Source organism: Mauremys mutica, chromosome 2 (assembly GCF_020497125.1).
Source record: "Mauremys mutica isolate MM-2020 ecotype Southern chromosome 2, ASM2049712v1, whole genome shotgun sequence".
In the NCBI taxonomy this organism is placed as follows: Eukaryota; Metazoa; Chordata; order Testudines; family Geoemydidae; genus Mauremys; species Mauremys mutica.
In genome coordinates, this window is record NC_059073.1 from 245,495,569 (window position 1) to 245,783,926 (window position 288,358).

Sequence of the window (288,358 nt, forward strand, 5' to 3'; positions counted from 1 at the left end):
TTCTAAAGCCCTGCCCCTTCTCCCAGACCACGCCCGCACTCACTCCACCCCTCCCTCCCTCTGTCACTCACTCACTCATTCATTCATTTTTACCGGGCTGGCTCAGGGGCTTGGGGTGCGGGAGGGAGTGAGGGCTCTGGCTGAAGGCCAGAAATGATGAGTTCAGGGTGCATGAGGGGACTCCGGGCTGAGGAAGTGGGTTGGGATGCGAGAAGCGGTGAGAGCTCTGGCTGGGTGTGTGGGCTGTGGGGTGGGGCCAGGGATGAGGGGTTTGGGATGCAGGAGGGGACTCTGCCTGGGGAGGTGGATTCAAGGAGTTCAGAGTACGGAAGGGGGCTCCAGGCTGAGATGGGGGTTGGGGTGTGGGAGAGGGTATTGGCTCTGGGCTAGGGGTGGGGTTTCCAGGATGGGGACAGAAATGAAGGTTTCAGGGTGTGGGACAGGGCTCAGAGCTGGGGCAGGGGCTTGGGGTTCAGGAGGGGGTTTGGGTGAGGGAGAGGGCTCAGGGTTGGGGCAGAGGGTGCTTACCTCAGGCAGCTCCGGTGGGCAGTGCTGCAGTGCTAAGGCAGGCTCCTAGGCCTGTGAGGGGCCAGGGACAATTTTTCTGCTCAGAGTCTCCAACTGCAAACTCTATCCTTGTGTGAGACACATAAGCCAGATCAGCTGTTTAGGTGGCCCATGTGACACCCATTTGCTTTTTATTTGCCTGTTTTAGTATTATGGGAGGGAGGGCAAAAATATTCTGCTTAGAGCCCCCAATGGGCTAATACCAGCTCTGAGTCCTGACTTGCAGTCTGCTGACCCAAATCCTGGAGCACTTCCCCAGTGCTGTGGTGTGCTCCAGCTGGGTGCAAGGAGAAGCTCAGTCAGAGCAGGGATCCCTGTGCATGGCCTGAGGGGAGTCCGGCACCAGCCTCCAGTGCAAGAAGGCTCAGGCTGGTAAATCTCCAGCTGAGGGAGCACAAATTCTTTGACCTCCTGCCCCATGCCCAGTGCTGCACATAGGCAGTGGTGCTGTGGCCTGCGGTGCTGGGTTCCTGCGGGACCCTCGCTGCCAGGGTGGACCAGCCGCAGGGTGCGTTGTGCAGTGCTGGCCACCTCCCTCCACGTTCCTCTTGGCCGTACTCAGGTGCAATCCCCGCAGGAGGCAGTGGAAAGTACCCAATAGTCCCCTAGCAGAAAAACAATTTTGCTATATCCCTTACAGTTGCTGTTTAACCGCAAAATGACAGACAGACAATAACAGGAAAGGCCTAATATGGAAAAAACTTAATTCTGCTCCAATCGGTATTGATTTTGCAATATCTTTAGTAAGGAAATAACAAGGAAATGGATGCAACCTCGTGTAACTAGTTTGTGGTTTTAAGCTTTATAAGCCTGTCTGTAACCAGCTTCAGGGAGGCCGTTTGCAATAGCGGTCCTCCCCTGCACGCTTGTAATCAGTAAAGGGCCTCAGGCTGATCTGATTGAAAAAACATGATGTGTGGATCAATTTTTCCACAACACAGCCAATGGGAGCTGCGGAACCAATGCATGTGGCAGGGACAGTGCGCGAAGCCTCCTGGCAGCTGCTATGTGTAGGAGCCAGAGGCGGGACACGCTATTGTTTCCGGGAGCTGCGGGAAGCCACGGCAGGCAGGGAGCCTGCCTTAGCCCCACTGCGCTACTGACCGGACTTTTAACAGCCCTTTTCGACTGAGCGTTCTGGTCGAAAACTGGACACCTGACAACCCTACATTAAAGTGGTACCATTCACTAAGTTCTTTCAAATAAACCACATCACAAGTTTCTAAAGCTAAGTAATGCTTGAACAGTAATGCTAGTAATGCAAGTAATGCTTGGACAGACAATCTCAAGGTTTCATTCTTGTATGCTACATAGAAAAGAACAATTATTTGCCAGGGTATTTTCCAACATAAAACAATTGAAAATAATAAAAATAAACAGAAAAATATAATTTGAGCATGACAACAATCTTAAATAGAAAAAGAACCTGTTCCATTTTGGAATATTTCTAATTTTCCTTTTTAAACATTTCCCACCTAGTTTAATGCAGAATTCAATTTCCAGGACAAGCGCGATAAAACATTGGTGCTGGTAATGGATTTTAATCTGAAATGGAATAAAGAAAAAATGGGAGCACATATTAAAATATGTTAATGTTAGTGTTTGCATAATATCATAATATGTTTTTAATGTACTTTAGGCAAACTGAAAACAACTAACATTAACAGCTGATAATAAATGCTGTTACTTTGTGCATCCAGATATAATTTACATGCAGCGATCATTGTGTTTCTTGTCATGCATTGGTAATGAAAATAGCAATGAAGTAAATTAATCTAGTACTGTGGAGAGGGCACTGTGGTTCAGTTTATCAGTAGTCCTTAGCCTAAAAAGAAATACCCCAAACATGTAGCAACAGCAAAGAGGATGCACAGTTCTATATATACTAGTCTATGCCAAAGAGTTCTCTTAACACATGGAGCAGCTGCCAATATGTCCTTGGAAAATATATTGCATTAAACATGTCGATAACAAACTCCATCATCTTAATGGAACAGATGTTAAGAATTCCAAGTGGATTGAATGACACTGATAACTTCGTTCACAAGTAATAGTCAATATAAAATATGATTTTCTTAATAGACTAGGGCACAGTATTGATAATTAAATAAACTTTTAATAATGAAACTGTCACAGAGCAAGAAGTGCTATGAATCATTCATAGTTACATGCTTGAGGCAAAAAGTGAAAAATGGCTGATTTTTTTTCACTTTTTTTCTGACACATTTTGTCTTCTAAATTAGCTAGTCAAACTATCTGAATAATGAGGTCAATTTTGTGACAGGGTTAAAGCATCGTGGGTTACAGGTAATAAAAAATAAATGATTTAAATAAAAAGGCAACATGGCTTTATAATGCTAAGTAAACTGTTCAGGATTTTTTTTAATATCAAACTGTTCTAAATTCTACCAAACTTTCCCACAGCAAAGTTGCAGCAAATAATACCTCCTGTTAATATTGCACTCTAGGTGTGTCCTCAGATTATTACCGTTGGGCCAAATCCTGCAGTCTAAATGCCACAGAGTTCAAAGTCAATGAGAATTTTGCCCAAGCCCTGAGGCCCAGAACAACTCCCATGTCCCTTGATCTGTCCACTGACATTCCATGCCTGAGTCTAGCCCATCTATATCAGGGGGATGATGGTTGCTGCCGAAGTATCAACATTTTTTATAGTATACAAGTGTCTAGAGGCAAGATTGCTCTATTGCAGTAGGCACTGTGCAAAGACACAACAGGGATAGTCCCTGTCCTGAATAGCTTACTCTAAGGGTACATCTTCACTATCTGCCATATAGGCGGGTAGCAATCGATTTCTCGGAGTTCGATATATCGCGTCTCATCTAGACGCGATATATCGAACTCCGAACGCGCTCCCCTCGACTCCGGAACTCCACCACCGCAAACGGCGGTGGCGGAGTCGACGGGGGAGCCGCGGACGTCGATCCCGCGCCGTGAGGACGGGTAAGTAATTCGAACTAAGGTACTTCGACTTCAGCTACGTTATTCGTGTAGCTGAAGTTGCATACCTTAGATCGACCCCCCCCCAGTGTAGACCAGGCCTAAGTAGACAAGAGAGACAATGGGTGAGAAGGGAAACAGAGGCACAGACATGTGAAGTGATTTGGCCAAGATCACACAGCCAGTCAATCACAAAGTTAAGAAGTGAATCCATCTCCTGACTCCCAATCCAGGGCCTTACCCACTAGACCACATTTTCTGTCTCCCCTCCCCCCCCCCACACCATTATGGGACTCTCTGCCCAAGATCAGGAATGGGTGGGAAATGGTCATACAAGAGGTGGGAAGAAGGCAGAGATGAAGACAGGGATGGGATGCACATTGTCCTGTCCCACCAGACTCCCAGTGATTGCCATATAAGTAGGTAGATAGAACGTCTTTTAAAGGATCATTGGAAGTGATGCTAGGATTACAGAGCTGGTGTGAGGGCACAGGCCCTCCATTTAGATGGTCCTCACCTCCTCTGGAGCCATAGGACATGAGGTGTATCTGCAGCTCATTCAACACTTCCATCTCTGATCCTGTTACTATCATCTGATTTCTCCAAAGAGAAGACATCTTCCACCTTCCTAGACCCTTCCACCATCCCACATCATCCTCACTGAATGTTAAGGCTCTTGTACTCCCAGTGAGACAAAGCCTCCAGGGATCTTCTCAAAATGCCTCTGGAGTAGGAAGTGCCAGCAGTATCATGTCCTTTTGAGATTCCAAGCACAGGCCTGAGAGGTTGAGTGCTATCTATTAAAGTCCTCCTTGAATAATTGGATCTTAATTACTCTGCACTGTATTATTTAGACCAGCATTAACCTTAACATGGATTTTTTTAATCACCTACTTCAATTCACAAGAAGCAAATATTGCTGAATTACACACTCTATTTAATGGTTTAATTCTTGAGTTAGAATAAATATTAATACAGTTATGATTGTCCCAGTACCCCTCTGAATGGTCACCAAGCTGCTGTGAGTAGCCCCAGTCACTGGGCCTGTGTGTGTCCAAGCCAGAGTCTAGTCACTGTTTCTAACTCTGGGGCCTGTTGAAGAAGAAGAACCAGGATGTTTTTCCCTCTGGTCAGATTTTCTACTTTTTGGATCATAAAGCTGTCTTCTCATTCTAAAAAACATTTGGATGATGTGTGTTTTACTATCTTCATTATCTAATGGATTTCAAAGTGGTTATTGATAAATTCCTCATGAATACAGTATACACCTCTACCCCGATATAACGCAGGCCTCGGGAGCCAAAAAATCTTACTGTGTTATAGGTGAAACCACATTATATCGAACTTGCTTTGATCCGCTGGAGTGTGCAGCTCCCCATCCCCACCCAGAGCGCTGCTTTACCGCGTTATATCCAAATTCATGTTATATCGGGTAGCGTTATATCAGGGTAGAGGTGTACTTCAGTTTTTAACACTTCGAGAATTGGGATAGGAATCTTCTGCTTCAATCTATTCCAGTCCTTTTGACCTACAGCATATGCACACTATATTTTCTTCTTTGTTTCCATTTATTTATCCAAAGTATTTCCTACCATTATTATTTTTATGATTCTTCATTTTCATGGCTCAGATTATCTCTTTCAGCCTTTATTTTTTAAAATATTTTTTTAAATTTGTTTCCTTTTTGACATTTTACATTACTTTTTCCATTTGGTTTTACTAGTTTTACATTATTTCATATTTTCCCTTCATTATTGCTGTCTTTCTTCGTTTAACGGATATACACTCTCTTATATCTTACTATGGATCTTTCTCAAAATGGTCTAGGATTTTACAGAATGTTCCATTAGATAAACTTTTTTCAATTAAATTAATGGTAGCTTAAGTACAAGTGATCACGACTTGATCAAATTTATAATGTGGCAAACAGAATAAAGTCCTGACCAGTAATATATATTCTTAGTGGTTTAAAAGGGACAATTTCACAAAGATGAGAAAAATTATTAGTCAAATCAGCTAAGAGGAAGAATTTAATCAAAACCATGTGAATGGTGAATGGGAATTGTTTAAGAACTCAGGAGGATGTTAAACAGCAGCTACTAAAATTAAACATAGTTAAATCAGCAGGTCTGGTTAACTTGTATCCAAGAATTTTGAAAGAGTTGACTCAGGAACTTGTTGAACAATTAATGTTTATTTTCAATAAGTCTTGGAACACTAAGGAAGTTCCAGAATGCTGGAAGAAATCTAATTTGGTGCCAGTATTTAAATGGTGTGGGATGACTTGGGTAATTATAGCCCTGTCAATCTGACATTGATCCTGGACAAGATAATGAAGCAGTTGATACCAGACTCAATTAACTAAGAATTAAAGGAGGGCAATATAAGTAATGCCAATCAAAATGAGTTTATAGAAAATATATCTTGTAAAACTAACTTGATTTTTTTTATTAGATTACAAATTTGGTTGATAAAGATAATAGTGTTGATGTAATATACATAGACTTCTGTAAGGCACATGACATTTTAATTAAAAAACTAGAATAATATGAAATTAACATGGCACACATTAAATGGATTAAAAGTTAGCTAACTGATAGATCTCAAACTGTAATTGTGAATGGAGAATCATCATGAAGCAGATGTGTTTCCACAGGAGTCCTGGAGAGACTTGTTCTAGGATATATGCTATTTAATATTTTTATTAATGACCTGGAAGAAAACAAAATATTATAACTGATAAAGTATGTAGATGACCCAAAAATTTGGGAGTGGCAAATAGTGAACAGGACAGGTCACTGATATAGAATGATCTGGATTGCTTGGTAAGATGGACATAAGCAAACAATATATATTTTTAATACAGCTAAATGTTTACATCTAGGAACAAATAACGTGGGCCATACTTACAGGATGGGGGACTCTATCCTGGGTCTTCCGGAAAAAAAATTGATGGTGGTGGATAATCAGCCCAGTGCAATGCTGTGGCTAGAATGGCTAATATGACCCTTGGATGCATAAACAGAAGAATCTCAAGTAGGAGTAGAAACGTTATTTTTCCTCTGCATTTGGCACTTCTGGGATACTGTGTCCATTTCTGGTCACAGTTCAAGAATGTTGATAAATTGGAGAGAGTCCAGAGAAGAGCCACAAAAATTATTAAAGAGTTAGAAAACATCCCTTAGGGTATGTCCACACTACCTGCCAGATCCGTAGGTAGCGCTTGATCTATCGGGGATTGCTATACCGTGTTTCATCTAGACACGATAAATTGATCCCCGAATGCTCTGCCGTCGACCCTGGAACTCCACCAGGGCGAGAGGTGGAAGTGGAGTCGACGGGGTAGCTGTGGCCATCGATCCCGCGCCGTAAGGATGGGAGGTAAGTCAATCTAAGATACGTCGGCTTCAGCTACGCTATTCTCGTAGCTGAAGTTGCGTACCATAGATCGATCCCCACCCCCCACCCTCAGTGTAGACCAGGCCTCATAATAATAGACACAAGGAGCTCAGTGTATTTTGCTTAACAAAGAGAAGGTTAAGGGGTTGCTTGATTATAGTCTATAAGTACCTACCTGGGGAACAAATATTTGATAACTGGCTCTTCAGTCTAGCAGAAAAAGGTATAACATGATCTAATATCTGGAAATTGAAGCTAGACAAAAATCAGACTGGAAATAAGATGTCCATTTTTGACAGTGAGAGTAATTAACCATTGGAAAATTTATTAAGGTTCATGGTGAATCCTCCATCACTGATAATTTTTAATCAAGTGTGGATGTTTTTCAAAAAGATATGCTCTAGGAATTTTGAGGGGGAAGTTCTGTGGCCTGTGTCATACAGGAGGTCAGGATAAATGATCATAATGGTCTCTTCTGGCCTTGGAATCTATGAATTGACGAATATCAGAACAAATAGTGTTTTGTTTGAATATAACTTCTAGCTACCCTGGAGCTGCGACAAATTATGTACTTTTCTTTTATTCATAGGCATGTCTTACACATTTATGCTCAAAATATCTTGTTTTCACCTGTATTTTTGTCTCTAACACTGAATAACATCATAGCAGACTAGGAAGAAATTCACTGGGAAAAAAGAATAATTTCCCCCAAAAAACTGTTTTTTTCTCTCAGAGGTTTTTTGCAATATTTTTTTCCTGTAAAAATTACAGTATGAACAAATAAAATCCTAATAATATACATTCCATGTATGCGGGTGGGTAAGGTTAGATTGCTTTTCTCCCAGTCACATAGGAGGTTAATTTCAAAAGCACCTAAAAGAATTTAGGAGAATAAATTAATTTAATGATAATGGAACTTGTACTCCCAAATCATGTAGATGTTTCTGAAATCTGCCTCTTAGGGTATTGTTTTTAAAAATGAAGCAAATATAAATTTGCATTTTGCTGAAGCATTAGATCCTTTTAATAGTGAACAATATCTTAAGATTTTTTTAAAGCTTGGGTTCTTGCATTTTAGACACCATTCCTGTAAAGAGAACACCATGAACAGACTCCAGCTTTCAGACAGAGTCTTGTGGGCTCTTTGCAGGCAAAGAGGCCCATCCTGTGTCTTTGCTTTACAGGATTGGAGCTGTAGAGACCATATTTCCATTTATGCCTTTTCCTACCAGAGCTGAAATTATCTGTGACTCTCAAATTGACCCCTAGGAAGCTGGGTGTGTAAGGGGGTGAGCCTCTCCACTGGGACTACTCACATGCCTAAACTGACACAAAAGTATAATTATTTGTATGCTCAGGGCTTTATTACATTATTTGAGTTTATTTCACTAGTATTCTAAAGGATTGTAAATCAGGAGAATCCAGAATCACAATCCTGAATGAGTCACTGATGTGACCTTGGACAAGTCAGGCATTTCTTGTTCTGCAAACAACCCTAAGGGAAAACTGGTTTTAAAAGCACCAAAGTGCCTAAAATCATATGTTGTCTCCTCTAAGATATCTTTTTCTTGGTTAAATGCAAAAATGCCCCACAAAGTATATTTAGCTTCCTCTGAAGCTGTAATTGATATAATCATTGGACATCTGATGTTTTGGAAGATAACGTTACATTTACATTAAGTTATGACTGGAGAAATTGCTGTATAATGCTACTACATTGAAACACATCTGAATTGAAACATAGCATTCACACCATGCCCAGTAGTTTAAACAGGAATGTTCTTTAACAGGGCTCCTTTTAACAACTGCATTTTACCTGCCTCACATACATTGTACATATACAGGTACTTAAATCCTATAAAAACGTAGCTTTGTTTTCTGGGGCGAGAAAGAAAAATGAATAAGCATGACTTCAGAAGGCAGACTGGATCTTAAGTGTATTTAGCAAATCTTGTGAAATTCCAAAACCAGTTAATGGTAGTAAAGGGCAACAGTGTAATTACCTAGTACATCCCTGTTACAACCCAAGCAATTCACAGTGAGGAAATTAATAGTTAAGGTCATCTGAAGTCTTATTCAGCCCACATATAAATGTATTTCCACTATTTCTCCTTCCCCCACTTGTCTGGGGAAATTGTGGATCTGTTCAGCAGGTGATAGATACCCCTGGGATGCTGGGACTCAACTCAAGGGAAGATTCCATCTGACTTCAGGGGCTTAAAATTGTTATGAGAGTTGGCTGAATATTTGTCAATTACTAGCTAATAGATAAGGTGCCAGTAGATAGCACTCAAGAATATGTAACATAATTCCTGGGTGTTTTAGGAACAATGAAATGTTCTTGTACATTGCAAATGGCTTCTTGGGTACAGTTCTTTATGTGAAGCTCTTAACAAGGATAAGGCCCATAGTTAGCGTGGGGGACCTTGCTCCTTTCAGCCCCCATGTGGCCCTCATGGCTAAGGCATGGAATCAGTCCAGGCCATAGTCTCTATATATCCCAAGGCCTGAGTGAGTCATTCAGATCTCACTGTGGGAGCTCACTGGTAGGGCAACCCTTGGCTTGAATATCTTAAGGTCTTTTCCCAGACATGCAGACATTTGTCTCCAATCCCTTCTCTATTCTTGGATGATAGCCATCTTTGTCTTGTCTGTTGGGTTTCAAGTTACGATAGGTTTCTTGGACTGCACTGGACCCTTAACATACTCATGAGCAAAGGGCAGTGGATGCTGGCTTTGGTAGCTCTAGGAATCATTTTGGGGACATTCTATGGCCTGTGCTATACAGGAGATCAGATTAGATCATCACAGTGGTCCCTTCTGACCTTTGAATCTATGAATCTAGAGAGGGGTGAGGAAGCTAGAGGAAGCCCTCTCTTTCATTATTGGTTTGATTTACATAATCTTGGTAAAAACCACACTGGACTGTCATCTGCTGAGTAGTGGTTTTGGGTGAAGTGGCTATTTTGCATCTCCCCATTTATTTTAATTACATTAATAAAGATGCAGCCTCCAGCTTTAATCATATTCTTGTGTGTGACTCCTAGTCACCTATGGTGTCTGAGTCAACACATTATTCTCATGTCTAAAGAAAGGCATATTTCATTACATTGTAACACAACCACTAGTTTTAAAATGAAGTATTTTGGTTTTGAAATGCACTGGTCTGTATCTGCAGCCAGTCTTGGGTTGTGATTCTCAGCTCGAATTGGGGGTGTGATTCTCAGCTCGAATAGATACATGTAAGCTAGCTGTCATCTGAGCTAGCGTGCTAAAAATAATAGTGTAGCCTCAGTATTATGGGCAGAGGCAGCAGCAGCACAGGCTAGGCATGCCAAGTACATACAGACAGGAGGGTTTGTACTCGGGGCGACTAGCCCATGCCACCACTGCTGTGTTACTGTGCCTACACTACTATTTTCAGCATGCTAGCTGAGATGAGAGCTAGTGCAAGAATGTCTATGCAAGCTGGAAATCATATCCTGAGCTCATGGTTTAGACATGTATACTCTAAAATTTAAGTTATGTTTCCTTTAGTATCCAACTTTTACTCTATAAACTCATTCTTGATATATCCCTATCTAATCTAGTCTAATTCATGTATTTAGATTTGATCAGACTTGATAAGATTATCAGTTTGATCTACATACATTGTCATAGGTCTCACCCCCACTTGGAGCTGTTGGGTTCACAAGGTGGGGACCTGCATGGATCCTTCTAAACTTAAATCCTAGTTTAGATCTGGTAAAAGCTGCCACCACCCAATAATGTATGTGTATTGGGACACAGTCCTTCCCCAAAATCCTTGGGGATCCCAAGAGCCCCAAATCCATGGAGTTCTTACACCTAGGAGAAATAAACCATTCCCCCCTGCTTCCTCCCGCCTCCCTTTTCCTAGGAGAGATACCGGGATCCAACTACAGAGGGATGCCTCCCTCCTCCCCTTTCCCTGAGAATCCACCCAAGGAAAGATCAGCCAAGTTCTTAACAGAAAAGATTTATTAAAGAATAAAAAGAAAGTAACTTGTCTCTGTAATCCAAGATGGAACAATACACAGGGTCTAAACTTATTAATCTCTGGAGAGAATTCCCCCCCCCCTTTCTTTCTCAGTAAAAGCAAAGTAACAGCAAACAGAAGTAAAGAATTTCCTTCAGCAAACACACAATTGCAAATGTAGAAATTAAATTATAAGACTAATCCGCCTTTCTAATTAATACTCACTATTGGATAGTAGGAACTACTCCAGGAGAACTTGGAGACATGACTGGCCTCTCTTAGATCCAAAAAGAGACTCTCTAACAAAGAACACAGACAAAGGCTTCCCTCCACAGAGATTTGAAATTATCTTGTCTCTGATTGGTCCTCTGGTCAGGTGGTCATCAGGTACTGCATGTTAACCCTTTACAGGTAAAAGAGACCTTAACCCTTAACTATCTGTTTATGACATACATAAACCAGCGCTACTACCATTTCAGGAAATAGAGCTCAGCACATATCCAAAACTATCACTGGCTTGGAAGTGGGCCTGATACAAATATGTCTATGGGTGATGTTCCATTGATTTAAATGGCCTTTGAATCAGATCCGATCCTGTGTGCATAATGATGGCAGGAGTTAGACCCAAAATATTGTGCAGTCACTTCCAATCTTACTATGAATGTTTCTCCTGTTCCTTCCCTTGTTTACTGATGTAAGGGGCAGTAAGTTGAACCAGCACAAACGTCTGTGATGGCTTATTTTTATTGGGGTGTATTGAAAAATATATAGATAGTGTAAGATGACACTTTAAATGCTCAGGGGGGCTTCCTGGTTTAGCTTGCAGGCTAGGGAGCTGGGACTAGCAGCAGCAATCAGTTTGCCAAAAGCCTGGTTGTGAGGTGAGTTGTGCTTCACTGTTTGGAATTCTCCTACTTTGTGTGTCTCTGGTTGTGGTTCTTGTGTTGTTCTGGATTTTATGACATAAAGTAGTGTTTTGTTTCTCTTCTTTGAAGAATATTCTATGTTGCTTCTCTCTGTATGTGCCGTGAATATATATGAACTTGATTTTTACAAACTGATCAGGGAAAACAAACAGTTTTGGAGACTATAATTGTTGTGAGGGAGGTTGTTTGTTTGTTTTTTGTTTTTCAAAATTCCTTCCTGGTTCTGCAAAATTTGCAAGGCTAGTTTTGGAGCAAGTTACAAAGTTTTCGTTTTAATTTCCCAGACACCTCAAACAGGATTTTAAAAATGAAAAACTATTAGGAAACTTAGTCATTTGTAATAAAATTGTTAGCTACTCTTGACAAGATTGCTTTAGAACTAAGACTTTGAAGCCTGTCACAGGTCTTAAAAATAAAATTGCTTGAGTAGTTGAGGAGAACTGTATTAAAATGCAAATTTCCAGTGGTTAATATTTCTTCAAAAACCAATAATCCCTCAAGGCCACCAATATGTCAAAATACTTAATGGAAAAATATCCCTTAGGCAGAATGGCCTTTCTAAGTTGACTTTTGATTAAACTTAAAATACTATATAGCAAAAAACTTAAAATCAAATAAGGGATATAAATATAGTGCTAAACTAAAATGTCATCCAGAATGCAATTGGAGGGGCACATTTAAGGTCACTAATTTTTAAATAATTTCCCCCCCTTTTGAGGATTAGCCAAGGAAATAATTGCTAATGTTAAGGTATAGCTACCCTATAGCAAATACTTATGAATGGACCTTGGAGAAACATGGAGAAAATAGAACCTTTGGGCTGCTAATACTCTGTAAATGAAGTAAGAGAGATGTCATCATAATGTTAGGGTATAACTGGCAGATATTGCACAAAGATTCATAAAGTCCACTGCACTGAGTATACAATATGTTCTTATTCTACTATACAGTAGCTGAAACCCGAAGGCCCAGATCATGTAACAGTAGATCAGAATTTTCCCTGGATTTTGTACTCAAGGACTATACTGTGCTTCAAATAGAAAAGTAACAAGATGTGCTTTGATTCATACTAATGATGCATCAGATCTAGGGTCTGATTCTGATTCCACAGGAGCCAATGGGAAAATGCCCATTGACTGCAATGGCAGCAGAATTGGATCCCTAGTTTGCACAAATTCAAGTATACGGTATCTGAGTGCACTGATATTTCGAGGCCAGCAGATAAAATGGTAGTTTAAATAGCAAATTAATCTTGGTACAAATAGCGGCTGACATCTTGAATTACATAATTCCTGTAAGTATCACCCTATAAAAAGGATTTATGGGAAAGATATCACAGAATGGCTCATTACTGATTAGCATATTCTGTGACATCGACACCACTGAAATATCGCCTTTTGGAAAGAACCCTGTCTGTGAGCAATATAAAAAAGCATGGCCTCTCTATATTGTTTGGGGTGTCCACAACTAAAGAGAAATTTTAGTAGCAATAAAAAGCAGCTCCGGGTGACTGAAATATAATCCAATCTCAGTTCATCTCTAATACACTGTACATTCATTTTTTAAATAGAAATTAGACAAGTGTTTTGGTCAGATGAGGAAACCAAACATGGGCGTGAGGAAGCAGTGGGCTGGATTCTCAGCTGGGGTAAATTAGCATAATACCATTGACTTCACCAGAGCTATGCTGATTTATACTAGTTATTATATTTTATCTTTTATTTACTGCTTTTAATCTGCAGTAAAATGGCAAAGGATGTGCACCTGATCCTATCGTTATCCTACGGCACCCAATTATAAACATTTGTGTAATTTAATTTTAACCTTTAAGGCTCGAGTCACCACAGCATTACTTCAGTGCCTCTAACTCCATCGAAGTCACATTAGCATAAAACATAATACAGGGATGAATCAAGCCAACTATTTTTAAATACAAAGAAATAGTAAAAAAAATGTATAGTTTATCCATATAAAAAATAATGCTGAATGTAAGCAACAGAAACATATTGATGTCATTCATTCCTTTCCTCCTAGGAAGGAATTCCCAGGGAAAGTTATAACTTCTTTTTCTTTATTAATTTTCCTTTAATTTTAAAGACTCAGCCCTCAATTCCCCATCTTCTTTCAGCATATCCCAGGGCTGCTGGGCTCAGCAGCAGAAATTATAGATGAAATCCTGACTCCATTCAGGGCTTAAATTCAGCCAGAGCCATCCGGAGTGGAGCTCCAGTAAATATTTTCAGACCTGAGGGAGCCTCCCATAGGGCTGAAAGTCTGAGCCCCAACGTGCCCTGCGGAAGCCCCAAGCCCAGGTGCACCCCATGGGGCTGAAGCCCTGGCATCCCACAGGGCAGAAGCCCTGAGTCCTGGCACCCATGGGCGGCAGGTTATATATTTGTGTGGGGCCCGGGCCCCAGCAATATTCAGGGCTGGGCGCCCTGCTCCAGCAATAGTTGGAGCTGGGTCTCTTCCCGGCCCCCCCCCCCCCCGGTCCTGCCTGGATCGGCCCCGGCCACCGCAGGTCTCCCCCCGCCACCGCGACCCTGCCTGGAGCAGGTCCCAGCCCCCGCCTGCCACCCCCCCTCCGCGTGTTCCCCCCCCCTCCGCCGCATTGTGTTGCGTCCCTGCCTGACAGAACGCAGCGCGCCTCTCCCCTGCCTGCTGCCCGGAGGGCTCCCAGCAGATTTGCTGTCTGCTGCCGCAGGGTCCTAGTGCCTGCCCTCCGCCAGTACTGGCAAGGCAGGCTGCCCTTACCCTGAGCCTCTCCAACCCCAAACCCTCAGCCCCAGCCAGAGCCCTCATTCCCCCCGCACCCTAATCCTCAGCCCCAGCCCTGAGCACCCCCACATCATGAACCCCTCATCCCCCTGCACCCTAATCCTCAACCCCAGCCAGAGCCCTCATCCCCCTGCACCCTAATCCTCAGCCCCAGCCAGAGCCCTCATCCCCCCGCACCCTAATCCTCTGCCCCAGCCCTGAGCGCCCCCACATCATGAACCCCTCATCCCCCTGCACCCTAATCCTCAGCCCCAGCCAGAGCCCTCATCCCCCGCACCCTAATCCTCTGCCCCAGCCCTGAGCGCCCCCCCATCATGAACCCCTCAGCCCCCTGCACCCTAATCCTCAGCCCCAGCCAGAGCCCTCATCCCCCGCACCCTAATCCTCTGCCCCAGCCCTGAGCGCCCCCACATCATGAACCCCTCATCCCCCTGCACCCTAATCCTCTGCCCCAGCCCTGAGCACCCCCACATCATGAACCCCTCATCCACAGCCCTCACCCCACACTCCAAACCTCTGCCCTAGCCCTGAGCCCCCTCCTGCATCATGTACCCCTCATCCTCAGCCCCACAGTCCTCACCCTGCACTCCCTCCTATCCCCAAACTCCCTCCCCCTTCCCACACACCCCTTCCCAACCCCAAACTCCATCCCAAAGCCTGCACCCTTCACCTCCTCCTGCACACCCACCCCCTGCCCCAGCCCAGAGCCTGCACCCAGCACCCTTCCTGCACCCTAATCCCCAGCCCAGGATCTGCACCCCAGACCTCCCCCGCCGAGCCCCCTCCCAGAGCCTTAGGCAGGTGGGGGCGGAGTTGGGGGGGCGGAGTTGGGGGCGGGTTCTGGGCCCCACCAAAATTTTTACAAACTTGCCACCCATGCTGGCACCTGCCATGGGGCTAAAGCCCTGAGCCCCAGTGCCTGCTGCGGGGCTAAAGCCCAGAGACTTCCCACCCCACAGCTGAAGCCCAGAGCCCTGAATGGTGGGAGGGCGTGAGGGACTCCAGGAAATAATCTCTGAGAATTTAAGCCCTGGCTCCATTGAAATGAATGGCAAAACTCCTGTTGATTTCAACAAAGCCTGGATTTCACCCTCTATCTACAGAGGAATTTTGGCAAACATGGTGCCTGCTGACCTTGTTTGGCCAGTGGACTGGAGCTAGCTAGTGCAGCTCCAAAAGTGGGCAGTGCTGGCTGAAGAGGCAGAGCATGGCGCCAGGGCCATGGAAGATGTTCTTGTTCAGTGTATGCTTCCAGCAATCCCCACCAGGGTGCCTGTCAAAAATTAGAATCATTCTGCAACAAAGTCCTTAATAAAACATATACCTCATTCATGCATATTTAATATACACCCATAGTATTATTGTTACATATTTTCAGTTGAATTGACCAATTCAGAGGAAGACAGTTTTTACTATAATGGGAAAAGTGTATATTCATATTGATTGGAACAAATCCTGCTAGCCTCATTCATTTAATTAATTTCATTTTTACAACAATGTCTAATTAACCCTTTGTTAAAGTAAATGGAAGGAGGTAACCCATCTTGTTGGCTAATGGTTAAGTGGTCATGGTCATGTTTCTATTCTATTCAGGGTCCTACTTATGTCCCTTTGGATTCATGGTCCTAGGAATGTCCCAGTGAATGAGTCTCTTAAATTGCTGGCAGCTTGCTCTAATACTCTTGAGGTAGTCATAAGTATTTCATAAGTTAGTCAGAAGAGCTACAAAATGATGAAAAGGCCCAAGAGAATAATTTACATAAGGATTTTTTTTAAAAGCACTATACTTCTTCCCATATATACAGAGTGTAGATAACTGTCTACAAATAAGTTAAAGGAGAAAATACAGAGAGCCAGAATTGCTCTGATGAAAAGTAATGGTGATGGAGACAATTAGTCAAATTTATTCTGGATGTAACTTCATTTAGGTCAGTAGAATTATACCAGGGATGAATTTGCCCTATTATGCCTGTATAGGGTAGAAGCAAGCATAATACCCAAGGAATCAATGTGTGGACTACATTAAGTGGCATAGACTCAGCTATGTCACAGGTACACCAGCCAATGGGGAAGAATTCCTTACCTGGCTTGTAAAGCCAGCTTTATGTTCCCTTTGCACCACTGCACAAAGAGACTATAGTCCGGGGCCAAGATTTGGCACAAGAGTTGTGTCTCATCCTTAATGTTATTCTAGAATTGAGGGTTCGATGTTTTTGTTTACTTTAATTTTGTCTCCTGTATAGGCCTTGGGATGGGGCAGGACAACCAGCAATTAAAAAATATATTTCCATGTTATGTAACCTATTACAGAAGACAATCCCTCCAGGAGAAAGTTTTTGTGATAAGAATTTAAATTTAAAAATAGCTCCCCCCTTTTGGCTTGTTATTCATTCGGTTGACAGAAAATCCATCATGAGAGAGGTTTGTGATAGGAAAAGTTAAAATGGTAAGGAAAAAGCTAATGTACCTGATGCTTAGTACACTGTCAGCCATTCAAAGGCTTGTGCTACCACAAATCTCAGTTAGTTGAGCACAGCAGTAGTTATGAGGAGCAAAGAGCTTGCCAGACATTTTGAAGTGCCCTCCTGCCGTGAGCTGTCAATTTAAAAACAAGGAGCCAGCAATGGCCAACAATTGGCCGTTACTGGCATTTAAACAACAATAGAAATGAAGACCAAATGGCAGAATGAGTCTATATAGGTCATAAACCTGCTTAATACACCAGAGATTCTTTAATTGGAAGGTGTTGATCCAAAATATAAATGATCCTACAGTTTCACTAGTCACAGGACCCCTTATACAAGGAATAGCTATGTTCAGATTAGTTAGACAGTTTAATGTCTGAAGGAATCAAAGGTATATAATATCAGGAGCCTTACTTGCATGCTTTTCTATAGCTTATTTTCAAAGCAGAAGAGTGTACCGTGGTAATTCTATTGTGTATAACATGTAATGGTGATGAATCCACAGTAAGATAGAGCTACTAGCAAAATGAATATTTTTTTTTGTAATGGAGCTACTGTTGGTGATCAGATTGCCCCTGCCCTCTGCATCCACCCCCAGCCTTCAAAATTGAAATTAGGTAAAAAGTATCCATGACCAGCCAGAACTTAGTAGTTGTCACCATGCTGCACACCAAGGTCATTCATTATTTCATGGTAACAGAATGGTTGAAACTACCCTTTTCTGCTTCTAAATACCAAGCCTCTACCACTTGAATTTTCATTAGGCCTGGTGTGTACTTAAAAGTGTTACCAGTATAACTATTTGGATTAGGGGTGTGAATTTTTCATCAGTGTAATTATATCAGCAGAGGACACACGGAGCATGTGTTCCCTCATCCCCCAATTTCTGCCAGGGTTTATATTTTATTTTTATTTCTTTTTTTGTGAGGAGTGGGTTCAAAATACACACACACACCCCATCAACAGTTACACATTGCCTCTGTTACCAGTATAAGCCCTAATGTGAATACAGTTATACTGATATAAAGGTGGGTTATACCAGCATAGTTATACCAGCATAGTTAATAAAGCACCTTTATACTGATATAACTGCAGCTACATTGGGGTGGGGCAGGGGAGGGTTTACAGCTTTAACTGTATCCAGATAATAAGTGGTGCAACTTTCTAGTGCAGACAAGCTGTTAGAATCTTCACAAGCTGTGAGCAGGACAGGGCCTATGTCATACAACTGAGCATCTGACAGAAGGCAGTGGTACACAAATACACTAGCTAGTTTATAACTTAGCAAACCCTGCCACAAAGGGTACACTTTCAGTGGAGTGTAGCGTACAGGCAGTAGGTGTCCAGCTAGCACAGATATAAATAGTAGAGTAGATAAAGAGGTGAGTAGAGTAAAGAATTTCCTACATACCTGAACCCTAGAGTATATACCCAACAGTATCTCTACATGTCCAAGTAGTGCCTCCCATGTCTACATTGCTGTTTTTAGCAGTTCAGTGTCCTGCTGCTGGAGCCTTTCTCCACCACAGTGAAAGACTCTGGCAGTGGAGAAAGGCTTTGGCAGTGGGGAGGCATGACACTGCTAAAAATTGCAGTGTAGATATGGGAGGTGTTGTTTGGGTGTGTAGAGAGACAGGTAGGGTACTTACCCTAGAGTTCATGCATGTGTATTGTGATACAACATGGCCAGAGGGCAGCAGGAGAGTGTTAGCAGGGAGCCTTATTCCCTGCAAGGGGAGGAAGGTTTGCTATAGATTAACTAGAGCACCTGAAGCCAATTACAGCACCTGAAGCCAATTAGAGCACCAGCAGTCAGTCACATGATATAAACCCCCTGCTTCAGTCAGACAATGTGGGGGTTGGAGCAGGAAGGTTTGGTTGGAGCAGAGAACAGTTTTGAAGAGAGACAAAAGGAAAGTTTGCTGCGGTGGGCTGAGAAGTCCAAAAACCCTAGGTAAGGGGCACCTGGCTTGTGTAGAAGGAAGGCAAGAAGCCCCTCCACAAGCTGAAGGGCAGGAGAGGGAAGTAGCCCGGGGGAAGGAACCACCAGTTCAAGTGGTTCACCACTAACCTCAGGGCCCCTGGGTTGGGACCTGGAGAAGATGGCGGGCCCAGGTCCCTCCCTCTCCACTCCACTCCTCAAGGACACTAGTGGGGTAATTAAAAATACCGGTTCAGAGGCAAGCAATGGTGACCTGAACCTTCCCCAAAGAAGAGAAAGCGCGAGACCCAGTATAACAGTACCGGCAATTTGCCACAGTATGCACATGTAGTGGCACACTTCAGTGAGTGTGATCACAGCCTGCCTTTCCCTGCAGCATGCAGCTATAGATACCCTACACATTGCCACAAGTCTAGGCAAGTGTGGACAAGTTCAAAAATAGTCTAGCCATTTTTAAAGATATCTTTGGAGAGGTTTTTGAATGAATCCTCTCAGTTGCACTGAATGTTTCTTTGAACTTATTAGATACTTCCTCCTCTTTCCTCCCCACTCCGCCTCCCCCCCACAAGCTTGTACCTCCTTGATGAACAATGTAAAATTAGAAAACACTGGATGGACATAGCAATGATTTATGAAAGCAGGACCTTTTACTGATGATTATTCCTATAGTAATTCCATTGAGATGTAGGGCTGTATGTAAAACAAGAATTTCATTTCACAAAAAAATTTGAGGTTTCAATATTTGTTTTCATTCTGCACTGGGACAAAAACTAGATCTTTCAACATTTTTCTAGACAAATTCTAAGAGAGACCACTCCAGAATAGCTAATAAAACAGAAGTTAAGGCACTCATCTGGGACAGTGGAGACCCATATCTGAATCAGACAAAGCAGGATCTTAAATCTGGATCTGTCACATTCCAGATGAGGGCCCTAACCACCACGCTATTAGTTATCCTTTGGTGAGGCTTGCTTCTCTCTCACACACACTCTTATACAAACACTAACACACGCATCTACATTTTGACCAGGAATTGCATCCAGGAATTAAGAATCCTTCCCAAAGAAAGGTTTGCTGAAACTGATATATGTCCATGAAAAAAAATTGGTTTAAACAAAACATTTTCTAATAAATAATGTAGCTGAAAAATTCCCAACCAGCTCTAGGTCCAACAAACATTTAATTTATTTTCTAAAAAAAATAGATTAAAACATTGCTTTCTTATATACACCATTTTACCTCTTTCCAAACAAATTAAAATGGGTTAAAATTAAATATAGCACTCCAACACCTTGGAAATACCAGATGAGCTTCAGGTAAAGTGACAGAGTCCAGTAGTTGATGAGAAGAAGTGAACATGGAGGATTTGAACTTTTCTTGTTCACATTTTGAATTACAGGAATGAATGGCATCAGTCCCGTAATTTAGATGGCTTCAGCTAATATCAGTTGTGGTTGTTGTGGTGAAGTGGAGATTTCATGTTATTCTGAATTATTCTTCTGCTGTTGTGGATAGATGGTCTGTAAGGGAAGAGAGTTAAACTAACCAGACATTTAAATACACAGATCTAAATTCAGACCTAGCATAAACAGCAGCTGCTCCACTGATACCAGGTCGGAAACTCACCCATTTTGTCTGGTTTGGCACAGATCGGGTCAAATGTTCTTAGGAGGAAAAGGAGACATTTCAACCTTATTATGAGCCCAGTTCTGCCTGCCTTCAATGGGGCTACTCACTTCTCCACATGTGTAAAGCTGACAGAATCTGGGCCATTTTAGTATATCAGGCAAATATATAATTAGCATTTTTTTTTAAATTGAGCATATTAGAAAAATACCTATGTATATATGTGACCTGTCTTTCTAGCTCCTTCAGAGCTCATCACAGTCTATTGTTCCAAGGCATATTTAGAGAATTTGAAGTCCACGGATTAATGATCTGATCCTTTAATAGCCCTATGGGAACCATTACAATTCATCATACCAATGCTGCTAAGAGAATTTTTTAGTTCACAGATCACTAACCTCATAGAAAATGCATCTTAAAACTCCTGCCTACTTTTCCCTTTATGGTTTTCTAATTAAAAAATGGCTAAACAGATTTCTTTCAAATTAAGTGTGGGGAAGGAAGCTAAGGGTGAAATAACCACTGGTGTGGATGTAAGAACAAGAGCCTCCACCCTGGGCTCAGGATGAGGCTTCCTGGGGGAGGAGAGGGGAACTGCCATGTCCAAAGGGTCTGCTGCACCTTATGCATACAGTACTATGGAGGGATGCGCTGGCCCCACCTTGCCCATCAAAGGCAGGGGATGGTCCAAGGGAAGGGCTGCAAGATATACAGCTCCAGAAGCCCTAACACACTGTGTAAGTAGCACAGAAGAGACTGGAACATCTATTCCAGACACTAAGCTGGAAGAATGGCCAAGGAGAGAATGGGAACAGTCTTTGCTGCAGCCTAGAAACCTGGCTATGGACTGGGCAAGTGAATTTTCTAAAGAATTCGTGAACTGTCTTCCAAGCATACTCTTGCGATTCAAAAGTATTCACTGAATACACTGTATGAATCAATTTCAGCCTCTAGTTTGCCTGTGAACTACATCTTACATTCCTTATTTGATATCTATGGTATGTAATTATGTCACCTGTGTCACATGGTGTTGTTTCTGCTCCCTGATTGGAAGACTGAGACTTTTGAAGCGGAAGACTAACAAAGGAAGAATAGCAAATAATGACAACTGAGTAATACTCTTCTGGTAGGAGTTTACACAGGCATCTTCATTCCTGCTCAAATTCCTTCAGGCTGTAGGAGTCCCAAATACTTTCACAGCTTAAACTTTTAAATGTTAATGAACAAGGAAGAAAAGGGAAGAACTCACCGCACTGTGTCACAAAAATATTCACAAATCACTTCTATGCTGTTCAGCCAGCTCTATGGCTCAACTTTCCTCTGTAAGTTAAGGGACGAGTGTTCTTATTAAACAAGGAAGAACAAGTGTTCTTATTTCCAATGGATGTAAGGAAAACTACAAACTTCATTTTTAAGCACAATTGAGCCCTCTGGAGGAAATAGTTTTGTGTCTTAGTTTTTAAAAGCATGAAAGAAAAACATTGGATTTAAGGAAAAAAATATTCTAATGCTACATTTAAAAATGATGCAAATTCAGTAAAAATAGCAACTAATTAAGTGTTCTGTAGTTTTGATTGGCTAGCACTTGACTGCTGAAGCGGGAACAGTCAACTGGCAATGTCGAGGTGTCTAGTTGGATACTAGTACTAAGGCTTCAGGGCAATAATGAGATCCCATGGTGCACGGATCTGTCCATGTTTGGCTTATTGCAAGATCTGTGCCTCTCTGAGACAGTGCATTAGCTCTGGTGTTAAACATATATTGAAATCAGTGACGCTCCATATAGGTACAATGGCCCACCTTCACAGTGCTGATTATAGGATTAGGAACTAAGGGCTTGTCAACACAGCAAGTTACTGTGCTGCAAGCCAGAGTGCAATGTTGTATGTGGACACTGCCAGACTGAATGTCCGGGAGTGAGTCTGAGCATACTACTACTTCAAAACATAACAGAGAAATTTTACTTTTAGGGCCAAATGGAAGGCAATGGGGTCTAATAGCTATGGTATTAGCCTAGGATCCAGACCTGGATTCTCTTCCTGGCTCTGCCACTGATCTGCTGTATGACATTAGGCTAATCATTTTGTCTCTGTCTGCCCCTATTCCCTTGTATGTTGCCTGTTCTGCCTGTAAGATCTTCAAACCAGGGACCTATACTTCCAATTGTATTTACAGCACCTATAACAATGGGTTCCCAATCTCATTGAGTCCGAGATGCTACTCCGATATATATCACAAAGTGTTAATAGTAATACTGTGCTATTATTGGTTGCTACAGCTCATGTAGGGTTATTTTTCATTAATAGTCTGGCTGAAGAAAGCATGTCATCCATAATCATGAGCCTGATCCTGGATGAGCCTGTTCCTACAAAGGCGATGAGTATGGTGACTGCAAGTTTGGGTGATAAATTCATGGACAATTCTAAAATCAGAAGGCGCCACTTGCAAATACAGAGGAAGAAGTTCTCTTCTGTGCATTCTCTTGACATTTATTTGTCATTGGCTCACCTAAGCTATCTCTGTAGATGGTTTTTTAATTTATTTATAATCCATTTATCGGACATTTTTTAAGAACTGTCCATGCAGAGATTATCTTTCCCCCAAATATTACCCCTATGGTCATTGTCTAAAGTTTAGAATACCTTTGCCACATACTCAAGGGCTGATTCCACGTGTTATGCTGAATCTTCAAACACTATCATCTGTTTCTTTGATTGTTTTTTGCTGTTTTGTATTTGGTGAAATGCTTTCCCCCAATGAAGTGTTTCTCATTGTACAATAAAACCCAGATCCAATATCAACTTTGTCATGTTGAGAGAGGCATCGTATCCTGGCTTAAAATAATTGCTCCAATATAGCCCTCTGAAGGATATGAGTCCCTATCAGAACTGACATTCTAAAATCAAGATACTACCAACCTTCTGAGCCTGATCTTCCACTGCCTTGTACACTGTCTAGTTATTTACATCGGTACAATGTGGATGTAAAATGCTATGACAGATTAGCACTAGCACTACACTCAGTTGGGTGCAGGTTAAATGAATACACAAAGTACAAGGCTGTGGAGGATCAGGCTCTATGGGCTAAAGCATTTTAAAGCAGCTTCTAAACTTCAATTTCACACTACCAGCTGCGCCACTGTTTTTGTTTTCTTTTTTTAATTCCACTTACACAATTTTTCCTTCTTTTTTTCCCCTCCAACTTTCCTATTTCTGATCCTGATCCATGTTAGGCTGCCTGTTCCATCTCAAGCTTCTCAGCTCTTCCTTAATTGGCAAAACCCTCCTGGGAGGATGGCTTTCCACCATTTCAACATCTTATATTATTTCTGTGATCTTTTCTACTGAAGAGCTGCTAGACACAAGTGATTCATGTTCAGTTTGCCAAATGAGATGACTAATAGGAGTGGACAATAAATCTGTGATGGGCCTTATTGTAGCATTTTACCCAGTGTATGTGCAAACATATTACCATTTAGGTGACTGTCATTTTGTGGGGGTGGCAGGAATTATTTATAAACTTTGGTTATATATTCAAACCAGAAAATCATCCTCCTATTTTCAAAATTGTCATCTCTCAGAGATTACATATCCTCAAAGTCATATTAAATCCTACTGGTAGAGTATAAAGGCTTTTTTCTAATTAATTCAATTTGGTTATGCAGATTTGGCTCTGTCTACATAATTTTTCATATAGCATTTTTAATGTTACCTCTGTTACAAAGAGATTAGACTGCAGAAATTTTAAAAAAATCTATGTAAAAATAAAATGACACGTCTTACATTAACCCTAGTGTATACTGCCCTGCAAAGTACTGTATGTAGAGGAAACTAAAGTTCTTGAGTTGAAATGTAACTGTATAAATCATGCAAAACAATTCAAAGTTTCTAGACATCAAGAGATTTGCAGACTTGAGGTGTGATTGAAGAGTAATAGTGTACTTTTGTCAGTGAGTTAGCCTGGGTCTGAAAAATAGACTAGCTGATTGAAGGACTTGACCTAATGATCTCATTCTTTTATCTCCACTTTGTCCCCGTGTTTCCAGTTCACTCTAGATCTTTGTTCTCAATTTCTTAGTAGAGGGAAATTTCCCCTCAATTCTACTCATGCAAAATTTATTTCACTGAGCCTGTCAGTTTTGGTGAGATCAGCTTTTACACTGCCAATACTATTTTCAGCTGATGTTACAGAGCTAGCTAAGGGTACCACAGGTGTCTGTAGTATGTAGGTGGGGGGGGATCTTTATTCAGTAAAATCCCAGATGCCTTTGATATAAATTTGTTTGATTAGTGTAACTATACTTTGTACAAGTATACAAGGTTTTAGAAAATATTAGCCCGTGATCTCAAGATAAATGAAATTACACTTGTTTAGATATGGATACTTAAATGACAGTTATCTTGACTTCTTTGCATGATAAAAAGCATTGAAAGTTTCATATTTCCAAGAGCTTGCTTTATATATTTTTCAATAAGAAGCGTTTCAAAATCAAGAATAATTAAAAACAAATAAATTACCAGTAGCTCACTGCAGCCACATAATATGGTTCAGCTTCAACAATGACCCAGGCAGGGAATTAAGTTCCAAATAATACTAATAATTATTATTAGTATTATTTGTATTGCAGTAGCACTTAGAAGCCCCAGTCATGGACCAGAATCCCATTATGCTAGATGCAATACAAATCCAACAAAAATGAAAGTGAGGCCTAAAATAAATAATTTTCTTCACTTTCACAAAACCATCATCCATATTTTAAATTCTGGGGGGAAAGATTTAACATTCTAATCTAGAGACTAAACTGTAAAATAAAGTGTAGATCTTAGAAACAAATACAACATATATAATTCCTTATTTTTCTTTGGCTAAATTAAACTAGCTGCAATCATCATCATTATTGTCACTACTGAAAACTCATTCTGCCTTTCATAAGATTTAGGTGGATGACACTATACTAATCCACAGGTAAGTCTAGAAAGTCCTCTGCTCCTGTTGAAAATACAGTTTTGATTTAAAATGTTCCAAATGTGAATTCTGCTAAGATATGTGCTTTAATTTAGATGCATCTAGAAAAGTGGGTAAATACTAGATACCTCCTAAATGTGATTTCCTTCAAGCTGATCTATCATGGAAAATGAAGAGATCATTTTACAATAGAATTCTGAGAAGCAAACATTATCAGTCGTTTACCATGTGCTTAGGTCATTTAAAAATAAGAATAAAATCATTGAAGTATTGTTGCTCGAGATAATGCTGCTTGAAATTAAGGGGCAGCTATTTCTGTAGGTTTGTCATTTTCAAAGTGCAATGAACAACCCATTTATTTTAATATGTATTCATAGAGTGAGGAACTGTTGTAATTTTAAAAGTGCCATTTCCCTATCTTCCACCAATATAATATCTGTGTTACATCCCACAGCAAAGAGACCGGCGTCTTTAGGAAAATGAGTCTATCTCACTTGGTCTAATATATTGTTGCTGATTTATTGCTTCAAGGGGTTTAATTAAAGTTTCCCCACTGTAGCTTAATTTTTAAAACAAATTTACTTCTTACTAGATATTCCCTAATACAATTAATCAGCATTGTATCCATATACTTTCAGCAAAGATGAGGTGAGATTCACCTATGTGCCCAAGACCTGCAAAAAGCCCAACACACGGCTTATGCCCTTTACTTGGGGTTTAAGTGGTACAGCACACAGACCCTGTATTGGCAAAAAAAATTGTCTTTGTCAATGGTCCCAGCTCCACAGCATTAGCTCAACCCAATTGAAAAGCGTCACTGAAAGACTCTGTTAGCTGGCCATGTTGTAGCCTAGGGGAGATCCTATGCTACAATATGACCAGCTAACACAGCTTCAGATACATTAGCCTGCGTCTTAACAGAGCTTTTCAGTCATAGTAAGCTAAACCAGTTGAGCTAACACATCCATCCATCCCCAAGAGGCATAGTAAGGGTGGGGTGGGGCATTATTGTTTTACAGATCTTCCCACCCCCTTGGGGAAGGTTCTAATATACCATTGCAGCTCTATGAACTTTATTTCCCATGGTTGCTTATCCAAGCCAAACTTGAACTCAGGTCTCCGGTATTGACAGGAAAGTATAGTGTTAATCCACTGCACCACATGGCTCTCTTTTATAAATGTTTACATTGCAAGCTCCTTTCAATTGCTGTAAGATATTAATCCCCACTCCCATTCTCTTTTTATCTTCCAGTTCCTCGGGAGGTGGCACAGGGAAAGAGAAATGCTGCTATGGAATAACCCAGGTTGCTTATTGAATTAAAGCATTTTATAGTGATATTTTGATATTCACCTTCACACTCTCCTCCCTCCTCCTCCTGTCTCTGACACAGTAACCTAACTACAAGCTTCTCTCATAAACCATAAAACATATTCAGAATTATAACATGATGCTGTGGATCCTCAAAGAATTGCAATGTGCAGTGAATTTTTTTAAAATGTGCACTGACATTTTAGGAACATGCACAGTGGTATGTGGAATATTAAATAAAGGCTGAATTTACTACTGGCTACTACTACTATTTACATTTCCCTGGCTAGAACTAGCACTTTTTTAATGTTACATCTAGTGCCTTTTAAAATCGCCTGGGCTCTGCCATATTATAGGGGAAATGGGTGGCCTTAGTTGACTTACTAGATCTTTTCCAGTTCTGATTCCTGTAATTCTATGATCTCATTGTGACAATAACATACGCTTGTGGCTCACCAGTTTCAGTGATTCCCATGTGTGGAGAAGTTTACATTTTCCAGAAATGTGATTTCACACACACGCACACACATTTGTGCTGGCCCAGATCCCAAGATTTTGTGCCCCCTGCGCAGGTGCAAAGTAGCCTTGAAAGTAGTGTTATAGCTCTAGGAGAATCACCCATCTCAGGAGACCCTATGCCATACTGCATCCTGAAACCCAGTCTAGGGGGTGTGACTGAGTACCATGATGCTCTGTTGATCTATATCTGCCATATCAGCCCCTTCAGGCAGTTCCAACTTATGCTGGGCAAGCATGATTAACATGCAACCAGCAAGGTCACTCACAACTCTATTACAATAGTAATTCTGTAGACAGTTCACTGAAAATCTAGATTTTAAAGCAAAACTGAATGTTTTCAAAAATAGATGGACAGAATTAAAGACAGGTTATTAATCCAAAGAGATTGGTTTCATTTATTTTAGAAAACCGGAAGAATGAACCATCGTAAATACTAACTGACCATACAGAGCCAAGCAGAGTAATTGTGATGAGCCTTCAGTTCATGCTGTTTGATATTGACAGTGCTAGGAACAAATTGCCCCTATGGAACAGAAGGCTAGAATAATGCAGATGTGTGTAAACAACTTTCTCAGCAACACAGCTAAACCTGAATGTACATAGACATTCTCTATTGAACTAAAAGTACCATTAAGAAGACAGACTTGCAGAGTAAAGTTTGGGAAGAGAAGTCTGAATCTATACATCTTTAGAACTTGGTTTGGCTCAGAGTATCTGAGTAAAAATATGGGACCATGTTCTTGGGTCCAGTAAGGGCCACACCAGCAGCAGAGTATGATTGTAAAGTTGGCATAGGTACAACACCAGCTGTACATTGCCGGAGGATCCCCCTACACGGGACGGTCACCCCAAGTAATAGGATCTTCCAGTAGTGTAGAGTTGGTGCAGTGGCTCTTATGACCATCTCGCCCCATCACCTAATACTGGTATAGAGCTAAACTCTTATGCTCTAACTCGCATATTGTGTGTGTAATCCCATGACTTTCAGTTAGCTGTTCATGGAGTAAGATACCTTTATTCATGTTGAATTGTATCAAAATTTGGCCCTTAAGGGGATGTGGCCAGGGGACAAAGGGACAACCAGGGTTTCAATATGCTCACAGATCCCTGGATGTTATATTGTTACTTTGTGTCTTCAGTGGGCAGAGGACCAGCTAGCTCTAGCACAAGCCACCCAGGGTCAAAGGAGCACAGCATACACTTTGTCACCACTGCGCTGCCTGCTCTTTAGCCTAAGCCAAAGATGTGGGTCACTAAGAGGCTGAGAAATTTCTTGTAGGCAGCCCGTCTGGGCCAGCGACACAAGTAGGAAAAATGCCGACACCACATGCATTCTTGTAGGTGATAACAGCAGCAGACATGATCTCACGTTGAAGTGCATCAACAAATAATAACTCATGATGAGACATGAGTTCATGCCTGCTGTTGAGATAGTATTTGTTAGCTCCATCCAAGGCAACAATTAATCTTTGTAATTAATCTGATGCCTGTATCAGAGCCTATGGTAATAACCTGAATGGAAATTCTCCCATAAGAGTTAATACTAATAATAGTAGGTTACAATTTAGTTCCTTCCTGCTCTTCTCTAGTTTTACTCAGTCTGTGGGGTAGAGCCCTGGACTGGGCCTCTGGAGACCTCTGTTCTATTCCTGACTCTGTCACTGGCCTGCTGGGTGGCCATGGGCAAGTCACTTTCCTCCCTGTGCCTCAGTCTCCCTCCTGTAAAAAGGGGGTAGTGAAGCTGACCTCCTTTGTATGGTGCTGCAAGGTCTGCAGATGAGAAGTGCTATAGGAGAACCAGATGCCATTATTATTATTAACCAGACCAAGTTATTCATTTGGATTCAGTTTTGTGTTCTTCTCCAACACCTATCTCTGTATTTTCTTTCTGTCTGGAACTCCCTTTCTGATGCTGGCCATGTTCACCATGCTAATCAGATAGCTAAACAGAATTATACAAATCAAAACATGTGCATTAGCCTCCCATGTGACCTAGTAATTATTTCTATTCTGCCTCCTCCCTCCTTCTTCCCATATTGTCATCTCCCACTTTTATCTCACCTTTACATAAGGTCAGACTTGATATTAGTTTTATTAAGGGCTGCAGAATGTGGCTTTTCAATCTGAAGTACTTTAGGAAAGGGACTTCATTGTCATCTGTTTTGTAAAACACCAGCCACATGTATGGCATTACATAAATATAAATACTTCAATTATTATGAGACGGCAGCACGGAGAAACCTTTGAAAAGGTTCCATCTAACCAGGTGCTTTGCAAACTTAATAAATGGATAGGCAGCCTACTTACTCTGTATACTGTAAAAACAATGAGGAGTCCTTGTGGCACCTTAGAGACTAACAAATTTATTTGGGCATAAGCTTTCGTGGGCTAGAACCCACTTCATCAGATGCATGGAGTGGAAAATACAGTAGCAGGTATAAATACACAGCACGTGTATACCTGCTACTGTATTTTCCACTCCTTGTGTCTGATGAAGTGGGTTCTAGCCCATGAAAGCTTATACCCAAATAAATTTGTTAGTCTCTAAGGTGCCACAAGGAATCCTCTTTGTTTTTGCTGATACAGACTAACACGGCTACCACTCTGAAATCTGTATACTGTGTGGGGAATCATTCCACCAACCACTGAAACACAGGAACCTGTGGACTGAAACATAATGTGTACTTGCTTACATATTTGACATCAAGTGAATCTTCTAGGCATCCACATAAACCAAATAATCTGACTGAAAACAAAACTTGTAAAAGACTTGCAACCATTGAGCTGTGTATGTAGCGAGCCTCTTTAACCAGGTAACCTCCTTTCCTTTTGTCCTTTCTCCCCTTCCTTCCTCCTTTGTTTGTTACACTCACTTGTTGCAGCTAATTTTATATTTGATTGTGAGCTCGTCAAAGCAAGGATTGCATCTTTTTTTGTTTTGCACAGTGAAAATTTATTTTCAAGAAATATTCAAACCAACTATTGAACTATTTGAATACTGTGGAAAATTATTTGTCTACTAAATGATTCAAAGAGAAACAGCAACTTGCACTGAATAATGTGTTTGTCAAAGAGTATTTGACTAGCTCTCATAGTGTGCAATTCCCCTTGTAATGGGTCCTGGAGGAGAAGCACATAAAAACCTTTGTAAAGGCTGCCCCTTGCCTCTGAAACCACTCTTCCTGTTAGACAAACGGTAACTCTCTTTGACATCCTGCTGTCAGCCATTCAGACATGGATTTCATTGCACTACTATGTCTCATATTGAGCTTGTAACAATCCCCTTGCTACATACATACTCACAGTTGCCAGCTATGCTACATGACATGGTTTCATGAACTTCACAGTCTTAAACAGCAATAAAACTTCTGGTCCAAAACTCCCCCAAGTCCCTACCAACTAAAGTGTAGTAAAGAATAGTCTGTGTTTTAGCAGTATTAGAGCTAATCTCTCTAGGTCAGCCAGTAGAGGACACCATGATTTTATACCCACGGAGTACGTATGCACACTAGCCAGTATATTATAAACTAATACAAAGACAAGTTCTTGCATTGGGTCTCATTACTGAATCTCCAACTATCACAAGTCTAAAAGAGGAAAGGAGAAAGAATAGAAGACATTTCATTATTTATTACTGTTATTTTGTGTTTTTTATTCTGAGCACACTGGGCAGTGGTTCCACATTGGGAACAAATGAGAAGTGACACCGACAGTAAAAAAAAGTCATAGTTAACACAAAGCAAAAAAGCAATTAATATGTTACTTATTATTATTGTTCAAAGGCTAGGCACAGTAACCAAAGGTTTTTAATGTTTTGAATAGTGTATGGCAAAACATTATGTTTAAAGGAGGTGCAAAGTACAGAAAACATCAACCTGTATATGCAAGTATTAACTTATGCTCTTATACATATACATTATGCAGATAAATACACAACATATAGATACAAGAAAGACAGACAATAACTGAAGCAACAAAATTTCAGAATATACAAGTTATACAAAATGGTAACCAGATAAGGCAATACCCAAGCGCCACCAATATGTATTGGAACTGTTTATATATTTAACTTCAAGCTGTCTACTGCATGGCTGAACTAGCACTGGAGGAATTATACAAAACACAAGAGGTTTTGTATAAAGTGTTTCAGTGGGGATGGAAGCTATTTCATAAAGCTGATTATCTCACTGTCACTTCTTGGCAGTCTCCAGCAGAATAACCCTACACCATTCTCTAACAGCCTCCTCCTCCAGCATAGCATGTGTGACTGCAGAATAGGGCATGGCCAAAGAAAGGGAGGGCAGAATGCGGCAGCATCCCAGTGAACCCTGACTGTCTGAACAGCCCTCTGGAAGCTGTTGCAGTTATCCATAACTTAGAACAGGCTAAAATCTGCTCCAAGTGGCACCAGGGACCCAACCAGCCTGCAAACAGAGGCAGGATTGAAAGGATATAAAAATGGCAGATTACAGCCATCTTGACCCCACCCCCAACACCTAGTTCAAGCTTCATAGTATTTTCAAACTTTGTTGCCTAAATTCAATACTTAATTCTATAATTAGCCACATAAATAAGAGGCCTAATTTTCATAACTGCTGAGCACTCACAACTGCCTTTGACTTCAACACTTCTGAAAACCAAGCCACTCTAAAAACAAGGAGTTAGGCACCTACATTTTGAAATTGTGGCTTCAGCACCTATTTGAAAGTGCTCAGCACAATGCAGGATGAGGCTTACATTAGTGTCCAGTTATGTGAACTCAAATAAAGACTAGTTGGCAGTTAAAGAAATTTGATTCTGCTGAATTCATAGTGAGACTGGTCAAAATATAGGAAAAATATTTGTGAAAAATATCATGAGAGATATGTCCCTTCTTTTCATCCACCTTTTTCACCGTTCATTGTGTTAGTCTAACTGCTTAAAAAACAAAGTAAAAAATAAGTAAAAACTTTAAAATTGCTAAAACCATTTTTTTCCGTTTCAGTGAACTTGCATTTCTTTAAAAATTGGATGTATTATTTTGTGTTGTCTTTATTTTGTTCCATGTACTCTTTTCAAAAGTATCAGATGACCTCTCCTGTCAGTATGAGCCAATTTATAACATTTAAGGTCCAAGATAGGCACAAATTCCCATTTTGTTTTACTGTCGTATTTTGTATTATTCCTTTGATTTGTGATTTGCTGCAATTTCATCTACAGTTGGCACTATCCTTCTATGGAAGATCAATTAAAGATAACAGGACAAATTCTTGATTATATTCAGAGAGTCAATTTTAATATTACTTACATGAGGGGACTGTAATCTTATCAAAGATGTAATCTCTCCAGTTTTGCTTGCACTTACTGGGAGGTTTAAGCATTGTAATTCAAACCAATATGATATGCAATATGAGCAGGGTCCAATTTATCAGTGTTCCATCATAAAAGCTAAATAAATAACAGTGTAATGAAGAAAAATCAAAATTAGAAAAAAGATTTCCATTAAGCTGCACAGCAATGCAATGAAATTTTTTGCTAGGATATTCTAAGAGGCAATGAATCCCAGACCCAGTGCAGCCATTGAAATTGGAATTCAAAATAATATGAATTTCAGTCAGAGGGAAACAGACTTAGTGGATTAAGCATTGGCTTTGTATTGTCTTTATATTCAAGAGATGACATGGGATAGCCTGGAAGGTACAGAATAATGAGCTAACTTGATAGCCCTAAATGAGGATGAGCCTTTTGTCAGGAACTTCACTACACAGAAGCCTACACTGAATTAGTCTGCTGAAATGTCAAGGGCTTCTTTTTGTAGGACACTGCACAATTGGCCCAAGGTCAATGGTTTCAAACACAGATCGAGATGCAGCACTTCTGAGAATCCGACCATTTATTTAGTCATCCAAATTTGATCAATTTGGCCATGAGGGAATAGGGATTACAATGAGTAGTCTATTTCATTCTTGCATTAGTATTTATATTGTTACAATACCAAAGAGCACCACAAATCTAAAATGGCTGCTGTAGACATTTGAGGTCTGCTGCAGCAATTCAAACTCTGCTGAAGGCAGTAACATGTTTGTAAATCGTAGTTCACATCTTTAAAATAGACTTCTAGGATAATTATTTTTTTGCCATTCATCATTTCTACATAGGTCTGTTTTTCAAGCACTGCTGAAATACATTTGGGCCTAGAATGTGGAACCCTTACTCCTCCTAGTGAGAGCCTGAAAGCCTTACTTACCCTGCTGAGCCACTGTTCAGACAAGTAGTCCCACAGGCAGGAATGGAACTACTCTCACGGGTAAGGGCTCACCAGCAAGAGTAAGGACTCCACATTTTGGCCCTTTATGAGGGTGTGCACAAATTAGTTTTGTTTTTTAATTATTTCTGTTTGGCATTCATTGAATGCAAGGCAAATAGTTGCTATTTTGAGAGGACGAACAAAGGCTCTGGATTGAGACTCAGAAGATTTTGTTCAATGAACAGCTCTACCACAGACTTCTTGTGTGATTTTGGGCAAGACAGTTAATGCCTCTGCTCTTTGGTTTGCCCTCTGTAAAACGAGGCTAATAACATTTCCATTCTCCAATCTTTAGTCTGTCTTGTCTACTTAGGCCTGGTCTACACTAGGACTTTAATTCGAATTTATCAGCGTTAATTCGAACTAACCGCTCAACCGTCCACACCAGGAAGCCATTTAATTCGAACTAGAGGGCTCTTTAGTTCGAATTTGGTACTCCACCCCGGCAGGTGGAGTAACGCTAAATTCGCACTTGCTAGCTCGAATTAGGCTTGGTGTGGATGCTAATCGAACTTAGCAGCTCCGGGAGCTATCCCACAGTTCACCACTCTGTTGACGCTCTGGACAGCATTCCGAGCTTGGATTCTCTGGCCAGCCACACAGGAAATGACCCGCGAAAATTTGAATTCATTTTCCTGTCTGGGCGGTTTGAATCTGACGTTCTGGTTGCACATCGGGGCGAGCTCCGCAGCACCTGCAACGATGCAGAGCTCTCCAGCAGAGGAGTCCGGGCAATCCCAGAATAGAAAGAGGTCCCCAGCATGGACTGACCGGGAAGTCCAGGATCTGATCGCTGTGTGGGGCGAGGAGTCTGTGCTCTCGGAGCTGCGCTCCAACAAGCGGAACGCGAAGACCTTCGAGAAGGTCTCTAAAGCCATGAAAGACAAAGGATACAGCCGGGATGCGATGCAGTGCCGCGTGAAAGTGAAGGACCTAAGACAAGGGTATCAAAAAGTCAGAGCGGCAAACGGACGCTCCGGAGCCCAGCCCCAGACATGCCGCTTCTACGAGGCACTGCATGCCATTCTAGGTGGGTCTGCCACCAGTGCCCCACCAGTGACGGTGGACTCCGAGGACGGAATAGTGTACCGGGACAGTTCCCCCTCCCTGTTCGCCGATGGGGAAGATGAGGAAGGGTCTGTTGAGGACGGCGCAGGCGACATCGAACCCACTCCCGCTTTCCCTGACAGCCAGGATCTCTTCATCACCCTCACAGAGATCCCCTACCAACCATCCCCGCCCGTTAACCCGGACTCGGAATCAGGGGAAGGATCAGGCGGTAAGTGCTACAAACAGGGATACATTTATTTTTTTAAGAAACAGGGATATATATAAAAAATAGAAATACTATATAACAATTTTTAAATATGAAACTAGACAAACAGCAGGTCTACACAAACAGCAATGGAGCAATAGTCCTCTGGGGATAGTTCAAAAAAGCTCTCAGAGAGCAGCTGGAAAAGCCTCAGCAAGAGGTTTCTTGGGAGAGGTGCTTTATTGGGTGCTCCGTTGAAGCACACTCTTCCGCGCCAGGCCATCCTCAGGTACAGGGGGACCATCGCCTCGACGAGCATGGCAGCGTATGGTCCTGGTCTGTGCAGGGCTTCTGTTAGCATCCGCTCTCTCTGTGTGCGCCTGACACGCCTCAGGGTGATGTCGTTGTGGAAGTGCTGCATCTAATTAGTGGAATTAGTGTACTGTTACTATTGTGCATGGTAGACTTTTACTTTGCATAAGAATGACCCTCGCTTAACAGAGTTTTACTTTGCATAAGAATGACCCTCGCTTAACAGCCACGTGTTGCAGGCCACAGAGGAAACGCATACAGGGGTCTTTCCCGTTCACTGGCGGGAGGTGCCGCATAACGCTCATCTTTTCTGCTTTGCACATTGCCTCCAGCAGGAGAGCACAGCTAAGCAGTAACTGATAAGCACTCTGTACTGTAAGGCTTACCAGGACTTTGTGCAAGAGGGATGCAGCTGTCTCTCCTCGCTTGTGCGCTATCCAGTGCAATCGCGCCGCCAATGAGAGCGTATTCCGAAATCTCGGACTAGTTCCGAGATCTCCTGAGACTTGGTTCCCTGTTTGGTCTTCTTAACTGAAACTGACTAGACTGTGTTTACTGTTGGCAAACATGTATTTGTTCAAGGAAATCACCTACTTTTTCGCATCACACAGCTTCGGGTCCTTCCCGGACTGCCCCGCCATCCCCCTCGCAGAGGCTGGCTCAGATTAGACGCCGAAAGAAAAAGACAAGGGACGACATGTTCCAGGAACTGATGGCCAGCTCCAGAGCGGAGGCGGCAGAGCAGAGACAGTCGAGGGAGAGCCTGTGTCAGCAGCATCGCACACACATGGAACGGGAGGATAGGTGGCGGCAGGAAGACCAGCAGGCGACTCAAACGCTGCTTGGTCTAATGAGGGAGCAAACGGACACGCTCCGGCGCCTTGTAGATGTTCTGCAAGACCGCAGTCAGGAGGAGAGAGCCCCCCTGCAGTGCATCTGCAACCGCCCTCCAACGCCAAGAAGTCCTGTCCCCCCCTCACCCAAAGTGACAAGACGGAGGGGCGGTAGGGGCCGTGAGAACTGTCCCTGCACCGCAGCACACCGATAATGTTCGAGACAACTGTCGCGCTGTAAATTTGTACAAGCTCTTTCCTTAAAGCATCAACCAGTCCCAACTCCAAGTTTAAACCCCCCACTGTGTACTACATTATTAAAAGCGGTTTTGTGTTACTGACTGTTTCCGTCACGTTTCTGGTGTCAGAAGACTTTCTGTTGTTCTGTAGGGGGGGGGGTTGTAATTTCACTGCATAGCCCACAGTGCCATGCTACAGACTTGGCTGCAGGGTCAACTGCAGGGCACACACAGACTGCAGTCACTAGGCACCAGGGACAGTCTGTGTGGTGTATGCTGCCCCGGGTCTTTCCTTGATGTGTATGCTTGTGCAGGGTCCTGGTGCCTGACATCCCAGAATGTAAAGGCAGGCTTCCCTTCACATGCACTTGGACCGTAGTCACGATCCTCCCCGGTGCCCTGAGCCCCAAAAAGAGACCTCATCCAGGGGCAGATACTCACCCTTCCCCCACACCCCTCACCCCTTCCAATGCCCAAACCCACAGCCGTCATGTTAACCCCTATCCAAAGACGGCACCCCTCGCCCCTTCCTGCAAACCCACCCATCAGTCCACACCTTAACCAGCACAGAGTGCTTCCATGTTTCAACGAAGAAAGAGAAATGCAAAGTCAACGAAAGATTTATTATTAATTACTAAAACATGTCCTTAGTTTTAAAACGTCCTTCGGAACTGGGGGAAACTTGGTTTATGATCAGGCTCTCTTAAAATCAAGTGGACAGTCACAGGTTACCCTGCTCTGCGAGGAAACTCGCTTTCAAAGCCTCCCTGATGCATATCGCTTCCCGCTGGGATATTCTCTCAGCACGGGTGTCTGGCTGATCGTAAACAGCAGCCAGGCGATTTGCCTCAACCTCCCAAGCGGCCAAAAAGGTCTCGCCCTTGCTCTCACAGAGATTGTGGAGCACACAGCAAGCAGCAATCACTACGGGGATATTCTTTTCGCTGATGTCCGAGCGAGTCAGTAAGGTCCGCCATCTCCCCTTGAGACGTCCGAAAGCACACTCCACCACCATTCTGCACTTGCTCAGCCGGTAGTTGAAGAGTTCCTTTTCACTGTCCAAGGCGCCTGTATAGGGCTTCATGAGCCAGGGCATTAGCGGGTAGGCCGGGTCCCCGAGGATCACTGTAGGCATCTGCACATCCCCAACCGTTATTTTGTGGTCCGGGAAGAAAGTGCCTGCCTGGAGGCGTCTAAACAGACCAGAGTTCCTGAACACACGCGCGTCATGAACCTTGCCCGCCCACCCGACGTTGATGTTGGTAAAACGTCCCCTATGGTCCACACAGCTTGCAGCACCATTGAAAAGTAGCCCTTTCGGTTAATGTACTCGCTGGCCTGGTGGGCTGGTGCCAGGATAGGGATGTGAGTCCCATCTATAGCCCCACCGCAGTTTGGGAATCCCATCGCGGCGAAGCCATCTATGATGACCTGGACATTTCCGAGAGTCACTACCTTTGAGAGCAGTTGCTCAACGATTGCGTGGGCTACTTGAGTGACAGCAATCCCCACGGTAGATTTGCCCACGCCAAAGTGGTTCGCTACTGACCGGTAGCTGTCTGGCGTGGCAAGTTTCCAGAGGGCTATGGCCACTCGCTTCTGCACACTCAGGGCTGCTCGCATCCTTGTGTCCTGGCGCTTCAGGGCAGGGGACAGCAAGTCACACAGTTCAAGGAAAGTGCCCTTACGCATCCTGAAGTTTCGCAGCCACTCTGTGTCATCCCAGACCTGCAGCACTATGCGGTCCCACCAGTCTGTGCTTGTTTCCCGGGCCCAGAATCGCCGTTCCACACCATGAACTTGACCCATTGCCACCATGATCTCCACTGCCCGGCGTACCCTGCTTTCTGAGAGGTCTGCGCCACTCTCCTCACCGTGCTGCCGGAGCCTCCTCGCCCGGTTTCTCAGCATCTGACTGTGGAAGAGGTGGACGATAACGTGCGAGGAGTTGACAACGGCCATAAGTGCAGCGATGATCGCAGCGGGCTCCATGCTCGCAGTGCTGTGGCGTCCGCGCTGTAACCGACCAGACAAGGGCGCGAACAGATTTCCCGCCGGCGCTTTCAAGGAAGACAGGGAGGGCGGGATTGACGGTTCAATGACGACACATTTTTTCCCCCAGCATGCATTGGGGGGAAATCCCACAATTCCAATGGGCAGCGGGGAGTGCGGGAACTGTGGGATAGCTTCCCACAGTGCACCGCTTCCAAAGTCGAAGCTGGCCCCGTGAATGTGGACTCAGAAGTTCGAATTTGTGTATTTAGTATGGATACACAAATTCGACTTATTAAGGTCGAATCCACAAATTCGACTTAAGTAGATTCGAAATAGTCCTGTAGTGTAGACAAGCCCTTAGACTATAAGCTTTTGTGGGTGGGGACTGTCTCTTACTATGGATGAAATCCTGTCCCCATTGTAACCAAGGGCCATTGGCTCAATGAAGCCAGGATTTCACCCTATGTGTTCATATAACAAATGATGAAATGGGGTCTTATTTGGGACCTGAAGCACTACCAAAATGATTATCATTACATCCCTCATGTTCTGCTTCCTTGGAATTCTTAGTTACTGACCACTGACAAGGGCAGGATACTAGACTTATCTAATGTGCATCTGTGTTACATCTAACTCAGATCAAAACTAAAAGTCGATCACTTACATAAGCAGTAAACTGGAAAAAAAAATTAAAAAGCCACAAATTACTGGGAGGAGCACTACTATGCAGCCCCTTGTCTGTTCTCATTAAGCAGAACCTGAAACACCATTCTCATCAGTGCTGTGCTACGTTTTCCATTGTAACTCTTTGGTACTCTATTGACATGTATACCGCCTACTTCTCTTGTTAACAATGAGACAGATAAAAGCTGACTACCAGCATCAGAGATTTAAAGCCCTTCCTATATGTCATGAAAACTGGTGCAAAATTCTTCTAAGGTAGAGTAAAAAGGGATACTTGCCCTTCAGCTTTGCATATAGATGCTACAGTATATTTCACAGTAGCCTTTAAGCCACCCTAAATTGTCTGCATTTGTTCAGTGAATTCAAATATATATTTACCACTCAACATGTTTAACTATGAAACAGAAGGCTCATCAGTTTATTGTACATTTTTGCTAAAATGAGGCTTGTAATTCAATTATGTATTCATCGGGGGTGAAAATGGAATATGTTCCAACCAGCAGCCCCCACTGTTCACATGTGCATTCTCAGATCAAACAGTTATAATAATTCCTTGTTAAATTCATCATTTTCCATTAGATGAGCAACTGTGGCTGGTAAAAGGTAATGGTTACAGTGTGTTACACAATTAACACAGTGTGAAATGAACTGAAATATGTTTTCTAAAGCTGATTTTTAATGGAAAGGAATTATTTAGATACTGAATATGAAACGCATACCCAAATGTAGGATCTGTTGAATGCTTTTACCAAACTGACAGTGCACCCATTCACTGTAAACCTTCTCAGGGCCCATCAAAATTATACTCTTGTCAAAATCTGGCAGCCCATCAAATATATTCTTTAGGCCTATGAAAAAGAGTATTTGTTTTTAAGGAAAAATCACTTTAAATTGTCCAGATGTACATAACTGATGGAAATGTTTTCAGCCTCCATAATGATTTCTGCTCCCAAAATGCACTAAAGAATTCAGATAATCGCTGGAGTGAGCTAGGTGACAGACAACAAGTTTAGTATGAGTGGAGTGCATGCAGAAAACAAAATGACATAGCTCTGGAAAAAAAAAAGAACCATGAGTGAGCAGTTTACTGTGTTTTCTGCATGATATGTGCCAAATTACCCAAGTATAACTCAAGTAGTCAGTGAACCACAGTATCCAGCCGTTCATGGATACAGAAGTTGCTTATCAATTCATGCAGCTTCTGTCTGTCATAATAAATAAAGATAGCAGGTCTGGTAGCAGATATCTGATCTGAAAAAAAGTTCCATCAGCCCTTTCATGTAATATAGCATTTTTCCTACTTATAGGCTAACTGCAACGCTCTGAAATTTAAAGCTATGTGGCCAGTTAATTCCACATCTTCGCAGTGAAACACTGTTGGAAGTCACCAGATGGCGCTATTAAAGATAGTGTTGTAAGTTCTGTTCAGTGAATGCATAAATAGTTAACTCTTGGCATAAATGAATACTGTCAGCTGTACTGCTATTCTTTTTAAATACTGAGAATATTTCGGGTAAAGTCTGTTCAGAGGTTCTATTCTGGACCTTGGCTAAGACTCTTTTATGAACTGCTGCCTACCAGTTATAGCCCCACAAACAAGCAAAACATTGCAAGATGCCAAAGCATTACATCCCCCAAATTTCTCACAGTGGGCCAATTCAACCTTGGTGTAAATGGTCAGAGTTCCCCTGAGATCAGTACATCTGTGCTTGCTTACACTGGTACTGAATTTGCCTTTATATTTTTGGGAGCTAAATTATACATGGAATGAAGGCACTAATTTTTCACCTCTGACTTCTCAAGTTCAACTCAGATCTCAAACTACAGAATAAATGAGTTTGGAGAGCTCATCCAAGTCTTTAATGACTGATACATCACACAGTTTATAATGCTTTATGGTCTGTGCTAAGGCTGCAGAAGTATAACTGGAGTGTTGTAGAATGTTAAGAGGTGATCTGGCATGTATACAGCATGTCTAGGTCTGCTACTGCAGGGGCTTTAAGACCTTCACTTGCATGAGCATCAAATTTCTACAAACATATGTAAAAGAGATCTTGGACAAATGACATTCTACCAATACAAAGGCTGATTAGTGGTGGGCTAAGGTCTAAAGGAGCAGAAGAGTTGTTTTAATTTGGACTGTCTGTTTCCATATCTTAAGCATATCTGAACCTGGACCTTTTCAGTTTTCAGTCTCTTCACTGTGCATCAGAAAATAATGCTCCTTACTTCCCATAATCACCCCTCCCATAAAATCAAAAAAAAATTGTGCGGGGGTAACAAGGTTATTGTAGGGGGAGTTGCAGTTCTGTTACCCTCACTTCTGCGCTGCGGCTGACGGCGGCGCTGCCTTCAGAGCTGGGCAGCTGAAAAGCGCCGACTGCTGGCTGAGAGCCCAGTTCTGAAAGCAGAGCTGCCGCCAGTAGCAGCGCAGAAGTAAGGATGGCATGGTATGGTATTGCCACCCTTATTTCTACACTGATGCTTGCAGAGGTGGTCCCTCAGTCAGCAGCCACCACACACCAGCTGCCTAGCTCTGAAGGCAGCAGCACAGAAGTAAGGGTGGCATGGTATGGTATTGCCACCCTTACTTCTGTGCTGCTGCTGGCGGGACGCCATCTTCAGAGCTGGGCGCCCGGCCAACAGCCGCCGCTCTCCAGCCATCCAGCTCTGAAGGCAGCAAAGAAGTAACGGTGGCAATACCGCAGCCCCCTCTAAAATAACCTTATGACACCCCTGCAATTCTCTCTTGTGTCAGGACCCCCAGTTTGAGAAACGCTGGCCTCCCCTGTGAAATCTGTATAGTAGAGGGTAAAAGCATACAAAGGACCAGATTTCACAGTCCGTGAAGCGTTTTTCATGGTCGTGCATTTGGTAGGGCCCTACCCATGACAGTCTTGCTTCAAATACATTCTCAACACCCACTTCTGTTGTGACACCTACACTAAATCAGCCACCCATTTGAGCTAGGATGGATGGCAGACAGGAGTAGCAGGCATTACGTAGCTAAACAAAAGTCTTGTCACTGACTTCAATGGGCTTGAGGACATGCCCTAAAGGAGTAGGGTATGTAGTCAGATTTGGGTTCAGATTAGGGATTTGGGTAAAACTGAGTGCTTAGTACTGAACTGATATTTTTGTAAGTATTTACCACAATGTTTAGCCTGGAGAGAGATGGGAACATAGGACTGAAAGGAACCTCCTGGCCACTAAGTCCAGTCTGTGGCTGTCACAGGCAGCCCATCATATAATCCCATTCATAAATTTATCAAGCTTCATCTTAAAACCAGTTAGACTTCTTCCCCTCACTAATTAGAATTAGTTTATTCTAATTTCCAGCCTGAATTTAATCATGGCCAGTTTATAGTCAGTTATGTTTGTGCCAACAATGTACTTTAGCTTAAATAGCTTTTTCTCCCTTCTTGGTGTTTACCCCCTATGTATTTATAGAGAGCAATCTTATCGCTTCAACCTTCATCTTGTAGGCTAAACAACCCAAGCTCTTTTTGTCCTCTTTTACGCTCCTCACCCTCCTCCCGTAGTAGGAAAGGTGGCCAAATACTGACCCAATAAGAAGGTTGCAAATGTTTGCAAAATCTAAATCATCAGGAGTGTAACTGAATGTGATGCAATGTAACATTCACTGGAAAGTGAATGATAGAGGGTGATCTCTGATGCCATATTTGAAAATATACACAGCAAAAAAACACGGTCTCAAGTCAAACACACTGTACCCATTTCAAGATGATGTCCAGTTCAGTTACTTCAAATGATTGACAGACAAATAGAATCTGCAGCCAAATCTCTTATAACCAGCAATTTATTTTCAGTCCATAGACCTTCAGAACTATTCTGTGTGTTTCAGATTGTCCATATATTATTTTGTGATATAGCGAGGGCATTGGATAGTTCAAACCTGCAAAGAAAAGATTGGCAATAATGACACTCTTCAATAGCGCCTTTCAAAAACCTCAAAGCAATGTCCTATAACTGTAGATGGAGAAGTGTTGTCATCTCTTAGAAGAGCAGCTTGTCTTCAAATGGAATATGTGCAACAAAGGAAAATCTACAAGGGCCAAATGGTAAAAGACCCTTACATGACCACATAGTGTGGGGCTGGAGGGGATATGGGGAAATGCAAGGAGCCTTTTTTCTGCTTGTGTGGGCCCACCCAGGCATGCCCAGTTCCCTCCAGGGAGTAGGGAAGAGGCAGAGGCATCTCCTGTAGTATGGGTAGCAATGTCAGGGGGAGCAGACTGTACCATCGTAAAGATTGCAGCCTGGGCAGTTGCACTGCATCTTGGGGTGCTTGGAGAGGCATTTTTCCTTCCTGAGATACAATCCTTTAGAGAGCTTTTCCTGGGATGAAAAGGCTCCACACTGTCTCTCACTTGGGCCTCTGATTAAATGCCACAATTTGGCTCTAAGAGAACTTGAAATATAAACAACAGAAGAGAAAAAGGACCCATCTCTGCCCAGACACTGTAGGAGATAAGCCAGTTTATGATGGCCAGACCGAGGGCACATGACAATAATTGGTACTTTATTTATAACAGTTAATAACATTGAAAACATGTATATAAAATTGTATTGATCTGATTGCATCCTTCCCTCTCCATGCCCTTCATATGTCACTTCTCTAAGGCCTGGTCTACACTAGGACTTTAATTCGAATTTAGCAGCGTTAATTTGAATTAACCGCGCACCCGTCCACACCAGGAAGCCATTTAATTCGACATAGAGGGCTCTTTAGTTCGAATTCTGTACTCCTCCCCGACAAGGGGAGTAGCGCTAAATTCTACATGGCTATGTCGAATTAGGCTAGGTGTGGATGCAAATTGAACTTAGTAGCTCTGGGAGCTATCCCACACTGCACCACTCTGTTGACGCTCTGGACAGCAGTCCGAGCTTGGATGCTCTGACCAGCCACACAGGAAAAGTTCCGGGAAAATTTGAATTCCTTTTCCTGTCTGGACAGTTAGAATCTCATTTCGTGGTTGGACATCGGGGCGAGCTCAGCAGCACCAGCAGCAATGCAGAGCTCTCCAGCAGAGGAGTTCATGTAATCTCTGAATAGAAAGAGGGACCCAGCATAGACTGACCGGGAAGTCTTGGATCTGATCGGTGTGTGGGGCGAGGAGTCTGTGCTTTCGGAGCTGCGCTCCAACAAACGGAATGCAAAGACCTACGGGAATGTCTCCAAAGCCATGAGAGACAGAGGATACAGGCGGGATGCAACGCAGCGCCGCGTGAAAATCAAGGACCCCAGACAAGGCTACCAAAAAATCAAAGCGGCAAACGGACGCTACGGAGCCTGCCACCACTGCCCCGCCAGTGACCGTGGACTCTGACGATGGGACAGTGTCGACGGCCAATTCCTTGGCGATGTTCGCGGACGGGGAAGATGAGGAAGGGTTTGTGGAGGACGAGGCAGGCGACAGCGCTTACAACGCTGGTTTCCCCGACAGCCAGGATCTCTTCAGCACCCTCACGGAGATCCCCCACCAACCCTCCCCGGCCGTTAACCCGGACCCTGAATCAGGGGAAGGAGCAGTCGGTAAGTGCTTTAAACATGTAAACTTTTATTGTTAATGGAACAGGAATCTGAAGTATGTGAAAAGGAGGTCTCTATATATATGGGGATAGAACAGAAATCTTCCTGGGAGATCTCCACGAAGCTCTCCTGGAGGAAATCGAAAAGCCTCCGCAGGAGGTTCCTGGGGAGAGCTGCCTTATTGGGTGCTCCGTGGTAGCACACCTTTCCACGCCAGGCTTTCATGAGGTACTCAGGGAGCATTGCCTCCCCGAGCACGGTTGCATAGGCCCCTGGTTTGTGCTGGCTTTCATGCAGCATGCGCTCTCTATCTCCTTCAGTGACCCTCCTCAGGGCGATCTCGCTCGGCGACTCCTGCATCTAATTAGGAAAATTACCGTAATGTTACACCTGGTCCAAAGTATTTTTAAAAAATCTCCGGACAGACGGCGTAGCAGAGAGTCGGCACGCTGCTGCGTGACAAGCGTAACGGAAAGCCAAAGAATCAAATGGACGCTCATGGAGGGAGGGGGGAGAATGAGGACGCAAGCTATCCCACAGTTCCCGCTGTGTCCGAAAATCATTTGCATTCTTGGCTGAGCTCCAAATGCTTCTAGGGTCAAACACAGTGTCCGCGGTGGTTCAGGGCATAGCTCGTCAATGTACAGCCACCCCCCACCCCCAGAAGGAAAAGGGAAAGAAATCGTCTCTTGACTCTTGTAAATGTCACCCTATGTGTACTGAATGCTGCTGGTAGATGCGATGCTGCGGCACGCTACGGTAGCATCCTCGCCCCCCCCCCGCCTCATGGGTGACTGACGGTGCAAAATGACTGGTACCCGTCCTCATCATCAGCCTTGCGGTAGATGGTGTAGTGTAATAGGACTGCTACCTGTCCTCGTCATCAGCCCATAAGTAGACGGCCTGCTAACCGTCTTCATCATAGCAACAGGGGCTGAGCTCCATCAGCCCCCGCCCTTCATGTGTAAAGAAAAGATTCTGTAATGCCTGGACTATCATAGCAGCTGGAGGCTGCCTTACCCTCATTTCATTTCCCTAACAAGTCACTGTTTCTTATTCCTGCATTCCTTATTACTTCAGCATACAAATGGGGGGACACTACAACGGTAGCCCAGGAAGGCTGGAGGAGGAGGGAAGCAACAGGTAGGGTTGTTGCAGGGGCACCCCCTGTGAATGGCACGCAGCTCATCATTCCTGCGGGATCTGACACAGAGCGGCTGTGCTCTCTGGTTCTCTGATACACTGCAACCCTAGTACAGTTGCCCCATATTCTAGGTGGGACCGTTTCTATTTTTAGATACCATAAAGGAGGGATTGACTCGGGGAGTCATTCCCATTTTTGTCTTTTGCGCCCCCGGCCGATCTCAGCCAGGGGCACCTATGACAGCAGCAGAAGGTACAGCACAGAAGGACTGGTAACCGTCATCTCATTGCCAATTTACAATGGCATGGTAGATGGTACAGAACGGCTGATAACCATCTCTGCTATCATGCAAAAAGCAAATGAATGCTGCTGTGTAGCACTGCTGAATCGCCTCTGTCAGCGGCATCTAGTACACATACGGTGACAGTGACAAGAGGCAAAACAGGCTCCATGGTTGCCATGCTATGGCGTCTGCCAGGGCAATCCAGGGAAAAAGGGCGCGAAATGATTGTCTGCCGTTGCTTTCCTGGAGGAAGGAATGACTGACGACATTTACCCAGAACCACCCGCGACAATGAAATTTGCACCATCAGGCACTGGGATCTCAACCCAGAAGTGCAAGGGTCGGGGGACACTGCGATGGGGTGGAACAGGGGCAGAGTTTATGCTTTCAGGATTGCCTGCTGCAGGAGTGCGGACGAGATAGGTGCTGTGCATGGTGTTGTTCACAGACACAGACTAGACTGTGTTCATTGTTCGGAAAAATGTATCTTTGCAAGGAATTCACTACCTTTTTCCCATCACACAGCTTCGACTGTCTCCAGACCTGCCACAGCATCCCCCTCACAGAGGCTGGCAAAGATTAGGCGGCGAAAGAGAAAGACACGGGACGAGATGATCGCTGAAGTTATGGGGTGCTCCCGAGCCGAGGCAGACCAGCAGAGCCAGTGGAGGGAGACCCTCTCTCTGTATCAGCGCTCACACAGCGAACGGGAGGAGAGGTGGCGTGAGGAAGACAAGCAGGCGACTCAAACGCTGCTTGGACTAATGAGGGAGCAAACGGACACGCTCCGGCACCTTGTGGATGTTCTGCAGGACCGCAGCCAGGAGGACAGAGCCCCCCCGCAGTGTATCTGCAACCGCCCTCCCCGCCACAAAGTCCCATACCTCCCGTCACCCAAAGTAACCAGAAGGAGTGGTGCCAGGGGCCGTGAAAACTGTCACTGCACCCCAGCAGAGTGCTCAAGTACCCAAAAGCTCTCATACCCTAATTTTTGAGAATTCCTTCCCTTCCTGACTCACCCTAGCCCCAATCCCAGTTTCATCCCCTGACTGTCTGGTTAATTATTAAAAATACTTTGCTGTTAATTACTGTTTCCGTCATGGTTTTTTACACAACGCTGCATTTGAAGGGGTGGGTGGATGGGTGGGGAAGGGGGTATGGTATTGCATAGGACAGTCACCTTTAGCAGGGTACAGAGACGGGGGCAGGATCAGCAGCAGGTCACACACACAGTGCAGTCAGTAGGCACCCTGGTCGGTATGGGAGGTGGTTTGCAGGTTCTGTGTGGGTGGGGGTGGTACGTGACTTTGTAGCGGGGGAGGGTGGTTACAGATCTGATGCAACGGTCCCTGTCCTGGACCACAGAGCCACGCAGCAGAGGAATCTGTATCCGTCCTCCCCCGCCACAAGGCCACATAGCCCCCGCACACAGAGTCCCAAAAAGGAAGGATGGCAGGCTCCGTTGAAACAACCAGTCCGGCACTGCAGACCGCTCTGGGAGCAGGAGCCTGTCATTCCTCAAGTTTAGAGGTGGTCTTTACATCACCGTACACCCTACCCAGCACAGTCTGCATCCCAGTTTCAACCCTTTAATGCAAAGTCATCAATAAAGAAACCTTTGTAAAGTTACAGTGGAACATGTATTTTATTTTTAAATGTGTGTTGGAAGCGGGGGAAGCGGGGTGGACGGGGTATGTAACTGCAGATGCTAGTCAACAGTAACTTGATAAAGAAACAGGGGCAGGTTCAGCTTCTCTGTAAAGAAACTGAACAGTCACAGGTCACGCTGCTCGCTGGTACTTGAAGAGTTCCTTGTCGCTGTGCAAGGCGCCTGCATAGGGCTTCACGAGCCAGGGCATTAGCGGGTAGGCTGGGTCCCCGAGGATCACTGTAGGCATCTGCACATCCCCAAGAGTTCTTTTGTGGTCCGGGAAGAAACTACCTTCCTGTAGGCGTCTAAACAGAGCAGAGTTCCTGAAAACACGCGCGTCATGAACTTTGCCTGGCCACCCGACGTTGATGTTGGTAAAACGTCCCCCATGGTCCACCAGTGCTCGCAGCACCATTGAAAAGTAGCCCTATTTCTCAGCAGCTGACTGTGGAAGAGGTGGACGATAAGGTGCGAGGAGTTGACAACGGCCATAACTGCAGCGGGCTCCGTGCTCACAGTGCTGTGGTGCCCGCGCTGTCACTGAGCAGAAAAGTGCACGAACAGATTGCCCGCAGGCGCTTTCAGGGAGGGAGAGAGGGCGTGATTGACGGTTCAATGATGACAGTTACCCAAAACCACCCTCGACACATTTTTCCCCCAGCATGCATTGGGGGTAAATCCCAGAATTCCAATGGGCAGCGGGGAGTGCGGGAACTGTGGGATAGCTTCCCACAGTGCACCACTTTCAAAGTCGACGCTGGCCCCGTTACTATGGACTCACACAGTCAAATTAGTGTATTTAGTGTGGATACACAACTTCGACTTCATAAGGTCGATTCCACAAATTCGAATGAAGTTGATTCGAAATAGTCTTGTAGTGTAGACATACCCTAACATTATAAACTCCTGGCTGCAGAGACCTTGCCTTTGTATGGGTTTACAGAGCACCTTGCACAATGGGGCTGTCATCCTGATTGCAGCTAGTGAGTTCTACCTTGTATGAATATTCAAGTCCCACAGTCTTCCTGTCACTTAGGCCCAGATCTTCAAATATATGTAGGTGCTACGCTCCCATTGAAATCAATGGGAGTTAGGCACCTAATACCTTTGAGGATCTAGGCCTGTGGGCCTCAATTCCCCATCTGTAAAAGGGAGATAATAATACTTCCCTACCTCACTGGGGTGTTGCGAAGACATTAAAGATTATGAGACTCTCAGATATGACATTAATAGGGTCCATTTGTTAATGTTGATAGATATTAACAAATAATAAAACAATGTAAAGAGTAGCCTCAGGTAGGTTTCTGTCATCCATATATTTGCATTTAAAAGCCTATCAACAAGGAGCAACTCCATTTAAAACTAAATGACCTAAAATTAAAGATTGCAATCAAAGAACATTTTTAAAGGTCAAAATCATTGTGTTGATAAAAAGCCTAAAATCCTTTGCAACCATTCATAGCTTATTTTAGCCATATGGTGCCGTTACAGTGTAGGAGATTGGCTTGCTTTTACAAAAGCCATTTCCTCAAATTGGGACTTCTGTGGTGCCATAATCCAGACAATGCTGGTATTTCTAACACACACATGCCAGCAGCAGGAATGCACAGGGCTGTTTCTAAGTCATCAGGATTTGGCAGCATGAACCTGAAAGAGAAAGTACCTCAACTAGAGCATTAGTTCCAATGCTCAGTGGTTTGCACACTAGCCTGCTAAACCCAAGGTTGTGAGTTCAATCTTTGAGGGGGCCATCTAGGGCAAAAATCTGTCTGGGGATTGGCCCTGCTTTCAGCAGTGGGTTCAACTAGATCACCTCCTGAAGTCCCTTGTAACCCTGATATTCTATGAGACTACAGATATTCTCCTCCTTTGGAAAATTACTTCACTTATTACTGTGGCATAGAATTGGGCCTTTACTAGTACTAACTAGTTCCAGGAAGAAAGACTTTTCTGCCTCAAAAATACACTCAGGTACAAAAGCAAAGTTTCTGTCTTTCCTTTCCCCAAGGCAGACAAAAGATAAAAATTGCTGGTTCCCTTGATACATGACAGTTCTCACTTTTTGTCAGTAATCAATGTTCTGTTTAGTCCCTGCATATTCATTCCATTAAACTGTGTGACTGTGGTCTAAAAAGTGCCACTGTAAAAATGCCAGTTTGGTAATTGTGGCACCATTAAGCCTCCACCTGTGCAGGCCTAAGCTGATTTACAGACTGGGAAGAGCTGGTGCTGTAAATTTGGGTGGAAAAGGGAGGGATATGGCTATATTTTTGGAAACCGAAAATAGAAAAAAGAGTTCAGGCATTGTTACTATACTAGCAATAAGTCATCTTTAGAGACCTGAATTTAAATCTGGCCAATCAAATACACTGTTTCTGACTATATAGAGGTCAATGAACAGAGCCCAAGATGGGGGGGGGGAAGGAACCTGAACCTGAACCTGAACCTGAACCTGAACCTGAACCTGGATCTGGATGCTAATCCTGTCTCTGACAGCTATTAAAGCCAGAATCCACAAGGGGGAGATCAAGATGCGGGGTTGCTCCTATACTCTTTAGCCCACTGTGTTGGGGCATGCACCTAGGATGTGGGAAACCCCAGTTCAATTCCCCTCTCTGCCTGATGAGAAAAGGGGATTTGAAGAGTAATTTCCTACTTCTCAGGTGAGTACTAAAACTACTGGACTATACAGTCATTATCACTCTTGCCCACTTAATATTTAATTAGCAATACACAGTGGAAGAGTTTCAACAGGAGAGATTGACCGAACCATAGTCCAGCAGCTAGGGCACTGATCAGAGAGGTAGAGACCCCTGTTCAAATCCCTCTGCCTTATAAGATAGAGAAGGAAATTGAACTATGGTCTCCCACATGCTAGGTGAGTACCATAACCACTAGGCTAAAATTTACAAAGGAGGCAATCTCCATCATTTGAATTTGGTAATTTAACTGGTGTTTTAGAGGATTTGGTGTTTGTATTCTCCATCAGTGATTTCTATAGCAGATTTGCTCAGCTTGCATGTTACAATGAGGTGAATGTGTCCTGAATCAGGAACCAACTGAGCTAAATGAGGAAGCACAGCAGACAGCCTATGCATTTACTGCAATATTTCCCACACTGATGTAGATGGAACACAACCAAAGCTGGCAGGTGAAAGTTTAGTATCTAGTGGAATGGCTACTTCCCCATTTTCTGCCAGGAAGAGATGGTTTAGGATAAGCTAGATGAGTAAACTAAAAGTTCCAGAAATTTGTAAATGAGCCATGTGAAAAGAGAACTGGTGATAAGTGAGAGCTAATTATCTTCAGTTGGCAACTCACCACCAGGTGTTCTGAACCACATATGAGTAGGAAACAGGAAAGCAGTCTAAGGGCATTTTTTTTTAGGACAGGAAGTGTGAGCCAGAAAGAAATCACAAGCTGGCTATTGAAACTCTGTGTTATAACTTCCTGTTATGTTTTCATTTGACTGAGGCAGAGTACAGGTAGGAAACAGCTGGTATCAGTTAAGCAAAAGAAAGATGTATCTGGTAGTTAACAGTGGAGCAGAAATCTGAATTTCTGGGTTCTCTTCCCAACTGTGTCATTGATTTGCTCTGACACAGAGAAAATCAGTGAGGTTCTTTATAACTACATCCTTAGGCACCTAAGTATCTTTGAAAATCTGGCCTTTCTGTAGCTGTTTCCCCACTGTGATTAGGAACCTCCCTCCCCCATTTTAGATTACACTTAAATTCTCAGATGAGGAATAATTATATGTAACATTGATGGTTATTGGTGTGCAGTATTACAAAATTAGTTGATGCATTCATTCTATTAGATGGATTTTAGTAAAACAGTTGATTACATATCTCAAACTCTCAAGTGGAAAAGTAATCCTAATTGACCTAGTTTAAAATACTATCGTGTGTACTAAAAATGGCTCAATGACCCTAAATGAAGGGAAATGATAAACAGCAACGTATCAAGCTATGGCAAGGGGCCAATGGGGCACAGGAGCGATCATTGCATGGACTGCTCTTGTTTAACATTTTAATCAATTATTTGGAAGTGAGAGTAAGCACAGTAGTGAAGTTCACAGGTGACATTATATAAGGAGGATGTGACACACACCACTGAGGACAGAAGTATAATAGAAAGGGGGTTCCAGAAAGGAAAAAGCTGTAGGAAATAACAAGTTAGGAAAATTTCTGCTAATGCCCTTGAGAAAAACTAATCTAAAACATAGCTACTGAATAAGAGGAAGAGACCTGGGCAACAGTGAAACCTAATATTAGAAGTGGTCGTGAACAGCCAATATGACATGAGCTTTCAATGTGATTTGGAGCTGCATGCACAGAGGTATTTAATCACAGAGCAGGAAGGTAATAGTCCTACTCAGCTTTGGTGGGACTGCACCTGGAATGCTGCAGGCATCTCATTACCAGAAAGATGTTGACAAACTGGCAGAAGTTCAAAGAAAAGCAACAAAAAATGATCAGGGCACTGGAAGGAGTTGATTGAGGAAAGGTGATTAAATGGCAGAAATACAGATAGTTTGGCTAGATAATTTAAGAACAGATATAAGTCTACAAGTGTTTGAAGGGTTGAAACAGTGAGAACTTAGTGTGAATCATGGGGTTTAACTAGAACTAAAAGAATGAAACTGGAAAAGGGAATGTTTTAGTTTAACATGAGGAAAAAGCTTTCTGATAGTCAGCTGTATTAGATAGTGGTATAGCCTTCCTTAGGAAAAGGACAGAAGCTCACTTCCTTGGGACTTTTAGAATGAGACTGGACAAAAACACTAAGAAATGCATTGTAGGAAACAATCTCTTGCAGTGGTAGAGAGATGGACTAGAGCATCTGATAGAAACTCTATCTATAATATCTGTGATTAAAGCAGTAGCAGTTAGTATATTTAGGAAAAAAACAATAAAAATACCACCACCACACACCCTGTTTTGGGTCTTCTCAAATGAACAGATTCTGATACACTTATGCAGGCTGGGTAGCAAAGTAGTCCTATCTACTTCAATGGGATTATTGAAATAGTGTTATAAGGACATAGCCTGGGGTAAGCAACCTATGGCATGCATGCCAAAGGCAGCACAAGAGGTGATTTTCAGGGGCACTCACACTGCCCAGGTCCTGGCCATTGGTCTGGGGGGCTCTGCATTTTAATTTAATTTTAAATGAAGTGACTTAAATATTTTAAAAACCTTATTTACTTTACATACAACAATAGTTTAGTTATATATTATAGACTTATAGAAAGAGACCTAAAACCGTTAAAATGTATTACTGGCACACGAAACCTTAAATTAGAGTGAATAAATGAAGACTCGGCACACCGCTTCTGAAAGGTTGCCGACCCCTGACATAGCCCAAAGTGAAAACATTTAGTTACACAGCAATTGTTGATATCGCTTTTGTTCTCTGAGGCTCACTAACCTAACCATCTTCAGATAAGGTTACATTTAAAGTTGAATTTGTTGTTTGTTTTGTTTGATCCAATGGTTGTGGAAGATCCAATTAGGAATCAAGCTGTCAAACTCTTATCCATGTGCCAGCAGCACTGCTGACACAACATACCCAGGGCAAAATTTTAAAACTGAGTTGCCTGAAGGTTATTACTGAAATAAGAACTTATGTGCATAATTTCACCCACCCAAACTTTTAAAATGTTGGTCTCTTCCTCTCTGGAGGAGTAACTTGCATCACACAACAGCAACCCCTTTCAGAGATTTAAGGAGCAAAGCTGATGGCTACTACAGAGAATCCTGTCTAGTCCTCCAGGATCATGATAGCTATGATATAGGGCTTCAAAGGTGGAAAATTTACAGTGAGAGTTTATTAGGTATCTTCCTCCCTGACCCCAAATTGAAAAATAAAACAAAACTATACCTGTCATCTCTTCAAGATCATCATGGTTCCTGACAACCTGTGTTATTTCTGCTTCACTCATAATCAGCAGTAACTGTTGTGCAGTCTGAGTATAGCTGGCAATACTGTTGATCGTGGATAAATAAATCTTGCTTTTTTGGGGTGCTGCCAATACTAAAAACTATTTGATTTTTAGCAAACAAACAAAATATGGCTTGAAAGGAGCAGCTGGGTTCAAAACTTAAGTGCCAGAGAGAAACTTTTCTTACTATAAATACTATTGAAAAATCATCAATCAAAACTAGAAAGGGACTGATCACTCCAATGCAAAGTGAATTCCCATGAACTCATGGGTGGTAAAAGGATCTTAGGAAATGGGGTGGGGGAGGAGGTTATATACCTAACTTGTATGTCTACTCTGAAATTTTCTTCTGATGTTGAATCTTTCATGAATACATATTTTGTATAGTAGCCCTAAATAAGAAACTACCATTAAACAAAGACAAATCAATTGACACCTGCAGTATAAAATATCTGCTTTTACATAAATTATGTTTCATGTATGACAAAGACAAGGAAATGTAAAGTTTAACATGAACCACCATTGATCTGTGCCTTCACCTGTTTTGCCTATAGCAGACAGAGTGTGAGTCTTAGATCAGTAAGGTTCAAATCTCCCAATGAGAGCACAGCTTGAATATAGTGCTGTGTAATGGGGCCATTAGAAGGGAATGGAAACCTCTTCCCCACCAGGCCTCCTGGCATCTTCATAGTCCTCTATCTCTTCAGGAACAGAATGGGGCTGTTCGGCAGATCTTTCGGCTTACCCCAGTTCCTCTCTCTGCTCTTAGTATTTACCATTATGGTTAGCAAAGTTGTACTTAGCACATACCACACCACCTAGCAGTAGATCTTCTAGCCTTGCCCCCATACCTCCCTCCCTGTTACTAATTAAATAGCTCCTTCCATACAAGAAGCTCAAAGTGCTTTACAAACATTGTTTTGCTTCACAACAGTCATAGTAATTATTATGTATTGTCATACTTTTATTGTTTCAGATGTCTTCTCCACCAATAACTGGCACTTCCATTTTTGCTCAGCTTGAGGTTTATGCATCTTGTACTAGGAACTGAATAGCCTAGATGAAGAAATGCAACATTCATAGCATCTGTGCAGTGATATCCCACACAAGCCACCACAAAACTCCGCTTCATTTTATGAAAGGGATGTATGCCCCCTGTGTAGCCCTTTGGCAAGGAACTAATTTGGTTCTGCTACCAGGCACCCCACACCAGCAAAAGAGGGGTTATGATTTACACTGATTTTCATGCCATCTGTACTGCAATACCCAGGCACGACGGAAATGAATGCAGAATGGAGTGTCAGGTTTAACTTGTAATTGCCTTGGCTTTTGTCAGTTTGTCTCACATCTTTAACTTTACTTAATCATCCTGTAGATTTTTTTTTTCTGCTGTTAATTAGGACTGGAGTTGCAGTGAGCAGCTGGTCTGGTCCCGCTCTGAAGCGATCACAAGTATCTGAGATTTTTTTTAATATATTTGTATTCTTCTGAATGACTAAGATAAATGATTTAGCATCACTTATTCCACTCCTTTGACATCAGTCTAAGTTGAACTAGAGAACTGCCGACTGTACAGCACAAGTGAAATAAACAAGTTGAAGAGAAATGTTTAATATGTTAATGAGGAAAAATAAACTCTTTCACAGAACAGGTGATCTATTTGTTGGTTTGGGTAATGATAACATTTTAGTTAATTAGCAGAAAAAGTAGAAAGTAATTAAAAGGTTTTATTTTGCCCAGAGGAAGCAGTTACCCTTTTGGAGAGACTGTGTTATACTTATCAGCAGATGCTATCAGGTGCATAATACCCAAGTGAATGCAATATTTCCACAGTCCTGGGAATGTATTTGCCCCTTAGAAATGTGGCTGTTGAATTTTAACAAGTGTTCATTTCACAAGCAACAAAAAAAAGATAGGTGTTAAACATCGCTGTAGACATGGATGTACTCAAAATTATCTTGAAAATAAACCCATTTGTTGTTTTTAGCATCACTGCAGTAAGAGAAATGACTATGGTTTAAAATTGCCCTTATTTTCTCTTATCCAATAGTATCAGACCCTCATGTATTTACTTGCTTGTTGTATCTGAAAGTTTTTGGATTTGGAAGTGGCACTTAATGGTAGTACATTAAAAAGATTGCAGGAAATGTTCTGACTCACAAAAGGGCCTTAAGTGTAAGTGAAACTCAGGTCCTCAAACTTTTGCTTCTGCAAAATCAATCAAACCTCTTAACCTTTTGAGGTGCATCCAACGCTGCTATAGTTGGAAGAGAAGTTTTACAAAAAGTCAGGAAGGCTTGTAAGCTAAAATATTCAAAAATATTGGATAGCGGTTTGGAGTATCTTTGAGAAATGTATACATTTTTGTTGAAAATATAGAGAATGATATTAATCATACAATATCATATTAATCATACAATATCTTTGCTGTCTAGTGTTTTCAAAATTGTAAGTTCTTTGGGGGAGGGGATGCTATTTTCTATGTTTGTACAGAGTCTCTTAAATTGGAACCCTGACTTGGTTGACCTCTAGACTCTACTGCAATTTAAAAGTTAAATAAAATGATTATTATTTTGCTGATTTTAAGGCACACAGTCTTTGACAAGAATACAGATATTCTGAGCAAGTTTTCATTAGAGATTTCACAAATCAAAAAAAGAGTCTTACAAAAAGTAGGAACTAGGTTAAATTACAAAGGATGAATATAAACAAATAACACAAGAACATAGGGACAAAATTAGAAAGCTCAAGGCACAAAATGAGATCAAAGTAGCTAGAGACACAAAGGGTAACAAGAAAACATTCTACAAATACATTAGAAGCAAGAGAAAGACCAAGGACTGAGTAGGCCTGTTACTCAATGGGAGAGGGGTGTGGAAATAATAACAGAATGTGGAAATGGCAGAGGTGCTTAATGACTTATTTGGTTTGGCTTTCACCAAGAAGGTTGGTGGCGATTGGATGTCTAACATAGCGAATGCCAGTGAAAATGAGGTAGGATCAGAAGAGGCTAAAATAGGGAAAGAACAAGTTAAAAATTACTTGGACAAATTAGATGTCTTCCACTAACCAGGACCTGATGAAATGCATCCTAGAATACTCAAGAAGCTGACTGAGGAGATATCTGAGCCATTAGCGATTATCTTTGAAAAGTCATGGAAGACCGGAGAGATTCCAGAAGACACAGAAAGGGCAAATATAGTGCCCATCTATAAAAAGGGAAATAAGGTCAACCCGGGAAATTACAGACCAGTTAGCTTAACTTCTGTACCCGGAAAGATAATGGTGCAAATAATTAAGCAATCGATTTGCAAACATCTAGAAGAAAATAAGGTGATAAGTAACAGTCAGCATGGATTTTTCAAAAACAAATCTTGTCAAACCAACCTGATGGCTTTCTTTGACAGGGTAACAGCCTTGTGGATGGGGGGAAGCAGTAGACATGGTATCTCTTCACTTTAGTAAAGCTTTTGATATTGTCTTGCATGACCTTCTCATAAACAAACTAGGGAAATGCAACCTAGCTTGAGCTACTATAAGGTGGGTGAAAAACTGGTTGGAAAACAGTTCCCAGAGAGCAGTTATCAGTGGCTCACAGTCATGCTGGAAGGGCATAACGAGTGGGGTCCCGCAGGGATCAGTTCTGGGTCCAGTTCTGTTCAATATCTTCATCAATTATTTAGATAGTGGCATAGAGAGTACACTTATAAAGTTTGTGAAAGATACCAAGCTGAGAGGGGTTGCAAGTGCTTTGGAAGATAGGATTAAAATTCAAAATGATCTGGACAAACTGGAGAAATGGTCTGAAGTAACTAGGATGAAATTCAATAAGGATAAATGCAAAATACTCTATTTAGGAAGGAACAATCAGTTGCACACATACAAAATAGGAAATGACTGCCTAGAAAGGAGTACTGCAGAAAGGGATCTGGAGGTCATAGTGGACCACAAGCTAAATATGAGTTAACAATGTAATGCTGTTGCAAAAAAGCGAACACCATTCTGGGATGTATTAGCAGTAGTGTTGTAAGCAAGACACAAGAAGTAATTCTTCTGCTCTACTCTGCACTGATTAGGCTTCAACTGGAATACTATGTCCAGTTCTGGGCACCACATTTCAGGAAGGATGTGGACAAATTGGAGAGGGTCCAGAGAAGAGCAACAAAAATGATAAAAGGTCTAGAAAACATGACCTATGAGGGAAGATTGAAAACATTGGGTTTGTTTAGTCTGGAAAAGAGAAGACTGAGAGGTGACATAACAGTTTTCAAGTATGTAAAAGGTTGTTACAAGGAGGAGGAAGACAATTTGTTTTTCTTAACCCCTGATGATAGGACAAGAAGCAATGGGCTTAAATTGCAGTGAGAGGTTTAGGTTGGACATTAGGAAAAACTTCCTAACTGTCAGGGTGGAATAAATTGCCTAGGGAGGTTGTGGAGTCTCCATCATTGGAGATTTTTAAGAGCAAGTTAGACAAACACCTGTCAGAAATGGTCTAGATAATACTTAATCACATAATCACAGACTTTAAGGTCAGAAGGGACCATTATGATCATCTAGTCTGACCTTCTGCACAACGAGGCCACCGAATCTCACCCACCCACTCCTGTATCAAACCTGTGTCTGAGCCATTGAAGTCTTCAAATCATGGTTTAAAGACTTCAAGGTGCAGAGAATCTTTCAGCAAATGACCCATGCCCCAAGCTGCAGAGGAAAATGAAAAACCCTCAGGGCCTCTGCCAATCTGCTCTGGAGGAAAATTCCTTCCTGATCCCAAATATGGCAATCAGCTAAACCCTGAGCATGTGGGCAAGACTCACCATCCAGACACCCAGGAAAGAATTATCTGTAGTAACTCAGATCCCACCCCATCTAACATCCCATCACAGACCATTGGGCATATTTACCACTAATAGTCAAAGACCAATTAGTTGCCAAAATTAGGCTATCCCATTATATGATCCCCTCCATAGACTTATCAAGCTTAGTCTTGAAGCCAGATATGTCTTTTGCCCCCACTACTCCCCTTGGAAGGCTGTTCCAGAACTTCACTCCTCTGATGGTTAGAAACGTTTGTCTAATTTCAAGTCTAAACTTCCTGATGGTCAGTTTATATCCATTTGTTCTTGTGTCTACATTAGTACTGAGCTTAAATAATTCCTCTCCCTCCCTGGTATTTATTCCTCTGATATATTTATAGAGGGCAATCATATCTCCCCTCAGCCTTCTTTTGGTTAGGCTGAACAAGCCAAGCTCTTTGAGTCTCCTTTCATAAGACAGGTTTTCCATTCCTCGGATCATCCTAGTAGCCCTTCTCTGTTCCTGTTCCAGTTTGAATGCATCCTTCTTAAACATGGGAAACCAGAACTGCACACAATATGCCAGATGAGGTCTCACCTTCTATAATGGTGCCTTCTATAATGGTACTAACACCTCCTACTGGAAATATCTCTCCTGATGCATCCCAAGACTGCATTCACTTTTTTCACGGCAATATCACATTGGTGTCTCATAGTCATCCTGTGATCAACCAATACTCCAAGGTCCTTCTCCTCTTCTGTTACTTCCAACTGATGCGTCCCCAGCTTATAACAATAATTCTTATTATTAATCCCTAAATGCATGGCTATTAAATTTCATCCTATTACTATTACTCCAGTTTACAAGGTCATCCAGATCTTCCTGTATGATATCCTGGTCCTTCTCTGTATTGGCAATACCTCCCGGCTTCGTGTCATCCGCAAACTTTATTAGCACATTCCCACTTTTTGTGCCAAGGTAAGTCATAAAAAGATTAAATAAGATTGGTCGGAAAACTGATCCCTGAGGAACTCCACTAGTAACCTCCCTCCAGCCTGACACTTCACCTTTCAGTACAACCCGCTGTAGTCTCCCCTTTAACCAGTTCCTTATCCACCTTTCAATTTTCATATTGATCCCCATCTTTTCCAATTTAGCTAATAATTCCCCATGTGGAACCATATCAAATGCCTTACTGAAATCAAGATAAATTAGATCCACTGTGTTTCCTTTGTCTAAAAAATCTGTTACCTTTTCAAAGAAGGAGATCAGGTTGGTTTGGCATGATCTACCTTTTGTAAAACCATGTTGTATTTTGTCCCAATTAACATTGACCTCAATGTCCTTAACTACTTTCTCTTTCAAAAATTTTTCCAAGAACTTGCATACTACAGATGTCAAACTAACAGGTCTGTAGTTGCCCGGATCACCTTTTTTTCCCCTTTCTTAAAGATCAAAACTATGTTAGCAATTTTCCAGTCATACGGTACAACCAGAGTTTACAGATTCATTAAAAATTCTTGCTAATGGGCTTGCAATTTCATGTGCCAGTTCCTTTAATACTCTTGGATGAAGATTAGCTGGGCCTCCCGATTTAGTCCTGCCACAAGTGCAGGGGACTGGACTAGATGACCTCTCGAGGTCCCTTTCAGTTCTATGATTCTATGAAATGGCAACTTTTTAAGGAGGTTCAGGATACATATATGTCATGAAGATAACATATGGATCATCTGTGGTCTATTTAGAAAAGATAGACTGAATGGCTTGATAATTTTAATGTTCACTGTTTGCTCTCTTTTCAAGGACCGATCTGAGAAAAGAGTGGGTTTAGGATTTTTACACATTGTGTAATATTTAATACATAATTTCACTCAATTTGTCTTATTTACATACAATAGTTTTGGGGTCCTAATCCAACTCCCATTAAAGTCAGTGGGAATCTTGGCCCCTTTACACCTCCATGTTTTGATATGATCATATTAATGAACTATAGAAATGTTTCCTCTGCATCTCTTTTGACCTAAAATCCATGTCAGTGTTAGATACAGAATCAAATACAGTTCGCTAGGGATGGAACATTCCTTTCAAGTTTTAGGCTCTGTTTAGTATGATCCAGAAGGGCATGGATTTCACATGCAGTGCTGAAGTTGCAATTCAATATTATCTGGAAAGCACTGTCCTTCGGTCAAAATGTTAAAGGGAGCAGAAGCAGGTTGTCCATTTCTGGTGGCTGTCCAAGTCAGAACAAAGGATTCATTGCAATGCATTTTTACCTACATAGTCATCTAACAGGTTGTTTTCATAGCAATTTGGGTTACCTAGAGAATTCCAAATTAGCATATAGAATTCTGAATGAGAATACATGAGGTTCCACACATTGAATTACAATATCACCTTCTTAGAGTGAAGACTTTTTTTTATAAAACATCTCTATGAACAAATATTTATATATCTGCATAGTGGTATGAACTGAAACAATTTGAGACTTCAATTCCACTCTACCGTGAATGGAATTTTTGCTATTTCTCAGTTCAGCATAAGGAGTTCCCATTGAATTCCACTAGTTTGCAACAGAACACATTTTAAGCAAACAAAGATAAAGTTCAAAGAGCTGCTTTTCATATTAAATTGCTAATTTGCTTATGATCAGTGATGGTTGGCAGGGGGCCAGGCTATATTACAACAGTAGAAGTGAAGCCTCAACAAGGACACACGAAGAAGGATATTCTGCCTCTGACATAGATTTAAAAAATATCCACTGTCATTACATAAACTGAAGATGTTCCCATTTTCCTTAAAAGTTTAGCACTGTGATCCAGCACTGGAAAGTAAAGCCAGCCCAGTTTCTGTATATCCCTGTTTCCTGTCTTCAGAGTTCCTCTCTTCATTCCAGTGTCACTAATGCCACGAGTGCCTTAGCATTGAACCAGTCAGCTCTTAGCTGACTATGTTACCATCTGATCTAGTGCAATCCATATGTCACCATCTTGGATTATTTATTCATAGGAGGATACATACTGTGACTCAGACCATACATTCTTGTGCCATTTTAGTCACTTTGTAATAATGGTTGGTCAGTAGAAAGTAGTATTTTGGAGTCCCATACCCCATTATCAAACGATCCTTTGCATACATAGTAAAATAATGATAAAAAGCATGAGATAATTTTGAAACATTAAAACAAAAGAAGAAGCAAACAGAGAAAATACTCAATAGCCTGGTTTGTTAAAAACCAAACATCACCCCCTTTCAATTCCAAAATATATATCTATTTAGAAAGAAAATGTGCAACACCCAAAATCTTTCTTATGCTAGAGATTTGTGATCCGAAGTTGCCTGGTCTAATTAAGCACTGCTGACTCACAGACCCAGTTACCCAGAAGTACATTGTCTAAAAGAGCCAGGGCACTATGTATTTACATTCATTAGATTCAATTTTCACATGGGAAAACTAAAACTATATTTCAGCAAGTTTACCTCACATGCAATATTTTCCCAAGAGATTCTTGTGAAGAAACTAGGTATCTTAGCAATGCACTGTGTTATAATTCATACTCACATCACTAATTCACATCCAGATCAACTAAAAGGACTATTCCAGGTCCAAAGTCAAGTAAGTTCATGAAAAACAGTAGTCAATTCAAAAGAAAACAGTTAAGGAAAATAGTATTAATGAGAGTGACAGAAGCAGCAAAAAGTATTAAGCTTCCATTGTTAGAAGGAGTTGACTCACTCACTGTCCATTGGTTGGCTTGTTTTTATATTGGTAGTGGTTGTGCTGTTGGTATATAGTAGGCAACCATATATATTGCATAAATTGGAAAGTTTCTTTTTAAAAAAGGGTAGGAAAAAACTGAAAATGGTGACCATTGAGTGGACATACAAAATTGATATACATTACTACCAGTGATAACATTTTACACCCACTTTGCACAAATATAAATGACTACAAAAAGTGCAGGTCAGTGGAGACTCGTGCCCTGTGTAAATGCTTATTAATCATTATAATGGTTACTAATAATGTTTAATACTGATATTTTACACACTCCTAAGGTGAAATCCTGGCTCCATTGACTTCAACATGGAGCCCATCCTTAGTGCGGACTACTTCAACTTTATATATTATAATATGCAGAACAGCTACTTTTCACAAAACACAAATCATGAATCACGAGCAGTCTATTCACAATTACTAGCAGAGGTGGAGCTGAAGCAAAATCCTGACTCTGCGTATTCCCAGACATTGTGAAAATGTAAATCAGAATCTGAACTTTATGGCTTGGACCATCTCTTTCTCCAAAGCTGTGCAGAGTTCGCAGATCCATGGTGAGAAGATTGTCCTCTCGTATTATGAAGAAATAATTTCCATTATCATATTGTTTCCAAGGAGTTAATGACTTGATACTGTGGAAGCTTCTCCTTCACTTATAGTCAATGGTGTAAACATTTGTCATGAGTTTTATTCATTTGTTTCATTTTCAAACTATTCTTTAGTAAGAGGGCTAAGGTGACAAAAGATTAATCTAGGATCTTGATTTCAGTCCCAGGCAATTCAACATGGGATTGGAAGTGGTCTCTGATTTCTCACTTCTTGGACCTTTGAATCTCCAGAGCATTAGAGAAGTGCATATCTGGGCTTTGGAAAGGCTTCTCTTTGTTTCCTACATAGACTTTTCTCAGCACAGATTTGGCAGCCATCTAGGAGCGAAGGATAAAATTCATGTGTGGGTGGGCACAAATGTTAATCGTACGAGAAATGAAAGGGAATCTGAGATCCTTTCAATGCAGCCTTCAATTAGGTGTAAACATACCAGTGAAGTTATTGTGGTTGGATAGCTGGAAGCTGGGGGCAAAGTGTGCCACTATACACAAAAATGATGTATAATCAACTGCTTTCCTATTAGAGGAATAAAACTCTTCCACTACATACAAGGAGGTCTGTGCCTACTCTACGTTATAATTAAGGCAAAGGCAGACTTGTGCACACACAGAGAGAACAACTTTTCCCATTTTTAAATTGGTAAATTGCTTTCATTTATGACTAATAATAATTTAGACCCTGCTCCTGCAAATTGTTCTTTGAGGGATGACTCCCACTGAAGTCAACAAGGCCCTGTGACGACATTGAGATCGGACTGCGTGCTACAGCTTGGGATAATTCTGCACAAATTTGAAGATGCGAGATTGAAAACTATGATGGAATTTGAGCATAGTCTTCCTGTTGGACCATTTAAACCATCATCTACACAGTACATATTGAAACTCAACTTTAAGTATTTTATTTTTATGTACAGTTCATTTTTTGTCTGGAAATAAAATATCTAAATACAGACAGACTGTAATGTTTATATGTATAGCTCTCAACAATACTTTAGCTGAATAAATGCTTTGTACATAATTCTGTCTTTTTAATGGAGTTTACAGCTACATTGATAAAATGGATTCCTCATTTCCTTGATTGTTTTTAACCAATAACAAGCAGAGAGACAATTACAAGTTAATATTGATAAGCAGCTCATATAACACTGGTTAAACTATGTACAATACAAACCATTCATACAAATGAAGACTAGGATATTGAATTTGTTACAATATTTGTAATAAAGATAAGACAGCCACTTATAACTTACATGTTGTCTATCAGGCATTTTCCTTCTTGCAGAACAGTTGGAGAGTTTTTAAGTAGCTCAGCTGGTCTCAACTCTGCCAATTTAAATGTTCAGTGAAGAAATATGAAACCATAACGTCTGCCCACATGTAAATTCCAAATGTCTGCTCATCTTTACTAGTAATAGGCTCCCTCCACAGAAAAAGAGCCACCTAATGCCACCTTGAATGTGCCTACTGTATGCTGGAAAAAAAGTCACTATGCTTTGCTGTGTTCATATAATAAGGAATACTGAACTCTAGACACACATTTTTCCCCATTTTAACAAGCATTTACTCCTATAGTATTATTTACCAGTACAGCTAGTCTAAGCAGTAGAATGCATGAGTGGGAATTTATTGATTGGCATGTATTCAAGACTTTAAAGGAGATTTCCATAACAGTTTGTGTTAGAAACCATTCTCTGTCTAGTTAATCCTTTTGGCTTGATGATAGGTTATCCTGAAACATTATGTATCAGACAAAGAAAGCCCTGTTAACAGGAATCTTAATATGTGTGAGCTGAAAAAAGTGCGTGTCTGTGTGGTTTTATTTCGAATCCATAGTGATTTACAACTAGACTTATACATGGAGCTGACTGGGCAGAAATTACATTAGATTGTTTTCCACTAACATATTTGCAGCCATTTGACAGCAGCAGCAGAGTGTAGACACATTCCAGGCAATAGGGGTGGCCTTCTTCTTTGAGGTAACAGCCCTGTCATATGACCTCTTTTATTCCTCAGGCTTCAGTCTCAGACATACATTCATTCTCAACCTGAAGGGAAGTAGGGCGTGTCACTGTGGTAGTTGTAATCAGGACACACCTTCTGTACTAGTTTATAATCTGTACTATAAAAGGAAATGTAAATACAGATTACTTTAAAGGGCTTGGAGCAGAGCCATGACACGTGACTTTGGGTCTGCTCCTGATAACATGTTTTTGAAGGGTCATAGTTGCAGAGTGTGTTCTTGGTGGCCTTGTCAACCTTTTCATATTCGATGCGACAGTTAAAGGACTTGGAATCTTTGGCATCAATCACTGTTTGTTGTGCCAAGTCAAATTCCACTATTTTGGTTGGGGGCACCAGGCTCACAGATACATTCCCTTGGCCAGTTGAATTGTGCCTGAAATAAACGCTAAACGTCCCATTGCCATGATCAACAATTTTCCCAGTTATTAAAAGGTTTAACTTCACAGTTTTGATGTTCGAATGAAAGTCGCCCCAGCCAAACATTTTCTTAAATTTCCCAGTCTTGACAATGGGCCGTCTCTTTGCTCTGGGTCGAGGCTCTTGAAGATCTGTGGAGTTCCTCAGCCAATCCCAGAGATCTTGCTCAGAATATGTTTCTGGGGCATCATATCGCAGGTCCAAATCTGTATCATTTTCTTTGCCATGAAAAGTCTGTGATAGCAGTCGGCTGATGGACAAGTCTTTGCTGCTTTCTGTCCATATGTGCTTTAGTGTGGATTTGGAGCTGCCTGATTTTAGAAGTTCTGATTTGCCGCCATTTGTTAAATTTGCACATGTGACCTGGGGGAAAAAAAAAGATCAGATTGAGATAGGTACCTACAAAACCCATTGTTCCCACCTGAGGCCAAAGAGCTTGGAGTTCAGAATTAAACAGAGTTAAAATTAGTTTTAAAGATGAGCTGAAGTATATACTCTATACTCAAAGTAAAACAGAACAGAAAGATAATTTGTGTTGTCTTTCCAAAGGGTCATAATCTATTTCTCTTTAACACATACAATGCCCTTCTGAATTAATCCATAAGGCCCCATCAAATTCCAGCTCAAAACCTACTTCTAATGTGAAGTCAGCAAGCAGTCCAACAACCAATGGTTGTTTCTGTGTGCCAGTTGGGGATAGCTGATTTTTCTGATTTAAAAAAGAAATTAAGATGCTGTTGAACCATCACAACCACGTTGTGCAATAGTGAGCGTGTGCAGTAGCAAGTGTTTGTAAGCATGTGATCTTATTTTCAATACCCACATGCTCCCTCCTTCCCCCACTTTTCCCTTTGGTTTGTCACATTCACTGGTTGTGCCTTGGCTTGAATTGAATTTACATACTCTTTAAGGAAGATACTGTTTCTTACCATGCCATGGCTCTCACTTTACTGGGGTGGTTATCGCATTGAAGGAGTAATAACAATGTATCTATGCTGCTGCAACCTCCTACTGTATTAATGTGCATTAGAAGTCTGCACCTGTATAAATGCAGTTCTTCCACTGCAAATGCCCCTTGTCTGAATAATCCTTACGTGTTTATTCAGTACCTAGCACATTTGGGGTCTCTGATCCTGATGCTGGTGATGGGCTGGAACCCTGGGGCTCACTTCTGATTTATATCTTATGTTCCTAAAGCTCACACTTCAGGTTTTCAGCCATCTATCTTCTGGAGTTAAGAAAGGATTCCCCTCACACATTTGTTCTGAGCCTTTTTTATCACCTTCCCCTGAAGCATCAGGGATGGCCATGGATGGAGATGGGACATTGGACAGCGAGGGCCAGTGCTCTGAGGTGGCACTGAGCATTCTCTGTCTCAGAGGCTTGGCTGGCTAGTTCTTGTTTGCATGCGCAACGTCTAACTGATCGCCATATGTGGGGTCAGGAAGGCATGTCAGATTGGCAGTGACTTGGGGGCGGGGGGACTGCCTTTTCTCCAGTGTGTGGGTGCGGGTCACTTGCCAGGATTATCTGGGTATACGGCACTTTATCATTTGCCTGTAATTGCAGGGAATCAAGCACTGGGGTGCCTTGGTCCCTTCTATTCTCTGCATGTTGCACATAACCGTCTAGTCTCTTGTGGGCTGTAACACTTTCGTCTAATTTCAGTTGTTGGGTTTAGTGTGTGGGTGCTGGGTGGTGGTGATGGCCTGTGATAGACAGGAGGTCAGACTACATGATCTGGTGGTCCTTTCTGGCCTTAAAACGCTATGACTAATTGGGGCTTCTCGGCAATACTACAATTTAAATAATAGAGAATAATAAAGGGCTTGATCACGGCTTTTCCATGAGCCCTGCTTTAATGTCAGGCAGCATATTGCTGTGCTATCCCTGGACTGACTTGAGCAGTCACATTCCCCTCCTGGTCCCCCTGCTTCTACAGAGAAGGAGTATGCTGTGCTGGCTCTATACCCAGCATAACGTATGCTCCCAAAGGCAGTGGTACAGCTGTGCCACACAACACACTGAGAAGGAGCAAAGCCAAGGCTCTGCCCAAGACCTATCTGAAAAGTGGATGCAATGGCTCTGCAGAGGGGGTGCCTGATATCCCTGCACCACCGTGCAGCCTGAGCCATAATTCACAAGTGAATTATACAACACAGAAATCCAAGTGAGTGTTTGACTCCTAAAGTGAAGATTACAAAAGTGAGACTATCTAAGTGAAATGAACAGTCCAAAAATACAGATCAAAGTTTTAAAAAATCATGAAACCCTTGTCCTGAAATCCTGAGGAATCTAAAAACGTCAGGGCCAATTTTTCACATCTGTCAGCACTAGAGCAAAAAGACCTAAGCTAGCCATGTTCATTTTTCCATCCTAGCTTTGAAAATAAAGTACACATTGTCATACTTTCTGAAGGGTAAGCTGACCAGTCTTGGTTTGTAAGTGGACTGTCACTGCTCTTATCTCCTTTGCCTGGCTACAATGAGCATCACAGCAGCCCTGGCTGGTAATTTCATCATATGGCTGTTTTAAGAGCCATCCCATTATTCTGTTTGCTTTTATAAATGCCTCCTCCCTTTATCAAAATGAACTGGACATATCCCCACTCCCTGAAACTCAGTGGAAACAAGATAACACGTACAGCGTGAAGCCTTCTTGCTGGTGCAATCTAGAGATATTTGTAAAGAAAGGCAGCGACTATAACAAAGATATTTCCATGTCCTGATGAACATGGAATTGAACTGTGTTGCTGACCAGATTTCTCTTTCCAGGGTAGTTGCGCCCCCTCCCAGACATGGTACATGGAATACTTAACATCGTGAAGGGATGACAGGTATGATGACAGCCTTTTAAAAAAAAATAAGTCAGTCAGCGTATTAGCAGAATAGCACCAATGCCTTTCAAGTTGGGGTGGGGACAGGGCCAAGAGAAGAAATAAACAGAATGTGCTCTTTATTTAGGATTTATCCCTTGGATGATTTTTCCATCTTTTGAATGGCAGGAAGGATAAATACCACCTAGCAGTTGATAGGTGGTTTGTATCTGTGTCTTAGCATCAACGCAGTGAGCAAGGAGAGAGGCTGTAATGAAATGCTCTGATGGAGCACTGGTTAATGAAGCAGCAATGAAGATATCATGGGGAGAGAGACTTAGAACATAATTTTGCAGAGGCTTATGAGGAGTGAGAGCAAAGTAGGAGAAATGTGGTTAAAAGAAGAAATGTGCCAGTCTGAATCTAAGCAGTTAACTAGCAGATTTAGTGTGCCTGCAATCTGAAGGTAGGAAATAAATTGCTTATTGTCATATTTTACTCTCCTCGCAGCTTGCTTTTTCTTCTCCTTCCTTTTTTTAAAAAACATTTGTGTTCCAGTGAGTTACATTTCAAAGGATTAAACAGCAAATTCCCACATAACAGGATGTAACACCATAAAGCTCATTTTAAAGAAAAGCCATTTTTTTAGACCACATAAAACCAAGCACCCTGGAGAAGAAGTGGATATTTCTGAAATACTTGCTGTCGGCTACAAATCATGAGTGTTTTAAAAGCTAGTATATCTCCAGTTTAAATGGAAGTTTCAGATCCCAAGCAAGACACATTGTTTCATATCTGACCTAACAAACGCAATTGATTGTTACCCTCATCGATTTTGTAATAGTTTAAGAGCTTCTAGTCACGCAGTTGGCCCTGAGACCTCTGTTTGTGATTTTCTATTTGGGTAACTGGCCGCATTCATGATTAAAGACCTGCTCCTGCCCTCCTTTGTCAGGCATCTGAGCAAAGAGTCTGACTAAACAGTACAAGAGCACCCAAAAGGGCTAACAATACAATTCATTGCTCATCAAAGTAGTATTATTTGCAAAATGATAGTATCTTGTTTTCAACCCTATAGCTTTTTCCCATACTACTACTGTGTTGTGTTGTGACTATACATATATTCCCCCCAGATGTGCATATCATGTAGTACATAGTTTGGCTAATACAGCCATGTGGAAAAGCAGGATTTATTTTATGATTTTGTTATATCTGTGTTCACATCTACCCAGCCATCTCAAAACCATCACAAAAACTGTAATATAATTGTAAGAAAACATCCAAACCTATGACATTTTACATGTTTCCTGAGTGAAAACTATTGCACTTGAAAATGGTCCCATTTTAGCTTAAAAATATCATGAAAACAGGACCAATTTCCAATACTCAATAAAATGCAAAAAAAATTAAGTATTTCAATTTGTTGTGAATATGTCTTCATCCCTAGAGCATGTACATACAGTTCAAAAATACATGTACTATACCATCCATTTTGCTTTCTCTTCCCCACATCTCACTGAATATATATCAGGTACCATTTAATTCTTGATATGTTCTGCACTGGATTGTTTCCCATACTGCAGTAGAGTTCAGTGGGACACCTCTCACTTGGAAAGTTACTTGGGTAAGTTTTTGCAGGATGGGGGATTTGTAGTATTCCCTATAATTAGCATTGGGCCTACATCAACATCACAGTAAGTGTCAAGATTTATTTGGGTTGTACTATACACAACATTTCCAAAATCTGTACTATGATTTAAGTTTCTATCACCAGAAGCTCTTTGGACTGTCTCTTACGATAGGTTTATATAGTGCCTAGCACAAAGGAGCTCTGATTTTCATTGGGAGCTTCAGGCACAACCATAATACAAATAGTAATAGGTAAAGTATGAAATGCTGACAGGTATACCTGCTACAATGCATGTCATTAATGAAGTAAAGATCCGATTTTTTCTTCAACAAAGAAATGCTTCCAGAAATTTTTAAATGATTACAATTGTGGGGGGTTTCAGGTGTTCAGAAGGGAACTACAACAAAGAGTAGAAGACATTTGGGGGCCTGATCAAAGCCCACTGAGGTCACTGAAAGACTCACAATGAGTACAATGGGCCTTGATTCAGGCCTGCTAGGTGGAGAATGCATATTTCCTCTAGATAGAGTCACTAGACCCTCTTGGTATCAGAAATCACACTATCATCTGGTCACTCTTTTCCCATGAATAATGACAAATTGCTGTTCAATATATTTTTTTGTAATTTTGGACAGTGCTCTCAGTGAAAATAATATACAAAGTTTATAATATGGAGACAACGTATATTTTCATGACTATGGAATTGATTTGTATGTCCAGTTTCACTGAGTTTCAACAAAACACTCCAGTCTTTATCTGATCCTTTTAGAGACTGAAGACATTTTCACAGTGACATTAGATGTCACTGATTAGACATTAACTTCATTAGATGTGTTTTTCATGAGTATTATTGTCTCACTTAAGACTCCTTAAGGGAGGGTAACTCATTTACCTCAAAGCCTTTGGGGTTCAATTTAAAGACATCCCTCATGCACATGAGCCTATTGCCTACTGTAGGCCAAACCTGGATGCTTGAGATCAGATACATTTTTTAAAAAATCCAAGTGGTGCAAAATGACTCTTGATTTCTTAGTCTTTCATTATACTGTAGATCTATTACAGTTCATTATATATAATTACAGTATTGGTTTAGAAATTATGTATTTATTCCTCTGAGTGTATGAATACTTGAGGGCAAATGGAACTGTAAACAAACAATCTAATACTCAAGGTAGGAAATTTCTCTCTTCAGGTAAATAACTAATCAAAAAAACCCAAGTTAATTTTGGCTGGCATACTGTAGTAGGAATTTGTCACCTCAGTGTTTGCATATTCACTGTGTCGAGCAACACAGAATTCTGACTCCTTGGCCAGATGCCTCAGGTACTTTGCCAGTACAGGAATGTGAACACAACATAGGTCTAAATGGCGCTCGAATGACGAGATACAAGCACTCAGAATTCTCACCTAGATCCAATGTCCACCCATAAACATTATTGTTTGTTTATTGGTTGATGGGAAGATCTGAAGATTTAGGACTCTGTTGTACTTTGATCAGCTTAGTAGTAGTGGCTCAACCTAGAGCCATATGAGTAGTATAGGGTAAGAGAATACTACTGGGTAAGAGAAAGTGCTGCATACTATTGTTACTATGAATATATATTACACAGTGAGTGGTTGGCACACAAACTAATACCAATGGTATTCCAAATTATAATTTAAACAAAGAAATTGACATTAGAATTTGATAGAGAGATGATTATAATAGATGGAGTGAAATACAGAAGAGGCCTTGTGATGCATTACAAATTCATATTTTTAAAGCAGAGGAAAAACACATTTAAACAAAAGGTCCTGCTGATTAATATTTCACATAAAGAGTCCTATCTTTTTATTTATAAGCCTTTCTTGCTACATGACCAGATGGCTGGAGGTGCATGTGTTGACTGTACATTATCAAAATATGCAATCTCAGAGAGTATTTTTGACTGAATTTTTCTAATGCCATAAGTGAGCAGGGGCATCCATTAAGCATCCCATTCCCCATCTTCTGATAATATTCAGTCAAGTAGCTGCATGAGACTACGCACATTACTTATCCATAAACAAGGAAGATGATTCCGCCAAGAACAGTTTCAATTTAATGGCACACTGCAGGAGAAACTAGTTAGTTACACCATGCTGAGGTTCCAGTTCTCAATGCACATGTTCAACTGAATCCACTAGAACATCCTCTGCTGTTGATGTCACTGCACATTCCTGGGAAACAAAACAAAGGGCACATTTCTTGTTCTTCTCATATCAACACTGATCAATATGATCCCTAAGAAACAATGTTGCAGAAGGTGTCTAAACTCTAAGACCCAGATCCTTATTTGGATTAATTAATGGCATAGCTCCATTTATACCAGCTGAGGATCTGGCTCTACAAGTTGTTTCATAGTTCTTAAGTAAATAACCAAGAGGTTAGAAAAGAAAAGGGCTTGGAAGAGAACCAGGACATTTCTCTGCCTTGATGTGTCATGAGAAGAAAACACAGGAATGAGGGGAAATTGATATTACAGCATAAAAAATTATACTTAGGTAATAAAAGATAATATGACAATAAAAATACTCTGAGACCTAAGGCTGAGGAATGCCCTCCATGCCAACTACTACACACTGGAAATGTGCAGTCATCCATACTAGTGAAAATACTGTCTGAGCATTGCTGACAGGGTCAGAGATATCTTGGGCAGGACCAGTCAAAATTGTTTCCATTAAAACTGTTTTCCTATAGAAAATTGGATTTTTGATGGAACAAATTTTTTTGCAGACCATGTCTGCTTTGTGCAGAAAATTTTGGTTTTCATCAAAAAATCTGACATATAGTATTAATGCAGATGGTCATGTAAAGAAGTTATTTCCACCCTTAATATCCAGGTCCCTAAAGATCTTTTAAAATATGGCCCCAAGTGACTATTACAGGTATAATGTCCTATAATATAATAAAAAAATAACTGATTAAGTACAAATATGTTTACAATTGTTTTTATGGAACAATTTTACAGAGAGCATTAATAACTTTTCAATTTAAGGGACAAATCGTCCCCACTAAATTCAATGGCAAAATTCCCACAGCAGCAGAAGAGCTAGAAAAGTGTCTGATGTTGTGTAGTTTGTTTTCATTTTCTTGCATGATAAAATAATTATGTCAGAATGTATGCTGTTTGGCTTGTAAACCATGTCATTTCTCTTTCAGTTTAGAAGACATTATGCCATCATGTGCAATATAATAGTCTGTAAGCTGAAAGAAAACTGAGTTACAATACATAGAGTACTTCCTCACATTATGATTTTATAGCTCTTCATTTTTGCCTTAGAAGTGTGAGAAATTCAGCCAGAATGGTTCTAATGGCTGAGGTGCAAGTGAATTTATAAAGATTTGGAGGAGGATTGAAATGTAACTGTATGAAATATCCTATTAACTCTTGCCCTCTGTTTTACATTTTTAGAAAGAATTTAAACTAAACCCTTGAAGCCTGGTGCCTATGTCATCATTAAAGATTTTTCACTTCAGTGGATTATGACTTTTGAAAATTCATACCAGCTCCATTCAGCAGGGGATTAAATTTTCATGGAATAAATTAAAGTGGGTTAAAATGTCTAACAGAGTTTTAAAACCACTGCTTTATACAAGCATCACAGAGTTCTGTTAACTTTCAAATGAAACTCTAGCTAGGTAAATAACTTTTGTCAAGGATCTATTGCTCTCATTCCTCACTCCTGTAAGCCCTCTTTTATTAATATTGGCTTGCCATTTTCTGCATACATGCAGAAAGAAATATTAAATAAAATTAGAATATAGCTGAAAGGCCACAGAGCAATATTTTAATAAAAATCTGCACTGAAGTCTGATTATATATCTTCTTGAACACGGTGTGTATATATGTGTGTGTGTGTGTGTGTGTGTGTATATATATACTGTGTTCAAGAAGATGATCTTTTTCAAACAAGTGAATAACCACATCGGTAGGCTGAACAAGGTGAAAAAGACTCTACGGCTATCAAGAAAATAGCAGTTCTGTGCTGTCTGACCTGAGCAGGTGACAGTATTCTAAAGTGCAAAACATTGTCCTCTAGTAACATATTACTAATTACCCACATCCAGCTGAAAATTCTTCATTGTTAAACTTTTCCATTAATCAATAAAATTAAAAAGCTCCCATATTAATATCAACGTGAGTAGTCCATTACTGCTGTTTGTGAGTCAATGTGAGTAGTCTATTACTGCACCATATTTTTTGTAGAGAAGTATTAGAATATTCATATAACTAATCCGCTTGATAGGTGGATTATTCATAGTTGCATGAAGTAGCACAAAACTGCTATTTGATAAGGTTACAGTAGCCACTAATGCTGATAGAATGTGTCATTTTCATGTCAAGGATATTGAGAGCCAAATTTTAAAAAATAGTCACCTAAATTGTGCAACCATCATAGGCACGCATAAATGAAAACAGGCACATACACAAGAGGTAGCTCTATGGCCAGCACATGTATTCCTGTTATAAATAATCATCTGTTTTCATCTGCAGTTACCTATTGTATACAAATAGATGTATAGATGTGTACAATTCCAAAGGCACAAAGGACAGTTGTATGCCCAACTTCCAATGAAGTTCAATTCTATGTGCTTTCCAAAATGTCTCCCTTGGGGCATGGGCGGGGAGTTCTATGGGCCCATAGTGTCCGGGCACTAGGAATATTCCTGGCTCTGGGATCCGGCTCTAGCAAAGTTTCCCACCTTCTCTCCCACCCCATCCCTGCCTGCCGCCTCTGGGCCATTTATAACAGCCCAGGGGCTCCGGCCGCCACCCAGCAGCTCAGCTGGGCTGAGCGGCTTCCAGCATGCTTGTTCCACGTGTCTGCCAGCACATCCTTGCAGCCTGTGGGGGGTGGGGGGGCTGTGCTGCTGCACACTGCTCCTGCCCCGAATGCCCCTGTGGCCAATGGGAAGTGGTGGGGGTGGTGCCTGGGGACAGCAGCACATGGTGACCCCCCAGCCTGCCCCGCTCAGGAGCTGCTGCCAGAAGGGGTGCCCCAGGTAAGCACCGAACCCCTCATCCACTTCCGGAGCCTGCACCCACACCCCCTCCTCACACACACCCTCTGGCCCACAAATTTCCTTCTGCACTTCCACCCCACACCCCTTCTCACCCCCAAATACCCTCCCAGAGCTTGCACCCCTCACCCTCCTCCTCCACCAACACCCCAGCCCCAGCCCAGAGCCTGCACCCAGCACCCAAACTCCCTCCCAGAGCCTGCACTCCACACACCCTCCCCCACCCAAACTCCCTCCCAGAGCCTGCACCCTGCACCTCTCCTGCACCCTATTCCCCTGCCCCAGCCCAGGGCCTGCACCCCAGACCTCCTCCCCCTACCCAAACTCCCTCACACAGCCTTAGGCAGGTGGGGGCTGAATTTGGAGGGCAGAGTTTGTGGGGGCAGGCTCTGGGCTTTCTGGGCATCACCAAAATTTCTGCAAACCTGCCACCCCTGCCTTTGGGTGTACACAATACTCTTGCAACATTGTCTTGTGAACACTATTAGCACAGTCTTCCAATCCTTGAGGAAGTAATGAGGAGGGTCAATTTTTTCTTTTCTAAGTATGTTTGCTTTTTACTTGCTCAGTTGCTGTGTAGATGTCAAAATCTAGCAAAACTCCACTGAAAGAACGTGAGTGCTGTTTCTTTAATGCCATAACAAAAAGCCAAGCAGCAGAGGGGCAGAACCTCTACAGTGAAGCAGAGACATGAGTAGCTTCAGGGATAATACAACCTCTTGTGTTAGAATGTTGGTCTTTCTGTGATTCTTCACTATTGTCACATGACACTCATCCAGTAAATGTATCAAAGAGATAAAGGACAGTACCCAATGTCATTAGATACACGTACATGCATCATGTAATCTAATAACATTTGTCTGGCAAAGTACTTATTCACATTAGATTATTCTTAAACTTTAACAGGTAAATGTTTAGGCTAATGGTATTTTTCTCATTATCAGTCTAAGTGGATGTTGTGGAAGAATGTTCAGTAGCAGCCCAACTAAATAAAACAGGTCAGGGGCCATACAGTAGAATGCTGCTGTAGATGCATGCTATTTGTTTTATGCACTGCAGTATTTTCTTCCTACAATAGTGTCATACCTAATTAAAAGTGAAAATTAGTAGCCAGCAGTATTAATCAAATTCAATATGCGGTTCTTGGCTCTTGAGAGCGATGGTTCAATTGCTGGTGCCATCAGTGAGGTCATTAATTTAAATCTAGATGAGTAAAAAGGCCTTAGGGCATTGACACATAAGTTGAAGGAGGTTGTTCTATGAAAAATTGTTCCCAATGAAAGGAAAAACTTAAGGAGAAATATATGAACATTATCTCAGCATATCCAGCTACTGGACAGTAAGTATAATTGTCAGGGTTGCTGTGTGGAGGTCAGTGGTTATGTCACTGCAACATAACAGATTTGATACAGGGCTTTTCATTCTCAAGTTATCCCCAAGTGGTTGGCAATGGGTTAAATACTGTTTATTTAATGTCTGTGTTGGCAAATACCACAGTCATTTTATACTTGTAAACTTGTGCCAAGCACAGCTCATGTGTCCAGAGAATCTGGGAATGAGATTTTATCAAAGTCTGAGCACAAGTTTCATAAATTCTTCATATTTTCTCTTTTAAATTCTACAGATTTCCAAATGTCTGATCTGCGGTTACTTCAGTTGTTCTCAGCTGCTGTGAAGAACAACAGGGGGAGACTTCTTGAGCCCTGCTCTTACACATGAAGCAGCTGAACACAATGTGGCCCAAGGAATCTTGGTCCAGAGGAGTAAATTAAAGAGGAGTGCCCCAGTCCTAGGTGCTTCCTCCAAATGACTGGTGGCTGAAAGATCATATATTTTTCAACAAATGTTGTTTCTGTCCTAATAAAGTTGTGGTGTCTTCACTCTTCACTTTTTCTATTAGAAAGAAGGAAAAATAGAGTGGGAAAGGGAACGGTAATCTGGTATTCAAACCAGACTTCACAGGGGCTACTCATATGTGTAAAACAAATTGGGATTTGTTTGGCCTTTTCATGCAGGCCAATATTTGGTTTATTGGGAAACCCACAAAATGTGTGGGATTTAGAGGCTTAGCTGAACCTTAGAAAACCACAGGCATCCATAAAATTAAGTTGGAATTCTCACAAGACAAGGCTCTGAGATTAGAGCATGTCGGGAAGATCTGAAAATACTTTCCTGTGGAATAGCAGTTCCACCTGGAACCAGGAAGTGCAGGGGTCCTCAAATGAAAAAGAAGGAGAAAATAGAATTTTTGGAACAATAACAAAAAAAACAACTTCATGTTTGAGTTCTGAGCAATGGTTTAAATTGATTTTTATTTGACCACAAATCATTTTGACCATCTCCGGTTTGGCCGCATTGAAGTCATTTGGGCAAATTCTGTCTAGGCTTACAGCTGTGCAGCCACTTATACCCAGGGGATTCCACAGCAGTGAATGATGCCAGATTTTTTGGCTGATTGCCTTTAAGAGAATAAACATTCAAGTTACCTCATCAAAAATGGATGAAGACCATAATCTATTGATATATTCCTATATTTGTTCAAAAGCAAAAAGTATCTTTTTATGGTCTTATCTGCTATAGTTCTGTGGCTGAGCAGCAATGGAAAACAAAATAACTTGAGCAAGAAAATTTCATTTGTTACCTGCCAACCACTGATACAAAACATAGCTTTGAAAAAATACTAAAAACCTCACTCTAAGACTTATAGTTTCATTACAATATATTTTCTAAACAACATTCAATGAGCTGATAAAAGCATTTCATTTAAATATCCATGCTTAGCAGTTCCATTTTGCCTGGTGGGAAGAAAGCTGCTATTGTCTCCTTCATTATCCATAGTAAATGGTATATATTATTATTTATATTATGTGAGAGCTTAGAGGCACCAACTGAGATCAGGACCCTATTGTGCTAGTAACTGCAAAATACATAGTATTAAACAGTGTCTGCCCTAAGGCATCTACAGTCTAAACAGACAAGACAGAGAAAGGGTTGAAGGACAAACCTAAAAGTGACTTCCCCTAAGTAACACAGTGGGACAGTGGCAGAGTGAGGCATAGACCCCAGATCTCCTGACTCCCAATCCAATGCTTTACCCAATAGATCACACTGTCTTGTTCATTCATGGAAAAGAAGTTTGTTAAATTATTTGGCAGAGGTATAAAACCAGATTAAATGAACTGAAAAGGCCACAAATATTTTTGGTGACACAAAGCCAGCCCAGAGGCAAGTTGTGGCAATAAAAAGAGCAGAAAACCAGTCAGTGCAGCCACAAGCTGCTGATTTAGCTCACTCCCTGGGAATCTCTGACTTCAGTTTTCAGGGATTTTCCCCCTGCTGAGAGCCGTGCCAAGAGCAGTAGTTGCCAACACCATTTGCCCTCCCTCAAAGTCAATCCCTTCAGGGTGTAGTGGGCCTTGCTTGCTCATGGGGGTGCCATTTGCAAACCCCTCCACCCGTGGTTTCCACTGGATTGTCATGTAATTAATCAAACTTGAATTTGATTTCTACAAATATAGACAAAAGACTAAATCTTGCTCACCCTGCTCACATAACTAACTTCACTGACTTTTAAATAATCACACGAGTTAGGTGAGCATGATTAAGCCCAGAGTTCGCCAACTTAATCTTCTATTTTTAAAGCAGGTCAATTTAAAAAGTTTTTCCATTTCTGGCTTTTATTTTTTTTACCTGTATGGGTCAAGTCCAGTGCCCACTTAAGTCAAGGGAAAGACTCCAGTTGAATTCACTGGGCATTGAAGGGAACTCTATTTCTAAAGAGAATATTTGTCTCAAACTTCTAGAATCAAACATTTCGAAAAACTTTTCCGATCATGTGTCTTTCCCTTGTGAAATTTAAAACGTGGGCCGCAACCTCCCATTATCAACAGACACAAAAGATTCAGAATTCTGGAATAATATAGTTTAACAAAGCTATTTGGTTTCTTGTAAATTAATCTTTTTCAAAGTATTCAACTTCCTAAGCAAAGTGGCTCAAAACCGAAACCAAATTCATTATTTTAGATAAACTTGATCAGTGGTAATATGGATAGAAACTGGATCTTAAAAAACAGTATCTGGTATGTGCAAACCATCTATTATAAGAAACAAAGCAAAGCTGTGGCTTTTTGATACAGTAAATGAACAAGTTAAGTATACATGTATCTAAGCATCATTAAGCAGTTAACAGTTTCTTATGGATATGACAGTTGAGGGGGTAGGTTCATATCCCCAAGGGGTGTGTATGTGAATGTATATACACACACATACACCTTGGGGATATGAACCTACCCACTCAACTGTCATATCCATAAGAAACTGTTTTCACCAGGTTAATACCAATTTAACTATGATTACACACAACAATATGCTACCTGGTGGCTGGTAATGTTAAGTACAGTCAGAGAAAACACATATTTACCAAGTGTGTGTTTTGTAAGAATGTTATTGCATAGTTTTACTAGCAAAATCCTGATTGTTTACCTGTTGAGCTCAGGGTAGACCAATATTTGAAACTATAAGAAACCCATCACAATGGTATATATGATTAAATGAAAGCCTGAAAGCTGCCAGTATTTATCTAAGAACAATATAAGTCAGGGAGGGAAACTGTGAGCCCAGAACAATACAATCATATTCAGGAATGACTAAAAGAAAATTGCTTCTCTGTGTTTCACATGGAAACCTGAAACTTCACACGGAGGCAAAAGCATTATGTTGTTAATGATATGTACAACTTTTGTAATAAAACCCAACACAAGACAAATCTTGAGTTGTTTGGGATTTTCCTGGCACTTAGGAGGTGGGAACTTTAGACAAACTGAAACCAACAAATGTTCACTGAGCCTCCTAAGAACTGTAACTGCCAAGATTCACGAGTTCTGTTTCTGATGAGAGAACTGTCAGTAAAACAGCCTAATCCCATAATCCCTTGATGACTGGAACTGCCATTGGCTTCAAGTCAGAATTCTCATCTGGAGGTCTTGGAAGACTAGACCCAGTTTTTCAGACTTGGACACCTGTAGTAAGACAGCTGTATCCACATCTAGTCTGAAAATATCAACCAAAGATTTTAATTAACACTGGCATTTCTGAGCCGATTCCTGTTGACAGTGTATGGTTAAAAACAACACTGCATAGTGGAGGATGTGGCATGGATGTTTGATAATGATTTAGAGACCCTTAGCTCTAGGTTACCAGTTCAAATACAGCAAAGGTCAATAGTGATCAACGGTCTATTGGCTGATGGGTAGTAGTATATGTGAACTCAATTAGTGATCATAGTCCATTTCCTAACAGACACTTTCTGTATCACAAACACCAAGTTGCCAGTGGATGCTCTTCCTGATAATCTGTTTAGAGAGAGAAAGAACAGAACTGGCACTGAGATTGCCACCCATTCAAGAGTAGATTAAGAATTATCATTTCATGGGTGAAGCACATGTTGGAAATTTGCCCTGCTACTGCCTGAGCTTTTCCTGTTTGTGAACTGACCTGAAGATGAGGGATGTCAAATTATTACAGGTCTAAGGTGATGATTTCATTCAAAGATTATTTTAAGTGACCTGCAATTCAGGTGAGCCCAACCTAAAATTGCAAATAGGCATTTTTTATAATTAAATAGGTGAGACCAGATCCTCAGCTAGTGTAAACTGTAATATTTGTGGGTTCTTATGAAGGAGACTTAGACAAAGCTGAGGGAGATGCTTATTATTAGATGTAAGACCTAGACTATCCGTGAAGTCTGACTGCTGTCTGTGAGACTCTTTGTATCATGGCATTGCCTTGTGCTCTGTCAGACTAGGTGGAGCCCACTCCCAAGTATGGCTCTCTTTAAAAGATTTCCTCACAGCTCTCCTTTCCAAAAAAACACGAAGAAACATAATACACAACAGTATATATACAGGTAAAGAAACCTAATAATGCACTAACAATTTTCTATTAGTCTTTGAGGTGCCTGCTCAGTTTCATGGATCTTCATGTCATTGCTTCAGTCTCTACATTGTGATTCTAAGTACCTCCCATGCTTTTCCATCTCCGAAGACTTGAACTCCTCCTTCTTCCTATCTCATGTCTTGTTTCCTTGTCTTCCCTTCAGCCTGGGATTTGTTGAAGGTGTCTCTTATTCCATCTGTACATCAGTCTCTCAGCAGTGACAATCTCATAGGACCTAGAAGCCAATTCTTGAGAGACCTCTGCCTTTTTTGACCAAGTTTTTCCATCATAGATACGGGCATGATCATGTTGCTGCAAATGCTCAAGTTCTCATGACCCCCTGCCATATTAAACCTTTTGTTTAACAGTTTTGTTTGTCAGGTTTTTTATACATAGTCAAGTCATTTTTATCGGTTACATCAATTTCTACAAAATTAGGCATTTTTGTTTTTAGTTTTCTATTGAATAGAACCTCTGTTGGTGGAAACCCATCAGCTGATCATGGGATGCATAACCAGGGCGTCTTGAGTAAAAGTAGAGAGGTTATTTTACCTGGCACTGATGCAACTGTTGCTGGACTACTGTGTCCAGTTCTGGTGCCCACAATTCAAGAAGGATATTGGTAAACTTGAGATGGTTCAGAGAAGAGCCACAAAAATTATTAAAGGATAAGAAAAGATTCTTTATATTGATAGATGCAAGGAGCCCAATATATTTAGCTTAATGTAGCAGGGTGGACACCCACTCCTGCCAGGAGGGGCTTAAAACAGCCCTAGGAAAGGGTTGTGGCAGGAGAAAGCAGCCACTGGGCTGATTGGGGGAAGCAGGCAGAACTGCAGCCACACCCCAAACAGAGCCCAGCTGGTCCCTATAAGAGGCTGCGAGCCAGGAGTCCAAACAGTCTCTCTCTAGCTGTAGAGGGAAATGGGCCTGGCTGCAGGGAGCTAGAGACAAGGTACTGGGAGTGGAGCAGGGCTGGGGGAAGGCCAAGGTTGCTGGGGAGCCCCAGCCTGGAAACCCCCCAGGCTGTGGCCTAGTACAAGGCCAAACAGGTACTGTGGTTGTAGGGGACAGCCCAAGGCTAGTCAGAGATAGCAGGCCCAAACCCCCCTTGCCAGTGATGAGTGGCATAAACTGCAATCTGCCCCAGAGAACAGGGGCTAGTTGGTGACTGGCAGTAGCCTTACACTGAGGCAAGGTGGGGATAGGGGGTGGGGGTTCCCCTGGGTGGGGAGGCCCCTAGACTGAGGGGTTTCTGCCAGAGGGGCAGCACCCCAGGGGTCCTGGGAGTGGCATGGGGGCCAGCAGTAAGTGTTGTGTATTTGGTTGTCATGGTTTTTGTTGCTATGGCAACTGAGTTAGATTATTATGGGTTAGCTCAGCCAGCTTCAGCCGGCTGAGTGAGCTCTCTGTCTCTGTAAATAAAATGGTAGTTTTGTTAGCTGTCAGCTCTCTGGCCTCAACTGATTTCTTCCTAAACCGGCTCCCCCCAAGGATATAACAGTAAGGTGGATCAATCACTGGCCTGCAGAGGGTGCTCCAGAAGCTGGATGAGCTAATTCCTGACAGAGACCAGCAACAGGCGCAGCAGGGTTGAGTCTGCACGTGTACACTTAATAAAGAGAATGTTAAGGTGTTACTTGAATACAGTCTATAAAGTACCTACACAGGGAACAAATATTTAATAGCAGAGAAAGGTATATCACGATCTAATGGCTGGAAATTGAAGCTAGACTAATTCAGAATGCAAATAAGCCATAAATTTTTAATGGTGCAAGTAATTAGCCACTGGAACACTTCACTAAGGATCAAGGAGGATTCTCCATCACTGACAATTTTTAAATCACGATTAGATGTTTTTCTAAAAGAGAGTCTCTAGGAATTTTTTCAGGGAAGTTGTATGGCCTGTGTTATATAGGAGGTCAGACCAGATGATTACAATGGTTCCTTCTGGCCTTGGAATCTGACGCCTGTTCCTTCTAGCCTATGTATATCCTGAGATCCAGTGGAAAAATTCTGTAGATATTCCACTGCAAATAATCTGCTAGTGGTCAAAAGTCCACTTTGCCTGTAGTTGCCAATATTCCTTGATCTAAAAATGGACTTTAAAGGGCAAATAAATGGAATCAAGATTATTTTGATTCTCTTTGACTTATCTTGGACATTACTAGATTTTACCAATTTAAAATGCTTTATCTTTCCCATTTTAGCAGAAGATAGAAGGTTAAAGGAATAAAATACAAGCACCAGGTTAAAGTCCTCGCATTCAAATGCATATCCTCATTTTATAACACAGTGATTGCAACAAGACCTTCATAATTATTCTTCCCCACTGCCTCCTTGACTGCATCATTTCTAGAAAGAAATCTAGGTATCTTAGTAAATGCAACTAATTTTAAATCTATAATATGCCTTACTTCAGTTTTTCTGAACCATGGTTTCCCCGATCTGATCCAATTACTCCTTCATGTTGCAAAGATATTGTAAAACAGCCACTGCTTCTCAAAGACATGTCTCTGGCTCTAATTACATGACCTCAGAAGTTAATTCAAATTCCCTCTGCTTTGACTGCTTAGCCTTACAGAGCACATAGTCTACCCTTATCTCAAATTTAAGTAATAATAAGAGATCAACCAGAATTTAGGAACTAGGAAATTGATGTCCTCTCACAAATGGCCAGCAGAAGCTGGTACATAGTTCAGGTTTTAGTATTTTCATATATTAGTAAATAATGTTCCATTATATACATGTATGTGTGAGACATCTAACCCCAGCATAGGCATCAGAAGGTTTAATGGGAGCCTGAGAATGCCAGTAACCTCACTGATTGCACCTAGGGAGGGTATGCTCAGGTAAAGGGGAGGGGATGGACTTAAAAAGGAGAGAGAAGGTCAGTTGGGAGAGGAGATCCAGGGGAGAGGATGTAGTGAGCTCTCTCTCTCTCTGAGGAGGGGCCTATTAGAAGGCCAATAAGTCTTGAAGGGCAGGAAGCAGACAGTTTGTTCCTGAAGCCTGATGGAAAATCAGGAGCTGCTGAGGGATGAAGGCCTGCCTGAAACCATGGAAAAGTGGAGAACTGGGCCAGCCTTAGACTATGTGGTGAGGTGAGGCACAGGAACCTGAGGACAGATAAGAGGTCTTTGCATTATAATTGAGGCTCACCTAGGAGGAGGAGGGGCAGCCAGCTGAGCCTGATTGGGGCTGAAGATTCAGTTGTCTTTATATTTCTATTGGGCGTGTTAAAGAACTCTGTGGCCCTGTGGAGAAAGGGTCAGACTCTTTAAGATGTCTTGGCCAGAGGATCAGGCCACCCCTATAGCCAGAATAGGCCAAAGAAACTGAGACACAACTGCTGGAATGCCACATCCAGTTATGAGAGGGCATGTGCAGCAGCAACTCTGTTGCAGTGTGTACACATAATATACATATACACCAACCAACAAAAAATTCTAAAGGATCCTGTGACAGATTACTTACGATTGTCCCACAATTTACAGCATGCTACTATGTTTCTAAAAGTCTATGGATTCCTCATAGGATAGATGTTAGTTGTCCACATAGAAGGGTAAAATGGGAGTTACTTCCCCGCTTGGTCATGTAAAGACTGCTTAGATTGCAGCTCCAGCCACAAGGAAGATAGCATTGCTTTTCTACTGTTTAATTTAAAATAATTTACTGGTGTAGCCGAGACCTAAATCTGCCCAATGGTTTCTGAATCTCCCAGTCAATATCACATTATATTAAAATGTACATTATTACTTCTCTATTCTCATCGGTATTGGGATCTTTCCTCCCCTGCTTCCTGGTTGTACTGGGACTTTTCTCCATTAGTAACAAAAATTACTCAAGAAGCAGGTGGTTTTTACCAGTTGTTGCTGGGGACAGAGGAAAGCCCTGACATTATATGAGAGAATGTAGTGAAACTACTGTGGTTGCCCTCTTACAGGTTGATAAGTTGGTGAAGTTCATCAGGGAAATCCCAGTACCACTGTTTCCCATCTCAGAATAGAGACACACTTCTCCCAGAAATAAGGTGGATGAAATTGGGGATTTTTTTTTTCAATCAGAGTTTGCACAGAATTTTTCATCAGTTAATTTTGTGGGATTTTACACCTTGAAAATTTCAGAAGAAAATTACAGCACAGCCTAAAACACCTCTGCAGCTACTCTTAGGCGAACAGTCTTTCTGACATCTACCCCCAGACTATTTGCATTATTAGGCCTTAGTTATTTGCAGGAACTTGAAATGAACCCACCTGTAACCCCACCTCTTTATAGAATAAATACCAATATATTCAAGAGGCAATAGTCTAAATTTCAAGCTACAAGCCAATCAGGCCACAGAACAACCCAAATAAAAATGTCCTCATTTCCTTTACTGTGTAAAACAAAAAGAAAAGGATGGATTTTTTTCAATATATTGAAGAAATACAAATATTTAAATTGTATTAAATTGCATGCTAAATTAAAAAATAGCATGATAAATTATTAGAGAAGATGGAATTCACCATACTGAGGGATGAGAAAACTTTACTACTTTGCTCATATAGAGCAAATTTTCCTAAGATTCTCAAAGCATTTTATAAACATAAACCAAACTCACAACGTCACTATTAGAGCGGAAACTAGTCTTCTTCCCATTTCGTAGATGGGCAAACCACAGTACTGAAGGTTTGTATGACTTGACCCAGGTCAACTAGTCAGTCGCAGATGGAATCCAAGAGCAAACCTCATTGCTCTAAGTGCTACTCTTGCTGCCCGAGAGGCAAAATTGTAGCATCATCAAGAAATCAGTCCAAAAGATGTGACTAAGGCAGTTGTATTAGAAGCTACTCAATAAAAGTTCCAATATAAAAGTGGTCCTACCAACACAGATGGATAGTATAAAACAAAAGTCTGTTTATCTGGGATCAGTTTTAGGCATAGACTCCACAATACAAAGGATATTTAAAATACTAAGAAAGTCTGCTTTGATTAGTAATGCAGGGAACAAATCCAGGATTAAAAATAGAAAGTACAAACATCTAAAACTGGGTCTTGAAAATGAATGTGTATGTTGAAATTCAAAAGATGCAAAGTCATTTTTCCAATAAACTCCCTGAATTACTTATAATGAAAAATGAGACAAGACAGACAAGGGTATAAAGCTTCTCAATACTGGTCTAACATTGGCAAAGTCGGCTTGAGAAAGAAAGGTTTACTGTTTTTGTGGACCTATGTGACACTTTCTGGAGAAGGAAGCCTTTTATTCAGGAAAGGAACAGATGTTTTGGCAGATAGCATAGAAAGAATCCTGTCAAAGACTATAAACTAGGCTTGAAAGGAAGAAAAAAGGATGTGGAAAAAATGTGAAGTATAAAACAAAAGAACCAAAATGACATGGATAAAATAGAAATGCACAAAATGACAAGAGCTTTGTTTAAAATAAATAAATAAATAAATGCACTCAACTCCTAGTAACTTTGTGGAAAAGTGGTTTTTTTATGCCAAAATAGAAACTGAACTCTCACTGATTCAGCTCATTGCAGCCGGGGGTTGGGAGATTAATTTTATAACTGCGGATGGAAATCAAATAAAGGGAAGAGCAAATGCCCTTTTTAAAGATCAGTTGAGAATGATCAAGTTTGCAGCCAATATGAAAATTCAGCCAGGCTTTATTGCCAACACGGTGGTGTATTTGTGCTGAAAGAACAATAGAAGAGCCAACTGTATAGATGGAAAATAGTGTACAATCATCAGCTGTTCCTTGCACTGAGTTTCCCATTTAAGTGATTCCTCCATCATGAAAGCATCTTCTGCATCCCAACTGGTTTCCAGCTTTTACTGGGAAACCAATCAAGTCAGACAACCAGTGAGATCAATCTTTAAAAGAATTCCTTCTGTTAACTGAAATTTAAGAAACTGAGCACAACAGAGGCAATAGTGATCAATGTGTTTAAACTGGGATACATCAGAGGGTTGATCCAAAGTGCACTGAAGACAATGAACGCCTTTCCATGACCTTCAATGGACTCTGGATCTGGCCCTTACAATAGCATGCTATACAGGTACTTTGCTGCCACATACTGATTCCCTTTTCCCATTCTCTCTTGAGCTGCTGCTTTATGAAGGAAGAATAGCTTCCTGCTAAAGGCCTCTCCAAGCCTTACTTGCCCTGATCCCAGAGGTCTCTGATCTCACAACCCTTCAGTCATGCTAAGGCAACCAGCTGCCTCTCTACCTCTCTGAACTCCTTCCCCTGCCTCATCTCACTTAGCCCCAAAGGGAGCCAGTTTTCAAACTGGTTGGATGTTCCAGCAACATCCTGGGATCCTGTTGGAGTGCCCATCTATAGCTTTGAAGCTTTAAAGGAGAAGAAGGTGGCTGAAAAGAAAAAGCTCCCTCAACCTCCCTCTCAGATCACTCATCTCACAATCATTCCCTTCTTCCCAGTCACCTTAGTTTGTAGTTTTCCACTCCCACTCTGAGCTGGAGGAAGTACTGGGAAGGAGGGAAGAAGGGGATAGTGCTGGGGGTGGTGAGAAGGAGGATGTGGTCTGGGATTGCTTTACTGTTTTACAACTCAGAGGTGCACACAAAGATGTTCACGGCTGGTACAGAAGCAAGGGCCCATTTGGGCAGGGGCGGCTCCAGGCACCAGCACGCCAAGCGCGTGCCTGGGGCGGCAAGCCACTGGGGGCGCTCTTCCGGTCGCCACGAGGGCGGCAGGCAGGTTGCCTGTGCAGGGTCCACTGGTACCGCGGCTTCAGCGGACCTCCCGCAGGCGTGCCACCAAATCCGCAGGACCGAGGACCTCCCGCAGGCGTGCCGCCGAATCCGCGGGACCGGGGACCTCCCGCAGGCAAGCCGCCAAAGGCAGCCTGCCTGCCGTGCTTAGAGCGGCAAAATACCTAGAGCCGCCCCTGCATTTGGGAGCCAAATGTGAGCCCTTCTCTGGTCTTTTGGCTGGCTCGTTGCCTTCCTAGACATGCCTATTCACCCAGAAATCTAGAGACAGAAGGCAAGATTCAGAAGTGACACTTTTGGTGCTGTAATTTCAACCCCAGCCCACTCTGTTAGTCTCCTTTATATACTTCCAGCTCCTTGGTATGTAAGTGACACCAAGGAGACTACCACCAGTAGATGTAAGCAGTGTCCAAAAGAGTCTGAGTGTCAGAGGTCCTAATCTTGCACATGCCGCCCAGATGCCTCTAAATCAGACTGTGGTGCTTCCTTTGGTCAACAGAAACAAGTGGGAGGTCAGAATGCTCAGAGGTGCCTCTCAGCAAAAACAAGTTAGAGCTGCTCACATTTTGGGGAGTCTGCACATGCCTCAAGCCACCTATTGTCCTTACTCACATATGGAGAGTCTTTCTTGGTTTGAAATTTCAAGAACTAATATCACAATAGCAAACATATATTTATTCAGGACCCTGTCCTGCAAGCCCTCCTTGCCCAGAACACCCAAAGAACACAATATGAATTCCACCTGCAAAAGGCTTCCAGGATTGGGCCTTTATTTATTTATCTGTATTACCATGCACAGCTGCTTCATTAAAGGCAAACTCCCAGCTGCAAACAAACTGTGAGATACTTACCCCACTAGGCCACCAAAGATACAAGGGTTCCCCTCCCTAAGGTATCATAAAATCACACCATTTTATACTAGCTCGGGCCTGTAAGAGCTAAAAGGTTCAGGCCTGTTAGTTGATCTAATGGAGAGAAAATTCAGCAAGTCACTTTGTGCTTGACTAGGGATCCATAGAATTTCCTAGGCAAAAAAAACCCTAACAATGGCAGAGTGTATTGCATTTTCATAGAGTTTCTGCTATAAACAGCTATGCATAGTGAAATGCAATATTATTACAGCTTCATTTTTAACTCTATTTGCCAGTCTGATGTTAAAAAAATAACCAGGACAAACCTGCTCTTTGAAATTTGTTCCCTTGCTTTGAAATACTCGCTCTGTGTTTTTACAGCACCCTTCTCTATGGTATATAAGCACCTGACAACTTTACCGAATACTCAAAATGAGCAAAAATGTTAGGGCCATTTTTATTTTTTTGCCTTTCCAAAAAATGTGGGGCAAAAAAGTCTATCTTTCAGGTTTTCATAAACATAGCAAAACACGTTTGATTCCTTCACTGTTCATCGTTTAGCCCCCAATTCAGACAACTTTTATGTACTAAAAAGGGGCTAAGGCACATTTTTAAGGGCTGTCCTGAATAGTGATGCTTTATTGAATTGAGACCTTAAAAATTAACGTCGGCCCACAGTTAACACTCTGACATTCTATATGGGAGTCAGAAATAGAAATGTGATGCTTCAAATACCACTGTGTGGTGCCCATTGGGAAATGTTGACTTTTTAATGGTGACCATTGTGTGAAATCATTGAGATGTGACATTTTTCACACAGCTGTATTAAATAACAAGAAATAAAATACATCTGTATAAAAGGAGACAGTGAAAAATTACAACTACAGGAATGTGGGGGAAAAACAAGCAGTACTGAAATAAGTACAGCGACATGGTAAGGCTAACAAGGAGAAAACAGGAATGTTGTTCTTGATAGAAAATTGACTGTATCAATAGTATTTTGGCATTCCATATTTATTTTTCATTAGTGGGCTTCATGTCAAGTATTCAGTTTATAAGTCTAAACAAGCTTTTCCTGTCTGCTATCCTTGCTAGCTCAAATTCAGATCTGCAAATTAAGATGTGGTCTTTCTGCTTCATATATCAACCATCACCTTTACTGTTATTCCTGAATCATATTTTCACTAGCAATTTGATAATGATGGTGCAGCAGACAGAATAGAATGCAGCTTGCTCTGCCACAGATATATATGTATTGGCTCAGCAATGTTGAGTTGGGAAAACTTTTTTTTTTTTTTTTGGTCAGCAAACTAAGCAGATCTGACTCGAAAGATTTATAAGGTGCAGGTCTAGCATCTGGAGTATCAAACTACTCATGATATTTGGGCTGACACATGGAATGGAAAAGAGGAATATGTTTAAAGGAGTAGGGAACTGTAACAGCCATTTACCAGCAACAACACTAATAGTGGCGGCACTAAAAATGATGCAATTTGTGGATTTTTATCAACTTGAGTGTTAGTGGCAGAATCCTTCTTTTGAAGAGGAAGCCACTTCTCCCCACTCTAGACTGTCCTAATCACCACCACCCCATCCACACCAGGGCCATACCAACTTCCAGGGGATAAGCAGGCAGTCTGCTACCCATCTTAATGTAGCAGAATCAAGTAATCACTCCAATGGGCACTGATGGTCACTTTCAGATACTGAAATGTATGCTCAATCCTTCCTGGAAAATACTGAGGCTTTTCTTCTCGCTCTTTTAAAATGCCAAAGCAATGAAATAGAAAATTACATGACATTTTTTCAGCTCTCTCTCACATTCCCTCTTGAATGTCATGAGCACTTTCTTTCCAGAGTCCTCAAGATCTTTCACTCAGCAAACAGGATCCATATCTTGTGAGAAAATAATTTCATCCTGATGAAATCCGATTAAGTGTAATCTGCCTTGCCCTCTGCAGAGGAAACAATTGAAATCATTTCCAGTGAATGTGGAAAAAGCTGGAGGTCCAAAATGCCTGAGAACATATGGGCTGATCAAAAGCCCACTGAAATTTTTTTATTAACTTTGATGGACTTTGGATCACTGACTTCAATGGACTTTGGTCTCAAGTTACTAATCAATGCTGTTTAAAAACTGTGGATCTTGAAAGGAGGGTCCACATTAGAAAACTAGAAATGGGGCATTACAGGTAGGTCTAAAAGGGTTTTAATTTATTGGAATGTACCTGCAGACACACCACAGATGCTAGACTCCAACCACAAAGAAGACCCCATTTTTATGAAACACACAAATGACAAATTGTTCTGTCTGGGTCAGGATGGTTATTGTACCTGTACCATGATTCTGTGCTTTTTTTATTAACAATGGGGGGAAGGGAGAAATAAAACTTGGCAACTCCCAGGAGAAAACAGGACATTGTATATAAAGGCACAGATTTGTTTTTAACCGATGTCAGCACTGTACTACAGAGCAAAAGACAGAAGCTTGTAACTCCAAAGTAATAATTTAATGTGGTTTGTGTTGAGGCTTGCAGTTCTCTGGGCCCCTTTAAAGTTGCCTTGTCTTGAGCCTTGAATTCTTAATTCTTTAAATGTATAACAGTATTCATATACATACAGAATGTTAATACTGGGTCCTTCCCCCTTATTCATTAATGATTCTTATACATTTCATAGATTCCAAGGCCAGAAAGGACCATTGTGATCATCTAGTCTGACCTCCTGTATAACACAGGCCATAGAACTTCCTCAAAATAGACCATATCTTTTAGAAAAACATCCAATCTTGATTTTAAAATTTCCACCATGAACCTTGGTAAATTGTTCCAATGGTTAATTACCCTCACTGTTAAAAATGCATGCCTTATTTCCAGTCTGAATTTGTCTGGCTTCAACTTCCACTCACTGGGTCATGTTATACTGTCTCTGCTACACTGAAGAACAAGCATTTAAATATTTGTTCCTTATCTAGGTACGTATAGACTGTACTCAAGTCACCCCTTCACCTTCTCTTTGTTAAACTAAATAGATGGAGATCTTTGAGTCTATAGCTATATGGCATGTTTCTAATCCTTTAATCATGGCTTTTCTCTGAACTGTCTCCAGTTTCTCAATATCCTCCCTGAATTGTGGACACAATATTCCAGCAGTGGCCACACGAGTGCCAAATACAGAAGTAAAAGAACCTCTCTACTCCTACTCAAGAGTCCCCTGATTACGCATCCAAGGATCACATTAGCTGTTTTGGCTACAGCGTTGCATTGGGAGCTCATGTTCAGCTGAGTGTATACCACCATGCCCAGAATCGTTTTCAGAGTCACTGTTTCCCAGGATAGAGTTCCCCATCTTACATTCTTTATTCCTAGATGTTTATATTTAATTCAGTTGTGTTTAAATACAGATTATTTGCTTGCACTCATCTTATCTAGTGATCCACATCACTCTTTAACGGTGACCTGCCCTCTTAATTAACTACTAATGTTAAATAGTGTAGGGCCAAAAACCAGTCCCTGCAGGACCCCTCTGCAGCACACCCATTTGATGATGATTCCCTATGTACCCTGTGATTCCCCATTTTGAGACCTATCAACCAACTTTTAATCCATTTAATGTGTGCCATGTTAATTTTATATCAGTCTAGTCTTTTTAATCAAAATGTCATGCAGTACTAGGAAAGTGGTTAGTTAGAAGACATTTAGCAAAACTGTCTTACTGGTTGATGACAGACCAGGATCTTCCTTTTTGTTATAGGAATCAATTTTGTTCCCATTATACATGCAGACCCATATGCTTTGTTTTGTAGAATTATTGGGCTATATATTTGTATAAAGATGTTCTCTTCAGTATTGAAATATCAATAAAATATTAGTTTAAAAGTGACAAAAACAATGCACAGTTTCCCAGAGTGGATTTACCGATTCTTTATAGGATGCTAGAGTAATTTCCTCTGACTTATATTCAGTACTGCTGTTTATATATCCTGATTTTGTTTGCTGTATTCATTATTGTTAAACATTATGTTGAGAACTGAGTTATAGACCCAGCTCTACTTCTTCTAGATTCTTCTCCTGATTAGTGTTTTGTTACATGTGGCTTTTGAAGGAGTAGCCATTTTCACAGGACTGTGAGGTGTTTGGGTTTTTTGTTTACTTTTTTCCCCTTCTGATATCATTTTCTTACACTTCTCTAAATTAATTGTATAAGCAACTTGTCAGTCAATGTTCCTGAGCTCTCCAAAGCAACTGTGTATTGTATTGCCCACCTCTTTTATATCAGTGTTTAATACAGGGGTCGGCAACTCTGGCACGTGGCTCGCCAGGGTAAGCACCCTGGCGGGCTGGGCCAGTTTGGTTTGCCGTCCCAGGCCAATGGGGGCGGTGGGAAGCGGCGCAGGCGAGGGATGGGACGGCAAACCGCGGCCAGTGGGAGCTGCAATCGGCTGAACCTGCCGACGCGGCAGGTAAACAAACTGGCCCGGCCCGCCAGGGTGCTTACTCTGGCAAGCCGCGTGCCAGAGGTTGCCGACCCCTGGTTTAATAGAATCATAGAATCAAAGGACTGGAAGAGACCTGAAGAGGTCTTCTAGTCAGTCTCCTGCACTCAAGATAGGACCAAGTATTGTCTTTATTGACGTTCATCATCTCCTCCCCACATCCAACTAAACCAGCATCATTGAATTGGTCACTTATTGCCACTGTGATCAGAATATATTATTAATTTCAGGATTGGGACCCCATTGTGCCAGAGTGCAGAGCTCCCATAGCCCTGCTGAAGCTCAGTGGCTGTTGCAGAGAGTCAGAAATTCTGAAAATCGGGTCCTTATACAAAGAAATGCAAAAACATTGTCCCTGTTCCAAGAAGTTTAACAAACTAAGATCTGCTTTTTATGTAGCCAAAGTTTTCTTAGAGTTTATGGCAATTATGTCTACAGCTTCCCCACAATCAACTTTTAGTTTGGTTGTCTCAACCAATTATAATACGGTACTAAAAGTCTTCCCTTTATGAATCTATGCTAACCTTAATTAAATCATAACATTTTAGAGAGTGCTTGATTAGCTGTCACTGTCCCTTATTGCAGAAATTAGGCTTATAAATCAGTAATTTCCCATCTTCTATTTAGTTTCCTTAAATACTGTATAAGGTTCGTTTCATGTCCATCATCACCTCCCCTCTTTCCAGGATGGTTTTGAATACACCTATGAAGGTTCTCCTATTTCTTTTGCCACTTCAGAATTCTGGGATGGATTCCATCTGGCCCTGGAGCTTTGTTAATCTTCAGACATTCTAATATCCTGATCATCTGTCCTGGCATGGTCCTAATTTCCCTCAGTATTTCTTCTTCCTCTCCTGGGAAATTTATGTCTGTTTCCAGCATCTGTCCCCCATCCTCCTTTGTGAACATTGAGGCAAATCATTAATTTAATGTCTAATGCTTCCATCAATAAATTACACTAATCTCTTTCTACTGCTTTTTTTATGGACCTCTTGTTTCTCATGTGCAGTGCTTAAAAAATGTCTTCCCAACACTGTTATAACTGTCCTCTACGTTACTACTGGGGTGACCCTTCTGGTAAGGCACAGGCTTCCCAAATGGAGCATATATGTGCCCCCTCTCCTGTAATAGCCCTGACACCAAAGAAATATAAATACTTTAATGTGCACTAGCTTATCAGCCATTTCCAATCTTCCATTATCTACTGAGTCCCAATTCTGACATGTAGCACTTGTGAAAACTGCCCTCAAGGGCTAATAATTTGTCTTATTTCCTAGAGTCTCACACCTAGTTTGCAAGACCTCTGAAGTATACATTATACTTCTACACTATCATATTCTAATATGGACCTAAACTATTGGCTTCTTCTTAGTTCCTAACACATATATGTCAAGAGGCTGTATAAAAGTTTGTCTTCACTCAGTACTATATTAAAACAATAGAAATGGAGTTAGCATTCACTAGAGAACACACAAATTAAGGGCCAAATCACCCTTTCCTCAGAGAAACCTATGGGAAGGGAACATGGAGGAGAAAAACAATGGGAGAAGAGCATTTGATTTTTTCATCAGATTATTCCATAAAGGGTGTAGTGTTTGATCTCACTTCCCCTCCAAGTGTCTGCTGCCCCATCTCCTGGGAAAGAATGATCAGGAATTTCAACCCCCAGAATCCGTATCTTTCAGGGAATCTCCTCATAGTCAGAGTGAGGCATCCCCCTGAAGGCATTATATGTCCATATTGGATCTCAATGTCCCCTGCTCCCCTCTCTGACTACCAGGTGGTGCAAACCAATGGTTCCATGCTATCAGAGACTACACATGCTCCTGGGACTTCCCTCAAGCTATAATAAGTTCTGAGCATTTTCCTTGTGGAGAAGAAAGTATTTTTTCTTGCCATGGGCGGGGGGGGGGGGGGTTGGTGGGAGAATAAAGTTCATAGAATACTTGTTCTCATACACTGCTCACCTTCCTCTCTGTGCACATATCCCCAAGCAAGCCCAAAGAGTGTTCTTCACTCAACATTAAACAGGGACGGGGGGATGACATTGTGGAGATAGTACTTCATTGATTTGAGTAGAAAACGGAACATTCCTTCTGTGTGCAGATCTCAAAGTATTCATGGTGGAGTGGGAGAGAATACTCCACTCTTCAGTTATTAAATTCCTTCCACAGACAATACTTCCTAAACTTTTAATTTTTCTCCTTATTTTTCATATTCTAACCAGTTGAACCATCTTTTGATAGTTTAAAACGGATGCATTACTCAAGACATTACCTCACCAGTTCTGCACAGGAAGGGAATAATTATTTTGTGGTCTGACATTTAAATTCTCTGTTTTGATTAAAATCTCTGTTTTAATGTACACCAATATAGCAATTACTTTAGATCAGCATTGCAACGCATAGTCATATTCAGTTGATTTCACCCTTTGTCATCTAGAGAAGAATTTTAGCACCTTTCTAATAAAGGCTACATATTTTTTAAAGGAGGATACCTTTTCCAGCTGCAAAGTGATGCATGTATACATACCTTAGATCTACCTAAATTCATACATATGAAATCCTAAGTAGAAAATCAAGTAATTCCACAGGAAGTTTCTCATTTTCTGCACAGGTGTACCCAATTTGTATTTGCAGTAGTGGGTTTTTCTACATGCAAATGCAGGCACAAACATTCACATGCTTTTTTAGGATTAGACTTTTTGAAGAGTGGCCTTGAACTGTAGCCTCTGCGCTCAGCAAACCTCATGGGCTATTACTGTGTTTCTCCATCCACTGGAAAAACTCATGAGAAAAGAGGGACAGAGACAAGCCGGACATAGGCAGAGCTATATGTAGTTATTCTGTGGAGGAATAAACTGAACCTCTGAAAGAAGAGTAGCACTCCCCCAACACAGAGAGGCAGAATGCCTCCTCAGTATTGACAACAGCAATAGACCAAAAATCCTGAGATTGTCCCTCAAAATCATGAGATTTTAAAAAAATAATATTTTTAGTCTGCATTTACTTTTTTGACTCCCTCTACTCCTCTGCCAGAATTTTGTATGAGAATTTCAGATTGAAAAGTCAACCTTTATTACAAAAAAGTATGCCTATCCCTGGCTGCTCAGATCGAGCCTTCACTTAATCTCTCCATTCCTTATTTTGTATTGACACTCTCCCTTCCTAGGTTATTTCCTTTGATAAAAAGAATGAAGCAACACTTCCCAGACTCTTCCCTCCCCCACCTCTGCGTGCCCCCACTTTTCTGCCTAAGACTGGGCAGCACTCCTTCTGCCCTGCCTCCCACTGCTCCAGGTCATCCTCATCACACTTCCCTTCCCTCCACTGCCCTGTCCTACAACCCCTCCTCCTGATTGTCTTTCCACTTCTCATCCCTCCCTCCTGCCCCCCATCTGCCTGCACCTCATTCCCATGCTCCTGCTCCCCTCACTCTTCTCATCCAGCTTCACAATGTCTCTTCTGCTTCTCACAGTCCCTGTGTCCCTGACTAGCTCCCTGACCCTGAACCACAGAGTGACAGCCATATTGCCTCTGGGCCTGGCTTCATTCTCATTGAAAATAGTGGGAGACAGCTGCCAGCTTTATTAAGGGTGGCCTTACTTCCACATGAAGATAGCCTGTAGGGAAATGGTGGCCACCTAGCAGGCTTCAGCCCCATTGGCAGTGATAGCAGATGGTGGCCATTTTGAATATGGGAAAATTCATGAATTGGCACCCTTAAATCATGTTTGCATGAGACAGGTAAAAATACACCCTCAAATTATTAGAGTCACGAGACAATCGCAAGAGTTGGCAAGCCTACCTCCCTGTGCTCCCACTGGACTCTGTGCTGTTAGCATGGTTTAGCTCGGCGGTGAAGCCACATGCACATTGACTCTCCCTCTTTGACTTCTTCCAGGCAGTATCACATCTTGGTCTAATCACAAGATTCCCTTTAAGATTATTCTTCTGACATAAACTCAATCCTTTATTATTTTTACACTAGAGTATTTAGAAAAAGAATCAAAAGGGAAGACCAATGTGAATGCCGCCTATGAGAAACTCCACTTCTCCTCACTGTTAGCATCTAATTTTGCCCCATTAAACCCAATATTTTATGCTAAACAGGTCAAGGGAATCCACAGGAGAATGTGCACATACATACCATTCTATCAAAAATATTTCCTTCATTAAAAATGTATGAATCTTCTTTTTCTTTTCCATTTCTTTTCTCTTTTTGGGGGGGGGGTCAGGAGAAGTGAGGGGAAAGAGTGCTCTTCTATTTCCATCTGTCACTTGCAAACATTTCCTCTGAGTTCATTCAGTTTATAAACAATCCTATCAAAAGCGAACAGATCCATCTTAAAAAGATTAAGCCATGTTCAGAAGAAACCCGCATACTTTTCAAGAGAATATTAATCTCTCAGAACATCCTCTTTAACTTTTCCTGACTTTCCGCAATAGGCTTTGATCCCATCTAAAATCAGTTTCAATGTGTCTCATATCAATATCAATTTCAATCTCTATCCTAACATAATCACACTCCTTCACCTGCAGCAGCATTCTGAATCAGCAAGAAATGACCTCTCAAGTCAGCATGAAGGATTATTTAAATGAGGGGAGGAAATCTGAGATAACAGTTTAAGATATTAGGCAATACTTTCTAATATTTGCTCATTACTGCAATATAAAAAGTTAATAAAGACAAAGCAATATTGTTGTTAAGTGATAAATGAAGTTAAAGAGGAGACTCAATATCTGATGTTCAGTCCATGGACCCAATTTAAATTTACACACTATTTACACAGGACTTTTGAATAATTCACTCAGGGGGAACAAGTCCAAAATGTGCTGTCCAATAAAGCACAAAGTTTTACAGTTCATTTAACCTATGCTGCTTTATGCACAAGTGGCCATATATCCATTGTGCACAATCGCAAAACAAGGTGGACTGTGACAGAAAGGGACATGACCTGTTCCAGTACACAAAATATATGCATTACCAGCACTCATTTTAGCAGAGGGAGAAGTTAAATAGAAGGTGTAAAATGTCAAGCTGCCTGAATATAGCCTTAATTTACAATAAATGCTCATAACCCGCATACATTTTATTCTGAGCTTTATTATGACATTGAAAAAGTAAGTAAGAAAGAATGTAACCTGGTATAGTAACTGCCACAGGACACGGTGTTTATGCTAACTCTGAGAGATGAACACTATTACTCTGCTTCATTCAAAAAATTACACTCCTGACAATTGGTTACCTGGCATCATACTTGTCTAAGATGTACCAGTGTTATGTATTCCCAAAGTGGATTAAGCTAACTCAGAAAAGGCACTCTTATTCTGGAATAAGAGTGACCACAGGGGAATAGCTACTGCAGAACAGCTTATTCTAAAAAAGCTATTCTCGTCAATTTCCCCATATGGAGAAACCTTTACTCTGGTATAACTCCATTGACTTGAATAACTCACATTTCTAAAGTGAATCAGAGAAGAATCGAGCCCTGCATGTGGTACTGATGTTCAGATTCAAATCTGCACAATGCCAAAGTCATATTTCAGGGTTTAGATTTTTATTGAAAGCCACAGACGAGGTAGACTCTATGAGCCAAAACAAAATGGTAGAAATCTGAAGATAATAGACTTGCATCTGAAGAAGTGGGTATTCACCCACGAAAGCTCATGCTGCAAAAGTCTGTTAGTCTATAAGGTGCCACAGGATTCTTTGCTGCTTTTACAGAACCAGACTAACACGGCTACCCCTCTGATACTGAAGATAATAGTAATTAACAATTTCACTTTGGGTCACTGAATTGATATTTTGGGCACTACTGAAACTTAGCTGAGCTAATCCTGCTTTATGTCCCTCACTGCAGCCTGAGCATTAGATTTATCGCTACCCACAGCTAAATGTGACAGCACTCCTGTTTTATTGATAAACATGTACAAGCGTTATTTAAATTTTGGGAGTTCTTTGAATACTTTGAGCCGGATTCACCAGTGTGTTATTCCAGTTTTACACTGGTGAGCCAGCACTGAAATCAGTGGAGTTACATAAGCATAGATTCAGTGGTCAGTCAGGCCCATGCTATTTATTTGTTGTTAGTCCTTCTTTTGTTACTATTATTTATGTGCTGTCCCCAAGGCCATACCTTGTTTGAAGTACTTTTCTGAATTTCTCTCAGACTTGACTTGGTATTGTACTTCATTACATCAGAATTTTGCTGATGGGTGATTTTAATATTCATGTGGATGCAACTATACTTTGTCTTTATTCAGTATTGATTTAATTAAAGTTACCTATTTGGATCATTTTTGCTTTCAATGACTATTTCATGTCCCTCCTCTTCATCTAATAATTATCGCCCTAGGCAGTTGCTATATTCAGTTAGATTGAGTTCTTCTGTTATCAGTTTTGATTTGATGAGTCATGTTGTTATTTCAAAATCCAGTAGATGAGGCAGATGATATTCTCAGTAGAGATTTGAAAACCTTGGTGTAGACAGTTTCCTCTTATTCCACCTTTTGAATACCCAAATTTTAAGGGATGCGAAAGCTGCAAATTGTCTTTTTCAATCCAAATGAAGGATGAGTAGGTCACAGACCTTGGAGAAGCTTGGGGTTTAGAGATTCTTGTTCAGTATGTAAGCATTTCATTATTCTGAGATTTTTCCAGGAGGGAAAATTTGCCCTGCTGTCCTTTTGCATACCGTAGGTAGGTTTCTTAATCAAGAGATTTGCTGAAGATAGGGCATTCTATCTAAGACTGTGTAATGATCTTTAAAAAACTTTCCCTGAATAAGATTTCACCATTAAGAGATCTGTATGTTGGTTATTTTATTTATTTTGCAATTTGTTAAAAACATGCCCATCACAGCATCTGTGCCCAAGGTGAATCAGTTCAAACAAATTATAAATTAAATAACTAAACTGTCAAAAAGTCAAGGCAGTGAGTGTTCTCTCAAAATACCGAAATTAAACTCAACCACTTCAGGCCACCTCCCTCAAACAAAGACAAATACAAGCAGATGAAGCTTGCAGAATGCCTTGAAAACAAAAAAAAAATTGGGGTTTGTGGACCAACAGGAAAAGTAAATTCCAGGATTCAAGTGCCCTCCATACATGACAACTCCTAAATTCTAATCACTTAACTTTCAAATTGGGGGACCACTGACAAGAGCATCACATTAGATCTCATCTGTCAGGATGGTACATAAGGAAAGGTGGTTTCTAAACTATTCAGAATATAAACTGTAATGGGGCTTTAATGATGAAAATTAACACCTTGAACTGCATCCAGAAACAGACGGAATGCCGTTTATAGTGCACAGTTATAATATACTTCATAAGAGAAGCACCTCTATGGAAACTGGCAGCTGTGATCTGCACTAGCTGAAGTTCCTGAATAGCAGTCAAGAACGTACATATATAAGATACTGTATTCATTCCCAGGGAAACAACCACATTAACCAAGTTTTAAGGTGGAATCTATTACTTAAGCCAAAGAAAACCTTGAATGGGAGCCTAGAAATTCAAAGTTAAGGTTTACAGACAAACCGAGTGTAAAATAAAGTAATTCAAACAACTGAAAATCTGCCCCAAACAATCATTAACATCCCTATTCCTGTCTAATCTTAAATTTGAAAAAGACCCTACTTTTATAGTCTCTGGGAGTAACATTAAAAATTGTAACCACAATTTATAGGTTACATATAGGTTCTATAACTGTTTCCATCCCTACATTAGAGAGAGAAGGTGGGTGAGGTAATATATTTTATTGGACCAACTTCTGTTGGTGAGAGAGACTAAGCTTTTGATCTTACAGAGCTCTTCTTCAGGTCTGAGAAACTTACTCAGGCTTTGGCTACACTTGCATTTCAAAGCGCTGCCGCCGCAGCGCTTTGAAGCGCTAAGTGTAGTCAAAGCGCCAGCGCTGGGAGAAAACTCTCCCAGCGCTGACCGTACTTCACCTCCCTGTGGGGAATAACAGACAGCGCTGGGAGCGCGGCTCCCAGCGCTGGGGCTTTGACTACACTGGCGCTTTGTAGCGCCGCAATTTGCAGCGCTGCAGAGGGTGTGTTTTCACACCCTGCTGCAGCGCTGCAAATTTGTAAGTGTAGCCAAGCCCTCAGTGTGTCACAGCTAAATACAAGGTGGAACTGATTGTTTAGCATAAATAGTTAACACATATTTCAAGGTACCCTTCAAGGTGAAGTGGCCCATTAACATCCTTCCAGTCATGGAGAGGAAAGAAAGGGGAGGGGAAAGCAGCTGGGGAGAGGAGTTTGTTAGTGGGTTATAGATTGTTGTAATAAGCCATAAATCCAGTGTCCAGTGAATTTAAGATCCCCAGCTCATCTTTTGAAAATATTGTGCAGATTTCCTTTGAGGATGAGAACAGAGAGGTCAGATAGAGAGTGATTGCGTTGTGAAAAGTGTTCACTCACAGATGATGTGATGTTTTTGTCTTTTATTATGTTCCTGTGTGAGTTTATTCAAGGGCACAGTGATTGTCTAGTTTCACCCACATAGTTGCTATTGGGGCATTTAATGCACTGGATGAGGTACAGTACATATTGTGATAGGCATGTGTAGGACCCATACATCTTGAAAGGTGTGTTGTGGGCAGTGTTGATCATTGTAGCAGTGTTGGTATGTCTGCAGGTTTTGCATCTGGTGTTCTGGCAGGGTCTGGTGTCACATGGATTTGGTGTGTCCTGGTCCGTGGGGAACTTGCTTCTGATGATGAGCTTAGAGAGGTTGGGGTGGGGTTGTTTGAAGGCCAGAAGTGGGGGTTCAGGAAAGATTTCTTTCAGGATGGGGTCCCCATTGAGTATGGGTTGTAGTGTGACACTATCCTGTATGCGTTCCAGTCTGGGGTGATGGGTGACAACTAGGCATGTGCAGTGAAGGGAGGTTTATTTCTGTATTAAAGCAGGTTTTCTTGGGGTAGTTAGGTGGCCTGTTCCATAATATGATCTACTTCTATGGTGGAGTGTCCTTGTTTGGTGAAGGTGGTTTTGAGTGTGTTATATTGTATATGCCGGACTTTCTTTTCGAAGCACATTTTATAGTAACTTATTGGCTGGCTGTAGATAACAGATTCCTTGGTATGTTTGGTGTGGTTACTGGATCTCTGAAGGTAGGAGTGGTGATGCAAGGGTTTCTTGTATATAATTATCTGTAGGGTTCCATTGTTGCAGCTGATCATGGTGTCCAGGAAGCTGATGCTAGTGTGGAAGTGTTTCAGAGAAGGCTTATTGAATGCAGGGTGGTTGCTGAAGTTGTGGTAGAAATCTATGAAGGATTTGAAGTCATCTATCCAGAGGATGGAAATATCATTGATGTATCTTAGTATATCATTAGTTTCGTGGTGCAATTATCCAGAAATTCTTCAAGGAGGCTGGCATATTGGGGAGCCATCCTAGTACCTGTGGCTGTTCCCATGGTTTGGAGAAAGTGTTTGTTGTTGAATGTAAAATTGTTATGAGTAAGAGTGAAATGGAGAAGTTTAGGATGGATATATGAGAGTTGTCCATTGTCTTGTAATATTTGAGGCAGGCAGCAATGTTGAATTGTGAGGCATGTTGGTGTTTCGGGTGGTGACATCCCTCGTGGCAAGGATGGTGTTCTGAGGGAGGTTGTTAATGTTTCAGAGTTTGTAGAGGAAGTCAGTTGTGTCCTGGAAGAAGCTGGCCTTTTGTGTGATGAGGGTTTGAGGATGGTTTCTATGAGTCTTGATATTCCTTCAGTAATAGTGCCATGAGCCAGATATGATGGGTCTGTCTGGGTTCCCTTGTTTGTGTATCTTGGGAAGCATCTAGAAGGTCTCAGGGATGGGTTCATGGGGGATGAGTTTGTAGAGTTTCTCTTGGAGTTATTTGGGGAAGGATTTGATGATATCCTTAAATTCCTATATAAACTGTTATGTGGGTCTTCTATGACTTCTTTATTCTAGGTGGTGTCAGTTGTCAGTTGGTCTCATTAATGGTCTCATCACAGTTAAGGACTACAATGGTGCCCTATATGTGTGCTGCTTTTATCACTATCTGGTGGTTAGATTTCAGGGACTGTATAGCTGTTCTCTCAGTGGTGGGGATATTCTGGTGGATATGATGTTTGTTAAGGATTTTATGGTCAATTTTTTATTTATTTTTACTAAATCAATCAATGTAATGATCAAGAATGAGATTTCATCCTCTCTTGGTGTCCAGTCAGATGATTCTCTTTCCTTATGATTGTCAGCGGGGATGTGGTAATTGTGAGTGATGTTGTCACTGTTGTGAAAGAATTCTTCCCATGACTCCGCCTCAAATAATTCTAACATCCCCACTTAGCTGCTCTTCCCCTCCCCCTGGCTTTTCCTCTTTGTGACGGGTGTTAACAGGCCACTTAGCCTTGAATGGTCCCTTGAAATATGTGTTAATTACTTATGCTAAACAATCTGTTCCACCTTGTATTTAGCTGTGACACTCTGAGGCTTGATCTACATGACATACTTGCTTCGGTATAAGGGTGGTGCTCAGGGATGTGAAAAATCCACACCGTTGTGCGATGTAGATATAGTGTAACAGGGTATTGCTGCACCCTCCTTGCTTCTGCCCCTGCAGTGCCTACAAACCAGCCAGAGATGTTTGCATTGGTGCAATCACACGTGCTCTTTATTTACAGTATACTTTCCCTCCACCATCTAGCTTCAAACAGCTTCAATATTGCAGCCTCGGGGACTGCTAGCTCCCACAGCCAGCAAAGAAGAGTTCCCACTCATTCTAATTCTCTGGCTCCTCCCTTTCCTTCTCCCTCCTGGCTTCTTTCCTGCCAGCCTTTATGTAGTCCCTGGCTAATGAGGCCGGCAACTGTTCCTCGATTGCCAATCAGGCCTGGGCTTAGTCAGCCAGCTCCAATTCCTCTTTCTTGATTGGAGCTGGTGTGACAGAGGACTGGCTCAGATTTCCGTAACCAGCACCCTGTCACACCAACCTTATCCCCATATGTAGAAAGCACTAGATAGTGAGCTTCTCCCCCTAACATAGCTACCATCTCTCACCAACAGACACACTACAGTTGCGCAGCTGTGCCAATACAAATTTGTGTGTTTCCCAGACAGGAAGAGTTCTGTGTAAGTTCAAAAGCTTCTCTTTCTCCCCACCTTGTTGTTCTAATATCCTGCTACAACACAGCAAATACACATCCCTACATATTTCCCATGCCCACTATGATGCTTTGTCATCATGCTGCCTTCTGTTGTTTCTTTGTCAGTGCTATACCATTTCATTAAACTGTCTTGTGTGTGTTGACACACTAGATGTGTGTCTAATGACAATTAGATACCTAGCAGTATGTGGAATCTTTGTAAACAGTGAGAAATGACTGCCCACTATAGGCTGCTTATCAGTGCAGAATTGTTAAATTAAGACTTTTTAAATACAATGTAAATGGGTGTAGTCTGTGCAACCACTGTACAATATAATTAAGAGCAAAGTTTCTAAATAGCCATTTGTAAAATATGCATATAACATATTGTGTATTCATATTGTTTTTCTAGATTGTGGGTATATCTATATGCACACACAAAATAATTATAAGATTAATTTATCAGGAACAGTATTGAACCTTTGGTTGAACTAGGAGGAAACAGCACCCTGAGGCTGCTACTTAAATATATCCCACTGCTAGTCCCTTTTTTCCAGCCAACATGAAAATTTTCTACTCTAAACCTCAAATATATTGTGGTCAATATATAATCATATGTGGATAACAGAGAAATCTCTGCCTATAATTTGTACGAGTAAATTGTTGCAATTTCAAATTAAGTTCAGTTGAATGATTCACGTCTCTAAGCCCCTTGGAAGTAATGGATGGAAATAATATTTAAAAGGAAAAAGCCAGCACATGTTTTATAGCAAGATGTTGATTGAAATTGTTATGTACATTTCCTTTTGTTCTCTATAATTAAAACTTTAAATCACACACACACACAAAAAAAAATCTGTGGAACACAATTCTGAAGAGATATATGCTGAGGAAAGTGTGCTCTACTGCTTAGACAAAGAGATGGGAGTCATGATTCAGGGGGCCTGGGGTCTTCGGCAGTGGGGGGCCCCCGCTTCGGTGGTAATTCGGCGGCGGGGGGTCCTTCTGCTCTGGGACCCACTGCTGAAGAGCCCCGAAGACCCACGGCGGGGGCCCCCCATTGCCAAATTGCCACTGAAGACCCGGCACTTTGGCGATGGGTCCCGCTTCAGCGGTAATTCGGCGGTGGGGAGTCCTTCTGTCCCGGAGCGGAAGGACCCCCCGCCGCCGAATTGTCACTGAACACCTGGAGAGGAAGAAGCTCTGGGGGCCCAGGCCCCACGAGAGTTTTCCGGGGACCCCAGAGCGAGTGAAGGACCCCGCTCCAGGGGCCCCGAAAAACTCTCATGGGGGCCCCTGTGGGGCCCGGGGCCTGTGGCAAATTGCCCCACTTGCCCCCCACCCCCCGTCTGGGCGGCCCTGAACTGAACATCCAGTGCTAGTACAACGGAGGCCAGGCACAATGGTAGTCCCTATTCTTAGGGGAGCACAGGACCTGCTCCTTCCTTAATATCAACCACTGGGGTGTAAACCACCCCAAATGGAATGAGAAGAGGAGGGGATGAGCTAGAACCATAGCTCATTTCTCCCTCGTCACTAGCCAGGTAAGTTGGCCAGGTGCAAAGAGAAGATTGTGTTGACCAGGCATGCTAGAAAGTGGTGCAGTGAGCAGAGAGTACAGTGCCCATTGAGGATTCTTCCTTGGGTGGTGAAACTAGACAATCTGACATTAAATCAGCCCACTCAAAAGTGGGCCTCGGTTCACTTGAAACTGGGCCCAGCTTGGCACCCAAGGTTCATGATCTTAAAGTGAACCTTGCAACTCACTCTGAGTTGTGACTGAACCATGTGCATTTCTCAGTTCTTATTACCCATAGGATGGTACCACAGGCTCCCCAACATCTCCTCAGCCAGCTTCATGGGCCAGTACAGAGGGTGGTAAGGCCTTGGCCCCCACCTCGTCCTTGCCCTACCCAACTTTTTGGGGGTGATTTAGCCTCAGGCCACCTGAGGAAATAGCCCCTGCACAATTCTGAGTACAGAGACTGCTGTTTGGCTAGTCCTGACATAGTAGGTTCAAGCAGGAAAAGAGGCTTCCATCCTCAGTCTGACAAGCATCATCTACAGTATGTCCCTAAAGGTTTACATCAAAATAATGGAAAATTCACAGATTGGTATGATTTCTGTTCTAAACTAGCAAAAATGTGCCAGTTTCAACAGAGTTGCAGTTTGAGATTTGGAGCAGAAACGCAAAAGGTAACTTGTGGTTGCTAACTCATTTAGAATGAACGGAAATGTCTGCATGAAACCCTGGGACATGAAGCTACCATGTTGTGTGTTGCTTTAATGACTATAGAGCACTTTTAGATTCTGAAATGAAAGGCACTCCATACAGCAGTAGATGGCTATCTGTAAGAACATTTGCCAATCGTTACCACACAATATTATCTCAGGACACAGCTATTTCCTATTCCTATAGTCCCTAGGCAGAGGAGGAAATCTGGGGTATCTCAGACACCACTGTGTGATAAATAAATTTAAAATAGGTGCCTAGTGGAATTTTCAAATCAATAGGAGTTAGGCACTTTCAAAAATCCCCCTAGGCATCTATCTGCATCTTTAGGTACCTAAATACCTGGCCCTAAGTGACATGACCAAGGCTACACACAGAAAGCATGTGGCAGAATAGAGAATTGATCATAGGCCTCTTGTGTCCCAGGCTAGTGCTGTAACCACTGATCCAGCCTTTCTCTTGTCATAGCCATAGTTCTATTTGATCATTATCTCTTCATCTTAACCCTAGGCCCTGATCCTGCAATTAACTTAGCATAGACATACCTTTGTGCCTATGGAGAACTTGTCTGACTTCAAGGGATTCTGCATTAGTACAAAGATACAGCCACAAAGCGCCAACTGCAGGACTAGAGCTTTACATAGTAAGCTTTTTGGAGCAGGGACATTGTCTTCATCTGTTTTTTCAAAATGATGTTTGTGGCACTTTAGATTCAATATACAATCAGCACATTTTCTTTTGATTCTTTGTTTTTCATGCCAAAAAAAATGCAATGTTGTTTTTGGGGAGCTAATCTCTGAAGAGGAGAAATTTGTCTTTGATATTAATTCAATGCCAGATTATCTTTATTTTAGCTGCAGAAATTCATTTCACGATCTTATAGATGGTGCCTCAACTGTAAATAGGTTCCTATCACTTTCTGGCAGATGACAACAGTGTATAGTTTGACTTGTCAGTGTGCAGTTTATATGGCAGAAAGAGTGTCACACACTTAATGCAAAAAAAGGCATGAGCTGCTTACAAAATGGCAAGAGTCTATACAAATATCTGCAAAAGCATCTACTACTCTATGAGCTCAAATAAGCTGTCTCTCCAGATGACTTCAAGATCAAACTCTAGAATAGCACATACTATGGTTAAAGGTGAACTGCAATGCTAAAATGAAAATGGAATTAAGCCTAGAAATATATGTTGAATACCTCTGCTAGTCAGACTGTAGGGAACATTCAGCACAGAATCTACTTTGAATTATGTCATCCATCTGTTAAATTCTCTAGCATTTATGGTTTCCCATAGAGAGAGTGCTTCACTCTCTGACATCACCAAAACCCTTAGGCACTGGGTTTAATTCCATTGTCATTTTAATTTTACAGCTCAGCCTGAAGAAGACACACCCGAAGACTAGTCTGAAAATTCCAGCTAATTAATCGGTGCATCACTTCTCACTATATGGTAAATCCCAAAAGATCCCAGCACGCCTTACAATTATATAAATGAAGTATCTATAAAACAGGGATGAAGAGCAGTAACTAACCCATACATTGAGCAATGCACAACCATAAGAGGAGGAGAACGTTTTGGCCAAAGACACCTTGCAAGCGGCTACTCTCATGAAAAGGGCAACAAGATCTTTTCATGTCCATGCAAAGTACAGCGGTCATCAGTCAATAATGTCTCATCCGGAAGAATCCCACATGGGACTGCACTAAAACTATCTACCTTGGATGGCTGAAGATCTTTGTCAAGCCAAACCAGAACCTGAACTGGAGAATTTAGAGATACTTCAGAACTACTGAAGTAGAAAACAGGCAGCACAACTGCACTGTAATATTACTATGTTGTAATAACTGAGATCAGGTTAAACTTCAAGTTATAGATAACCTAGAAAAAGTGATGGATGGAATCCATCCCATGCATTTGTAGATCCACTGACCCTGTCCCCACACCTCTGCATCCTGCCTTTTGCTGGCCCCAGTGTAGCCTTCACAGTAGGGGAAGAGCACAGTTCAGTGTTGTGTAAGTGATATTGGACCCTGTAGCAGGGTGGTTACCCTGCTCCTGCCCTGAAGGGCTTAAAACAGCCCTGGGAGAGGGCTGTGGCAGGGGAAAAGCTGGGCTGATTGGGGAAAGCAGCCAAAGGTGGGGCCACACCCCAGTCAGACCACAGCTGGCCCTATAAGAGGGCTGAGGGCCAGAGACTGAAACACACTCTCTCTAGCTTTCTAGAGAAAGAATGACCAGGTTGCTTGGGAATCTGAGGAGGGTACCTAGGTGAAGCAGTGCTGGGGAAGGACAGAGGGAGCTGGGGAGCTCCAGCCTAGCTAAACCCCAGGCTGCAGGCCGAGTTAAGGGCCCACAAGGGTACTAGGGCTACAGAGGGGCAGCCCGGGAATAGGCAGAGGCAGCTGGTCCAACCCCCCTTGCCAATGATGAGTGGTTTACAGACTGCAGTCCACCACAGTGAGTTGGGGCTAGATGATGACTGGCAGTATCCACTGAGGCAAGGTGGGGATAGAGGGTTGGGGGTTCCCCTGGGAGGGGAGACCCAGAGACTGCGGGGGTACTGCAGAGGGTAGAACCCTGAGAGAGGGGCACCGGGGTCCGGGAGGAACACAGGGGTCAGCAGCAGGTGGGACACCAGCCTGCAGAGGGCACTCCAGGCTGGGAAGACCTAATTCCCTAGACAACCAGCAGGACACGCCACGCCGGTGAGTCGTTGCCCCCCCAGATTCCCTTTTCAGGCTTTCAGCATCCATCCCCGTCTCCTCACTCTGCACAGAAGGACTTCACCAGTTCAGCTGCATTCACCAGGGATCTGTGCTCTTCTTTACTTATTAAATTCCTTTTAAATCAAGGGCATATATCAGAAGCCAAATGCTTAGTGCATTCTGTGTTATCGTTGCTTTTCTGGTTTTGCCTCATTGCTGTATGTGTTCATTCACTGTCCATTCCATCACTTTTTCAATGAGGCTGTGAGCAAGAAGGAAGGGGGCGAGGATGATCAGCTATCTGAAAATACAATATAAAAAGGACAACGCAGTGCTGGCTACTTCTCTAATACGCAGACTGCAGTGCTAAAGACTTCAGTTCCTGACTGGAAAACTGCAGCAAAGCTTAGACTCCCATCTGACTCAGATACTGGCACCCAACTGTAAAGGACTGATTGAGGATGCCAGGGAGGAAAGAGAGTAGTAATGGGGGCAGGAGGGCTTACAGGACACTAAACAGAGAAGGGAAGGGAGATGAAGAGACTGAATGAAAGCGCTTGGCAGCCGAGAGATACTGTAGAATGTAAGAAGACCTACTGTTGAAATGCTTAGGCACAGTGCCCAGACAGAGTATGGCTGAATGAACCAAAGGAAACTAAGAATATGTCCCCTAATCTGCAGAGAAGATGCAGGAAAAGACAATGTTGAAGATGTATACAGGGGAGGAGTTGTGTAAGGCTATGAAGGCAAGGAAGCGAAATTTAAGCCTGATGTAATGAGGAGCTAGTAATAGATGCTCAATCTAGAGGTTCTAGGGGTGCTGCTGCACCCCCAGCCTTGAAGTGTTTTCTATCATATGCAGGGTTTTCAGTTTGGTCAATGTCTCTCAGTACCCGCCAATATACAAATTGTTCCAGCACCACTGGAGCTAGTGGAGGAATTCAAAGAATCTGCAAGAAACAATGAAAGATATTTCTAACATCTGTTTTGAATATTTTTTTAACATCTAGATGGGTTATACTGAGAAGGAACATGGTCCAGCAGAGAGGGCACTAGACAGATACTCAAGAAACCTGGGTTCTATTCCTGGTTCTGCCACTAACTTGGTCTGTGACCTTGGGCAAGTCACTTTGGTTCTGTGCTTTCCTTTCTTTGTGTTGCCTATTAGACTGTAAGGTCTTTGAGGCAGGGACTGTCTTATCTTAGATATTTATTATTTATTCATTGTATTACCATAGTGCCTGGGAGCCCTAGTTATGTACCAAGATTCCATTGTTCCCAGTGAGGCCCTGATCTCATCTGGGGCCGCTAGGCTCTACTGTAATACAAATAATAAATAATCCTGAAACAGTAAATATTTATTGAGTTCTGTCAGGTATTATAACTAATTACTGCTATTTTCTTTTAAAGAGCTAATCCACCACTCCACGGATGATAAAAGAGGCTTTCAAATAATGGACTTAAAATCTATCTTTTCAGAACAATAATTCATTGTGAGCTCTTTTCTATGCTTTATGCAAATTGTTTGTATCCTTTTGGGATCAACTCTACATGCTTTAAAACAGTGTGTGTTAAATAAGCATTGGAAAGGTTTAGTTGCTGTACCATATAAAGAAGCATGGGGGTATTTTCTATTTCTAAAGGTTTTGTTATGTGTATGCACACTCTAAACTCCCTCCACAAGTCAGTAATTAGAATATTGAACTAGGTGGGACTCCATCATCCAAAACGCCTCCTAGTTTGAAATTGACACATTGATAATTACACTCACTGATTTCTGAGCTGTGTAACTACCTTCCAATAACTCCATATCATACATTTATCTCTAATTTTCCTATAAGAACGCACCAAATATTTTACTAAACTTGTGAGAAAGAGTAGGTGAGGTAATATCTTTTATTCGACCAGCTCTGCATGGCTCGAAAGCTTATCTCTTTCCTACCAACAGAAGTTTGTCCAATAAAAGATATTACATCATCCACTTTGTCTCTCTAATATCCTAGGACCAACAAGGCTACAACTACACTGCATTACTAAACATGTGATATAGTGGGACACGTTTTTAGAAATGGCTTCTTGTTTCAGGGTTTCAGTTTTCTAGTATCCAGCTTTAGACACATTTAGGGGTGTATAGTTCAGAGGTTAATGAGCACTAACAACTCCCTCTGAAAATCAGGTCCTAGGTGCCTAGTGTTTCAGACCCAAAATTAGAAAGCACTCTTTAAAATTTGGGCCACTGTATTCCCTGTGCCAAAAACACTTATCCTACTGAAAAATAAATGAAGTTAGTTTGTAATTATTTGTTTTTGATTAATCCACGTTGCCTACTAATCATATTATTGTCTTCCAGGTGCTCAGAAAAGAGCCTGATCCAATGCCCACTGAAGTCAACGGAAACACTCTCACTGACTTCAATGGAATTTCGATCAAGCTCAAATTGGTTGGGAGTGGAAATTTCCCCTTAGAATAGAAAGAACAAACTTGGTTAATAGGGACAAAAGCTTTATCTTACAGCTAAATAGCTTTAGCCTAGGTCAAACATAGAAAGTGTCAATAGAATGCTATTGAAATTAATCTTGATTATCGGTTCTACAATATAAGTAATGCCATACAGTGTGTGACTCAAAAGGAAATGTTATAAATAAACTGTTTTGCTGCTGATTTATTTCAATGAGTTTTGAACTCCAGTTCCCTCTATATGCAGCACTTTGGAATTGACGAGAATTTTGACATTAAACTGTTTGTACACCTGCTGTAGCTGGAATGAAAACATTAATTGATTTTCATAATTAAAAATTGCTTTCAGGGTTGTTGCCCGAACACTGACTTGAAGCAAAGACAGATATTTAAGAAAAAAAAGGCATTTGGTGTCATTTCTGTTGACGCTTCTATTTAAAGTTTAAAATGTTATCTGTTCTTTAAAGATAGCTTTGTGATGGTCTCTGATGGGGCACCAGATCATCTTACACGAGCTGCAATGAAGAGGAGAGGAGACGTGGTCAGAGAAATCTGCTTCAACCTGTGCCCGCTCCATCCCCATTTTAAAAGTATTTATACAGCTACAGGTAGGAAAACTGTGTTTTCCAGTGCATCAGGCAGTGGACTGGAACTCAGGAAACCTTGATTCTAATCCTAACTCTGCTACTAACCAGCTATGGACCTTGATCATGCCACCTCACCTCTCTGTTATGGGGTAGGGCACTTATCCACCATTCCATTGCAAGAAGAATCATCTACAACAACAGCAAAAAGCTTAAAAACCATAGTACTATCTTCTGTAACACTTGGTTTGTCTTCACACTTGTTGAAGGTCTTTAAAATATAGTACAATGTTCCCTGGAAAGATTACTGTCTTGTTCCTGAGTGAGACCTGAGCACTAGGTTACTCAATATTGATTAACATTTAGAAAAAAGCCACAACACATCATTGTAATATCTAAGCACCTCTGGACCAGCTGAACAAAACTAGCACTACATTGCCTCAATTTCTACCTCACGCAGACCTCTATTTTATTCAATATTTTCTATAATAAAAATTAAAAGTATCGAGACAGAGATCTGCATTTTCAAAAATGACCTCCAGCATGGGCGTCACAATTCATTTTCCCTGTATGTTCACCCCCACATTTAACCAAAAGTGCAAAATTGTACCTACAATATTGGAAGTTCAAATAAAACTCAGGACCAAAAGGTCAGCATTCTTTCCATAATAGTCATTATTATTAATAATAAATATTTATATAGTGCCATGACTTAGCATGGCCCATTACAGAGACCAGAAGAGATTTCAATCTAACAAAAAGATCAACTCATAAAGCTAAGTATTGGTGCCTTGACAATGTTCCTGGATGGTCTAAATTTGTATTGATAGAGACATGCTACATTGGTCAAGTAGAAACTCTAACCAGAACATTTCTGAGATGCAAATAAGTTCAAATAACATTTTCACTGTTATTTTTTTCAAATTTTTTGCTGCTGTACTACTTTGTTTCAGCTTGTCCATCTAGGTATCTAGCTACTTAATATGCCCTTCAGTATCATAGTATTCAAGCCCTTCATAATCATTCATTTATCTTCACTACACCTCTTTAAAATAGGGGTGTATGATTATCCCCAGTTTTCAGATGAAAAATGGAGTCACAGAGGGCTTGACTTGTCCACCCTTAATTGTGTTGCATAGTGACTTATTACTCAGTTCGTGCCATTGAGTTCAGTGGGTCTATATGCAGAGTAAGATGCTACTCAGTTTGAGTAAGGATGGCAAAACCAAGCCCAGAGCTAGTAAATGTAGATCGTAAATTGGACCATGCACCTACAAAATGGATTAAGGGGAGTAGATGTGGTGTTTAGATGTTGCTTGTGATTATTAGAACTGGGAGCACTGGCTGTTGGGAGTCTGAAGGACAGGAAACAGGAAGCAGGAGGGAGGAGTTGAGGAGGCAGAGTGAGAGTTACAGAGGGTGCAGCAGCAGCTTGGTAAAGAGGTTTCCACTTTAAAAATAAAGTCCTGTTGAAGTTTTTTAGTACCTTGCCTGGTTGATACAACAGTAGACCCCTTACAATGCTGCATGAATTACCAGGACCTGGAGGGTCTGTGTACATAGGGGTAAGGAGGCAAAGTGTGTCTACTTACCTCTTCTGCAGAGCAAGTGGGCGGAGAGTGGTCAGAAAGGGGTGAGAAATGGGTGGAGCTTTGGATTCATCCCCTACTTGCTGCACTGTAGAAGGGTGTTGTAATTTGGAAACTAATACCTCTTCTGGCCCCAGAGCAAGGAGGAAGCAGGGGATGGAAAGGCACTATGTCTCGACTATTCCTGGATAGTGCAACTGCAGTGGTTAGGGCTCTGCCTAACATCACAATCTAGAGCTAAATGACCTTCCCAAGTTCACACAGGACATTTGGGACAGAGGTAGGAACTGAACAAAAATTCATGAGTTCCAGTCTAGCCCATATTTCATGCTTGGTCCCAGATCGGCCTGAAAGGCTATTGTCACAAAGTGTCCAGCTTAATCGAGCATGAGGCTTGAATAAATTAAATATGCTTTATGGGCCTGATCCAAAACCCACTGAAATCATTGGAAAGACTCCCATAGATTCCAATGGGCTTTGAATGCAATGCAAATGGCACACTTTGAAATTGCAGCACAAATATACACAGAGTACATTTGCAAAATAAGAAAATCCTTTCAAGAAGCTTGTGCTCTTTTTAGCTGTCACTGCTGCAACATAAGCAAATATCTGTCTCATCTTATTAGCAAATTTGTAAGTGTCTTGTTATAATTTCTCATTCATGTCGAATTATGATTTCCCCTTGTTTATGGGGGGTTTTAATGCTCTGTTTTATACAGGTCATGAAATGTATCAGGATTTGCACCAAAGACCCCAGATAAGTAGCTTGACATCAGCTCACAAAAGAGCAGGCCAGTTTAACTAGCCTTTTTCTGTGGGTTTTCTCAATCTGCTTTGCACCGGTTACAAAAAAGTAGGGTCAGAACAATGACTTAACCTAGAATTTCTTGCAGGGATTTTAGCAGTGCCATGTTCGGAACAGTTTTCTTGATCCCTATTATGTTGTTAGCCCAGCAGAGGGAAGAGACCATTTAAAATATGTCACAGCGGGAGCTGTCTTAATATTAAGAGTATTAAATCACCAACGGCAGATGTGAAATGTCCCAGCTTTGTTGTACAGCTTGTGATCCTGGTATAGAATTGTTAAATTAAGCAACATGATTTTTTTTATTTTAGAAAAATATTATAAACATGAAAGGATCACCCTAGTGCGTTGTAACACAAGCTGAGCTAAAACCTGTGAACATATAATAATGGTGGATTCTATAATGAACAGCTCAGAAAAAAGGACTGCTTTGTTATACATTTTTTTTAATTGGGTCATGGTAGGTCATTCCTAAATCCCCAGGCAATCAACAAGAACTATTTTTACAGAGTTAGATGCAAAGCAGCAATATGAATATTCAAATATCTAATTAATTTTCTAGAAAGCCAATGTCTCTGTCAGAGCAGAGATTATCATAATTTTATCCTTCGGATTTGAGAAAAATCAGAAAAACTCCAAATTATAAGAAAAATATCAAACAGTTCATAGTCTTCATGAACTGTAAGAGGAAAAAAATCTCTTTAACTTTGTGAAACTCTGAGATACAGTCGTCTGATGACTTTTCTCCCTAAACTGATACTATTTTAATCAGTACTATTCAGTGAGGCTTAGGGTCTACTCTGAGAAGTGTTTAGGTTTCCGCAACAAATCCTTTTAGTCAAAAATGGATATTTTGATCACTCATGCTGAACATCTGCAAACTAAATTTATATATGTGATGATACACAGACTCAAACTCCGTAGAATAATGTGTATACATTACAACAGATGCCAATTTTTCCCTTTGTTATTATAGAAAGGGGAAATGCCAGTGCTGTCTATGACAACAAGCAATGTGGCTTCTAATCCTTAGCAATAAATGTACCTAGCATATGAGCAGAAGTGGCACTCAGCCTGAACATCCATCACCATTTTGATAGTCTGAAGTGCATCTGGTCCCTTTGAGTATATTTACTGTGATTACCCAGTTCAAGTCTTTTCCCACTATTGTATGTGTCATCAAATGACAGTAATGAAAATAACTGCAGCCATTATTATGGGTTTTAGGACTTTGCCATCTGTTGAGTATTAGCCTTTGCCATCCCCCAACTGGCATTCTGTTGTGCCAAAACAGACACATAAGCACCACCATACTACACTTTTATAAATGTGTATGGCCCTTTTGTTCCCATGTATCTTAAGGAATTCCAACAATTAGTATGACTAAAGCTCAGGCACTGTAGTTAATAATGAACCAGATTAGACAAAATAGATGTACATTTACATTTGAAAGCAGAAATCATTCCAAGCACTGAGAACTAACACAAAGTGGTCTGAAGGGATTGGGGATGGGGGAGGGATAATATGATATTCACAATCACATTCCATGCGCTTATGGGTCACAGGTTCAAATGTAGCCCAAAAGGGAGCAAATGTGTTAGAACTGAAAGGAAATTTGATGGCATGTGAAAGGATTTGGTATCCTCGATCCCAATTCCTAGTAGACAGGTGTTTATATCACAAGAAATGCCACTTGACACTAATTTGCACCCTTGTTAGGAGTCTCAGGGACAAGGTCATGGATTGTATTGGCACGGTGTCCTTTGGGACAAAGAAACAACCTTAATGTGTTCATACAGTGATCTCTATTTTAAAAAATCAACATCTGCCCACACATACAGCCAGATCGTTTCTTGTTCTAGCACAGGTGCTCCAGAGAAGGATGCAGGGGATAGTTATAATAGATGTCCCTGCACTTAGAGTAACACAGGGACTGGTCGCTATAAGCACTTTTTTGGGCATAAATCATCTAAAAAAGGGGTGGGAAGATGATGGTCCCAGACCTTACTCCTACCCTGCACTACCCTACAGAGTGCCCTGGGCATGCCAGAATGGGACAGCAGGCTACACCATCCAAAGTGGTGGTACAGCATGTACCACTGCATATTCCCTCCAGGAGTCCAGCCTAGGTGAGGGCAGCTCTTCACCAACCCCAACGCAGTTAGGCCTGTGCCAAATTAATACCATCTAACCCTTACCCATATCATGGCATCTGATATACCACAGATATTGACTTTTCCAAGTAGGAGAAAAACACCATGTTCGCTGGGTAGTAACTGTTGGTAAATGTTGACTTCTAATGGTGACCACTAAGTATGATATGGTACATACATAAAAGTTAGAAAAATGTAAAGGAAAAGCACTGGACTGGATAATTCCATAAGGAAATCCAATCAATGAAAGAAGTGTCAAATACAATTAATAAATGAAACTCTAAAGCCCAGGTAACAAAAAGACTCCCAAATCCATTGCGAACAAGAAGATCTTTGGAGACCTTCAAAAGAGTCATTTTAGTGCCACAGCCTGGTCCCGTTTCTGACTGAAATGTATCATATGGATCGTGTTTACTTTCAAAGGTTATTATTTGGAAAATGATATGACAGTGCAGTTTCAGGCTCATGTCTATAAAGGCAAATTGGAAAGGTGACAATAATTCAATATATTGTCCTCAGCCAAGGAAGCTATCTTAAGCAAAAGGGTTATGGCAGTGAATTTGTTTGAAGAATGAACACAGCCAGGTGTGAAGGAGATTCTTATATTTATAATGGCAAAAGATATCCTTTCTTATGTACTCCTGAACAGTCAAGTGGGTCTCGAATATAAGCAACAAGAAAGTAACCACTCTGAATACAGACAATATTAACAACAGAAAATAAACACAATTCCTGAATCTCCACACAAGTGGAGGCTTGGTACACACTACCTTTCCTGGCAAACTGGCCCCAGTAGCTTTGGTTCTTTGAATAAATTAATTATGGCTGTTAGCACTAAATTAGAATAAAAACCTGATAGTTTAGAATTCATAATCCTATCAAAAGCCTGAAAAAGACTCAGCTTATTATCACTAGAATAAAAAAGTGAATAATGTGGTGGTAGCACATTGGTGGCAAGCTCAATAAGTATTTATTCAATAAGTAATTGTTATAATATCCAATACTACCAAATAAATCAAACCAGAGTTCTACACCAAAGGCTATCTTTTGAGTATGTGAAAATTGACATACCAAGTAACATTGAGAAATTAATCAGGTAAGAGTTTTAAAAATGAAGAAACAATGAACCAAAGGAAAACATCTAAGTAGGGGTGTCTGGCCATTTAGTCATGTTACAGCTATCAGCTATTCAGCAGTTCTCAACCAGGGGTCCGAGGCCCCCTGGGGGCCATGAGCAGGTTTCAGGGGGACTGCCACACAGGGCCGACATTAGACTCATTGGGGCCCAGGCCAGAAAGCCGAAGCCACGCTTCCCTGAGCCCTGCCACTCGGGCCTGAAGCTGAAGCCTGAGCAGCTCAGTTTCACGGGAGGCCCTGTGGCATGGGACCCCATGCAATTGCCCTGCTTGCTACCCCCTAATGCAATCTCTGGCTTTTATATGCAAAAAGAACCGTTGTGGCACAGGTGGGCAGTGGAATTTTTATAGCATGTTGGGGGAGGGACTCAGAAATAAAAAGGTTGAGAAGCGCTGAGTTATATTACATATGCCATATAGTATAAGTGACATCCTGCAGGGTGCAGTACTATTTACTGCCACCGGACAATCCCCATGAACTAGAGGGCTAGAGCTGTCTCATCTCTTGGAGGCTGCAGTACACCTGGCTGTCTCCAAAGACACGGGGCCCTGCAGCATGGAGACTGCTGGGAGCAGAGGGAGGAGGCATAGAACAAGGGAATTCAGGCCTCTGTGAGTCTAATTCAGGTTAGCCCACAGAGTCAGACTATAAAGCTCTATCCACGTGCTCTCTGCACCCTCTAGCCTCTGGAGTCCCTAGAGTATGTAAGCTGCAGGCAGCAAAAGGAGGATTCATTGAACAGGGAACACAGGCTTCCGTGGGGCCAATTCAAGATTTTCTTTTTCATTTTTCTTTACAAATCCCCAGCCTGCCATCCCTGCTAAAACACTTCCCTGGGACACTCTTCACTTCTGTGGTCCCAGCTTTTCACTTTGAAAATATGAGTAACCTTTAGGAAGGGTAGGTGATGCGAGTTTACTACCTCCAGCCCCAGCACTTATATTGACAACCAGAGTCTTGTCTGTTTACATTTTACTACTAGCACAATGGGGCTCCATTCTTGGTTGGGTCCTTAGGCACTACTATAATAAACATAATTAATTTTTTTTTAAATTAAAAAGAGGGAAGAACCTAATGAAATCACCAAATCCAGTGTACTGAATGATCTTCAGTAACAGTCAGATGAAAAGCATGCAGAGAGAAACTCTGAAACATTATTATGGAGACAAAGACACACACAACACACACTTCACCAAACTCTGTGGGAAAGAGATTAAAACTGCAATCAGGCGAAGTGCTATATAATGTAGCTGCAATTATTTTCACATGAAAAATTGTTCCTACAGTTATTTCTAGGTTCTAAATTGTGGACACAGAATTGGAGAGCACTTTTCAAATTAAGAACATTTAAATGTTTTGCATTTAAAAAAAGAAAGACAGGGAAAAAGCCAAGCCATAAGTTTCTGCACAAAACTTCTTTATGTCCAAAAGCAAAGATGTAAACCGGCAGTGCTCAACCTGCAGCCCACGGGCCACTTGCGGCCCAATAAGCACAAAGCTGCCGCCCGTGTGATATCCTCAGGGCCAGGCAGGTAGAATTGGATGAAGCCCACAATGGTAAATAGGTTAAGAACCACTGATGCAGACAATAGGTACTGCTTCCAAAGCAAAAGCATGCTCCAGGCCATCCTCACTTACAGCAGCACAGCTGGAATGAGAACCTTATTAGAGCTCTCTAGTGGAGGATATGAACACAAAGATTGAAGAACTGGCCACAAAAATAGACAATGTGCAATCTGCTATGCTACCTAAGGATAGAAAATTACATCAAACAAAAGTTAGGATACTTAATTGGGACAAAGAAAAAGCATTAGCAATATAAGCCGTTCAGCCACCCACAAACTGGAAAAGTAAAATACAGGTTTTGGACTGAGCAGGAAAAAAAAGTACTAGTCATTCAATTAAAGACTTTGGCCCTGATCCTGGGTTCTAATACACTAGGCCCTGAAGCACTCCTATTACTACTCCTGTACATTAGGCCCTGACACACTTAGGCCTGGTCTACACTAAGGGGGGGGGGGGGTCGAACTAAGGTATGCGACTTCAGCTACGCGAATAGCATAGCTGAAGTCGAAGTACCTTAGTTCGGGCTACTCACCAGTCCAGACGCCGCGGGATCGAAGTCCGCGGCTCCAAGGTCGACTCCGCCACCGCCGTTCGCGGTGGTGGAGTTCCGGAGTCGACCGGAGCGCGTGGGGAGTTCGAATTATCACGTCTTGATTAGACGCGATAGTTCGAACTCCGAGAAGTCGAACTCTCCGCGTCGACCCGTGCGGTAAGTATAGACCTAGTTCGAACTCCCCACGCGCTCCGGTCGACTCCGGAACTCCACCACCGCGAACGGCGGTGGCGGAGTCGACCTTAGAGCCGCGGACTTCGATCCCGCGCTGTCAGGATGGGTAAATCAATCGAACTAAGGTAGTTCGACTTCAGCTACGCTATTCGCGTAGCTGAAGTCGTGTACCTTAGTTCAACCCTCTCTCCCCCCCACCCGTAGTGTAGACCAGGCCTCAGAAACAGCCACCTGAGAATAACCTTGGCATAAGAGCTTTCCCAGTCTCTACACCACCCTGTTCACAGCCCCTAGCATAGGAATATGTTGAGGGGGAAATGTGGTGGAAGCTTGCAAGGGATAACTGGGGTTAAGCCAAAAGCAAGTCTGCCTCTGGGGGTGCAAAATGAGAATGAAGAGCTACATAAGCCAATAGGCAGAAGCAGCCTCTGCTAAGTGACTCCATAGCCACACACACGTACAAAAAAATCTGCTGAGTGTTTGATCCAGCTACTCCAGCTGGTCACTGGCATCAAGACTGGCCCTTAGGCACTGATCCAAAACCCCTTGAAGTCCATGGAGAGATTCCTGTTGATTTCAATGGCCTTTGGATCAGGTCCTTAATGTTTAATTGACATTGTAAAATATGTTACTTTAAAAAATGTTAAAATCTTGTTTTAAAAAAAAAAAAGAAAGAGAAACACTGAAGCAGCTGTAAAGAATCAGATTTAATTTTTATATCCATGGAATTACTGTAGTCTCCATCTCTTAGAAAGGTTACAAAAAATCCAGAACAAGCTGCACCACTATCGCACCCTATTGATATCTGTGATAGATAAATTTACTTTCCATAAAGAAAATTAAACGACAGGTAAAATCTGAAGAACAAATAATTATTAAAGCCAATTGGTCCTGGATCCTGACTAGAGCTTTGCAAATAATTGATTTTTCAGTTTGTTTGCAATTCCAAAACAAATAAAAATAAAAATTCATCTGCAGTCAACCCCAAAAAAAATTTAATCTGGTGAAAAAATTATTTTGGGTTGAGCTACACCTTTTGTTTGACCCAAAATGAAATATTTGGTTTCAGGTTTGAGCTCTTTATTTTATTTTACTCTTTTTATTATTAAATTGAAGGAAATTTCAAAATGAAAAGTCATCCTGAACAGAAAAATTGAAAAATGAAGCCATTCCATTTTAATTGTGTTTATTTGTTCTGTTTTGGCATGAAACAATTAGGGGAAATCAACACTGATTTGCAAAATGTTTCAGTTGAACCAAATCTGCATTTTTTCACCAAAAAAATATCTTGATCAAAAAATTTCACCCAGCATCAAGCCAAACATAAAACGAGAAAGTACTCCTCTCATAATGCACAAAAAGGATCCTGAATGCACATTGCAAAATAAATATATAGCTGCATATCCACATCATCCCCAACAAAATGGCTGATTAGGTAAAGAAAAGCCAGGCAGGCAGGCATACGGCTTCTGAACTCTGAATGATCTGGATGTCCGAACCAGCTTTCTAAAATAACCAATGAATCTATGCAATCATCAAGAGGCATGGTATTTATTATTTATTTCATAAGTGATGTAGCATTCTGTAAAGCGAAATTAAGAGAATAAAGGTAAGATACTGAGAAAGGGCACACATGTCATCATACTGTATTAGATCGACACCTTCTAAATATAATCTCCTTTGAGGATAAATACTTAGGTGCTCAGAGGAACACATTAATAAATTAAACAGAACACATTTTGGAACGAATTGATAAATTAAACAGTAATAAGTCGCCACGACCAGGAGTTCAAGGAACTCAAATAAAAAATTGCAGAACTACTAACTGTAGTATGTAACCTATAATTTAAATCAAGCCCTGTACCAGATGTCTGGTGGATAGCTAATGTAGCACCGATTTTTTTTTTTAAAAAGTTCCCAAGGTGATCCTGGCAATTACAGGCGAGTAAGCCTAACTTCAGAATCAGGCAAATTGGTTGAAACTATAGTAAAGAACAGAATTATCAGACACATAGAATATGTTGGGGAAGAGTCAATCGAGTTTTTGTAAAGAGAAATTATGTTTCATCATGTTATAATGTGATTGGAATAACAGAGACTTGGTGGGGTAACACATGACTGGAACACTGTCATGGATGGGTATAAACTGTTCAGGAAGGACAGGTGGAGGAGTTGCACTGTATGTAAGAGAGCAGTATGATTGCTCAGAGATCCAGTATGAAACTAGAGAAAAGCCTGTTGAGAGTCTTTGGGTTAAGTTTAGAGGTGAGAGCAACAAGGGTGATGTTGTAGTGGGCATCCGCTATAGACCACCAGACCAGGAGGATGAGGTAGACGAGGCTTTCTTTGGACAACTATCAGAAGTTTCCAAATCACAGGCCTTGATTCTCATGGGGGACTTCAATCACCCTGACATCTGCTGGGAAAGCAATACAGTGGTGCACATACAATCCAGGTCATTTTGGGGACAACTTCTTGGTGCAAGTGCTGGAGGAAACAACTAGGGATCATGCTCCTCTTGACATGCTGCTCACAAACAGAGAAGAATTGGTAGGGGAAGTAGAAGTGGGTGGAAACCTGGGCAGCAGTGACCATGAGATGGTCGAGTTCAGGATCTGACAAAAGGAAGAAAGGAGAGTAGCAGAATATGGACCCTGGACTTCAGAAAAGCAGACTTTGACTCCATCAGGAAACTGATGGGCAGGATCCCCTGGGAAGCTAATATGAGGGGGAAAGGAGTCCAGGAGAGCTGGCTGTATTTTAAAGAAGCCTTATTGAGGGCACAGGAACAAACCATCCTGATGTGCGGAAAGAATAGCAAATATGGCAGGCGACCAAATTGGCTTAACAGGGAAATCTTCGGAGAGCTTAAACACAAAAAGGAAGCTTAAGAGAAGTGGAAACTTGGGCAGATGACTAGGGAGAAGTATAAAAATATTGCTCAAGCATGCAGGGGTGTAATCAGGAAGGCCAAAGCAGAATTGGAGTTGCATCTAGCAAAGGATGTGAAGGGTAACAAGGAGACGGTCAGGGAAAGTGAGGACCCTTACTGAATGGGGGAGGCAACCTAGTGACAGATGATGTGGGAAAAGCTGAAGTACTCAATGCTTTTTTTGCCACAGTCATCAAGGTCAGCTCCCAGACTGCTGTACTGGGCAGCACAGTGTGGGGAGGAGGTGAGCAGCCCTCAGTAGTGAAAGACTAGGTTAAAGACCTAATGTATCCGAGGGTGCTGAGGGAGTTGGTTGATGTGATTGCAGGGCCATTTGACATTATCTTTGAAAACTCGTGGCAATCGGGGGAGGTCCTGGACAACGGGAAAAAGGCAAATATAGTGCCCAGCTTTAAAAAAGGGAAGAAGGAGAATCTGGGGAACTACAGACTGGTCAGCCTCACCTCAGTCCCTGGAAAAATCATGGAGCAGGTCCTCAAGAAATCCATTTTGAAGCACTTGGAGGAGAGGAAGGTGATCAGGAACAGTCAACATGGATTCACCAAGGACAAGACATGCCTGACCAATCTGATTGGCTTTGTGGATATGGGGAAAGTGGTGGACGTGATATACCTTGATTTTAGCAAAGCTTTTGATATGGTCTCCCATAGTATTCTTGCCAGCAAGTTAAAAAAGTATGGATTGGATGGATACACTATAAGGTGGATAGAAAGCTGGCTAGATCGTCAGGCTCAACGAGTAGCGATCAATGGCTCGATGTCTACTTGGCAGTCGGTATCAAGCGGAGTGGCCCAGGGGTCTGTCCTGGGCTGGTTTTGTTCAATATCTTCATTAATTATCTGGATGAAGGGATGGTTTGCACCCTCAGGAAGTTTGCAGGTGATAACTAAGCTGGGGGTAGAGGTATATATGCTGGAGGGTAGGAATAGGGTTCAGAGTAACCTAGACAAATTGGAGGATTGGGCTAAAAGAAATCTGATGAGGTTCAACAAGGACAAGTGCAGAGTCCTGCACTTAGGACGGAAGAATCCCATGCACTTCTACAGGCTGGGGACTGACTGGCTAAGCAGCAGTTCTGCAGAAAAGGACCTTGGGATTACAGTGGATGAGAAGCTGGATATGACTCAACAGTGTGCCCTTGTTGCCAAGAAGGCTAACGGCATATTGGGCTTCATTAGTAGGAACATTGCCAGCAGATCAAGGGAAGTGACTATTCCTCTCTATTCAGCACTGGTGAGACCACATCTGGAGTATTGCATCCAGTTTTGCACCCCCCACTACAGAAAGAATGTGGACAAATTGGAGAGAGTCCAGCAGAGGGCAATGAAAATGATTACGGGTCTGGGGCACATGACTTATGAGGAGAGGCTGAGGGAACTGGGCTTATTTAGTCTACGGAAGAGAAGAGTAAGGGGGGATTTGATAGCAGCCTGAAGGGGGGTTCCAAAGAGGATGGAGCTCAGCTGTTCTCTGTGATGGCAGATGACAGAACAAGGAGCAATGGTCTCAAGTTGCAGTGGGGGAAGTCTAAGATGGATATTAGGAAAAAATATTTCACTAGGAAGGTGGTGAAGCATGGAATGGGTTACCTAGGGAGATGGTGGAATCTCCATCCTTAGAGGTTTTTAAGGCCCAGCTTGAAAAAGCCCTAGCTGGGATGATTTAGTTGGGGTTGGTCCTGCTTTGAGCAGGTTTTGGACTAGATGACCTCCTGAGGTCTCTTCCAACCTTAATCTTCTATGATTCTATGATTCACCAATCTATTAGAATTCTTTGAGGGCATCAATAAACACGTGGACAAGGGTGATCCAGTGGATATAGTGTATTTGGATTTTCAGAAAGCCTTTAACAAGGGCCCTCACCAGAGGCTCATAAGCAAAGTAAGCAGTCATGGGATAAGAGGAAAGGTCTTCTCATGGATCAGTAACTGGTTAAAAGATAGGAAACAAAGCGTAGGAATAAATGGTCAGTTTTCATGATGGAGAGAGGTAAATAGTGGGGTCTCCCAAGGATCTGTACTGGGATCTGTTCTGTTCAATATATTCAGAAATGATCTGGAAAGGTGGTAGGGTAAGCAATGAGGTGGCAAAGTTTGCAGACAATACAAAATTATTCAAGATAGTTAGGTCCAAAGTAGATTCTGAAGAGTTACAATGAGATCTCACAAAACTGGGCAACAAAATGGCAGATGAAATTCCACATTGATAAAAGCAAAGTAATGCACATTGGAAAACATAATCCCGACTATACATGCAAAATGATGAGTTCTATGTTAGCTGTTATCACTCAAGAAAGAGATCTTGGAGTTGTGGATAGTTCTCTGAAAACATCTGCTCAATATGTAGCAGCAAGCAAAAACATTAACAGAATGGTAGAAACCATTAGCAAAGGGATAGATAGTAAGACAGAAAATATATAAATCCATGGTACACACATACCTTGAATACTGTATGCAGTTCTGGTTGCCCCACCCCAAAAATGATATATTAACATTGGAAAAAGTACAGAGAAAGACAACAAAAATAAGTAGGGGGGTATGGAAATAAACTGTAGTGCTATTTTTAGCACTTTAGCTTGAGGAGAATTAGTATGGGTATGTCTATGCAAGTTGGGAATCTAAGGTGACCAGATAGCAAGTGTGAAATATCGGGGTGGGGTGTAATAGTCGCCTACATAAGACAAAGCCCCAAATATCGGGACTGTCCCTATAAACATCTGGTCAACCTATGGGAATCACACGCCCAACTCCCAATGTAGACATAACCAAAATTTACCTGGCAAAAACACTACTGGAGCCAAGTGTTTGGATAAACTAAAAAACTGATAAAAAATCAACCAAAAGCCAAACCAAATAAATACGTGTTGCACTGCGTCCTTAGGGCTGCCAAAGTTGGGGTGAAATCACCGCTCCCTTAAAGCCAATGGCAAAGCTCCTATTGACTTTGAGGGAATGCCAGGATTTCACCCATCAACTCTAAACAACAAACTCTTACCTATATTTGAAATAGGCAAAACTTCATAATCTTCATAAACAGCCTTTTCACGTTTCTTCTTTCAATAAACATCAACACATTTCTTTTAACCTTAGCTATCCTGGAAAGTGAAAGAACTAATACCAACATTAGCTAGAGATCGTTTTGTGCCCTATCTCTCTCTCTCTCCCCCTCCCCCACCCAAAGGTCTCCTTCCTTGTCACTCAGATACATATTGGCTTTATTTTCCATTAAAAACATACGCTAACTCTTTCAATGGTGCTATATCAGCAAGAACCCTTTAAAGTGTCAGTGTATTTCACAGTCTAGTTTTCCAGGAACTGTACAGACGTGCCTTACAATATCTGAGAAGATAACTTCAAATGACAGTTTTGGGGGAACATGTTTAAATGTGGGGAAATACATGTAAATTGTTGGTTTTAACTTCTAAAGCCCATACTAAATAACCTTGGACTACACTTCTTAAGAGCTACCTCTCTTTACTCATGCCAGACACCAGAGATACTCAAGCTGGAACCCTCAGTTTTAAAGAGCGATTGGTGGTACAGCTTTCTCTACTGCGGCCCTTAGCTCCAGAACAAGTTCCTTCCTCACAAGTTTGTGAACTTCAGGTCACAATGCAATTCACACTTCTTTGTGCCAGCTGCTGAGGAGGGTTAATGGGAGTTGATGGGAGTTAAGTAATCTGCTAAGCAATACTGGACAAAGGGGGTCATGTTTCAGGAGATTGGTGAAGAGGAACCAAGGGCTCAGGAATGCAAGCTGAAGCAACATGAAACATTGGCCTCTCAGAATATTTTTAAGAAATGCTGTTTCCTACAATTCTGCCACATTACTAATTGCTGATGAAACATAATGACAGCAGTACAAGGTAGATCTGGGAGTGGGAAGGGAGTTTTGTGTTCTGCTGGCTCTTTGATTTGATTTAGTAATTTATGGCAGGGACACCTACAACCTTTAATAGGGGACCATTTTACTTTTGTACAGCTTGAACAAATAAGATCACAGAAAGAATTATTAGTGGAATGACCTAAATGGGTAGGAAGTGTAATAACTAGTGCAAAACCAGCATTATCAGAAAGCTTGGAGGTGACCACCAAAAAAAATTGCACAAAAATTTTCAAAGAAAATGATCATTTTTCATTTTGTCCAGTTTTCGCTGAAAATTTTTAGATTTTTGTCAATACACCAAAAAACACAAAACACAAAAATTCTTTGATGAAAATCAAAATGTTCTACAAAATTTACCAGTTAGTTGAAAAGCCATTTTTGCCAGAAATATTTGTTTTGGGGGGGCGGGGGGAATCCCTCTAGGAAAGATATTTTCAGAGTAAACTGTGTGACCATCCTGCCCAAAATATTCAACAACCCAATCCCTCTGTGATCACTTAAAACAGGAGAGTGTATTCTGAAAACTTCTCAGTTACCACACTATGTCCTCCACTAAAGTACTGAACCTTTTTACTTACTGCAAGACTTTCCTATGGAAACTGCTAATATCATCCTAATTTTGCAAATGTGATATGAAAGGCACACAACGCATATTAATCAACGCTTAATTCTGTCTTTAGGGCCACACAATATATTTGTGAAGCTGATATTACTAATAAGTGATACGATTCCACTAGCAACTTCTGCATCTTAAGAGCAGTTTTCAAAAATGGCAAACAATACCACTTCCGAAAGCAATGCTGCAAGCACCGATAGGAAACATTTTTGCAAACTACAAACATTTCCTTTTTTAAATAGAAATAATTTACCCATGTTTTAATTTCCAAGGGGAAAAGCACAATAATTATGTCAATTTCTGACTAGATTGTCACCAGTGGTGCTCTAAAATTAGGTCATCTAGCAATCAATGACATCTGAGAGAGTGCAAAATATTACAGGCATAAAAGAGGTCTTTGCTCTTCACTCCAGCATAGAGTGTGACAACTGCAGCCTGACTGCTATGTGTGTGTCACTTCGTTGTATTAATAGAATTTTATTGTAATTCATCAATGTTTCATTGTTTCTCTTGTTTTAGTTTTGCCATGGGAATAAGGCTGCAAATTTTTCTGCTGGTTTTGTGGTATAGTAGGTGTACTGTACTTTTTATTTTGCATCATTTGTGTAGCATTGTTAGACATCCCTTGATTACCTGTGGGGAAAAGAAGAGCCAGCTCATTAAAGTACAATATCTGGGTGATCCTATTGCCTCGTGCCAGTGCAATTCCCTAACATACAGAAGTGAGTATCTTATTCTGATTGATACCTGGTCAGCAAGAGCTGGGAGCAATATTGCTTAATCCATTGAGGGAACGATGCATTGCTATCTCTCTAACTCTAACTCTGGCTGGCAGACTCATGGTGCCATGTTGCCTTGCACCAGACAAAATCATGTCATGTCCAAAACTGTCTTCTGTAAAGGGACGGTTGCCATGATCCAAGGAGCCAGAACAGAAAAGCCTTCTCCCAGTATGAAAAATTGTTATAGATTTCTGTTACTGCAACTGAGAAGCTACAGTCTAGATGGTGAGGCACTTTTGCTCTAAAGTCTATTTACAGGTGCTTATAATATTCTGAAAGATTTTCTCATTTGGACTGAAATTTTTCATGTATGTTTTTAGCCCAAAGTTTACTATTTTTTGGTGAAGAGTTTACAATAAATTTTAACTTGATCAGCTTTTCCTTTCAAAAAGGTGTCTTTTGAATTTTAAAGAAAATGTTCTGGTAGTTTTGCGCATCATAAAATATCAGGGTTGGAAGGGACCTCAGGAGGCCATCTAGTCCAACCCCCTGCTCAAAGCAGGACCAATCCCCAGATAGATTTTTGTCCCAAATCCCTAAATGGCCCCCTCAAGGATTAAACTCACAACCCTGGGTTTAGCAGGCCACTGAGCTATCCCTCCCTCCCCTGGCTTCAACCGCATTGCTGGCTCCAAAAAGATTTCATATGCAAACTTCAAATTTTACATGTGTATAGTCATCAGAAAGGAATGCACAGCTTGCCAAATTTAGGGCTTGCCTACCTGGGGACAGTCAGAAAAATTAATCCAAATTAACTAAAGGTGTGACTTCAAAGTAGATTAATTAAACTGTTAAAATGCTGTGTGGATGTTCTTATTCAGAATTAAAGTAGCCTTGTTCAGTTCAGCTTAATTCATGAATTTTGTATTCACAAAGTGAATTAAGCTAAATGGAATTAAGGCCACTTTAATTCTAAATAAGAGCATCCAAACAGGTTTAATACAGTTTAACTAATCCACTTTGAAAGTTCATTTGGATTAACTTTCCTCATTGTCCCAAGGTAGACAAGCCCTTAGAAGCACTGGATGAGCATTACTGTGTGAAAACAACATACAGAGCCTGATTCCACAAGATATTACATTCAGTGGTAACTGAGGTGCTTGGCACACTGCAGGATCTGGTCCACAATGCATTTTATTTATTTATTTATTTATTATTGGTGTTACCATAATGCCTGGCTCCCTTAGTCATGCACCAGGACCCCAATGTGCTAGGTGCTGTACAACCACAGAACAAAAAGATGGTCTGTCCCACAAAGAGTTTCATTTTCCTGGCTGATTTAAGGCCTCAAGCCAACAAAACACTTAAGCATATACATAACTTTGAAGTCAGTGGGTCTACTCATGGTGAAATTCTTTCCTGGGTCAGGCTTAAGGTTCTGATCCAGCTCTTTGAAGTTAATTGAAAGATTCACTGGGCATTGGATTGGGCCCTACATGCATAACAAGGCCTTATCTTGAAAGGTACTGAGTTCCTTATAACATCAGGAGGTAGTGGAGCTGTCTCTCTCTCTACATGGTTGTAATTGCATGTGGATGTTATTGGTCTCATTCTCATGAGGATTATTAAGGAGTGCGAGCTCAGTCTGACTAAGACATGCTCATGCTTTAAGTGGGTCACATGCTAAATGTCCCTGTAGCTACTGGGAGACTGGTTATAGGAATAATGTCACCCAGTTGCCTCACTTGCAGACTCATGGGCTGTAAATTGTCTATTTGCCCCTCAGTGACTAGGTAGCTGGAAGTATATGTTAAACAGGATAAACACGTACTGAGCATCTACAGCTCACAGTGAGGAAAATGGGATTTGTGGGCCTTCAGCCCCACTCAGGATTGGGCCCTGCCCATATCCACACAATGTAATAAACACAGATGTATTTAAAATCCTGATTAGATAGTGAATTTGCAAATCTGCATGAACACATGCAACTAATTAGTGTTTTTCATTTTAAATAGCTTTTAAATAACATCAGGGACTATTTTCACTTCTTTTCCTTTTTATTTTTGTTTTTAAACCAATGAAATTATCCTGAAAAGAATATAAATGTTAATACAGTATTATGGTTGATAATTTACATGTCCCAAAGTCAGGACATTCAAAGTTATGGTTCTCATGGTATTCAAAACATCCTCATTGCATATTGGCTTAAAGTAATCACCAAACACAGTAGTACGTGAAAGAGGCCAAGTTAACATTGCTGTGGGAATCATAACTTTTAATTTCCTGATTCTCCTGAGCACGTAAATTCTCCCTCATGACATTGCATTGACAGTTTTTGCATGTAATACTATACTATATGTAATACTTCCACTACATTTTGTAATACTATGGAATATGTCATTGAGTATGATAAGCACTAGGATTCTAATACAGTATCATTATGGAAAAGACTATAACCAAAGCAGAAACTGAGCTCTTATTAATCTATTGTCATGATAAAAAGGGTAGTGAGAATCAGAAGTGACAGTAACCCTTTCTATTCTCTTTGTAACGTTTCTCTAGAAAATGTATGGTCTCTTTGGATGTCAGATCCATAAGAGCCATCAACAATATTTGGAGCAACTTACTAAGGCTGAGAAAACAATTCTGATAACAATGTGAGGCTGCCAGAACTTGGCATATTAGAGTATCTCAAAAGATTCCCAAGGCTGGCATTTTGCCTGCACTGCCGAAGGCTCTGGAAGACTGACACAAACTAAAAATACTTGCAAAAGCTTAAATGTGCTTGTTTTTGAGACACACTTCTCTCTGTCATTAAAATACCACTTGCCTCTCCCACAAACAAGAGACTGATGCCACAGGTGCTAATCATCACCTCTGAAGAGGTGCTGAGCAGTGCATGAACTTCATGGGGTCAGATGGTCCTCAGTATCTTCCAGATTCAAACCTTATACACATTCCATTGCCACGTAGGAGATCACATTTAGGAGGTAAATGGTAGAATTTTCAAAAGAATTGTCTAAGTGAGTTAGGAACACAAGTCCCATGGAAAATCCCTTCCTGTGATCTAACAGCTGATAGAGGCTAGGTAAATAGAGGTTTCAGAGTAGCAGCCGTATTAGTCTGTATCCGCAAAAAGAACAGGAGTACTTGTGGCACCTTAGAGACTAACAAATTTATTTCAGCATGAGCTTTCGTTGCATCCGAAGAAGTGAGCTGTAGCTCACGAAAGCTCATGCTGAAATAAATTTGTTAGTCTCTAAGGTGCCACAAGTACTCCTGTTCTTTTTAGGTAAATAGAGTGGATCAAGTTTTCAAAAAAGTGTAGTCCCTCTTGCACCTACAAAAATGCACTCATATGCTTGCACTTCCATTTGCTTAAGCAAAACAATTAAAACACTTCCATGCTGCGTAATTCTGCGTGCCGCACCATCTGCCTTCTTGAATGGGCAACTATCCAGTTTACATGTGCGAATGTATTATAATTGCAGAGTTTGTGGGCCTTCAGGTTTTTGAAAATTTGAAAATTTAAAATTTGCTCTGTTTATACCAGAATAAATTGTGCCCATGATAGAAGTGACTGGATACTATGCAAAATATTAGAATATTCTTTTGAATTTTTAAATGTTTTTTTCTGCCCTATTTGTGCCCCTTTTGTGTTTGCTTTCTGTAAACTTTGTGAAATTGGCAAGAATGTCTGCTGAAAGTGAATTTCAAAGTCAAATGTGCATTTGGGGAAACAAAATTTTTCACACATGCTCATACTCACATCTTCATCCTAACATGTAATAGAAACAATACCATGCGACGTATCTGGGCAATCACAACTGGCCAATCTCAACTAACCAGACTCAAATTCCTTCAGAGAACTGTTCACAGTTCAAAGAACTTTTTTCTTTCAAAAAGGTGACCAAAATATAATTTAATACTTTGGAATATCAAAGAGATTTAAGGATTTTTCAACATGCTAGTGGACATTCTGCAAGCAGAAAGAGAGGTTAAATCTAAATTAGTTGGCTAAATTACTTACTGTGAATTATTCACAAAGGTCTACAGCTGAATACAAAGGCTTGGAGAATGAGGGCATAGGCTTCAGTGCCCATGAAGGAAACCATTGGCTGATCCTCCAATGTAAATATTCATTACATCGGAAAGGAGCCAATTCCTCCCTTTGCTTTTTAAATAAAGATCAAAGTACATGTGGACTGCAATGAGGGGGGGAAAAGAAGGAAGGGAGAACAATGTGCTACTTTGCTCCCTTTGGGTTCTCTTAGAAACTTCAAATTCCCCCACGAATGCCACATGATATTGGAAAGCTAAATTCCCTTCAGTGGATTTTTGGAAAATTCCTTTTGGGTGAGGCTGGATCATATTTCTACAATCCTATCAGTGTTAGAGAGTATATAACTGCCTTGGGCCAAAATCTGTAGTCCTCTAGCACACAAAGGGTCTGGTTTTGCTTCCTGAAGTCAATAGCAAAACTCCTATTGACTTCAGAGGTGCAAGATGAAGTCCAAAGCTCCCATAAACTCCAGTGGAAGTTCATATGGAATTATTTCAGTGCAGAAGCCATTTACATGGGTTTTCTATGTCTGAGACACAGGCAAACTATATTGCGGTGTCAGTTTCTACAGTCCGAACAGTAACAGGATAAGTACTGTATCTGATAAATATTAGTATTTCAATGGCCTATAACTCCCAGCATCAGAAAAAAACATTTTAAATATTTTCTTTTGCGCTAAGCCACAAACAAAGCACAGATTTCTCCCTTCAACCCAGCAACCACAGAAGAAAAATAGCAAAGTAAACTATTTTTGAAAAGCAGATGCAACTTCATTCTTCACAAACTTTTCGCAAATGCTGATCCACACATTTCTAGTTGCTCTTTGTTGGGCAGCTGCCGAGTCATTACAGTGACTGACATCTTTTTTCCCCAAATACTTTTAGCTTTAAAAAAATGCTTATTTGGTGCATCACTAGCAGCTTTTCAATTTTCTGGAGACCATGCCCTGCAGACCTCTGAAGTGGAATTAGAACTTCTCCTTGCTGACAGAAGCAGGGCCTCCATTTATTATTTCTACTCTGTGGGTTTTCCCCGTCTCTTCCAGAACAACATAGGAGTAGATGTCGGTTACAAAGCACAGCCACAGCCGAACCTTCTCTCTTTCTGTTTCTTTTCCCTGCTATCTGCAGCCATAGTATTGTGTATAGCAGTAATAGCGGCAGTTAATGCTGTATTAGTAGAAACATGTAATTATATCTCCCCTGCACTCCTCATTCAGCTAGTAGCATCTTTTTCTCTTTCTTTTCCCTCTAAGATTCTGTCTGATATGACCATGGAGCTGTTGTGCCTCATAATACCAGGAAGTAGTGGCGCTGTTCCTCTCTACTAGTGGTTGTAATTGCATGTGGATGTTATTGGTCTCATTCTCATGAGGATTGTAAAGGAATGCGATCTCAGTCTGACTTACAGACACTCATACTGTAAGTGGGCCACATGCTAAATGTCCCTGTAGCTACTGGAAGACTGGTTATAGGAATTAATGTCACCCAGTTGCCTCACTTGCAGACTCATGGGCTGTAAATTGTCTATTTTCTCCTCAGTGACTAGGTAGCTAGAAGTATGTGTTAAACAGGATAAATGTTATGGCTGTTACCAGCTCTATGCAGCAAAAGATATTCTGATCACTTGGATTTTTCACAGAATGGATGCATGCCTTACAGTATAATTCTGTCTGAATTCAACGAACATAAGAACATAACTATTGCCCTACTGGGTCAGACCAAAGGTCCACCTAGCCAAGTATCCTGTCTTCCAACAGTAGCCAGTGCCAGGTGCCCCAGAGGGAATGAACAGAACAGGGAATCATCAAGTGATCCATCCCCTGTCGCTCATTCCCAGCTTCTGGAAACAGATGCTATTGACACCATTCCTGCCCATCCTGGCTAATAGCCATTGATGGACCTATCCTCCATGAATGTATCTAGTTCTTTTTTGAACCCTGTTATGGTCTTGACCTTCATAACATCCTCTGGCAAGGAGTTCCACAGGTTGACTGTGCGCTGTGTGAAGAAATACTTCCTTTTATTTGTTTTAAACCTGCTGCCTATTAATTTCATTTGGTGACCCCCTAGTTCTTGTGTTATGAGAAGTAATAAACAACACTTCCTTATCTACTTTCTCTACACCTGTTGTGATTTTATATACCTCAATCATATCTCCCTTTAGCTGTCTCTTTTCCAAGCTTAAAAGTCCCAGTCTTATTAATCTCTCCTCATACGGAAGCCATTCCATACCCCAAATCATTTTTGTTGCCCTTTTCTGAACCTTTTCCAATTCCAATATATCTTTTTTGAGATGGGGCAACCACATCTGCACATGGTATTCAAGATGTGGGCATACCATGGATTTATACAGAGGAAACATTATATTTTCTGTCTTATTATCTATCCCTTTCTTAATTATTCCCAGCATTCTGTTCACTTTTTTCACTACCACTGCACATTGAGTGGATGTTTTCAGAGAACTATCCACAGTGGCTCCAAGATCTCTTTCTTGAGTGGTAACAGCTAATTTAGACCCCATCATTTTATATGTATAGCTGGGATTATGCTTTCCAATGTGCATTACTTTACATTTATCAACATTAAATTTCATCTGCCATTTTGTTGCCCAGTCACCCAGTTTTGAGAGATCCTTTTGTAGCTCTTCACGGTCTGCCTGGGTCTTAACTATCTTTAGTAATTTTGTATCATCTGCAAATTTTGCCTCCTCACTGTTTACCCCTTTTTCCAAATCATTCATGAATATGTTGAATAGGACTGGTCCCAGAACAGATCCTTGGGGGACACCACTATTTACCTCTCTCCATTCTGAAAACTGAAAATGGCTGGATGTAACTGTAATTTCTGACTTCCCTCATTGTGCCCCTCACTACACCAAGTCTAGGTGAAGAGGGAGGCCTTAGAGCAGTCCCTGAAGCTCAGCCAGTTCAGGCTGTTTGTGTAAAGGTGTGGTTGTACTTTAACTACTCGCAAATTAAGGATTTGGCTCAGCTCCCCGTGACAAGAATGGAAAGATAGCCATTGGATCAGACCCTAATACATGTATATTTCCAAGTTTCATTGTTTTCAAGAAGACAGAACCTAAAAAGCTGTCTGCCATCAAAATATATAGTATACTTGACTTTATAGCCTCTCTTTAAATATAATGAAACAAATAGATTTTCTACCATCTCTTATTATGTCTTTTGATCAAAAGATTAACTAGGGAAAGGAATTTGTGTGTGTGTGTGTGTGTGTGTGTGTGTACAGCACCTAATACAATGGAATCCTGGTCTCTGTTGTGGCTTCTATGTGTTACCATAATGCAAATAATAAATAACAATATATGCCAGTATTTCTAAAGATGTGTCAGTTTTCTAACACATCTTCATATACAACAGGACTTATATGCCACCGCTTACTCAGTGCTGTAGCTAAATGCCAGAATCTAGCCCTACGTTAGCGATGGACCAATACCCATTAAAGTCATATTGAGTCTTTCCATTCACTTCAGTGGTATAGGATCAGGCCCCTAGGGGATAATCCAATGCCTGTTGTTACCAATGAGAGTTTTGCCATTAACTTTGATAGGTCTAACTGAGATCTAAATGAACAAACATAATATTAAGCAAAGTTAATACATCACAGAGTGTTTTTGTTCACTTGCTTTTCAATTGAAACTCAGTTTTAATTTTTTATAATACTAGTATGTTTGTAAATGTATATGTTTTTTTTAAATACTGGAAACTTAGTAATGGAGAGACTTCGCTATAGGGCTGTGCTAATAATTCTTTGCTGAGAAGTGAGGACAGAATATTAATTTTCTATGTTCATTGTAAAGTGTGTCATTTAATCAAGTTTAGGTTTGCAAATTATGGTCTACTTTAAAACCTGAAGTGTAATTCTACTCTGAAAAGTAAAGTAAAGATGGTATTGTTTCTTGACCCACCTTATTTCAAGATCAAACCTGCTGAGTTTACTAATACAAAAGAAAGGGTGGCTTTTTCCCCCTAGATCAGCCCTGCAACCTCAGCCTTGGACATACCAGATACTGATTGGCTCGCGAATTGTCACTAATAAAAAATGAGCAATCAGAATGTGATCAAACAGATCTCCCGGTGTTGCCTGTGGCAGAATAGAATTCAGCTCACTCTCCAATAGCTGGAGGAGTCAAAGGTAGTAAAAACTTAGGATAGTGAAGCAAGTATGTGTGATTATTAACAGACATTTTTCTTAACATTGGCATAAATAAGTGATCACTTACTTGATCTCTCAAACGTGATCACTTGAGCTCTCAAGTGAGAAGGAGCCATTTCATATGGTCAATTTTCATTCAATCCACATGTTAAGCAGTGCAATATAATATACTCCCAATTAGCCAAACAGCATGGGGGACACGGATTTTATTTGGGCATTTGGAAGTTTGGATAACTGAGATGATAGGAACCATGCAACAGTAGGTGGTTTCCCCATGGCTGGGGCTCGTCGTCGTCCTCCTCCTCGCAGACCTGGCTGGGGGATATCAGTTCTCCCCTGCCAGGACCGCAGCCTCCTCCACCATCAACAACGCCACCCCATCCCTTGCACCTGCAGGGACCGGTGTCATGGGAGTGAGCAGTCGCATGACAGCTGGGCTGCAGTAGGCTCCCTGCACTGCCACGGGAGCCATTCAGTAGCTGGGTGGCTTTCCCCATGGCCAAGGGCTCCTACTCCTCACAGTCACAGTGGGGACATGTATCTCAGGCTGAGGAAAAAGGAGGGGATTCACATAATGTAGATGTTTGATTTTTGGTTTAGGGTTTCGGATAAACAGGAGCATAATGAAGATATAAGTAAATGCTCTCTTCACTAATGATTTTTTGTTGTGGCTAGGCTTTAGGTATTTGGTTTTGTAAACAATGAACATATTCATGTACTGAGAGCTAAACTTAACCAGCCTGCCTGTTAATCCTTGGTTATGATTATGAAAAAGAAGAGAATACTAATGTGCTTCATGTTGGATCACCTGTATCCTTTAAAAGTGTGCTCAGTGCTAGTGCAATAATAGTTTGTTTGGCATAGTATGGATTCATCAGAAAAAGAAATTCCTTTAAAAGGCATTAACCTTTGTAGAAAATTGCAGATGGCTGTAATGACAATTTGCATGCCTTATGTATCTGACAATGTATTAAGTGCCTGATCAGCATGAAATATCCATGGCCTTCTGAACCATACAAGCCCTGGATGCTGGTTCCACAGCAGGCAAGCTGACACATTCAGACAAAAGGTCAAACTGCAGCAGAAAGCAAATACCAAAAATATCTCAAGTGAGAGTTACGAACGAGCTCCCTGCCTCCATTTTCTACCTCCTCCAGTCTTTAGACAATCTTCCCACTAAGGGTCATATGAATTATAACAGGCGTCTGATTTTTCTGCTTCCCTCCTCCTTGCTCCCACTTGCTTTTTGTTTTCTACCTCAGTTCTGTTGATACCAAGCTGCTTCTCCACAGTTCTACCCTTGCTGTTCTCTTCTTCCTCCCTCATCCTTCCAATATGTATAAACTATCACAAATGCATCCAATTAACCACAAGGGAATTGGGTGGCCAGTATCAACACCGCATGTCAATGTGGCATAATTGACAGATAGCCCACAGTCTCCCATTTGTTCACAGGTTATAATCACTGAATTAGTCAATTCACTGGTTTGAATTTGTTTTGAAAAACCACAAAAGTCCAAATTTGCCTAGCTTTATATTTTGGCAAATACAATTCAGCCACCTTCTCCTAAACGTAAGGCTGACACAACATTTATCCTAGCTGTATAAAGAGCACACTCACTGTATTATGGATGGGTGAACTTTCAAAGGCTTGGAGGAGGTTCACTTCTATTCAGATAAGCATCCCTATGTCCAGATGCTTATCTGAAAATTGTATGAATGATCCAGACCTCTTGGATCTGTAGAAGTGGAGTGGAAGATGAGCTCCCTGGCATTTCCTGCATTGAGCTGGGTTAGAAATACTATGAGAACTGCCTTTTTCATGGTAATTCAGCATTTCTGCTTCTAGTCCTGGTTGGAACAAGGATAATGGTCATAAAGCAAACAAATACAATACAAAACCCTGCAAAAGGGTTTGGTTTGGGGTCATTTTAATTTTTCGGCAGAGACTGAGCTCAGTTTTTTGTTTAATCAGTTTACCAATCCCCAGTTCTCATGGGATGGACTCCACTTGAGTCGGGAGGGAAATAGACTTCTGAGATGGAGGTTGGCACAACTGATTCAAAGAGCTTTAGGTGAGGAATTTGAGGGAGGTGGTTGGGAGATGCTCATGTAATCTCCACACCTGATTCTAATACTGAATGGGAGAAGAATCAAGTAAATAAGAATACAGCAATGGCGAAAGGAACAACAAAGGATAGGAGAAAGGACAACAACAGGAAAGATAGTGCTAGAACCACTGACAGTAAAAGTCAGGAAGGCAGTAAAATGACTGTACCTAATCAGGCGAGGAATCTGGGTGAAGCCAAGCAGAAACAGTATTTCTGTACACCAATGCAAAAAGCCTGGGCAACAAAATGGAGGAATTAGAACTACTAGTGCAGAAAGTGAAACCAGGTATCATAGGGATAATGGAAACATGGTGGAATAGTAGTCATGACTGGAATACAGGTATTGAAGGGTATGTGCTGCTCAGAAATAAAGGAAAGATGGTGGAGCAGCATTGTATATTAATGAAGAGGTAGAGTGTAAAGAAATTAGAAGTGATGGAATAGATAAAACAGAGTCTGTTTGGGTCAAAAACACTTTGGGAAAGAAAGATAACAGAGGCTCCTCTGGGATAATGCTTGGGGTATGCTACAGACCCCAAGGATCTAGTCTGGATATCAACCTCTCTAATATTTTAATGAAGCAAATACTACTAGGAATTGTGTGATTACGGGAGATTTTAATTTCTCAGATATAGACTGGAGGACAAAGGCTACTAATAATGGTAGGGCCCATATATTCCTGGATGTGATAGCCAACAGATTTGTTCACCAAATAGTCACCAAACCAACAAGAGGTGATGCCATTTTAGATTTAATAGTGGTAAGTAGAAGAACTCGCTGTAGAGGGCAAACTTTGTTCAAGTGATCATGAGTTAATTCAGTTTAAACTAAATGGAAGAATAAATAAAAATAGGTCTGCAATTAGGGTCTTTGATTTCAAAGGCCAAACTTTAAAAATTAAGGGAATTAGGACTAATTCCCTGTTTTTTTACGGGAAGTTGACTGGACTGAAGAACTCAAGTATCTGACTGTGGAAGAGGCTTGGAATTACTTTAAGTCAAAGTTACAGAAACTATCTGAAGCCTGTATCCCAAGCAAGTGGGGAAAATATAGGAAAGGGTTGCAGACCAAACTGGATGAACAAGCATTTCAAAAAGTTTATTAAGAGAAACAGAAAACCTACAAGGAATGGAAGAAGGGATGAATCAGAAAGGAAAGCTACCTCTTAGAAGTCAGAAAATATAAGAGAAAAAGTTAGAACTGCCTAAAACCAAGCAGAGCTGGACCTAGCAAAGGAAATTAAAACCAATAGCAAAAGTTTATTTAGCCATGTAAATAAAAAGAAAGCAAGGAAAGAAGAATTGGGACCACTAAACACTGAAAATGGGGTGGACATCAAAGATAATCTAGGTATGGCTTAACATCTACATGAATACTTTGCCTCAATTTTTAATAAGGATAATGAGGAGCTTGGGGACAGTGGCAAGGTGGCTAATGGGAAAAAGGATATAGAGTAGAAATCACCACACATCCAACATGGAAGCCAAACTCAGACAGTTCAATGGGACTAAATTGGGAGGCCTGGATAATCTCCATCCAAGAATATTAAAGGAATTGGCACATGAAATTGCAAGCCCAATAACAAGGATTTTTAATGAATTAATAAACTTGGGGGGTCATAACTTGTGCCTGGAAAACTGCAAATACAGTACCTATATTTAAAAAGATGGGGAAGTCATTTGGGAAACTAAAAGCCCATTAGTTTAACTTCAATTTTATGCAATGTCTTAGAACAAATTTTGAAAGAGGAAGTAGTTAAGGTAAGGACATAGAGGTAAATGGTAACTGAGATAAAGTACAACATGATTTTTTAAAAGGTAGATCCTGCCAGACCAACCTAATCTTTTTCTTTGAGAAGATAACAGATTTTCTAGATAAAGGAAATGCAGTAGATCTAATCTACTTGGATTTCAGTAAGGCATTTGATACAGTTCAACATGGGAAATTATTAGTTAAATTGGAGAAGATGGGGATTAATAATTAAGAATCTAAAGGTGGGTAAGGAACTGGTTAAAGGGGAGATTATGCTGAAAAGTTGAACTGTCAGGCTGGAGGGAGGTTACTAGTGGAGCTCCTCAAGGACTGATCTTGGGACTTGTCTTTTACCATTTGCATTAGTGACCTTGGGATGTGACCTTGGAATGTGCTGGCCGCCGCTTCCCGCAGCCCCTATTGGCCTGGAGCGGCAAACTGCGGCCAGTGGGAGCTGCGATTGGCCGAACTTGCGGACGCTGCAGGTAAACAAACCATCCTGGCCCACCAGCAGATTTCCCTGATGGGCCACATGCCAAAGGTTGCTGGTCTAATTGCCATATTCTGAGTTACTACAGAAATTTCCTTCCAGGTCAGATTGGCAGAGAACTTGGGGCTTTTTCAGCTTCCTCTGAAGCATGGGTCACAGATCACTTGCTGGTTTGAACTAGAGTAAATGGTGAATTCTCTGTAACTTGAAGTCTTTACATCAAGATTTGAGGACTTCAGTAACTCAGCCAGGGGCTATGAGCCTACTACAGGAATGGATCAGTAAGATTCTGTGGTCTGCAGCGTGCAGGAGATCAGACTTGATGATCATGATGGTCCCTTATGGCCTTAAAGTCTGAGCCTTCTTAGAGGAGGTATCAAAGATAGATATCTAAAACTGATTGCATATAGCTATTATATATGCATGCAAATTCTGAATGTGCAAGTTAGCTGTAGTGTATGCACATGTCTGGTTAATGTGCTAGCACAATTTTTTGTGTCTGCATCACACTGAAAATCTGACCCTTCACTGGCTATGTGTGTGTGATGCTTTAAATCATAAGATTAATTATTTTTAAAAGGAGTGTCCTTTGCTTAAATGAAAGGCAATGTTTATGGTTGTGATATCTTAGTCCTTTTTCTAAATATACAGAGCTTTGGAGAAAGATTCGGTTTCTTCAGTCAGACCCACAATATATTCTGCCCAACTTTTCCACTTTGCCCTTTCCAAAAAGAACACGTTTGTTTAATATTAAAGTTCCCTTTCAAAACAAAGTCTCTAAAGCTACCCTCCCATTTATGCATCTGCAGTTTGTTTGATAACTTACAGCATAATTACAGGCTGTCCTCCCACTAAACGCTGTATTGAGACTTATGAAACAAGGTGGTGAAATATGTGCTGGCGTCTGAGTAGTAAGCCAGTAATTTACCACAAGCACTTGGAAGAAAAGGAATGAAGGAGAAGCCTGCTATTTAAACTGTTCTGTTAGCATGCTTTTTTTCCCTCCCACAATAGCATATATCCCATTCATATTTCAATTTAACAACATTTTCAAAGCTGTCATCTGCTCTTGCTTCAAGTTAATTTTAAATGTAATCTGTTTATCAGCAACAGCAAGTGCTTTGGAGATCCAAATGGAGATCTCCCTCCACACTTACAAATTTGTGTGCTGGGTTTGTGGAAAGTGAGCCTAAAAGAACCAGGCCATTTAGGCAGAGACTTGACTTAGGGGCATAGATGCTGGAACTAAGGGTGCAGATGGTGCTGCACTGCCCCCTGGCTTGAAGTGGTTTCCATTATATGCAGCGTTTATGGTTTGTTTCAATGGCTCTCAGCACCCCCACTATACAAATTGTCCCAGCACCCCTGGGAAGCAGCCTGTGCCAGGCATATCTTGTGCATCTGAGCTGCCCTGAACCTGGACCTCCAAGTTCAGGGGTCCCTGAGCAGCTGCACCAGCTATTCCTCTGCCACTGGCATCTGCCTTCCCCCATTCAATTGTGTAGCCCCACCCTCACAAGTAACTGAGTTGGGCACCCCTCACTAGGTGGGGCTGGGGCCCCCTTGCTGCCTCAGAGCTGATGCAATTGCATGAGTTGCATGTGTCTAACACACTCCCAGCCATCAGCCCCCATTTTTATAGAAGTCCCAGGAAACCCACACCCACCTGTCCTGCAATGCCTTTGCAAAATCCCGTAGCATTTGAGCTCAAATGCTACAGGATTTTGCAAAGGCATTGCAGGACAGGTGGGTGTGGGTTTCCTGGGACTTCTATAAAAATGGGGGCTCAAATGCTACGGGATTTTGCAAAGGCATTGCAGGACAGGTGGGTGTGGGTTTCCTGGGACTTCTATAAAAATGGGGGCTGATGGCTGGGAGTGTGTTAGACACATGCAACTCATGCAATTGCATCAGCTCTGAGGCAGTGAGGGGGCCCCAGCCCCACCTAGTGAGGGGTGCCCGACACAGTGGCGGAGAGTAACAGATGTTTCCTATCCCCATCCAGCAGGGGTCACAGCCACTGGGTATGCTCCAGTGCTGAAGGGGCTGCTGTTGGGAAATGTAGTTTGTTTCCATAGCCTCCATATCCTCCTCTTGCCGTGGGACACAGAGAGGTATGTGCATATCTCTGCTAGATTCTGCACAGAAAATCAACATTTTGTTAGTATTACCCCTACAACTGAAGAATAAATAAAGCAGTACAAAAATACTTTATTTCAGCCTATACTTCCAACTTCCTTATTCTCATACTGGAAGGTATCTGAAAATGAAAACCATAAATACAAATACAAGTCTGGTTTTAAAAAACAAAAAGAAAGAAAGATTTTCTTATTACAAATTGCCTCCAAAGATCCTGAGCAGCAGAAACTATCCTTTTGTAAACGTTCTGATCAGCATCTGCAGTCTGAAGTAGAAAGTCAAGAACTGCATCTCAATTCAACAAGCATGAATTTGTCATTGTGTCAAGGTTTAAGTCAGTGAAACAATTTGTGCAATACCGCTGAAGATGCACCTGTAGCAGTTGCTGATGATAGTTCTAGAGAAACTTTGCTTGAAACCAGCACAACTGAAGACCCTGTAAGCTGAGCTACATACCAACAAAGCCAAAGATCCCATAGATGATCTTAAAACTGAAAAACCCGAAGACCTGTAGATGAACTTGAATTGAGCAAAACCAAAGGTCCTGTAGATGAGCAGTTCGACAATGTAGCACATCAAATCCATCTTCCTGCTGAAATAGGTTTGAAGTTCCCATCTGGTAAAAATCACTTTCAAGATTCAATTGCACATGCTTGAACAAATTGGTCCTTGCCAGCCCATTGAAAGTGATAGTCCACATAGAGAGTTTCTTTTTTTCCTACAAACCACCATTTTTCATCTTCATTTTATGGAATCAAACAATGCACCACATGAAGATTTGCATATCATGGGGCTAGTATACTCATATCTTTCAGCTTATGCATATTGTCACATTTGTTGGTTGTTCACGGATACAGGAACTTGAAAATTAACATGGGAAACAGGTTCCAATGATTGGAAGAATATGCTAAATTCAATGTCTGTTCATGGGAGGAGCAAAGAACATGTGCCGTCACATGAGGTAGCTCTACAGTTCGCAAAGTCATACTATCAATGCATGTTTTGATAAACAAGCATCTGAAAATATTAGGAAATGGCAAGAAGTATTTCAAATATTGCTTGACATGGTCTAAATTTTAACTAGTTTAGGCCTCCTCTTCCACAGCCACCATAAAGTGTTGGAGAGCAACAACTGTGGTATTTATTTGAGCATCATTAAGCTACTTGCCAGACATAATACAACTGTTGCCCGATATATCAGTGACACCAAGAGAATCAAATACTTGACAATTACTGATGAACTTACAAGTCTTAGCATCAGAAACCAGGAAATGCATACGTAATAGCTTCAAAGAAGCTACGTTTTTTACTATCATTGCATATGCAACCATGGATATTAGACAATATGATCAAATGGCCATTTTGCATTGCTTTGTTAATATTGATCAAATTGAAGGAAAAGTAGATATTTCAAAAAGTATTTTGTAAGCTTTGTGGCAATAAGTGAGGTAGATGCTACATTCTTGTATGACCTGTTAACCAATGTTTTATTCTTCAAGTATGAATTAGACCCCAAATACATCTCTGGATAGCGATATGATGGGGCCAGTGGTACGGCCAGAGCTTGTGGAGGACTGCAAGCAAAAATGAGAGACTATCTTTCAGGCAAGGCAGACAAAGTGTATGGACCATAAATCTACATCAAATTAACCTAGTTTTGGTTCATACTTCTGAAGATAAGACCGTCCAGACATGAAGGTTTTCTTCACAACTTTTCAGGAAATATATAAATATTTCACAGACTCTAGCCATCAATGGGAAACACAAATGATTAAGTCTAAAAATAATCTTTATCTTCAAACTCTTGCTTGAGAGAGTACAGTTATGCAAAGGGAAAAGGAACCTGATGGTGCACTTTAGGCCCCTGAAGAAGTTGACAGGATAGATGCAGCAGATGAAATTGAACAGGCTTCTGAAGAATGAAGTAGACTTTTACAACTAAAGGCAGTCTGCAAAACTAGATGGGCAGCTCAAATGAAAGTCACTGAGGCAATGATAGTAAATTTTCAGAGTATAATTGAATGCCTAGAAGATTAAACTGTTGCTGAACGCAGGAGTAGTAAGGACATACATTGAGCAAAAAGCAACCTGTCTTTGATGGATCGGATGTTCTACCTCAATCTGTTATGGTGGAATAGGATCTTAGTTATCATGACTGCAGCCTCTGGAATCCTTCAGTTAAAGAAAATTGACCTGTTTCAAGTCATCTGGACGTTTGAGAGCACAGTGAATGAGCTTAGCAAACTCAGATCTGAAGAAAAGATTGAGGAAATTGTAAAAGAATCTCAGAAGAGGTGGGAAGCAATGGGTTTTGAAAAAGCAAACTACCCAAGCCACAGGAAGAAACATGTATACTGCATGGATGATGAATTTGCACCCAATTTTGTGTTAGAAAAAAGGACAACCATCGAAGGAAATATTTTGAGGTCTTAGACAATATGATCAGGAAACTAAAATCGCAATGTGAGGGATTTCAAAAGGTAGCTACTCTGTTCAGTTTCCTCCATCCCAGGTGACTTCAAAATATAACTTTAGAAGAGTCAAAGGAGGAAGTTCTTAAACTCATGGGAAAACACTCATGTTTTTTTCTGTAGACTTGGTTCACAAGATTATACCAATAACACAGAGGTATTCAGTTTGTCACTCGAAGTCCAGAGCTACTTGAATTTCATAGTGTCATATTCTCTTGATGATGTTTTACCAGAAATGGAAATGTTGTGGAGACACTTTCTCACCAGATCAAGTGGAGTAGCTAGTGCTGAATGAGCACATTAAAACATGTCAAAAATTACATGCATTCAACACTATCACGGACACAGCTGAGTGACCTTGTTCTCCCTGCAATTGAGACAGATGAGACAAGTAGGTTGGAGCTGGACAGCATCATAGGACAATTTGCCAAGAATAAGTGCTGATGAGGTGCAAGGTTCCAATAACTGAAAATACACAAACCAGCACAATTTGGGTGAGATTCCACTTTTGTTTAGGCCTGTGATTTTTATTTTATGGGTTTTTTAACTTTTTATATTTAAAAAAGCCTAAAGTGATATGACCATTGGCCCTCATGCTGTATGTTTGCTGACCACGCTCTGACCCTTCCTTAAATTTATCCTTGAGTCAGATGGACCCAAAACTGAAGAAGAAACTCATTAAACAAACATAACAGTGAAGTTTCTCAGAAGTAGAGTTGGTTGAAAAAAAATGATATTCCCCCCCAGAAAAAAAAAGTCAAAATTTTCTATGGAAATTTTCTGCAAAAATACCAAAACCCGAAACATTTCAGCCAAAAACTTTCAGCTGAATAAAACAACAATTGTGATTTAGAAATCCCACTGTGGAGCCTCATTCTCCTCTGTGGGCCAGGTTCCCAGGCTATATTACAGCTCCCATAATGCATTGTGTGCTCCCTTCTTATGGAGCCACTGCGGTAAATCCTGAGAGTCCCTGTTGGCAGTGCATCATTGGAAGTGTTGTTTTGCTCAGGAACCGGGCCCGCAGAGGAGAACAGGGGCATGAATAACTGTTGAAGGCTTTCAGCACTTTGATTCAATACAGCCCATCAACTATAACTTCCATGAAACACCAGAGGGCATTTCCAAATGGAAATATTTTGGCTTTCGATGTTCACTTTTTGATAAAAAATTTTCCACTGAAAGCAGATAATTTTCATAACAAATTTTGTTTAATCAAAAGTCGCGGTGTTTTTGTCAAATGCAGTTTCATTAGAAAATTATCGACCAGGCCTACCCAAGCAAGCTGAAACTGGCAGAATTTCCATACCCTGGCTACTTTCAGCCTTCGTTTTGCACCGTTAAATATGCAGTACCACCTCATACTTACCCAGCAATTGCACAGTCTCATTTGTACATTTCTGGGGAACATTAAACTAGCCTTGCAGCAGAGTGTTAATACATTTTCATAACTGATACATATCATAAGTATTCCAAATCATTTGGTGTCATTCCAAACAACATTTGTCTCAGCTACTGTACTTGCAGTGACTTAGCCATTTTTCTCAACTTTGTATTTAACAAAACTGAAACACACTTCTTTACCTTTGCTACTGACAACAAACATCTAGGATTGTTAAAACAGAGTGAATTTTTAAAGATGTGTTTACTTATCACTATTTCTTCTTTTTGCTTATTTGCTTTCTTTTTTCTTCTTCTGAGCTTGCACAATGAAGATCAATGAAATACGTTCACTTCTGTTAATGATCAGTTTCAGTCCTCAATGCTACATTGCAAATATGGAAGGGAAGCATTTATTTGTTACAAGGCAACTTTTGCTGTTGGAATTATATTTTACTTTCATGATTTTGGGGTTTATGCTATTCTCCTTTTCAGAGGTCTTGGATTTTGTGTGTATTTTTTTGCAGATTTATTAAGCATAACTATATTCCCATGAAAGTATAATCATGTAACCGTGTTAGACAGGCTCAAAATAAAGGCAGTGCACAGCCCTTCCCCCAGTGGACATACCTAGAGACATTCTCTGTCAGGCTCAGAATGGCAGAATGCATCCCTGAATGCCCCAGCTTGCAGGAGGGGTGTTCTTGTTACTTTGCTCCTCCTAATGTTCCAGTACAGCTCCAAATGTACTGATGCCTTGAAGGGTAGTCCATGGCCCCATCCCTCCCTGCTCATTGAGAGAACAGGAACAGAACACTCCTTCTCTGCACTCTCATGAACACAGAGACTGCTATTCCACCTCATCTTTTTGCTCTTCATGTCCCCCACTTCACTGCCCAATTGCCTAGAGCCCAAGCAGAGTCTGATCCTTAGAGAACAAGGTAAGGATGTTTTACCCCCACTGAAATCAAAGAGGGGAGGCTATAAATTGTACATTCTGGGAAGCATAGTAGAGGAGCAGAAAGCCAGAGGTATATTCACAGAAATATACATTTACCATAGGACGGAGAAGCTGTTGAAATTTTTTGCCCAATAATTTGCAACCTTTATCAGAGGCCATGCTATGTCAGCAAAAGTCAAGCTGGAATCTGTCAAATAATACCCACACTCAGCTGACTTCTGAGAAGTACTGATATCGTTAAGGCACAATTTTGAAAGGGACAGTAGCAGCCCATCCACTTTGACCTAGATGGATACTTCAAATAAATGTGACCAGGACATAAGAATTTCCAACAGAAGGTCTTCCTATTTCATCTCAATTGCCTTAGTTGATCCACAGTTTAAGATGAACATTCAAGTCCCACTTCCTACTCTAAGTAAAAGATTAAAAGATGCTGATGGAAGAGGCAGATAGAAGCACAGTCTATTGAAAAAGAGAGAGATGGATGAGGCTGTGTTACCTGCTTTTTCCAATACTTCCAGCAGTTTCTTCTTTAAATTTTGGCTAAGCGCAGGGAAGCACAATAAATCGGTAGTAACATCAGCACAAAAAACTTCACTATTGTAACATGAGAATGTGGGAAAATCTGCGTGGGTTTGAGGGTTTTTTTAAATTAAACACCAGAGGTTTGGTTATTTAATGCTTGAGGTTCAGATCTATAAATATATATGCTTTTGCAGATGTGCATTTACATATACAGTTACTGCAATTGTGTGGACAAATTGGGATTGGCACATGCAAATACATACGTTGCATGTACGATTATAATAATTGCAGGTGCAATTTATGTTGCTTCTTTCTTTAAAAAAAATCTATCACTAACAGAATGAGAGAAACAAAGTGGGTGAGGTAATATTTTTTATTGGACCAACTTAACATAAGAACATAAGAAAGGCCGTACTGGGTCAGACCAAAGGTCCATCTAGCCCAGTATCTGTCTACCGACAGTGGCCAATACCAGGTGCCCCAGAGAGAGTGAACCTAACAGGCAATGATCAAGTGATCTCTCTCCTGCCATCCATCTCCATCCTCTGACGAACAGAGGCTAGGAACACCATTCTTACCCATCCTGGCTAATAGCCATTTATGGACTTAGCCACCATGAATTTATCCAGTCCCCTTTTAAACATTGTTATAGTCCTAGCCTTCACAACCTCCTCAGGTAAGGAGTTCCACAAGTTGACTGTGCGCTGCGTGAAGAAGAACTTCCTTTTATTTGTTTTAAACCTGCTGCCTATTAATTTCATTTGGTGACCCCTAGTTCTTGTATTATGGGAATAAGTAAATAACTTTTCCTTATCCACTTTCTCAACATCACTCATGATTTTATATACCTCTATCATGTCCCCCCTTAGTCTTCTCTTTTCCAAGCTGAAGAGTCCTAGCCTCTTTAATCTTTCCTCGTATGGGACCCTCTCTAAACCCTTAATCATTTTAGTTGCCCTTTTCTGAACCTTTTCTAGTGCTAGAATATCTTTTTTGAGGTGAGGAGACCACATCTGTACACAGTATTCAAGATGTGGGCGTACCATGGATTTATATAAGGGCAATAATATATTCTCAGTCCTATTCTCTATCCCCTTTTAATGATTCCTAACATCCTGTTTGCTTTTTTGACCGCCTCTGCACACTGCGTGGACATCTTCAGAGAACTATCCACGATGACGCCAAGATCTTTTTCCTGACTTGTTGTAGCTAAATTAGCCCCCATCATGTTGTATCTATAGTTGGGGTTATTTTTTCCAATGTGCATTACTTTACATTTATCCACATTAAATTTCATTTGCCATTTTGTTGCCCAATCACTTAGTTTTGTGAGATCTTTTTGAAGTTCTTCACAATTTGCTTTGGTCTTAACTATCTTGAGTAGTTTAGTATCATCTGCAAACTTTGCCACCTCACTGTTTACCCCTTTCTCCAGATCATTTATGAATAAATTGAATAGGATTGGTCCGAGGACTGACCCTTGGGGAACACCACTAGTTACCCCTCTCCATTCTGAGAATTTACCATTAATTCCTACCCTTTGTTCCCTGTCCTTTAACCAGTTCTCAATCCATGAAAGGACCTTCCCTTTTATCCCATGACAGCTTAATTTACGTAAGAGCCTTTGGTGAGGGACCTTGTCAAAGGCTTTCTGGAAATCTAAGTACACTATGTTCACCGGATCCCCCTTGTCCACATGTTTGTTGACCCCTTCAAAGAACTCTAATAGATTAGTAAGACACAATTTCCCTTTACAGAAACCATGTTGACTGTTGCTCAAGAGTTTATGTTTTTCTATGTGTCTGACAATTTTATTCTTTACTATTGTTTCAACTAATTTGCCCGGTACCGTCGTTAGACTTACCGGTCTGTAATTGCCAGGATCACCCCTAGAGCCCTTTTTAAATATTGGCGTCACATTAGCTAACTTCCAGTCATTGGGTACCGAAGCATATTTAAAGGACAGGTTACAAACCTTAGTTAATAGTTCCGCAATTTCACATTTGAGTTCTTTCAGAACTCTTGGGTGAATGCCATCTGGTCCCGGTGACTTGTTAATGTTGAGTTTATCAATTAATTCCAAAACCTCCTCTAGTGACACTTCAATCTGTGACAGTTCCTCAGATTTGCCACCTACAAAAGCCAGCTCAGGTTTGGGAATCTCCGCAACATCCTCAGCCGTGAAGACTGAAGCAAAGAATCCATTTAGTTTCTCAGCAATGACTTTATCGTCTTTAAGCGCTCCTTTTGTATTTCGATCGTCAAGGGGCCCCACTGGTTGTTTAGCAGGCTTCCTGCTTCTGATGTACTTAAAAAACATTTTGTTATTACCTTTGGAGTTTTTGGCTAGCCGTTCTTCAAACTCCTCTTTGGCTTTTCTTATTACACTCTTGCACTTAAGTTGGCAGTGTTTGTGCTCCTTTCTATTTGCCTCACTAGGATTTGACTTCCACTTTTTAAAGGAAGTCTTTTTATCTCTCACTGCTTCTTTTACATGGTTGTTAAGCCACGGTGACTCTTTTTTAGTTCTTTTACTGTTTTTCTTAATTTGGGGTATACATTGAAGTTGGGCCTCTATTATGGTGTCTTTAAAAAGGGCCCATGCAACTTGCAGGGATTTCACTTTAGTCACTGTACCTTTTAACTTTTGTCTAACTAACCCCCTCAGTTTTGTATAGTTCCCCCTTTTGAAATTAAATGCCACAGTGTTGGGCAGTTGAGGTGTTCTTCCCACCACAGGGATGTTGAATGCTATTGTATTATGGTCACTATTTCCAAGCGGTCCTGCTATAGTTACCTCTTGGACCAGCTCCTGCGCTCCACTCAGGATTAAATCTAGAGTCGCCTCTCCCCTTGTGGGTTCCCGTACCAGCTGCTCCATGAAGCAGTCATTTAAAGTATCGAGAAATTTTATCTCTGCATTTCGTCCTGAAGTGAAATGTTCCCAGTCAATATGAGGATAATTGAAATCCCCCACTATTATTGGGTTCTTAATTTTGATAGCCTCTCTAATTTCCCTTAGCATTTCATCATCACTATTACTGTCCTGGTCAGGTGGTCGATAATAGATCCCTACTGTTATATTTTTACTAGAGCATGAAATTTCTATCCATAGAGACTCTATGGAACATGTGGATTCGCTTAAGATTTTTACTTCATTTGAATCTACACTTTCTTTCACATATAGTGCCACTCCTCCCCCTACACGACCTGTTCTGTCCTTCCGATATATTTTGTACCCCGGAATGATTGTGTCCCATTGATTGCTCTCGGTCCACCAGGTTTCTGTGATGCCTATTATATCTATATCCTCCTTTATCACAAGGCACTCTAGTTCACCCATCTTATTATTTAGACTTCTGGCATTTGTGTACAAGCACTTTAAAAACTTGTCCCTGTTTATTAGCCTGCCTTTTTCTGATGTGCCAGATTCTTTTTTATGTGACTGTTTATCATCTGATCTGGCCCTTACATTATACTTTTCAGTCCTCTGCTCCTGACTATAACCTGGAGATTCTCTATCATCAGACTCTCCCCTAAGAGAAGTCTGTGTCCGATCCACACGCTCCTCTGCAGCGGTCGGCTTTCCCCCATCTCCTAGTTTAAAAACTGCTCTACAACCTTTTTAATGTTTAGTGCCAGCAGTCTGGTTCCACTTTGGTTTAGGTGGAGCCCATCTCTCCTGTATAGGCTCCTCCCATCCCAGAAGTTCCCCCAGTTCCTAATGAACATGAACCCCTCCTCTCTACACCATCGTCTCATCCACGCATTGAGACTCTGAAGCTCTGCCTGCCTACCTGGCCCTGCGTGTGGAACTGGGAGCATTTCTGAAAATGCAACCATAGAGGTCCTGGATTTCAGTCTCTTCCCTAGCAGCCTAAATTTGGCTTCCAGGACATCTCTCCTACCCTTCCCTATGTCATTGGCCATGTACCACGACCACCGGCTCCTCCCCAGCACTACACATAAGTTTATCTAGATGCCTCGAGAGATCCGCAACCTTCGCACCAGGCAGGCAAGTCACCATACGGTTCTCCCAGTCATCACAGACCCAGCTATCTACATTTCTAATAATCGAGTCTCCCATTACTAACACCTGCCTTTTCCTAGAAACTGGAGTTCCCTCCCCCGGAGAGGCAACCTCAGTGCGAGAGGCAACCCCAGCACCATCTGGAAGGAGGGTCCCAACTACGGGAAGGTTTCCCTCTGCTCCCATCGACTGCTCTACTTCCCTGGGCCATTCTTCCTCCTCAACTGCACAGGAGCTGTCTGAGCAGAGGTGGGACAATTCTACAGTGTCCCGGAAAGCCTCATCAACATACCTCTCTGCCTCTCTTAGCTCCTCCAGTTCCGCCACCCTGGCCTCCAAAGTCCGTACATGGTCTCTGAGGGCCAGGAGCTCCTTGCACCGACTGCACACATACGCCACCCGCCCACAGGGCAGGTAATCATACATGCAACACTCAGTGCAATAAACTGGATAGCCCCCACTCTGCTGCTGGGCTTCTGCCTGCATTGTCTCCTAGTTAGTGGAAGAGTGGTTTACAGAAAGGAGTTTTGGAATGTGGTTTTGTTTACAGGTTTTAGGGTTTTGGGGGGGGCACAGGGAAGGGGTTAGGGCTGGCGAGGGACTCCCACTCCCTTCCCACTCCCCTTCTAAACTCCCTTGCGAAACTCCCTGTTAGCAGCCCCTGGTCGCTTGTGCGCGGCTTTATAAAGCCCTGGCCTGAGTGAATGCCCCACCCACTGATTAAGGCTCAGCCAATTACCAGAGGCTTCGAGCTTTCAAACCTGCCTCCAACTGCCAGCCAGAGCACACAGTCCCTCAAACAACCAAACAACCAAACAGACTGACAAACACAAGCTCAGCACACAGCAAGTAACCCCCAAACACAAACAAACACAGATGCTGTATTAGCTCCTCCTTCACCTGGAGAACTCCCTTGCGAAACTCCCTGTTAGCAGCCCCTGGTCACTTGTGCACGGCTTTATAAAGCCCTGGCCTGAGTGAATGCCCCGCCCACTGATTAAGGCTCAGCCAATTACCAGAGGCTTCGAGCTTTCAAACCTGCCTCCAACTGCCAGCCAGAGCACACAGTCCCTCAAACAACCAAACAACCAAACAGACTGACAAACACAAGCTCAGCACACAGCAAGTAACCCCCAAACACAAACAAACACAGATGCTGTATTAGCTCCTCCTTCACCTGGAGAACTCCCTTGCGAAACTCCCTGTTAGCAGCCCCTGGTCACTTGTGCGCAGCTTTATAAAGCCCTGGCCTGAGTGAATGCCCCGCCCACTGATTAAGGCTCAGCCAATTACCAGAGGCTTCGAGCTTTCAAACCTGCCTCCAACTGCCAGCCAGAGCACACGGTCCCTCAAACAAACAAACAAACAGACTGACAAACACAAGCTCAGCACACAGCAAGTAACCCCCAAACACAAACTTCTGTTCATAGACTCATTGACTCATAGACTCATTGACTTTAAGGCCAGAAGAGCTCTGCAGCTCGAAAGCTTGTCTCTTTCTCTAAGAGAAGTTGTCTATTACAAGATATTACCTCACCTACCTTCTCTCTCTCATATCTGGGGACCTACACAGCTAAAACTACACTGCAATTCACTAACAGAATGTCCTCCTTGACTCTAGGTGTTGTCAGGCATTCAGGATGTCCCCTTCTAGCAGTTATTCAGAACGTGTTTTCAGTGCAGCTGGGAAATGTAGGCTGCAATTTTCAAAGGCACCTTGGGGAGTTAAGCATCCATATATCATTGTTTTTCATTTGGGATTTGGGTCCCTAACTTCTTCAGGCTGCTATGGAAATCCCAGACATAGTTACTAATGAAGAATAAGCCTGGATCTCAAGAAAATGGAATATCTAAACGTTTTACAGATCAAGTCAACATGGAGATTGTTTTTGTAATTCTGTAAACTTCTTGGGGCAGAGACTTCACTTTTAAAAAAATATCCGTAAAGCCCCCTACACAACTATGGTGCTTATTACTAAGGATGACTGCTCATCCAGAAGATAATTTTGGTGCCACAAGTTTAGGAAACCATAAGAACTGAGCAGGGTTAACAACTGAAGGAATGATTATTTTATCCATTTATGTAGTTATGTGAGAGCCAAGCTGCAAAAATATGAAGCAAATATAAGTCCACATACCTGCTGACTCAGATATGAATGCTGATAATGAGAAGCTGGTCTCAGATGTTGGGTAAAGATGAGAGAAAACACAATCAAACAGGAATCTTCAGAACAAGAATCTCATGTTAGTGATCTGCCTTGAATTTCCTTACATGGAAATAATTGGTAGATGGTCCAGGTAGCACTTTAATTTATTGCTACACAAATTATCCAACTGTACTATTTCTCCCATTTAATTAGGTTTATTTGGGTAGAGGAAATTATGGTTATAGCTGGGCTCCGATGAAGATCATTCAGAGAGGTACCACAATAACTGGCAATATTTTTAGAATTCCTGCCAATAACAAGAATCAGGTACTGACAAATGTATTATGCTCTAGGTTTAAGATGATGGGTGGAAGGGTCCCCAGAGCTCCACATGTTGATTCTTTAAAGTTCTATCATACCAACTACATATCCCATGCTTTGCAGTCGTCATCTTTGGCCCTCTGGCTTCCACAGATAATGTCTTGATTTTATTATTGTTTGGAAAAAAATTAGTTGACTTTTTATATATATTGCCCTAGAACCTAGAGCCCAGCCAAGCTGAGCCCAGTACAGCGAGGGCAGGAAAAGTGGTGTTTAACTACCTTTATGCTTCCCTGATCCTGGGACCACTGGGGACTGAGCTTGTTCCCTGTTAAGTTTGTGTAACCTCAAAGCTCTTTGAGCTTCTGCCTGACTAGTCACAGCCCCAAGAGGCCATTGTGGCACCCTGGTATCTGCCAAGCACAAAGGCATCGCCACCATATACCCTTGCTACCAGATTTCTGCCAGGGGGTTGCATCGGAACTGCTAGAGCAGGGCTATGCTCCATAGGATTTCCCAGAACAGGGGATAAACCCCGCAACAAGTTGGATAAGCAGCCAGAGCAGGAGCCAGGATCTGCTTATGCTTTGTAAATGATCCTTTTATTTTAATTAAGATCTTTCTGTGCTTACACAATTTTGAGAAGCGAGTCCACCAAGCTAGTAGTGATGTTATGTGTTATGAGGGCAAGTAAGGAATTAATGCACCATGACTTACAAAGTAGGACATATAGACAATGAACATCCAAGAGTGCTAGAAAAGTCTGGTTACTTCCCAAACATTGAGTGTAGCAGGAAGAGCACTTGGTGAAAAGTTGTGGGTCTTTTCATTTTTTAGTTAAGTTTATTTGCAACCTTATCCCAAGAAAAGGATTATAAAGTATGGTTACATAAAAGTGATTCTGTGTGGTTCGATATTTATTCACTTTCATTGACTTCTATATCAAATTTGCTCAGTATATAAATCAAGAGATTATTTTCCTCCAGGTGCCAACCCTGCAAACTCAGCCTGAGATCTGAAAACAAACCTCTGTTCTTTCTGATTTTTATGTTGTAAAGATAATAAATAAAGTGATGAAGATTTTATCAATCAAACTTGAATGCCAGGCTTATGGAGGATGCTAGAACCAGAATACAATCAGTCTTGCTCTTCCATAGCTATATGGACATCATGAAAAAACATCCGTCCAAGTGGGTAGTGCACACTGAGCTGAGATGGCTGGGGGAGTAAAGCCAGAGGTTAAAGTAGAGGGTAGCAAAGGGAAGCACAGCTCCCCTTCCTCTCCCTGGCTTGGGTAAGGATGAGGAAGGGTTAGGGCCCTTTTCAAGGACTTGGACACCCATGCTCAAGTCCCTGCCCTGCCTCAGACTTCCTGTGTGGCCTTGGGCAAATCATTCTCTGTGTCTCACTTCCCCATCTACAAAATGGGGAATATTAGCAATTCCCTACCTCATGGAGGTGTTCTGAGGTGAAATACATTAAAGGTTGTGAAGTGCTCTGATACTATAATGATTGGGACTATATAAATACCTAAGATAGCTAGATAAGCAGCACTTCCCCACAGATTCCCATTCCTCCATGGCTGGTGAAGTCAGGCCTCCTGTTTCAGTGGACAGTGGTTTTGCAGAAGGATCTCCTTCAAGTAACGACAACCATCCCTCACCCCCATCGTATTCAATCTCTTCCCCTCCAACAGGCCCTCATCTTTAAAGTCTTGGCAAGGATTCTGCCCTTTAAGGGCAAAATTAGATGACGAATATCTCCTAGTCCCATTGCTGCTGGCAGATGAATTAAATAGACCAGGATATCCCAAAGATAGTACAAATAACCTCGTATTTCCTGGGCTATCCCTATAAGGAACCTGAAATAGTTCTCAGAGTCCAGACTCATCCAACTAATGGAGGCAGTGAGAGAAGGATGTATGTTTGCTCTAGTGATACAGGATGGGGGAGGGGAAATTGTCTCTCAATCTTTATCCAAAGAAGAGCAGGATTGGAGACAGAACGAGGCCGAAAAACTCCACTGAATGTAGAAGAAGGCAGGAACAGAGCAGTCTCACAGTGATCCTGAAGAGCCTGCAAGTAGGTATGGAGGTGCAAGTTACCAGGCCATCTCCCAGAAGACTTTAACTGTAAAGAGCGGCACCTGGAGTGTAGGAGAGAAGGGAGAGTTCAAACCCCAGAAACTCAGTCTTGATTCATAAACCTCTTGGCAAACCTGAACCAAGGTTTACGAGCAGAACCCTCAATGTAGGTGAGTTTAAATTGTTTTCAGATTTCAACCCTACAGTGATAAGAAGAATAGTTATTTTTGAGCAGTAACATGAGTAAATAATACTCAGTCAGGGAGCAGATGTATGAAAGTGACATTTTGACATAGGCACTTATCAGAGTATGACCACGCTAAGCCTGCATTTATGTATTCAGACAAATAAAATCCAAACTTTTCAATGCAACCTACTGATTCGCCCATTTCTGGCGTGCAGTCCATAAAATTAACCTGGGTTAAGTACATTTTAATATTCAAGTGTGTGTTTGTAATCATTTTGTCATATTCAAGTTGCCCAGTACACTGGTGGCCTTATAAAAAAACATTATATTCACATAAGCTCAGGCTACATCCATCACTACAAATGCTTTCTAGTTGGTACCAGATAAGCTCTTGGTGATAATGGTATTTGCTAAAGAGATGTTAGGGAAGCAATCATTGCCACAAAGCCTTCAGAGCAGATGTCAAAATGGATTGCTACAGCTGTGAGAAATATTAGAAAGTACCAATCAACAAGCCAAGGATGAAGACAGTAATATATACCATGGAAGTGCCTTAAAAGAAGAAGACTAATCAGAGAATTGTCAATACTTAACAGCAAAGCTATTTCAGACACTGTCTGATTCCCACACTTACTCATGCTAAGTAATAGGTAAAGTTACTGAGGAAATGTCAAAGCATGGTCCAGTTCCTGAGGTCCTTACTAATAAATGTAACTAAGTCGTTATTCAGGAAAAATCACATTGAAGTCAATCCATTTTGACACCCTGCTCTGAAAGCTTGGCAGTAATAATTCCTTCTGCTTCCTTTCATATGTTATCTCTTCTGCCTTGATTCCTTCATTTTAGTGTCCCCTATAGGAGTATGTGATTCCTACTCGATCTCCAATAAAACTTCTTGGGATGACAATTATGTGCCATGAAAACTAAGAAAGGAGCTCAGGATTTGATCCAAAGGTTGTGGTAGAGACACATGTTTCCAGAGTGACTACATCACCTGATAGTCCAATAATTTTTATTAGCTGAAAGCTTTTTAGTAGAGCTGGTCAGATTTTTGTTTTGTTTTGTTATTTCCTGAAGAAAATTTTTACTTTTCATAAAAAAATGAAAACCAAAATTTCAACAAAAACTCAATATCTTCTACAGAAAAAAGACACTTTTCATGAAAAAAATAATTTAATCAAAAACCCAGTTTTCCATCCAAAAACAGTTTCAACAGAGTACTTTCAAACATCCCAAATTTTATTCAAATGAAGAATAGGGGCAGACCAAATTCTTGTCTGATGTCAATGGGCAAAGCTCCATTGAAATCAATAGAGTTGTACTCTTTTACACCAACTGAGAATTTGACCTTTTGTTTTTAATATGCTATAAAGACAGCCCAGGGCTGTGTTGTTAAAAGTAAGCAAGACAAAAAGGAAAATGTTAGATAGCTTTAAAGCTCAGGATGAAAGAGGAGGACTGAACACCAGGATTTTTGGTACCCTACATCTTTTGTAATGTTGAATGCTAGAATTCCATACATATGCAAGAACATTTATGTTCTGTGTAAGAGTGGGGAGGATCCAGTAGTTATTGTCAGGTCTCCAAGCTAGATGCTAAATCAGCACATGAGCTACATGGATTTCCACAAGCTGAGGATCAGTGTTTATCGTGTTAGGTAACATTGTCCTCACCTTTTCTCCAGTACACCTGGTTTCACTCTGTCACTCTGAATATCATAATCATGGTGCTCTGGCCTGCAGCTACTCATCTACATGACCTAATCTATACACAGGGATGCAAGATTCCATGTCTACCCCAGTATGCCCTGACTAAATCATGAGCAATTATCTTTCAGTGTTTGAAAAAGGTTCCTCAGAGAAGGGAGAAACGTCTGTTTTATAAGCACTTGTCAGGCAGCGCAACCAGTTCACATCTTTCTGTCCTGCAAATCTTAATCTCCTCACAACCTGTCTAGTTGCATCATAGTCTGTTCTCAACATAATCTCTGTTCTGAGGGATCTGGATTGCTCATGATCGAATCATATCTCCTGTCATCTGAGTACAGGCTATTTTCCTTTCACGTCTATCAAAGATACAGACTTCAAAATGTCAGCTAAAAACAATGTGACAACATTGGCAAAAGATTTTACTCTGCTGAATACAAACATGCAAGTCTATTGGGTGTTTTAACAAAAATGGCCCTATTTTCTTCTTTTATATTTAATTCTAATGTTTGCTTTTCCAGCTTGGTTAGTTTCCTCCTCCTTGCTAATCTTCAGAATCTGATAGTTGCACTATGCATGCTAAAGTGCATTTTCATAACCTACATAAACTGCAAAGCTTCAGTTCTGTGTCGAGTTCTTTTCTGTCATTGTGTACTATAAATAAAACCCTTCTTCCTCCACTGATACCGTGGACCATTTATAGCAATGCATAGAAAGCAAAGTGTGCACTCTTGCACATAAATGTTACAGACCTTTCAATTATATTACAGCCCCATACAGCACATCCTGGTCCTCTCTGTGTGATTTTTTTCTGTGTTCTTCATGTTGTTTTTATTTGAATGTTTTATTTCTTTTTTTCTTGATACACTACAGACCACAAAAGCACAGGGGAGAAAAGACTATACCAGCTAGGGATAGCAAATGAATGTATAGAAGGGAAAGGGAAGGAAATAACACATAATAGTAAAGAAGTGTGGGTTGGGGTGGGGGTGGGGGTGTGTGAGAGAGAGAGAGACTCCAAATAAGGCAAATAGCAGAACACAATATTGTTTAGTGCTTATGAATGGTTAAATTGTTACAGCCCTTTCTCAGTCGTGTTGGGGAGTAAGAAAGAGTAAGTACTCTGCTGCTTGACTCTGCTCAGATTTTAACTCCATTTGTGGGAGGAAAGCAGAGGCTACTTGCCTTGTATTCCCCACTCAACAAGGGGGAGAAAGGGAGGCATAGAGAAGGGGGAGGTGGGAGAAGTTGCCCCATCCCACTCAAACACACACACTCATGGGCCAGACCAGGCACTTACCCAGGAGCAAGCTGGTCCATGAAAAAGGGTGAAGTAACTCACTCTTTCCCCAGAGCAATGAGAAAGCAGGGAGGAATTGGTCTGTGGTCTGCTCCAAGAATAGTGCAGCTGTGAGCCATTCCTTACTCAGAACAGTTTGTAAGGATACAGTCTAGCTTTAAATGATACATTATTGAGGTTGCATTGTGTGAGTGAAGGTATGATTGGCCACATACATTCAAAACTCTGTGGACTAAGTGTTTCGTACATCATCCTTTACAGGGTTGCTCTCCCCCAATCCATTATACTATTCTTCTAGGCACTTTGTTTCTTAGTCTAACTGGATGTACCCTTATCAATAATACCAGCAGCTGCTGTTATATTTTGTCTTCACTGGAATCATTTTAAAAATTCACTTGTAATAAAACAGCAATAAATCAGCCTGGCTGTCTCAAATATGGGCAGCCATCAGAGGCAAGATATTGGATTAGTGGAGCCAGTAATCCACTCCAATATGGCAATTTCTGTGTTCCTAACAAATTTCAAAGGACTCTGTTTTTATTGTTTAAATGAATCTAAGAGCATTGCTTTTTTTGTAGTAATAATTAAAGGCCAAATCCCAAGGTCCTTACTCAGTTTTTACTCAGTCAAATTCCCACTGAAGTCAAGAGGAGATTTTCCAAGGAAGGGTTGAGGAAACCTGTAGGAACCACAAGATCTGACCCTATTTGCATTATATTTAATCATTCTTTTTAAAATTGATGATTAAAGGCATTTTACATTGTAAAGGATTGTATATGTGGTTTGACCTGATATGGGAAGACAAAAGTCTCAAATCAGAAGCCATGATCTCATATCAAGGTCTGTGCTCTACCTTGACAAAAAGGAAGCCATTCTTTCTTCTACAAACCTAGACTAGTGAAATCTACAACACAGTATTCAAAATCCAGATGTTACAGAAACGCAGAGTGTGATGTGACCGCACTCAACCATCTTATCCAGATCTTCACATCTTCCTTCTTTGTTGCCCATCTTTCTCCTACTGGCACATCTGTGGAAGCCCATCACTTCTCCCTCCCCCTGCCAACCTCCACCGACTACTCTCCCCACCAGCAGACGCTTCCTTCCCTGCTGAGAATTGGATGGTTGCCCATATTTACTAGGTTTCCTTTTTCTAAGCATTGGCGATGACCACCTGGGGTTGTCTTTATCCCACTGTTATTTCTGTCTTTTATAATTACAGGACACTGTGCTATTTCCAAATGTAGTTTAAGCACTAATGATACTGTGGAAGCCAGTAAATAATTAACAAGGATTTGAAGAGATCTTAATGAATGTTAGTTAGCAAGAGTCAGGCCATACTGTAACCTTAATGACGTAAGACTTGTAGGAGCAAAGATAGTGCGAGGCGACAGGACAGGAACTGTGTACAAAGTTATTACGACCTTGCAATCACTAACCAAAATGCAGGCTTGCTTTTTCTAGGATTGAGACAAATAAGATAAGCCTTTTTGCTATGTATAAACAAAATGTAGTTGTTGCTTTTTACTGTCTGTATTATTGTTAGAAATTGTCTGTAAAAGGTATAAAGGCTTGCTGTGATTGTTTACCAGTTGAGAGACCTGTCCAGGACTGGGGTGACCCTGTGTCCTATGGCACTCTCTCCCTCCATGGTAATTACTGGAGAAATTAAAGAATTTGATTTTGCTGCACCCAAACAATAAAAGCAAGAACTTAGTTTTTCTTCGACAATACTGTACTAAATGTCTCTTTTTCCTGACAGAGTTGGACTATTTTCTCTGAAATGTTACATATTTATAATGATCCCTGAAATTTAATCTGTGGAAGGTAATCAGAACCAATTATCAAGTAGTAATATTATATGATGACAGAGAAATAATATGATGAAATCTTCAGGTTTACACCTAAAACAAAATTTGGGGTTTTTCCAAATGTTCAATGAGAACAAGTAGCAGGTTTTTAAATAATGGAATAGGTCACTGAGGGGGAAAACAGTTTGAGAAGCTATAAGCCTGTACAGCAAAATGTTAATGCCCTTTGAAATACAAAGGCTAGAGAGCTGTTCTCTTTATTGTCAGTGTTTTGTGCATTTTCAGACTCAGGTCCAGAAGTGTTTATCTTTCACCTCAACAACTGATTGCTGTGCTAATGCTATTTAAAACTAGATGGAAGAAAATTATATTCTCCACAAGGATTTGATGGATTCTTTTCTTTTGGTAGAAAAAAAAATTATAGTCATTTTTATTCACACAAAGTCCTGCATAGAAACCTCTGTGTGTAAATCACATTGGGCCTCTATAATTTGTTACTAGCTATTGGTTATTGCTGGGATAAATGCATGGGAACACTATTTATGTAATTGTAAGCAATGTCACATTTGGACTTAGGACTTGGACCTCCTGCAGATTTCTACAAATCATTATTTTTTCTACAATTTGCTGTTTTTCCTGCAAATCATTTAGTTTAAGTTAAATAGGAGTGATGTTCTCAGACATGAGTAGATTCAAATTAATTCTTGTACATAAAAAACCTCATCATGCAGCTGTATCAACTTTGTGACAGATCTTAAAGGGAAACTTGGGGATTAAATGTGCTGAAATATCCCGTGACTCACAGCATGCTTTGGTCAACATGAACATACTTAACAGGAGGATCTACTGTGCTTTTTTAGCTCTCTTCAAGTATTAGTCCAAAAGGAAATAATATCTCTTTGCAATATTTAACACCTTTCTCCATTCTAGTGCTTATTTATTTCCTGACCGTTCTTTTGTGCTGTTCCCCATCGTATGCTGACAAGATGCATGACATAATTTAACATGAGACTTCTAGTTTCTTCCTCTCCCCCTTCCCCCACCCTCAATGTCCAACACTGTTATCCCCAAGCAGACAAATATAAAAGATTCTTGGGGAGCACTGTATTGTTTTCTACCTCCTAAGCATGGCTGCAACTTCCCTGATCTCTGGCTGCCAGGGTACATGTATCATGCTGTAGATCACAGAGCAGTCACTAGCAGGGACAAATAATTTACTTAGCAAAGCACAGGCACTGGTAGTTGTGCCTGGATAACATATAGTGGGGCATAATAGTGGAGAAATGGTCCTTCCTGTGCATTTGTTCACAGACCAGGCAGAATCTGACCCTAAGAGATTTTCTCAAATCCACACAAGAAAGGAGTGACTGAGTCAGGATTATACCTCAAGGGCTCCTCTTTAATTCTCCTATGCTTAGTCTGATAGAAGACCCTGCCTCCCTGGGCCTGATAGCCTGCATACACATTCAGAGCTGGGTCTTAGAAGAATACCAAATTGTTTTACACACTTTCTTGTCTGTGATGTTCTCTGTAGTCTAGCAGGAACGACTCTGAAATAATTATATTTTATTTCACCTTATGTCAGACAACAAGTTAGTTTAGCACATTTTAATGGAGTGATGCTCAATGCCTCTTGCATTTAATGAGTCCACATTCTGACAAGAGAGTCTACTGGGATAAGGAATCATAACAGTAATCAAATCCAAGATTTGGGTTCTTGCTTCATTAGGTAACAAGGATAGCTCTTCAGAATTCTTGTTCCTAAAAAGGAGTACAGCTGCCAAGATTTTATTTCCGCCTAGGGAGTTTTTCTGTGAACTGTCATTACTGAAGAAATCTGTCTTGGAAGAGTGGGGTGGACTCTGAAGAAACTCAACAGTGCACACCACACTTTTTCAGTAAGACATTTTTAAAGTTAGCTTGTTAGTCCTGGGGGGAAAATACAGCAGCTCACATTTCTCAGTCACAGTTTTCAAGATGGGCCAAAGCTTATACTGGATAAACAGTATTTTCTTGAAAGAATGTCTACGGTTCCAGGCACCTTTCATCTAAAGTAAACAAAGAACTCACTAGAAAGCTTTGTGAAGTTTCATGTACCACCAAATACAGGATTTACCTACCAGCTGACATCACTGTTGTTACCTGTGCCTTTACCCACAAGGCACTATCGGCATGCTATCCAGAGTCAGTCTCCAAAGAAGCATTTCTGGGAGGTGTGCGGATAACACCTATATTGTGACTACATGGGGACAAAAAAGGCCAATTCACTAACATTGTAATGTCATTTCTTGACCTACAGAAACTGTATTTCCACCTCAGAATGAAGTCATGTTAACAGAGGGGAAGAAAGTGTTTGTGGATCAGTAGAGTATTAATATGAACACATTTTTCACCACCACAGCTTGTACTCACAGGCAACCATTTGGGCCATCTAAAAAGAGCAGCTGAAGAGTGAATGGACATGGAGTACTACTTCTAGAGGAAGTCCTCCTATACATTAAGGCCTATGCATATAAAAATTTGGGGGATGCTTGTGCTGCTTTGTGACAGAGTGCTAGCAGCAGCACCCTGATCACTGATGTTGCTGCAGCACAGAAAAGGCTGCAGGCTCTGCTGCACTTTCTATTGAGGGGATTAGGAACACCTAGGTGGTAATTACTAGTCTATTGATGCGATTGGCAGTAATTGGGAGGATATAAAATGGAGGAACAGGAAGCAAGAGGCAGAGCTCAGACATCTAGTTGTGTAGAAGTCTATGCCTATGTCAGTATACCTATGTCATGCTCTGTTTGCTAGAGAACTGAGAAATAAAGGTATATGTGATGAAAGAGAAGTAGTCTGGGCATGCTTGTGACTGAGGGACCACAGAAACAGGCTAAGCAAGGAGGCATGTTGGGTAGGACCTTGTAACATTCCCCCATTACATTAAAAGAAGAAGTCAATCTCCAGGGCTGTCAATTCAGTACTTTTCCCATGAGCTTAAATTCATGTTCATGCAGTTTAAAAAGCACCTACTCATCTAACTAAATAGGCAATGGAAAATAAAAGAAATGCAGCAGCATGATTGTGGTATTCACAATTATTCCATCAATAATAGGTGCTTCAATGAAATCAGAAAAAGCCTCAGTGAGCAAGGTAAGGAAAAGAACAGTGAGGGCAACCCAGGAAATGTTTATTTTTAATTAGCATTTGTTTACTTTTTTTAAAGTTTCCACCCTGCAATAATTTCAGTGCGCTACTTTCCCCATCCAGTTTATATGTCACCAATAGAACAAAATCTCAGAGAAAAGAATATGCCAATGTGTTCAATTTGCGAAGAAATAAAAACAACTACAATGAATGTAGTCATAGCGTTCATTTCAAGAGTTAATAGGTGGACCTTACTAGCACGTCCATACTTCCATCGTTGAGCTGAAATGGTGATTAAGAGTCATAATACATTTTTTCAAACCCTATAGTTTGTACTTTGATCAGTTTATTAGATTACAAGGCATGCATAATCAACAATATTGTAATTAAATTGCATCAAGGATAGCTGACCTTTCAGTGCAATCTTTAGGGTGAAATCCAAAACACACAAACATGCTTTTATCTACATGAAGCATTTATCATTCACAGAGCAAGGTAACTTTTTCTACATCAACATAATTAGTCCTGGCGTATTGACTCTACATGTCAGCCCTTGGCTGTGAGCTAACTTGTGTGAGATCTTGACATAATCATGTTAAGTGCTGCCAGTTTGCTTAGCTGCCATGGATTAAACAAGAAAAATGGTATCAACAATGTAGGCGTATGTTCTCTGCTGCATACTAATGATGCCATTTGATCTAAAACAGTTGATATTTAGAATTTGCTGTGTTTTAATTATGAAAATAATCAATAGTATAGAACATATGTATTTTGTAAACAGACCATTAATTAACCTATTTATTAGTGTGGCAAGCCAGGGAAATATATTCCACTTGAACATTAAGTTGCTTGTATAATGTTTCACCTATAAATTCTAAAAATATTTTTGTTTATATTAATCTGAACAATGCTACAGTTGATAATATGAATAAATAGCTACAACACAAAGTCTTGCATATCTGCCCATCAGAGTCTAGTCCTGAGTGCTACTGAGTACTCTTGTTGAAGATACTTGCCACCCTTACATAATCTGGCTCTAAGAGTTCCTAGACTCTATGATAAAACAAATAATAAAAATCTGAAGAAAACATCACATGTTCATTTCTCTCAGATTCCTGAATTTGTATGCTGCTTAATGGAAGGACAACCCTCTGAAGAGTTTTCATCCTGGCCCCTTAACATTTTTTTATATACCTCAGGCACCAGTAGATGTGGATACAATTCTGCATTCTACTCTGCTCCCTGCTTATCTCTGCTGGAGCAGCTACTCTGGTCTCACAGGCAGCCTATAAACTCACAGAATACTGCCATGTGACCATGACATTTGCAAACCTGGTATCACAGGATCATTTGCTGAGAAGTTAGAAGAGTGCCATTTGCACTATCAAAGGAAAACAGATTTAAAAATACACACAGCTAGATTGGAACATGTTAATTATATTTTAGAGAGTTTAAATAATTTTCCATAGTGTGAGTAAAATCTTCATTGCAAATTAGGTATTACATTTTAAAATGTACATGGGTTTCTAGCAACATGATTCTCACTGATTTCAGTGGATGTTGCCCTGCTAAACTCACTCAGCACTTTGCTTATAGCTTCCTTAGGTGATCGTGTATGGGCATATTTTAACCTGTGTACAAAATAATCAGTAGAGCACACTTTTAGGTATTGAGTGTGCCCACCTAAGTCATCTCCATCTTCCTTATTTACTTATACCTCAAGGTTCATTACAAGTTTAAAAACAGGCAACAGTAATGAAAGCAACCATAAGGAACAATGCAGGTACCAACAATATCAATAAAAATCAAACACCATCCCATTACACAATAAAATAGAGCACGAGACACAATGATTTTGATAGGGTCACATGGAACTAGAGCTGGGCCAAGATCAGAATGTCAAATCTGACCCTTTTCAAATTTCATTGTGGGGGTGACTGGAATTCTCAGATCTCAAACCACCTCTAGATTTTGGCTCCAGGTTGGCTCCAAAGCCAGACGTGGCTTGTTCTTCAGTTCACAAAACAAAAAGAGTGGACATTTTTTGGAAGATTTAGGCCCCAAATGAAGGAAAATCCCATAAGAACAGATTTCCACCATTGGAACTTTAAACTTGTAGGTTTTTTAATCCAAATCCAAGCCATAGCCCTGATTCTGCCTTTAACCCACACTCTAAACCCCATACTAAACCTAATCTAGATCTGAACATTGCCTTCTGTGTTTTTGTATTAAATTCATCATATCTTTACAAAATATGTCTATTGAGATATTAATTTCTGCTTTTCATGAGATATGAAAAGTCAGTGTAGATAGATTCATGATAAAATGACTTCTTGAAAAGTAGCAGCAAAAGCACATAATTAACCTAGATCTGATCTGGAGAGGGTTAATGGAGAATAGTATTCTCCCCAAGAAATGTCACATGTTTAGCCCACTGACATGGAACCCTTCTGGGGTCACCTGGGAGCCCCCTGTTCAAATCTTGGCAGCAAAACACTGACCCTGTCATACACTATTTTAATTTCAAGATCCTCCACTTGTACAGTTCTGGGGCCTGATTCTCCTCTTATTTACACCAGTGCAAATCAGAAGTAACTCAATTGAAGTAAATGGAGTTACACTTGTGTAAAAACTGGTTTGTTGAGAGGAGAATCAGGTCCTTTGACTGATCTGGAGCGCTCACCCTTCCCCCTCCCCCCTTGTAAAATTTTTCTACTCTTCTAACAGGACAACCAGAAACACTTACACTTCTTTGCTACACCATAATAAGGTTGAGCCAAATTTCCATGTTAAGACCTGGATGTTAGGGGCCTTTCCTTTGTATATTTCTTCCCTAAACGATCAACTACATTTAACTTATTTTCATGTATTTCAGACATTTAAGGCATCCATTTAGCATTCCCCTTTCTCATCATGAGCACTAGACACACATTTGTACTTATAGGATTCAGGCTGCACCACTACTTCCACCTTTCACACAAAGGGCTGCTATCTTTTTTGCTGTGCAAATATACAGCACGATTCCAGAGCTGCCGCAAATTCCACAGTCACACAAAGTTTTCTCGTGTTCCGTTCATAGATTTTAATTTGCAAATCCAAATCCAGTTGGACATAAATAAATATGTTCATTGCTAACTTATACTGGGCGCCTATGTTGGTATCTAGAAATGCTGGATATACCAATATCCTCAAGTCCTCTGACAGATGAGGTGTAATCTCTTATCTCTTCCTTCTTCTGGACTTAGATGAGCTCTGGCTCCAAATGACATATATGGGGCTTGTAACCAAGGCTGGATAACAACTCACTTTTTCTGAGGATAAATTCTGCAGCAGCAGCAAAGCTGGCACACTTAAGTTAGATGCTAAAAACATTGTTCTTCCCCCCACCAGTTCATTTGAGATATGATAGACAAGTGGACCAAATAAACCTTCCATAATATATTCTCACCATTTCTCAAGCAGGGATAGTTTAATCTCTTCTCTCTGGGCCTCTGTGAGTTGCAATAGGAGTAAAAAAGTCTTTCAAAAGGTTTGTCTTACCAATGTCTCTTTCTTTTCTGCTTTTTCATCTGGCATGTAAACTTCTAGAATATTCTGCAGACCTATGAATTTTTTTTTCCCAGTATTTTCCCTGGTACTTAAGTCCTCTCTGTTAAGTTCCAAGGCAAGCAAAGATTTTGGCTCTTAATCATGTCCTGAAAAGTTTTGTCTGTCAGTCAAATTGTTGCTTACCTCTTTGATTTATATACCAGACCAGTCTGGATGTTTGTAACTGTAATTCCATATCCTTCTGCACAGTTTGCATCTGGTGTTCCAGAGCAGTTTTCATTTCCAGCTGGCTAGATTAGATCTCTGATTTGAGATCATTCATCATCAGTAGCTGATTCCTCACTAGCATTGCTAAAGCTGCTTTGATCTTCTTTTGTGAAATTACTGTGCCATCTCTTAATTCTTTTTTACTTGTTTTGGTTGCCAACTGGTCATCTTTAAACTGCCAGCATTGCAGCTATATTTCCCACTCCTGTTCATCCACTCAAAATTTCAGAAATCAGCAACTCAAAATTTTAGCCCCAGAAAATCTTATCTGTGCTCCAGACACTGATTATTCTGGCGAGATTTGGACTTCTGGAGTTAGTTAATTTTTTACTCGGAGAGGAACAAGTGAACACAAACTTGTCGACTTTTATTTATAACATGCATACAGGTTAAAATTTTCAAAAGTTGGTGACTAAAGTTAAGTACATAGGACCAAATTCTGATCACATTAAAATCAATGGCAAATTTTCCATTAACCAAGACTTGGCCCCAAAATCCATAATTAGGGATTTAAATATGTTTAATATTTGGCATTCCCATTGAAACCAAGCTCAGCACCTCTTAAAATCAGGCCACTTTTATTTAGTGCCTAGCTCTGAATGTAGGTGCCTAAATGTATGCATGCCAGTTTGAAAATATTGACCTCTTTTTTTCTCTAATCAGCATTGTATATTTTGGTTCCTTAACATTTATTTATTTTGCAATTGTTGTTCTGCATTTACTGATCCTAGAGAATTGGTTATCAAGATATGTAACCACCTTTAAAGTTAAATCCTTCCTCAAGGTCAGTTTATGTATATACATTATGTCATCACCATCTATCATTATAATATACAAAATAAACTGAAGTGATTCTAATTCTGAGACTTGTTTTTTCCTCCTACCTGCTATAGCTTCCCATCCCTGACCAGTCCTCTTTTCCTCATTCTAACACACATTTGAATCCATTATAATAGATCATTCCCATGATATGTTTTCCAACGTTATAAATCAATATCTGAGTGATCCAGTATAAAATGCTTACCAGACATCCAGTCTAATTACTAATGAATTCATGCAGACTTGTCAGGCATTCTCCTACTTTAACCACCCTCATGAGATTGTAAAAATATGTCTAAGGCTCTGACCCTGCACTGAAATCCAGTAACATGGACTTCTACACAACGAGTTTAGTTGGTGGATCTGCATCCACTAGCCACAGTTCTCCACAGCCCCTAGGCACCCTCCCATGTTACAATAGATGGAGACCATGAAGATCAGAGCTCCAAGCATAGAGATCTCCACCAAATTTCTACAGGAGCTCTCTGTTGGCTATCTATCCCATAACCTCTACATGCAGCAAAACCACGAGTTCTGTCATTCAGCCCCTCTGCGCCTTACAAAGAGAGGGGAGAATTTAGGCCTTTGTTATAATATTTATTGTCAAGAAAATGTCCACTGGACAAAGCACAATAGCTTAACCTCAGAAAGAATAACCACTGCTATTGGTACAAAGGAAGGATGTGCAGGTGAACCCCAAATGTCCATCTGATCCAAAATTCATATCCATCCCACCATCCAAAATGTGTATCAAATCTGAAATTTCTTTTAATTAAATCCTGATTTTTATGAAGGTGTTAATTGTCCCTCAAGACCTTCATAAAATCTGTAGTTATTTTTAGAAATCAAGGAAAAGAGTACTTAATTTTAAAAAGCTTTAAAGAAAGACTCTTGAAGCCCAAAATAGAATTCCAGGAATAATACGCTACTGTTCAAAACATTCTATGCTAAAACCTTGAAAGTACAGGATTTTAAGTAGTTTTACTATTTCAAGTATATACAAAATCTATATTTATGTGTGAGAGCTCCATCTCCGTAAAAAAAACGCTGTACAAAAGCTAATTTATTTCCTAGCATCCGATCTCACAATGGGAATGTTATTAAGATTTGCTTATTAACAAAGCCATAAGCCACTATTTCTAGTGGAAATACTGACTTGCAATACTGTTGCCTATCACAAGATCTCCTGACGGATGTTACCGGTATTTTTTTCAGTATCCTAGTATACTGTTTTTATATATTTATAAAGACTCTTTCCCCTGTATGTTCCGATATGAGTTGGAGTCAGCGCAAATTTATACTGTTGTGATGAGTGCAGTATAAGCACCTACATAGACTAGAATAGAGACCAGAATTGAAGTTAAAGATAATTGGGTTCAGGAAGTTTCAGGAAAGATAGTTAGAGTTCAAGAACCTGGGTAACAGATGGCAGGATTCAGGATGCCTTGCTTAATATTGAAATTAGAAGGAATCAAGCTAAAATATTTTAGATCCAACTTCTTAGACAGTAACTCTTCAGGGACAAGGACACGCTTTCCCTATGTGGTCTACAGCAGGGTTCACAAACTTTTTTCCCTGAGGCCCACCTCTGCAAGCTGCAATAGGCATTGCAGTCCACTATCAACACTTCTTGAGGGAAATTATTCGTTTTAATTATTATATACATATTGTGCCAGCAGACCACTGGGGCTGTGTCACAGCCCACCTTTGGGCCACTGCCCACAAATTTGGAACCCCTGTCTAAAGCATCTATCACATGGGCCACAGTTCAGGTGGGGGCTGTTCAGGACTATCCCAAAACAAATAATAAATAAATAAATAATAGCACTTACATGTTCTACAGACATAATTTCTCTTTTTTTAATGCAAAAAGCTAGTCTTAATGTGATATTAAGGATAAGAAATCAAATAGTCAGAAGTCAGGAAATGTAGATTTAAGATTGAAAGCTAAAGCTTCACTCTGTCCTCTTGAGTCTTAACATATGGTCTCTCTTTATATGGTGTTATCATTTGTCAAATAATGCAATGTATGATATAACACAAATTGTAATTTGTTTTACATCCTCATATAAAAGTAAATTAATATATATGCAGAAGAATACAGTTCCATATATGTGAAATTTTGGACTTCAAATACTCAAAGCTTTGCAATTACTCAATGATTTTTCTTCAGACTTGTCTTATTCCATAGATCTCAATAAGATCTTAAAAAGCAAGTCAAGTTTGCTCTTTCTACCTTTAGCATAACATTTTTGTACTGGGATATATTGGTGAAGAGTTAAGAAAATAATTTCAGTAGTTTAAAGTTATAAGTGTTTTATATTGCATATCACAGATTTTGATATGGCCCCCAGACTTATAAACATCTTTTGTAACTGTTGCAATTACTCCAGAATGTCTAGAATTTGGGGGAAGGAAAAGCATCTTAAGGTCTGGATTATTCAATTTTAAACATTAAAACTACTGACATGATTTTTATCAAACATGTTTTATAGATCTCTATAAAATTTAAACAGAAGTCAAATCTGAAGACTATATAGGACATCTCCATTTGTGTTATGCTATAGTTTATTGAAACATAATAGAAAGCATTTTAAGGTATATGCACAATGTGATATTTCCTGACATTCTGAGTTCTTGATTTTTCAACCTTAATAAACCTAAGAATGCATCATTTTCCAAAACTGTTATAAAATGAATTTCCTGTATGCACTTTTTATTATCACCCATAGAAAGCTTTATATCCATTCTACATAAGCAATATCTTGACTTGCATTCATAAAACAATGTTTGCCTTCTAAATAATACATGATTGGTATATATTATGTCAAAAACAAATTTACTGAATGATGTTATTAGAAATGTATATATTTCAATCCATAGACCATACTGTACCAGAATTTCTAGTAGCAATCAATAATAGTCTTCAGACTACCAGTTAGTAAGCAAAAATAATGAAATAAGGCTGGAAGTACTCCTGACTCTCAGTGAATTGTGTTTTCACCACCACAGATTGTTTGCACAATAGGTTACATTGCAAATCTAAGATGCATTATTGTAATATCTGCAGAAATATTTATGGTAAATCTAGAACATTAGGTATCAAATTGGTGTGGAACCTTGACAAATTTGTTCAAATTGTCATAGAGGACGCTTTCCTTCCCATCAATAATACTGACATATTGCAGAACTCTGCCATCCCACAGAGTTATTCCAACAAATAAATTCTTAGGGATCATCCTACCTGCAGCTCATAGAACAGATCTTGAATGTAAATGTGTTACACAAGTGACAACAGCAAACTCATGTACTCTGCATGAACATTACACATTCTTGCCCAAAGTAAATATAATGCCCCCAACTATTGCAGAAAAGGTTTTGCTACAGCACAGATTAGCAAAATATTTGTAGCTGTGTATGCACCTCAGAAGAGAAACATTGCGTATCACATCTATTCACATCATAGCTAACTCACTGTGCCTGGACCCCTTAAGGAATGGAAATTAAACATCCCATGATGGAAACTGCAGTTCAAGGTTTCAGCTGGTTCCAGATGGTAATTACATTCTATAAGACAGCAATGGGTTTGTGACAAAGGTACTTTGTTAGTCCCCAGTGTATTAAGGGTTATCTTCACCTCAGCTTCTCCTGGCTCAGAGGTACTTCAAGAGTGGCTGCTTTGCAGGGAGAGGAAGAGTACACCTCTGAGAAGAGAGGACTCCAAACTCAGGAATCACAGCATTAGGTTGAACCTCAAGTTGGGAGTTTTCTGTGTTATGTATTTTTGACTTGTTTGTTATACACACTCTCCCTGAAAGGGGGAAACCTTATTGCTGCAACTATGGATTTCTTTTTTTGCTGAGTCATTCCACCAATCTACTTGGTCTTGTTAGGCTATTGGCCCTCCTGAGAAACCACTGGAGATAAATTGAGGGATTCTGATGGAGTCAACTGGGATTTTCACTAGAGTTAGAAAATCTACTGCACTGTCAAATAAATATTTAAAAGTAGAAGATGACAAGGAAGATCCCCAGCATTAAGTTACTACATCTGGAAACACTGCTATTCCAAAACTGATGAGCTCTCACTAGTTATTGCTCTTCCCAGTGGAGCTATACACAATTGAAGACAAGACAAAGTATCACATGTAAAAGGTCTTTCCTCATGATTATGGCACAGATGCATCAGGGAAACCAGTCACATCCTCAACATTGGGGAAAAAAACAGGAAAAACTAATAACATTGCTGTTACCAAGCACGTGCAGCTCTGGTGTACATGAAAAAACTACATGTACACTCATAACTTCTGTATGCTAGAATCTGAACCCAAGGAGACTGCTACCATCCCAAACTAGGTAGACAAAATGGACACAGAAATGTATACTCAAAGCCAGTTGATAATCAGATGCAGGTGAAAGACCCCACAGGTCTAGCAGGAAAGTAAGCAAAACCTAACCTGGCTATGGAAAGGCATGTCCACTGATACACACTGCCTTTCAAAGTCAGGAAATAAATGAATAAATAATCATTGCTCATCAGTGAACACATTTCCTGTTCCTAGTAATGCCTTATTATGGGTTTAGTCCCAAAAAAATCAACATGACTCATTCTCTAAAAGGCATCAATCAAGCTGTTAAGCCTGGACATAAACACTGATCCCTAGCTAGTTTGAGTTGCAATGTTCAGACCTGCAATGCTGATTCAAATGCTTAGATGGAAAATGTTTAGTTCTTATTTCTTTAACCATTTGATTCATGATATTAACCTCTGCAAACATTTTGAAAGATCTTTAAGTTTATTTTTTAGTTTTTTAGTGGAGATTCTGAGCAGTGTGATTGAGATAGACCTGTATAGGGTGATTTTCATCAGCCAAAACATTGTAATAACCAGCTTTTGGGTCAATTAACAAGCTCCAGTAAAGGTGATTGTGACACTGCACCCCATAGTCTTCACAGTGATATTATTATAATATGATTATGGCATAATTCTGATGATGCATTTTATGCAAGATAGGTCATGTGAGATATCATTGGAAAGGTTATGATTTGCTGACTATGAATATCCTATTTGTATGTATGTATCATTTTTGTATCTGAACCTAGGAATATTGACTATATATCTGTATTACAAATGTGTTTACACCTGGGGAACCACTAGGCAAAAGACTCTCAGTCTAGATGGCTGGCTGGGAAGGGCCCATTCAGGTTAATAAGCCACTAGGAAAACAACAGGCCTTAGAAGAAGCTTATCTTCCTGAGCCAGGGGAGTCTTCCTGAGGACACTTCAAAAAGCCTCCGACTCATGGTTGCTGTAACACTACAGGGACATGTGATCAGGTCACCTGGTGCCAGACTCCATCTTGGGATACCAGTGTTTTTCCACTGACTGGCATGGGAAGCAAGCTTTGAAACAAAGGGTTTCCGCAATATGCAAAAGCTATATAAGGCAGGGGAGTGACATCATTGTGGTTCTTCACCAGTGTGTGTGGAAATCATAACTCAGGCAGAAAGCTGTTGTATATTTCCTCTCCACATTGAGGGAGGGCGGTGAATTTCATGAGCTTACACTATACAGTTCCCTGTGCGGCACAAGACGGTATAATTTTGGGTTAACACTCCAGAGGGGGTTACATGCCTGAGTAGCTGGGAAGTTCCTTGGCTGAAACCTCCCCATGCAGAGCTGATCACAATGTCTTTATGTAACTACAGCTGGGTGTGTCCCTACCTGTATGTGTGCTGGTAAAAGTGCAGGCTGAAACCTTGGAGAGGGCTTGGCAGGCTGGTCACAGCAGTACAGTGTAAAGGGAGCCCAGACTGTTAGGTCAGGGTGGGATCAGTGGTACCTCAGTTCTAGGTGGCACCCCGGAGGGTACCCGTCACAGTGGTCACTGTGTCATATATAACCCCTGCAAAGCCATGTCTGTGGGGACACATGGCCAGAGCAGCTCACCTCTCCCCATGTAGACCCTTCCACAGAATTTCCCAGGAGTGGCCTTTGAGAAGAACCCAGCCTCCTCCACGTAGGATGGATTGAGCAGGTATCTCCAGCAACACTAGGGGGCAGGAGGAGGGGTGTATTGGAGCTAGGACTTTAAGGGAATGTGGTCCCAGTAACAACAAAGGGTAGCTCCCTTCAGCATCAGGAACCACAGTGTTGAGAGCAGTTCAGAGCACTGTGAGATGTTTAATGGGTCTGATGGTTGACTGTGGGCAGGGAAGGTGTGAGGAAAGGAGATAGGAGGAGTAGAGGGTCACCATTCATGTCTGCTTCTCCTTTGCAATGTTGAAATGTATTGCCTGCATGAGTATATTTATTGTGCATTTAATTCCATATTTGTTTGAACTTCCAGATACTGTCTATCAGCACAGATGTCCTGTGTTGAAAAACATGTCAGTTTTGAAATGCAATAACCATGTCAACATATGCTTTGGAAATATGTCCAAGTCCACACCCAGAATGCTTCTACTTCAGTCTATGGCAATAGAAACTGGAGATGGTACTTCTGAAGATTTGGGATGCTTTCACAATCTGCCTGTGTTGCAGGGCAGGTGGGGGTGGGTTGCTACAAACAGCACTGTGTACAAATGACAACAGTAGAATAAAATACCTTCAGAGACATTTCCCATTAGCAACATGTAATTCCCTCACAAAATTAGTTCTCCAGGCCAATATCCTCCTATCATTCAACCCCTCTTTAAGGCCAACTTCTTTTATGATATCCACAACAAGTGAGTCAACCAAGACATATTTATTCACTAAGTCATTTGGGCCTCTCTACACCACTCTAGCAGTCTAAAGCACACTTAAAGTGGATGTAAATGCAAAACAAAGTTGTTCAAACTCGCTGTGCCCATCCCTTTGCTGAGAAACCACATTCCCTTATTGCTGTGACCTTCCCCAACCCACTGTTTTGTTATCCCACATGTAGTGCCATATGTGAAAAGAAATTGTAGCTCCTTGGGACAGAAACTGTGTGTGATTATCTGTACTGGGAAGCACCTAGGAAGCTTCTGGGCACTGGAAAATAATAACACCTCAGTTAAGGGCTAGATTGAGAATTTCTTCTTAGCTCCAGGTAAAGGGCAGAACTCAGCTGCCCCACCCCAGCAGGAGCCCTCTCTAAATCACATTTCCATCCTTGCTGCCCTGCTTTCTCCAAGGTACTGCAGCACTTGACAGTACACAGCTTACTTCCCTCCCCCACCTCTCTCTCAGACACACCTTTCATCAGCTCAGCTCTGCTGGCTGGGTCAATGAAGGGAAATACCCAAAGCCCTACCTCACCCACTTGCTCACATGGCTGTGTAGCAGCCCTGTGAAACCTCTCAGAACCAGATTCAGGATCTGGCCATAAGAGAGAGTGGGGGGTTACACCCTTTTGCTGCTCTGCGCAGCCATGCAGGTCCAATCTCACCCTAGAGTGCTGTGTGATTCAAAGGATGTGTACATGTACTAGTCACTGAAATAGGTTCTTAAAATGAAACAGAAAGACCAGTTTTTAAAAATATACATTCTTCACACTTGAAAATGGTCATTTGGTTTTGGCCATGAAAAATTAACAGCATTAAAAACACCAAACCAAACCTCACGCAGAACATCTTCCTATCTACAAATATCATAAAAACATACACAAATAAACCATAAGAACATAAGAACGGCCATACAGGATCAGACCAATGGCCCGTCTTCCAACAGCAGCCAATGCGAGGTGCTTCAGAGGGAATGAACAGAACAGGACAAACATCAAATGATCCATCCCCCGTCTTCCACTCCCTGCTTCTGGCAAACAGAGGCTAGGGCAAGGGAACAACAAACTGCAGCCACTGGGAGCTGCAGGGGGCCATGCCTGCAGACAGTCAACGTAAGGGAAATGTCTCGCGGCCCACCAGCAGATTGCTCTGATAAGCCGTGTGCCAAAGGTTGCCGACCCCTGGGCTAGGGACACTCAGCGCTTGATGTTGCATCCTTGCCCATCCTGGTTAATAGCCACTGATGGACCTTCAGGAATTTATCTAGTTCTTTTTTGAACCCCATTATAGTTTTGGCCTTCACAACATCCTCTAGCAATGAGTTCCACGGGTTGACTGTGTGTTGTGTGAAGAAACACTTCCTTTTGTTTCTTTTAAACCTGCTGCCTATTAATTTCATTGAGTGACTCCTACTTCTTGTGTTATGCGAAGGAGTAAATAACATTTCCTTATTCACTTTCTCCATACCAGTCAAGATTTTATAGCGCTCCATCATATTCCCATTCTCTCCTCATACAGAAGCTGTTCCACACTCCTAATCATTTTTGTTGCCCTTCTCTGTACCCAGGCTGCACATGTTACAGCTGTGCACAAAAAGACATGTTCACTGGTGCCACATTCGTTGTAAATCTTTGCAAAGAAGAACTAGAATCCTCAAAACCCAGTATGTTTGTCAAAGTCTGGGATGCCTTAAAGAGCTGCCATAATCTCCATCACTTGTTTTCTTTTTGGTATTGGAAAATTGCAGTTTTTCCAGCAGATGTCGGAAAATATATCTTACTCACCCACCACTCAAGGGTCAATCTAGCCAGATACAAAACAACCAGTTTCTGTCCCACTGGTCTCAGCACTTGCTTTATGATAGGAAAACTCTACTTTCATAAGTAAATCTGGTGTGTGATGAGAAAGTATTTGGCATCTTCCCCTGTGAATTTCTGTTAGCTTTGAGAACTGGAATTCAAGATTTCAAAGATCAAAAGGAGATTGCACAGTATACGGTACTTCCTGCAGCTTCTGCTGATATGGAAGAACATAAAAATTGCCATATTGGGTTTAACCAGTGGCCCAGGTAGTCCAGTATCACATCTCTGACAGGGGATAAGTCCAGATGATTATGAAGAAGGAAAAAAGAGCCATAGCTGGCAATTATGAAATAACCTGCCCATAGGGGAAGTTTTTTCCAATCCCAGGCAATGGTTGGATTATACATAGAGTTTATATCCCTGATATTTTGTTTGTTTTATCCTACCTAATGTACTGTGGATGTTCTCATTATCCATATAAATGTCTGATCTTTTATTTGAATGATGATAAGGTCTTGGCCTCAGTAATATCCTGTGGCAATTAGTTACACAGGTTAATTAAATATTGTGTTGTATTTCCTTTGATCAGTTTTAAATTTGCTCTCTTTCAGTTTCAATTAATGTCCCTTTCTTGTTAAATTCTGAGAGAAAGCAAATAGAAGCATCCAATTCACTTTCTTTATACCATTCCTCCTTCATGTTTCCTCTTTTCTCTAAACTAAACAGTCTCAGTCTTTTCAATCTCTTTCCATATGGAAATCTTGTAGTGCTTCTGATCATTTTCATAGCCCCGCCACCCCTGGGAACCCCTTCTTTTATATATTGTATGAGACTCAGTGACAAGAACTGAACACGGTTTTGGATGATGATACACCATTTGTTTAAATAATGGCGTTATAATATCTACAGCATTATTTATTCAAACTACAACTTTAGTAACACCCGGGTCTCCTTCCTGAGTAGTTATAGTTAATTTAGAACCCAGCACTGTGTATGCGTAGTTCAAAGTATTCCTTCTAATTAGCATTATCTCGCTTTTTTTTCCAACACTGAATTCCATCTGCCATTGTGATGTCCATTAACCTATTATAATTAGGTCTGCTCTAATCTCTCAACTAAATAATTTTTTCTCATCTCCAGATTTTTCCAGTTCCCTCTTCAACCCCTTTTCCAAATCATTAATAAATATATTAAGCAACACCAGTCTTAATACAACCTCGGGGTATCCCACTGTTAACCTTTCTCAATATTGAAAATTGTCCATTCGTTCCCATCTTTATTTTTCCTCTTACCAGTTTCTAATCCATGACAATAATCACCTTCTCACCCCACACCTGCTTCATGAGTCAAACCTAATTATATTATGGTCTCTAGTATTTAGTGGCTTACCACTGTTACTTTTTGACCAACTTCTGTGTCAGACATAGCATTAAATTAAGAATATTCTCTAGTCTTGTGAGCTATAGAATTAGATATTCCAAGAAGCAATCATATAAACTATTGAGAAATTGCATCTCTAAGCCTTGTGCCATTGGAACATTTGACCAGTTTATATGTGGGTATTTGTGGTGACCCATTATTGTTTTACTTGGCTGCCTCTTAATACTACACATTTAATATATGCTTCCTGATCAAGAGGCCTGGTAGTATAATCCCTACAGTATATTTGCATTTTATGATTTTGGGCTTGTATTCCGACAGATTCTACTGTATACTTGTCTCCACTCAGAAAATGTATATCACTTGATTCTATGGCATAGTGCCATCCTACCACCTTGATGACCTCATCTACCCTTTATGTATAGCTTATAACCAGGTATTACAGTATCTTGTTGCCTGCTGTCATTCCCCTTGTTTTAGAAATCTCCATTATGTCAATGCCACCTCTCATTGCTGAACATTTTGGTTCACCTAGTTTTGCTTTTAAGCTTTACTCATCAGTATATCGATATTTACAGATTTTATTGTGGGCTTTGTGGGTTTTTTTATTTAGAGTCATGGGGTTTAAGGCCAGAAGGGACCACTAGATCATCTAATCTGACTTTCAGTGTATCACAGGCAACCAGCACCCACACATTAAATCCAACATCCGAAATTAGATCAAATTAAATGAGACCCAAAGAAGACTAGCTTATAATGTGCCACAGGCAGAGAACAGAAGGGACCAAGGTGCACCAGTGCTCGAGGCCCCAGCAATGGCAAGGAAATGACTAAATAAGAAATACCCAGACAATCCTGGCAAGTGACCCACACCCACACACTTCAAAGGAAGGGGGAAAAGAAACAAAAACAAAAAAACAAGGTCATTGACAATCTGATTGGGGGGGGATTTCTTCCTGACACCATGTATGGTGATCAGTTAGATCCTGAGCATGTGAGCAAGAACCAGACAGCCAAGAACCTGACAGAGTATGATTGGTGCCACCTCAGAGACCTGATCCACCCTGCCCAGTGTCTAATCTCCAGATGTGCCCATCCTGATGCTTTAGAAGGAGATTTAAAATGAAAACCTCCCAGAATGCATTGGGGTAGGAGGAAAATCCTTTCCTGACCCCTCCTTTGACATCCTGTTACTTTTCTGGAATGTACCTCTGTGATCGCAACCTGTCCCTCTTTCACTTCAACTACAGTTTCTTTTATCTTACCTTACCATCAACCCTGGCAGATGCCTTTGGCTGAACTGAGTGCTCCTTAGCATCTGTCAACTTTCCCCCAGCTCTTACTTTATATAATCCCCCAAACCTTTCCAAGTTTCTGTGCCAGCAGTCTCGTTCCACTATGGCAATAATAAAGTGTCAATCCTTCCACAGAGGCTCCCACTTCTCTACAACCTTCTCCAGCCCTTAATATATTTAAACCCCTTCTATTTACACCATCTTTTCATCAATGCATGAGACCTTTAGGGCTCCTCCTGTCTAGCTAATCCAGCATACAGAACTAGATGCATTTCAGAGAAAGTTCCCATAAATATAATCCTTCGTGGTTATTTAAATTTCACTTGCAAGACATTTGTTACTCTTCCCTCTCCCTATGCCATTGGTACCAATAGGCACTATGGCCATGGATCCTCCCCAGCTCTCACGAGACATTTAGTTACAAGTCTCATGAGACCTGCCACCTTTGCACCTATCAGGCACAGTCACCACACACCTAGCTGTCAACATTCCTAATGACTGAATTTGCTAACACCATGGCCTGCATCTTTGGTATGGAAGAAATGACAGCCTTCCCTCTACCTCTGCTAGCAAGGAGTTAGCCTCAGAGGTGCTATGACCTTCAGAAAATTCCACAAAACCCAGTAATAATTCAGCAAGCCAATGTGCAATAAATCTTTTACAATTCCTTCCTTGTGATTTTTCAGGAACTTCAAATACAGACAGGCGATTAAGATGAGCTGGTTTTTTTCAATCCCACCAACAGTACTTTTATCATCTTCTAGACCTAACAATTAAATAGTCATGAACTGAAACAGTATTTTCAGTGTCAGCAGCACAAGGCTCCGCCTGTTTCCATATGCCTACCACGTGTTCCCAGTAGCAGTTAACGAGTCCTGTATTCCAACAGAATATCCTTGAGCCAATACTAGGCTTTGCAGTAAAAGTTTTCCATGTCCCTCTTGCTGGTTCCAATGTTGTGTCCTGAATATTTTCTCTTTGATAGAGATAAAATCCGCTTTATTAGCCAAATCCTGAAATCTTTACTCAGTTCCCTACTCGGGCAATATGGTCACTGATGCCAGTTGGAGTTTTCCTGGAGCGTGTTTCTGCAATAATCTTTTTCACATAGAAGGTTCAGAGAGGTACGTCTTCAATTTCTGAGGGCCAGATTGTGATTCCAATTACCACAGTAGTCTGGAAGCAAACTAGCTGAGATCATGCCTCATCAATATCTCATGCACATCCCCAGTGTTTCTTTATTTAATACCTTTGAACAAACAGTAATATGGCCAAGAAAAGTTATTTAAGACCTGCTGACACCATTTGAAAAAATGGGACAAGTAAGCACATTCTCCATGCTCCTTGTTTCAGCCTATCAGACCAATGCTGGAAAATGTAAATAGATTTCCCATTTACCTGGGATTTTATTACTGGTAGGAAATTGCTGGAGCCAGGAGGAAACCATCTCTAGTGTTCTACTGCAGAGAAAACACAGCAGCTGCTCTGATGATGACGTCTGAGGACCCAACAGAAACCTCTTTCAAGCATAGTTGATGCTCCTGGCGGGGGAGTGTGTCTTTTTAGCTTTTAATTTCTGTTTAATTTTATCAGCAATATGTATTCAAATGATAAACAGATATCAGCCAGATCCAGAGCTGCTGTAAATGTTATGAGCTGCATCTGACCCATACAAAGAAAGGACCATGAATACAAACATGTTAATATCTAGTTAAAGAGAGAAAACCCTCAAACATTCCAACAGATATTTGTCTGTAGCTGCTCTGTTTTTAATATTGCAGTGATTAAATTAATTTAGCTCAGTGTAATAGCCACAAAACTATGGAAAATTTACTCCACTGTTGCAATATTAGGATCTGATTTTTTAAAAGAATTGAGTGCTCTCAGCTCCAGCGGAAACCAGGGAGAGTTGAAGAAGACTCTTATCACGTTATAGGATTGGACCTTTTAATTACCAAAGTTAGAGTCCTCATGCAACACCATTCCCTTTGCTTAGAGCAACTAATTCCACCAATTCTTCTGGTGATGAAAAAAGAGAGAAGCTCCAAAGTCTTCTCCACAGTGGGAATTCTCAAGGTGGTTTCATTGTAACTGCAATTATTTCCTCCAAGTAAAAAAACACCAGTAAATGGGAAAAAATGTTTCAAACATTTGTCTGACAAACTGAGACTGCAAGGCTAACGTGTCCCAGATATGTCAGTTCTTTTAATAAAACAGAAAAGTAGCAGCAAAAAAGGAGATATTTGCGTGTTATAAATGGTAAAGGTTTCTCCCATTAAGCATGTCCCGTTTTAGTGCTCACTGAACTAGTCGACTGCTAACAGGGTTAAGGCTGGATTGTGATTCTTCAGCCACTGGGTGCTTTGAAGCCAGCATGGAAGTACACTGCACCAGCAGGATCTCCTGAAGGCCTTATGCCTCAGGTAGGACAGCATCTCAGGAGTGGAGGAGGAACACTCCTCAAGCTGCAAGATGCATTTCTCCTATACAGGGCCAGCTTTGGTGCAGGGGCAAAACCCCAAGCACTTTATGGAGGCTAGCCCAGCAGGAGCCATTGCTCCCTCCAACACCTACCTCATCCAGAACCCATGCATCCAGAACTGTGCTGAGGAGACCCTGTCTGTCCTGGGGAAACTAGAACCCAAGCAGGTGCATCCTCTCCCTCTTTCCCCGTCATGTGGCCTTAGGGGAAAAATTACAGGGAGAAAATAGCCAGAGACTCCAGAGCTGGTAGGAGCAGCTGCGGAAGCAGCCAAAGCAGGGACATCTGGACATTCAGAGAACTTTTTACAGTTCTGACAGGACTCTCTCTGCCCTGTGCTGATTGGCTGTTTGTCAGGGGGCGGGGAGCAGGTTAGAGCAGTCACTTCAGCTCAGCACACTTGTCCCTCCCACCCTCTTCTCCCTTCCCGTCCCCCTCATCCTCCTTCCATTCAGATTCCCCTCTTCATATATCTTTCTTTCCCTGTCCCTTATCCCTTTCCTAAGTAAACCAACCCCCCCGCCCCCCCAAAAAAACTATTGTACTGACATGACATTTGCCACCATCACATTGTTCACTCTGCTTGTGTTAGACCCATTCCCCCACCCTCTGTCAGTCTTTTAGATTGTCAACTCTCCAGGGCAGGGATTGACTACTACTTTGTGTTTATACAGTGCCTACCACAATGGGGCCCATTCTTGGTTGGTCCTTAGGCAGGCTGGTAATAAATATGTTCATTATTAATAATAATAGCACTGGCCACTGTGCTAGCTCAAAGCAGTTGGTTCATGTTATTGTAATGACTTGCATTGTGTCCAGTCACTCCATGGGGGTATAATTTGGAGAAGGTTTCTATTTCCTTTCTACCTTTTATGCAACTGTATTGGACCAGGCACAGACAAGATCTTACGTAGGAAATCTCATTTTTCATTCTTGTAGTAACAATAATACTAATATCTTCCTCTTCTATAATGCCAGCCTCTTCTATGTAAAATCATAGGGGAAGGGGAAAACCTAGGCCCCAATCCCACAAGTACTTACACCTGATTAATTTATGCATGTACGTAATCCCATTGGATATGAAAAGTCCAGCCACTATCTGGGCCACAAAAATGCCGAATTAGGCATCACTGTTAAGCAGGGATGAGAGTGTTATGGAAGGTGTGGGGCTTGTTGAGCCTATATACATGTGGTGCCCCAATTCAAGATACCCACAAGGCTATAACTTTCCCTCTGGGTGTGTGCTGTGTGTCTATATACGAAAGAGAGACGAGGTGATGTTGTGGTGTGTATAAAGCTTTTATTAGCATGAATTTGGGATGGGTGCATTACTTATGAATGGCATAGCCATGAATGAGTTATGCAGATCCTCAAACAAGATTGTAGACAATTTTTTAAAATAAAATATTGGGACTATTTTTTGCCTATGAAGCCAAGTACCTTCATTAACATAAGGCCAACTCTGTCGGGCTCAATAGGAGCCATAAAATCTTTAGAAATAACCTAAAATAGCCTTTTTAGAAATAAAAATCTAACAAATGTAGAGCCTGATATCCTACAGGGCTATAATGCTCAGCCCAGTTGGGAAGCCTGTACTGACATCAGTGGGTTCCTAATGTGAAGGCTGGGTTTTTATAATCCTGCTCCCATTGCCCTGGACCCTTGTGGAGTTGGGTATAAGTGGGGGTAGGCAAAAGTGTTTCATATTATTCCTGCATTCACTCTAAAACCCTTCAAGTTACACAGATTCAGCTGCAGCCAGTACACAGGTTAGGATTCTGCTGACAGGAGAACCTCTCTTTCTGAACTCCTCAATACAACCCCGGTATTCACTTGGCTTTGTCGTAGTCCTACAATTGGAGGGCTGCCATACTGGTCCCCTTGGCCACTTCCTGTCATCTCCTTCAAAAGAGCCAACTGGTTGGCCACTCTGGGGGCTAGTCTGGCAGCTGTCAAGATCTGGATTACACTTCTTAAGCACAGGCATCTGCATCTGCGACTGGCCTCCTTTATAGCCTTTGCCCTGGCTTTGCTCCAGGCGTCAGAACAGCCTCTGGGCTGGAGCAGGGACCGTCTGCTGCTGGGCTCCCTTACTGTTTTCCTTTGAGTCAACCCGATAAAAGAAAATATGCTTCCTAGTTGTATATGCATTTGTGAACAAATCAAATGTATTGCATTCCTCTACTTGTGGCAGACATGTGCTAGGAGTTCTTATGAGCACAGCAAGTGGGATTATTTATGTTAGACAAAATTTTGCTGCGTCAGAGATGATTTCTCGAGAAACAAGGCCTTTCATATCTGCATGGCTTTCTGGCCCAGTTTTCACAAAAGATTGTCATATAGAAAGCACCTGCAAATGGTATGCTATCAAAAGAGCCATCCAGCCAGCCGATTTCATGTACATGTGGATTCAGTAGTCAAGGTCTCCTATTGTCAGTGATCATTAGAAAACCTACTTCATATCAATGTAGTTCTTGTTCCTCAACTAGGGGATAGAAACTGACTGGACATAGGTCTCTTTGAACAAGAATGCAGGAGCCAAAGGCCATAAGGAAGCCAAATAGCATCACCCACCTTAATAGAGTGACACTGACAAATACTGTAAGGAGTTGAACTTTATGTGATGCAAGGACAGGAGAAGTACATGGTTGACAGCATCACAAAATTACGGGAGCTTGTCAGGTACCTCTGCAGAGAAAAAGAAAATGTCAGAGACTTGCCCTCAGGGTCACCAAAACAAGTCCTTCCTGAGACACTTGTGATTTCAGGACGCTTTCTAATGATTTAGCCTATGGTATGTTTTCATCTTCAAAAGCTATCAATATATTTTGTATCCCTAGGGTAATCTGTAGCAAATGTCAAAGACATTTAAGTTAATATATATAAAGCAGTGTATATTTCACACTATAGGTGATGCATTATATAATATACAGTTGTAGGACTGGATTCTCCAGTCTGCAAAGCTCACATGAATGGAGCAAAGCAGCCAAAGAGTGACCCGAGAAAATTTACCTTGTATAGGGGGATTCTCCTCTGACATAAATCTGGCAGAGGCAGCTTCACTGCCTGCTGAGCTAGATCCACCATCTGAATCTGCCACCTCCTTTGCCAGAACCCAGCATAAGGGGAAGGCAGGGCACATGTTGGGATGTGGGGCTGATTTTATCAGAGGAAGGGAGGGGAGGAACTGTGGCAGAGTGAGATTCTGTTACACCTAATTCTCTGTTCCTATAAGGTCCAGTGGTTGTGGATTTAACTTATAAGGCTGAATAGGAAACTGCAATTGGCTGCCTGACAGCTCTGACTGTCTCTACATGTGCAGTGGAGAATCAAGCCCATATTATAATTCAAATTTTCAGTGTCAATCAAGGGCTGTTGTGACAATGAAAAGGCACAGGCATAGGGATTGTTTGCCAAACTGAGAATAAACACCATTATTTTCATTGATCCCTCTCGGGTCACCCAAGCTAGATCGAGCTACTGTTACTAGTCCACATCTTGGCTTTAGTTCCTAAAGATCCCTATTTAAAAATTAATACAACTCTCAATTGTCAGCTCAGGTGAGTCAAAGGTGCTTAACATTCATTGTGCAACAATAGTATCTTATAAATGTGCCAAACATAAATTTGTGTATTACTCTACAAAGAAACAGAGCTCCTTAGAGTAAGGAGTATTAGACAGATCCCATTCCAGCAGCTCAAAAACTGTCCTAATCAGTATCTGAGGATTCATCCAGGTGCGGCAATCCCCAGGCAGCACAGAGGTTTCATAGCCTCTAAGATACCCACTCCTGAGATCTTAGCATAAGGTGCATACTGCGACAAGCAAGCACAGCCAGAGCATTGCTTTGCTCTGTCAATTTCTGGCTGGTGTAATGTCCCCTTCAGGGTTGTTACCCTCAGACTACTCTAATGTATGCCTCAGGCTGACTTGGCCCCCATCAGAATTGAAGAGGGTTCAGAGAAGAGCCTGGAGAATAATTAAAGGATTAGAAAACATGTCTTATATTGATAGACACGGAGAGCTCAATCTATTTAGCTTAACAAAGAGAAGGTTAAGGGATGACTCCGTCATAATCTATAAAGCACCTGCAGGGGGAACAAATATTTAATAATGGGCTCTTCAATCTAGCAGAGGAAGATATAACATGATGCAACAGCTGGAAATTGAAGGTAGACAAATTTAGACTGGAAATGAGGCATAAATATTTACGGGTGAGAGTAATTAACCATTGGAACAACTTACAGTCACAGTGGAGTCTACATCACTGACAATTTTTCAATCAAGATTGGATGTTTTTCTAAAAGATACGCTCTAGGAACTATTTTGGGGGTGCTCCATGTCCTGTGTTACCCAGGAAGTCAAACGACTAGATGATCACAGTAGTTCCTTCTGGCCTTGGAATATCAAAGGTGAAATGCAGACACGTTCTCCCTATCCTTCCCCAGTCCTGCACCAAGCAGAGCTCAGCTGGACCCCCAGGCTGATCCTGATACTTTTAATACAATCAAACATTCACTGAATTTTCCAGCTTTAGGGTTTCTTTCAGTTCTTTACCTAGGGCCAAATTCTGGCCTTTTTTATATTCCCATACAACCCATATAACCCCACTGAAGTTTTATATTCCCACACAACCCCACAAGTGTAAAGTGTAAAGATTTAGACCATTTGAGTTTAAAAACACAGTTACTACAGCATGGGGAAGGAGAGTGCTTTAAATCATACTCTGCTTTATGAAGAGTTTATAATATTCAGCTCTCGGGTGAACTTTTTGTCCATAAACTCCACATGTTAGACAATCTATTTACAATTAGAGTGGACAAAACACTATAAAATATATTGTAGAAAAATATACTGTAGAATCAGGGTGAAATCCTTGCCCCATTGAATTCAATAGCAAAACTCCCATTGATTTCAATGGGCCCAGATTTCACCCCAGGGTGCTGACTCCCCGTCTGATGCAATTCTCTTACTATAATACCTAAGATTATTAAAATGAAAACTACGTTGAAAACTAATTGGATTTTGCCTTTTACTCTGTTTATCTGTTTCTTACCTTTTCTACCTATACTTTGGTTTTGCTAAATTTCTAGTAAGCATCACAGTCTGATTCTGATGCTCTGACAAAATACTGTTGTGCTTCGTTCACAGCCTTGCAAAGGAATATTTTAAATGACCAAAACATTTTTTCATTGAAAGTCATAGAAACCATTAAAATGATCCTATCATTAATTAGCTTTGGACAATTTTGGACCTAAATGATACTGACGATGTCCTTTGAACAAACCGTCATTCTCATTTCCAATGCATGTTATTGTATTATGCTGTTGGCCACACTATAGCATTTGTTGCCTACAAGGTGATCAAAATAGGCAATTAACTTCTGTCTAATCCCAAAAGAGGGCATTTATTTCAGAACAAGGTTGAACTATTTACTGTAATCATATAATGGCAAAGCTTACATTGCCACACAGGGCCATGCCCAAAGGGAATTACATTCTCCTGGATCCTCACTCTTTCAATACATAATGTTTTTTCACACAATACAGCAAATTACTAACAGTCCTGCAGAGTCCCAAGGAATGCGAACTTAGAATGGAAACTGTCAGTTTAGTGACTGCTAGACGCTCTTTTATTTGAGGAATTTACCTAAGACAAGGTACTGAGAGATCAGGTAATAGAGGTCTGGTCTTTGCAGACAAAGTGTTTTACTGTTCAGTAGTTCTGCCAGCAGAATTGTAAAGGGTTTTCAATAAAATATTCCCCCCGTTATGCTCAGTTGATGGGCTCTCCTTTTTGTTTTGGGGCCCAGTACCGTCCCTGAAATACAGGAGCTAAATCAAGTCAAGGGGAGCCTCAGCTTATGTGTCAAAGGGCAGAACTGGGCCCTTTATTTGGAATTGTTTTGTATTCCTTTGGGTGGCAGGAAATTGCTTAAAAGGAATGGATCAAGTCACACGCAAGGTTGCAGGCTACTGTACCACCCCTTGTTTTCAGGATTAACAAAGACTTCCTAGATTCCATCTCTGTTAAAAATGAATCCTGCCATGTCATTGCAGCCTCCTGCTGTGGTGCCATTGGTGTGAACTATGGAGAGAGCACCATGATGATGGAGCCTAGAGACAGCAAGACTAAGTATTCATCTGAAGGAGATCAGTGGGGGGAGAAAAATCAAAGATATGAGGCCAGATCACAAAAAGCAATGTGAAAAGGAGCAGAGTTCAAGAAATAGGTAATTATTAATCAAATTATAGATCAAGCCCAATAACCACATATTTCCTTGAGCTTGCACTCAGGGGCCCTTTTGTAAGACATTCACAGAGGAAGATCAATAACTCTCTGGAGGTAAGTGGCATAAATTGTCTCAACATATACACCACAGGAGCTTTACTGTGTGTTGTATACAGTAATTGCATTTTATAGATGGCTGTGGAAAGCTTGATGTCCTCATTGATTTTGATCATAGACTAAAAGGAGGCAAGAAGAAAAGAACAGCACTTTATATGAAGAAGTCAGTCAGCTGAAGCTGCAAAAGAAAATGGAAATTTGGCGTAGTGAAGGTGATCAATTCATATTTCTTGGAAAATGAATGCAGATATTTGAGTGCCTTCATTAGGAACTGGTAGCAAAACTTGAAAGGTATCATGAAAATCTCTGTTCACCTAACAGTCAGTGGTGGTACATATCAGTAGGATTTAAGACTATAGAAAGTCTCCTAAATTATGGCACTTTTAAGACTTCTCATATGATCTGAATGGCTTATGAACCAAGGTTACTGAATGTTTGTGTTTTTATTATTGAATTTAAGGTGTCCACTTTCACATTTCAATTGAGATTTTTAATATAATCTAAGATCATCAATATGGCTAACATTTGGAACTTTCAACAGCATAGTTTTCAAGCAGTACTCTTTTGATTCCTTCTTTTTTCCATGCCCTTCACAGCAAGCAATTCAAAAGGGATGTTAATGCAGCATAACAACTCTTTACCCTTTTTCAAGGCCAATTTTGCAATATGGGCAAAATGATTGGAAATGTAGTCCTGAAAAAGCTTAAACCATCTGTCAGGGACTCAGTTAAGAAGATACACACTGTCTCCCAGCCAAAGATGTGGATAAATTATGCCTGGCTGGAAATGTCCAAGGCATGTGGGTTACCGTTCAAGCTTATTAGGATGAATTACAAATTTTTTTATTGTTCATTACCCTAGTAAGATAATCTTTTCAAATTATAATAAGCAGTAAGCCATGCAGACTGGAAACAAAGCAAGTGGTAAACACTGGTAAAAATGTTTTTAAAAGTGCTGTATCCTGTCACATCAAAAAAAGATTATGCAAACTTGTGTGTGCACACAGATATTTTTATGGAAAAGAACAATACATAGCACATCTATATATTCACTTTATAAAGAATAATATTGTGGATGTGTAATTATCAGCTGTGAATATAATCAACCAATATTTTTTCATTAAATATATTCACTTAAAAGTTAAAGAACAAGAGGGTGGGGTAGTTTTGATTACATGTTTTTTACTTCTTACATCCTTAAATCTTTTTCTTATTATCAAACTATTGACATTTTTGTTGAGAACTCTGGATTTTTACAGTTCTTAACAAGGGATTTTCAAAGTGCTCTGTAACCACTGGCCAGCGAAATACTCCCCAAACGCCCAAACATTCTAGGAGATTTGTATCATAAATACAATGGATTTTTTTTTCTGAGCAAGGTAGAAAACAGTCAGACCAGGCTTCTTACTTTTCCATTCTAACAGTTATGAGCCTGATTTTTTTTTAAACCCTGTGAATGTGATTGCACATTCTGTACATAATTTACATGTCAAGTTATCATGATTATGTGCCCAGTCATGATAATTTTGTGGCTAAATGGCTATAACTGGTGGTCAACAGTTAAAGCCATAACTGGTCGTTTGCACCTGCAGTTATTCAATAATCATGATAATAGCTTAGGGACAGTTTTTAAAATCAGCCTATAGCTGCTTTGAGGAGAGTGTGTTATTGCTAACTGGACCTGGGGAGGCAAACAGTGTCCCACCACTAGGGGTGTGCACCCTAAATCAGCAGGAACCTAAATACCTTGGTATTTGTATTTATGTTTATGATTTTCATAGACTTTTGTCCTATTGGGCCATTTGTGGAGCCAAAATAATCTGATATCTGATCTCTCTCAGTATTTTACCATCCAAGAATGAAAGATTATGATAAGACCAGCTCTTGGCACCAGGATTCATCAAATCCACTGAAAACAACACACAGGCAAAGAGAAATACATGAAACATTAATACAAATACTAGAACTTACACACACCTTCCTCCTCCTCAGCCTTAATCTTCTTACTACCAATTTTGGAATAACTGAAGGCAAGGGGGAAGCATGGCTCTTCCATGGGGCAAGAAATGGAGCATGAAGGCTGTGTGTGACCTCTACTATTCCTCGTAATGGTGATGGCAGCTTTAGAGACTAAATGCAAGATGTAAAAGGAGCATGCATACAAATTCTACAGTGGATTCTTCACACTCACCCAGTACAATTATGGGGTTGTATAGGTTCATTTAAATAAAAATGCAAAGATTGCCTCTTCCCACAGGCTCTCACCCAGCCAAATTCCCCCATCCCACCCCAATACTTTTGCATAGACACATCCTCCTAAATGTTCTTTTTCGTATTTTTCACTGGATAATGAAAGTGATGCCCAATCCATTAATACAGCAAGAAACAAACAAACAAAAAACAAAGCAGCAGCTGGCACATTAGGTGCTGTTTAGGTGCCAGCACTGAGGTCTGCACCAAACAAGATTATGTTTTTGTTTGTTTGGCTGGTTATATTCAATGGAAAATGAACAGCACACAAGAATCTAACAGTTATCAGAGGAGTTTTCTATAGATTCCATATGATTTTTCTGCAAAATCTAACCTCAGCTGCTCTTTCCTCATTTAGGTAAAAAATTTTAATATCTGCCTCCACTTTTGTGCTTGCAAAGCGTGGATGCAGTTTTGCACACACCATTACTGGTTTGATTGCTCACACAAAGCAAGCACTTGCTATTTAGAGAGGATGGGGCCCACTGGCAACGTGGATTTGAACCTCTGACCTAAATATTGGAAAAGAACATAACTTTGCCCTTGTACAGTGTGAGAGAGGGATTGCAAACAGAGCAACACAGAAACCCAGGTGAAATGTGGCTACTTGAGCTGATTTTGTCTGAGCAATTTTGTTTACAGTATTTCAGAAGGTTACCATGCTATATCTGCAAACTCCTTCCCCCTCCGTAGGCTCATCATCATATGGCTGAGCCATCACTAATCACAGAGGGCTCATTTGTCACTGCCATTACTCAACTGGGCAAGGGAATAAAGGGAAGTAAGACCCCACAGCCACCCTTAGTCCCTTGCTCAGATTGTGATTCTAGCCATGGTAGGGAGAGCAGGAGCTACTTGCCCAAGGAATTGGGCTGCAGGAGGTGGAGAGTGTGAGATGCCCTGACTCCATCCCCACCATATTCACTGGCCAGAGTAATTGGCCAAATGCATGGAGATAGTAAACTGTCCCACATAGAGGAATAAAGTAACTTCATCCCTTCCCAGAACAAGTGGAGAATTGAGGGGGGGAGGATTGTGATTCTGAGTCACAATTTGTTCTCTGGTCTGCTCCTGGGACAGTGCTTCTTCATGCCGTCCCTTATTCCAGGCAAACACTAAAGCCACAAACTAGCCCAGAGTGGGTCTGCTTCTTTCCTGTCTCCACTGAGAATCAGAATAGCGTGTTCTCTAGGTGACCATCAGTAAAAGTTGGGAAGGTTGATAAAATACCCACTAAGGAGTGGCTGTGCAGATTGGACAGGAGATTTGTGCTCACAATCAGTCACCTCACTTCTATTGTCTATTGGGCAGCACAGGCCTCATTTACACCAAGCAAAGGTTTGACTTGCACCAATAGAAATACAAAATGTTTTTAAGCAAATACAGCTGCTACATCAACAGTTTCGCTTTATGTCCAAAATCTCTCTCACAGTTCCAATACGCTCTGTTAAGTATTGTATACAGTAAAGTATTCAAGCGTCTAGCAATAAGCTATCTAGCTATCTATATAACACAAAGGAAAAGCAGTCTAAAACTCAGAACTTCACCTCCAGTAGTGACAAAGTGAAAGATCAACTGAAACAGCAGTAACATGGATCCATCTAAAGACTAATTGTTAGAGGATGAAAAAGAAGCCAATTTTGATTTAGTCTTTAATTTAGATTGCAGCATTTAAATGTTGACTTCTCTGCGAGCTGATGTTTTAAAGTTCAGAACAAACCCTGAATGCAATGTAAATGAGCTCATTATCTCACCTCTGATCTTAATGTGTTTAATTTCTTGATGACCTGTTTTATTTTTTTTCCTCCCCCATAAGAGCAAGAAATAGTTCAGAGGCAGATGAATATTTTTACATTTGTTTTATCTCTACTACACAGATCAAATCACTGCTCAAACTGAATAAATGCTAACTAAATGAATTCCAGAGAGAGATACAAAAGGTTTGCTACTCAGTACAGCTCAAGGAAACCAGGTATTAATAAATACTTCATGGCTTGTAAAAATAAAACAACCCTTGATAATGTATTGGGTTGATGTTAATAAGAATAAACATCTGTATAATTTAAATTATGATATTTTCTCAATTCATGCATGTTAACAATGACAAAAATAAAAAGTTAAAATGAAATAACCTTTTGGTTTAATCTGTATAGCTTTTTGAGTAATATTCTGCTCATTTTAGACATTGACTGACGAGAACACTAGTTAGTCTGGAACTTCAGAAATCTCTATCAATGTCAATGAATCAGCCTACCGTATCTCATTAAGTTTTGGTCACAGTACACATGTCTGCCTCATCGTTGTATGGTGATTTACAAATGGAACTTTACTACCCAAAGCACTTATGTGCAGTTTTTGTCAGTAATTGAACTGCAAAGAAGATAAAAGAAGCTGACCATGAAACATCAAAAATACTGAAGTGGCAACCACGCTGGCAACACCTAATGTGAGGATACAAATTGCAAACGCTACACAAATCACCACCAAAAAGAGGCTTTAATTTCCAGGACTGATTGGAAAAAACTTGCTCTCTAAAGTGTACAAATCCTAGTGAATCATTTTTCCAGATACAATATATAGGTTGCAAGTTCACACAATAGATGGGTAGATTAAATAACGATCTACAATAGCTTCTGGGAGCTGTGGTTTGCAGCAATTGTTAGCTACTATTCACTGAAATCTAAAGAGTGTACAAGCCACTTAGATTTAGTCCACTCAGATTCATTGCCCAACTCCTTGACACTCAAGTGTCAGAAACAGTCTCTGAGTCCAATAGGCAGGCATTAAATGCTATCATGTATAAGTGCCTTGGGAGGAAGGAAATTAGATATATAAAGGGAAGCACAGAAAATACATATTCATATGCAATGTTTTAGATCATTAGGAACAAAGAAGACTCTATAAGCAATAGTCCATCTGTCATTTCTTTGGAGACACTTGGAGCTGTTTAGCCCACAATTTGCAGATCTAGATCAGGTTATGGCGATCCCTAATGAAGCCACATATTAAGGAGGAAAGGACTCCCTGCAGTTGCACAGCCATTTTAAGGCAACCCAGACCTTAGCTCCAGGGGTTTGGAGAGAGCTCAGGGGCTGTGTGCCAGGTGGTACCTAGAAGCAAGTAACTGGTCAGGGAGTAGGCAGAATCATGCCTTTGCCCCACCAGCACCAGCTAACTGGCCATCTGAGTATGCTGGACCCCTAAAGATGAAGCAACGTCCCACCTCCTGCCCTCCCTCTGCTGTGTTGGACTCAGTAAAGAGGTGGATTGCCAGGGAGCCAGTTATAGCTCCCTGTGCCCTGGTGCCATTAGAGCAGCCTAGTCGTGACGGTATTACTGAACCAGCTTTGGGGGAGTTATGCATGGGATTAATTTCCCTCTCTCTATTTTGGGTTCCTGGCATGTATTTGTTTTATAATGTTTTATAATATGTATCTGCCTATGTAATACATGTATTTATAAGTAGAAAATGCGATCGAACACATAGTCTAGAGACTCAAACTAGTGTTCATGTGGATCATTTGAAATGCTAGTATTTCATGCCTGGCTGACCAAAACGCTGATGATAGTGAATGAGGTACCCCATTAAAAAGCTGATGTTGGAGCTAAAATGTGATGCTTTTGAAAGCTGTTATCTGGCATTTCTGATCGTCCATGTTATACATCATTTGTGATTCGTTGTATCTTAATGGACATAACTTATACCCCAGGAAACTCAGATAGATCAATGGCTTACATCGTAAGTGATGAGTTTTGGGGTCCCAGCATAGTTCCACATTAACACTTCTTCCCATCCCAATACAACCGTGCAATATGGCACGATTAACAACCTTTGCACAAGGAGACTCAGCCTTGCAATAGCAGGGTATGTTGCAAAAATGTGGGGAAGTTTACCCAGCATTTTTCTTTAAGGATGGCTCCAAACAGCCAGGTTAGTTTCTCACAATCATGAGTACATACCGTATTGTTCCGAGTATAGGCCGCTCCTGATTATAAGCCGCACCCTTAAAGTTTGGTGCTATTTTTAAAAAAATAAATTTTTAACTTTTTTTAACAAAGAAAATATACACATTAGTAGAACAGTAAATTTCTCCCCCCCGCTTTACCGCTCTGGCCGTGCTGCCGGTTTGTTTGTTTTTTACACCTGCTTTCCCGCTTCAGCTGCACCGTTTTTGTTCCCCGCTGCCGCCTTACTGCTCCCGCTGCACCAAGTTTTTTTGTTGTTGTTTCTGCCCCCCCCTTTGCAGTTTCAGCCGCGCAGTTTTTCGTGCCCCCCCCCCACCCCCCTGCTCTAGCCGCACTGTTTTTTTTCCCCTGCTTTGGCGCTCTGGGATTTAAAAGGCTCTGGGCTCCCCGCCGTGGCGGGCAGCCCAGAGCCCTCTGAGTCCCGGCCGCGGCTGGGATTGAAAGCGCTCTGGGCTCCCCGCCGCGGCGGGCAGCCCAGAGCGCTCTGATTCCCCGCCGCGGCTGGGATTGAAAGCGCTCTGGGCTCCCCGCCGCGGCGGGCAGCCCAGAGCGCTCTGATTACCCGCCGCCGGGGGGGTTGAAAGCGCTCTGGGCTCCCCGCCGCGGCGGGGATTTGAAGTATTTTTATTGTTTTTTTTTCAAGTTCCTGATTATAGGCCGCACCCCTAATTTAAAGACTTAAATTAGGGGGGAAAAGTGCGGCCTATACTCGGGACAATACGGTAATTAAAATGAGAAAAAGGAAATGAAAGAAAAAAAATCTGAGCCCAATGACAACGCCATAGCTAAAATGTATGAGAATGCATTTACTTTTTAATTGGATCTCTGCCGTCAATCTGAATTGTGGATATGTGATCCAGAATAGTCACCGCATGCCTACATGAATTGGCTAATGAGATGTCCGTTAACTGCTGGGTCTCTCAATTAATCACGTAGCTGAATACTGAGGTAAAAAAAGATAGTTCTATTTGCTAAAATGTTCAAATCCAAATAGACACTTTCACTGGAGACTGAAACCAGAGTTCATGATGGGGTAGTCTTCAAACAAAGCTCCCTTAGACCTCCAAACATCTGCTTAATTATTTTTATTATCCTGCTACATCTTGGGAGTAACACACCATGACTTTTGACTTTCAAAGTAAATCACACCTACGGCAAAGAAAGGAAAATTAGTCTTGTGGCTCCGGTGCAGGTTGCAGAGCTGAGTCCTAGTCCCGGGTCTGTCACTGATTTTCTGTTTGACTTTGGCCAGGACATTGAGCCTCTCTGCCTCAGTTTCCACATCTGCAAAACAGAGATCATCTCTATTTCACAGGAGTGAACTGTATCCTTCGGCAGAGGACTTTAATGGGTTGTAATGGGCCTTGTGCTTCTCTACAGGCATGTCGTTCACTCTGATGCTTTCAGAGTGTGTTGGGATCCTTGGAAGGAAGGTGCCATAGCTGTGTAAATTAGAAAGAGCATGTTGTGCCAAATGAGTGGAATTTTGCCTTATCCTTTGGAAAAGCACAAGCTGTTATTTTTAATCCAACGTCGTTTAAGACTGACTTGCAAGCCTCTTAAGTGAGTGTCTAAGAAATGTGTTCATTTACAAGTTAAACCATGAGAGAGAAATGGAGGGGAAAGGGAGAGGGATGTGCAGGCAGGGAGAGAAAGTAGAGAGCAATTTTTTTTTTAAAGTCAGAGCACTCCTGTCGACATGCCATTTACAACCTGCAGGGGGGGCAAGGGCAGGTTGCCCTTGCAAGGGCAAGGTAACCCATGCTTACCAATGTCAGATCCACATCATTCTGTCAACAGCGTGTAGACAAACAGTCACCATGCAAAATCAGTAGGCACTGAAAACAAGGCTTCCTTCGAAATTTATGATGGCTAACAATGTCTCAGTGCAATGGACTCAACAATCTAGGCTTCGAATGCATATCCCTGCCTGTGGCTGTGTTTTAAAAGTCCAGGGGCTGAATTCTTAGCTCAGTTACACCAGAGTAAACCTAGAATCACTCCACTAGAATCAAAAGACTGAGATCAAAATGTGACTCTTGGTGGAGAGTAGCTCTGTTGCTAGAATGTTTGGCAAACAGCAATTTCCCTGAACTTGTGTTTACAGAGGAATTGTTTCAGGAGCTTTCCTGTCTCTCCACCATAAAAGATACATTCCGGCTGCTTCACTAATCCTAATTGTTACACCTTGTGCTCCCCCAGCTATTGTATTTACATGTTGTCTCTAATCACGCACTTACATTTTAAGCACTTTGAGGTTGGGAACTGTCTTTTCATATATGTGCCCAAGGTGCCTCATATTCTACCGTCCCAATCCCTTTAGGCAAATAATAATATTAATAATAATTAATAAAAGAATGAAACCAATCTGTACAAATTCTGACCATCAGAATGGTAAGGAAAAGAGCAAAATAAATATTTAAATTATACAGGATACAATTAGTTAAGAGCAACAATCAGTTTGCTTCATAAGCATTTGCAGCTTCTCCCCCATCAGATTGCCAACGTTTTGCTGCATCCAGTTGCCTGGATCATGCAGCGTTTCGGTTTTGTTGCCCGCCTCCATTAGACAAATGAGAATCTGTTGTGACTAATGACCCTTACTCACACAGCATCTTGCTCTCACTGCCACTCACATCAGTAGGCTAGTGAAGATTAGTTGCGGCTAAGGCCGTGATGTGCTGGAGGGTGTTTGAGAGGGGCGCCCCTGGCTAAAATACCACCTGCAAGGAAGCAGGGTTGCTGCCCCTGCTTCTGATGCCATTCCCACACACCACTGGAGGATATCAATAAACTGTCTCTACCAGAGGTGACTTATCCCCTGGGCTCTCTGGAAGAGCAACTCTGTTGTCTTTCTAATGCACCAGATTCCATCAAGCATCAGGATTTATATATTTTTAAATGTCCTGCATGATGATAACCCTGTTCCCTTATACAAGGTCTTTGCCCTGCCGCTGTAGAGATATTAAAGAAGGTTTATGTTAGACATGGTTTATATGAAAAATGACTTATTGTTAATTGATGCCTCATAACTAAAGGTTTATGTTAAAAGTAAATTTGTGATTCTAACCTGCAAGCCACCAGCTGTGTCTGTGTGAAGCCTGCTCAAAGAAATACTTTGTATAAAACTTGTTAAACATTAATTAACTCTAAGTAAGCCAAAACAGTGAAATAGATGTGATTAAGATAGAGAATGTATGTGACTGAATGGTTAGGGAGTTACCAGTCTGAAGAATTCAGTGTTGGCTGAAAAAGGTGTCAAGTGGGATCAACCAGATGACCCACCACACCTCAAAGGAAGGAAAAACAAGTATCTAACAGAATGGAGCCAGCCATCTGCTGATTGATTTAGCAACAGCAAAATGAAGCAACTCCTATGAACTAACATAGGGAAAAATCCCTATAAAACTGGACTCTAAAGACTGAGGACTTTGAGTCTATGGTTCTGATACCAACCTCCAGGAGCATCAGATGCATCTGACACAGACTCGGCTCCATCCTCATGACCAAGGTACCTGGCCAGTAACTTGGCATGAGCAACATCTAGGCTGGTAACTATAACATCTATACAGAACCTGAATGAATGATTGTGTGAATGAATATATGTGTGTGTGTATAAGAAATAAGTAGTAAAACAACGTTGTTTACTGTTGTCTTTTGTTTTGTTATGGTATTTACAATAAGTGTGGCATCTCTGCCTTATCCCTCTTAATAAGATCCTGCTGGTTTTTATTATATTGGTACAACATTTTGGTGGAGAATAGCGAAAGGGGGATTATGGTATTTTTGCCTCACTTATTGTAAACCAATCTGTGTGCACACAACCGGCTCTACAGAGCACGGTCCTATTCTTGGTTAACCAAAACTGCTGGCCCCCGTGTGGGTAGCAGGAAAATAAAGAGCTCATAAAATTATTGACAAAACCTGCTGGCCCCCGGGTGGGTAGTAGGAAAAGATTGTTAACAAAACCTGCTGGCCCCCGGGTGGGTAGTAGGAAAAGAAAATATTGTTAACAAAAACTGCTGGCCCCCGGGTGGGTAGTAGGAAAAGTAAAATTGTTAACAAAAACTGCTGGCCCCCGGGTGGGTAGTAGGAAAAGTAAAATTGTTAACAAAAACTGCTGGCCCCCGGGTGGGTAGTAGGAAAATTGTTAACTAAATCTGTTGGCCTCCGTGAAGGTAGCAGAAAAAGAAAAATAAATATATATATATATATCAGGAGCAACAAGAGGGTCCCAGGGACCAGACAGTGCTGCTCGCTGAACAAAATTTAAAATGTTTAAGAAAAGGCAAGGGAAAACAGTCCCAGAGGAAGAAATGAAGTCAAAAGTAGCTTCTACCTCACCTTTTATTAAAGAGAGAACGTCTTTTCAGCAAATTCTCCAAAGATATGGGCACAGTCCTTGGACTGAACAAGACCTTGCAGATATCTGCACCATTTTGGACCTAGAGGATAGATTGGCCCAATTGGGAAAAAGAGGCTTGGGACCCCCAAAAAACATGGGAAGAAAATATGTGAAACTACCATTGTAAGCTGCTCTTTTAGGAATTAAGGGTTATAGTGCTTAATATTTATCAGTTTGGGTTTTTTTGTTGTGGTTGGTTGTTGTTCACAACTGTTGGGAAAATGTAAAAACAAAAAACTGCATCAAGATTTAAAGCCTCTGCTGCAAAAGCAGAGAAATAAAAATGTATGTAGTACCCAAACCCAGTTAAATGCCCTTAAGGTTGGGTACAGAGAGTTAAAACAGCACTCTCACATCTTACAACAGCAGTAACATAAAAAAAAAAAAAACATTTGAGACCCCAGAAGGGGCAAGTTTTTGGGACCCTTCTGGACAGTGGGAAGGGGGATATTTGGGTAGATTCCTCCTCCCAGGGCCAGAATGCCATGGCAAAGTGGCTGGGAATTCCTGCATCTGCCTCAGACCTCCAGGCCATGGCAAAGTGGCTGGGGATTTTAAAATGAAATTTATTTATTTTTTTTGCACCACTTAATTAGCATTTGTGCAGCCCCAAGTACCAAACACACTGTGGCAGAGACTAAGCAGGGTCTGCCATGTGGAAGCACTGTGCTAATTTATTTTTAAGCTTTTATCTTTCAGGCTCTAAAACCAAAACATCAGGAGAGCTGGTACCAGCTGAAGAGTTATAAAATACCATGGTTATAGTGTCGCGACAAAGTCTGTGTTCAGTGTTCTGTGTTGCATGTTCTCTGTTGCATGTTCTGTGTCTGTCTCTAGTGGTGTCCTGTGCTAGCATTGGGTCCAGAAAAAAAAAATACTACACTAGACAGAGCAAATGTCTTTTCCTCTCTACTTCCCCCATGTCCATCCAACTTATCAATCACCACTTGTGTCCAAAAAACTTTGGTCCCTAGTGCATCAGGTTTATTTTTTGTTAGGTTTTCCACACTTTTCTCTATGCACTCTGGTTCTACTTCCCCAAGTCCTAAAGGGTAGTTCTTGGGTCCCCATAACCTGTAAGACCTTGGCCCATAATTGCAGGGCCCCATCTTTCAGGTCCCCAAAAACCTCTTAAGTACAACTGTTAAAAATAGGGAATTCTGCAACATTTTAACAAATAAATGTTAGTTTAAGTCCAAATCAGCTTAACCTTGCATGACAACTATAGTCCTCCAACAAAATCTTATTTCTTGTGTGTGCTTAAGAACCTCAAAAACTTTTATTGTTTGATGGCTATTGCAGCATCAAACTTGGACCTCATCTTATGTGTCAATATACCCAATTATTGTAATGGTTATGGTTTTATTGTATTCCCAATTATAATAACTATAATTGTTTGGATTTGTGTTTAGGTTATATCTGGTGTTTAGTCAATTGTAATGGTTTTAGTTATATTCACCTGGTTATAATTGTTTGGTTTGTTTACAACAGATCACCTGTGCCCTACCATGACAACAACTACTGTAATGATCATAGATCAAGGGGCAGAGTGTTTGCATTTACATTTATCTACTGGGGGCTGCTATGTCAGTACTGTTTTTACTAAACAAATAACAACTTATTACTGGTATAATATATTCTTTGGATGGTCCCCAACCACTACTGGCATCCTATCAGTAATGCTACATCCCTTAATAGTTGTCTTAGTATTAAATTGTATTTGTATTATTAAAATGTTTAGCATGTGCTTTTGGATTAAAAAAATGTACAATAGATTGGAATCACAAACCCATGTTGCCTCACAGTACCTTCTTTTAAACAGGTTACATAGAAAGTGACACTAACGAATATATGTATATCGTAGTGTCAAAAGGGGGATTATGTAGAGATATTAAAGAAGGTTTATGTTAGACATGGTTTATATGAAAAATGACTTATTGTTAATTGATGCCTCATAACTAAAGGTTTATGTTAAAAGTAAATTTGTGATTCTAACCTGCAAGCCACCAGCTGTGTCTGTGTGAAGCCTGCTCAAAGAAATACTTTGTATAAAACTTGTTAAACATTAATTAACTCTAAGTAAGCCAAAACAGTGAAATAGATGTGATTAAGATAGAGAATGTATGTGACTGAATGGTTAGGGAGTTACCAGTCTGAAGAATTCAGTGTTGGCTGAAAAAGGTGTCAAGTGGGATCAACCAGATGACCCACCACACCTCAAAGGAAGGAAAAACAAGTATCTAACAGAATGGAGCCAGCCATCTGCTGATTGATTTAGCAACAGCAAAATGAAGCAACTCCTATGAACTAACATAGGGAAAAATCCCTATAAAACTGGACTCTAAAGACTGAGGACTTTGAGTCTATGGTTCTGATACCAACCTCCAGGAGCATCAGATGCATCTGACACAGACTCGGCTCCATCCTCATGACCAAGGTACCTGGCCAGTAACTTGGCATGAGCAACATCTAGGCTGGTAACTATAACATCTATACAGAACCTGAATGAATGATTGTGTGAATGAATATATGTGTGTGTGTATAAGAAATAAGTAGTAAAACAACGTTGTTTACTGTTGTCTTTTGTTTTGTTATGGTATTTACAATAAGTGTGGCATCTCTGCCTTATCCCTCTTAATAAGATCCTGCTGGTTTTTATTATATTGGTACAACACCGCTGTTCCCAATCACACAAGTAAAATGCTCTGTTGTGCTCTCAATATCCTCTATATTTTCCAGGGACAAAGCATCAATAGTTCCTGAACAGCTTCATAGTAGGAGTGTGTTTGTCAAGTGATGTTATTGCCTTGGTGTTATGAGAAAGTGTTTTTGTTTAAATAGGAAAATGAATAAATTCCCCCTAGTCCATCATCCCTCCTTCTCTGCAAAGACATGGCCCCTGGGACAGGGCTTATGCCAGGCTAAGGGAGAAAATTTCTGTTGTTAAAATACTGGCACCACAACATTGGGCTAATGACTTAGTAATGCAGTCACTCCTCTTGCTTACACATTAGGGCCAGATTCTCAGCTGGTGTAAATTGACAGAGCTCCATTCAGATCAATGGAACTGACTTACACCAATCGGACTTACACCAGCTGACTTACACCAGTGGAAGATCTGGCCCAATCTGTTTCGGTCCAGGCCCAATCTGTTTCGGTCCAGTTAATTAGTAAGGTAGCAGGCAAAGATAGTGCTAGCTGCATAACTGGCCAGAAAAAGACCCATTCCCGCCATTTCATCATTAGAAAGGCCACAATGCTTCAGCATCATATAACAGATCCTAAATATTGGGACGCTAATGCAATGGTGAGTGTTGCATACTGGTTGGATTCGGGAGGGGAGGTCGGTGCATTCATTTGGAATGTTGGAAGGAGAGTTTTTATTATGCTTTTCACCTGCACACGTTCTATTATACTGTTTAACACTTCTCTAGAATCTTCTATCAGAGGATGTCCAAGCACTGAGAGGCAATATACAACTGTTCATGCAAATTAGCCACACAATGTCCCTGTGAGGCAGGGAGCTGTTACTATCCTATCCTCAGAGGAACCTGAACTACAGTTAGAAATGCAGGCCTAAGTCTATAGAAATTGTCATCCCAGAACAGATGGATGGTCCATCAAGCCTCTTTAGCAGCCCTCCAACAGTGGCCTATATATCATGTCAAATACAAAATGACAGTTGAAAATCCGGCCCCGGTAAATTACACCACTGGGGTTAGGAACAATGTTTTTCTGAGGTGATTAGCTTACATCATAAAACATGTCATAGTCATGGTAGATGTTACTCAACCAAGTGCAACTGCTGATACTTAGATCCTCTGGGGATGAGTGTCCCCTAAGAACCTAGACAGAGAGATGCTTGTTCATATACTCACAAAACGTATGTTACCATAACTGTTTAAAACGTGTTGCCTCTTCATTTCAAGTGCAAGTTGAACATTAAGCTATACGTTAAGCCTCGGTGGTCCTACCAGTAATTTCTGGATCACATTACCATTGTGATCATTAGTTCTATAGAATGCCATCTGGTCTCATTGACTTACTGACTTTGATTGGAGGCATTATTGCTACCTATAACAGTGCTTTGCTTTCATTTCATGTAAAGACCAGGCCTAGGGCAGGTATTTACTCATTACCCTTGTGCTATCGATCAATTAAAAATCATTTAGCTTCTATGCAATCTCTTGCAGTCTCCACAATGCACAGTCAACCTGTGGAACTCATTGCCAGTGGATGTTGTGAAGGCCAAAAGCACAACTGGGTTCAAAAGAGAATTAGATAAGTCCACCAATGGCTTTTAGCCAAGACGGTCAGGGAAGCAACCCCATGCTCTGGATATCCCTAAACATCCGCCTGCCGGAAGCTGGGACTCAATGACATGGGATGGATCACTGAATATTTATTGCCCTATTCTGTTCATTCCCTCTGAAGTATCTGGCACCAGCCACTGTTGGAAGACCTAGTATCATAGGCATAGTTTGACTTCTATATTTGTGGGAGGGGCAGCTTCAGCCAGGCCAATGGAGCCACATGTGGGGGGAGGGGCAAATTCCGTGTTCCTATACCCCTGCTGCTTCCCTGGGCTTCCCACCCACTCACCCAATCACTTCTGCCCCCCCCACCTCTCCATCCATCCCCCCCATCCCCTCTGGCCCCTCACTGCTTCACCCCCACCCCCCATTGCCCCTGGCACCCGCTGTCTCCCCAGGCTCCTCACCCGCTCCACCGCCCCCTGGAACCTGCTGCCTTCCCATTCCCATTGCCCTGAGCTCCTTTCCACAGCCTCACACTCCAAGACTGCCCCACTCCTTCCCTTTTTACCACAGTGCCCCCCCCACACAAACCACGGCACCTTGGGTGGCATCCATCCATAAGGCCAACCCCTTCTCCTGCCCTCTGCCCACTGCCCGGTGGTTCTGTTTTGCACTTTGCTGCCTGCTGGGGGCACTGGGCTCAGCCAGCCCTGGTGGGGAGGGGATCACCAGCCACCACTCTGCCAGCAGTCCACTTTCAAGTCAGTCCCCACTGTCAACACAGATAGTTTGGAGAGGCAACACCCCTCATGCCCCTCCAAACTCTGCCCAGGCCCCGTATGGCTATTCTTATGTTCCCTCTTGCCCTCTTGAGTACACCCTCAAAGCTTGGGGGGTCTGGAAGAGCCACTCACTCTCCCTCAAGTGCCCTACTTTTGATAGATTTAAAGGACTCATCAGTATTTGTTTTGTTATGTTTGACAGCTCTTCAGACTTCCTGTTAGGCACAGATTCTGATTTTAGCTACCTGTGTAAATCTGCAGTGACTCCTAACTTGCTTTAAGACTGAGCTTGATTGAGCTACAATGGCATGTGGCCCATCGGTGACTGCCAGTAGCAAAAATCCCCAGCTACAGGAGACGGGGACACTAGATGGGGAGGGCTCTGAATTACTACAGAGAATTCTTTCCCAGGTATCTGCCTGGTGGGTCTTTCCCACATGCTCAGCGTGTAACTGATCAGCATATTTGGGGTCTGGAAGGAATTTTTCCCCGGGTCAGATTGGTCAAGACCCTGAGGAGTTCTTCACCTTCCTCAGCAGCATGAGGCACAGGTCATTTGCAGGTTTAAACTAGTGTAAATGGCGAACTCTCTGTAACGTGAAGTCTTTAAGCAAATGAGTTGGGGACTTCAGTAACTCAGCCAGAGGTTATGGGCCTATTACAGGCGTGGATGGGTGAGGTTCCGTGGCCTGCAACGTGCAGGAGGTCAGACTAAATTATCACAATGGTCCCGTCTGAACTTTAAGTCTATGAGACTCCACCGAAATCAGGATTTATGCTGATATGACTTACTTTGGCTAACCTCTACAGGCAGAAGTTCCAAAGGTACTCCTCAGCCACACGCACACATACACTCCTCCATCCTTCCAGTTGTCGCCCACTTCAGGATACAACTTCTCACAAACATCTCTAGGACCCCAAATTTACATTGGTTGTCCTTGAGCATGACACTCACCCCTGTCCTAGGGCCAGCTGTACCCCTTGTGCAACAGAATTTGAGGAGATGGGAAGTGTTTGCTAATACACACACACACACACACACAAATAGACAACAGAAGCAAAAAAACTCCAGCCATGGCTAAACTAAGTGATATAGACATAACTGCCCACAAGACTTAGCATCGTACATTAAGCTTCTCTGGAACTCCAGTGGAGATAGCCTAGCAGCAAAGGCAGCAGGAGCCAGGAGTGTTTTCCCTACAACTTCTGATCCCATGGAAATATTTTGCATGGTTAGGGTGGTGGGAAGTCAGTGCTGTTTCCTGGGGACATCTGCTTCCTGAACATAGAAAATGTGGGGAGCAACCACCAGATGCCCCTTAATGCCTTCCAGATTGGGCCATTCAGTTACAACACTGTGGATATCAGATCACCGACCCCCTGAAAACAGCAAAGATAACTCTGCAAGGATGTGGGTACAGCAGCTGAAGGATGCAGGTAGCTGGCAGAGTGGTCACTTGAGGGTTAGGCATATGAGCTGTGTGCACTGGTCTATGTAAGTTCATAAACCTAGGCTGATCATCGTGCATTTGCCTAGAACACAAGGAATCACGTGGGTTCTGGTTTCTAGTTGAACCTTTTCTCAGCTCTGCTAATTATGTCAAGGTCTTTTCCCATTGCTAAGCTTTCCAGCTCACTCATTTTCCCTTTTAAGCTTCTTGCCCTGGCACACAGCACCATAAGCTTGGTCTTCTTTGAAGATAGATTTGCTTGTTTCATAGCTGCTTTAGAGATTCCCATGACACTAGGTTTCTCTATTGTTTCATATACTGTAGATTAGCAAAGCTTTCACTTTGGAAAAACTGACAGGGAGAGCTAATTTGAAATTTCCAGTAACTGACCATTTTTTAAGACTAATGATGTAGTTCACACCTAACCAGACCTGCAGTGAAATGCACCGAGTGCAGCAAATCAGAAAATGTATATTTCATACCTTATTAAAAGGCTTTCAACAAAAATTCTTTCTTAATCTTTAAAATGTCTCTGTCTCCTCTGTTCTTTGATGTGATTTGTAAACCTAAACAATAGGCTCAAGTTAATCCTATTTGTTAGATGGTTTAGACACTAGACAGTTATTACAAGCTCTCTGTACTAAAGGCTATAAATTATGAAAAAATCGGTTTTGTTTTATGGCATAAGACTGCACTAGCCTGTATTGATCTTCTTATAATTGGGACATAAGAAACCTATTGTTTGTAACTCTTAGAATCTAATCACTTTAATTACAAATTTGTTTGGTTGGGCTCAGCTGAATGGTATGTATTATGTTTCTGCATAAGATCAAGAAAGACTGTATCATTATGGTGCATTTGCTCATGATTTAGGGCTGTAATGTCACTATGGTAAGTTCTGAAAAGTCATGGATCATTATTTCTTTTCACATGACTGATTCAATTGCAGTGGCATCATTTCATGACATTGCAATGGGTGGTTGCTTTCCTCCCAGCAGTACTAGGAGTTTCCCCACCATGACCCCTGAGAGGCAGGGAAGCATTATCATTACCATGTTACAGATAGGGAATTGAGGCACAGAGAGGCTAAGCAATTTGCCCAAAATCACAGGAAGTCTGTGGTGGAGCAAGGAATTGAACCCAAGTCAACCATCTCCCAGCCGATGCCTCAATCACCAGACCATCCTTCCTCCCCATTAACCATTTGTGATACAGCATGACCAGAGGGCAGCAGGAGAGGGTTAGACGGGAGCCTTATTCCCTGTAGAGGGAAGAAAGTTTGCTATAGATTAATTAGAGCACCTGAAGTCAGTCACCTGATATAAACCCCCTGCTTCAATCAGACAGGAGAAGGTGTTGGAGTAGAGAGGATTGGTGTTGAAGCAGAGAACAGTTTGAAGGAGTAGAAACAGAATGGATTGGAGCTGGAGCAGACAACAGTTTGGAGGGAAGCAGAGGAAAGTTTGGAGAAGTCCTGCAGTGGGCTAAGAATACCAAGACCCTAGGTAAAGGGACACCTGGCTTGTACAGAGGGAGGGCAGGAAGACCCAAGCTGAAGGGCAGGAGAGGAAAGTAGCCCAGGGGAAGGAACCGCTAGTTCAAGTTGGTTACCGCTATCCCTAGGGCCCCTGGGCTGGGACCCGGAGTAGAGGGCGGGCCCGGGTCCCTCCCTCTCCACTCCCTCCTCTAGGACACTAGTAGGGCAGTTAATATCCCAGTTCAGGGGCAAGAAATGGCACCCTGGACCCCCACCCCCACCCACCCCCCAAGAAGAGAAAGCGTGAGACCCATCATAGTAGTGCTGGCAATTTGCCACACACTGTAAAACTATAAATCTTGAACATTGTAACAAAAATTCAAAAGCAAAATGTCCAGGCTTGTTTTATACATTATTCAGATGTGTAGGCCTAGTCCCGTGAACTTTAAAGGGTAGATGCTGCTTCCTCCTATTATAGTTCATTTCTCTTTAAAGTTCATCTCCTTAAACTAACAAAGAAACTTAGAATATCAGGAAACTCTAACCATGTTCCCATCACAATTTTGTTGTCATAAACTCTATGGCTTTATCCTCACTGCAAAAAAGGTTGGGGTGGGGTAGAAAGGGGATTGATTACAGTGAAATAACTAACACCACAATAGTTATCAGAAAGACAAGGTGGATGAGGTAATATCTTTTATTGGGTCAACTTCTGTTGACAAGCTTTCGAGCTTACCCAGATCTCTTCTTCAGGTCTGGGAAAGGTACTCAGAGTGTCACAGCTAAATACAAGATCAAGCAGATAGTTTAGCATAAGTAGTTAACACAGGGGTCGGCAACCTTTCAGAAGTGGTGTGCCAAGTCTTCATTTATTCACTCTAATTTAAGGTTTTGCATGCCAGTAATATATTTTAACATTTTTTGAAGGTCTCTTTCTATAAGTCTATAATAAATAACTAAACTATTGTTGTATATAAAGTAAATAAGGTTTTTAAAATGTTTAAGAAGCTTCATTTAAAATTAAAATAAAATGCAGAGTCCCACGGACCGGTGGCCAGGACCCAGGCAGTGTGAGTGCCACTGAAAATCAGCTCACGTGCCGCCTCTGGCACGCGTGCCATAGGTTGCCTACCCCTGAGTTAACACATTTCAGTGGACCATTCAAGGTGAAGTGGTCCATTAACAACCCTGTAATCATAGGGTTAAAACTGCTGTGCAGGGTTCCTTTGACAATGAGGACTGAGAGATCAGCTACAGAGTGATTGCTTTGTGAAAAGTTTTCACCCAAGTGTTTTTGTCTTTTATCATTTTCCCGTGCAAGTTCATTTGGGAGCATAGTGATTGTCTAATTTCACCCACATAGTTGCTATTGAGACATTTGGTGCACTGGATGAGGTACACCATATGTGTTATAGGTATGTGTAGGACCCATGGATCTTGAAAAGTGTGTTGTGGGGGGTGCTGATCATGGTAGCAGGTTTTTCATCTGTTCTGACAGAGCCTGGTGCTGCTTTGAGTTGGTGTGTACTGGTCTGTGGGGAGCTTGCTTCTGATGATGGGTTTGGAGAGGCTGGGGGTGTTGTTTGAAGGCCAGAAGAAGCAGTTCAAGAAAAATGTCTTTCAGGATGGGGGGATCACTATCGAGTATGGGTTGTAGTTGTTTGATGATACCCTCTATGGATTCCAGTGTGGGTTGACAGGTGGCAACTAGGTGTGTGCAGTCATAGTGGGGTTTATTTCTGTATTGAAGCAGGGTCTCTCTGAGTACTTGGGTGGCCTGTTCCATAATGTGATCTACTTCTCTGGTGGAATGTCCTTGTTTGGTAAAGGCACTTTTGAGTGTGTTATGGTGTGTATTCCAGAGCATATTTTGTGGTAACTGAGTGCCTGGCTGTAGATGAGATTTCTTGGTGTGTTTGGTGTGGTTACTGGATCTATGAAGGTAAGTGTGGTAATCCGAGCTGTCTGGAGGGTTCCATTGTTGCAGCTGATTGTGGTGTCCAGGAAGCTGGTGGTAGTGTGGGTGTGTTCTAGAAAGAGTTCAATGGACAGGTGGTGATTGTTGAAGTTGTGGTGGAAATCTATCAGAGTTTAAGTATCTGTCCAGAGGATGAAAATATCATCAACATATCTCACTTATATCATTGATCTCATGGTGCATTTCATTGCACAAAACCAATGCACAATAGTTATACACATAGTGGAGACAAGCTTACTACAAGGTAGCTAGACAAGATCAACATTATAATGCCCCGCTTGTAGTTGATGTCACCTCCTTTATCTTGTGGTAAAACTATTGTGTCTTGTCTCCACTATGTTTTATAGTAGGATAGCTAAGGTGCAATAGTTATCCTGCAGTAAAATCACACCTTTTTTTTTACACAAAGCTTTCAAGGGTTCACCTGATTCTGCAACGTGCTGAGGATTTGCACCAGCCCTTAGACCACCATAAAATCCTTAGTGGTGATGGTCACAGGTGACACCCCTGACAAATCCATTCTGAACCTCTGCATCCCCACAGTGTTGTCTCTCATCTCCTGCTCTTTACTAGATCCCATCCTCTGCAATCCTAAAAGACTCAACAGGACTCAGACTTCAACAATTGTCTTTTTTAGTGTGGCATTTCTTTGGCTTCATTTGAATTAATGTACTATGTTTGGGTATTCGAGTATATTCCTTGTCAATAAAGTAGTAGAACTGGTTATTTTCCCAGTGGATAGCAACCTTTGTGTCCCAGGCACAGAGAGGTGTCACCTTGGATGGCGGCACCAGGTGCTGAACTAAATAACCCAGGATGAGGATGGGGGAGAAGCCATTCCAATTAGCAAGCACTAGGGACGAGGTGTGAGCCACACACTAACGGAGGGGCTACACACAAATTATAGGCATGCATACAAAGTGCAGTAAATAACACTGGGTTTTATGAGATGTCAAAAAATTTCTCATTGATCACAAAATTGTGTGATTCAATATTAAAGCCAGATTGCAATTCATCCTTCCATAAGGCTTGATTAGTCACTTCTGTATGAAAATTTCTAAACTCAGAATATTAGCAGCTATGGTCTTCTCCTGGCATTTACAGATATCCCACCTAGCAGACAGTGGCTTCCATATTTGGAAGGTGATCTAGAGGCTAGGGTACTTGACTGGGAATCTGGAGACTAGTGTGCTACTCCCAGCAGCACCACTGACTTGCTATGTGATTTTGGGCATGTCATTTCACCTCTCTGTGCCTCTTTCCTCTCCCAACCTATGTTTGCTATGTCTACACACATACTTGCACCAGTTTAATTAATGGTGTGTTTTTAAACTGATTCCACTAAACCAGCTGATGTATAAACACTCTTAATTTGTTTTAACTTAATTTAGTTTTGATTATGTATTTGTATAGTGCCTAGCTCAGAGTCCTAATCTCACTTGTGACCTTTGGGCACTACTGTTATACAAATAATAATAATCTTGCAAAAGCCATTTTAACTCCTCCTTCCCTGCCTTGAGAATTGTATCACTATAGAATCCCCTTCCATCCAGTCTGGTGCCCCTGTTGCTCCCCTGTATGTAAGGCCAAATCTGGGCTTGAGCATATGCAGTAGTTCAAAGACATCCAGACCTCTAAAACCTGGCTTCACATCATGGAGTACAGCTGCTAGCTTGAGTGTGTAACACTGCATGGCTGCTAACTTCTGCTCCCCTAACCAGAATGCAGATTCCAGGACTTTGCTTTATGGAATACATAGCTATATAATTCCTAGCATTTGTTTTTGATGTACTGCACCTTTAAATTTCTAAGAATCTCCTGATTCCAGATGCCCTTTTGGAAGGCAGAGTTGATGGAGCATGTCACAGAGGGTTACACACACTGTGCTTTCTCAGGGAGACTTTATTTCTGTTCTTTTTTGTTTAGTTGGGCTGGCTGGAGAAGCCAGTATCCACAGAGTGGAGAATAAAAGCCAGAGTGCACAAAGGGGAGAGGAAAGAAATATAAATAGAATTGGTGGAAAAAATTGAAAGGATGGGTTGGACCGAAAAAAAGAGAAGCTCAACAAAGAGGAGAGAAGAAAGCCAGAGTGAATAAACAAAGGTGTAAACAGTAACACCAGTAAAGAGAAAAAACAAACACCAAAGAGAGAAACTGTGGTGAAAGAGAATTAGGAAAGGAAAAATGCCTTGAAAAGGGTTTTAAAGGGAGAAGATGACATTTCAAAGGCATGAAATGAGAGAAATTAAGAGAATAGAAAATACAGATGCTGATAAAGACTGGGAAAGATGAATCAAGATATAGAAGAACAATGGGTGAAAGAAGAGAGGGAAAAGAAGGAAAAACAAAGCTATAGAGACAACACTCTATTATTTATTTCTACTTTATGGGAAGCTCATATCAGTCATTAATTGTAGTATGGACGGGGCAAGTGTACATACACAAATACATATTCACATTCATGTCTATTGTTATGGCCCTGATCCTGCAAACACTTAGACACATGCTTACAGTTACTCATGTGCACGTGCACATGAGTGTTTGCAGAATCAGATCTTAAATTTGCATACATTTCAGTGTGTGGTATCAGGGTTGGGGGCACACCTATGCTCCACCCTTCCCTCACCAAGATGTGCAACTGCTGGCAATCCTCCCTGGAGCCCCAAATATTGGAATTTGTCAAGAGCTCTGCAAAACCTCAGTCTGCCCTGTTTTCTGAGACATGCAGCAAAAAAACTCTCCCAAGATCCTACTCACCTAAGAATACCCCATAGAAATCACTTTTCTACTCAGTCAAAGACTTCAGTCTGGATTGGAGAGAATTTGGCCATTAGTCCAGAAGCTGCAGGCTGAGAGCACACTAACGACTTTTGCTTGTATATTTTATTTGTCACATCTACATGCAGGACTTTAGTAATCCCAAGCAAAATTGAAGTTCGGTGATCAAATGGCCAATGACATTGACTTTGGGGAAATTATATAGCACATTTTGATGTTAAATATCTACATCAAACGTTTTCCTTGTATGTCTGTCACAAGAGGGAACAGGGCATTGGGATGAAAATGGATGCCATTGCTAGGAGCTAGAACTGGTATGAAACAGTGTCTTCTGCTTTGCAGAGCTTTACCTATACCCTCTGCTAAACTACAAACTTCTGAAGTTTACACAGTCTAGTAGCATGATACTGAAAATTAGACTCCATCTAACTACATGTCAACAGCAGTTCAGGCAGCCCAAGTACAAGCTTTCCCACCCTGCTCTGCTGATGAGCTGAACCATAACCCATGAGAAATCTTCCTTGTGGTAATTAATCCTCCAGGAACATGTCGTCTCCAGCATCTCCTAAATAGAAAACAAGCAACTGGAGAAAGGTCTCCATTGTGGAAAGTTTATATCATTACAGGGCAGAACCACCAAATACAAGTTTAAAACATTCTGAAATTAAAAGATAAGTGCTTCCCCTCTGGAATGCATACTGAGCCACTTAATGCTCCATTATTTATTGCTAAGGATTTTCATTGTTGTACAGGAACAACTTGGATTAAAAAGTAAATGAAAACCAGCCTGACGTTAATATGACCGGAGAGAATTTCTCGCTCTTGTGTTTGCGATGTGATCAAAGTCCTCTTTTTTCCTTAGTTTTGTAAGGAATCCATGTGTACCTGAAATGCTCTTGCTACACCAATAGTGAAAAGCAGGCCTAAGGCTAGCATGGCCATCCAGTGGGAGGTTCGTTCCAATGCAAGAGAACAACCTGTAGCACAGAGCAGGGTAATGGCTCCTAAGTTATCTTCACCCCACCCCTTGCTGCTGCAGTAAGGGTCGCGACCAGAGCCTCAATGATGGTAATGGCCCCTTGCGACCTTGTGCCAGGGGACCTTCCCAGCACAGAGTCTCCCAGGACTGTGGGAGCATAAAGGATGATTTAAAAGCACCCATCCACTCCTGAATACAAAGAACCACTAAATATGTGTGTACTAACATGTCTAAAGCAAGACTGCTCCAAACCCAAACACAGTTAGACCATTCCTCAGGTTATAAGCCAAATCCTGGCCTTTGTTACACAGTAGGGATGAGGCTACAGGAAGCCGCTTCCTTCCTCTCCTCCCCAGCACACCCAGATACCGCCCCAGAAGGGTTACTCACCTAGCAGTCAAGACAGCACCAAGTCCTACAAGGGAGCTGTCAGAGGAGGGCCCTGCGACAGTGCCCACTAATATGTCACAGCCCCAAAGTGTGTGGTCTGCCAGCTGGAGGACATGACCAGAGGCCCAGCAATGTGTGCTATCATGTGCAACATACACAAGCAGACAGGTGCATATTATTCCTTTTCAGGGCAGCAGTAACATGTGCCTTACTGCATGTTCGCACCCCATCCCTGGCTGCCCTGAGCCATCCTGCCCTATGTTAGCTGTCTGACTTTTGAGGGCTTCCTTCAGCCAGTACTGTTCCTCTCCCCTCTCTGAAACCTTCTTCCATTAGGAAAGGACTGGCTTTGGCCCTGAATTTCAGAAACACTTTCAAATACCGTGTGACGTTTCTGGCACTACGATTTGTTGTCACTGTTGATCAAGCAGTAATTACACTATTGAGCAATCTAATTAATTTTGTATTTTATTACTTAAGATCTGTGAATCATCCTTAACAGAGTTAAATTAATAGAGTATAAATAGGCTTGTCACATCTTCAATAGTTTTTATGAAGGGTGTTCTACTTTAATTTGTGAAAACATGGAAATTGTACACATGATGAAAATCAATCATTCTTTTCTCATATCTTTTTATTAACAAAAAATACATATAAAAGGAAGATCTATCTTTTCCATGTCACCTGAGATAATCAAGGGTCCTCAAGGACCTCATCCTACAAGGTGCTGAACACCCTCAACTTTCTGTGAAATCACTGGTCTGTTTCTGATCTCACTTGGTATAACTCCACTGTCTTCACTAATGTCCAGTAGTGGAAAATGAGATCAGAATCAAACCCACTGATTTCAAGAGAGATTATGAGTGCTCAGCACCTCTTGGGATCAGGTCCTAATTAAACCTCTATACTGTTAGCAAACTCGACATTTCTTTTAATTAGGAGAAGACAAGAAAACAAAGAATGGAGCAAACAGCTGTGCCACTGGACTGACACATGTATTCGTGAGCTATGAATACTGCTAAAACAATGTTCACCAAAATTCATTCTAATTCAGAATGGCTGTTCTCTTCATCTATGTTTGCATTCCTTTTATTCATTCTTTGCAAATATTTTCCCAAACAGATTTTTGGTTCATGCAACTCTTTGGAGAATAGTTCCTCATAAAAATACCATATCCTCATAGAAATACCATATGCAGACAAAATAAATTGCTGAAGCTTTACTACTTATTAGTTGTTCGTTATTTGTTATTTTCGTGTTCAGTTTCAGTCAACCAACCAGGTAGCTGGAACAATAGCATGTGACTTAAGTGATTAATCCCACACCATGAAAAACAAGTAGGCTGAAATTTTTTTAAAAAGAGGAGCTGAAAGTTTGGCTCCTAAGAACCTATTTAGGCACCTGATTTTCAAAGACACCTGACCAAATAGTCTTATTTTTGAAAGTACTGTACCCACTGAGTATCTGTTGAGGATAAAGGGAGCTGGTGAGTTCTCAGCAATTTTGAAAATCTGGTTACTTATTTAGATGGATTGAGGAGCCTAGCTTTAGGTTCCCAATTTTGAAAGTCTTGGTCACAATGGTCTGCAACCATAAAAATGCAAGAGATGACATTGGGCTTAATTCAACACATGCTTGTACTTTGTGTAGTCATTTATGCTTGTACACAGTAGGTGTAAACATTATTCTGGTTTTGCAGTTTTTGCACCAGTTTCCACAGGTGTAAGTGAGAACACAAGGTGCAAAGGAGTGGCGCATCTAGCCCATTTATTTTATTTTCACCATACTAGTATTATTAAGCAATCTAGATATCTATATCTATATGTAACTATATCAACATCTATATCTATACAGTTATATCTCTATATATATTATAGTTAATCTATTTTGACATATTTGTATTTTCTAGTTCATGGGTTAGATTAACCTCAGTGTATGTCAGTCTCTGGTATGGAAAAAACTGAGACGTTATAATAAATTTTTACCCACTGAAAATGCTTTACAGAATATGGAACCTCCATTTACAGTCAAGGAGCTGAAAAATAAAAAAGTCTTGTAGATTTCTTATGTAACTTTGTAGAGTTGCAAATTCCCACGGTGGTTTTAGAAAACCACTGAGAATGTAAATGATAAGCAGAGTTACATGTAACTGGGTGGCTAAGGAGACTGATAATGTGATAAGTAGCTTTTAGCCCATGGGTAACTGGATAAAATCAGGTTTCAGTCTCCTTTGCTGTCAAGCCAGCAATAGATTTACTTTAAATAAAAATTAAAGTTAAGAGGGGAAAAATTGAACAGTAAAGAAATTATTTAAACAAAGATTGAGTCTTGGACAATTTGCCATTGTCATTAGGTTAAGCACTACACAGACTCTAATTGGAAGATAAATTCAAGTTTGCCACAGAAAAAAGTTGATTTTATAAATCTCGTCTATTTTATTTTCTGCCTTGAGCAGCTGAACCAGGGAATGTCGTCTCTGGAATGGAAGCAGATGTCTCTGTGATAAGACACCAGTTTCCTTTAAGCTGGAAAATATAGTCAAATTGGGTTAGATTCTCTACCCTGCATAAGATGAGCTCAGGCACAGAAGAGGGGGATGCTTGCTGGAGCAAGCCCACGGTTCCCTGGCTCTGTGCTGTTTGGCCCTGGCATAAGTTAAAGCAGCGGAGGAGTAGCTCTAACTTCTGTTACCGGTATAAGATCCCTAAGAGAGCTGCCAGCGGAAAATTCGTTGCTCCCCCATGTCCTCTAATGCCCCTACAGCGGAGATTGGGTGTGGGGCTGGCACAAGAGGCAGCTACACTGTCTTGTAAATTCCAAGGCCAGAAGGAACCACTGTGATGATCTAATCTGACTTCCCCAAAATAATTCCTAGAACATATCTTTTAGAAAAATATTGACTCTTACTTGGAGAATCCAGCCTGACCCTTGGTAAATTGTTCCAATGGATAATTGGATAAATTAGATAAAGTCACAAATTTACACTTTATTTCCAGTCTGAATTTGTCTAGCTTCAGCTTCCAGCCATTGGATCACGTTATACCTTTCTCTGCTAGGTTGAAGAGCCTTTATTAAATATTTGTTCCCCACATAGCTACTTATAGACTGTAGTCAAGTCACCCCTTTGTCTACAGAGGAGAATTCCACGCTATGAGGTAGATTCTCTTTTGCCCACCTCCAGCCAGAAAGCAGCCACTTTGTGCCACTCTGGAGAATACAGCTCATTGCTTTTTTCAGGCAACCAAAGAATAAGGAAGCCACCAGCTGTCCTAGCTGGAAAAATGATCTGGGCTCGGATGCAGCTTAAAATCACAACCCTTGGGAAGAAGTAATGCAGTGAGCTGGAAAGCCCTTTGCCTCAGGCAAGCACAATGGTTCTGTCATTTGAAATGGTGTAAATTAAGCACATTGTAAAATTAGTGTGGGAAAAGAATGTGGCCCAGTGCTTCCAAAGGCCCTACTTGACATAGTCAATGGTAGTGTCCCTCTGTGGTGGAAGAAATGATCTTCGGTAGGGCAAAGGGAACACACACTGAGAGGGTCCGGCATATGCTTCTCCTAATCCTACATATGGCAACTGTCCATCCCATAGCAGAGCAGATTGTGGGGCCTTGTCTCCCCAATCCTCCCTGTGCACTGAACATTAGCCTGCATTTGACTCATGTGCAGGGGATCAGAAGGCTCCTTCAGTCTTCTCCAATGCCCCATCCTCCATCTCGTTATTCACCTGTATAGGGCTGAGCACAATTGATCCTTGTGTCTGCATCTGAAAGGATGTGAGTGCACATTGTTTTTGTTACATATGGTATGCAGTACTATAAGGTATAATAGTCTTTTTGTGTTCTCTGTGTGCAAAGGACGTGATATTTTAGTGCTGTAACATAGCAAATGCACTTCAAATAGGAAATAACTTGCAATTTCCATACTAAAGATACTAAATACTCTCCCCCAACCTTCTGGCAGACAGAACAAACAGTGGCTGTTGATAAGAAGTAGGTAATTTCCTGCTGATTCCTATTCATAAACTGCTTATGAATGTTAGCATTGTAGGCCTTGCATATGACTGAAATTAAGATTCTCACTTGGCAATACAAGCTTTCCTGCATAGAGTGGCCTACAAAGGCTTCTAAAATTGTTAAAACTGTTTGCATAAGAAGAGAAGCTTCTCTTTATTGTGAGCCATGACAGCTTGGTAGGAAGATAAAGCTTTACCCTAGGCCGGTGTGTTAACTCTTTAGTAGTCCTGATCTTCATGTTCATTTATTTTTTAAATTGCAGAGAGAAAAATAGATCAGATAGATGCAAAATTTTCATCCATTTTTCTAATATGCTTAGTCACCTAATCCTGCTCTCAGTGAAGTCAAAGGCAAAGCTCCCATTGCCTTCAAGAAGAGTAGGAATGGGCCCTTTCAATCTTTAAGGGTAATGAACTTTTAAAATATAGGATCTGCTCAAAGGGTGGTTACTGTCAAGGAAGTGATTGTGTAAGAAACAAATGTCGGTGGGGTTGTTGGGAGAGGTGGACTTTTTGTTGGGTATTTTTTTTCATTTATAATATATATGCAAAACTTCCTGGGAGTTCCATGAACCAAAGGCCAAGTCCTGAGCTAGAGAGCAAAGTCCCTGTAAAAGGTTTGGCTTCATGGGCCTGATCCAAAGCCCACATCTAAACAGAAATACATCTGACCAGCTGGGCAATGCAACATCCATTGTCTACATCAGTTTGCAGCAACTCTACACTTCACCATTTTCTCCTTTTTCTTATGCTATTAATATTTTACAATAGACTTAATATCAAAGCCAGGTGTGGAGTCACCCTACAGAAGCCAATGGAGTTTCACCCACTTACCTCAGGGCTCAATTTGTCTTTCAATATCCACAGTAAAAATAACTATGGGTGAAATCCAGCAATGTATAGAGGGCCAACATTAAACGTATTCACTACTTACATCCTACGTAAGCCCTTTTTGGAGTAGGACATAAGCCTGGTGCTAGGACTTTGCAAAGGGGTGAATTTCTCTACTATGTAATACAAAATTACTGACATTCCTAACCTGTCACATGTGAATACAGTGGGTTGCATCACCAAGATATAATACAAAAATGTAAAATAATTAACAGTTACCTTTGGTTGGCCCTGTTTTCTAGTTAAATCCCCATCTAAGTATACTGCACACTGTCCAGTCAATGTATTCTGACTGTGAATGTGGACACTTCCCTGTTATTTAGTCTTCATGGTATAATACAGAAGATGGCACCACATCATCCTAAGGGACTTGATAGAAGGTACATTTCAGGAGGGATGATTTGCACAGGAATTAGGCATTCCATTTAATAGTGGAACATTAGTAGTGGAACATTAGTATTTTAAGGATACACAAAAATCTAGCCCTATATTTACTTGAAGATCTTGCAGCATTCATTGCAGCATTTAGGCCCCAGGCCAGGAAAGCACTTGAGCAGGTGCTTAACTTTAAGTTTGTGAATAGCATCATTGAAGTGAATAGAACCAGTTTCATACTTAAGCATGTGCTTAAATACTTTGGCTGGACTGGTTAAGTGTTAGTGGGTGGTTTCCATCTCAGTAAAAATAATATTGAGGGAATCTGCTCTGAAACCAGTGAATAATTTATTAATTAACAGTAAATCACAGACTGGTTTTGTCTGTATTATTGGCACAATGGACTCTTGTAATTACCACACTTTGGTACATAAGCCATTATCTGCAAAAGAAGGGCTGGAGGGGTTGAGTAAAGTCTAAAGATTTCTGGAGAAGTTTGGTGCAGCTGTGCAAGCAAGGTCAGATAAAGCAGAGTCTAGGGCTGTCTAAAGTTTATGAGCTGGCTGCACCCAAGAAGAATGTTTACCATTGTTCTGTGAAGTCTTTATTAACAGTGATGAATGCTGAATATTTTTCTAAGGGATCATTTGGGAGTTTGGTTTGGCTTTCTTTTCAACTACGTTCATTGTCACACCACTCTGCTCTTGGCCCAAAGCATAATGTGAAATAAACAGGTTTGATTTTAAAGGAGTTAGTTGCAAATATACATAATATTACAGAAAAAAATTGATCAGAAATGAAATAATGAGCAGAAAGTAAAGTCAATTTTTTAAAATCATTAGTGAAAAATCTATATACTTTTTCCTGGTATTTCTGTCCCCTACTGCTCTATTCTCTGATGGGTTCTGCAGCTTCAGTTAAAGATTACATGTGTAGAACTATCGTAGTGTTACTTTTTCTCATTAGGTAGAATGTTGCTATTTGTATATGAATGTCCCTGTTTATGGCAGATAGGACAATTGCCTCAGTGAGACATCAGAGCTTTGATATAAAGTCTGTCTTTATATTGCTGTTTGTCTTTATTGGTTGTGGTATAGGAGTTAGACCACAAGACTGGGAGTCAGGAGAACTGGCTTCGAATTCTAGCTCTGCCATAGGCTCACAAATGACTGATAGCAAGTCACTTAGGCAAGTGATACAGAGATTTAGAGTTGGGCACCAAGAATTAAGGGACCGTTTAGAAAACTTACAACTTCACATCTTTGTGCCTGTGTAAGATGGAATAATAATATTTATCCACCTTTGTAGAGAGCTTTGAAGTCTTTGAATGAAGGACACTTTGGGCCTGCTCCAAGCTTTTTTGAAGCCAATAGAAAGACTTCATTGATGAGCTTTGGATCAGACTGTCTATGCACAGAAATAGTAATATCATCAGCTAGTGTGCTTTGCTATCCTTATTCACATCATTTTTTTAATATATATTTAAAATATAGGTTACGGGGCTGCCTTCTGCTTATATATATCTCAAACACTATGCAAAAGTAGAATGAACATGTCACAAAAGAAGCAGAAGAAGGAAAAAAACTGAAACAAGTTATACATAGGTAATTCTCCAAATCATGCAGCAATCCTACAAAAAACATAATGGTGTCTTATCACTTACTCTTATTCAACACATATCCTTAGATTTCACTGACCTTGACAGAATTACAGGAGACTAATTTTAACCACATCGGTTCTCAAAAAAAAGAATCATTCTTTAAAATACTCTGTCTAGGTTAATAAACACAGATAGGTTTTCCTTTAGCATCATGTCATATGGCTCCTTTCCCATCCTCTTCTACAAGCATATATTTACTGTGAATGTTACAAACAAATTCCACTTTCCATAAATATAAGTTCCCCCATGTCCCTCTTATACCCACTGGATCCAACCCTAAACCCACAAACAAAGACCAAGAAAAAGTCTTTGCCAATGGGAACTATGAGGCAGTTGAGGAGGATGGAGGAATCTTCACTCCAACCTGGAGCACCCACACAGACTAAATACTGCTATATATGGAATGACATAAGAAACATTGCTCATTGATTTCTCATATGTGAGTTTGTGGCCACCTAGATCTACACATCTCCATACCCTCACCATGACAAACCTCACATGTCAACATTTATATTCTCCATTCTTATATTCTGAGATGACCCTCTGTAAAAGTCTCCTCCATTTCATGCAGGAGATGTAGGGTCAACACTCTTTCCGTTCCCAGTACAGAAGATCCACAGATTTTAAAGTCTTCTGCAGATATGTAAGGCACCTAAGGATTTGGTCCATAGTGTCTTAAAGCAATGTTGCAATGTAGAATCTTGTTATGGACCCACAGATTTTTTGTGAGGAGTTAACATAAGGTGGTTTCCATCAAAATTACAATGTCATAGAGCAGCTAATATAGTCCAATACTATTCAAATCTCTCCAACAAGTATTCCATTTCTTAAAAGGTGTGAGTATCTTCAAATTCATAACGCTATTATCCAACCCACCTATGCTCTCTGTAGAAATGAATACACTGGCTTTTGCTCGTATTGAATTTTAGAGTAATACTAAATATGCCCAACCTGCTGCAGAGAAGATCCATGAGACAAATAAGCGTGATAAGTACAGTGAAGTTAAAAAGAAAAGTAGGAGAGAGTCCTTAAAATCCTTTTGAGTGGTTTCTCCTGTCTCTGCTAATATTCAGTATAGCCATTTTTGCAGCTAAGAATGTAATCCAGGAAGGCCTGGCATTTTTAAAAGTTCAATGTTTGATACTCATTCTATGCTCATTCTATACATAAATCTACAGGGAACTGCTTAAACGTTTATTTCTTATTTTCAGAACTGGGAACTAAGCATAAAAATATTGGCCCATAAAATGCTTAAAAAGTAGATTACTAGAAACTAATAGAATGCATTATTATCTATTGAACCAATGATGGGTCAAATGGGGTTTTGAATCCTGGTGGAGAATATGACTATGACCTTCATGTATACCATTTACAGAAGGCAATTTTATTTACATTTTTAAATCCACATAAAGGTGAAATATGATACTGCAACAAAATTGAACATTTATTTTTTATTTTTTGCCCCCGGGCATAACTAAGCTCTCCCAAGGTCAAGTGTAGTACAAGACTGAAATGAAGCAAGACTTTCTCCATCATGCTGCCAGTGTATTTCCCTTGTCTGGTAAAACTAGTGATCAATTTTCATTCTCCAGAAGAAGAAAAATCCCCAGAGTATATGATGGTCAGACAAGAAACAATGAGGATAGACTTTGTTTCTTATGTTCTTTAACTTCCTATGTACAAACTGATCACAATTACATTTGCAGCTACTGTAACAGGCTAAATCATGAGGGCTGTTTAAAAAGACCTGGTCTTATAAGTGTGAGCGAGAGATAAATAAAAGACTATGTAATATTTACCTGGATCAACAATGCTACAATGCCTGTGTTCCAAAGATAATGTCATGTACATTTAGAAAATAGTTGATCAATAACATTGATACTCTGTCCACTTTTAAGACCTTCTTAAAATCCCTACTTCTGCTGCCTATAGCAAACGCACTGGTTAGTTTTCTGAACTATCCTTTTTATTGTTTCCCATCTGTAATCACTGTCTGCTTTCTCTGTCCTTTGACTGTAAACTCCTCCAAGCAAAGAACATTCTTCTTGAAAGTCCCTAGCACATAGTGGGCACTATTATAATCACATCATTAATAATTACATTAACGCAAACATTAAAAAGGTAGAGTGCACATTTTTCTCACATTTTACTTAGCACCACAGTTGCCAACTTTCACGTGGTAAATAAGCCAAAAATCAAGCTAATCCCATTTCAAAACAAGGCCAAAACAAGCCAATCCCTAAGAACCCCAACACTCTCTGTGACTAGATCCCCCCAGCGTGCACTCTGGGACTGTGGTGGGCCTGCTGTGCACCCCTGACTCTCTCCCCACCTTGCTCCTGCTTTTCCCTTGCCCCTGCTTACCCCGCCTTGCTCCTGCTTGCCAGGAGCCGATCAAAACAAGAAGCAACAAGCTACAAGCGAAACACACAACAAGCTACAAGCCAAAACCTAGGCAACAAGCAACTCACAATTAAGCCAAAAATAGCCCAGTTTCTGCATTTTTTATCTCAAGTTTGGCATGTCTGCTTAGCACCTGTATGTTTCCCATGATACAGTGTTAATAAGGACAGGAGATGTTTATAAAATACTGCCATTTTATAGACTACCCCCAATGAATGCTCAGGAGGACGTGCATGTCTATGGGTGTGTCTGGTAGCCCAGCATATTATTAAAGTTGCCTGACTCTTCTCATCTCAAGACCTTGTTTTCAGTTGCTAATAACTTTGCCAAACTTTAACCATTTGTGCTGAAATTGTCCATGCTGGGTATCTACCTCAGGCTGAATGTTTGTGGAAAATTTCAGCCAAAATAGTTGAGAACAAGGCTAGCACAAAACACGTTGTTTGGCAATGTTTAAAAAAAGTACTGATGACCTTTTCTTAGAAAATCCCTAGTGCACCCAAGCTCTGGAGCAAGGACTTGAAATTTAGCAGGGACCTGGCCTTTGTGCCAAGAATGTGCTTTGGCTTTTCCTGTGAAAATCTACCCAACATTGGGCACATTAAAAACCTTTCAAAAATCTCAGTTTGCACATGCTCAGTACAGACTTCTTAGACTTTGGCAGCTGACATCTCCAAAAATTCTGTGCACACTGAGCATGCTCCATGCCCTGATAGCTCTACACATTGCCATCCCCATGCAGTGACTGAGTTTGCTCCCTCCAGCCCAGAGATGCAGAAGTGAGAGCAGAGACCCTGTCTCTCCTGTACTCTCAGTGGACCCTGCTCCTGGTGACCAGACAGTGTGGAGGAGGAAGCTACCAGATTTAAATGCAGAGGAGATAAAAGCCAGACCTGAGAGATTGAGAAGGCAGGAGAGTAGAGTAAGACAAGTAGCGTGGGAAAGTGATACTGGTATTTGGAGGCTGGCATGAATGAAGAGAGAGGGACTGGGACTGGGTGGGCCTGGAGATGGAAGCTGGGAGGGGAAACTGGAACTGGAGGCTGGCATCATTGGAGAGAGAGAAACTTTGACTTGGAGTTGAGAGGAGGGACAGGGATTGGTTGGGCAAGGAGATTACAATTGGAAACCAGGGAACAAGGTAGAGATGGAAACTGAGATACAATGTGGAGCCAGAAGGGATACTGGGACTGGCTGGGCAAAGAGAATAAGAAAGGAGGGGCAGCAGAGTGGGAGGGAAAAAGGAGTGGAGTGGAAGGGGAAACAGATGTGATGAGTCGGGGTTCAGAGGAAGAACTGGGGTTGGATGAACAAAGAAGCTTGGACAAGGAGCCAGGCTCAGACATCTTGTGTTTTCTATATATAAACACAAAAGATGTCTGGATCCAGGAGCCTTATAAAAATAGATATACTTTCAATTGGATAGGGTTTCCACCTTGCAGGGCCTGGAATTGAAATCTTATTATAGCTGGGCAGATTATTAATAGCAAACAATGTGTTTGATTAATTTAGCCCATTTTTCTATTCGTGTATTATCAACTCAGAATGTATTTGATTTCTGCTGATTTATTCATAGGTGTCCAAGGAACACTTTAAGCATGCATATTCCAGCTTCTGGAGCTCTTTGCTGCACCTAATCACAAGTAGTTTTTCTTTATTCATGGGGTGATTGGGCAGCTGTATCACATGTATTGATCCCGCTCCCTGATTGGATGACTTGTGTGATGAGATCCACTCCCAGCATGGAAAGTTCTTTCCTCCTCTGACCCTGACCATCATCGGATTGCAGGGTGAAATCTTTGGGCCTAAGCTGTTTTCTTAGCTCTGGCTAGAGATCAACAAGCACAATGTCAATTTTGGATTCACAACTCCCCCTCGTGTCCATTGCCTGCTGAATAATATCCGTTTTCTATGAAAGAACAAATCATGCGCACACACACATGCTCACAGCATTAGAACACTGAATAATGTTAAAATCATTTCTGTGACTCTGGTCATCATATGTGGCAACTAAGGAGGCCAGAGTCAGTGGCTTTGGCCCTGAGCATGGCTCAGATTCAGGCAGATGCCTTATTTCTGTGGAAAAAGTAACAACCTGGGTGTCAGTCTCTGCAGCTGGGTATCCTTGGAAGTCTATGGAGCCCTGATATGTCAGTACCTACTGAGATGAATATAGGATGTAAAGAGCCCTCTGACCTTTTCTGTACTCTAGTATTTTCCTCAGAATGTCCCACCATTTCCCTACCAGCCTCTGAGCAGGGCTAGGCAAAATGGTGGGTTAAAACAGCTGCATCTTGTTTGCACCTGTACTTTCATCATGGTTCCCACGGTTGGACCTGCCTATAGTGCAATGATGGGAAATGTTGACAAAAAGGCTAGTGTAGACACAGCCTATAGGTAGATACTAGTACTGGGGGGGAAAAGTGGTTACAAAATATACCAGTTAATGAGTTTATTTTACCATCATACATTACAAATTTGGCTCCATTAGCTTGGCCCATGCTTGGATGTGCTTTGAGGGGGATTGGTTCAAGGACTCTTCCACAACCTTTGTATGGCCCACATAAAGCCAGGGCACAATTGCAGTCCCTATGTTCCCCAGAATGTAGAAGTTGCTGTCTCTACGGGGTGGTGCACAACATCTCAGAGGTGGTGGGGAGCTCATAAGGAGAGTCATGGCCCCATCTGAGTCAGTGTGTGACTCTGAAAGGGACTATGCTGTATCCCATAAAGGAGCATAGGAGAAAGCCTGATCCCCCTGCATGCTGGGAAGTATGAAGCAGAATACCTCTGATGCTTAGCCTGGAGTGCAGTGACATCAGGTTACTCCCAAAGCACAGCCGTGCCTAATAGGCACAATTGAGCCCAAGATCTATATATTATGAAGTATGTTTTCAGCTGGGTAACATTCCTGTTTGCTGGTGCACTTATGCCTCTAATTATCTGAATGCACTTTGCAAGTTGGGAGGTTAGGGCGTTCAAGTGATCAATCTACTCTGAGGGCATAAAAATGGAGGTGCAAATTGTATGAGTGTAAGCTGTGCCAGGGGACATTAGGCCTCATCTTAGACGAATATGTGAACCTGAGTCCACTAGCTAACAAAGTAGTAGCTACTTCTTTTATTATTTTATTACTATTATATTTGTGTTACTGTAGCTCCTAGGGCCGTGTTCATGGACCAGGAGCCCACCCAACCTAGAACAAAAAGATGCTTACAATACTTACAATCTAAGTATAACACAAGAGACAACAGATGGATATAGACAGATGGGGGAGTGCAAGGAAACAATGAGACAATATTGATCAGCATCATATAGAGTTGTCTGGCAGCCTAACCATTGTCAAGCTTTTTGTAGGCTATTGAGCTAAATCAAACTCTCCACCAGCTGTCAGCAGCGTCGATTCATTATGTACAGTTAGGTGTGTTTCACTCATAGTATTATAATTGTATAAGTTAAGCTCAGAGTGAAAAGATGAAAAGTTAGATACTGATCCTAAAGCCCTCACTCAGGATAAAATTCCATTGAAGCCAATGGCAGCTTTGCCAGTGGAAGAATAAAAAGGACTGGGCACTGAAAGAGGAGTCGTGTGGTAGAACAAAGCTGGGACCTGATTCTGCTAGACTCACTTCTACATTGATGTGTGCAGTATAAGGATAGACTAGAGCACTCTCCACTCTCATTGACTTACTGTGAGCTGAGGTTGCTCAACACCTTGTGGGATTGATTTCATACTGAACACTGCTTACCATTAGTAACATTTCTAAGCTTTTTCGTTTGTTTTATTACATTTGTTAGAGAGGCCCAAAGGTTCTTTCTTTTTCTTTTCCTTCCAGCTCTGACCAAGAATAGCCTTGGGACTTGTTTTGCATTCAGCTGCATGTGACTCTAAAATGGCAATTGAATATTGTTCCAAAATGTGCATTCAAAAGTAAAATACTTCTCAAGCTAAGGACACAATTCTTCTTCCATAGAAGACAAGACTTCTTCACTGACTTCAACAGAACAGACTCAGGCCCTAAATCAATATGCAAGTTTCCTGTGCTAGAATAAGCAAGGTTAAAAATCTAGCCTTTCATGCTCGTCATTCAAACACATATTTCTTGTGAAAGAAGCAAAAAATCTGCACTGCTCTGCAAAATCTCCACATCAATAGTAATTAAACTTCAAATCTAAAACAGAGAAATACTACTGTATACTGACCATGCAGGATTTCCTCAGATATGCCGTGGTTTGCATCTTTTTGTAATTTTGTGAAACAAGTAAATGATGGTGCCCCTGATGTTGCATTGCCATATTACATGAAAAGGCAACAGAATGAGCTGTTTGAAAAGTCAGTTTTTGATTTAATTTCAAAGACGATGAAGATATTTAGCAGCAAATTTCTTAATATGTTGAATCGGCAGCCAGATCAGTTCCCAGCTCATGAGTTGGAAAAAGTGTTTTAGAAAAATAGAAGCTAATTACTCTATATTACTTATGAATGGAATATATTTGGGATAAGAAGTTGTATGCAATGCATAATACATTATTTTAACATGCCAGGTCTCATAATTTGGCAATAAATTCAACAAGATCTGTGGTAAGGATATTGTTCTACAACATTGTAACCTTATTAGATATATAGCAAATGTGGTGGAATTTTGTTTGGGGTGGGAGAAGAATATATTTTATCTTACCCGTAAAAGTGCAAACCACAGATAGTATTAATTTGATATGGCCCCGATTCAGCAAAGCATTTAAGAATCCTTAACATGCGAATAATCCCATCTTTCTCCAAAAAAGCAGATACTTAACTTTAAATATGTGTTTCAGTTCAAGCACATTCTTAAATGCTTTACTGAATCAAGGCCTGTATCCTCAAAAACCTGTTATCTATAGCTGATGTCGGCTCCTGTGGTTAACATATATTCATAGTCCTATGACCGCATGATGTCAAACTCTTCCTCTCTCCACCATGTAATATCTGCAAAGGAATGCAATGCTATAATTTCACCATGTCATAGTTATCTATAAATTGTGGGGATGAAGATAAGTAGCATTCAGACCATCCTTTAACTTACTCCAGTCACACATTTACACATTCTCTTTATAAACTCTGATTATGACAAACTGAAAGACTAAAAGGTATCATTATAATCTGCTGTTAGCCTTGAACCCATCTGAAGAAGAGCTCTGTGTAAGCTCAACATCTTGTGTTTCTCACCAACAGACATTGGTCCAATAAAAGATATTACCTCACCCACTTCGTCTCGCTAATAACCTGGGACCAACATGGCTACAACAAAACTGCATTGAACCCACCCACTAACTTCTCCAGGACATCTGCTGTACTATAGTTCCCCAATGTTATATTTTATTAAAGACACACTATTTTGTCCATGTTCTGTTATACTTATTCATGTTGAATAGTATCTTACATGATGGAGTGGTCCTATTAGTTAATTAAACTATTATCAGAGTAAGCTGCTATTCAATATAAGTAAGGATATCAGAACCTGACCCCATATAAATGTATAGAGTTTGATTCTGCTACATTTACTAACACGGACTACTGCTTTACTAAGGGCCAGATTGTGAACCCCTTACACTGAAGTCAATGAGACTCCTCATCTGAGTAACTACTTACCAATGCAAAAAAAACAATGCAATGGTTTACAGTCTATACATAGCTGAATAGTGCCAATGAAATAAATGGAGTTACTCACACAGAGACAGACTTTTACACCCTTACAATAACTGGTACCATATACCGTGAGTAGTCCCACTGAAGTAAACAGGACTTCTTCTGGTGTAAAATGCCACTCAATGTGAGTAATTGTCCCAGAATCCCATAGTAAGGTAATATCTAGTAAGAGTGAATGTGGTAGAACTAGGCCCATGGTTTTTAAATGACTAGGAGTTTATTGTGCTATTTACTATGCACATCTTTTTATGTCCTATCTCTCTATTTGTTCCATACCTTAGTTCCAGTGATCTTTAAAGATCATTTAAATCAGCAGTTATATCCTTCATAAAAATATAATATTGTTATGCTATACCTAGTAATATTTCATATAAAACCTTCTTGAATGTGTCAATCATTTCCCCCAAAAAATGTTAACAGAACTTTTGTATGAGAAAGCGTTCTGTAGCAGCTATTAGTGACACCAAGGATGACTCTAAATTAATGATAAATTATCAAACTAACACTCTGATTCAAACATCTCAAAATGTTATAGTATATTGCTATTGACTGTGCAGCAATCCTGCATATCCAGGTTATATTATTCCCATTTTAAATACATGGAATCTTTTGCAAAGACCTCAAACACTATTGATGAGATTGTAAATATATATAAAGCAGTCCATTAACTTCATACAAGCATTTTTATATACCTGAAGGCCTATGGCATTTCTTGACAAGATAACCTAGCTGAAGAATTGTTTTGCTAAAGTTCAATCATGAATGACTTACAAAAAATGAATATAAAGATAAATATGTTAGACTGGAGTCTAAACACAACAAAAAACTGCAATGATAAAAGCTCTACATGATCAGTAAGAGACTAATTCTGCAGCACTGGCTCAGGCAAATTTTTCATCGACTTAAATAGAAATTTTACCTCAGATAATACTGAAGGATCTGGCCCAGTTTTGTCATATACAAACCGCCTTTTCAGCACCACTCTAAGTATATATTTTTACTTTATTTTTAATTCTTTCCACTGATTTGCATGCAGCTCCAGGACCAATGCTAAAAACATTGTGCCAACTACACATTCAAACTCACAGTTGGTTAACAATAGCGAGATTGTTCCTGAAAGTTAGAAGCCAATAAATGTTTTTTTAACTTTCTTGAAATTGCATCTAGCACAGGTATCTATGGGTATCACTTTGCACATAAGTCATGATCCAAAGGCCTTTGGAGTTAATGGAAAGGCTCTCATTGACTTCAGTGGGTTTTGAGTCATGTCCATAATCCCCAGACTTTATAACTAGAAAGTTAAATAATTGGTACATTTTTTTTAAAAGCAAGAAAACCGTACAACATACATAATAAGTGCTTCCTTAATTTTCTTTGTTAGCAAGCTACATAAATATAGCTTTCAGAAGACACTCCACTTAATATGTTTTACGTAGATCTCATAGATTGTAATTACAGATGCTCTGAAAGGCATTGTGGTTCCAAGGAATGATGTTACTAGATCATTGCACTCCTGGCATTATGTTGGCAGTCAGCTCTGCTGCTAAAAAGAAGAATCAAGGGATCATTTCTCAGGGAGCTGCAAAGGTTTAAAAAATATGCAAATAAATAGTGTGCAGGTATATTTACATTATGTGGATTTTAAAAGTTCAACAGAAAATCAGAACGCCCCTCCCTCCAAAAAAAAAATACCCCAAGCTTTTATTCTTCAAAAATCTATGCACCAACTGAGCATGGATGAGAAAGTGAGGTTTGAGGAGAGCAAAGTACTAAAGTTTTCCATTTCATAGGCATCCAGAATACAAAGTAAAACAATATAGTGTCTGTCGTTTCAGAAATCTGTGAATATACAAAGCAGATAATCTCTCCAGGCAGACGGTCAACCAACCATGGAGTGGTTCTAAGAGGAGAGGAGCCAAACCAACAGGCGCTGGCGAAGCTGGACAGGCACGTTAATTGACAGGGCATATCAACAGAAAGCCAAGCAGCTGGTAGACAAATTGCCTCACAATACGATAGAGAGGGGAAACAGTTATCGTCTGAAGAGGAAGAGACGGTAGATGGATGCAGTAGACTGAGGAGGATGGGTGCAATGGGCTGAGCAGACGCCCTTACCCGAGACATTTGTCTGTGGCTGGATTGTCTGCAAGACACAGACAGTGATGAAGGTGGCATTTTGTAGGCAGAACGATCTCTGCGAATCAGACAATACAGTCCCCAGGACCTGGTGTACCAGTTTAATCATACGGAATTCAATGGCTCGCTTCTAAGCAAATGCGCGACTGCCTCTGCGGCCAAATGCTTTCGCGTACTTCTAATTGGTGCAAACATCAATGCAAGACTGGCCTAAAACTTTCCCCAGCCCAGTCAATTCCCATCACAGCCCGTTACTGAAGGGGCGTCCCATCAGTCATCCAGTTACACCTTTCTTGTCAACTCTATGTTTTATTGACAGCCACCTTTCAGCCAGCAGACCCCGAGAGGACAGCTCTGTCAATAGTAAGTTGGGATTTATGCGATCAGAGGACATAGCTAATGATTATCTCTTACTTAAAGTAGGACGGCAGCTCGTGGGAGCGCCAAACAATCGCTTATTTCATGTGAGCAAACACTGAAAGTTTCCTAGCGAGCATTATCGCTGCTCTGCTCCGCTCCAATCTCTAACTACGAAACGATTCAGAGTCTTGACTAAACAAAAGAGTGAGTCTGGTTCGGTCCCCAGGAACGTGAGGTGCCTTTGTTAATTAATCACAAAGTGGATTTTCTAGAGTGTGGTTTTTTTTCTCAACATCAGTAATGTTCCAGGGTCCATTTCGGATACATTTAACTTGAATATCTCCGACCAAGGTAGCGCTGAGGGAGGCGATGGGCTGGAAAGAGACAAGACTGAGGCGCAAATGAAAGCGTTCCTAACAAGATGAGTTACTTTTCCACCGGTCTAATGATGATAAATTCAAGGTTCCCCTCACGTCCTCACCCTGGGCAGTTTAGCCATAGAAAACAACGAGTCTGGCTTGGAATCAGTTAAAAGAGAGCCAGTCAGTAATGATAGTAAATATATTGATTTGCTTGCTAAGCCGTTTTCTTTTGTTCCCCGTGAATAATCACTGTCCCCTCTGAAAGCTGGAATAATTAAAAATGGAAAGAGTCGTTTTAAGTGGGGTTGTTTTAAGTGACTCGGACAAGGAATTCGTTCCCAATTTGGGAGTCGGGTCCTTTTAGCAGTGATTTAAAAGGCAGGTGTCTCCGTTTAAGTAGCGGGGAGCCTTAAAGATAAATGTTTTATTCAAGTGGTTTCGCATAACGTAGCATCGATCGTTAATGAGACATCAATCTCAGCTGTTCGGTCTCTTTGTTTCCGAAGCGAGGAAGAGAGAATTGCACGCTGGAGTCAGACGGAGCTGGAGCGCTGCCCCCTGAAGTCACCAGTATACAGCAGCTGTCACTATCCGCCAGCAGTTTGCAGCCCCGGAAGCGCGGACTGGTGATAGAGGTGACGGCTGGTTCAGTGACAGGGGCGGTGGGGTGGGAGCAGGGAGCTATCCAGGGTGCTGCAGAGCAGGAGGCGTCTAGCTCCACGAACTGTGACTGGTGGTAGGGGGTTTGGGCGGTCAGAGGTAGGGGGAAGAGGGTGTCCAGGAGCTGTCCAGGGTCCTGAAACGCACCAGGCATCCAGTCACTCTAGCGCTGGGGTGTCTGAGAATAAGTTACCATTAGAGGTGGAGGAAGTCCTGGAGATGTTCTGAAAAGCAATAAGGATCCTGCCCCAGGGGAGAGAGAGAGAGAGAGAGAGAGAGTGTGTGTGTGTGTGTGTGTGTGTGTGTGTGTGTGTGTGTGTGTTGGGGGCGGGAGAGGGGTCATTCTGGGTCTGTCCACGGTACTGACAAGATTCCACCTCCGCCAGCCTTGGTCCCCGGCTGAACTCTGGGCAAGAGGGAAATCCGCGGCCACCACGCCACCACCAGTTATTACCAGAGGGGCGGCGCTCTGTGAAAACCCCTTTCTGCTCCAAATTACCGCTCCCCGTTCAAAACTAAGGCAGGGCGCTTGGTGTTCTCCTGGAATCCAGCGACTAGCAAACGTTTTAAAAACAGCCTGCCCAGGTCCCTTTTGTAAGTGTGCACATCATTAAGCTTGAAGCTAAAACATCTGGTCCGCGCTCTCAGCCCCTATTTCTGTACTGATGTAAATAACTTCATTGGCTCTATTCAACATCTCCAGGGAAGGGGGGATAGTTTTCAAATAAAGAAGGTTAATCTTTCATTGAATAAAGTTTTTCCTTGGCTCCAATAAAGAATATGAAATCAGGAATAAAAAATAACCAGACGTGGGAAAGGGTGGGCGGTTATCTCCTCCCGCCCCTTCTATAATGCCTGCTAAGAATTTCTTTCCATTTGTGCAGATTCCATTGGCCCTGCTGTCAGGAGTTCTTGACTGTGGTTTATAGATCAGTAGGTCACCCCTCTCAGGTAGTCCCCCCCCCCTCAGTCTCTGCGAGTTGAAAACTGATAGGATGTGGTGAGAGGGAAGAGGTATTTTGGATCCCTCTTTGAATCACAGAGAAACCCAGCAAGATGGATTCTGTGGAAGGAACTGTATTTCTAAGTAGCAATTTTTGTCATTACAGGTAAACTGTAGAACAGAAAAGCGTCTCACAATGGCCATTTTTATGTATCTTAGGTGACATAAGAGATTTTCTGTCTCCTCCTGGGTTTAAGGAAATTCTAAATTGTCCAAAGAGGCCCTAGGGGGCCGGGGCAGAAAGGGGGAACATTGCTATTGCGAATAATGACAAATATTGTAATGCTATGGATTGTCTCCTATAAACACACTAACAATGGTGTGATCCAATACCTCTATGTTGCAGTGGCTCAACCTAGTCATTTTTGGTTGACCTTCGATTACGCCCACGCGTGCAGAAGGGACTTTCTAAAACTAGAATAAATTCTATTCTGTTTCTATTGGGAAAGTACATGGCTGTTGTCTCTGGCCACCTTTTCAGGAATATGGGTTGTTTTTTCCCCTCCAAAGGCAGAGCACTCTATAGAAGTTTAAACCACAGCCAGCAATCCGCAGGGTTAAACAATAAACGGGGAAATGTGCAGTCCTGCTGAACAGCAAGCAGTTTGCATAGCATTGAGAATCCGCCAATATATATCATATCAATAAAAGCAGCTCTTCGAAAGCTTGCATAGTAATTGAGATTGGAGATCTTTTTTGATATGGGTTGGCATTTCCTCATATCAATCTGACAGAGCCAACTCAGGAAATTGCTGGTAATATTCATCTGGGGAGCACTTTCATTAAACGTAATTCATTCGACTTTCACAATAAATTGAGTGACATCCTTACAGCAGAACCTTTTTATCCTTGATGAAGTGCTTGCCAAGCTGGGGGGGGGGTTCCACTTTATTGTCACATTCCTTAAAGCAGCGACGTCAACATGTCAATCTGCTGCATAAAAATGCGAAAGACGTATTTACAAAGCACCCAAGAGGCGGTTTAATGCTGACTTACAAGAAGAGTGAGCTGAGAGTTAAACTATCTGATAAATCACAATCGTAACTTAACAAAAATGCAATCGGAAGGGCAGAAGCCAAGCCTAGGAAAGGAGGGGTGGGTCATGGAGTCATTTTCTCAAGGCGCTGTTTATTCCGAGCAATTGATTTGCTAACCAGCTTCTCCGCAATTTCGAATGTACTGGGGAAATTGTCTTTTTATTAATTAAAATGGCGGTTTAGAGGGACGGGGAAATATTAAGGAGCTTAAAATGGATACCTCTAGCTACTGACTTGGCTAATCACACGAAGGCGGGGATATTGGGTTGCATTCAGGTGTCTCTCCTAAAAGGCGAAAGCTATTCCAAACTGCTTCCTTCAGCGATTGAAAAGAGTTAGCTGCATGCTAAGAACTATGCAGAAGGAACTTTTAAGTGCAGAGAAAACCTCCTTAAACTTCTACCTGCTGCACATGCCTCTTCACGAGTTAGGAACTTAAGCCCTGGACAGAATTCACCATTCTTCGCTTACTAGGAAATCTGCCAACTGCAAGCAATCCAGTTCCCATCGCAATTAGCGTGCAGTGTCTTCCAGGGAGGAGCTATTCTATATAAAAAAAAGCATTTTCGGTATTTAAACTCCATTTTAAAACGAAAAGAGTCTAGTTCAAGATTGTGTGAACTCACTAAAAAGTATTCCCAATCCTCTGCTCCCCACCCCATCAAATAAACCAAAGGCAGAAAATTGCTTATTTGAAAAAGCAATACCCAGGTGCTTTCAGCTCAAAATACCCTTTTGAAAATATTGTACAGTGATTATTGCAGGACAATGCTGCCTATTTTTTCTTCCTTTGCAGCCTAGAGAAATATTTGGAAAAGTAGGACATCAGCACCTATCTTAAAAATCACCCTGTTTTCACAGCCACATCTTCTTTCACATTCACAATCGCTTTCATTAAACAGGCAGAAATGACCGCAAACAATACACACGTATAGAAATCACAGAAGTACACAAACTCTGTAGCCATTAACTTCATGTTTTCTCCTCCTCCGCAAACAACGTACACTGACGACAATTTTAAACAGCTGATCTGCACCAGGAAAGCTACACTCGGATAATCGGAAGGCCCCCAAACTTCACTAATGTTGGGGAATGGTTTTTAAAACCCGGTCAAGTACCGAAGGACACCAGTATTGCATTCTGAAAACCATTTGCAAGCGTAATCATTCCTCACGGTAAATGGTTCCTGGGAACCTTTGTCTTGTGAAAACCAGGATCTACTCTCTTTTTTTAAAGTGCCAACCTGACAAAAATTCCCATTAAGCAAACTATTTACTAATGTTTTCTTCCGGCTCTGGACCAGAAAATTCTCCCGAAAAGCGGAGCCTGCTTAAGTTAATTTAAATCTTTTGCTATGTAACTTTTAATATATGGAAAACGCAAAGGCCACCAAAAATAGTGTAAAGCTTAATTTACAAAAAACACTAGTGAGTAACTTCATTTTTAGCTTGGGAAAGGTGACAATACGTTTCCTTTTCCCAGCAAACTCCCACCGCAATGCTGCTCTTGTATTTAGCACTCCACCAGATACTCTTGACAGATGAGAACTAATCAATGAATATGGGTAACTTTTAGCCAGGGAGTGAAACAAATGCACCCTGTTCGTTTAATGTAAAACACTGGAAGTTCACAACAAAACAATCGAACGCAGTCTATCCGGATGTGCATTGTGAAAATAGGTATATAGAAACCTGCGACCAACAGACACTTCGCCTTCACTGTTTGAGATTTCCAGGAAGAATGTACATCATTCAACCTCCGAATGACAAAAAGATTATCCAGTAGGAATGGTTTAACTGCTTGCATGCAAGCCTTCTAAAAGGTTGCTTGTGTGAAATTATGCTTGTCATCTTAATTTATCAAATCAATCGTGTTTCCTTTAACTGCTGCACAGGAATTAAGTTGTTATTCCGTTTGGAGTGTAACATTCCCGTGGATGTACTTGCGCCGTGATCAGCAAACTCCAGTCGTTTGCACTCTTACAATGGATTGCCTTAGCAATTTTTGTGGAAATGGTACGACCCATCTCTTTGGCCCATCCTTAAGAAATAAGTCCAGTTAGGATCTCTTTGCCAAGAACCATGTTTTTCGCCACTTCTACAGCATGTTGCTTCAACCCAGTACAAAGTGTCTGACTAGACTTTATTATTCTATTCTATCATATTATAAGTGTGCAGGAATTAAATAAATAATAAGCTTTTTATTTAGGAATTATTGTAAAGCTAAAATGTCCTTTTAATATATGTCATTCAAAATTAAGACGTGATAAGACTCTACAATATATGAGTGATGTTTTCTTTCTTGAGTTATATTTAGTGCTAGGTCAGGGGCGATTTTCAGTTTTGATGCAGCATTATCAGTTAAGAAAACTTTAATCAGAAAATTGCAACTAGATACTTTCGAATGAACAATGTAAAACTGAGGTCCGCTAGTTAAAATCATGACTAATACTGTAGCATTGAAATACTTTCTGTAGTGTAATGTGCCTCATATAATACCCTCCAGACTGAAGAAACAGGTAACGTGTGCCCTTAAAGACTAAATCCTAATTCCACCAAAAAGGTACTTTAGGCCAAAGGAAATGCATCTACTGTGCTAATCAAATCTAACCACATCAAGCAGTTCGCCTCTTCGTGCAGAAATACAGTACAAAACAGAGAGAGAAATATATGTCTGTTCAAATCTGGAGTATCCCCTTATTTATAAATAAATATAATACTGGGAAACCTTTTTCACAAGGAAAGTCTCCACATGAAATTCCTATTCATTAAGATGTATCTGTATCAGCAGTGACCTCTATAAATTTCACATAAGGCGGGATGGAATATTGGCATATATCTCCATAAAAATAGAACTGCACTTCATTGGAAAAGGCGGGGGGGAGGAGGCATTGGTTTGAGCTGAAGTCCAGGCTGTCAAATATCTATATTTGTTTAACTTGGTGCGGCCCAAGCTTGCTAAGTACACTGTCATTGGGTATTGTCTGTTTTATATGTAAGGAGACCCTTTTCTCTATACGACCCTTACCCAAAAATCCGCCCTGCACTTTAAACAAACTACGTGGAAATCTAAACGTATTTGTTTTCACATCCTAAATGGCTGGGGGCTGAACATTTAAATCCTGGTTGTAACTGCTCTATGCAGTTGTATGAGTTTGTGTAAGGCTTATACACACGCACACATACACACCCAAAGTAGAGGCAAGCAGAATGTTGCACCTTGCTGGTTCCTGACACTGCATTAAAGTTTTAATCAAAACTTCCTGCTTCATTGCTAATATCAGACTGTTATTACATGAGGGCCTAATTCGAACTTTTAAAGCCACTCACCAAAGAGGTTAAATCTATAGCAAGATGTTGGAATACATGTATAAAGATTGAGACTGAAATAAGTATCTGGTTAGAGTGGGAAAATCCTTTGGATTTATTTTTTCTCTGAGTGTTTTGGCAGAAGATACAAGCCAGTTGAAAAGTGTCCCCTCCCCCTAAATTGTCTTTTATTCTCTATTTTATTGTATCATATTTTTGCATTGTTTTGAGGGAGACTGGAAAATTGTCTCCTTCCCTCTGTAATGCCAAGCCCTGCGGAAAAAAAAGGCATTCAGGTAATGAAGTCTGTAACTAAACGGTAATTGAATCAGCATAATTTGCACACTGAATGGTTTTCAAATGCTCCCAGTTTACAATTAAAGGAGAATTAATGCGCTTGTTGTTCAGACTGCGGCGCGTTAGAATAAATCCAGCACTGTTGTTGTAATGAGTGCAAAACAGTTTAACTGCCAGCAAACACATTCAAAATTTAGCACAACGTATCGATCTCGCGCCTGGGTTTGATAGATTATTTGCCACATGCTTTTTCATATGCTATAAAATTAACAGAAAGTAGCAACGGTTGCTGCAGATGTGCCGCCAATCTGTGACGCGAGGGGAGTAAATCGCGTAGGGAAGTGTGTGTGTTCGAGTCCTGCCTCTGGTTAGCTGAGCGCACCCGAGCACCACGTTGGTATCCCTCTCTTCTACTATAGTTGTCATGTCTACGTTTTACATCATATTCTGCCTTATCCCTTTAATGTTTCTAAGCTTCCAGTCCTGCCTCCTTCTACACCCCGCTGTCTGCCTTGTCCTGAGAGGGAAGGGGACTAGCTGTGGTGGTTCCACTTTTCTAAGCTGTGCCTCTTTACTTGCTGCTGTTCATTTGGGGAGGGTGTACGAGCAGGTGCCACACAATAGTGTGCGTTCTCATCTGGGTTGGTTGCCCCTGTGCTCACCTGCTTACCCCCAAGGTGTCCTGGGCTGGGGTGAGACTGACGCGCAGCGCCCTCAGGCGGACACATGCTGCAAGTGTAGGAAGCAGCGCACAGAAAAGCAGCCCGGAACCCATGCATTGAACCTGCGACCGGTTAAAGACACCTCTCTTCCCCTTGGCGCCTATGTGAACATTAAGTGTGCAGCTATGAAAATGCACTTACATGTTTGCAGCTCTCCCTTATTTCCACCCAGCCTGAGCCTAGAAGCAGTTTCAACTGCTTTTCCGACCTGAGGACAGATCCATAGAGCTTGGTTTGCCTGCTATGCACCAAAGAAGGAAAGGATGCGAACTAAAGACATGCCGTCTGCCCTTGTTCTTTGTGATTATATAGAGAGTAAAGTATGCGTTAAAGGAGATAACACTCATGCCTACTTGTGTTCCCCTGGTAATCTTAAAGGGAATTTGCTACGGAAGTCAATGACACATCATACAGAAAATACTAGCTGTGCTTGTCACTGAGTGTTTACACGACGGTACTGTATTATATTGCAAAATGAATGTCTTCTGTTGTGGCTCAGTGACAGTGATCCCCATCCGGAAGGGTTTCTAGCAGCAATAACAAGTAGTAAACAAGAACTTGCCTGCCGTGCAGAATAAGCGATGAAGACACACTGAGAGGGTATTTCAAAGCACAACATGTTCTGTACCTCACCGCACACCCTTCAGAGATAGGGGCATGGGGAAATGTGCCCCGGAAAATGTACATTCCCAATATAAAGTTCGATCTTTTATTACCTTCCTGGAGGTGGGGAAAATATGTTTTTTTTAGAGCCGTTACCTATTTGGGGCGTGTTATAGGCGATCACTTTGATTCCCCGCCTGCTTTATCCACTTCCCGAGTGTCCTGCGTATCATACACTTGTCCTCTGAACAAATCGGCAACTCTAGCTACACTTCAATCTGGAGAGAAAGTTACAGACCCCTAGTCCCCCCCTCCAAACCACCGGGGGAAAGCTTTCAAAGCGAGGCGGCGCAGACGTTCCCCCTCCTGGTTCGTGTCACAAGCCCCCTGCTAGCAGAAAGTCGCCGGAAGGTGCAGCTGCGGCCCCAGCACAGTCGGTCTGTGAGGGGGGCTGTCCACCCTCCAGGTTTTACAGTCACACACACAGAGGGGCGTGGGGGCGCAGGGAAATTAAAGCAGAAAGAGCTCCGGAACCTGATAAAGTTGTTGGAACCGAGAGACCTCGCTTGAGATCCGAGTGGGATGTTGAGTTTTGTGTTTGTTTGTTTGTATGGTGCCCGATTCCCCCCACCCCCCAAGATAAGAGGACATCTGAAACTTACCAGGTAGAGAGTAGGCTGCAGCAGAAGCACGGCGTACCAATACACAGCCTGCATCCTCCCGGCTCAAACTTCCACGGCTTTCCCTTCGTTTGCTCTTTGTTCCTTCAAGACCATAGATCCACCTGACATCCACTTTACAGAACAAGCAGAGCTCTCACCAGCCTAGACAAAAATGAAATTATAGACCCCATGACCACAAGACAAGGTTAGACTTCGAGACAAGGAGGGAAGAGAGGAAGAGGGGGCGGGGGGAGAAGGAGGAGAGGCGGGGGGTGGGGGACAAATAACGATTAAAATCGAGTTAATCCAGCGTCAGAGCCAAGTGATCGCATGGTCCGGGGCTGGCTGGCGTGCTGCTGGGGCTGGCGCTCCTGGGAGCTGAGTCCTTTGGCGAGGGAGGTGGCTGGAGCGCACCCTTGCGTGTGCTGGGCAGGAGCCTTTGGTGCCACTGGCTGCCAGACTTGCCTGGCTGTCTTATATCAGGAGGATCCGGGCTCCAGCCGGCTGCTAGTTCACTGCCACCGCCACCGCCACGCAGCAGCAGGCTGGAGAAGGGAGGGAAAGGGGGGCAGGAGCTCCCGGGATTAGGGACCTAGGAGGCGCCTCGACGCTTACAATCAAGGCAAACCGATTCGCCTCCCGGAAATCCGACCGGCTCTGTTCAAGCCAAACCGCGCCCGCCCGCCCACTTTAAAGAAAGCAGCTGCCTTGACTCTGCCCCTGCTCACTCGTGCCTGGCTTTGCCCCGAGCCGTGCGTGCCGCAGGTCGCCCGAAGACATGTGGCTAAGCGGATGTCCCCCTCCCCACCTAGCCCCCCGGAGGGCCGCATCCTGGGGCAAGCCGGAGCCCCCGCTCTGCTCTCTCTATACGTACTGCCTGTAGGGTCCGAACGCAGCCAGGGATGCTCCATGTAAACCTACAGTGGCTGGCAGCCTCCTAGGAACCAGGGGTCCCTTTCGCGTCGCCTCTCCATGTCACGCGCGTAAGTGTCCCGTGGAAACAGGTGCCGCCGTGAATCCAGCGTGCGGGAAGGGAGTCGCCGCTGGCTGGGACCCGACTGGCTCCACGTCGCAGGAAACTTACAAGGGGGAGAAGCGAGAGGCTGCCCGGACCGCCAGCTCCAGTCTGGCGGCCAAGCACCGCGGCCGCCGCGCTGCGAAGCCTCCCCGGCTGTTTGTCTCTGTGAAACGGGACTTGTTGGCGGGAGCTCGGGGGGGGGGCACGCGGCTGTTTAACTCCTGATCAAATCTCGCTGCGAAGACCGGGGCCGATCGCGTCTGAGCCGCGGACTGTCCGAGAGTCCCTGTTGGGGGGAGAGAAAGGCGAGTTTAGCGGCAGCCCGTGCGTCCCTCCAGCGCGGGCGGCGAATCAGAACCCGCCCCAGGCGCTGTGCCTGGCCCTGCCCTGCCACCAGGGGGCTCTCCCCGGCTCCTGTTCGCGCCGGGACACGGCGCTGCCCGCAGCCAGCCCCTCTGCCTGCCTGAGAACCAGGGGACTGGTTGTTCCCCCTTCGGTGGCAATGAATATCCCACGCCAATAAAGAATTGTTCAGCCGCTGGCTTCCCCCCCCCGACCCACACACACACACACACACACACTCTCTCTCTCTCTGTGGATCGTTTCCTGCTGACGATGCGAGCCGGGGTGTGGGGTGACCGCAGGCGGGTTACAGGTGCTGGGGGGGGGGGGCTGCCAGCCTCTTGGATTTAATGGAGGGTTTCCTCATTAGGGGGCGCAGAGAGCAGCCCCTCGGAGCTGAGCCGGAAAGCCTGGCTCCCGCTACCCACCGTAGTGCTGCTAAGTGGCATTACTTAGGAGCGAGGTCTGGTCGCCCTTGTCTGCGTTCTTCTTTACAGCGATCATCCCACTGGGCTTTGTCTTTGAACAACAAAAAAAAACCGGGGTGGGGGCCATTTAAAAATGTCACCCGGGCCTCAGAAATGCGGGGAGGGGCATCGTTTTCTCTGGAGAACCCGAGCAAGCCCTCGGCCTTCTCCGGGTGTGTTGCCAAAGGTCGCGTGCCGAAGCTCTTGATTTATCGTTTGATTCAAGGGAAACAAGAGCCAACCTTTCTGCATGCACGGCTGGAAAAGCCAGGGCTTCAGCTGTCCTGCCAGATACCTGCTGCTCCCCACCCCAGCACGTCCCGCTGATTAATATCGCAACCCGACGGCTCCATTCTGATCTGCAAAATATTGTGTAAACTCGGGGCGTGGGGGCTGCGTTTGGAACATGGCCATAACACGGGGATTTGCGATTAGTGCTTTGAGATGAATGCTGCCAGTAAGGCACAATGTCCATTCCTCAGGATACCCACAGGGTGGACGCCTCAAGACGTCTGAGGTCCCTGTTCTGGCATCATCTGTCCGCAGGGTATGTAGGATTCTCGGCTTATTGACGATGAAGCTTGCAGCTTGGAAGAAACCACTCCAATATTCTGCCACTCCAGAAATAGTTCCCGTCACAGGGTAGCCCAGGCCTGGCTTGGGTTTCTGGTCTGGAGGCTCTAGATATACATGAATGATGATGAAGAGATTCATTCGACTAGCTAGTTCCCCCGCCACCTTCCCCAACAGGGATGAAATGATAAGAGGGAAACTGTCCCCCGTGATCAATAGCCACATAATCTTCCTACCCCAAAGCAAACAAACCTGCTGCCCCTTTGGCAACTGGACTAGCACCGCCATTGTGCAGCCTACTTCTGCAGGAGCTTTATCCCACACACCCCGCCTCTAACCAGTTACTGTTACAAGAACACATCCTAGAGCCCCCTCCCTTGCCACGGCCAGATTCACCGCTCTCCTGTTGAATAGTAACTGACCCTGCAAAGACATCGGATGACTCGCAGAGTAAGATATTTCTCATTGTGACCAGGGGGGGCAGAATCTAGCCCTCTGTCTCTCATTTGCAGGTCTAGGGACTCATAAGAGGGAGAACAGGCGTGTAGAAAAGGCAGAAAAGATTCACAGGATACTTTCAGTTTGGCCACAAATTCTGATGTCAGATAGCTGTGAGCTAGAAGAAGATACTGAGCACTGATATGTCCAAAGATCGCATGTACTAAGACTTACTGTCAAAGGATCTGTTCCCATATCTTAAGTAAATGGGAGCTGAGAGAGCTCAGCATCTCCCTGGATCAGACCCCAAGAAAGAGGTTATCAGCCTTAGTGATCCTGTCTGTACTGTTTGAGCATCAGCCCAGCAGTGGTGGACATGCCCACACTTCTGTCCAGCATGCTTGGCACCAAGGAAATCTGAAAGGGGTTCCTCGGAGGACAACTTCTTTATGTGTGTTAAATCAGGCACATTAGGAGGATATTACACGGGAGGCCCCAATCCCGCAGTCCTAACCCAGGTAAAAGCCCAAGGGTGAAATTCTGGTCCTATTGCAACCAATGGCAAAACTCCTATTGACTTCAACAGGGCCAGACCTCATTCTGAGTGAATTAAATGAAAGTCTTGCCTGAATAAGAAGGGCAGGATCTGGCCCTCGATGCACTTTTCCACTTTCTACCTACTCCTGGGGTAGTTGTCTGACCACAGGGACAAGGGAAAGGTTTTGTCTGTATATACTTTTGAAAGAAATTTAGAAATGCTTCTCTTCTACACATGCTGAGCCTGATCTAAAGCACACTGAAGTCAATAGAAAGACTGTCCTCAATCCACTTTGGATCAGGTGCTGTTCATCCAAACCAGCTTCCAGTGAAGTCAATGGCAATTTTGGCATTGACTTCAGTTGGCGTAGAATTGGGCTTTACTTCAGAAAGGCTGTTTCTATTGTCACTTAGCTATATTGTTGGGGGATGGCAGTTGGTGGAAGGAAAACAGCATGCTAAAGAAGCAAGTAGGAAGCTGGCCGTGATTGATTTAAAAAACAAAATGTTCCAAAGGATTCCTGTAATATACACATATGACATTTTTTCATATGAAATGTGATGTTATTGAATATCTGACATTAATTACAAGTGACTTTTTACACAATAATTTGACTTTTATGTGAGTCTATATAATATCAGTACCATAGCCTGGGTGGAGTATTGAATTTTTTCAAAAGAGATTTTAATTGCAGCCATTTGTATGCTGTTTAATAAAGTGGTCCTTCGCAATACAGTTCCAGGAAAAGGACAGTCTCTCAGTCACTGAGTTTTTCCGATTAAAAATCCCAATTTAAGGGTTTATAAACTGATTTTTTTTAGCTCCAAATTTTATTTCAGCCATCGTTAAATTATGCAAATTATTACAAAAATAGTTTTAGAAGACTCAAATGGACCAAAAAGAATGCTAAAACAATGGCAAGTGATTAGTTCATATAGTCATGTAGTTTAATTACTTTTGGTATTAGAAGAAAATCACAATAATAATTTAATAATAACTATCAAGGTATTCTCCTGCTGGCTGTGCAAACTATATTTCATGTGCATAAGTGTGTAAGAAATGTATATACTAAGTAGATCTCAGGTTTCAGAGTGGTAGCCGTGTTAGTCTGTATCAGCAAAAAGAACGAGGAGTACTTGTGGCACCTTAGAGACTAACAAATTTATTGGGGCATAAGCTTTCGTGGGCTAAAACCCACTTAATCCAATGCATGGAGTGGAAAATACAGTAGGAAGATCTATAGAGAGAGAGAGAGAACATGAAAAGATGTATATATATATATATATTCCTACTGTATTTTCCATTCCATGCATCGGATGAAGTGGGTTTTAGCCCACAAAAACTTATGCCCCAATAAATTTGTTAGTCTCTAAGGTGCCACAAGTACTCCTGTTCTTTTTTTTTAAGTAGATATCAGTTCCTCGTGACAAAACGCACACAAACAATGAGTGATTATTTTCTTATTTCAAACAGCATTTCAAAAATAAAAACAAAGGAAACACATATACACCTGAAAAGAAATAGAGGAGGGCCAAAGGTTACTCCTTAGGCTCTGCGGCCAGATTCCAAGCTGGTGTAAAGGGACATAGCTCCCCTGGCATCAATGGAGCTTACAGAGATTTACACCAAAAGAGGATCTGGCCCCTGATCTAAATTATCCCTTAAGTTCAGTTTTTTTAGGATCCAAAGTTATACTTAGTGCCCATGGTTGAAATCCTGCTCTTATTAAAATCAATGGAAGTTTTGTTTCATCTCTTTAAAAGCTACATTAGTATATCAAGGTGGCTGTCTTGAAATGAAAAACCAAAACAGTCTTTATCTTTCTATTAGTTTGCATGCTGAACTACTGAAGAATTTGTATGCACGACAAAGACAGATTGAGGCCTCCCTTCAGCTCCATTGCCTCTGTGTGTTTGCACTACAGAGTATATGGGGTAAATCCTGTTCACATTACTCATGCGAATAGTCCCTTTGAAATTAACTCCGAATGTCCATGTTTTGGTCCATTTAAGACAGACCCCTTTCACATTTTTAGTAGTTTTTTGTTTGTTTGGTGTGTTTTTGTTTTGGTTCCATGGAACCCTATGTATTTTCACCGAGTTTTTATAATTATTGTACAAATGAGTCCCTTGTCTTCATTCTTTGTTTACATTTTATTTATATAATCTTTCAAGGTCAGGATTTGACTTTATTGCAGTAATTGTATTTCTTTTCATAAAAAAAAATGGTTGTGAGGGGTTTTCTTATTCCGTTGATCTATAAATGGTTACAGCCAGAGACACCATTCAAGTGACACTTTGCTACATTCTATATAAAAAATACAGAGACGTTTTAACCACTTCCACAGAGACGACTTGAATTCATGAAATACATTTTTATAATTTCCCCTTCTGCTTCAGGACCTGATCCAGTTCCTACTGAATTCAATGGAAGGCACGCAGTCAGTGGAAGTTGAAGCTGGCTCTCAGTAGCTAGTGAATGGAGTAGATTGTAGTGTACAAAGGTGCACCAGAATCTCATTGCAGTCATGCTAGTGTAAATCTGATGTGTGATTCTATGGACTTCAGTGGAGTTATTCCAGATTTCCACCTGTGTATATGAGATCAGAATCTTGAGAAGTGAGCTTGAGTTCAGTGGAATGCAATTTATATATTTATATGTGTATAATTTACAACAAGGACTATACTCAGCAATTGCTTAATAACAAGACCATTGAACTCATGGAGAAAAAACAATTGTCAAGATCATGAATAAAAATAAGTAAAAGAGCTTTTTAATCTTCTTTACATGGGAGGCCTTTTTCCTAAACTGTAATTTATGTAATAAATCTTAGTATTTGCATTTCACAGATATTTCATTTATCAGATCTTTGAAGTGTTGTACCATGGCTATCTGAAGGATACAATAGTTTTAATTACACCCATAAGAAAATCAGGAAATACCATAAAGAAAAGTAATGGGAAGGAAGTGTGTAGTGAGCAGAGTCTGTCCAGAAAATACAAAGATTTGAGTGGTTTTCCTAAAGACACAATTAGATTTGAAAAAAAATATGCATCTAAGTGAACCTCTAAATTAATATCCAATTACTGGGATCCTTCAGGCTGGTCACTCTAGAGATTATTAATTGATAACTCCCCAGAGATCAAATGTGTTGAAGACAGAAAACTTGGTAACAAAAGTTCTGTTTAAAATGTGTGTGTGTTTTCAGGTGCAAAAACCACAATCTGAATAGCATCAGTTAGGAAGCTGTAAGGGCGTTAAATTGCACTGCAGAAGGAATTAAAGTAGGGGAGAGTCAACAGGGCCAGCTGTCCCCGGGGTTTCATGTGAATGCACAGGGAGAGCAGAAAGGTTGAAAAGCTGTCCCTTGTGGCCCTTGCAAGAACTATTCCTCCCGTGCACCACATGGAGTGCACATTTGCCGCATAATGGTTGGGGAGGAGGTGCTGTGTTGCACTATATCAATCCACAGAGTAGGCCAGGCATGCCCTGTTGAGAAGGCTGCTCCATAGAGAGTAACTGAGCAGTAGAGGACTGGGGGACAGATTGTATCCCTCTAAGGCAAAATCCTCCCTGAGGTTAGGGTAGCATGACTCTGGCCTGTACCTGCTAGGGAGAGTGCCTGCGTACATTATAGCCCATAATGTCTGTATCTTCCCAAAGAATGTGGTCAAGTGTCATCCATTCATACCATATGGAAGAATAAGCTTCCTGTCCCAATATTACTATCATTGAGGAGAACTCTGATGGTGTCTTTCTTTCTGTCATTCCTTCTTATTACATTTTACGGGAATTACTCATGCTCAGGAATAATGCTGGGCTTACAAACCTGGGGACAGAAGTTGCCTGTTTACCTACAGAACAGGCACAGCAGAGGCAAAGCTGGGCAAATTTCCAGTTTTTGCCCCGTCGGTGTTACTTAGCTCTGTTCTGAAACAACCATCTTGAGAGGTGAGAAGACAGATCATTCTTCAAGCCCATCCCATCCTTGGCTTTTGTGCCAACCACATGAGAGCAAGTCTGAAAGCTAGTGCTGCTTTTTGTAATGTGATCCCTTGCTCACTGGGAGCTGAATGGAGGCCACACATTCTATGTAGAGCAACAAACAGCCACAGTTCCTATGTTTAAAGGTACAACTGTTAACATATGGAAAGGAATTGCTTTGTGCCAGCTACTAAGTTAATATTCAGATCTGTAAATGAATAGAATTGCTACGGTAGCCAGTTAAGTTAATTTTTTCTTAGGGGAGCCTCTAATAAAGGAACAAAGATATTTTAGGGAACAGACTAAGTGCAAGGTTCATCTATCTATCTCCTTTATGTTTAGTACAATCACTAGTGTGTACAGGTAAGGGGAAATGGTCCTTATACTAAATAACATGAGAACTCAGACTCCATGTTTTTTTAAATTGTTTTTACTGTATGATGAGTTTGTGAACTAAGTTCCACCTACTGCATCCTGATTTTGCTGCTAACTCAACAGACAGCACATGATACACATAACTTGAGTGGCGAGTTATTTCATTGAACTATTTCTTTTGTAGTCATGAAATGACTTGACATAGCTTTTCATTACAATACAAACTATGTGTGGAATAGTAACTTCCGAGTTTAAAATACTTTTAAAGTCTGATGGCATTGTATGCCCCATACAATTTGGGTCCAGCTCCTATTCCCACTGATGTCAATAAGAGTTTTGGCATTACCTTCAACTGAAGCAGGACTGAGGTCCTTAGCTGATAGTTTTAGCCATGCATTGTTCCAGTAAGGCAGTCTTTTTTCTAAGGCCCCAGTCCTGCAAGTGACTCCACATAGGCAGACCCTTACACTGGCACAGGTTATACTATACTATGTTCTTTTTCAGTCTGCCTTTGACATTACATTTATATTTTCTATTTGTTTATGTACACTATTCTTTTTATGGCAAATTGCCACAAGCAAAAATATAATTGCATTGGACACTTCAATTATACATGCTGCATACATTAATATGTGCAATGGACTAGATCCCTGACTGGTGTAAATTTGCATAGCTTCACTGAAGTTGATGAAGTTATGCCAGTTTACCCCAAGAGAGAATCTAGAGCAATATATTTAGTATTCTTGAGATGTAATAGAAATATTAGATTGTGGTTAGGGGCCGCGCCTTATGTAAAATGGGGAAAGTTGCCAAATTTCATGTTGTAAGCAAATGAATTCCTTGTGTAAATGATTCTCAAAGATGAAGAACAAAAGTGAAATATCAGAATGATCATTGGGATTGATCTGTGTGTTGTGAAAACTTTTTAGAGCCTGGGTGAATCCCAGAAGACCCTTTAGTCAAATGCAGACTAAAGCTTTTGTATTTAGAGTGATTTAAGGGGGTGGGGAACACCTAAGTGAAAGAAAGCTTCAATCAATGTAGCAAATAAATTATAGAGGAAATAAATGTATCTTCTTGTGTGCAATCATCACTGAGGTATGGACACATGGCACAAAAAGAGACAGCTTTAGGATCAACACTGTTAGCAAATACACGTTTTGAAAACAAAGGAATGTCAATTTGCTGATTACTTTGCTGTACTAGTGTAATGGCTGTGCTATGTACTGCCTCATCACCATTTCACTCTTGACAAAACTTTACTAAAAATTCTTAGGAAGTGAAGCCAAAATCAGAAGAAAGAGAAATGACCAATTTTCATGGTTTACATCATTTAATGTAAAAATTTATGGTTTCCTTGACTTTGACAATGATGTGATTTGCAAGGGGTCTTAATTACAGTGCATTAGTACAATCCTCCAGTGCCACCTTGTGTTTTCATATAATACTGCAATACACATCCTACATTAAACCGACATTTCCCAAGCATAAACTGACAATTATGTGCACAGCTATTCATAAATTTAAAGTAACAGGCAAAAATCTAGAACAATGTTTAAAATGAGACTAGACATTCTACTTTTCTCACATTTTGCATTTAACAGTGTTCTGTCAGCAATGCAGCAAAACAATCTTTTCACTCTTACAGGATTGTAAACACTGAACATAAGAATGGCTCTACTGGGTCAGACCAAGGGTCCATCTAGCCTAGTATCCTGTCTTCCAACAGTGGCCAGTGCCCAGTGCCCCAGAGGGAATGAACAGAACAGGTAATCATCAAGTGATCCATTCCCTGTCTCTCATTCCCAGCTTCTGGCAAACAGAGGCTTGGGACACCACTCCTTCCCATCCTGGCTAATAGCCATTGATGGATCTATCCTCCATGAATTTATCTAGTTCTTTTTTAACCCTGTTATGGTCTTGGTCTTCACAACATCCTCTGGCAAGGAGTTCCACAGGTTGACTGTACATTGTGTGAAGAAATACTTCCTTTTATTTGTTTTAAACCTGCTGCCTATTAATTTCATTTGGTGACCCGTAGTTCTTGTGTTATGAGAAGTAGTAAACAACGCTTCCTTATCTACTTTCTCTACACAGTCATGATTTCATAGACCTTAATCATATCTCCGCTTAGCCATCTCTTTTCCAAGCTGTACCTAAGGCTAATTTTTATGTGGCAACCATGATCTCAAGCCTATTGAAGTCAATGGAAAGCCTCCCCCTGATTTCAATGGGCTTTGGATCAGACCCTTATAGAGTAGCTTTAGCATTGTTACAAAAGTGTGCTATGTAATTATACAGTAGGGCTATAATTTTTGCTTAAAATGTGGAATCTCAATTTGCCAATTTAACAACATTCATCACTATGTAAATCCATGGAGGACCTATGTTTAATGTCAATATGATGCTGATTGCCAAATAAAATAACATAAACCATTATGACTGTTTGTATCCAAAGATTTCCTCCTCATCCCGCAACCCATATGTCACAGCCCATAACTGAGAGTAAGGATAGTATAGCGATAGCAGCACTAGCTACCATAAAGGGATGGGGGGAAGAAGAGAAGGTTGAGCCATGGCTTTACTCCTCACATCCAAGCCCTTCAGCAGAGCTAGTGAGCTGCTGTGGGGACCTCATGCTGCAACTCTGAAGCAATGTAGCAACAGATATGTGCCCCTTGTGTGCCAGTGAGCTCCAGAAAGCATTGTGCATATTTAAGACACATGCCTGCTGAAACATCTACTGGGGTGATGTGCTTTTGCATTGGCCCTGACATGGGCCAGTGAAGACACGATAGATCACTAACTAATCAATAGTTTCACTTTGCATATTCTTAGGGTTCCTAGCAGTGCTTCATTGCTATTATACCCAAGCTATTTGCAAGGAGATCATGGCCAAGTCTAGGTTTTGCAAGACACTATGTGAAATGATATTTGGCGGGTACAATCCAGTCTACCCCTCACTTGTCATCAGGCTTGTGGCCCTGTGCAGCACTTACCACAAAGGGGCACTGATTGATAATTGGGGTTTCTAGGCACTACTACAGTAGAACTAATAATTAACGATAATAACTGTGGCTGGTAAGTTGGTTGTGTGCATGCCTGCGGGGTCTTAAGCAATTAAATAGTTGGCTGTCTTAAAGCTGATGATAAAGGAGGTATGTTTTATCTAGAAATAGAACTATTCCCCTTACATTTATGGGACATAACAAATTAGACCAGAGAGAATCAGGGTATTTGATTTTATGCATTTAAGATTCCATCCAACCCAGAAATGAAGAGATCTCTTTTGAATGAAAAATAGTTTCAGAGCTGCTAAACCAGAATTGCATAATGAGCCCAAACCAAAAAGATGAACATCACCTTTTTTGTCCACTGACATCTCATCAGATTATGCAGCATCAGTCAAGCATCACACAGCAGGCCTTGAAATTTAGATTCACATTTCTGGGGGTCAGTCACTTGTCCTACTTACATCGCCATCGTTTACTTTGTCAGTCATGCAAACCGCCAACACATCTACTATTTCACAAGTAGCTTGTCCTATGTTATGCAGTTATTGAATTTCTTCAGTTTATGCAAAGCATCAATCATAAAACCATCGGTTCATAAAAAATCAAGTATTAGGAGTAAGCTTTTGGAAGGGTCACTTTCCTTTCGTAGGCACAACTTGTGTCCACATTTTTACACCCACATTTGAACTGTGGAAACCTGCCTTAAGACTGCAGCTACCCAGATGTGTGCACATCATTCATTTCTTGGGCACAAATTGTGCCTGAAAACCTGAAAGACAGACCTCATCTTCAATAAAATTATGCTTCTTAACCAAGTGCGCACTAGTTAGCTAGATGTGTATATACAATATATATGCAGACACAGGAACTTAGATACCATTTCCATGGTTCCAAGATTCAATTTGATATATGCTCAGATTCAGATGTAGCGCACAACATTACTCCATAATGTACAGAGGCTAGTGAAGAAATACAAAAGCTAAATGTCTGTTGTTCAAATAGCTGATGTTGCTTTTTCCTTGGATTTCTCTGTTGCTATTTCTGTTTAGATGCCTCTGTCGTCTGAGTGACAGTGGCTAAGGCTCTCACAAGGCAAGAGAGATGCCAATTTTTGTAAAAGGAAATGGAAGTGCTGTTACTCAACTCTGCTGTAAGATCACTAAATCTTAAAGCTTGTCTCACAGTGGAGGTGCAGTGAAGCAGGAAATTGCTAATTCAAAGTATATAGGAGAAGATCCACTACCTAGGGATACTGTTGAAGAGTGGAAAGCAGAGGAGTTCAAACAGGAACTCACCCCAATAGCCACTATTGCACAGTGAAGGAAGGAGGCATCCGTGGGCTGAGGAGAGCAACTTCCCAAAAACATTTTATTACACTATTGTTCTAAGCTTAATTGTGTGTTATATGGGTTCAATAATCCTACAGTGATCAGTGGCACTGAGCCTTCTTCAGTAATGTATATATCTGGCATACTCTATTGATTCTCAGCACCACAAGCTACACTGATATACCTATCCTGGGGCAACTGGGAAATCCATACTCTTTATTTTATTTAAAAAAATGTGATCATCAAACGGTTAAAATTTTCAGCTATAAATACTAACTAAATGGGCTTCTATAATGAAGATGGATCCAATCTGATGATGAAGCCTACTTTAATATGGCTTTTTATGTATTTGTACAAAGCTCAGAACAACAGGACTGCAGATCTGAATGAGGCCTTCTGGCACTGCTGGAATATAAACAATAATAGTATCACCTCAACCATACAAACTCCACCACTAAACCTCAGGCAGATAAGAGATAACTAAAGTCATTGTGGGTATGATCATTTTTGTGTGTCTTTGTGGCATAGCTATAAAGTAATGGTGGTTTCTATTTATGACGTTTCTATTGTAATGTAGGTGTCCGATTTATGCAGAATATGTCCCTCCTCCATGCAAGATCATGCAGAAAGAGAGTGCCTTTTTAGCTGATCCTGATCCTACCAACATTTATGCACAGGCTTTAACATTAATCATTAAACCTTATGCAGGAGCATAACCTTGAGAGAAAGAGAGGAAGAGAGAGAGAGTTTACACTTATTGTATACACTTATTTTAAAGGCTTGAATTGTAACTTGTTGTCTAATTGGTTGAACCCTTATTTAAGACAAAATAGTCTAAAATCTGTGGACTAGAGATATCTTTTTCTGATATGCTGTAAAACTTAATATTCACTGGCAAAATTGATTTCACACTATTTGCTCTATCCAACTGTTCCAAAATGGGATTTTTACTATGAACATACTGTTCTCTTCATCATGCTGTACCAGACACCTTCTCCAAGCCAACACATACCTGTAAGGCATCTTCTATAAACCATGCCAAGGCGGCATTTTATTACAAGGTAGGCTGGACATCCTTCCTGAACCATGCTGAATTGGGCATATGTTAAAATAAATGGAATCCATGCTTCTTTAGGGGCTAAATAGGGCTTACACTGAAAACTTATTGCAAATCCCCCTATTGTGCCTGAGGAAAATAATACAAGTGTTATAAACACTTACAATATATTCATTTTCACAGTCATAAGTATATCTGAGTGTATTGGTGCATTGTTGTACCAGTGGATACAGCCAGTGGTATGTCTCCCATTCCTGAAGGCTTTACTGGTCCTATAATATCATCCAAAGTGAAGGGAAACATTCACAATGTTGCTGCTGCTGAAGACAGTATCCCTGAGGAACTGTGCAATCAATCAATCCCTTCTGAATCGTGTTGTCAGCACTGATGGCCAGATATTTAAAGGGACTTCAACTTGCTCAATATTTTTGCCTCCATAATGTTGTGCCCTCTATCACCAGCAGATACAAAAGTGTGGCGGCAGTTAACTGCCTGTGCAAATGATAGCATTTAGACAACTTTCTCCCTGATTTCATCTGCAGATACATTAACTAGTCACAGTTAATTGTTGGTGCAGAAGTAGAAGCTATTTTTAAAAAGGTGGCCCTAAACGTCAACTTGAAATTCCTCTTATGCTGCTGAGCTGCCCCCCTTTGTTTTTCATCTCCAGGGAATGAGCTGTTAAGCCATAACAAGCTGTTTAAGAGACAATGTGAAGTAAAGACCTTGCTCAGATGTTCTATGTGGGTGCACTTACCATTACCCATGCAGTGCCTGAATCAGCACCACTTACTCACACAGAGCAAGGCGTATTCTCGGGAGCAGCCCAACTGACTTCACCAGTGGAACCGCTCACATGTATAAGTGCTATTCAGTGAAAGCAAAGTTACAGAATCTGGCACCTACTGAAACTCTGCTGGGTGGAGTTAGTTTGGGGGCTTTCTATAAGGGGACACATTTGTCTGTTAGTTTAGTGTTGGCTTTCCCCTTCTCAGATCCTGTACACAGAAATAAAGACTATAGTGATGGGGAGTTGAGGAGGGTGAGAATAGCAACTGTTCTGACTCACTTGGCATTTGGCCTGTTCTCAAAGAGGGTTAGTACCAGCAGTGAAATGGCTCTGTTTATGCTCCCCGAAAAAATCTAACAGTTGCTGACAAGCAAATTAAAAAATTAAAAGACCTGCATGCCACCTATGTCATATTATATATTTGTCGCTACTTATACCCATTGTTCAAAGCTGGGAGAAATATTACTTTTGTTTCCCTTTGGTCCTTCCTCAAACAAATTCCTACAGGAATTACAGCTTTCACAACATCCCTATGTTCTAAGGCATTCAGACATTTCTGAATTAGTTTTTGAGTCTTTATGTTTAGTAACACAGACAGCACATTGAGCAGCTCTTCAGCAAGTGTTCTCCTTCTTGACATTACAGATGCATGAACCATGCAGTTCATCACCGAAACCAAGGAACTTTGACAACCCATGGCTGTATTTAGTACCTCGCATAATAAAAGTATTTTATCATGAGATACAAACATTTTAATGCTGCCCTGTGTAAAATTGAGCTTGTGGGTTATACAGCGAGGCACTAAAGTGTTTAAGAATCCCACAATAATGAGTGTTTATGCTAACTGTAGTAGGAGTTTGTCATTTGGCTTAGTTTCATGTCTCCTAATCCTGTTTTTTCTTCTGTTGGAAGGAATGGTGCCAAGAATCTGAAACCCTAAATTATGATGTTATAGGCACTGTGGTATACAAGTGAAATGAAAATAAAAAAGAGATGCAAGATCAGTTCTCAATAAAGCGGTGACAACCCAGTGACAAGATGTGACATGACACCGTTCTGGCAAAGGAAAAGAGTGGAAATGGAAGAGGCAAGTGAGCTGATGGCAAGAAATTGTTTGTGATTGTAAACAGGCGTATTGTAAAGATAAGTGAAAAGGTCATTGGACTAGAACCAGTGACTGACAGAGATGAAAAAGAGTACTGTGGTATGAAAGGCATCCTTTTATGTACAGCATCAGGCTCTTGAAAATGGGCTACTGTACTACTATGTACCAGCTGATGCTAGATGAACTGCTAGCAAAAAACTGGGATGAAAGTGGCATTACACAGGAGAAACAGATAGGAAGGAAGATGAACAGAAGAAGAGCCTCGGGTATGTATAGAATTTCTGCTGAATTGCTTAAAGACCTAGTGACTGAGTGAGAAATACTCACCTCTGTACGTCATCATGAAAGTCTGAGAGAAAAAGCAACCTTTTAATCACTCCATATGAGAAGAATTAAATAGTTGCTGAAAAAAGACTGTAAGAAATCAAGGGCCAAGAGTCCTTCAGGGTTCCCAGGAAAGCATTTGCTAACCAGCTCCTTAACAGAAAAAGATAATTGGTGGGAATGCTGTGTAACAAAAGTCATTGTGGCTTCAGAAGAGGATTGAGGAGGAACAGAAGTACAGAAAAGTTCTATACAAATGTTTTTGCCATATAATGATGGGAAAAGATGATGTCTAGGAATTGATGTCATACTGTGAAATACAATAGTTAATAGTCCCAAACTGCTGAAGGAGTGATGAAGACTTTAGAGAGGAAGAAAAGTGAAATATCAACACAGCTTCATCTTGAGTACAGCACTTTTGTTACTAGCTGATGTCATTGCTATTTTTGGATCGCACTCCTGAATTTAGGTTGAGTACCTAGTAAAATACTGGCACAGATATGAAAAGAATAAAGTTGTAAACATATAGAGGATAACTGAACCATGAACAACTAGCAGCATTGGCACTCAACTAGTGCAGTGATAAGAACAATGATAGATTAGATAGACAATTCCAGACAAATGTTAATGCTTCTTTAGATACAGTTCAGACAGCATGTGCAGATGATAAAATTTGCACGCACAAAATCTGTTTGGACTAATGGACTTTTTTGTACAAAAACTATCATCTGTGTATGCAATTATTAGTGCACCCAAGTGTGCACACTCCATCTGGGCAGGAACAAGATTTTCTCTTTCATAGGACTTCTGTGATTTGAAAAGTTTCCAGTCCAAAATAACAAAACCAAAAAAATTCAACATTTCCCACAAAATTACATTTTGGAAAAAAAATATTTGGGGTCAATCAAAACATTTCATTTCAATAAACTCAAATTGTTTCATTTTGACTTTGACCTTTTAAAACATGAAAAATGTTTTTGATATAAAAAACAATGTGTTTTTTTAAAAGTCCTTTGAACACAAAAGATCAAAATGGGACATTTTGCTCTGGTTTAAATGCTTTGTTTCATTTTGTTTTCTAAATGCAACTTTGTCAAAACTGACACGTTTTGAAAAATGTTTTGATTTTGGACAAAAAGATATTTTTCACCAAAAACTCATTCTGACAAAAAAAAAATTTTGACCAGCTCAAGTGCACACAGATCTGTGCACATACAAAACAGAAAGCCAAAGTCTGGAAAGCATCTCTTGTCTTGAATGAGATATAAGAATGAGATATTGTAGCCAGAATCATGAAAGAAGGTAAAGTGAAATTAATCATAAATAATGCTAAGTATGAAGCTGGGCTGTTTGAAAAGTGCAATTGTCAGCAAGAGTGCTTTTCACCAAGAATATGGAGAAAAATGGAAATGTATTTAGCATTTTTGCAACCCATACTCCTTTCAGCTATGTAATTGAATGTGCTAATAAAAAAGTAAGCATTTTAAGATATTGGCTAGTTACTTCACCATGGATATACCATGACTTTCCTGAATTACACAGAGTAAACCCACTGACTTCAAAGTGTTATGCTTCAACATTCATGTGTATTTGCATTTATTGGGTAGATGTATGATTTAAGTTAAATGTGAATCTTGTACTAGCCAATCAATGTTTGGATGATATATTCTAATTTAAAAGGGGGACTACAGCAAGGAAACATAGTTGTACCAATTAGATCATACTTTTTACTCTTATTTTCATGAAATGGGATTTTATAGACACATGAAGCTTGCATTTTAATGTGGTGCATTTTTCCTAGTCTTAACCATGAATTTCATTCATCTGTTGTGCACTGGATGCTTCTGTGTTCTCAACTGGGTGCAAGATATGAAACTTCAGTAGAAATATGCTGATGTGAACTTCCATTTTATTAAGTAATATGATAATTTTAGGATTATTGGTTGTGACAAATGCAAGATTCTTTTCATTACAATGGTCTTATGGAGGTTGTGGGCATTAGCTGGCATTCCCTGCATGTGTTTCTCATTACGTGTCACCGTTTACTGACTTTTGAGTCATGGAGTTCTTTGTCTGTATCCCAGTGTTGCCCTGGGGAGAAAATAAGTGAGCCCTCAGACTATTTTCCTGTCTCTCTCCATGAAGTCGAGGGAGACTAAGTATCAGGCTGCACAGAAGATAAAGTAGCTCACAGAATAGCAAAGAAGAGGAAGAGATGGAACAATACATCATAGAAACTGTGAGGAGATTTGATTCATGCTAAACCCAGATGTTACTTGACAAACCTGTAACAGATAGCAGGATTGCCTGTTCTGCAAAACTCCATTGAAATAATGGTAGGTTTCTGAAAAAGACCTAATTTTTACCCAGTAACAAAACTGCTGGGTTTTGAGTCTCCATGTCCAACACCAGATGATGGTCATATGACTCAAAATGAGATGGCTACCCACATCAGTGTGTCATTTCAGAACAAAATATTTAAGAGACAAAAGAATGACAACTAGCTTAATCTTCTACATTGTCATCATTGCTGGAGACCTTACCATGGCTACTTTACGGTCAATAATTTCCTGCATATAACACTGAAATCAGATTAAGAATAATACTAGTCATTTTTCATCTTTTCAACCTTTCTGACCAGTCCTGTGACAATTGCAGGTCCACCAACATTTTGAGCTCCACATGCACTTTGTCTCCATCCCAATTCCTGGCTGCTTGGAGGCAGCAGGTGAGATAATTCCTTCCCTTCCACATCCCCTGGCAGTGAGGCTGTGTTCTATTTTCTTGGTGAAGGCTTCCCACACAGAATGGTGGTAGGCAACTCAACCATTTCATCTCCCTCCATTACTTCATTATAGTGGGGTCTTAGCTGTTCCTTCTCCCTACTCTCACTTGCTTGAGGAGAAAAGAGAAGGGGCTGATATCTCCCACATGGATAGAAGGAAGCCTTGCGTCTCTAAAATGCCCAGTGTCTTTGGGCTCAGCTTTATGCCAAAATCTTCAGATAAAAAAAGCTCAAGATTGACCTCTTCACATAAGGTCTGTGTACACTGCAAAAAAAGTTGCATTCTTAACTCAGGTTAGCTAACCCATGTGAAAATAGCAGTGAAGACATAGCAACTTAGCTTTTAACTCAGGTTAGCAGCTCAAGTTCAAGCCTACAAGGCAGCTTGGTGTTCAACTCTAGCTGCTAACCTAAGATTACTTTTTTATTGCAGTGTAGACATACCTAAGGCACTGAGGCTGGGAGAGCAACAGTGTAAGCTGCTGCCACCTCTACTTTAATAGTGGTTCATTGGGAGTGTATGATCCACACTCCTAAATTTGGAGGCCCTCTCTGAACTTTGGACCTATGTCCTGGTGCTCAGGGAATCTTGTCTTTATCTGTCATTGGCCATTTCAGTGCCTGCTTCTTTCTGCTAGGAAGTGTGTAGAACACATTCTTCTTTCTGTAATTCAGTGGTCGCTATGTATTTGAAATGCCAGAGGTATCGATTCTGTTGTGCTCCTTAAATTTGGAAAAATAATGCTGCTGTCTGCAGGCTGATCTACAAAGTAAGGTAATATAATTCATAAGTGACCATTTTCAGCTGGATGGAATAGAAATAGAGATCACATACACCTTTCTCTCCCCATAATACTCAGAAATTATTGTGATTTGATGTGGGAGACATGAATGCCTCCTGCAAGTAACACAGCAGCTTGTACACATTTACCAGAGAAGTCAGAATAAAATGTGTAATTTATGGAACAGGTATGCATAAAAGAGACCATTCAAGCTCTTAATGTAGCTGCTGTGAGTACTGAATAATTATTTTCAAAGATCCCTTTCAAAGCTACTGCCATGGTCTTCCTAAAGAAAGGATGCACTACAGAGTTCTTATAAATGCTGCCCACCCTTCCTTATAGCAGTTAAAATAGTGTGCTAACTGCATATTAAAGGATTACAATCATTCAAAGGTAAAGATGCTAGAAAAGCAGCATCCAACAGGAAGCAATTAAGCAGTTTAAAAATAATAATAATAATAATAAAATATCCCCAAAAGAGACATCGGGGTGAAATCCTGGCTCCACTACAGTCAGTGACAAAACTCTCATTGATTTTGACAGGATCAGGCTTTCACCCCTGAGTTCTGGTTTCCCTTCCCCTGCCCTGCTCCCCTTCATCAGTAATGCATGCATTGACAAACAAGCTTTGGTTTGTGACTGTAGTTGTTCCTCTGTTCAGCAGCATTGAGTAATAGTTTTGCAAGCTGACCTTCACACCACACTGACACTTTTCCTGACTTGCTCCAGAAAAAGACACCCAGACCAAGCTGTTTGATAAATCTTGTCAAGCAGGAAGGATTGTGAGGATGAAAAAAGAAAAGTAATTTTGTTTTCAGTCTAGCCGCCCCTCAGGCTCCTTTCCAGAGAAAAGACAAACACAACCAGAATGCAGAAAGTGTTTACTCTTTGCCCTTATCCTTCCCCTCCTGGACCTATCCCATTCAATCAAACATGACCCAGCCATATGTTTTTTGTTGTTCTTACTACCTAACTTGCTATTACATCTTTCTTTTGAGTACCTACAAATGTTCTCTACAAATGGTTATTTGCGGTCACTTACCATTCTTCCATCGTTATATGCATCCCTGAGTGCAAAGGCACCAGGCATGGGGTGTATGTATCCCACGCCACCCAGCAACCAAAGGGTTAACACAGACACTGCTGGCCACTGCTGATTGGCAGCCACACAGCAGCTGGGAAGATAAAAGGGAGGGGACAGGGTGGCTATCAGATGAATGAGCAGGCTGCAGAAGGGAATTTCTCTCAGAAACCTCCTGAAGAGCTGCTCAAGGACAATGCCCTAGAAGGAGACAACCAGACCAACAGGCCAAAGAGCCTGCAGAAACCCAGGGGGAAGGTAGGAAGGCGCTCAGGGTACAGATGGAGTCAACAAATCTGATCCAGCTTATCTAGCTCGAGGGCCCTGAGCTGGAACCCAGTGGAGTGGGCTGACCTGGGTTTCCCTACCAACCCCCCTCCCTCCAATGGATTTAAAAGCAGAGAGAGTTTTCAGATTCCTGGGCACCAGGAATAGAATAACAACACCATCAGACTGAGTGAGCTCAGGTGCCACGCCTGGCCAGAGGTGGCACCATTGCACTGATGCATCAACTCACAGCACCTCATAGATAGAGTCTTTGGACTGTCATAGCTCAGCAAAATCTCTAGCTATTTAAAGTCACCAGGAAACCTTGCAGAAACAAGTATGTATTCTACAAATAAGAATGCAAGTTATATGGGCTGGGGGATCCTATGGAAAAGGAATCAAGACATTTTTGTGGATAACTCTTTCTTTAAACAACTGCTGCATCCCTGCTACCTTGTACTGTGATCCTGTCATATCTCATAAGCTAAGCCTAGTCAATATTTGCACAGGAACCCTCCAAGGAATATCCTGAGGTTTTAGGAAGAGATACTGGTGCTTCAGTAGGTTGCAATTATCCGTCAGATATGCTATGAATTAAATATTTCAGGATAAGATTAGGATGCAACCCACCGATGAGGGTACTATCTTTCAGATAAGATAAAACTGAGCTCCTTACTTGTGGTCACTAAAGACAATATGCCAATTTTTTGCAAGGGGGGTTATTTCCTGTATCTTGGTCAGATCCCACCTGTGGTCATTACATTGTGCCTATCTATATTCCCCTTCAGTTTCAATTGGATATGATCTTCATCTCCTGTCCTCAAATGTCTGTGGAATGTTGCTATATACAATTAAACAGCTACTGTACTCCACTCCATAGGTGTCTGTAATTCAGTAAAAAAAACCCTAAGTTTTACCAACTCACAGAAGTGTTGTGAAGCTTAATTAAAAAATGTTTGTAAATAGCATTGGGATGAAAAGTACCATAGAAATACAAATTACCATTATACACCACCAATAACGCTTACATTTTGCAATCAGTTAGTGAATGTCATTTTCAGGGATTTCAATTTCCATTCAGTCAATTTTTGTTTTTAATAAAAATAAAAGTAGTTGAGGACGATATTATTTATTATTATTTTTACTACTGTAGCACCTCAGACTCATCAGTCATGGACAGGACCCTGTTGTGCTACGCACTATACAAACACAGCACAAAAAGACAATCTCTGCCCCAAAAAGCTGATAATCTAACTATAAGAGATCAAAGAGTGCATCCGGACCAGAAGATAAAATCCATCCCGGAGAAAACAGAATAACTACAGTGTTACTACAATGCATGGCAATTAGTGCTGAGGACACTAGGCAGCACTGTAGTAATAATTATTATCTGGATTTTTTCATACAGAAACTTTGAAGACATATGTCACTGATGCTAGTCTCTCCTCTGCTACTGCCGCTTGGCTCTGTTTCTTTCTAACTGGCAGTGTCATTGTCTACTATTAATCCTTAACCCTAAACCTAAACTCAACAAGATCAGCGTTATCAGTCATCTTGCCAGTACAGATAGTATGATTAACATTTAAAACATGGGTGCATTTCCCAAATTCTGTTAGCTCTAAATGCTCTCATTTGTATCTCTTATAGTGTTTTGCAAACACAACAGTGCAGTATGGAGTCACGCCATCCCGGAAAGGTTAACGACTTGAAATGAACATGCTTAAAGCTAGGTATTAGTATTAATTTTGACAAGTCTGGCAAAGGCAGGGCCTGGTTAGATCTGGGTATTATTGTGATTCCAGACAAGCCTGGTCAGGGAAATGTTACTAATCACACACTTGGCCATTGTATTAGAGGAGCATTGGCTTTGATGGTGATGATGGTTAGTTTGCTTCTGGTAGCTCCCAGGATGATCTGGACATTTTCAAACAGCAGCAAGGGACAATCCCTGCTCCAAAGATCTTACAATCTAACGTCAGACATATAGACAGATGTGGGGAAAGTGGTACAATTTATAAATAGAGTATGATGCTTGGCTGCATTTTGGGCTGGACGACATACATCAGCCAGGATCCTCCTAGGCAGTATCAGGGATTACACTGACAATCCTTCAGTCTGTTTTAGTGATGTAGTGTCTTGTAATAGCTGAATATTCAAGCATTGTTCTTGATGCCCATTGTCAACTAGCCCCTTTAAATATATTCTGTGAAGTAGAGTATAGACTCTGCGGTGGAAAAATTAAATATGGTCTGTAAATGATCAAAAAGCTCACTTATGTGTTTTTAAATACCATACAGACATTGATATGTGCTGAAATCCTACTCACATGCAAGTATATAAAGTCCTGACATGGAATTTTTTTGTTTGACAGAATTCCCACCTCCAGCTCACACAAAAATCAATTACAGGGAAAATGCAACTGGACTGTGTATGTGTTTTTTTTGTAATCAATAGACCACCATGTCTCCTGCTTCTATTGAATTAGGTTTACAAAGCTCTTTTGTTCTCACCTGTCTCTGAGAAAAATCATTCATGGCATCCTACATCTCAGCTAGCGGAGACTGCATGAATCCAAAAGGTAAAACGTTCAGTCCCCAGAGAGGGTGCCAGCTGTCTCATTGATTCAGCACAGCTCTTAGCCGATTCTGAAGAAGCATTGGCATAATTTCCAGAGAGAGATGTATAATAAGGTACCACCATGCTAACTGTTACCAAGGAGAAATACAACATCTGGTCTGGAACAAAGGAGAAGTCCATAGCTGGGGCTCAGCTTGGCTATCAGCAGCCACACATGAATATGTGGGACACAGGGTTCAGCCTATGGCAGGATTCCATTGCCCTGAAGGAACAGATGTGGGGATGAAGTGCCATTTAAAAAAAATTAAAATAAACGGAAAAATCAAACTTTTCTTATACAGCTTCTTCTTATATTCCTCTATTAATAAGTGACTTCTCCCTTCTCTTAAAGGGACACTGCCAACCCTCTTGTAGGTCTAATTTTTTTATCAAAGGAGACAAAGAATAAGGCCCACCCTGTGTAAACATATAGTGGGTTTCTGTATGTATTATTTTTCATCTACCAGTTCTTAAATGTTTCATAGCACGAGGTGCGTAATGATGTAATCCCACCAGAATACCGACAGTGACATGTTTTGGCACTGCAGAAGCTTAGGGTATGTCTATACTACAGCCACCACTGCAGCACATCTGTGGCACTGCAGCTGTGCTGTGCCACCACACTGCAGTAACACTGTAGGGCAGACACTTCCTATATTGATGGAAGGGATTTTTTTTCTGTCAATATAGTTAATCCACCGCTCTGACAGGAGGTCATTAGGTTGACGGACAAATCCTTCTCTTGAGCTAGCTGCACTTACACAGGGGTTAGACTGACCTAATTAGGATGCTCAGGGAGAGAAATTTGCTCACAGCCCTGAGGGATGTAGCTAGCAGTGTACACCAGGCCTTAGTTCCTAAAGGGTGCCTGTACGAACACCAGGTATGTACATACTTGATCACCCTCTTTGGGCACTATGAACATGATTAATGTACACAGAGCCAGCTAAGGCCTAATCTACACTTATATCTTATACCAGCATAACTGGATAGCTCAGTGGTTTGAGGGATAGCTCAGTGGTTTGCGCACTGGCCTGCTAAACCAAGGGTTGTGAGTTCAATCCTTGCGGGGGCCATTTAGGGATCTGGGGCAAAAATCTGTCTGGGGATTGGTCCTAGTTTGAGCAGGGGGTTGGACTAGATGACCTCCTGAGGTCCCCTCCAACCCTGACATTCTATGATTCTATGTCAGTCAGGGTGTGCAAGAAAACCACACACCCTAGCTACATCAGCCAGGTGAGTGAAAAAGGCACACAGGCACACCAGTGACATAGCTATGGCAAAAAATACCCAGTGTAGACACAGCTATGCCAATGGAAGAGTGCTTCTATTTGCTTAGCTAATGTCACTGGGGGAGGTGATGTTCTGACACCAGCAGAAAATCTCCTTCTGTCAGTGTATGGCTGCATCTGCTCTAGGGGGCTATGCCAACATAACTCTGCCAGCATAGGCTGTGTAGTGTAGACATAGCCTTAGCTTCCATGAGCTGCAGAGCTGAATATGTAAACACTGGGATTTTGTGATCAACAGCTTGTGAATGTGATAAAAACAGAAAGATGGGGTGGCAGGAAGAGGGAGGAAAGCATGAGCTGCAGCCTTAATTAACAGATGCTCTCACACTGGGCTCTGGCTCAATTCCCCATTGATCTGATAAAATCACCATCTAAAACAGCAGGATACTGAACCAAAATAGGATTTCACAATGGTACAAACATACTAGGACACCTTTCTGTTGAAAAAAAATTCTGGGTCTGAGATCAGCACAGAAATAGAAGGAGAAAATGCAGCCTCCGAACACTGATAAGAAATAGAATGGTCCCAGATGAAGCATGTCCTCAGACACAAGCACCATGGAATCAGAAAAAGACAGCATGGCAACTGGGAATCACATATAGAAACTTACTATTGGAATGGGAGGGGTGTGAGGGGATTGAAGGTTTCCACTCCTCTCTCTAATAAAAGTGTGAGACCCAAGAGTGCTGGCAAGAGAGGTATTTTCTGGCCTCAGACACATCACATCAACCAAGGTTATAAAAAGTTAAACCCCTGTTGTGTGCTAAAATAGCAACCACAAATAACACAGCCAATTAATGAAACTCACAAATAGAGACATCTGGACAGAGGTCAGAACCTCTGACAAAAGTAAGGGTTATTCTGCCTCAACTGGGCAACTGTCAATAACCACTATCTGTGAACCTCATTGTCTTTCTGTATTCAGTTGTCCCGGTAGATCCAACACCTTGAGCTTAGATTTGCTGCTCCATATGTTTCATTGTCAGTGCCTGAATGAGCATCAGTTATTTCTGTCAGTGCCATTCTGGTTGTCCTCGAGAAACAGAGACAGTGTCCTCCTACTTTTGTTTGGATGTATTCTGCTCCTCTTGTAGGCCTGACCTTCAGGAATTGTTTCTGATGGGATATCTGTTACCTTGGCAGATGAGAAGCACTTCCTGTTTGAAGTGACACTCCCTTTTTAAGGTTTGTTGCAACACTCTTATAATGTTAAATATGGAGCCCTTGAATCTGCCAAGGATTTTTTTCATCAATATTTGTACTGACTTTTCTCCTAATCCATTTAACTGTTCATAGTAAGAACTTGATGTGATGTGTTTGAACTGACTATCAAAGAAAACTGATTGTGGGAGCATGAGACTCCCATGACCCTTCTCAACCACCATCAGGACTCCTATAGCCCCACATTGTTCCTCATCTAAAGGTCCCATACACAGAAATGTATGATTTTATCTAATATTCTGTCCTGCCCCAGCTCCATCAACCCAGTAATCTCTTTTCCCTATTGTTAAGTATGCATAGGGGGTGCTTTAGTTTTTCATGTTCGCAAATGCACTCACCAAGGGCACTGCTGTTATTTCCTATGTGAGTTGTTGTCTGGAAAAAAAAAGATTCACTCAGCTTGAGTCCCTGCAGCACCTTCTCCATGCTACAAGGCAGTGAGTCATAGTTTTCCTGTCCCCGCCAAAAAAAAAATTTAAGACTTAATTGTTGCCATTCACTATATTGTGATTACTTGTGTTCCTCATCACACAAATGTAATCAATTCAATGACACCATCACGCATGGTGTATGTGCCTATCAGTTCTTTGTTCTTTATTGGCCCAGTGGCCTTTCTAAAGCCCTCATACAATCATCTACTGTCTCCTCCATCAGTCACCTGTTGGATGCTGTCACAGAGACCCGGACAAAATTCTTGAGCTCACCTCCTGGAAGCTATTTGAACCACCTTATGAGCTTCTCTTAAGTTGTTGAGCAAATCAGTAGTAGGAATAGACTTGTAGATGATCAGGGCAGATCTTTCCCTTTCAACGAGTGGCAGCAGTATCTCCAAATGGTCTATGAACCAGTGAACTCTTGATTGCTGCATTTTACATACTTGTCTTCAGGACTTCTCATGCATCTGAAGCAGTTTCATTCTTTTCGGCTGTCTTTGCTACTTCATTAAAAAGCCATTTCTTGATAGGATCATTGAATTGGCACAAGTGGTCAATATGAGGTGGTACGGCAGTTTTATTACAGTGAATTTTCTTAGCTTGAAATTTCACTTTGCAGCAGGCAAGAGAGTGGTCTGTGCTACAGTCTGCGCTTTGGAGGGATTGTGTATGCAAAATATCTTTCAAATATGTATGTCTTGTCAGTACCAAGTCCATCTGATGCCAGTGCTTGGACCTCGGGTGTCTCCACAAAGTTCTTCTTCTGGTGTTACCAGCAAAGAAGGTGTTAGTCACTGATAAGCCTTGACTGGCACAGAGCTCGAGAACTCTCTGACTCGACTGTCATTCCTATGTCCAATGCCATGCCTACCCAGAATCCCAGGCCAGATCTCAGCATTGGACCCAACTCTTGCATTGAAGTCTCCAAGTACTAGGATGAGTTCCTTCTGAGGAATCCTGCTGATCAGTTCTTCCAGCTGTTGGTAAAAACTACCCTTTTCTTCATCGCTAGCCTGCAGAGTTGAAGCATAGACACTGAAGAGGTTAATGAATCCCTTCTGTAGACTATCTTGAAGTGTCCTGATAGGTATAGACACTGCAATTGGAGCTTCACATGATGACATAAGTTCATTTCTTTTAGCAAAACCTACACTACACTCTCCCCTTACTCCTTCAGGTTTGCCATGTCAGTAAATGGTGTAGTCTTTCTCCTTTATGAAGTCTGTGTCTGAGAGCCAAGTTTCCGAAAGAGCTGCAATATCAGTTCTGAAACACAGCCCTTTTCCTCAAATACAAATTCAGATCAAAGTCATATCCAGGGGTCAAAGTGCAAATATTCCAGCAAACAATTCTGTTTATAAAAACAGTTGAGCCAGGATGTAAACAATGAGGCAGGGATTGTTTGACCCACCTTTTTCAGGGCCACCCTCATACCAGACCATCCCTAAACAGGGCTGCTTGGAAAACTTGGTAGCTGCCCCCCGGGCCCTTATGCCTCTCTTGGATCCCTGTGACCATCTTACAGAGAACTTCAGCGCATATGCCTAGGCAAAGTTATAGAGGAACAGAAGCTGCCATAGACTTGTCATCCCCCTTTAGACCACTGAGCCAGAATCCAAAGGCCAGAGTGAGTCTGGACATTCAATGACATAAACATTGTAGCTTCTGCGAGAGAGCAACCTAAATAGAGCTTCTAACTGCCTACTGTTTCAGTGTGAGTGCCTTTTCTGTTGGGGTGAGATCTCTTAGCCTTTCTTCAACCAAGAAGTATCCACAAGGCAGTAGAGGATGCAATTTAATGTCATGCCCAGGACACAAATATAATACCTGTCCAAACCACCATCTTCCCTTTCTCCAGCTCTCCAAACTATCTGCCTCCCCAGAGCAATAAATCAAAGATCTCTTTTCCCAATCATCTTCTTCTTCCCCCAATGATTCCTGTGCCCCCTTTAGCCTCATCAGTCCATCTTAAACTCCATCAGTCTATTCTCTATCCACTGACACTTCCAGACCATTCTCTGGTCTCTACCCCCTCAATACATCCTCTGTCCTTAATTAGTCAATTCTCTCCTCCATTCTAGATTCCCCCAAACAACTCATTCTCTAGCCTTCCTCCTATCACAGACTCACACAATCAAATCTCTACCTTCACATTTGGTTTTTCCCCTCAGATTTCTCAATTAATTCTCTCACCTCCAAACCACCTTCTGCTCTACTGAGCCCATTAATTGCCTCTAGCATCTTAGGGTCAAATTCAACCTCCATATAAACCTACTCAGCAATGAATTTCACAAGATTGCATGGGCCAGTGGGTTTACATGGGTGTAAATGATGGCAGAATATGTCCCTAACTCTCTTCAGGAAGAAGTAGCCCTGCTCAGTTAGCATTAGAGAAAGAACTCTCACACTATACTAGACTGTGTACAAGGTTCTTATATAGACCCATGTGAGTGAATTTAACTCACTGATCATTTCATCAGTCTCTCTGTACTGTTCCTAAAATCAATCCCCAGACAGTTCATTGAAAAAATGTCATGAAATCAAACTCCTTGAGTAGTTCCATTTTGGTGTACAGAACATTTGATAAAAGGAGGCACCTGTAGTCATTTCCTTAAACATAGTCTTCTGCCACTTACGTTCAAACCACTAAAAACTAGATAGAATTGCAAGGGCAGCAGCTCCTTCACAGTCAGGCATCTGGATTTGAATAGTGAAATCTATGCTATTTTTAGGCAACTGATACTAGCTTCCTTACTAAGCTGCATACTTGCAGTTTTCAGGCTTTCTGAAGTGGATTCTTTCCATAAATTCATTGTAAGTTGGAATAGTTTTTTTAGTGCATGGATAGTATGGGCCTAAAGTCAGTTGGAATATTTCTGTTGATTTCAATGGGTTTAGAATCAGTCCCTTGAATATTCTTTTTGTCCTTGTAAAATATAGGCAATTTGAATTAGGCATGCAACATAAATGTAATTATTATTCAAAACTCAGTTGAAGAACACGCTTTACTTCCTAGTTAGAGAATTTCACTGCTAAATTGTGTCGATTACCAGTTTTGATCCAAGCAGTTAGCCAATATTTGGGGTCTGGCAGGTGATTGCCTTTAGGAGGAGAAATTGTTGATAGAGTCAGGGTTTTTTTTGTTTTGTTTTGGGGTTTTTTCAGGGGGGGTTGTTTGTTTTATTTTGTTTTGCTGTAGTCCTGTTTATTTAAAAAGAATATACAAAGTCTGGTTCTCCTGAACACAACAACAGGACAGACAAGAAACTCACAATTACAAGCCTGCCTTTCCAACAGGAACTCTGCCCCAAAAGCTCTCTCTCTTGGCTTTTTCTCAGGTGGTTCTCTTGCTGTCTCCTCATTTTTTCCTGGTCCTCTCTGCCTACTTTCTGGCTGCTTCTAATTGCTACTGAATGATATAGTTCCATCCAGTTAATCCTCAGCCCCTGTGCTGGCATTCAGTCTAATCTTTGGTCAGTGACATTTGTTATCAGTCCCAGAGATGGTGTTTTCCATTGTTTTAGCTATTACTGAACAAAAGAGCATTTGATTGCTCTATCATCCTTTAGCATGAATGAAAAGCAGCTATCACACCCATCAGTTTCAACAAGCTCTATGACTGCCCATAGATCAAAGTTACACTTTGTGGGAGCTGTCCAACATAGTAGTGTTGTATCATCTTCTCCTTTCTACCCACCAACCATTTTCATGTATGAAAGTTTGAAATACATCACAAATTATGACATGAAATAACAATGTGATTTTGAGAGTGAGACTGTTGTCTGGGGGTCAGAGCAGAGTCTGGGAGTAAGAATGCCTAGATTTTATTCCTGCCTTTGTCACCAACTCATCACAAGATTTTGAGCAAGTTATGCAACTGCTTTGTGCCCTAGTGTGATGGTTTGGGGAATTAACTGATAACGGTCCTCTGCCAGTGGGCTTACAAAGAGGTGCAGAATGAAAGAAAGAAAGAAAGAAAACCAGGTGTTAGAAACTGGTTTTTAAAAGAGATGCTTTCTAGCAAAGGGGGACACACCATCGTCAGAACAAGAAGGCTGAGCAAGAGGAGTGGGGGAGCAGGAAAGTCTGGAATGCCCTGAAGGACACTGACCAAAAGCCAAAGACTCCCAGAGGTAGTGAGGACACTGGAGGGAGGGGTTTGCATGCAAGTGTTTGTTATTTCCATTGATCTGTAAAATCTCTGGTTCTTTTTCATAAGTGTGTGTGTTTAATAAGTTCCTTTGAAAAGCTTGTATGTTTCTAGCTTTAATTGTCATTTAGTCCTCAAAGGGTTAAATAGAGTGCCCATATGGGGTGGCACTCTGGGCAGGGCATGATTAAGATAATGGGGAAACTTGGAGGGGGCAATACTTGTCTTGGGGGCCTCAGTCAGCTGGGTCACTGCACCCCCATCCCAAGAAGAGGTATCAGACATGGATGTGCCTGATAGGCTGGATTTAGAGTCAGTCTGGATGCTGCACAGACTCAATAGGATTGGAAGCGCATGAGATCCAAATATCGCATCCAATACAGCAACACAGAAACTTAGCCTGGGCTGTATCACCTAGTTATGTGCTTCACAGAGGTGTTACTAGGTTAATTGAAGTTTGTAATACACTCTGAGATCCACAGAGGTAAGGGGATAGATAACTGCAAAGAGCTATGATGTCCTTGGCTATTTTTTAATTAAGTTTTCCTGCTCCCACCTCATAAAAGAGACCTTACTCCTCTTGTCACTGAAAAACAGCGCAAGGAGAACACTTAATTATCTGTTGGGCCAAAACTGGAAAACAGCTCCACCCACAAGACAAACTCCACTCATTTGAGATGCCAAAACGAGGTACCACTCCCAGCAGTTTGTATAGAATTGCAAAATGTGATCCCATGGGCTCTGGTGGCCTCCCCAAGTTAGCTTGCCCTAACTGGGGTTTGGATACTGTCTTGGGCAGGGCTGGATCAAAGCATAGGTACAATAGGCACAAGCCTAGGGCCCCAGTGGCATGTGACAACCTCAGAGTCTCAGCTTTCATTTTTTTTGAAAAAATTGTTTCTAATCCTCATGGTTTCAAAGAAAAGCTAGAAAATGTAATTTGAGTGTAACTGATGCAGTGACATCTGTCTGAGTCTGCAGACAGACTCTAGTGGAGAGGAGCAGCAGCCTCTAGAGTTAAGGAAGAAGCTAATTAGCGGCATGGGGCACCTGGTTAGATGGAGGTCTTGGAGGTCTTGCTGTGCTCTCTGAGATTCGTTCTCTCGTGGCAGGTCTTGGTGTTCAAGGGCTCTGCTCCTCCCTTTTGGCCTTTTGCTGCCATAGATAAGATTGAGTGGGGAAAGGCGTGGTAATTCTCTCCCAAACACCATCCACTCATGGCACCAAAATGATAGTGTGCAGCTCTGTGATCCTCCCTTTCCTTTTTATGTGCTTTGAGCAGCAGTGAAATAGATAATAAATAAGTTAAATTATCATCATTGTACTTTTGAGTTATCCCTTTTTAAATGAACAGAACAGTTCATACCTCTGAGAGCAGTTGTTTTAGGTTCTCTGACAATGCAGGAAAGAGTCACTGCATCGGTTACACTTCATGTTTTCAAGGTTTTCTCTACAGTTATAAGGGCTGGAGACTTACTTTAAAAAAAAGGTTCCTATTCTGAATAATAGAGCAAGCTCAAAAAAAACGGTAACTAGCCAAGTGTAACGAGGACCAATTTAAGTCCTCGTTATTTAGCCTCAGAGAGCTTCCTGTAACAGAGCATCCTGATGCCTCTAAGAGCTGATACCACCAGCCAGCTGTTAATGGGGCTCATCCTTTTAAGGCAAGAGATTTCTGGGATATGTAGTGCTCAGGAGAGATGGATGGAAGGTATAGTACCAGATCATGTTACACAGGTATCATGTGACAGCCAGGCTATAAAAAAATGCTGTTCTGGGTTCAGTTTAGGAGAGGTCTGTAAGAGGTGGTAGGTGAAGTTAGGAGGGACCTTAAGGAGGGGATGGAGAGATCTGAGGAAGGGAAGCACTCATCTTAGGAGGGCAGCCATAGAAAGATACTAAGAGGAGGCGGAATATAGCAGCACCCCAGGAAGGGTTGAAGTAGGAGAAGGAAGAGGCCTGGAGCAATATAATACTGGTGTGGAATGGAGACTCAGAGATGGTCGCAGTCCTTTTTTAGGAGCTCCATGCTGGGTGAGGGTAGGAGGAAGTCCTGCTGCATCGTGAATATCAGGAAAAACAGGAAGGAGAAGGACAATTGATAGACCCAGGGGAAGGCAAATTAATTAGAAACCCTACATTAACGGGGCAGATAAAGGACAGAATCCAGGTAAGGCTAATGAAGATGTATTGTGGTACACCCAGGTAGAAAAGGTATGAAACTCCCCTATATCAACAACATACATGATCTGCTGAAGCCCAAAGCAGGAGGGGACTCTTATTGAGGTTTGGCTAGAGAGCTAAACCCAAAACTACGTTATCCGAGGGAAATTAAGGCACTGAGGAGGCAATGACACTCAAATGTCCCTCATGTTAGTGCTAAACTTACTGCTGTTCTATACATGTTTGATGTCCCCTCTCTTTTATCACTGAAAATTATTTTAATCAGAAATACAGAATCATGATACTGAGGTCTTAGTAAAACCTGTTTACACTAATGGAAGGAATCCTACAGTATGGCTCATTTCCTGTATGAACTTTTTTCTCTGTCTCATTGTGAGTCTTTGCCACACACTTTGACCTTGTCCAGTTTACAGTTAATCCCCCAGGTACAGTAAGCCTCCTGAAAAATCTGTGGTCCTTATATGGCCCCCACTACCATACTATCTGAGCACCTCTCAATCCTTAATGTATTTATCCTTACAACACCCCTGTGAGATAGAAGTACTATAAGCCATGTTTCACCGGTACAGATGTACAGCAAGATTAAGCGATTGGACCAAGGTCACACAAAATCATTGGTGGAGCAGGGAACTGAATTGTGGTCTCCCCAGTTTCTGGATCACCCTTCTTCTCAAATGAAATGAAGTGTGTTCCTCTTTCATGTAGCACTACATAGCATGGTACCAGTGTCTCAGTCTTTAGCTGTTCACATAATGAATATTGCTTCAACTGGAAATGGCTGCAGGTATGTTCAGCAGCAATAGCATAGATAAGTGGAAGGAAGAAGCTAACTGATAACCCTTGGTAAATGATTAATTAGCCCACACGTATGCCAGAAAAGTTCACATCTATATTTTAATCTTTTCTGTAAACATACTAATAGACAACTATGAACTTGGTTTAAACTGTCAGTGTTAACATTATGCTGATGCAACACAATTACTTTCAAAGTGTTGAGTCTTTGTTCAGAAGGATACTGGCTCAGTAGCAAACTGGACAAAAAATCTATGCAAAAGCTTGGCATTTGGTACTGTCTTGAAACTACAGCTGCATCTGGAATCTAGTTCATCTCAAGCAACTTATTCTGTGTGCATGGAATTTACCCTTGGTCTAGAAGTCGAGTGCAAGATCATCTGCACAGGGGACTGGTGGCAGAGCAGACACACTGCAGTGCCTGTGTACTCCCTCTGCATCGCAGGAAGGGTCTTCAAGCCAGCCCAATATAAGTAAAAAACAGAAGGCTCCAGGGGAGGCCGGATAGAAGAAGGATCATAAAATCTGCATTTATGTGACTCTACTGGCCTCCATACCCTATGCAACTGATGTGTAGGGATTGCAGCTGCTGTTTATGCCCATAGGAATAGCAGACCTCCTCATTGGCTCGATGGTTCTGTTTCAACTCCCTAGCCAATTCCTACTTCACCCCCTTAAAGCCCAAATTCTCAGGCTATACAAGCAGAATAGATTTTAGCCTGTATGTGTACACGCATCAATAATTGTATATGCATATGTACTTTGTATATAATGTCAGCTCCAGTGTGCTAGCAACACTCTTATTCAATTTATTTGCAGTTTCAGTAGGTACAATATTCTTCACTTCCTGTCCTAAATAGTTAGCAACGTTGTTGAGAATATTAATGAACATTGTGTTCTATTCCAGCAGTTCATGTATTTCAGCCCTACAAAAAATCATTCCTCTTCATATAAGGCACTTTAGTTTCCCTTTGAGATTAAAGGTGCTTTATAAAGGCAAGGTATTTTAATTTGAGCAATAAAACAAGCAACGTTTAAAATCTTAATCTACCCATCGTGGTTACAGAAAAAAAAATGAGCCTTTGGTGCACTGTAATACATTATTGAACTGTGATAAGCTGGATGATAAGGGAAAGGAGCTGGCAATGTTATTAAACTAATTGTATCTGTAAGGATATTAATTTAATTTATCGCACTTGATTATTATTGCCATCAAGCTAAAATGCAAGTTCTAAAGCATGAGTTAAACAGATGATTGGATTCAGTTTTAGAGGAGAAAGCAAAGGATTAAAAAATGATAAATGCTTCATTAGGATAATTTGGGGAAAGTAATCCTTTTTCATAAGCGATTCATTGATTTTTCTTCTCCTTTTCTAGCCTTCTTACTAGAAATTTTTAAACTCTCGCTTTAAAAATGAAAAGGACTAATGTGTACAATTTCAGTTCATTGGACATCACCAGGCACACTTGGTATTAAGAACTTTAATATTTGGTATTTCGGTGGAAGATCAGGAGAATATTGAAACAAAAACACAGAAATAGGGATTTCAAAGAGAAACAGGAATGGTTGTTTCTCTGCTTACAGAGAAATAATATGCTATAATTAATTTTTAAAATTTCATTAAGTTTACAATGGAGCTGGCATAAATTAAAAAATAAGAGCATTAAAATTCAGAATAAAAGTTGCAGTTGCACATTCACATTCCAATGTATGAATGTGGATTTTTTTTTAATATCACTTCACTGTCAAGGTTCTTGGTTGCTGACATCTACAATGTCATGCTAAGGTTTTGATGATGCATATTTACAAACCCCAACTCCAACTCTGCCCTGATAGCAAGGGCTGTATTACTAACTCTGGCCACTAGGCCACACTACCCTGACAATAAGGGTCATACTACTGACCCTGACCAGTAGGTCAGACTGCCCCGATAGCTAGGGCTGGGCTACCAACTAAGGCCACAGGGCCATGCCTCCCAAGATCGGGGTGGGAGCAGCCCTACAGACTCAACAGCAGGGCTGTAACGTGCCTTTCCCCCACCCACAAAGGGTGACAGGAGTATCGGCCCCACAACAGGGACTTAACAAAACTCAAGAGTCCATATGAGAGGGAAAGTGTCCTTCTCAGGCTAGCTCTACAGCAGCTCCTCCCTTCCCTCAGGAGGGACCTTTGGGCAGTTGTCTGAGAGAGAGATTCTGCCATTCCCTCACCTCTCCTCTCCTGGAGTTGTAGATCTGTTCTCTTCCCCAGTGATCTGCCACCAAATGAACTGCTCCTCTGCCTTTTAACTCCTCCTCCAATTGGAGCATTTCCTACAGATGTGGTAGGGCTGGCTGAGTCCAGAGCAGTTCCTTAACCCCTTGTTGCCAAGTGTGGGGTTTGTACAACCCATCACAGGGTTATATAGTGGGGCCATGCAATGTGGCAGAGTGAGGAACAGAAATTCTTAGCTCCAAGTCCCTCATCACTTGCATGATATTTCTCTCTCGCCCATAAGCTGTTCAGAACTTAGAATGTCCACAAACACAGTCTGCAGTTATTTTCATCTCCATGTTGGACCATGCAGTGCTATTCAGGTTAGCAAAATCTAAACTGCACAACTCTCAATGTAACCACCCAGCCTTTCCAAAACTAACCCAGTGCATTAGTCATAACGGAAGCCAGCTAAATTAAACAAATATGGAGTTTTTAGCCTGAGCACTTAAAAAAAATAGGATAATATTCAAACAGTAAAATACCTCTGTAGATTTGTTCCCCAAAAATATGTTTGAGCCTCACTGCCAAACTTTCCCCAAAAAGCCCTCCTTTGGCAGAGGAATATATACAAAATGTTAAACAGATTGGCTCAGTTTTGTCAAAGCTGGGATGGAGGGGCTCAAAACTGATCTTTGAGGCCTCAGTTCAGCAAAGCATTTAAACATGTGCTTAATTTTAAACCTGTTAGTAATCCCATCAACTCCAATGGGACTACTCCTGTCAAGGCTAATTCCCCACTCTGGCACTTCGAGTGCAGAAGGTGGGGACCCGCAAGGATTCTAAAAATTAATATTGGCCACTCCAGGCTTGTATTAAACTCCCAAGATTACAACTTTTCTCTGACCTTGGATGGGTAGATGCTGCCACCACCCAAGTGCAGAACCCCTTTGAGAGCACAGGAAGGCGCACTTGGGAATTCCTTCCTGTGAGGTACTGTAGCAGGGTGGTCACCCCACTCTGACCCTGAAGAGGTTAAAACAGCCCTGGGAAAGGGTTGCCCCAGAGAGCCAGTCATGGGCAGGCTTGAGGCAGCCAATCAGGGCCCAGCTGGGCCAGTATAAGAAAGGTTCCTGAGAAGAAGGCAAGCAGGAGAGGGGGACGGGGGACCTAGCTGTCTGAAGAAGCAAGGGTACCTGATGCTGAGCAGTGCTGGGGACAGGCAAAGGATCTGGGGAGCTCCAGCCTGGCAACTCCCCAGGCTGAGGCCTTGGTTAAGGCCTAAGAAGGTACTGGGGGCTGCAGGGGTGCAACCTGGCAATAGCAGAGGCAGCTGGTCCAACCCTCTTGCCAGTGATGAGTGGCCATTACAGATTGCAGTCTGCCCCAGAGCGGGGGCTAGATGACAACGGGCAGTAGCCACTGAGGCAAGGTGGAGTTAGAGGGTTGGGGGTTCCCCTGGGAGGGGAAACCCAGAGTGTGGGGGTACTGTGATGGCCAGAAGCCCAGGGTAAGGGGCACCGGGGTCAAGGAGGGACACGGGGGCCAGCGGCAGGCAAGACACCGGCCAGTAGGAGGCACTCCATACACTGCAGAGCTAATTCCCAAGACGACCAGTAGGCACCGCGCCAATGAGTCATAACCTCACTACAAGTACCCTCAAGCCCCTTCACCACCACCCCTCTGGGGAAGAGCTTAGAAAGGAAAAAAAAGGAAATCAGCTGTTGCCACCAGCTAATTAAACAATGTGCACAAACTTTTATGAGACAAAAATCCAATTATGTTCTTTAAAAAGGTACATTTTAGTAATTAAAAAAAAGAAAGAAAATACATCTAGGAACTCAGGCTATTGCTAGATTTTAAAAGAGCAACTACAAGGATTAAGCACCAAGAATAGCTTTCTTGAGGTCCATCTTAAAGGTTACAAGCACAACAAAAGCACCTGGGATTAGCACAGAGGAATCCACAAGCCATTACAAAATAAAAGGGATAAACCTAATCACGTCTTCCTAGACATTTCCTGATCTACTTACATATATGGGGTTTTAAATGAGTAGTTTCTAGGTATGATACTGATCATTTTTTCCATACCTGGTCCAAGCTTCTTACAGCATAGGTGTTGCCCTGCCTGCCTCTCCCTGGGAGAACAACAACAAAGAGATAAAAGGGGAGTCTTTTTTCAATTTTAAAAAGTTCTAGTCTTCCCATTGGCTCTTTTGCCCAGGTGCCCACTCACTTCCTTTTACCTATGCATAACAGTGAGACTTTTTAACCTTTACAGGTAGAGCAATTAGAGAACAGCTACTAAGAGGGATTTTATAGCTACTGACTGGCTGTATGTTCATAAAAGGAGCTACCCGCCCCCCTTCATTTATCACAACTCCTGTGTTTAAAACTCCACATGTGTTGAAGCATATTTTTGCCTCAGGAGTCGGGATGAGCACATTAACTTAAAATAATAGAACGCTAAACATAGGATACTTGAGGTTTACATTATAACAGTGTAAAGTATGGAAATGTTTGCAGCTATAACTACAACATGTATTTACCTTCTAAAATACTTCCTTCAATATTCTTTCATAAAACTAAGCTGATTGTCTCCTAACATGTAACATTGCTGGAAAAAAACCCAGAAAATGAAACATCATTTTTTAGATGTAGCATTCCCAAGTTAAAAATCATTTTAGAAGAAAATGTTGAGTTTTATTATTAAAAAGAAGGGTTTCAGATTACAAGTCATTACAGACAGACTCCTGTGAACAATGCGGCTGATATATACAATCAAACTGTCTATTGAGGCATGGAACTACAATACAAAAGCAATCAGTGCAGAAAGCAATGCAGTGACAATACAATTTTAAATCCATTTGATAGGCAAACTATCAGCTGAAACTTCTCAGGGTGAATGGGTTTAAAACTCATTATCAGTATTGCAGCATATCCCATGACACTGCTTTATTTATTCAGATGGAGATTGGAGAATGTGGGTAAACACAGCCACCTTATACTCAAAAATTCTTTGTAGATAAATCCTTTGCTGTATTTGTTCTTTGGACACGTTTCATGAGGCTCTCATGCAATGTTCCTGGCTACTGTAGGAAAATACGTTTTTTTAAAATGTGCAGCGTCTATGCCTGTGAAGTGTTCTTAGCATTTAAGATGGTCAGTGAACACACTCAGGGTCATAACGATATTGGAAAATACCTAATCTCAGCTTCTATCATGCAATGTTCCCAGCTGAATATCTCAGATGTCTGTGAAGCATCACAGAGCATTCAGACATGTTTTTAAACAGCACCTGGCAGAAGAGTCCTTTCAGCCAGACCATGTAACAAGGTAGCTTCCAAACGTGATCCAAAATAAACATTTGTTTTCATAGAATACTTTTCAATTTTTATTTTCCCCCCAAGTGCTATAAATCTTACAGTTCCTGGAACCAGAATATAGCCCAAAAAGGTGAGCAGCATGCTTCAGGAAATCTGCAGGTTAGGCAGCAGATTAGGCAGCAAAGGAATCCTTCTCCATTCTCCAGGCCTGCAGCAGACAGGGCTGCTGTAGCTGCTGTAGTGAATATAATTTTCCACTGTAAGAGAGTGATCAGCAAACTGATATAGTCATTGGATTCACGGGCTCTACCCATGCTTCCTTCCTGCTTTCTTTCTACCCCTTTCTACCCACACCTTGTAAGCTAGGCCTAGGATGCCCCTGCAGAGCAGAAGTCTTTGGCACATAGGGGTGTGGTCTCATTGCTTTGTCCCTCCCTTTCCTCCCCATGCTTTCTGCAACAGAACTACACAGCTTCCTCTAAGGCCAACGTCTTCCAGGTCAAAAAAGGAGGGGACAGGATTTGCTGCTTTGCAAGCAAATGAAATAATTTGTTCAAGATTATGAAAGACTCAATAAAAGGTGGTTTGTCACAAGTTATGTACAAGCCTCTTGGGGACACATTTTGAGAATTGCCAAGCACATACAGCTCTCACCAAAGTCTGAATTCTTTGCTAGGTTTTGGATTGTTTGAGAACCTCACTGTACCCTTTAGAGTGGCTGTAGGAAATTAAGAGGTGCAAAACACTAAAAAAAAATTTATCATTCTATATGGAATTTAGGTTAAGGGTGGTGATTTTGTTTCTATTTTAGTCATGTGCTACTTTTATATAGGAGCTAAAGACAAGCAATTGTAATTCCTTTCAAATTCAAAGGTTGGTTCAGATTTGAATTTCCATATCCAAACTGGCCGCCACAGTTTTTATTCAGAGTCTGATCCTAAATTGGAAGAGGTCTATCTTCCAGCTCAAGGTTGCTATCACAAACTGCCATTCATGAAATATTTTGGCATGAAATGGAGAACATGTTCATGGGAACAAACACATTAGTGTAGTTGTCTGCCATTGCGCCTCACCCTGATTTGGCCTCATTTGAATCCCTAGTCTAAAGTTAATCTGGATCCTTGGGCGTCTTTCTATTTACCTCAGTGAGCTTTGGATCAGGCCCTTGCAGAACAGTTACTGTCATTTGCTTTTGGATGGGGTGGAGGCTGAGCATTATTGAATGATTCAGATTGGGGCTTTTTCCCATTCTTGTTATAATCTTTGTCATGGAGATAATAGCAATCTGTGCTACTTTGACCTTTTCAGTATTTAGTAATTTGATTTGAAGGCAATTCCCACTCTCATCCTTAGTAACCTGTGAGGAGGAGGTGAAACAGAGAGGTCATTCAAAAGACAGAGACTATCAAAAAGGTTTAAATAACTGAATCATTAAGATTCTGATAACCTCCTTTTCATGACAGAGATGGTAATGAGGAGATGAAATAGCATACTATTCATGTATTCATTGGGAAAATGACTGTAATGAGACCTGAGTACTGGAAATAATACAAATGTAGTCCATTCTCATTTTATCCCAAAGATTGACATTTTGCGGTCATCTTTGCATTCATTTCTTCCTGATGTTGTTTCCTTTGCATGAAAATCAAACCATTTTTTCATCCTAGAAGGACATGCTCTGTGCATACCGTACAAATGTCTCTCCATAGATATTGATAAAAATAAATATAATGCCAAAATGGTCAATGTGTTTGTTTACACTTCATCTGGAAGGCTGATCTTATACTTGTATACTCCATCAAAACATCACATTCATAAATCAGTAATGTTGCATGGTTAAGTACTCAAGTATTCAGGAAATGCTAAAACTAAGTTTGTATGTGCCACCTTAACTTTGCCTCTTATGATAAACTTTAATTACATGATCAGATACTATTTCCCAAAGAATATAATATAATTAATATAATATACAATGTATTCTACATGTAAAATATCTTTTATGCTATTTTATATATTCTAGAAAAATTGAATCCATATAAGTCTGCTATGTCACATCTCCAGCTCAAAGTATAGACACACCCCATATACAAGATGCAGTGAATGAATAAAGAGCTTCTGCAGAACCCATCCTAATTCAATGTGCACCATACAAGAGGCACTTTGCAAGCGATTAAGATTTTCTTCTTATAATTAATAGGTTGTGCTTGCCATTCCATTCGCCTCTCACTTGAAAACAGTTGAACTATGTTCCCCTCAAACATTCCAAAAAATAGTCACCTTCAGAAAGAAACTAGACTGGAAAACTTTCATTTCAAAAGGTGAGCATTTGACTGACTGAAAACAAAAACAAAAACATCTCTAATGAAAACTCTTCAACAGCCTTAAATATAGCTGCAGTTTGCAATCAAGTTATACTAACAAGACATCAAGAATTATAACATTCAAAAACCAGTAGGAGAACACTTCAATCTCCCTGGACACTCAGTAACAGACTTAAAAGTGGCAATTCTTCAACAAAAAAACTTCAAAAACAGACTCCAATGAGAAACAGCAGAACTTGAATTAATTTGCAAACTGGACACCATCAAATTAGGCCTGAATAAAGACTGTGAGTGGATAGGTCACTACAAAAACTAATTTTCCCCATGCTGATACTCACACCTTCTTGTCAACTGTTTGAAATGGGCCACCTTGATTATATTGAACTCATTAGCACTACAAAAGTGATTTTTTGCTCCCTTCTTGTCAACTGTTGAGAATAGCCCACTTCCACCTTAATTGAATTGGCTCATTAGCACTGACCCCTCACTTGATAAGGCAACTCCCATCTTTTCATATGCTGTGTATTTATACCTCTCTACTGTATTTTCCACTCCATTCATCTGATGAAGTGGGTTTTAGCCCACGAAAGCTTATGCCCAAATAAAAGTGTTAGTCTCTAAGGTGCCATATGGACTCCTCATTGTCATTTCACCATGTGTGATTCAAAAACACTTTATATACTATATGTTGTGCTTCTCAAAGCACTAAAATATAGCTATAGCTCGGATAGTAGGAAGGGACAATTCAGCAGCTGTTTAACACTGTACCACATCAATAGTTCACAACAGAATACAAAAAAACACAAAGTGAAGAAAATCATATCATTATGAACGATTGAATAAAGGAGAAAGAATTTATAAGTACTATAGGCAGAAAATAATTTTTCAAGTGGTGAAAAAATCTTCCAAGTTCAATTTTCAAAAGGCTGGTGAATTTGTGTGAAACTCAGTTTATATGGGTTTCCAAGCCCTGAAGTTCAAGAAGGTTTGCATCTCAATAAACCCATTTTCAAAATCTCATTTGCAACCTGAACCAGACTGAGGGTGAGTACTTTTGCAGTTTGAGGTGAACTGCGCTGGTGATCTCCCAAACTGGTATTAATTCCCTTCTCTTGAGAAAAGTGCCAAGGGATTTTTAATGATCATAAGAGGCTAAGACCTTGGATTTATCTCTGATCTAAACTATGTCACCTATAGCAGCATAAGGAACCACTAGCATCATGCTGAGATATTAATTCCATCCTAATTGCGAGGGAATAAATTCCCCCTCCTAAGCATCAACACCACTTCCACTAGAATCCTGGGTCTTCAGAAGTCTCTCATTCAAATACTGACTAGACCCGGGGTCGGCAACCTTTCAGAGGTGGTGTGCTGAGTCTTCATTTATTCACTCTAATTTAAGGTTTCACGTGCCAGTAATACATTTTAACATTTTTAGAAGGTCTCTCTCTATGTCTATAATATATAACTAAACTATTGTTGTATGTAAAGCAAATAAAGTTTTTAAAATGTTTAAGCTTCATTTAAAATTAAATTAAAATGCAGAGCCCCCCAGACCTGTGGCCAGGACCTGGGCAGTGTGAGTGCCACTGAAAATCAGCCCACATGCCGCCTTCGGCATGCGTGCCATAGGTTGCCTACCCCTAGACTGGACCCAACCCAGTTTGCCTTATAAAATCTGGCATAAGCACAATCCAGAGAGGCACACTGCAACTAATGTTTTTTTAATCTACATCTGAAAAGATGCAAAATTAATTAAATGAACCACAGCCATCAGGCAGCTTCCCTTTCGTCAGAAGACTCCTTGTGCAAAGGCACTAATATACTGAGACGTTCAGAGATGTCATCTCTGATTTTTCAAACTCGCCTACCATTACATGACACTTGATGGCTAGGGATTTTTGTTCCCATGCGATTTGGTTCCATTGAATGCTATTCAAAGTGTCAGTGTCAAAGCATTGTTTGGTGGCCCCTGCATCAATTAACAGCATTGTGTTTCTAGTGTACATCTCCACTTGTCATAAGTGGTCTTCAGGAGATCCATTTTTATTTCACGTAGGTTTCAGAAACTGCAGGTTGGAATTGGACATTCCAACTGCCATCCTGTGACAGGCTAATACATGGAGAATGCTGCCTAAAATCCAAAAGAAAGTGAGCAAGACATTAGGGGGAAAATTCATGTAGCCATAAGTGCTAGTTAACATGGCTCCTAGGCTAGACAGATCACTGAACACGCTGCAGTTCCTTTCCCATCTCTGGCTACCACCATGATTCTTATTCAGATGATCACTAAGGGCCTGTTGTTCAGCACTGGCTCATTGTCAATGTTTCTGTGTGCCTTCACTTGTAGAAGCCTACCCTCTGATAGCCAACTTCATCAAGGCTTTGTAATTCAGCCATGCTGCTTTGGGCCCCGATTCAGCAAGGTACTTAAACATGAGCCTACCGTTAAGCATGTGATTAGTGACTATGACCATGAGCTACCCACATGGTAGGTGTGTGCCTAAATGCCTTGCTGAATTTGGGCTCTGGAAGCCTTTGGGTGTCAGAGGACATTGCATATAACATTTTTGTAAGCAGAAGATTCGGAATTAATATATGCAGGCAAATGTTACAGCTCCCGTTTTTTCCCATTCAGGTTCAGGATGACCCCCACATTCATTCATCCTTAAGACCAAACAGCCCACAAGCTGATGAAAAGAAAAGTGCCACTGAACACATCTCAGTGATAAGAGATTTCACACCAGCATCAAACTCTCCACATTGTAGCTTTCAGTGATATAAAATGACTAAATTAAAACACTTAGGGCTGGATTTGGATTTCATGTACATCGATTTCTCACTTCCACTGACTTTAACTTAGTAGAATTTAGGGCAAAATCTGGCCCACTGAACAATTACAATTTAAAACTTCTGCCAGACACTTTTCATTCTATTACCAAGCATGTGACAAACCCTGGATGAAGCTTTTTGTGACACATGACATGTAGAGCCTCCACGTGCCTTTTCAGTGACAGCTGCTGGGAAGAAATAGCATCCTCCAGCTGCACAACTTTATCCTTCTCTCACTTGTGAATTGAGATGTTTGGTTTTAAAGTGGCACTCTGTGCTGTACTCTTACAACTGCAATTGTCACTTGACGAAAGGAAGCCAATGAGCTCTATCAGTGGCATCTGATGGGGAATAAAATCCTTCTTCCCAAGAGCATAATAGGCAGGATGTCCCACTTCATTCTTTCTGTTTATTACGTATTATTAAATGACACAGTTGGGATTAACTATCAGGCAATGGGCACATGGACTACACAAAAATATACAAAACATGCAGGGTATAAAAAGCAAGCATCAGCCCCTTCCCAGAACAGAGCCCATTAATCACATTGATCTATTCATGGAACATCACTCTTTCAGCCAAAGTCTTAAGAAAATCTTTGGCACAAATGCAAGCTCATTGCAATGCTACAATGGGGTGAAACTGCAAGAGGAGGAAAGCAGCAGCAGCTGCCTACCTACTAGATGCACCTGCTGGATAAATCTTATTGTGAAATACCCACATTAAACCCAAACATATGTAAAATAACACCAAAATAGTCAATCAACAGCAAAAAGCACAACCAGCACAACAAAACACTGAATTGGTGTATTCTGCTCTGCAATATCAGAGAATTGGCTACTATGCCACTCTCAGATAGAACTACTGGGATAAATTTATTTCTGGTGCGGCTCCATTCAGTGACTTCAGTGGAGTTTACACATGCCATAAATTTGTACCAATGTGTTGTGGTCAAGATTTTCGTAAGTGACTAGCGATTAGTATTTGGGTGCCCAACTTGAGATACCTTGAAGGAATCTTTCAGACAGTGCTGTGCACCAGCTTCTGAGAATCAGGCTCTTTTAACATGTCTCCAACTTTTAATGTGTCTCAAAATCACTCTTTTGATATTCTTGGCCTGTGTTTACACTATATTTTGTGACTTCAAGCTTTCCCTTACATATTGTAATTCTATTGCCTAATAAGCAAAAAATGGACCATCTAATTAAATATTAATATTTACTTTTTCATCTTGTCCTTATTTACATAAATGTATCGTATTTTTTCAGGTCACAGGTCAGTTCAAAATGACACCCTTAGACCTCTAGTGAAAGCAATTCTCTCTTGAATGAAGACAATTGAAGAGCCAAGGAGGATTAAGTTAATTGAGGTGCCCCTCCCCAGGTCTTTGCTCCAGTGTAGGAAGAATCTGTCTTGAACAATTATCTATCCCCTTGTATCTCCTGTCCTGAAGCATAGGATGAGTGGCTGATAGAAGTTGCCCACCCTCTGACTTCTTTTCGGCAGCAGTGAGGAAAGACTGAGTCAGGAGGAGCCTCTCACTCCTACATCTCCTCTCTGGTAATGAAGGCACATGGGGGAGCTATTTGTGAGATGCTTCCACTTCTATTCAGTGGTAGGACTGCAAGGAGATTGTGCAAAAAGGGCCACAGTCAGTGTTTCATAGGAAAAGACAACATATATGGGGACGGGGCTGTCCCAGATACAGACTTCATAATAGAAGGCCAAGGGTGTGAGGAGGGAGCAGGAGAGGGGCATGTTTCTCACAGGGTGGTTGTATACACAAAGTCAGGTATCTCTGTCCACCCACTTAATGCACCTGGAACTTCCAAGCAAAGCCTCCTTAACTGACTTCATTTTATTCTCAGGAAATCTTCTAGAATGTACATCCTGTGAATTTCCTTGGCAACTGGCTAACAGCCGGCAAAACACTCTCTGGCAAACGCCCATTAAACTTCACACAATGTTCCTATACCAAAGAGCTTTTATCTTTGTTTTGTAGCCTTATTTAACAAAAAAAAAAAAGCATCCTGCAATGGCAGATAATCTGTACAAGAGCTGTTCATTATTTGATGTTTCCTGTGCTCAGAAAAAATGACAATAAACAACCAGGAGCCATTTTGATATTTTTTGCTGGTGCTATTCACAGAACAAAGAGAAGCTACGTTGTTAACATCCTTGCCCAGAATATTGAAGTGCTGGGTTTTTCCAGGGGGGATTTGGATATAGAAAGCTGCATTATCAAAGATTTGAACTGCTCTTTTCCTTTCCATACCCTCCTGAACAGTTTCCTGTGTGCCATATGAACTTTCTCAAGAACCACTTTTAATCTTAGCTGCTATTTTCTTCCTTAGAACACTATTAAAGGGAACCTGACTATTCCTGATATAACACTTTGACTTGAGATTTTTCAAAGGCCAATGACCCTTCTTAATTATGTAATGAAGATTTAGCACAGCGTATTAGCTTATGGGCAGGGTTGTATGTCAAGTACATGTGGTATAATTTGTTATCAAGGGATGAACACTAATGGCTTATGAGGCAAAATGTTACCTGAGGAGACACACTCAACCTAGGCAAAGCATTCCTAATAGTTGTGGGGTGGGATGCATTGGATTTTTCATCATTTTTAATTATTCATTTATATTTTAATGGGGAGCCCAGCTCAGTTCACATCCTCAGGCCATTACAGACGTTTTACCCCCTGAGTTAATCCCGAGTTCATTCCCCCCAATGAATATTCATATCATTCAAATGAAATTTTTAATTAAACATACCAGTAGCATTATCATTGTTGCACCTGAAAGATTCAAAAGCAGATCAGAGAAATGCTGCCACAATAGAATTCAGTGAATTCTTCTCACATGCCTTTCTAAGGCTGATCACCTTTAAAGTAATGAGAATAAATTGTGGGATAATATAGGACAGATCTAATTAAGATAATGAACTGGAGATTATGAACATTGCTACTCTGTGTTTGAAGAATTTTAATATATTGGGTTAACAGAAGGTTAAGCATTCACAAAAAGAAAGCTATAGAAATATATCTGCATTTCTATTGGCTAACATTTGATGTTTCATGCCTTAGAAATTTATAAATAAAAAGGAGGCTGAGGGGAGAAATATAAATTATGTTTAAAGAAACCTATTTCATAAATCTTTGAAGTGAATTTGCTTAATACTCAAATAGAAAACAGGATGAGACAATTCTTCCTGCAAAGTGAGGAAAGAAAGGAAAGCAGACAGGGAGACATTATGACAAGCTGATAGGCACTTATAAGGTTATATTATGGGGAGTTTTATCCTAGCAGTCTATCTGATGTGGCTATTATAGCTCAGAATAAATATTTCTTGCGGGAACAGCCTAATTAGCTTGCCTTCAGCAGTAGCAAGGAAGGGGGGAGAGAGAGAGAGAGAGAGGTAAATGAGCTACTGTTCTATTTCTCTGTTGCTTCATCTTCCAAAACAATGCAGCTCAGAGAGACAACTGTTATAGGGTGAAACTAGAACCCAATAATCTTTTGTAATCTATGGTGAATTGACAGAAATGGTCCTTTTCAGACATACAGAGGTTCATTTTTCAAAGCAGTACATAAGAGCTGCTGCCTTGAAAAGATATCCCAGATAATTCTGCATAATTACTCTGCTATGTTTAATATTTCACTCCGGAAAGAATCATTACTGGCCATTGGAAATCTAGAAATCAACTTACTACCAGTTAGTTAATACTGATATATCAGATTGTGCCTAGTAATCGTAGACCTGTATTCAGCATGTTTCAGAGCTCCACTCCCTGAAGGGAGCTCTTGGTAAGATTGGTCTTATTTATGCAACTCCTTCTGAAGGTCATCAGCATTCAGACTGCACGGAGTTATGTTAAAATCATAGACTATTTGGTCGTCCAGTACCTAGCAGATCAACACGCGATGAGATCCAGTACCTCCCATTCAGACCATGCTGGAGCTCATCTGCGAATCCAGGACTGCGTGATCTCTTGTGATGGTGGACTCTGCATGGTCGCCTGTGATGGTGGACTGTGCTGATGGTCACCTGTGCTGATGGTGACCAAACAGGAAATAAAATTCAAAAGTTCCCGGGGCTTTTCCTGCCCACCTGGCTAGTGCATCGGAGTTGAGAGTGTTGTCCAGAGCGGTCACAAGGGAGTGTTCTGGGATAGCTCCCAGAGGCCAATAATGTTGAATTACGTCCACAATACTTTTAACCTGGGATTGTGATCTCGATTTAAGCGCTACTCCACTTGCTGAGGTGGAGAACAGAAATCAGATTAAAGGCCCTTTTAAATAGAAAAAATTGGTTTGGTCGTGTGCACGGAATCATTTTTTTTTTGAATTAACTCGG

General features: G+C 41.2%; 1 protein-coding gene across 4 annotated transcripts; it reads right to left on the reverse strand.

Moving 5' to 3' along the window:
* Positions 1-63,778: 63,778 nt before the first annotated feature.
* On the reverse strand, positions 63,779-242,533 carry NXPH1 (neurexophilin 1). Of its 4 annotated transcripts, none has more exons than XM_045006187.1 (4): positions 242,438-242,533; positions 241,243-241,672; positions 240,369-240,530; positions 63,779-65,616 (listed from the first exon to the last, which is right to left on the reverse strand). In XM_045006187.1, the coding sequence occupies exons 3-4, from the start codon at positions 240,420-240,422 to the stop codon at positions 64,855-64,857; spliced, it is 816 nt and encodes a 271-aa protein (XP_044862122.1). In that variant the 5' UTR covers positions 240,423-240,530; positions 241,243-241,672; positions 242,438-242,533; the 3' UTR covers positions 63,779-64,854. The 4 variants fall into 4 exon arrangements, with proteins under 4 accessions (XP_044862122.1, XP_044862123.1, XP_044862121.1 ...); XM_045006188.1 differs by lacking the exon at positions 242,438-242,533 and adding an exon at positions 242,157-242,220 and having other exon boundaries at positions 241,290-241,672; XM_045006186.1 differs by lacking the exon at positions 242,438-242,533 and adding an exon at positions 242,157-242,220.
* Between the last annotated feature and the right edge of the window lie 45,825 nt (positions 242,534-288,358).

Bases quoted from the DNA above. Each gene is read 5' to 3' on its own strand.
- NXPH1 (XM_045006187.1), bottom strand. From the start codon at position 240,422: ATGCAGGCTGTGTATTGGTACGCCGTGCTTCTGCTGCAGCCTACTCTC. The intron at 65,617-240,368 runs GTAAGTTTCAGA...TTTTTCCCCCAG, and splicing joins TGCAGCCTACTCTCTACCTG to GTCACATGTGCAAATTTAAC.